Source organism: Poecilia mexicana, unplaced genomic scaffold, assembly GCF_051168715.1.
Source record: "Poecilia mexicana isolate PSO_F unplaced genomic scaffold, ASM5116871v1 scaffold_16, whole genome shotgun sequence".
Lineage (NCBI taxonomy): Eukaryota > Metazoa > Chordata > Actinopteri > Cyprinodontiformes > Poeciliidae > Poecilia > Poecilia mexicana.
The window spans coordinates 15033452-15320065 of NW_028263385.1; the positions used below are offsets into that span (position 1 = coordinate 15033452).

The 286614-nt window shown below is 39.6% G+C and overlaps 16 protein-coding genes across 20 annotated transcripts; 3 read left to right on the top strand and 13 right to left on the bottom strand.

The window, feature by feature from the left end:
• Window positions 1-841: 841 nt before the first annotated feature.
• rusc1 (RUN and SH3 domain containing 1) lies at window positions 842-18396 on the bottom strand. The gene is made up of 11 exons (XM_014987205.2): window positions 15025-18396; window positions 10790-11626; window positions 8106-8228; window positions 7936-8012; window positions 6780-6954; window positions 6402-6507; window positions 6239-6285; window positions 5430-5920; window positions 5106-5335; window positions 4676-4843; window positions 842-4076 (listed from the first exon to the last, which is right to left on the bottom strand). The coding sequence occupies exons 1-11, from the start codon at window positions 18158-18160 to the stop codon at window positions 3911-3913; spliced, it is 5556 nt and encodes a 1851-aa protein (XP_014842691.2). The 5' UTR covers window positions 18161-18396; the 3' UTR covers window positions 842-3910.
• A 3035-nt stretch (window positions 18397-21431) lies between these two features.
• fdps (farnesyl diphosphate synthase (farnesyl pyrophosphate synthetase, dimethylallyltranstransferase, geranyltranstransferase)) lies at window positions 21432-26665 on the bottom strand. 2 transcript variants are annotated; one of them, XM_014987212.2, is made up of 10 exons: window positions 26510-26665; window positions 25493-25645; window positions 25266-25406; window positions 24949-25029; window positions 24742-24864; window positions 23400-23488; window positions 23239-23311; window positions 23001-23078; window positions 22769-22903; window positions 21432-21982 (listed from the first exon to the last, which is right to left on the bottom strand). In XM_014987212.2, the coding sequence occupies exons 1-10, from the start codon at window positions 26510-26512 to the stop codon at window positions 21782-21784; spliced, it is 1077 nt and encodes a 358-aa protein (XP_014842698.1). In that variant the 5' UTR covers window positions 26513-26665; the 3' UTR covers window positions 21432-21781. The 2 variants fall into 2 exon arrangements, with proteins under 2 accessions (XP_014842698.1, XP_014842697.1); XM_014987211.2 differs by lacking the exon at window positions 26510-26665 and having other exon boundaries at window positions 25493-25970.
• A 2944-nt stretch (window positions 26666-29609) lies between these two features.
• On the bottom strand, window positions 29610-39039 carry entrep3 (endosomal transmembrane epsin interactor 3). Its single transcript, XM_088013820.1, has 14 exons — window positions 38806-39039; window positions 38664-38720; window positions 37467-37574; window positions 37207-37323; window positions 36262-36369; window positions 35954-36114; window positions 35741-35840; window positions 34544-34616; window positions 32871-33141; window positions 32442-32791; window positions 32311-32352; window positions 31161-31336; window positions 30907-31053; window positions 29610-30817 (listed from the first exon to the last, which is right to left on the bottom strand). Exons 1-14 carry the CDS (start codon window positions 39037-39039, stop codon window positions 30566-30568), a joined length of 2196 nt encoding a protein of 731 aa, XP_087869946.1. The 3' UTR covers window positions 29610-30565.
• A 2603-nt stretch (window positions 39040-41642) lies between these two features.
• On the bottom strand, window positions 41643-48524 carry rab13 (RAB13, member RAS oncogene family). Its single transcript, XM_015007535.2, has 8 exons — window positions 47751-48524; window positions 46186-46246; window positions 45944-46004; window positions 45753-45830; window positions 44187-44276; window positions 43816-43881; window positions 43629-43679; window positions 41643-43529 (listed from the first exon to the last, which is right to left on the bottom strand). Exons 1-8 carry the CDS (start codon window positions 47872-47874, stop codon window positions 43458-43460), a joined length of 603 nt encoding a protein of 200 aa, XP_014863021.1. The 5' UTR covers window positions 47875-48524; the 3' UTR covers window positions 41643-43457.
• Window positions 48525-49388: 864 nt separating this feature from the next.
• Window positions 49389-53201, top strand: rps27.2 (ribosomal protein S27, isoform 2). The gene is made up of 4 exons (XM_014987215.2): window positions 49389-49494; window positions 50108-50216; window positions 50546-50656; window positions 52380-53201. The coding sequence occupies exons 1-4, from the start codon at window positions 49489-49491 to the stop codon at window positions 52406-52408; spliced, it is 255 nt and encodes an 84-aa protein (XP_014842701.1). The 5' UTR covers window positions 49389-49488; the 3' UTR covers window positions 52409-53201.
• Window positions 53202-70088: 16887 nt separating this feature from the next.
• On the bottom strand, window positions 70089-155517 carry kcnn3 (potassium intermediate/small conductance calcium-activated channel, subfamily N, member 3). Its single transcript, XM_015007532.2, has 10 exons — window positions 153971-155517; window positions 152223-153343; window positions 131350-131445; window positions 103570-103866; window positions 100845-100966; window positions 97597-97738; window positions 89330-89440; window positions 78167-78294; window positions 77009-77078; window positions 70089-73417 (listed from the first exon to the last, which is right to left on the bottom strand). Exons 2-10 carry the CDS (start codon window positions 153315-153317, stop codon window positions 72989-72991), a joined length of 2490 nt encoding a protein of 829 aa, XP_014863018.1. The 5' UTR covers window positions 153318-153343; window positions 153971-155517; the 3' UTR covers window positions 70089-72988.
• A 14759-nt stretch (window positions 155518-170276) lies between these two features.
• adar (adenosine deaminase RNA specific) lies at window positions 170277-190465 on the bottom strand. 3 transcript variants are annotated; one of them, XR_001420787.2, is made up of 17 exons: window positions 190325-190465; window positions 184528-186251; window positions 183952-184256; window positions 182802-182997; window positions 182502-182698; window positions 181988-182123; window positions 180934-181172; window positions 180619-180775; window positions 179021-179189; window positions 178729-178822; window positions 178485-178601; window positions 178256-178383; window positions 176929-177111; window positions 176712-176824; window positions 174698-174825; window positions 172261-174071; window positions 170277-172222 (listed from the first exon to the last, which is right to left on the bottom strand). XR_001420787.2 is itself a non-coding variant. In XM_015007525.2 (16 exons), the coding sequence occupies exons 2-16, from the start codon at window positions 186124-186126 to the stop codon at window positions 173747-173749; spliced, it is 4086 nt and encodes a 1361-aa protein (XP_014863011.2). In that variant the 5' UTR covers window positions 186127-186251; window positions 190325-190465; the 3' UTR covers window positions 170277-173746. The 3 variants fall into 3 exon arrangements, 2 of the variants coding, with proteins under 2 accessions (XP_014863011.2, XP_014863012.2); XM_015007525.2 differs by having other exon boundaries at window positions 170277-174071; XM_015007526.2 differs by lacking the exon at window positions 190325-190465 and adding an exon at window positions 187253-188100 and having other exon boundaries at window positions 170277-174071.
• Window positions 190466-191732: 1267 nt separating this feature from the next.
• Window positions 191733-204278, top strand: LOC106930147 (neuronal acetylcholine receptor subunit alpha-7-like). The gene is made up of 10 exons (XM_088013907.1): window positions 191733-192301; window positions 194806-194945; window positions 196953-196997; window positions 197426-197535; window positions 198048-198127; window positions 198374-198541; window positions 198891-199085; window positions 199977-200063; window positions 200152-200261; window positions 201242-204278. Exons 1-10 carry the CDS (start codon window positions 192250-192252, stop codon window positions 202115-202117), a joined length of 1863 nt encoding a protein of 620 aa, XP_087870033.1. The 5' UTR covers window positions 191733-192249; the 3' UTR covers window positions 202118-204278.
• A 3770-nt stretch (window positions 204279-208048) lies between these two features.
• Window positions 208049-223375, bottom strand: snx27b (sorting nexin 27b). The gene is made up of 13 exons (XM_015007533.2): window positions 222742-223375; window positions 218906-219137; window positions 217544-217736; window positions 217112-217176; window positions 216916-217020; window positions 216759-216837; window positions 215101-215264; window positions 214924-215013; window positions 213483-213632; window positions 213266-213394; window positions 212868-212927; window positions 212722-212784; window positions 208049-212641 (listed from the first exon to the last, which is right to left on the bottom strand). Exons 1-13 carry the CDS (start codon window positions 223071-223073, stop codon window positions 212597-212599), a joined length of 1707 nt encoding a protein of 568 aa, XP_014863019.2. The 5' UTR covers window positions 223074-223375; the 3' UTR covers window positions 208049-212596.
• Window positions 223376-225762: 2387 nt separating this feature from the next.
• Window positions 225763-227233, bottom strand: LOC148155021 (ictacalcin-like). The gene is made up of 3 exons (XM_088013550.1): window positions 227077-227233; window positions 226092-226231; window positions 225763-226010 (listed from the first exon to the last, which is right to left on the bottom strand). The coding sequence occupies exons 2-3, from the start codon at window positions 226224-226226 to the stop codon at window positions 225879-225881; spliced, it is 267 nt and encodes an 88-aa protein (XP_087869676.1). The 5' UTR covers window positions 226227-226231; window positions 227077-227233; the 3' UTR covers window positions 225763-225878.
• Window positions 227234-241416: 14183 nt separating this feature from the next.
• On the bottom strand, window positions 241417-242408 carry s100w (S100 calcium binding protein W). The gene is made up of 3 exons (XM_014995187.2): window positions 242257-242408; window positions 241882-242030; window positions 241417-241782 (listed from the first exon to the last, which is right to left on the bottom strand). Exons 2-3 carry the CDS (start codon window positions 242020-242022, stop codon window positions 241591-241593), a joined length of 333 nt encoding a protein of 110 aa, XP_014850673.1. The 5' UTR covers window positions 242023-242030; window positions 242257-242408; the 3' UTR covers window positions 241417-241590.
• An 8890-nt stretch (window positions 242409-251298) lies between these two features.
• s100a10b (S100 calcium binding protein A10b) lies at window positions 251299-252439 on the bottom strand. Its single transcript, XM_014995182.2, has 3 exons — window positions 252319-252439; window positions 251646-251800; window positions 251299-251547 (listed from the first exon to the last, which is right to left on the bottom strand). The coding sequence occupies exons 2-3, from the start codon at window positions 251781-251783 to the stop codon at window positions 251386-251388; spliced, it is 300 nt and encodes a 99-aa protein (XP_014850668.1). The 5' UTR covers window positions 251784-251800; window positions 252319-252439; the 3' UTR covers window positions 251299-251385.
• Window positions 252440-253166: 727 nt separating this feature from the next.
• Window positions 253167-256071, bottom strand: krtcap2 (keratinocyte associated protein 2). The gene is made up of 5 exons (XM_014995186.2): window positions 255927-256071; window positions 254216-254370; window positions 253997-254060; window positions 253726-253792; window positions 253167-253629 (listed from the first exon to the last, which is right to left on the bottom strand). Exons 1-5 carry the CDS (start codon window positions 255928-255930, stop codon window positions 253509-253511), a joined length of 411 nt encoding a protein of 136 aa, XP_014850672.1. The 5' UTR covers window positions 255931-256071; the 3' UTR covers window positions 253167-253508.
• Window positions 256072-256719: 648 nt separating this feature from the next.
• Window positions 256720-258802, bottom strand: tmem107 (transmembrane protein 107). 2 transcript variants are annotated; one of them, XM_014995184.2, is made up of 5 exons: window positions 258358-258802; window positions 257977-258044; window positions 257804-257904; window positions 257156-257252; window positions 256720-257031 (listed from the first exon to the last, which is right to left on the bottom strand). In XM_014995184.2, exons 1-5 carry the CDS (start codon window positions 258442-258444, stop codon window positions 256962-256964), a joined length of 423 nt encoding a protein of 140 aa, XP_014850670.1. In that variant the 5' UTR covers window positions 258445-258802; the 3' UTR covers window positions 256720-256961. The 2 variants fall into 2 exon arrangements, with proteins under 2 accessions (XP_014850670.1, XP_014850671.1); XM_014995185.2 differs by lacking the exon at window positions 257156-257252 and adding an exon at window positions 257313-257409.
• A 2225-nt stretch (window positions 258803-261027) lies between these two features.
• trim46a (tripartite motif containing 46a) lies at window positions 261028-270894 on the top strand. Its single transcript, XM_088014035.1, has 10 exons — window positions 261028-261443; window positions 261797-261947; window positions 263417-263615; window positions 263725-264066; window positions 264845-265098; window positions 265199-265320; window positions 265449-265769; window positions 266572-266801; window positions 266895-266962; window positions 268228-270894. The coding sequence occupies exons 1-10, from the start codon at window positions 261152-261154 to the stop codon at window positions 268670-268672; spliced, it is 2424 nt and encodes an 807-aa protein (XP_087870161.1). The 5' UTR covers window positions 261028-261151; the 3' UTR covers window positions 268673-270894.
• A 10401-nt stretch (window positions 270895-281295) lies between these two features.
• On the bottom strand, window positions 281296-286602 carry slc50a1 (solute carrier family 50 member 1). Its single transcript, XM_014995188.2, has 6 exons — window positions 286379-286602; window positions 286089-286166; window positions 285875-285998; window positions 284762-284923; window positions 282183-282302; window positions 281296-282094 (listed from the first exon to the last, which is right to left on the bottom strand). The coding sequence occupies exons 1-6, from the start codon at window positions 286444-286446 to the stop codon at window positions 281987-281989; spliced, it is 660 nt and encodes a 219-aa protein (XP_014850674.1). The 5' UTR covers window positions 286447-286602; the 3' UTR covers window positions 281296-281986.
• Between the last annotated feature and the right edge of the window lie 12 nt (window positions 286603-286614).

A 286614-nucleotide genomic window follows, 5' to 3' on the forward strand; every position in this document is an offset into this window, starting at 1 on the left:
AGTTAACTTCAGGTAAGATATTGACAACTCATGAATCCAACGGAACCACACTTCAAATAAACCTGAGCTGATACCATTTCAGAAATGGTATCAGCCAATACAATTTGGCTGATACCATTTCTGAAATATTTGCAGTTTTACATCAATATTTTGATGTAAAATTTTCTGAGTCTTTCAGAAAGACTCAGAAATAAGTCTATGGGAAAAAACATAAAATGTGGCAGAATGAAATTTTGGTAACACTTTATTTGAAGGGGGTTGAATAAGACTGTCATGACACTTTCATAAACATGACATAACACGTCTTGAACATGAATATTTATGACTGTTGTCATAAAGTGTCATTCGGTAAATTATGACCCTTTTAATACAAAGTTGACATTATTCAAAATGTCTTTATGACAACTTGACATTAACCAAGAAATCATTACTGATATAAATTTGTTATAAAAGTATTACTAATTGCACTTTAAAAATTAGGTAACTTTATGTTATTAAAGGTAAAGTTTAAATAGTAATGACAATTTATCCCAAAGTAGAATCTCCCAAATCCTCCTTCTGTTTCAAGCTGGTTCAGGAAAACTGTTTTTGTTTTTTTTCTGAAGTTGGAAGAAATTAAATTACACATTGAAGGGTTGCATGATAAGTGAGGCAGAGGTCATCAGTTTTATCTGCTTGATATTCAATAAAGATATGTGGTAAAAATAAAAAGTTTGTTTAAATACTGTTAGCTTTGATCTGAACTATTTCAACTATCCTTCCAGGATAAAAACCTTTAGTATCAAAGAAGGATTTCCACGTGAGGCATTGTGTGTGACGTGCGAATCAAACAGCTGGACAGTTTTGGTTTGACCAGATGATTTTTATTGAGTGTATTTACAAACAAGCACATGCAGGAGGTGGACAACTGACCGACACCAGAGGGGCACGCAACTATATGCAACAGTGGGACTCGGAAATGTCTACAGGCTACGTTACACCAGAGAGAGAGAGAGAGAGAAAGGAGGAGGAGAAGGAGGCTTTCTGTTACACACACGCAGCGAAACAGCAGGACGTGCTGACACATGAAAGTGCTCACATCATCTCTACTTTCACTTCCATATGCACACGCGCGCACACACACACACCACCATCATGTTCACACCCTCACGCTTTCAGAACCCAGACAGATAGAGAGCTGTTCCTTTTCATACACCTTGGAATCAATAAATAGTACATCCAATAAATTATCGGCTTTCACATAAAAAAAAATCTAAATGAACTTTCTTTGTCCAATAATATTCAATCTGAAGATTTCTTATAACTATCCATTTGATGGTGTTTTATTATGATAATTATTTACAGTATGAGCATGTAGTGGTGTCATTTACTGCTACTGGACTTTTGCTGTAGCGCCAGTAATGTCATGCTACATGGCACGGGCGTACACGGGAACTACAAGGACGTTTTGAGGAATCGAGCTCTCCCTGATTTGTCAGTGGTGAAGAAACCTTCCTACAGAACCAAATCCAGACGTCTTCTCGTCTCTTCTCGTCTCGTACCTTTAGAGTTTAAGATATCTCGCAATGCCTCAGTTGCGCACAAAACTAAAAACGATGACTTCGAAACAAAACGGCTCAACGTTTAAGCATATGCATAGTCGTCGATACATCTAGAATCCAGAGATAAACGAATAAATATATAAATATGACGCAAAGCAACGGGTTTCGTACGAGTGGCGTCAGTACAAACGAACCACTTCCACCATCACCACTATCATCAATATCAGTGATTATGATCAGGAGACCTGGCAGGAAGATAAATACGAAAGCTGAGGACCAGCCACCAAATCTAAAAGCGTCACTGCAGCATTTTACATCACTTCAAGAATTTTAATTTTTCCCTCTCGCTGCATTCATATTTTATTTCAGATAGTGTTACACAAGAGCTGAAAATGTTTTTGTGAGGTTGTTTCTCAAACCACAAGATGAGCTACAGATTGCTTTGTCTCATATTTCACCACTGGGAGGGTTATACCAATGTGTCATTCATTCGAAGCATTCATGCTTATACTAAAATGCATTCAGTGTTAAACTTTATGAGCTACACGTAATCATTTTTCAGAAAATTACAGTACTACAAAAGCCTCGAGTCATCCCTTGTTTCCTTTACGCTTGCCTTCCAAGGAGCCAGACTTTCCTGTAATTTTTTTAAAAAAGTTGTCCTTAGTAGTTCTTCAGACTTTCAGAAATTTTCTTTGGACCTTGGCTGCTTTTTTTTTTTTTTCTTGCAAATTTTTCTGTCCCAACCTTGTAGCTGACTACAGAATCTAACTGAAAAATGTGTGTATATACAGCAAATATGTGGAAGAGACCAATTTTTACTTTTTAACCTACATGCAAAACACAATTTGTGGTACTGCGCATCATTCTGAATACACCACTCCAACACTGACGCGCAGCAGTGGCAGCATCATGCTGTGGTAATGCTTTTCTGTGTTGATGGGAAAATAGCTGGAGGAAAACCTGTCTGGAGCGAAAAACATTTATGTTATGATGGCCCAGTCAAAGCCCGGACCTAGATTCAATTGAGAATCTGTAGCAAGACTTGAAAATGGACAATTACAGTCTAAATCCGTCCAAAAAGTTTGAGCTTGAGTGATTTTGCCAAAAAGAATTTGCAAAAATCTCAACCGTAGAACCCAGGATCACGTTTAGGTCTCCAAAACAGTCTTTTTTTTTGCAAGGCACTGTACTGAAAGTGCTTTGACAAAAAAAAAGAAGGGATTATCAGTTGAAATGGTGGACAGATATTGAGTGAAAAAGCATGCAAAATTCAAAGATCACCTAAAAAAAAATAAAAAACCTCGAAAACCCAGAGAAAAACTGACCAAGAAAACTCTAAGAGATTACAATAAAGTCTGGCTCAGCTGAAGCAAAATTTAAAGATGTAGTGCTTTGAAAACAATCTTTTGCACCTTAATGTATGGCGAAAAATTTGCAACACAAAAAGCACGCATAAAGGAAGATGCTGGATCTTATAATTAAAACATAGAATTTACTTTGCAGGATATCTACTTAATGCATGAGGCGAGTTGCACGTCTAAAGATGGATCAATCCATTCCCATCAGTCAAACTCACAATAATGTCACAGTCTTTACTGTTTCACTTATTTTTTCCCCCTCTTGGTAATCTATCTGCCTTGGTAAAATTCCCCTCAGTTAATATAGTTATACACATGGATTTATTATAATATATATATATATATATATAATTATACAGTCTACTAGAATCGCAGAAACACACACAAACCGGGCCAGAGATGAGAGAGGTTGTTAAGGGAACACGGACCTACACAGCTACAATTCACCACATTGACACGCAAGTATGCAAACAGGAGCTGCGGCGCAGTACTCTAGCATCCTTTCTTCACTCAATGACCCACCGGCTGCAGCGCTGACGCTGTTAAAAGATGTCGACTTTAACACGTTAACAGGACAGGGTCTCCCCCCGCCGTCAGGTTTCAGATCAGCAGCTGACGTGGAGCGCAGGAATGGAAGAAAAGCATTAAAAGGGACACTTCACTTGAATATTATAATGGTTTGAATTTGAGTTGAGTCATTACTTCACGCCATCTGCGGTGTTGCTGCTACTTAAACTCATTAGCTACCAAACAGGATGAGCTTTAATGGGAAAAAAAGCCCCATATGTTCGCAACAGGAGAGGACTGGAGAATACTTGAGATGAAAGCAGAGCGGAGCAGATGGCGTCACGCTCTCAACTCAAAGCCACGTAAAATATCCCTTTCAGAGTAGTGCGACCTTCCCATAAACCCTCCAGACTCACTTAAAATATCTTTAATATGTATATATTTTTATATATATTTATTTAATATAATATGGATTTTAGTGCAGAGGTTACAGCGCCGACGTCACATGATGAGCGAGGTGTAGCCAATAGGTACCAGCCCCTCCTTGTCTCCCTGACGACATCGAATCCAGTCCTGATCGACGCCTCCCAGCACCACCAGCTCTTCCCCTTTGCAGAAGCTGAGCTCGGCGCCGGTTCCGGCGTGGTCGCACAGCATTCGAACAGACCTGTAGCACAAGAGCGGTTACAGCCACGAGAACGGTATGCCGTCGGCATATGAAGCAGGACCGGATGAGTCACGACCGGGACCGGTCAGAGCGATGAGTCACCAGTCGGTGAACGTCCTTCAACGAGAGAAATGATAACAGCAGCTATTCTGATCTCTGCTACACCCACCAGGGCTCCTGGAGGGTTGAAGAGAGCTGAGACATGCCTTGGATTACCTCAGACTAAGTTGTCTTTATTTTTTTCCCATGCCTAGTCCATCCTCTTTTATAACTGATAATCTAAATCTGACGTTTTTATTTCATATTTTTATTTTTAAATATCCACCAATCAGGGTTTTTTATTTTATTTTATTTTATTTTTTTTATTGTGGTACTCTGGTTTGTATAAACCTCCAATATGTTAATATAAGTTTTAGCCTATTTTGATTTTTCTTTGATATCAAATAAACAAAATTTAAACTGTCAGACATTTTTTTTTTTTAGTCTTGTGAGCTTTCTTTAAACTCAAAGTTTGCAAACATTTCCTGAGTATTTGGTATTGGGCAAAAAAAAAAAAAAAGCATGCTCTAGTGCGAATCTGCAGAGTTTCTGTACTCTACCTGAATTGTCTGGGTTTTTCTTTCATTTCTGTGGCGTCCGTCGTTTTCTCTGATTCCACGTCTCTTCCTTCCTGAAGTTCAGTGGCTCCTCGTAGCGTTGGGGTGGAACTGCTGCTCACCATCCGGGTCAGAGCCGTGACACCGGGAGCTAACCACTGAGAGGGACGCCTGTGGATGGGAGGAATCAGACACATAGTTCAATTTAGTGGGCAGAAAACGATAAAAGTTCAATTTCACTTGATTGCTACATGCAGATTATCTAAGGCTGTTGTCCTCAGTGACATGGAAAATTGTGTTCTTTCTTTAATACCCAAAAAGTGTTCAAAAATATTTCGCCCGTCTACGTACTGGGCAAAAGCTTAGTTTATATTCTTCCATCCTAAGAAGGTCCTTTTCTGTGATGATGTACTCAGTGAAGACAGCGGCTCACCTGGTTGGTGGTGTGTGACCCGTAGGGCTTTTGGAGGCTCCGAAAAGTCGGCCCAGACTCCAGGGAACCTGAGCGCCGTTGACGGGGGAATAGTCACTTCCCGTCTGGTCCTGGAAACCAGGACTGTTGGTGTTCGTCTCCGTTTTCACGGCAGACAGGCTAAAGTCGGCCAGGTTCTGGCTCAGCCGACCTCCCCAGCGTATCACAGCTCCCCAGCTCTGCTGGATCACCTATAGGTACCGTAAAAAAGAAAAACAAAAGTCCACTTGGCAGAGCTGTACAACACCACAAGTGGTTGTAAGCGTTGGATGATAAAACACTGACCTGTCCTGCTTGATGGGTAAAACTATCTTCATCTAAATTAGAAAGAGGTAAAGTTTCGATTTCCTTTTCCTGCACCCACAGCAGCTGTGGAGTCGTTTGCCCAAAACTAGGCGAAGCCTTCACAGGTTCAGAATCTGTACTTGTTGATGACCCTGATCCGCCATTGTTTAAAATCGGTGAAGAATTTGTATTTGGTGAACGTTCTGGGCTTCCAAAGTCCACTTCCGAGAGGCTCTCCATGTATCTGCCAGCTGGGGATTTCAGTTGGCCCTGCGGGGAAGTCTGGAGCCCGGCCTCCTGGTGGGGAGATCTGGGCATCTCAAGCCGGTGAGAATCCGCCTCCAGGTGATGGTGCTGGAAGAGCAGGTCGAGGTTAAAGGTGAGCAGGCTGAGGGGCTGCAGCACGAGGAGCAGCTCCTCAAAAAGAGGCCAGCAGGTGGTCAGTGACAGACGCATAAAGGAAGTAGGGTGGTAATATGCCTCCAGCACATCTGAGGTTGAGAAAAATCAGGGTTTTAGAAGTGGCTTGCTTGTAAAAGGAGAATTTTGAAAAAAAAAAAAAAAAAAAAAAAAACAAATTCAGTGGTGAAAGGTTCTGTAAAAGACATCTTATGTCAGAGTAAAGAGGACTGAATGCAAATTGCATTTAAAAAATGTATTTGCTACTTTTTTGCTGGTTTATTACACAAAATTCCACTAAAATATGTTTTATTAGTTGAAGCTCAAGATGTCATAAATCTCTGGGGATATGAATACTTTTGCAAGGCAGCGTAGCAACAGCCAGATCTGTTAAGGGTTTAGAAACTTACCGCCGCAAGACTGAAGATGAGACAGCCAGAAATCTAGAAGCTTGATGCTTTAAGAGAAAAATCAGGGAAAGGAGAATGATATAAGCAGTTGTGATAAGAACATTTCCAGAGGACAGAATGTCAAACTCTTACACAGGATTAGGTAAGAAGAGTTATTCCTTACTTTAGCAGACCAAGGAGGAATGCATTGAACCTCTGCTTGCTGTGCCTCAGCTGCGGCAGCTCGCCAACCCGGATTTGTAGGTTAAATAAGGCTTGAGTTTTGGGACCTTGCAGAAATGGTTGAGTGAGAGAGCATGAGAGGGAAAAAGAGGAAGACGGGTGATTGAAATACTGCTGTGAAGCTTGGCACTAATACAACGATCAATATCTGCATCCAGCTGGTTTCCTCTGTTCAGCGTTTTCAACAGTAAAAAAAAAAAATCAACAGAGATGAGGGAGAAATATAAAATTGAAGTTTATCATCATCAACAGGGGGTGGGGGGGAAACTCCAGGACAGCTGCCGGACACCGTCCAAGCATTTGAGGTTTTGGATGCTACCTGTCCTCGTTGTGGCCTGCACCAGGCTCCAGGCCGAGTTTGGCCTTCGGCCTGCGATCAGATCACTCTGGTGAGGCTTCAAGCCGTCGGTCAGCAAACTGTGCAGGGCGGGGCAGAGGCACTGCAGCACCAGACGGCCAAGAGATGGATTTATGGCGCTGTCTCCTGATAAAGCCTGGGGTGAACATGGAGGGGAGGGAAATGGAATTGGATAAGTTAAAAGGTTTGCAGCAATTGAAAAAGACGTGTCTGGAAAGAAATGCTCAAGAGGAAAAGGAGTGAAATATGCAACTCATGGACAAGTGTTTGAAGGAAATATTTGCTGATGAAATTCAACAAATGTTATTTAGTGAGCTTTCCATCTTATCTAAAACAAGTCACCAGAATACTTTAGATCAGGAAACTTTAGATTAGGAAATCATGCAGAGATGGTGAAAGTCTCACATTTTCCTTATAATGTCTCGAGTAACGTAGCAGTCAAAACACTTTTTCTGTCACCCCTTTCAAACTTTATAAGTCCTTAGTTTTCTCACAACAGCAGCTTGCTTGGCTCTCCAAAGCCTCTTCCAGCTAATGTTGCACATGTTGTGGTTTGAAGAGAAGTCAAAGTAGTCGAACAGCACCTTTGGTCAAACCCTTTCTCCTTCATTAGGTTTATTTAGGCCATACACAGAGGAAGAAAAATGCTCCAACGGATAATAATTGACATAAACATTCTCTTCCATCACAAACTTTATGCTCACAAACAATGCTCACAATCTCCATGTAGTCTGGATCTTTACTCCCTGTTCAAGAAGTCTGTACTAGCCAAGGCACGAACTCTGTATGATCTTTGTAATGAAAGTGGTTTTTATACCCTTTTTGTGTGTGTACTAAGTGACCACACATTCATTCAACAGTTTCCTCTGAAAGAAGGTTGTTTTTGTTAAAACAATCGGTTATTTTTCTACAGCCACACAGAGAGACCGGCTTCAAGACTGTATTGCAGGGTCCTCATCCATGTATGGTAACGCATTCTTATTTTTGTGGGCATGACTCAAAACACTCCTATTTTATTACATTTTAAAATTGCTTATTCACTTTAAAAACCCACATCTATACATTTACAGACATTCAAAAAGAAGAAAGTAACTAAATCTGCTCTTTAGGGACTGACCTTCTGGACTATGGTCCGAGAAGAACTGAACTGAGCCAAGATGGCCTCCACTGCAGCACTGACTCCACTGACCAGAGCTGAGGAGAAGAAACAATAAGATAGGACCAGGGTGATAAGTTTATATGCAGTAGAGAAAAAAAAAAACATGATACAAATGCGAGAATGAACACCTTTCTTTTCCTGCATGCACAGAGAGGTAAGGCCGAGACCCCTCACTGAACGCTCCACATCCTCGCCCATCCAGGGAACGTCTATCTTCTGTACGGAGCCGGCAAACGAGACGCTGCGGACGGCTTGCAGCGGCAGAGAAAATGATTACTTGCAGCTTCAATTTCTAAGCAAAACTAACATGTGAGTGTTATTAAGTGAAATTAAGCAGATGGTGCTTTGTGAGCACATCCTGCGAGTGTTGGAGCCACAGTAGCGAGGTTGTTTTACATCTGAATCCGTAATGATGGCTTCTTGTCAGCTTGAGAGTTAAACAGAAGCCCATGCATCAACCTCAGCTCACAAATTGATCAGGAAATTAATCATACTGACTCACTTAATGCTTCCAATTCATATCATAGATTTCATAAAACAAATTCCTGAAATCTTGCAAACTCCTAAAGCTTTACTCAAAGCATTTCCAGTGTGAATGTCTGGCCCCCAATAATTATTGTGATTCTTTCAAAACTACAAACATTATCCTTTGCAAGGGAGTTGGGTTTTAAATTAAAGAAGAGCAAAAACCTAAACGTAATTTACAAAAGAGCTAATCCTGAAAGTCTCAGAGTGATTATAAGTCAGTCTCAACAGTTTAGAGTTACATTTTAAAACTGTGCAAAGTGTGATTTTCTCTGAAGTAGATAGTTCATCACATGTAGAGCCACAAATCTCACCCTAAAAAAGGTTTTAGGAATTATTTTTATGTAAATGTGATGAAGTCTACTGAAGACCAATCTATAGTTTCGCTAACCTCCACCACCCATATAATCGTGGCTAAATTGTTGCAAATTTGGAAAAACTGCTCTGTTCTGAGTCCCATCAAACATCATTTTCTCTGCTACTATTAAAGTCCAAATGTTATTACTTTATTTAATAACTTAATGTTTGGTTGATTGCATTGAGGTCATTGTTGCATTTAAATTGAAGCCTGAAAAGCTCCTAACTTACTTTGGTCTCCCAGCAACCAGCACAGCCAAGCATAACCTCAACTTGGAAAAGTAAGTGTTTCTCCTGGGGGAGAGCCAATTAATATGTGCAAGAGAGTTGAACACATAGCTACAATTTATTACTGTGAAGAGCAAGAATTATTGTTGAAGTTTCTTGGTGAGACACGAGCAGCCTGTAATATTTCCCTAATAATATTTTTTTCCTGGAGTATGCTGGAGACATTTTATTTTAGATCTGGTTACAAAGAAAATGTAGAATTGTGGAGATGTTATCGATAACTTTAAAAACTGAACAGTCTCCACTGTGATGAAAAGAAAATCTTGTTACAATCATATTTTTTAAGTTAATTTGATAGTTTAACTCAATCAAGAGCTTTCATCACGTTTCAAGCCATTTACCCTCAAGGTCCAAATTTCAATATATCCTAGCATTATTAGAAAAAAGGAAGAATAAAATAAAGCCCTAGATTTCGCGAGGTTCCAGAAACAGAGCAGAAATGTTCATCTATAAATTTCTTCAAGAAATATATGCCATGAAGTCAGAGGCATTGTGAGTGTGTTTAAAACATTCTACAAACTTACAGTAAGGAAACCTGAACAAACAAGAAGCTAAAAAGAAACAGCTGTTGGAGTTACCACAAAAATAACGGGACATATAACAACAAATGTGCAAACACAGGTGCTGTGGACACACCGGTATTTATAGAACATAAACTTATAATTTAAAGACTTATTATACAAGCAAAGTCATACAGTGGATGTAGAAAGTCTATAAAATGGCTGTATTTAAATGCCAACGTTTTGCGACATGAAAAATAGGACTATAATAATTCCTTTCAGACCATTTTCCACCTTTAAATTGACCTGTAATCCTTATGACTAAAGAAAATTAAATAGAAATACAGTAATCTCTTTAAAGGAAAAATAAAACTAAGAAATTTGGTTGCATAAATGTTTACATAGAGTTAGAAGAAAGTGTGCAAACCTATGTAACTAACTTATTTTTATTTTTTATCCACTCTACCCAGTCCTAAAATGTTGTTTTTTAAAAGTCAGTAAGTTTGAAAAACCTTTAAAAAATAAAAGGTATTAAATGTAGAAAAGTTCTGACATGAAAAACACCCTGGCATTTTAAATAGTGGATAGACTTTTTTTTTTAAAATCCACTGTATACGAAGGTTTAACTGTTATCGAAGTGGGGGAAACAAGGAACAAAGTAAACACTTTAAAAATCAATTCCATTTTCCCTGCAATTTAAAGATCTTCTGTGCTGTGGGTGTGCTTTGGCTGAGATGCATGTGTCAATTTTAACACATCATGCAGAAACAGAAGAAAAACAAGGAGAGAATCCAGAACAGACCAACACAGACAAACAGACAGGGGAGGACAAAGAGAGACAGACTGAGCAGAGTGACTGTAGACACGCTGTGACAGGACCAGCTGTTCCCCGTCTGAAGGCCCTTTTTGCAGATTTGAAAGAAGAATGGAGATAGGACATATCAGATGACCTGCAGGGAGCTGCCCTCTGATATCACAAATAGCTATAGTTACGGCTACTTTCAAATCTGGAAAACTCCCTCAAAGCTGAAAAAGGGAACACCCACTCCAGAGTGAAATACGCACAAGTTAAATGTCTAGCAAAATAATAATAATAAAAAATTTAAAAAAAGACTGAAAAAATGTGAAATGCAGATTCTTACTCGCCACATGTGGCTGCAGAGGACCCTGGTAGAGTTTAGGGGGTAGCGGGGGCGCCCTGGGTGGGATGGGAGGGTAGAGGTTGGGGTAGTAAAGGGGAGCAGCGAGGGCAGGTAGGGTGTGTGAACGGGGGAAGAGCGGGGAGTTGAGGCGAGAGAGCGGGAGAGCTCCAGAGCGCTGGGGAGGGGAGAGAGCGCCGATGGGGGAGAGGCGCGGAGGGGCGCCCCGGTGGAGCGGGCAGTTTTTAGGGTGGTACAGGTAGCATGTGGGGAGGGGAGGAAGCTCTTTGGACATTCTGGCCTTAATGCTATCGTCTGCACGGCAGCGCCTCTCTGAATACAGCGAATCCACAGCACCGAAGCTGTCTGGGTAACTCATCATAACATCTATGTTCTTATATGGAGTGGTGCAGCCTTGCGGTCCGGAGGTGCCACTAAGCGAGGCGTGGGCGTCGCCTCGCTTCTCCGAATCGCTGCCGTAGAGTGAGTCAAAATTACACTTCGACTCAACCTCCCCTGTGTTGGTTTTGGAATTGCTGACGTACTTATAAGCTGAATGTGTGTTTTTGCTGAAAATGTCTCTGTAGTAATGAGGAGAGTCTGCACGGAAATCAGCCAGGGAATCATCAAATCCAGAGCCTACAAGAGAGCTGGAGTCGTCTCTGTGGATATAAGCTGAGCCTGCAGCAGCAGGACTCCACTGTTCGCTGGCCTGTTTGTCAGAGGACCACCGACCTGAGAGGAGCTGCGAGTTATGGGGGTCTGGGTGGAGGGGAGGGAGGGCGGAGTGCAGGAAGTAGGGTTGAGGGGACCGGGCAAGGGACAGCGGGGGTGAGGAAACTGTTCAGTTCAGGGGATTAAGCGGAAAAATATTAGTCAGGATAGGGCGGACATAAAGCCAAGCAATGGACATACAATGGATACAACCGAGTGGGATGGATGGGTGAGAAAAAAAACCCCCAAAGTGATAATGTGGCAAAGAAATGGGAAGGAGAGAGAGAGAGATGTAGAGAATGTTAGTGTAAAACAGGAGAAAAATGCACATTTCTAACAGTATTTCAGTCTCCATCGTCTAATAACACAGCGCTGGACTTAGACTTGGCTCACATTTAAAAACTGACCACAGGAGTCAGAGAGGCTGATTTATTAAGATCAATTCCACTTCCTTTAAATAAGGGCTAGTGTGCCTGTGGCTCTCAACCTGCCCCACATGTGATGCTCAGACTGCAGGTAAGCAAATGTTAAGAACAGCTGAGAGGGCATCGTTTGCGTGTTTTTGTTTGTCCAGACAAAAATGAGAGAAAATCTGGCAGCGACTTAATCCTGAATTCTATCTTATGACCAGCAGATGGCAGCTTTGAACAGAAGTCTTTAGATTTGGGATTTTACATAAATAAATGCTATAAAGCCTCAGCATTTGACTGGGGTTTTATGTGATAGACCAACACAAAGAAGTCAATAATTGTACAAACAGCTTTTTTGTTTTGTTTTGTTTGTTTAACCATATTGCGCATATGGATTTTGTTAGCTTAATAAAATCTAGCACCCCCAATTGCTCTAAGGGATACATGTGTGCAATTTCATTTCAGAATAAATCCAGCTGAAATTTTGGAAAAAAAATATCATGGGGACTAATGAGTTAAAAGTGGAACTTTTTAGAAGGCGTGCGTCTTGTTAAATGAGGTATAGAAACAATAGCAGCTCAGTAAAAGTCTAGACCTAAATGCAATTAAGAATCTGGGATAAAACTTGAAAAATGCTGGTCCCAGATGCAGCAGTAATACGACTGTGCCTGAACCATTTTGCACACAATAATATGCAAAACAATGCCCCTAGAAGCTGATAGAGACAGAGGACTTGCAGCTGCAATCACAGCACAAGGAAATTAGAAAAAAAGCATAGAGTCACATCTTTCAGATATGTAAAAAAACAAAACAAAAAAAAAAAGAATCCAGATGAATACATTAAAGTTGTTTGTCTTGATGCAAACTAAAAAAAAGTTGATGGGGTGTAAACACAGTGTAGTTTCACTTTCTATCACTTGCTTGAGAAAAGCATGTGAAGATAGAAAATGTTTAGACTCCATAAACTACTCCAAATATTTTAAACTTCTCTGCAGTGCGGTGTCATCTCCGGACCACCTTCCCTTCTGTCAGTTTTCTCCTTTGTTTCCTCCCCTGCTTCTACCTTCCTGTCCTTTCCAGCAGTAACAGCAGTCAGCGTATGAATGCTGAGTCAGTAGACAGAGATAACACACTTCGGTCTCTAACCTCGGCTCTGTAGAGCCTCGGAGTGGCACTACAGTTTTCTGCCAGGCTAAAAAAAGAGCTGAGAGAGAAGTCGTACCTTTGTTTAGACTTGAGCTCCCTTTGTACTGAAGTCAACATATGCTACTTCCTATTATCAAAACAAAACTCTTAGCAATTGGCCTGTACACAGAGATCCACCCCTTTGGCTCTTAAAGGTGTACACGTCTTTTCATAAGTTGTTTCATTTTCCTCTAAATACATACATTTCAGGAAAAAACAACTTGTTAATTTCTTCATGAGCGGTAGGAAAAATCATCAACACTGCTGCATCAATCGGACACCTATCAAAGAGATATCTCACTCCAAGATCTTAAAGAATTAAAATAAACTTTCATACTGGATGACTCTGTGGATACAGGGAAGCAGCCATCCAACACAGTATAAACTGATGGGAATCAAATCCATCAGTTTATAATGTGCAAAAAAGTATTTGCTAACTTGCAAATTTAATCTGAGAAAATAGAGAAAGCTGTTTTTAAATCATAGTGTCATTAAAAGGAATCATCGACGTTAATAGGTTCAATCGGAGAGAGAAAGCTATCAAAAGCAACATCACTCAATATGAAAAGGTTATCCTTGATGTACCTAAATCAATAACGAATTTAGCTGAACCGAGAAAGAAAGGACATAGCAAAGAAGGAGCACTTTTAGACAGTAGTAGTGATAATAAAGATAGGAAATGAATGTATTTTTCCTTGCTCTTCTTTGCTTTTTTCCTACCTTTCCCAGACTAGGGAAATAATAAAATCAAATTCCATACTTTTCCAGATTGAATAGGAATCCAGTTAGGAAAATAAGAAAACTGAAAACGTAAGAATAAAAGTAGACTTTAGTGCTCTCCCATTATCCCCCAAACCTCAGAATGAAGAGATGATAAATAATTGAATAAGTTTGTGATGAAATCACACTTCGATAACCAGTGGAGGATGGGCTGGCTGGAACGTTTCCAACCACCTCTTTTATCTCATATTACCTCATCTATCTACACGGCTGTTCATCTTCCACTCCCGAGCTTCCCTCACTCCCAAACTCTCGCTGCGTACCCCTCATTATCAGCCATCCATCACATCACCCTTACTTTCCCTCTGAGTCATGCTCAATGTACCATTACCATTAATGAGTCGACATTTTCATCCATCTTGGTTTTTCTATTACGAGACAACAAGGAGGAAAATGTCCAAGGAAATAATCTCTGCATGACTGAGGATATGAGAATGCAGCCTTTCCGCCTGTTTTTTATCCCCTCTTTCCTCTTTTCAGTATCCTATCATCTCGATTTTAATTTACAGTTTGTAATGGACACATAAATAAAGACATCGACAGGATTGTGAAAAAAAAACCCTTATCTCTTCATGTTGTGCTTCCAGATACTTAAAACAAATCATTAATTCATCAAACATTTTTGGATTGGACGCAAGGTTGAGCGTGAATGAAAACTAACATTGCACATTACCATGAAATATGGCGGTGGTGGCATCATCTGGATAATGTGTAATTTTATCTCCAAAATTACACATGTACTGCTTTATGGTGGTCTATCACATACAATCTCAATAAAACATACTGAAGTTCTCTGGATGTAACATAACAAAACGTGAAAGACTGACAAGTGTAAGAATACTTCTGAAAAAATCTTAGCATGTTTTTAGCTAAAACATTGTTCAACAAGGCTTGTTGCAACTGACAAACTGTTTTGTTTTGTAATAGATTGAAGTAAAGAAACTGGAACCATTTTGGTGCCATTTTCACTGCCTGCTGGTCACAGATCGAATTGGTTCTTTGCGAACGCTTTTGAGGCTCAGCGGGAAGTGAATTAAAAACTAAGACCACTTTTCTGTGTGAACATGAGAAATCACTTCAAGGTTTTCAACTGTATTAAATTGGAATGGCCTTGTTAGTTATTTGTTGACTCGTGAAAGTTGTACTCACCAGAAGTTCTCGATTCAAAAGTTCTCCCTCCATCAGCCCGGCCTCTCACCTCCACTTCCTCTTTTCCTTTCTCTAGCTTCCTTTCCTTCATCTCTTCCCTCATCTCCCTGTCTTGGCCTACATTCCACAGGCTGCTGTCACTGACTGAGCAGCCGATCTTCTGCGACGGGCACAACTCCAGCTGTCCACCCTCCTTGTCAGCTCTCTGCAGCATCTCCTTCAAGGCGGCCATGGAGGTGAGGGCTGGGGGCGGCTGCATGAACAGGGCCTGGGCCTGTGAAGTGTACTCCCACTGGCTGCCGTCACTACCAGCCTTCTCCCTCCTCCACCTCAAGTTGTAGAGTATATCTGGGTCGGGGGTGATGACAGTGGGGTCGGGGTCGGGATCGGTAATCACCTTTGTGGGAGGGGAGGTGCTCTTGTTGCGGAAACGAAGCTCTTTAAACGTAGTCACCTTTGGACCAGAGCCTGGAGACGAGCCTGATGAACCGAGCTTCTTTGGGACTTCAGTGGCGGATTTTCTCTTCTCCAGTGCTGGGAGCTGTGGTGGGGCTTCACATTCGGGTGTGAAAGCTATAAGCCAATCAAAGCGCTCAGGTTGCTCAGAGTTAGCAGGCAAAGTGCTGACTTTGAGGGGCGCTAAAGAAGGTGGGATGGGAGGCAAAGGACGAGGAGGTGGAGGAGGCGGAGGAGAATCTGGTAGCTCATTTGAATAAGAGAAAGTCTTTACTGTTGCTTCATGCGGATTATTAAAACTTGTGCTGTAGTAATGATCTGTCACCAAAGCAGTATTCTTCTTTCTTCTTCTTGCAATTTCAGTGAAGGAGGTGGTCCTTTGTCTGTCTTTGCTTTCCCCCTCCTTATTGCCGTCCTCAGATGCTTTTCCATCTCCACCCACTTTGCCTGTGTTGTTTTCCTTCTCTGCCTCCCTGTCTTGTAATCTGAACTCTCTGGACTCCAGAGGTCTGGATGTAAAGTGATTATCTGCTTCCTCCTCATCGCCCAGCTCCCCAACGCAGACACTGAGCTCAGGGCTGAGCTTGAGGAGCTCGGCTTGGGTCAGTCCGGCAAGCATGAGCAGCTTCCGGATCTCCACATCCAATGTGTGGAAGGAGGGCGGAGGGGGCAGGGCAGGTGGTGGTGGTATGGCGGGGGGTGAAAAGGAGCAAGACACTGAGATGACAGGTGGAGGAGGTAATGGTGGAGGGCGTGTGGTGGGTGGTGGCAGAGAGAGGGGAGTTCTTTCCTGTTCAGCTTGAAGAGCAGCGAGGCGCTGGGCCTCCTTCCTGGCAAGGTGTCGCTTTCGAGGTGGAGGGATGGGTGGGGTTGGAGTGGGAATGGACGGAGGTGGGGAAGGAGTGGTATAGAGGGTGAGGTAGGGAACTGGTTTGGTGAGAGGGAGAGGAGGGATGGATGGCGGAGATGGAGGGAGCGGCTTCTCACATCGAAATGTTGAGAATGTGGGTGAAGAGGAGTTGGGGGAGAAAGTCGACAAGGTGGGGGAGGTTGCGACGGCCATGGAGGTGGTCTCTCTGCTGATGTTGATGTAGGTGTGGAGATCAGAGCTCACGCTGGCATGACGGGCAGGAGGTTTGGGGGGTCTGGGTGGCGGCTCAATGGGGGAAGGGGTGAGGGAGTCTGGAGCAAGGGGATCTTCACAGTCTGATGGAGCGGTGAGATCAACTCCGGCATCTGAAAACTCCTGAGACTCCCCCATTGTTCCATCGCGGGTTTTATACAACTTCCAGGGAATGTCGATGTTCCCCATTTCATCCATAATATCTGAGAGGTCCTGCTCCTCCAGATCCTCCAGATCAAATCCCTTCTCGTGAAGTCTGGCAATGTAAGCCAGCTTCACTTCCCTGTTCACTTTTTCCAAACGATCTAGGTGATCTAGGCGATCCCTCAGTACATCCCAGTGTTGCTCCCCTTCCAGATCCCAGCGAGCAACTTGGATAACCTGGCTGAAGCGCTCCATTTTCCCAAACTCCCCTACAGACTCTAGGAAGTCAAGTAAATCTAGTTTGTTAGGATCAGAGTCGCCTTTTACCCCTAAGTAGTCAGGAGAAGGGGAGTCAAGCGCAGAGGGGAAACCCTCATCAGGGGAGCAAGAGGCAACTGGGGAACAGGAGGTTAGGGAGAAAGGATTCTTGTTAAGCGGAAGAGATGAGGGATGTTTGAACTCAGGGAATTGGTCTTTGGGGTTCAAAGCAGCAGACAGATGGTCCTGGTCCTGTGAGAAGCATATGGAAGCGCACTGATCGGCACAGTCGGACTCCAGGTCAGAGCAGGAGCTGATGGAAGTGGAGGATGATGAAGTGGAAGAGGAGAGTGAGAATTCCAAGAGGGATGGGGGGCAGTCACAGCATGACGGCACCAGGGTGTCATCATCGTCATCATCACTATCTGTCTCATTGTCCTCATCATCATCGATAGCAGTATCTCTGCTGCTCATTTCCTCCTCATCGTCTTCATCTACAGTTTTCTTGTTGTCCACGTCTGCATTTTCATCTGCGTTCTTTACATCGTTTCCCAGATTGGCAGCAGATTGGGCAGAGGGCTCCGCATGCGAGGGAACCGACTCTTTGGCTTTCGTCCCATCACGCTTGTGGGCCAACTGAATCACAGAAGGAGGAGGAGGAGGTAGCTGCAGCTGCTGCCTGATGGAGACGGTGTTGTTGTTGTTGTGGTTATGGTTGAACATGCTGTTGTTGTCCTGAGGGGAGCGCCCATCGCAGCACAGGCAAGGGAGGCTTGGCTCGTTGCAGTTTGGATCCAGAGGGAGGACGGAGGGGAGAGGCAACGGAGGGGCAGCCACCTCTGGCGTGTTACGGGTCGCCGCAGATGGCCGAGTGCTCTTCAGTTTGGGCTTGGCCAATCTGGAAGCAGTGAGACCTTGTTTCTGAGAGCTCGGTCTGGACTGGATTATTGGAGCTCGTGGCTGTGCAGCCGACCTGCTCCTGGAGGAAGCAGCAGGGGCTTTAACAGCCCGCCTTGGGGATGGGGTGGTGATTGTGTTCATGTTTTTATCCTCCTTCTGAAGACTAGAGCCACGAAGCTTGGGCCCAGCTGAGTTAGCGGTCCGCCTGCTGGCGTCGAAACGCCGCGGCTTTGGAGTCTGGGAGGACGACTGCATCGTGGGAATGGGACTATTTAAAACTGTCAGATACTTCTGTTGCTATAGAAACTGGTGCTGGAAATTCTGGACGAATCCTGTCTATGATGCACCGTAAGTCACATCTTGGCTTGACTCCCAAGATCCTGCAACATCAAAGGAGACACACGATGAATCATTTCTACGAGCAGGCTCGGCTCACCAAACACCAGTTTCGTGTCTACACGTGTCTTTGTTTCATACTAAATTGAAGTGAAGCAGACGTGGACTATAACATATTCATTAAAATTCAACTTTACAGATAACAGAGTAAATCTCCAGAGAACACTTTGTCTCATGCTGTCAGAGAAAATAACATCTGATGATGTCTTATTTATTACACTCTGCTATGCATGGGTAGGGATTTTCTATTCTTTCTTTGTACGTATCTCCTATGTCTTCCAAAAGTATTGGATTGTATTGCTGAAACTCTGACAGTAAAATGGGTTTACATATCATGGCAAACAAACGAATTGACACCCTTTGAACTTTTTTAAGGTAAGGTAAGGTAATTTTATTTATATAGCACATTTTCAGCAACAAGGCAATTCAAAGTGCTATAAAGTGCTTTTAGACTTTCTGCAGGATTTCCCTGTCTTAGGTTTCACTCTTATCAAATCCACCCAGGCTCCCTGTACTTCCTGAAGAAAAACATATACAAGCGGGAGTGAAACTGAATTCCACTTTTGGATTATACTAGATATTTTACGGGTACTGGATCATTTTTAAGACTTTTCTTTTTTCAAATTAATACCATGTTTCATTTTCTGTCCTTTTCAAAATCAACATGAATTATGAACTACTTTCTGAGTGGTTTTGTTATCCACCACATGGCTGCCACAGGACCCTTTTTTTTTTTTTACAGCTACTTAAACACTGACAGCAAAAAGACTCCCTCATGAGGCATTCTCAACATGAAATTTCATTTCATTTAAACAAGTTTTTCATTCTCTCTTAATATTTTTTGCCCTGACATTGAAAAAGAACACAATCTAACAAGCTACCCTTAAAATATTGCATAATTAATCATTAATATTTATTAGAGATAGAACTGTCATCTTATCGGAAAGCTTCCTCAGTAATCTTTAGTCGATAGTGTTTGCATCTCTGCCACAAGGAACAGCAACATCAAATGAAAAAGATTGTAGGGGGGGGAAAAAAATCCCCAATACCTGGAGCATAACGCAGATGTAACTGGAGCATGAAATAATCAGCACATCACTGAGTGTGCCTTCTTCTTTTAAAAGCCCATCCACCGAAATAAAATAAATAAAATAAAAATAAATAAAAAAAATAAATAAAATATATATATATATATATATATATATATATATATATATATATATATATATATATATATATATATATATATAGTCCTTTACAGCAATGGGAACATAAATGACTCAATAATCTGTTTGTTCTCAGGAATGCAGGTTGAAGCCAGCAAAGCTATAAAGTACACCAAGGAACTACAATATAAGCTACTGCCTATCTCTGCGTGTGTTTGGACGGTCCCGTGCAGAACCTTGTTAGCATTGATCCCACAGAGCTGATGGAGACTGGGCTGAGGATGGGTGGAGGAGGGGGGCTACATCCATCCGCATCGCTCTCAAACAGGCCCACACGCCCCATTTATTACGCTTTATAGCGTCAACCTCTATTTTATCCCTGTTCTAACTCAAATATGCGTATATATAAATAAAATAATATTAAATAATATACATTTAAACCCACATAGTCTACGTATCACGACCTCAAGCGGAATTCTACGTTTTTTAACCATGTTAAATCATGACATTTCTCTGACATGACTCGTTAAAGCAGGTACGCTTAAAAAGACAATTTACGGACATGCATGCAAATAAATTTAGTATTAAAATGACTCACGTCGGATTCGTTTAAAGATGGGTGAAGGTCTCCATCTCCTATGTCTTTCTCACATCCAAGTCCGGGAGGATGTGGATTCTTCTCGTTGTTAACGGCCTCATCGTCTGTCTTCTCGCGAGAACACAGAAACGCCTCCTTTTCCCCCCAGCCAACCCCTTGTTGGTATCAGCATAATCATCCTCATCATTGCGTTTCATATATAAAAATTCCCTTCTCACCCTCCGCGGGTGGTCTCGTTTATGTATATATATATATGTGTGTGTGTGTGTGTGTGTGTGTGATTGTCCTGAAATTTGTTTAAATATGTCATAGATTTATTGGGTCAATTGTGAACAAAATCAGACAAAATATTTAATTTCTATATCTAGTGTACAGTGTACATCTCAATATTACTAACAATGTTTTTATTTAGAAATAGAACACACACAATGTGTGCTTAACATTTGCTTGAGATTCCTTTTTCATGAATAACTTCATCAGTGACCTGATAAAGCAAAAATACATTTAATATATATAATTTTTTTTTACACAAAATATGCTTTATATAAAAATAATATGACTTGGCAAAAGTCTGGCCAATTCTCTCCCATTAAGAGGTTTCTGAAATTGTATCTGCATCAAGAAAAAAAGGCCTGACATGAGGAACGCTGAATAGCTGAGGACAAGAAGTTTGTAATCCTCCTGAGGCTGCAGTCATTCCTAATACACATGTAATTTCACCCAAATGTTTTCCTCCCACTTGAATGTTTGCTAATATATCCAGACACAGCTTCACAAAAAGCAAAAAGCCTTTTTTGAAGCATTTTACCGACCACCTACTGGTTACATTAGCAGTTTTTCCTATTATTGTGTATGCCATGAAATAAAACTTTTATATTGAAAAGTGTAATATCCCTGCTTTTAACGCAAAATGCTTCTGTTCAATTCTTTTAATATCGGCCATTGAGCAACATGGTTTCATGTAAACCTTGTGAATGTGATGAACTTTGGCCGTTTTCCCTCACCGTCTTTCAGTTTCCCAATTGTGAAACTTGATCTGATTTACTGTGTCACTGGCATATTAATATTGTTGACAGATTGCTCTCTGAATGCATTTTTCTGAATCAGTTTTCTTGATATAAACTGGTCTAATCGTAATTGAATTTCTGACTGGGATTAAGGTTTTTTTAAAAAGGGATAAAATGTCTGGGTGATTGATAAAATAAGATGCAGATTAAGTGACAATCCTTTACATATCCTTCACTAGTCTCCATGTGCACCAAACCAGACCAGACCATTATTTATGGGTGTTTTAACAATTTCTTTCTCTTGCTCAGCAAGTGCATTTGGTGTCCATTATTCTTGCCCAGAAAAAGTATGCAAAAGAGACGGATCATAAATAATTTATTAGGCACAATCACATTGAGACAATTGGCTATTTTATAAAAACACTATAAAAATGTTTTAGGAAATAATCACCTGGAGACACATCGTTCCCAACCCCAAATAAAGTACAACTCTTTATTCGACATTATTGTCAAAATATAAACAATAACTGCGTTGAGACTTTTGTGGGGGTAAATATGCCCTTTCCTCTCCCTTTAACCCTTTTCCCTAACATTCATAACTCACTGAAAACCTACTTAAATACTTATGTTCAGCTCAGACCGGTCTGAAACTTCTCCCTTGTGACTTTAACATCCTAGTTCCAAGTTCTTTCCTGTGATGCTCCATCCCTCACTTGTTCCTCTTGTAAATCTTCTTGGCGAAGTTGAGGAATATTGAGTGAGGAAGGTTCTGAGCATGCCGAGCGATGAGCTTCTGCAGCCGCTGGTAGCTCTCCTCTTCATATGTGTGATACAGTTTTGGCATTTGTAGGGCGTTGTACAGCTCTTTGACCTTCGCCACGCTGGCTTCATCCTTGCGCCCGTAGCAAGCCTAAAGAAAGTGCGAAAACATCAGCTCTTGATGGCATTCAGTGGAAAATGCGTTACGTGAAAATAAAAAGAAACACACAAAATTAACGTTCCTATGAGCCCATCACAAACCCCAGACCTACATCACAGAGAAACCCTTTAGGAGGAGCCACAAAAAAGATCCAGTAAGATCCAGTATACTCCAGTATTGGAAAATATTTCAGAGGATGACGAAATGCTGTTGAGATGAATTTGGTCTGAACTGGTGCAAATTAACCTAAAGCTGCTTGCGAAATGTGCAATGGCTCGAAGGGAAACAAGAAATCCCAGGAGTCTTAAAAGAGCATCAGATTTAACTGGATTTCCACAGAACTCCAACACAGAATGGTTGTTAGCACAATTTTCCATGAACATCCAAATGTGGATGCACTTAAAACATTTGAATAATATTTCTTAACAGCAGGATTATATCAGCTGCAATGGAAAGTTTTTAGTAAACCATCGACCTCCTGAAAGTAAACAAGAGGAAACAGAAAAAGGACAGGATATGCAATGAGATGGGTATCTTTGTGGAACATCATTATTACCAGCCAGAAAATGACTGAAATAGGGAAACTGGCATTTTCATTCTGTGAGTGAAGGCTAATTTCTTAATAAATGCTTGATTTTTTTGTTGGAGACAACATCCATGCAGGGAAACAAATCGTAATCTGACGTTTTTGCATCGGAGTTAAACTTTGACCCATAGATTAGGTCGCTATGAAGAAAATTTTTTGCTCAAATGGGAATGCAGCATGACAAACCTCACCTCCAGAACTGATCTCTGCTCTGGAGTCATCACTTCTAGAGCTTTCACCACCAACCAGCTGCATTTGTTGTCCTGGATGTCTGTCCCAATCTTTCCAGTCACAGCCGGGTCACCATAACAATCCAAGTAGTCATCCTGTGGAATAAAACATATAAATAGTTTATCATCACAGCAGACATGTCAGCATGTTATTTAAACAGTGAGAAAACCGATAATACTAATAACCAACTACCTGTATTTGGAAAAACTCTCCCATCTCCAGTAAGATGTGCTTGGCATTACTGTGTTCCTCTTCGCTGTCAATCCCTGCCTGCAGGAATGAAAGTGCAGCATGTAAGAGAAACCTGCTGCATGCTTTCATTACTTTACAAGGGCAAGCTGTGCTGGCTTATCTTTCCCAAAGAAACAACTCTGCAGTCCCCCTAAACAATCTTAATTAGCATTGTGGTTAACAATACAAACATACTCACCATGTACATTGCAGAGGCCACTGGGAGATAAAACGAATAAAAGGCAGTCTTGTATTTCACAATTGCTTTATACCTGGAATGAAGAAAAAAACAACTTTTTTTTTTACTCTGATAAACTGCATATTTAAATCTATCATTTAAGATATTTTTCCTGTTATTACCTTTCCATGGTAAACCTGTTCAGGTCAATGTGACCAGGTGGAGCCGTAATGAGGTCCAGTGTTTGACCAAGTTCAGTCTGGAAGGTGGTCTGAAACACAAAAAGATAATAAAGAACATAACATTAATATTTACTTTTATCAGCGAGATAAGCAGGCTTAAAATCTGCAGTAATACACTTTTAAACTTAACACACATTTTAAAATACAAATTGCAAAAAAAAATTAATATTCTTAGCAGATACTGTTACAGCATCTGAGCTATACATAAAAACCTAACTGAACAACAGGGAGGAAGGATCAGAGGACAGAGGAAAGGGAGATGAAAGACAAGCAACAAAGAACAAAATGTAGGACAAGAGGAACAAAGGAAGGAGTTAGGGAAATGAAAGGACAAGACCAGACTGAAAGACAGGAGAGAAGAAATTAAATTAGGGAAGATTAAAAATTCATATTCTGATTAGGGGTTGAACGACTACATATTTTTTTAAGGTCGACTACATCATGATAGTAGTCGAGTCGATGTCGACTAGTCGCGGTGACGTCATAGTGACGTAAGCGCAAAAACCCTTCACAACTACTTGGAGGCTTTATCAGCTATTTTCATGGCAAATATTGACACCCCCTCCCCTTCTCCCGCTTTTACTAAGTCTATTATGCAGAATTAAAAGAGCAATAAACAGATCATTCTTCGTGAGCAGCAGAGAACTTTTTGTTGCAACAAACTTTTCTCCGCTGCTCACGACACGTTGTCGCACATTACTCCGTCTTTTTTATTTTTTTAAGGATTTTTTCGGCACTAGTTTATTTGACAGCAATCTGACTGTAAGGGGGCAGAGAGAGCGGAGCGTGGGGAGAGAGGCATGGGCCCAGCGAATGGAGGACAGGAATCGGACTCCTGACTACCGCGGAATAAAGTCTCTGTATGCGGGGCGCCGTGCTACGCCCCGACTGCTGTAGCCTATGCTGTAATTTGCAGTTTCTCTTTGTTAAATTATTTAAATTTTTATACAATTTGAGCTTTCTGACGAACTCACCTAGTCCGCCTTCTTTTACTTCCTTGGAAAAATCTGTTTTGTCATGAGATTGCGAATAGTCGACTGGCCCAGAAAAAAGTCATTGCAGAGAAAAGAATCGACTAGTCGACTAATTGGTGCAACCCCCAATTCTGATCTGTACAAACATTTCTTTTTAGGAAAGACTGCAGAATCATCATCCTTCTTCAAGCCACAGTGGAATCTTTCTGTTGCGATTAGCTGCGCTCTTGGAGCGGACACATCCCACCCAACACTTGGAGAAACACAGCCCACCATATTGCTGCTTCTCTCCAGGGACTGAGACTTACCTCATTAAAAAGCTCCAGTAAATGGACGTAATAGGGCTGACCCCTGCATTGTCTTCGAAGGAGTCTATATATTGATGCCTCCACAAGAAAGGAGTCATTTATTGCGTCCAGGCCTATTCCAGTCTTAAAAGAGGAAGAAGAGAATTTTTACTTGTGTGTAAATAAATACATTTTAGCATCCTTTTTTTAAATGACTTGAGCGCTCACCCTCTTGTACCAGCAGGGCTGTCCTCTCCGGGTCACAGATGCGTCCATGATGTCATCTGCCATGAGGAAAAATGCTTGAAGCTGTAAGAAACAGAGTGACAATGCTGAGGCTAGATATGGCAGCGCACAGTGTGTCAGAGAAACAAGATTTTACAAAGAGCTCAAACTACATTGCTTTGGAGTTTTTATCCCTAGATGTTTTCAAATTTTGTCTTATTATGACTAAATACTTGTATGCATTACATTGGGGTTTATGTGATAATTAAATACAACAAAGGCAATGGCTAATTTCAAAGTATTAGACTTCAAATCCTTACCATCTCTATGCACCAGCCGACCAACAGAGCTTTCTGCACAGCATCCTGACTGAGCTGGGACGGCGGAAGAAGCTCTCTCAGGGAGCCAATTACAGACAAACCTCTGTTCTTCTTGCCTCCAGGAACATTGTAATCCAAAATCTAAAGCAGAAAGTGGATAATTAGACCAAATCAAAACTACTGGATTTGCAGCGAAGCTCACAAAGTGATGATAAATAAATCTATGCCTCTCTCAGCCTGTTCAAGGCGTCCACCAGCCCAGGATCCTGGAAGTCCCTCTCGGTCAGCTCTGTCACCAGCTCCTCAAACTTGGCATCAAACAGCTGAGGGTCCGACAGCAACGCCTTTTTGTTGTGTGTCCCATTGCAAACGGTGTCCCCCTGCAAATAGGAGGCAGACAGCATAAATGGCCGACTTTTAAATCTGAACGGAGACGCAACCAACGACATGGCCCGAATGGTTTTAGGTGCATTAAATGCACAGCTCAGCAGCAGGCATCTCATTCTGGAGCAAATTCACTTCAGGGGCAAACTTATTGGAGTCCGTCGATGTGTAGTTTTAGCGGCAACATGACTTTAGAAACTCGTTTCAGTCCCCGGGAAAAGCCATGCTTGCTAGATTTATAATCTCGTACGAACAACACAGAAGGACTGAGATAAAGAGAATTGTAGCTTGAAGTTTAAATTTTCAAGACAACGAAGTAAGCCTCTGATTTGTGACTTCCGCTACATATAAAGGGTAATTTCATTTCCCCCCCCCCCCGACTAAAATAAATTCACGCTCAAAAAGCGCCACTTTTAGAAATATTTATTCAGGATTCCACTATTCTAAAATTGTGGATTATTTAAAATACAGAATGTGTTCTGTAAAATCCTTGTATAAATATTTTATATAAAAACCCAGAATAGTATTAAATATATATATATTTTATTTTACAAATCAAGAAAGGAGCAAACTTCACAAGTTACATTTTAAACTACACATACTTAATCTACATCAATCCTGTATGAATTTGGCAAGTTTACGTGTTATCAATTTTTAATTTGAAATACTTTAAAGTTCCATAAAGGAGGGAAATATACCTTTAAATCGAAAGTAACAAATCTAAAGCTAACTTCAGCATCGTCAAACTGCGTCGCTATGAACTATGGGATAAGTAGATGGTTAGTTTTCAGCTTTTAATCTGTTATCATGCGATGTATTATATAAACTTATGCTTCATTTGATTATATATCTTTACATACCATAATATCTTTGATCTCTTATTCCAAACTGCGCCGTATAGTTGAATAAAAATCAGCTTTTATCTCCTTCTCGCAGACAAACGGAGGTCTTTGAACGCTTCTTCTAACCAGGATATGGAGATTGTAGTTCATTACCTCACCCTAGCAGCTTTTATCTGGAATTATCGGAACTAAATGTCCCAGCGTCCCTTGCATATGGGCGAGGTAAGAAAAGGCTTCATCTGACATTAGACGTTTTCATTGGCTGCTCGCATCGAACCAGGATGGGATCTTGTGATGATCAACCAATAGGACCTAAACATGGGCGGAGCTTAAGTGGAGTGGTCAGATTAAATAAAGCATTTATTGCACAGGTGAAATAAAGAAGTAAAATAGCAACCAGTAAAATTGCAGAGTGATTTTACATCATTTCTCTACAAATCTATGATGTTTTTAACCGAGAGTGAGGAGGCAAAAAAATAATAATAAAAAATTAAATTAAATAAGCCTTACTCCCAATTACTTTTTAGTGTTACATGATACTTCCAAATCCTAAGAGCTTTATAGTTGAACAGAGGCTCCAAATGTTTATTAATTCAATTATTAATTAATTTTATGTCAGTCTCCCAAGGGAAAAGTAAACTCCTAAATATATAAAAACGGTGCATAATTTTGGCTTTCTAAATCTTATTTTGGCTTTTTTCTGCAGAAACTCTTCATTTAGTTAGAATGCTTAATGTTACTTTCCAAATTATTGATCAGATATGAACTGATAAAATTTCTATGTTTGTAATTTCTCTTTTGTACCTGCAATTATTATGATAGTGTTGACAACCTTTTACGGAGTTCATTCTAGCAGAAGAGATCTCCAACCCAAAGGGATTTATCATGTAGGTTAAATTAATTATGCTTTATGCTATTTAACTATAAATTGTTGTACAAATCCAGAGCTATAAAGGTCATGTCAAGCTAATATAAATCATTAAGAAGAACTCTGGTGTTGTGCCATGAATAGTTCCCCGACTGAATCTGACCAATATTTGCCTTTAAACCTTAAGTTTTACATATATTTCATCCTGTAACTTTTTCTTAAACTTGGATATTAGTTTTAATTTCTTTCTTAAATCTGACTTTGACCATGCCACATTTTAAATATTAGTGTGCAATCTCCTACAGCTCTGGTCAGCCGTTTGGGCAGGAATGTCATTATATTTCAGCTTTAAGGTTTGACTTGAACTCATCTTTTTTCAGAGTTGACTTAGAGGATTTAAAAAAAAAAAAACAAGACTAGCATACTTCATTTGAATTTGTTTTCTGATACGCACACGGTCAGAATTGTGCATACAGACACTCCTACACTTCTATTTGCTGAAACACCATTTAACACAGACCTGGCGTTCAGAACCACTCTAGAAACTCAATATTAGCTGGATTTATCTGTCGCTAAGCAATTTTTCAGCCAACTAGGTTCTGCTTCTATATTGTTCCACCTGCATTGTAAAATGCATCAGCACTACAGGCAGCAAAACAGACCCTCAGCATGATGCAGCCACCACCATGCTCTTCAATGATTTAAAGAACTGAAAGCCTCTCCTTAATTTGTCCAAAGATACAAATTAAGTAACTGTGTTTCGTCTGACTGTAAAGCTGTTCACCATGACGACGGTGAGCTTATGAACGTACCAATAAATGCGACAAACATGAGTTTCACTGCAGGTGTCTTAAAAAATTACTATCTTTCATAACACTTAAACAACAGCAAATTTTTAATTTTTATTTCTATTATTTATTTCATATATTTAAGTACATAACTTGCAATAAAAGTTTTTCTATCCACGCTGCATTTAAATTTCAAATAAGTGTCATATTTAGTGTACATTTATCATTCAGAGTGAAAGGTTTTAGCCAAGTGGGCCTGCAATACAGATGTTTCTTTAAATGAATAAAATTTAATGCAAGACAGGAGGTAGAAACAAATCCCATTGCCTTTCCGAGTGTGTCTGTGTTTTTGTGTTTGCTAGTGTAGATGCATTCTTGTACGTTCCCAAAATGTGCCTTCGCTGACGTCAATGTATCCAGCTTAAAAATTCAGTCTGATATAAATGTGTTTATACACTTCTAGAGCTTTTTTTTCTTTTTCATTTAATCATCTTTAAACAACCACTGTACAGCCGAAATGTAACAACACACAGTGCGTATCCAGAACTTCATGATAAATTTGCTGCAGGAGCCTCTCAAAGCAGTTCGCATCTGACAAGGATCGTCCTCCTGTAGCCAAGGTCCAGAGGCGCGTGTGGAGCCACCTGGCAGGTGACTTTGTCCCTGACCTCCACCAACATTTCAACTGGCTGCATTGCAGGTCCTGTGTGCAGGAGGAGAAACAGAATAAAGAAGCAAACATGCAGATAAAGACATTCGGAGCAATTGTTACTTAGTTACGTGGACAGGCAGAATCAAATGCACAAGGTTCCCGCAGTATTGCAGCTGTAGCAAAACACATGCACCATTTTGTGTGCATATTACACGCACCGTGGTACAATTCAACCACTGGAGTCATGTCTGTGGCGGCCATTGGTGTCTCTGTAAGGAACGCTGCCAAATTGGCAAAAAATAACTTAAAATAAAGAGGGAGTGGGAGGGAAGAGTAAAATAAAGCTGCTTTAGGATCTTCTTTGTAACAGCATTTGTCCTCAAGTGCAAACTCACTGGTGCATCTTATGGTACATTAAATAGAGGCTTCCAAAAGTATTCACACCCCATTTACATTTTTCATATTTTGTCTTGTTACGACATGAAATTTTATGAATTTTCTGTGACTATTATGTGAAAGACCCGAGACTAACTAGTGTATGATTGTGACATAGGAGGTAAACGATGCATGGCTTCCAAACGTTCTTACAAATAAAAATCTGAAAAATGTGTTGAACAGTTATAGTCATACCCCTAATTATAGTGCAGTTCAACTGTTTGCCTTCAGAAGTCATTTAATTAGTGAATAGAGTCCAACGTAAGTCAGCAGTAAGTAGAGCTGAATGATATGTTGTAAATTTATCATTATAGCAGCATCACTGTTCACAAGAATGAGTTTGAAAGAAAAACAAAAAAACAACTGGATCGCCTTCTAGTGCCATGCATTGAGGCTCTCCATGACAGTAGATTTATTTGGTGTTGTATGTTGTTTACAGCAGAAGAAAATGTTTTAAGGGGGCATTAGGACATTCTGGTAAAGTAATTAAGAAACGTCTTCCACTTGTTTATTTGCCAAAACAACACATATAGGCCAATTTGTGATTTTATTTTTTTTTCAAACATGTTTAATTTTGTTCCAGTAGCTGGATAGAGAATTTCTTATCTGTAATTTATCGTTTCTATAAACCCAAGGCCAGAAAATCCTAACACTGATAAGCTAACAGTTTATTTATCCACAATCAGTAAACATTATCTATGTTCTGCTCTGCAAAGGCCTCAAAAATAGGAAGTGTTCGCAGGATTTCACAAATTCTCCACATCCAATTTGACTAAATTTGGGCAATTTTGCAACAATCAGTGGGGAAGCTACAATTTCAGTAAAAGGCAGACCTACAAAGTGCTGACTTAGAGGCACTGATTAATAGTACACTATAAAAAAGAATTATTGGAGTCCAAGGTATGAATACTTTTGAGGGACACTGTATTCAGCTGACTGCTTTTGGTGGTACTTCTCTTAATATATATGGAAGACAAAAATACAGATTTCCTCATTCTCGTCACCTGAGCAAAGAAGTGGTCTAACAGCAATGTAGAAAAAAAAAGATGAGAAACAAATTGGAACCCATAAATGCAATTGTACTGTAAATGGTCATTCTCTTCTGATCATCGTTCTCCTTGTTCGTAAAGAAAGCCGGAGCTCTGCGCTGACGTTCAGTCTATCAGAAGCACCTCTGAAGTAAAGTCGTTTTCACAGCTGACCTCTGGAAATGGAGGCGACGAAGAGAAAAAGGGGGGAAGACTTTTGAAAAATAAATTCTGAATGTTTTCACGTTTGCCAAAATCGTGCTGTCTTGTCTTCCTCTTTCATCCTCCGCCCTCCTTTCCTCGTCACAGCGCAGACTCTGAATAGAGAGCTCCAGATGACCCGTGAGGCGCATGAGGCGCCATCAATCGACGCAACGACGAAGTGGAGGAGCTCAGATCTCCACAGCTGCGCAGGTGGATCCCTTCTGGCGCTCGACTGCTGTAGTGCCGGTTGTGTCTACTGTCGCTATGGGAGTGGTGATGTCCCCGGCGGTGAGGGTGATGGGAGTGAACGTTGGGGTGTCCGCGGCTGGTGCTCCAAGGGGTCCGCGACACCTGGAGGTAATTTAATAAATCTGTAGATGATCTGGAGGCTGGAGATGCTGAACAAGTGCTAAAATTGGGTTGGAGTTTGGGTGTCATACTTGCTCAGAAGACAGGTGGTTAGAGCCAACCGTCTCAACTCCACTTCTCCTCTTTGGCCCCTGTCCTGTGCTCCCAGCATGCTCAGAGGGTGGCCCCAGGTTACGTTTGGAGCGCTGCAGGAAGCGAGCCACCAGAACTCGGGTAACCTTAAAAAAAAAAAAAAAAAAAAAAAAAAAGCAAGGAAAATAATAATGTCAGAGCTTAGTGTTTTTTTTTTTCTTCACTTTTGGTACGTAAGAGATACCTGATTTACCTTCAGGTCTCCTAGAGAGCGGTGGCAGTCTTTAGGTATGCATATAGGTGAGGTGGGTGCAGGTTTAGGGGGGATTTGCACACTTGTGGCTGCTGTCTTAATGCCACCTTTACTTGGCAGAGCAGAAGGAGGAGCCACAGAAGAGCGAGGCAACAAACACGCTTCGGAAGATGGAGCTTTGAAGTCGAAAAAAAGGACAGAAATTGTAGGTGTTACGTTCTACAATGAGAGTGCGCACTCGCCTTCATATTTACCAGGTACACCAGTTCAATTGCTTGTTAAGGCAATTGATGAAACAACCAATTACATAGCTGTGACTCAGTGCATTAAAGACACGTTGAAGAGAGTATTTTTCTATTATTTTTTAAAATTTTTATTCAGGACCTCTGATTATGATTTTATTTCCTAAGCATTTCTTCATTGCCAAATTACGCCAAAAGATTTGTCTCTTCCCTCAACTTTAAGACTGTGTGTTTAATACACGATCATTTTCTTACTTATAGTCAGGAAGGTATCCTAAGCAGTGGTAAGAAGAGTGTCTGTTTATGCGTTTTTGTACGATTAATAAACTTACAAAAGCAAAGTGAACTTAATAAGTCAAGTTCACTTTGACTTGTTATGATTCAAAGCGAACATGGGAGACTTTAAACGTTGCGTGGTTGTTGACGCCAGATAGGCTGGTCTGAGTATTTTAGAAACTGATATTGTAGGAGTTTCACTCAAAACCATCAGAAAATGGTCTGAAAAAGATTTAAAAAAAAAAAAACCACTGGGCAGGAAATGTATGGAGAAGAACAGTCTTGTTTGTATCAGAGGTCAAAGGAAAGTGGGAAGATGCAGCAGCAGAAGACCACACCAGTTACCACTACTGTTAGCTAAGCTCGCAAAAATCAGATAATAACAGATTGAAAAAAGCATTCTCTGGTCTGATGAGTTTCAATTTCAGCTGTGACATTCAGATGGTGGAGTCAGAATTGACCATAAATAACATGAAAGCACGGATCCATCTCATGTTACCAAGGTCAAATCATCTCAACCTGCTTTGAACATGACAATGACTGTGGCCTCCACAGCCGCCAGAACCTGATCCAATAGGGCACCTTTAGGATGTGGTAGAACAGGAGATTTTCCTCTGGATATAAGCTCTTACCTGTGTCTGTAGATGCCTTGCTGCCTCCGGACCCAAAGTCAACTGGAACAAAAAAGGGGGGGGAAAAAAAGCATATTTTTGTCCTCACTGTAAAATTGGAGTAAATGTTTTCTCGCTAATGCTCGCCTCACCTGTGTCTGTTGAAGAGCCGAGGCCTGGCTCACTGTGCGACCGCACAAGGCGTAAAAAGCCTTCACTCTGTCTTCTAACGGTCCCTCCATGCTTGTCACTTCTCTCAGCCCTTCGTCGGAGGTAAAGGGCCCCGTGAGGAGGGAGCAGTCCGTTCCCGTGCTCACAGGCTGCTGAGGAAGACGATGGAGGGGGAACAGATGAGGCCGGGGCAGCTTCCTGGTTTGAGGGGTCGGTGAGGTTCACCTGAATCTCTGGGATGAAACGTTGCTGTTGATTTGGTGAGTTTCCTATTGCTTCCAGCTGGGAACAGCTGCTAGCTAACACAGCCTGGCGGTGCAGCACAGGAGACCTGGAAAACGGACTGGGAGAGTTAAAATTTCTCCTCAAAACTTAAGGAGGAATTTGAACTTTTTGGAGCTTTTTCTCACCTGTATGTATTGGTAGCTGTGCTAGGCGAGGAGCAGGAATTAGACCGTTCCCCTCTGAGGAACCGTCTTGCCCTCGGCCCTCCTGCCAGCGGGCTCTCCGGTGTTTGACACTGTGGACCGCGGAAGAAGCTGTCGCCCCTGTCAGCACAGGTCCTGTTGCCCCCGTGGCTCCTAATCCCAACCTCCATCAAACAGGAGTCTTCAGACGGGGAGGAATCATCAGGGATGTCCACAATCTCTGACATTAACAGAGAACCACTATCCATAGATACTAACAAGAAAAAACAATATGTTTTTCTTTATTATTCAGGAAAACCCTTGAATGTTCAGTCAGGTTTTACAATATTAAATGTGCCATCTTGTTTGACATTTCTTACCAGTTTCTCAAATGTATCTACATAAAACTGCAGATTTCATCTAAATCTTCACCTTTATTTTTGAGTGATGATATATTAAATAATTTAACACTAAATTACTTTCTAAATATTAATAACCATTAACCTAAATAACATTCCCAGTTAAGAAAAAAATATTAAATGCCAGTCATAGTTTGTACTATTACTGAAGCAGCTTTATGTTTCATTTTTAAATTGTCCTTAACCAGAAGTAATAATATATCTCACATTTCCAACTGTTAGCTGAAGAAGCTAAAGGCACATTTTACATTGGGGTTATACAGAAACAAAACGTTACACATTATTATTTATATTCCACAGCACAATGAGGAGAGTCATCTATTAAAGGTGAAAATGCAGAACCAGTGGCCAGCCCTGCTTGCTTCTGATTTCCCCACCCCACATCTGAGATGATGTTCTTGAGTTTAAGTGGTTTTAATGAGACTTGGCTGCTTGGTGGTTTGATGTCTAGGAAATGGAGCAGAAGCATTTTCCTTAAAGAAAAAGCATCTAGCTCAGTTTGAAATTGTAGGAGAATGTGCTATGGTCATTGTTGTATTGGACAATGACTCCAAAAAGTTAAAAAAGTTGACTCAAAAACAATACTGAGCATCATCATGACATCCATAGTAAAACATGGTGGTGGCAGCGTCATGCTCTGTGCTTAATTCTCCTCAAAGAACTGGGGCTTTGGGTTTCGTTGGGTTAAATTCTTAATGGTGATACAGTTTAGTTTTGCCTCCAATCTTCCAGGTATCTGCTAGAAAGCTAAAAGGCGAGGAGAGATTTTATTTTTGAGCATCTCTCTGAGCCCAGGTATACAATTTTTATACAATTTAATACTTATGACCATGTCATATTTCATATTTCTTTTTAATAAATTTACAAACATTTCTACATTTTTCTGTCTAGATGGTATGACCAGTGTACATTCATAAGAAATCATTTGAGCTTTTTTTAAATATCATTATTATTTTAGTAAATGGCTCCAATGAAAGACAGAGTGAAAATTTTAAAGGGGTCTGAAAACTTCCTGTACCCACTGCATGAGAGCAACATAATCTTGCGCTTCTATTGATTTTGATTTTGGATTTTTATTGGTTGCTGTTTGAATATCAAAATAGCAAAAGAGCCATTTCTAGCTTATAATGGGCTTTCACTGTTTTTCTTTAACGTTTTGTCTTCATTTACATCTTGAATGCAACTACACGACTCGATTTACCTACATACACACTTGACACAACATGACAGACAGACATGGATGGACAGTTTTTGCACCTTCTCCGCTAAAGGCTGTAGAGGTCCCTCTCTCTCCAGACAGCTCAGTACCATGGACGTCAAACACGGTTGCCTTGACAATCACAAGAGACAAGGATCAGGACAGTCAAAGGATGTATTACACAAAATGAAGAAAGATGCTGCAGAGTGACGTACAGAAGCTTAGCACTGCCCAGTCACATCTCTGTTATTCTGAATATTTAAATGTACCGTTTTCCTAAAAGCTAATGCATAAAACATTATTTTAATTGAGCAAAAAATATTATTATTTTCACTTCATTTGTGAAATTCAGTCTTACATGATTGCCATCACAGTTTTCTTTGTCTTATGAGCTTTTTTGGGGGGAGAAAATTGTTGTTCATCTTAATCGGCATAAGAAGTAAATGGATTATCATTCATTTCTAAAACTAAATCTAAACAGGCCAAATCCAATTACTCCCACTCTTTAGTCTTAAGTCATTGTTTTCTGCATGTTTAAACCAGGGAGTTTGTCTTGTAGGTATTTTGTATAACTTACTGGACACTTTCAGGAAGTGGGTTTTATAAGGAAGTGACTTAAGATGTATCTTCAAGGATTTTACATGGCACTTTCCCATAGTTTAGGAAAGTACACTGCAGGTTCAGGAAAGTACATACAATTTTTTTTAAAGTCCCAAGTAAGTTCCTGAAGTTGCCTTACAAGTTCCTGCAAAGTGACAAATAGATTCCAGGGAAGAACCTGTGAAGTACTCAGTAAATTACAAGACAAAGTTCTGAAAGTTATCTAATAAATGTGATAAAGTACCTGATACAATCCTAGAAAAAAGTAAGGAGTAAGCTAAAAAAAAAGTTCTGGGAAGTACTTGGTAAGTTCTATGACCTGGTAAGTCTTTGAGTTCCAGGGACATTCCAGGAAAGTGTCTGGTTAGTTCACTATAGGCTCCAGGGAAGTATCTAGTAAGTTGCTGGAAAATACCCAGTTAGTTTCAAGAAAGTTGCAGAAAGTACTGGGGTAATTCCTTCAAAGCTACTGTGAAGATCGATCAGAGTTCCCAGTAAGCTCATTCGTTGCTCTATCATGCACCAGCATCACTGTTATTTAAATCCATTTCATCTGCTAACTTTTGTTCTTGTCAAAATTAGGTAATGTTTTCTTCCCTAAATATCCGTAGCAGAAGTAATTCTGGGCAAATGTCTGCGTGTACCCAGCGGCTCACCTGGCTTGCAGCTCTTTGGCCCATCACAGCTTCATAGGGAGGAGGGCAGTCAGTGGGGTACAACGGGACAGGACTCTCCATGGAACCATTATAGGTGATGCTGGATGTTGATGCAAACACGTTAATCATTCTTTAAAGGTGTGTGTTACATTATAAACACAATGGCTATTACAGAACACACAGATTGACAATATCACAAAAGTACTGTAGCACCTCTGAGCGTCTGTCTCTGAGCTGCAGGTGTATTCAGGCGGGTAGTAGGGAGGAGGAGGGATGGGGGGCACAAACTCCTCAAAGTCCATGATGTTGGTCAGGAAAGCGTCTTGCGGAGTGGTGCATTCTGGGTTGACTGAGCGGGAGCGATGAGGGGCGAGCTGAGCGGTAACCACAGAGGATGCATTAAGGTTTCGTTTGTGTTTAAAACCGATACCTTGAATTCCGGATGTGACTCTGCTGCATCGTAAAAAAAAAAAAAAAAAGATCAGCCACTTAAGTGAAATGTGCTGCGTCGGCGCGCTCACCAGGTGCACAAGATCCAAGGAGAATATGTGGATACTGCAAGTCACAGTGGACAGCGTACAAATGATGGTGGAGAGAATGCTGAGACCACACGCACTGAACAGGAGGTCCTGCACAAACAAACGGCATTCATAAAAATCTCAACTCAAACATTTTTTTGGGTAATTCGTCTGCTATATAACATTTAAAATGTAACACTTTATGCTTACATATGTTTCCTATGTCAGGGCGATTTTGTAGGGTGCTAAGCTATTTTTGGAACATTGGTAAATATGTGTAAATACCCCCAAAACAAATAATATGTAGTTAACACTGAAAATGTTTTATAAATGTTAAGAAGACACTTTTTTAAAAAACTTTCCTAATAAGTAATTCATGTCTTTCTGTTTCCATAGGATATTGTTATGATGCAATAGACATTATGCATATGATCATTTCTCTCAGTCAAGCTTAAAAATTGGAAAGACGAGAAAGCGTGAAATTACAATTATGCTGCAAAAAAATTACTTGTCCATATAGTCAGTGAGAACAACAAGTAAGTTTGAAACAAAAATTGTGACAAGCAAAGCTGCACCAAGAAGGGGAAAAAATGATTTCTTCCCCAACATCTCAAATGCTACTGGGAGTTTAACTGGAACTGTCAGCTTCGGTCGGAGGAAACCGTAATCGACTGGGACATCTTTGAAATATTAAGAGACAGAGCACAAAACTCTCTCCTGGGTGAGCAGAGGTTAAGAGAACATAGAAGAGGCTCCAATATTCCAGATGATCCAGAGAAAGTGTGCAACAAATATCTGTCTCACTACGAGGTCCAATATTTTTCATATATTATATAAGACTAAAACACAGTCTATTTTTATGCTGGAATACATATTTTTATTTTAAGCTTTCCCCCCCCCCACACACACACTTTTGCCAGGAATAAATGTGCAGAGTACAGTGCTTACCTTTAGCTGATGTTTGAATGAGTGACAGTCACCATTCTTGGACAGAACCAGGGTATCCTCTTCCGCCATGGAGCAGGCTGTATTGCCTGCACAGCACACACAGAGACCATTCTCCACCTACACACATTATCATACAGAGTGAATCACAGTAATGCACCGATTGGAGCTCTTTCACATTATTCAAATTATTCCTGGCTCATTCCTAATGCATCTGCTTGGAAGGACATTTCAGCACAAGGAAGACGGCAGTTCTGACATACCTGGCAGGTGTTCATTGACTTGACCATCTGTGCGTTCTGACACGAGAGCATTGAGCCGGCCAGGCTGAGGATCACACACACTGCAGACAGCAACATGAACAGTGACACCTGTGGAGGGATGCGGAGGCCATGCTTAATTTAGAGTGGGTTATTAAAACTGCCTGCGACCAGGCAAGGAGAACAGATGACGCTAAAGGACACAAAACCAAATTTCACTGTTTATTTTACAAAGAGGATGAAACAGTCAGTGGAAAGGTGAAGAAAGAAAACATCCTTTTGTAAGCCTAACATGCAGTAAGCCTAACTGCATGTTAGGCTACATGTTATTTTTTTTCAATATATTAAAGCTTAACTGACTCTTTGGTAGAGTGTCCCACTAAAACATTATGCATTTCAAATCATTGTGATGGTTTCTAAACTGGATTAATTATCCTGCATAATGAATTAATACATTATGCAGCACATTTAAAGCTGCAGTATGTAGCTTTTATGAAAAATGTTTTTGTTTTAAATAAAATTATCATTATGTCGTGATAGTATAAGATCAACAATATATAAGAAAAATTGAGCCCCTCTGCGCACCAGCAACCCTCCCGACCCCACTAAAGGACAAGGGTGTAAAGAAAATGGATGGATGGATGGATGGATGGATGGATGGATGGTGGATGGATGGTGGATGGATGGATGGATGGATGGATGGATGGATGGATGAGTCCCTCTGCCTTCTTCCTGTGGTAGCTGCAGAAATACACCATTCAGTGAGAAACAATCAAAATCAGGGGGAGGGTCTTAGCGCTGTCAATCACTCTCATGCTCACCCTTAAAGTCTTTGTAGGTTTTCCCTGTATTTCCCTAAAAACATGATTGTCCTTTAATTAGCTCAATCTTTCTTCAGTCGACTCTGACAAGCTTCCTTGACCTTATGCTGCCTCATGCATTCATACATAACATTTTGCGTAGCATAATATTTTCTCTGTCAACACACACACACACGCACGCACGCACGCACGCACGCACGCACGCACGCACGCACGCACGCACGCACACTCACACAGGATCTCTGTTGCTTCTGTGATCATGTTCTCCTTTGGGTGCTTGTAATGTGAAAAAAATGGGAAATACTCCCAGAAGTTTGAATACTCTTTTTTTCCCCCCCAGTTATGATGAAAAGTTGTTTAAATGCAGTGAAAAACATACCACCAGTGTTAGAGGTCTTCTCCATGAGATTATTCCCACTATCCCTGATGCCACCACCTGGTGACAAATGCAAACATAAAACACGCACAACTTACAGTCAGCTTGGTTTCGTTTAACAAGCTTTGGCTACAGTCATACTCACAAAGAAGCCAGCCCAGAATGGACAGGACTGCCGGACGCGCGCGGATGAGGTGAAGGCCATGCTGGTGAAAGAGAAGGCCAGAACCATGGCTCCCAGCCCCAGGTGGCACAAACCCAGGTAGAGCAGCAGACGGGCCCCACCGGGCCCCCTGCCTGACATGCCTCTGCGACTGTCAGACCAACCGCAAGATCCAGAGGCAGAAGCCACGCTGCTGGAGTCTGAAGGTGAAGGCATGGTTGGCTTGTCTCTATGTGTGTATGTGTGTGTGTGTGTGCGTGCGTGCGTGTGTGTGTGAGTGAGGAGGATGGGAAGATGTTTACTTGTGCACTGAGTTCATATAACAAACTGTGTAGGCAGAAACACAGAAGAGCAGAGGAGGAACTGGTGTAAATGCTGGGTTAACGGTGTTACAATTCATGCATCAAGCTGACCCCCTGGCAGGTGCAATGGTTCCTGCGTAATGTCCAGACCGGTCAGTGAGTCCAAGAACTTGATCAGCAGAAAGCTGAGAATCGAGCAGCCCCTCTACACAACCACAGCACTCACCCCACTTGACGTTTGAGCTCTGCTGCTGCTGCTGCTGAGACAGTTAGAGTCGACGCAGCGTACTCTCAGTCCATGCAGCGCAGAGTACACCTTGTGCCACTTTCCTGTTCAGTCCGAGTAAAACACAACTTTAAAGCCGAGTAAAACATCGACTCGGCTGGTTTTAAGTCCTCCCTTTTCAAATCATTTGCGGCTTGCAGACGCGTCCTCCTCCTCCTCCTCCCCGCCGGCTCTCCTCAGCCTCTCCCTCATCTCGGCCCGTGTGGCATTGCGGTATAACCGGAGCCCCGAGCAGGCCGCAGGTTCTCGAGCCGTCCCAAAGAAAGCGGCCAACGATCGCTCGCTGTTTTGCGCTCCGTGCAGCAGAGGTGACATGCGTGCGCCCGGTCATGAGGAAAGGCGTCCCGACTTGTGCGCTCCCTACCTGACGACCTCACAGCTCATCATCATCATCATCATCATCATCATCCTACAGGAGGAAACAGCAGTAAAGGGATGAGGAGATGATATCGGTCCGTCCGGGAAGCAGAGGCTAATTATGGCGACTTAGAGATGAGGAGAAATATCTGAGCATAGATTTGCTAACTGTCTTAAAATAGCAGCCAGGTGGATCAGACGATATATCGGATAAAAAAAAAAATAAAATAAAAAAAAATTAACTTAATTTAAGAGCTTTTGCTATGGTCCACCAAGACCCCATCTTTTTCCTCCGCTTCTTTCCTCCCTGCAGTCACGCGGGCATCCCGTACAGACCGTGTGTTAGTGTGAGCGTCTCTCTCTCTCTCTCTCTCTCTCTCTCTGTGTGTGTGTGTGAGAGTGTGTTTACCTCTCTGCTTCCCACCAAGCCTCACAGAGCCGTCACTTATAGACCACGCGCACGTACCGTATCACTCTATCCATGTTCATCTTGATTAACCCGAATTTGTTCTCTCTGCATCCCTCTTCCGACACTTGGGTGAATAATAGTGTTTGCAAACCGAAAAGCTGCTCCGCATGCGTGATGACATGGCACGCCGAACGTGCAGACAGCTCGGGAGATGCGGCAGCTCGCGCGAGCACGGTCATAAAGGTGGTGCTGATGCTGGAAAGGAGGAGGAGGCGTGGGTGCCATGGCGACAGAATCCGGCACCTTCTGCAGTAAAAACGGAACGAGCAGCAGTTAGCCGATCCTTCGTGAAAGACCTGTATTGCAGCCAACCCTTTAAGAGTTTAACATAATGTTTGCTTCTATAGACTCAGATTTTCAGTACTTAAAAACAAAAACAGAAAATACTACATAAAAAAAGTATTCTTTTTTTTTTAAGATTCTTTCCTTAGAAATATCTTTCAACTTTTAGAAATATCTTTCAACTTTCTTCATAGTTGTAAAATGTTTTTTGATTGACTCCACACTCCATTATTCCAATAGAGTTTAAAATGCGCACATTTTCTTTTACCAGCCTTTTTCTGTCTATTATTATTGAATATTTGTACCATCAACTTTGTCTATTACAATCTCAAATGTCCATTTTGATGAAATTTTATGTGACGGACCAACACAACGCCACACTGGCATCATTGTGACACGGAAAAGGATGCATTGTCCACAAAATTTTTTACAACTGAAATTCATCAATATCATTAGACTGGACGGAGACCCTTATTTTCCACATCAATTCCAAGTCTCGCCACATAATGTCAACTGAATTTAGGTCTGGATTTGATTCCAGCTCTGCCTGGGTATTCTCCTGCTGGTACAGTTTTTTGCAGTCTCCTTCTGGATTGAGCTGCAACAGCAAAGCCTGTTGGTAATATCAGGTTGTGGAAATATTCGCCTGCTGGAGAAAATGCATTGGCATTAAGTCCCTGTAGAAGGTAAGGTGACAGCAACTGGATATAGAGAGATTCTTCAAGAAATCTCCAGGGCGCTCTGAACACTAGGTGCCAACACAATGACCTGGCGCACAATAGCAAGGATAACAAAGGAGAGCCTTCAAAAGCACTCAAATAGAGCATTGACTGAGATCCAATAGAACATCCCCGTAAAGACCAAAAAGAAAACAAAAATATTTATTAAACATTTCCACCACATTATCACTTTCTTTTTTGGTGTATTTTGTTTAGCTTTCTTTTTTTAGAATAACAAAATGTAGAAAAAGTGAATGGTTGTAAACAATTTTGGAAGAACTTTCAAATGTGATTGAAAAGTCAATCACATTTAAGATCAAACAATAAACTATATTTTACACAGTCTGTATGAGAAAGTAATCATGATTCATGAAGAAGCAATTAAAAACAATCACAACCAGGGGCACTTTCATAGTATTTGACTTTTATTAATAAAGAATCGGGTCTGTAAAGTCCGTTTACAATGGCAGATCCAAAACAATAAAAGTGTAACAAATATGACCAAAAAAACAAAAAACAAAAAAAAAAAAATCTGGTTTTCAAGAGCTCTGGTCTGTAAGCAGAAAACAAAGCTGCCATGATTAACACCTGCAGTGGGAGTGATTTTCAGCATTTGAAAAACTGCATGAGCAGGGAGACAGTCAACGTCAGATGAAGCTAATGTGCGGTAACGTTTAGGCACTTCAGATAAAAGGCAAGCCCATTTCAATCAATTCAGCGCGAGAGGCATGCATGCTCTGCTGCTTCCTCGTCTCTCACATCCTGTCCTTTCACTTACTAACACCCATCCTTCCTCCATCTCTTCCCTCGGCTTCTCAGATTGCACTTCTAGATCTCTGCTTGACGTCGTCTACATTCTTCATCCAGCTAGTAAATCAGGGCTTGTTTGACAAACGGCTTTTGTTTGGATTCCATTTGTGGGATTCATTATGATGGAGAGAGATTTAAAAAAATTCTCCAGGGGAGGGAAAACAGGACGTCATCAGGATCTTTAACATTTAATGACACACTCTTGTTGACTGGTAAATGGAGCAGAACACTTGTTCAATCATCTACTTTTCAGGGAGTAAACAATGCCGACTTGGGAATCCTTAATATTTATTTTAAGATATTTATACAATGTATTCGCGTGGCAAATTTATAGAAAACAAAATGTCAGAATGTCAAGTATTTCCTCGTTATCTCTGGGACTTCAATGACAAATTTAAGGCATTTTTCCTCCTCAGGTTGGAATGATTACACCCCACATTTTAAAACAAGAACAGGAGGCCTTGGTTTGAGCTTACTGTACTTTAACAAGTTTCTGGTATAGTTCTGTCTGGATGTCACGAGCCTGATGTAGGCCTTCTGCAAACCAGATTTAATTTGTATTTGGGAAAACAGCCCTGCCCATCTGACCTAAAAGCCACGTTTCGATAAAATGAAACCGTTCTATGCACAGGGAAGTGTATGTATAGATCTCAAAATTGTATGTATATACATCTGTATGTGAATTCAAACTTGTTCACATAATTCTTGTTTTTAGAAATCATGAAAGTTGTTCAATGTTTTTTCTCTACCCCAAGAAAAAAAAGAAGAAGAATGATTTCAATAAATCATTGAAAGTCTAATGTACGCCCATTTATATGCATTATATATTCACGTAAACTCTGATGGGAAACTGAGCCAATAACTAAAGACATTTCTATTCTAATAACCTGCTCCAACATTTAAAACATCTAAACATATTTGACTGGAATTTTGGCACTTGGACTTAAACATGAAATGGTATAAAATCATAAAAAAAATAAAAAAAGTCTTTGATCTGAAATGTTCTGATTTTCAGGAATTATCAAACTCCTGAAAGCTGCTACAGCATGTGCGCAGATGAAAAAAATGATAATATTACAACAGTGCCAGTGCAGGAATGATAAAGAGTGTGGCTATATGCTATAAAGAATCAGATTGGACACAGGTGACATGGAACATGTTGAGTTCAGGCGTTTGGACACTTTCAGCATGTTTTTGTGGCATCAATCAATCACAAAAAAAAAAAGTCTCAGAATAATAAATTAATTTGGGCATGCTAAAATTCTTGTGGACTAAACAACGGTTTGGATATAAAAACAAACTCTCAGCACTTGAAGGTATTGGACCAGTTTTGGCCAGCAGATGGAGACAGAAAGCCTTTGCATTTTTCCACGGCGCTCTTAAATGTCTGTGACATACATATGTCACTTCTAGAGAATGGCACACTTTGAGGGGGGTTTCTCTGTACTGCTGGTGATTTTCACCTCTTTTCCCGCCGAACCCTGTTCACCAACGACAAAAGCAGCTAAACGTCACAAACATGTTCTCTTACTTTTTGTTAGGAAATACATTTATAACAAAAAAAAAACGAACGGACATACCGGCTTCTTGGTGGATTTATACAGTATGTCTCTTGCCAAAGCTAGAAAAGACTGCATAGCAGACAGATTGGAACACAGAAGCAGAGGAAATAAGATTAAACCTTTGCAGCACATTAACAGCGTTTACACAAAACAAGCCCAAAAGTTCAGTGAGGTGTGCAGTCGTGGTGGATTCATTGTGACTCACCTCTTCCACATTAATGCTGGACTTTGCACTGGTCTCGAAGAACCTGATACCGTGATCCTTTGCCAGCTGTTGACATTAGAATAAAGAATATGACTCACAACCACATCCTGGTTCTTATCTAAAGCAACTTTAAAGATAGGTCACCAGTTCTTTACATACAGTGTGCTCGACATTCTTAGTCTGGTACAATTTTTTTTGGTACAAAATACCGACAATGTATCATCTTTCTGTCACTTATGCATGTTACTTTGTGTCACATACAATCACAACACAAAACAAATGCTTTAAGAGTTGAAATAGGCATACAAAGCTAGCCTAAGTATCACAGTTTATATAGTAGACATTAATTACAGTCACATCGGTTTCCTCACCTTCTCTCCCGTCTCCTTGGACACTTTCCGCTTCGGCTCAATGTCGCATTTATTTCCTATAAGCATCTGACTGACCCCAGCAGATGCATTCTGTGAAACAGGGGATGTAGTTATCCGATTAGAGGAGGTCAGCTGAAAATAAGCATTAATCATCACTGCTAGAGTGATGGGATTTAACATCAGATATCTGCTGCAGAGTAAACTCGGAGCATGCTCGGTTCTCCTGTTCAATGCCAGCTGTAGAGTTGTTCTTTTTTATGAAAGACAAATGCATCATTTTAATCCAAACAAGCAACACTGTTGGTTGTTGGAACCAATAACTTTTATTGCAACTTCATAAATCAACATGACTTGTTCCCTAACTGTTTGGACAATCTTTTGTTTGACTCCGGTATTAAATTTTGTGGTGAGGGTGGAGGACAGAGTCTCTGCTGATAGTGCAGCACTCGCACTGCGTTGTTGTGCAAGTGAATGCCCTTTAAATCTTTCTGAGGTTTCTCTAGCAACAAAGCAAGACTTTTGATTTCAGCTTTCTTCAATTTTGATAGTAAGCCGCCCCAGATAGTTTTTGCTCCGTCTTCTCAGTTGAGGTCAACCCCCATCCCAGTTACTGCCACCTTTTCACTTGTTTTGGAAAAACTATTAACTTTCAAGTGAACTGTGATAGCTGCTCAGAGAAGCTACTTTAAGTTGACTATTGTGACAAGATTTGAAGCTTCAGTCAGAAACTGCAAGCAAGTATCAGCTTTACCAAACAAATTAAAGAGATAGTTCAGGTTGTTTTTGGAAGATTGTTTCTGTTTTTGTGTTTTAAGCAGTAAACATTTTGGAATAACTCGCCTTCAAATTTACAGAGTGTGAAAAAAATTTAAAGAGATATAAATATATTCGCAAAACATTGTAGCTTAACACTGAAATGTTTTTCATACATACGTATTGTATAGCACATAGTTCGTCTGGTCAGATATTGTTCAATATATGCTCTGTTTTTAGTGCTCGCTTTAAATAGGATGGTCATTGTTACTGCCTACAGACCAACCATTTCTTCTATGTAAAGAGAATAAACTGCTATAAATGCTTTGGAACTGGACTTTAACATGAAAAAGTTTGATTTATTTTGGCCTCAGTGTCATATCAAGTCAGAGTATTTTTTAAGTATCATCTTTAACTATAACACTCTTCTTGCAACCTCCTGATGTTTTCCCATTCTAAATTTTGTAATGAAAAATATAGGAATTATTACCCTAAACTTGACTAAAAATATATTATTATTTGTAGTAGCAGAGGTTTTCTGTGCAGAAGTCAAAACTTAATTTTCAATAAAGCTATTTTGTTCTGAATTTGCTTCCCTATTTTTCACTACAATTTGGCCATGAACTAGAATCTCATACGCAATCAAAACAGGAGTTATTAATGTGAGTGCACAATGCACTTTTCTCTGTATTTTTGAAGGTTTTGAAAGTCTGTTTTCCTGTCATAATGAATCAGAATAATTTTTAATAATAAAAAGTCATCAAGGAGCAACAGTTGCAATATTCAGTCTCATGGAAATGGAAACAGTCTCACTTCCTTGATGCTCTTCATCCAGTTTTGGATGTTTTCAAAGGATTTCTCATCAGTGATGTCGTAAACCAAGATGATGCCCTGGCAGAAGAGTGACAACTTAAGTGTTCAGTCACAACATACAAAGTGAGCACAAAGAGAAGACATGCAACAAGTTATCCAGCCTGCAGCTTCTACGGGTGTGCAGTCCTCACCATGGCTCCCCTGTAGTAAGCAGTAGTGATGGTCTTGAACCTCTCCTGTCCGGCTGTGTCCCTGCACCAATACGTCAAAGCATTTCAAGCCAGAAACATACAGTGATGCATGTGCAGGACTCATAGAAATATATATATATTTAAAAGGTTGCATTTAAAGTGAATTGTACATCTTAAAAAAATATATTTTATTGATTTCAACACATCACAAAACAAAGAACCACCTCAGTGACACCTCTTACCAGACTTGTAGTTTCACTTTCTTTCCATCCACTTCAATTGTTTTTACTTTAAAGTCAATGCCTGGGAGATAAAGAAAAAGAGGACAGGAAAAGGCAAAATGAGCAAAATACCCCTGATAGGAAGTCAAACATACACACACTGCACGCAGTATTGGTAAGGTGGAAACTGGTCATTTCCACCGTGTGCACTCCCATCCACAAGCAAGCATGAATTGTTTTTTTCCTTTGAGGATGGACAAGCTGACAGACAGCAGGGAGGGGGCTGTCCAGCACTAAACTCTGCATGCCAGAAAGCCAGCAGCTCTTTTGGGAATGCAGAGATGGTAAGAGAGATAGGAATGAGGGTGGGTGGACCTTCAGAGAGAGCAATGAGATCAGTAAAGGGAGAGATAGGATGGGTGGGGGGAGAGTCAGGACAGAGACTGTTATTAAATAAGAACATGAAAAAAAGTAGTGCAACAGAATAAACCCTGTAGTTTAAGTCTGTATTTAAAAGTAATCTTAAACTAATTAGTTCCATTACAGTACTTTATAAGTTTCATTGAAGCTACTAGAAATTTCTTGGTCTTCCTAAATTAAAGTTAGATGAAAATACCTGGTAGGTTCCATGAGAGTTAAGTTTCCTAGAAGTTTAATGAACGCACCTGGTGAATGCCATTAAAATTTCCATTTATAAAAAAACATGGCAAGTCCTTTTAAAGTTTTGATTTGTTCTACAACAGTTCTGTGAACTACCCTGTAAAATCCATGAAGGTAGCTTGTAAGTTTTATGAAAAATATTTATTAAGTTTCTTGTCAGTACCTGGTAATTCAACAAAGTTCCTGCTAAAGAAGGTTCCATGAAAGTGACTGGAAAGTTGTCAGTGCTCACTTAACACTACAGAATGATTCAATGCAAGTACCTGATGAGTTCCTTGAAAATCCTGTTAAGGTTCGGTTTCATGCAACCACCAAGTAGGTTTCAGGAAAGTTCAATGAAACCAACTGGATAAGTTCTGTGAAAGTTTAATGACAGTACCTAGCAAGTTTCATGGATGATACAGATTACCTGGAAAGGTACTTATGTTCCAGATTCCAGAAAAAGTACCAGACATGAAGGTACAGAGTAAGTTCTATGTGATACAGCTCGAGGAAAGTTCAGTTAAAGTGCCAAGTAAACCTAGGGAACCTGCAAAGTTGAAAGAAGTTTTATGAATGCTGCTCATACATTTCAAGGTTCCAAGAAGGTTCCATGAAACCACATCAGATCCAGGAAAGTTCCATCGAACCCTGAGCAAGTTCTGGAAAGTAACACCAACAGGTCTAAACTCTAAGCTCAGATATGGGATGCATCATGCAGTGGTATAAAAAAAAGAAAAAAGTACAGAAAAAAAGAAAAGAAAGATATGAGAAAGAAAGTGGAGACTAGTTGAGACATGAAAGTAGTCTCAGAAACCAGTTTGCACAGTGTTCGGAATCAAACAACGGATCATGAAATGTCAGCAAACATTTATTCAGCTCATAACTCAAGTTTCAGAGCGCTGACGCAGACAGGCTGCAGTTAAATAAACATTATTCTCACGTACCGATGGTGGAGATGTATGTGGAGTTGAAATTGTCCTCAGCAAAACGGATGATGAGGCACGTTTTACCCACTCCGCTGTCCCCGATCAACAGCAGTTTAAAGAGGAAATCGTATTTTTTCGCCATGGCTGGAGCCCAGATAGAAGGAAGAGGAGGAGGGGAAGATTTAAGCAATCTATTTAAAAAGAAAAAAGTTTATAAACTTCCCTTTTTTGTTCTTTGAGATATGCCAGTCTTCTTTTCTCGTTTTCCCCCTCCCAGCCTGTTCACCGGTAAATTCCGATCCCCCTCAGTGCCTCAGTGCTTAGTTTGGACTGGGCGACAACAAACTCCATCCAAAGTTTACAATGCAAGTTTAAGGTCAAACCTTCATCGCCTGAGCTGTTAAAACTCCATTCTTCTGCACTAAAAGTATCCAAATCCCACCGTTTACAAACACATTGGAAACGCTACGTGGTTTTCAGGCTGTAGGGGAAGAAAAAAAAAAAAAAAAAAAAAACTCGGCCCAAATTCCACTTTGGCTGGGAGAATTACGTAGAGTGGGAGTGATTTATGGGAGTGACCAACTTTTACTGACCGGACGTTAGATGGCGCCACTTGAATAGAAGCTCTGTTTATTCCTGGAATAACAAGGCAGATAAAAAAAAAAAAACGTTACAAGTTTCACACTTCAAGGTTTTCCAGTCAAAGATAAACCATTAGAAACATTAAATTGTGTCACAAAAGTCATTTTTAACATTGCGTGCAATGGTGATAAGATATGTCCAATTGTCCACTGACAACATTTATATTGTATCCTAATTTGTTCATGAGAGTTTACTGCCCAGGTCTAACAGCAAAACTGTAATGTAAAGCTTACTAATAATTCAGGCTGTTACATAGATAGCGGTAGGTTTACGTCTTGAGATTGTAACAGCGGCACAAGATACCAAAAAAAAGACAATTTAGTTCTGCCTGCATGGAAAATTTCAAGAAAGACTTTCCCCAGATAGACTCATAGAGAATGTAAGGACACAAACATAAATAAACTAATACAAAAAGGAAATGTAAAAACAACAACAACAACAAAAAAAAACAAAAAAGACCTAACAAGGCTTGTGGGCAGAAACATCATAGTACTTAATTCTATTTTCCTGTAGACAAGAAAATACTTATTCTGCAGAAACATATTTTTCCAGGACTCATAAAACTTGTGTTATACAGCCTTTATATTCACTGGAATGCGCCCCTTCCTATTTGTGTCCATAAGGCCATAAAATAATTCATATGTGACAGAATCATGGCTTATACATATGAAGAACACAATAACATAGCGCCCCCTGCAGGTAACAAGAACCGAGTCACTTTTTGCTAAAACCTTGTTTTTATTTTACACGTGAATTATATTTATTTTACTAAATGAAATAAATCAAGAATGATGAAGAATAATTCTTTTTCTTTCCTCCTTAATACTATACTTAATATAGCTTATTTTTAAATCCAAGATTTTTTTTTCTGTCGCTTCTTTTTCAGGGAAATCTTACTAGATTGAAAAAAAAAAAAAAAAAACGTTTGTAACGTAGGTTATTATTAACATTAATGTTGCCAATTTTCTACACCTATTTTATTTTAAAAAAATGTTACATTGACTATAATGATGTTTTCTTCTTCCTCCCATCAGCCAGCAGTTTCCGGTACGTGACCGACGTGAGTTTTTCTCTTTTCCTTTCTGCAGAGAGTCTTTGCTGGAAACACGCAGACATGCCCGTAAGTAAAAATACCGTTTGTAAAGTTATTATCATGATATAAAGAGTAGGCTTACCCTGTAAGAAGTCGGTACTGGAGTTGACATTTGTGTTTTTTCGTGATTTGGTTAGTTGTTTGGTGTTGCTTTAATGTAAATGTGGAAATGTGAAGCAAGGCAATATGGCGAGAACACGTGTCGGAGGGAGAAACAACGCGATCGGTTAAAACACGTCTAAAAGCCTTCTTCAATTCCCTTTAAGTCAAATTTAGGTAGAAAAGGGTTAAACTGGTTCTGTAGTTTAATACTAAAGCCCAACCAATTGCATTGTATTCAAATATATATATTTTAAAAAACATATGTTTTCATATTTTAGAAATAAAATCTGATATAGCTATATGTTTGTCCCCCCCAAAAAAATGTACATTTATTTCTTTGTTTACTTCTCTCATGGTTCCTTAAAGTGAAACCTACATTCAGGTCACAGTCTTTGCCTTTGTGTAATCATGTTATAAAAGCTATTTCCTGTGCTTTTCAACTTGTTCTCAAATCATTTAAGAAATAGCATGATTGCTGTTGCTTTTTAAGTCATTTTTTAATGTGACTTTCTAATAAATTATCCTGTCTTTTCTCCAGCTCGCAAAAGATATGTTGCACCCCAGTCCTGAGGAGGAAAAGAGGAGACACAAGAAGAAACGGCTTGTGCAGAGTCCTAACTCCTACTTCATGGATGTCAAATGTCCAGGTGTGCGTTAATCTACTCGTTATAGTCAATAATCTGTAATCTAAAAGAAATTTATTTAATATTACAAGTACATTTTGCCTTTATGTGTTGCCCTTTCTCTAAACCTGTAGTGATCGGGGTGTCAAATAAGGCAGAAAGTGACTCTTGCGGTTGTTTACGAGCGAGATTTCACTTGACTCGTTTACACAAACAGCTGCATGGACACCAGTAGTCGGCCATTACGTTCGTCACATAGCAGCAGCTCCCTCTTTCGTTTGGCTTAAGACCTCCATGATGTGTTTCTTACTGTTTTTTTTTTTTTTTTTTTTTTTTTTTTGTGCATTTTGCAGGTTGCTACAAGATCACCACAGTATTCAGCCACGCTCAGACAGTAGTGCTGTGTGTCGGCTGCTCCACAGTTCTTTGCCAGCCGACGGGAGGAAAAGCTCGCCTGACAGAAGGTAGAGACACCACCAGAAGCTCTGTTTCTGGAAAATCCCCTTCATGTTAAAGTCAACCATTTGACACTCACAGAAACGACAATTTTAAGTGTGGCAAGGTGTTTATTTCAGTTTCGCTTCATCGAATTGCCCGCACCTGTTTATTTAACTCCTCACAGGTTGTTTCTGAAATTGTCGAGTGCTGTGCGTTCACAACAAAGCAGATTTTGTTCTCGGTGTTTTTCAAAGGTTACTCTTGAGTTTGCTCTCGGTGATGAGTGGTGTAGATCATAAATTTGACACTGTGGTCTTGATATTTATTACAATGGCAATAAAAAAAAAAAAAAAAAAAGTATTGTTAGGAGAATTTCTTTTTTAAAGCCACGACGCTTCCAATAAGGAAGTAGTGCGTTTTACTCGTTGTCTTATCTTGCACCCCACAGGCGTCGCTCCGTTAACTTTAAATGCTGTGATTTAACACCATGACCTCAACACCATGTCAAATCAAGCTTTTGACTTCCAAGCGAAGAATCGACTGGAATAATACACAGAAGCCATGTGCATTAAGTAATGTGTGTAATCCGAAGCTCAAACAGTTATTTCTCTAATCACGTAAATCCATCAGAGATGAGAGGATTTCAAAATCAAACGGCGGAAGCATTTAGTGACGCCCTATTACACAGACTCGTACCTTATCTTGCTTCTTTACCTTTCTTTTGTTTGCCTGAGATGTAAAATGAAATTGTGACATTTTCTAATGAATAAGTCATCTCTAACGTAGAGTTACTGAACTCCTTTTATGAACGAAGTGACTCTTGAGGGCAGGTGGCTGCGCCGGATTTGTATGTATGGGTAAAACAGTAAAAGTAGGTAAACACCTACAGGGATTTATGCCTCACTTTTTAGATGTTTTTTTATTAGAACAATTAAGATTATCCTCCTCCGTTTGTTGCTCTGTGACATAAAATCCCAGTGAAACACATTGATTTTGTGGTTGTAGCCTGACGAAACATTGAAACGCTGGCGCATGAATACTTTTGTGAAGCACTCTGTGTCTACCTGACCCGTGTAGGCAGCAGAGGCTTTACATCTAAACATAGTACAGTGGACATTTTTCAGGTTGCGTCGTGGTTAACTTTCCCACCTTTGCCTTTGTGTTGCCCTTTCATGATGTTCTCCGTGAACAGGGTGTCTATCGAGGCAAACAGTAACTGTCGGTGCTTGGTGTGAGGAATTCATCACTATTGATCCATTTCTGCACAATCAACTGCAAGCACAAACAAATGACTCCTGTTTTCATTCTGCCGTAGCTTTAAGCTCACTACTGATTAGTTTATTTTGTGGGGGGGAAAAAAAGAGTGGATTAACTGCTGCACGACTCTTGAGCCTCTAGAAGAAGCGATGACTTTATTTAGTGAATGAGCCGATCCCGAAGGTCGAGGTTTGTTTTTCTCGACGCTCTCTCCCGCTCTGTCGTGCGTTCTGCTGCCCTGGTAACCAACAGCCTCTTTCTGATCTGCATGGGCGCAGCCTCAACCTTTGACTCTAGACTCATGCTTGTTTTGTAGTTATTCAGTCTATAAAAAGCAGATCATCACAGCTAGTACCTGTTATGACTCACTTTGACTGGGTTTTTAAACATTTTTTTTCTACATACTTCTTTTATCCTTATGTAACTACGGCTCTTTGTTTGAAACTGAAATGGATTATTTGACTAATTTCCTCCCCTTTCTGTTTCATCCAGGATGCTCTTTCAGGAGAAAACAGCACTAGTGTAACCAAACCTGGCTGCACATGTGAGAAGGAGAACTTGATGGACTTCAGGTGACGCTGCCAAAGATGCAACGTGGGGGGAAAAAAAGGAAAGGAGACGACAGGAATAAATCATGTGAAGCAGTTAGTGTAAAAGAAGTAACTGGCCCGGCTGGAATCCCTCAAACACCTAATATCTTCTAATTGTTCTCTCTAAATAAACCTGGGATTCACAAGTTGAAATGATTTCACGTTTGTCATCCAGTTTGTTGCTTTTTATCTTTTGACGGGTTTTGAGTCCCACTGTCTGCTTACCACATTCTCATGAAGAGGAATCCTGTTAATTTGTAGTTGTGGGTCTGAATTTACCGCTTTAAGCCACACATTCGTGGGAAATTGATCTTTAGTAATGAGACTTGGCTACCCAGCAAAATGGATTCCTGCAGATCTTGTTCGAAAACACTAAAGCTGTTTTTAAGAAATGGAGAGTCTACAGATTATCTTTGCTGCAGTTTTATGCAACAGCCTTGAGCATTAATATCTCAACGCTGTCGTCACTCTTGAGGGTTGATTATGGGGAAAGCCTTGCTTTGTGAAACGCGGCGCCCCGAGGTGATATGTTAAATAAAAATGAGGAGTGTAGCTGTAGGTTTGAGCCTTCAACTTCCTGTGGAAATTAAGGGAATTGAGTTCAGAAGGAATGTGAATATTTGAAGCACCTTTCTTGAATTATTCAATGATAACTTCATTGTTGCCTATGCCTTTGTTTGTGTTGTGTCGACACAACTTGTTAATAAAATCATGGGAAAGGTGACTGGTGTTCTTTATTGAGTGAATAACAGGATTTGTTTCAAATACATTTGCCAACATCCACTCATCTTTTGCCTAACTGTCCATCTAACAAATTGCTGTCAAGTACATTTAATAATCATAGAAGGTGTAGATAAGTACAAGTGCATCAGCTATTCAAAAACTATATTTCAGTAATTCAATTAAAAAGGGAAACTATATAGTATGCAGATTTATTTACTTAGTAACATTTCAAAAAGCCAAACTTTAGGTGCTTATAGTATAAGATCAAAAATAAGGATTTATAAACTTGGATGTTACCTCCACAATCATTGCAAAAACTGATGCTAATATGGAGAGTTGGAAAAGTAACGGTATAAAAGGAAAAATGAGAGTAAGAGTTTGGACATTATGATGTATTTGCTGATTTTTATGACATTTCAATCATCTTTTTAGGTAGATAATTGCAGTGACCACAGTAGTTTTCAGTTTTGCATCATGTTAAATTTAAAAACTATTAATGTCAATGTATATGTTTCTCCACTTGTTCAGTTGCTTAATTTTTTTTTTCTGTCAGGGATGTCGAGGTAGAGCTTTGTGAATATTTAACATATAACTTCAGTTTATTTCAGGACATAACATTTCTTGCACTCTGATGACAGTGAAATGTTCTCTTGCTTCTCAAACGAAAGCATAAACAAACTCCTTGATGTTTGCAGTTCATTCAGAGCGCTTCAGTGTCAACATAAAGATAAGAAAACATTAAAGATTTAAAATACACCAATCACTCCAGCTGAGACTGTTAAGTATTGTATTGATTTTGGACTATTTGAAGTTAGTTTGTTTTCCAGCTAATGTGTTTGAGTTATTGTTGAGGAACTTGATGAAACTGCCCAAAGAGATGGTTTTGCTCCCGTTGCTTTCCTATTCCTCAAGCTCCTGACATGATTTGGTTGTAAAAAAAAAAAAAAAAACATGTTCAGGAAACTGATCCCAGAGGATGAATGAGCAGATTTAATTCTCTAAACATCACATTGCATTAGAAAGAAATGAACTTTCTAGTCTCAATTTGAGAGACGCTTTCTTGCTTCCTTCTCTGTGGATGCCTGCGAGACGCTGTGAGGTCTGAGCACATCGTCATCACATTGCAGGAGGCCTGATCCGGTCAGCGCTGACACCAGGCGGCCTGCAGGCACGGCAGCGTCTCCTGGACTTCAGAGGAAGCTGACCCCAGACAGAGTCTCAGATGGAGGGTGCAGCTGAAGCAGCTGGCTCAACCTTTCCTGAGAACAGACTCAACATCTGTAGCCAGCTGGCGGCAGTGAAAGGCAGAGGGGACAGAATAATGAGATCTTCTCAAAAGCACAGATTAAAGAAGATGGTGATACTGCTAAGTACATAAATCTGTCACCGGAGGGCGCTAAACTGTAACGATTGCATCTCCATTTCTTATGAAGCCCATAGAAGACAAATAGGCCAAATAAACATGGAATCGCTTTGTTTTTGTTCTCATTAAGTTTGAAATGTATGTGCTTTTGTTTTTTTATTGTTGAGTAAAATATTTATTGATATTGTAATTTACCCCTGAATGCAATTTGTATTGGTGACATTTATCTATGTTGCATTGTGTTTTCTGGTCGTTCAGCAGAGCAAGCTGGTGGTGATAATCTGAAGTCGTGTGTGCCAGGCTCTGTGTGTGTTGGAAGCCGAGGAGAAAATGGAATGAAAGGATCAATAGTGAAGGGCAGAGAAATCTGAAAAAGCGAGGATTGAGGTTTTTTTTTTTTTTTTTTTTTTTTGTCAGTGCTGAGGCAAGCTGCACGCATTCTTCTCCCTGAATCAAATCTAGCAAAATGGAAAAGGTTAAAATCAAAATTTGTTATGAAAGAGAGCTATTGAGAGAGAAAAATCAAGAAGCAGAAATGACAAGGCCGTACGAAATGATGTAGAACATAGGTTCTTTGAGTGCAGCAAGAATTGATCCAGGTTAGAGCTAAATAGCTCCCCTCCGACTGAGTCCAACCGGGCAAACTCCCACGCTGAGTGGGGGGTAAACCCTGTATAGAACCACAGTGAACAGTGATTTCATCTGAGCGCACAGTTTGAGCCTCCTCTCACCAAGGACAGAGTCATTATACATTATAAATAACTGTGGTAAACGCTGGTGGGGGGAGTCTGGCTGACCCCCCTGACAGATCTCCATTATATCACAGAAGATACGCCTGTCAGCTTCGTCCAGAGGAGGAAGACGTCTTCTGTCACAAGTTATTTGTTGAATTTATTTATTACAATATTAGAACAAATTTATTTTCTCGTAGCTTGAGACTACTTCTGCCAGTGGTAATGATAAAATCATGTGTGCAAGAATGGAAACTGGTCATGTTTCTTTTAATCAAAATGTTCAGGGGCGATAATAATTATGGCAGTGAGAATTTAAAAAGAACATTTAAGATGTTTTTTCTACTCAAATTAAAGGCTGGAGTTTTCTACTTTTTAGTGTGATGGTGTACATTTATTTGAAAGCTTTTCATACATCCTCACAATGTATTTGGAGGTTGCTGTATAATGATTTAGATGCTTGAAACAACACATTTTTCCCTGAGCAAATGAGGAGCTTAAATTTAATATAGAGTGAAAAAGCTTTTATTTACCACTTGATCTTGTTTTTTTTTTGTTTTGTTTAAAAAGAAAAGATGGATGATCAGTTTGACTGTCTATCAAATATATTCTTCATTTATTCTAATTCTTTGCTTACATGTTTTGAAGACAGCACAATACTTAGAAAATTTATTATCTTCAGTTATCATTAGCATCCACAGGGTGAAAAGATGCTTTTAACTGTAACCATAACAAAGAAGACAGAAATCCCCGACTGTCACACAGCACAACATGGAGGTTGAAGACAGCTAGACAGAAAATAGATGGACAAGTACAAGTAGAAAAAGAGAAGGCAAGCATGATGAAACATATGTGTAAGAATAAGGCTGCAGAAGGTGAAACTAGTCACAGAGCCCTGGGAGGAGTACGTTCTGCTGAATATAATCTTACAAAGTAGCTGTCCCTTTTGCTCCAACATCACACAGCTGATAAATTAATAAACATAAGCTTAACAAGACCCCCCCCCCCCCACACACACACAGACACACACACCCTTTTTGCTGGACTGAGGGTCACCGTGATAGATGCTTCCCATGAACGGCAGTGAGCATTAAAAGTCAGGTGACCTGGCGAACACAATCAGTCATGTCAGATTGCCAGAGCCTGAAATTAATCATTCCCATCTGTGGCCATTTCCTGCATTAATTATTCTGACTATGTGGCTTAAATAGCTTGGACGCTGCGAATGTCTCTGGGCACGAGGGGACGTTTATGAGGAGATGTTTGAAGAGTCAGAAAGATCTGGGGTGGTCAAACTTTTACATCCCTGGTCACAGAGTAGCAGATGTAGCGCTTCACACCATGTGAACCTTTTCTCATTTTTAGGCAACACTTCAGTTCTTGTCAGAGTAAGCAGGAAATGGGCTTAGCATAAAGGAATGACTGTAAGTTTTGAGGAAGATGATAAATGGTGAGGCTGCACGCATAGACAAGCAAGGCGCAGTCAATGGACAGACGGATTGACAATGAATGGTTTCCAAAACAACAATTTTCATGTGCTAAGACATTCGTCTTGATAGATTAAGGGCATTACTTTATTGATTTAAACTGTTCCACTGTAGCTCAGACAGCACGTTTAGAGTCATTGTCCTGCTGGAAACTGAACCTCCGCCCCAGTCTCAAATGTTTTGCAACCCTTATTAGATTTCCTTTCAACATTAGCCAGAGTTTAACCTGAAGACTCCACCTTTTTTTTTTTTTCCATCCATCTATCGATGGATGGAAAAAGCATCTCAACAGCATGATGCAGCCATCACAGTGCTTCGAAATAGGGATGACGCGTTCTAGGTGTTTATATTCATCAAATGTGGGATGTTCTGCAACACTTGTTTTTTTTATATCTATGTCTAAAAGCTAGAATTTGGTCTGACCTGGTCAGAGAACCTTCCTCCATAGGTGTGCTGTTTCCCTAAGGTGCTGGTGAAGAACAATTAAAGGGACTTCTTCTGTTTCTTTCAGTTGATTTCTTCTTGCAACTCTGTATTTATATCTACATTTGTGGAACACATGGATGTATTTATTGGTAATTAGCATTACCAATAAATTCTTCCAGAGAGATGGATCTCCCTCAGAGTTGCCACTGGCCTATTGGTTGCTCAGTGGGTTCTGGTAGATGGCCATGTCTTGATAGTCTTGCATCTGTGCCATACTCTGTTGTATTAAACATTTACTCATGAAATGTTCAAAGCTTTAGACATTATTTCTGACCCTGCTGCAAATACTCTACAACTCTCTTCCTGACCTGTCTATTATGAGGCTGTTTGTCCAATAATGTTCTGTAATAATAAACCTCTGAGGCTTTCACTGAACAGAAGGCTTTTTATAGATTCATTAATTTTGATTAAATTACACCTATTTCCCATTAGGTTGCTTATTCAATCAGCGTGATTTTGCATTACATTCAAGATTTTCTCTTATTTTGTCATTTGTAAGCCTCACTTTTCAGATTTTATTTAATTACTTCCCAGTTACCTACTGCTTTGTGGTGATCTTTTGTCATGGAAGAAATTCTGGATGAGAAGAAATAAGAAATTTATTAAAACCTTGCAAGGTGAGAAGAGAAATACAGAGTCAAAGGAGTGTGCCAAGTCTGGATATGGCTTCATTCTATAGGTTCTGGTCAGAGAAGATAGACTTGATTGGACTATAGGTCCAATTGGACCTATAGGTCCAATCAGGTGAATAAAAACAGCCTGTTCCTTCTACTGACTCAGAGTGTTTGAGCATCTTGTTTGCTTTATTATTGCAGGCAAGCATGTCCTGGTGATTTGGGTTCTGGCAAAGAGCAACTTCTGAGATACAAAAAAAATGACCAGAAATGAATAAAAGTAGCTGTTTTGACCAAAAGATGGTCATAAAAATATATAATCATCTTTATAAGAAGGTCACAGTGTTTCTCGGTTAACCAAGGGGACAGACGTGACTCAACCCTCCCGTTATGTTCGTTTCTGAGGCACAGCAATAATGTTCCCGGGTCAATTTGACCCGTGGAGTGTTTAATCATGCAGTAGTGTCTGAAATCAAAAAAATTCCTCCAGAACATTTTTGCATCTGATTATTAATTCCAACACTAACCATTTCAATCAATATTTGCGCAATGATGTTTTTTTTATTTCTCACAAATACAGGATCAACCACACAACTTACTCATTTAGACATTAAGAAAATGTGATTTACATTTTTTGTGTCCACTGAAAAACCTTCACACAAAAAAACAATAATTATCCTTGAAATTGATCTTTAGTAAAAAAATGTTTGTATTACATTTTGAATTGTTTTTTTCCAAGGGTGATCTTTATAATTGATCTTGAGACATGTATACTGTTCTGGGTCAAATTGACCCGCTGATTAAGGCAAGACAAATGAGTCATGAAGAGATATTTATGTTTTATTTATGTCCCCCCCCCCACTTCTGCTGAGTGTCCACTCAGTGTGGGTGGAGTTTGCCCACAGGAACAGAAAAGGCTCCCGTCAAAAGTTGTATGAACACCTGCTTTCTCGCATTTTCATAGTGAAGTAAAGAGAATAGTAAGAATGTACATATGCATGTATGCATGTGGTGTGCTGTGTGTGTGTGTGTGTGTGTGTGTGTGTGTTTGTGTGGGGTGAAATATGTCTCATAGTTGCAAGGAAACATATAGAATTGGACATTTTTTAAATCTTTTTTACCCTTCAACTTGACTGCCGGGTCAAACTCACCTGAACAGCATCTATGTATAATGTAGACGCAGGGGGGCTGCAAATTTCATTTTCAACTTACATGTTGCGTGCACCTATTAAGGCAAATATAAAAAGTTTCACGCAGAAACTTTTTATTCCAACTATTTTAGAAAAATGTTTAAACTTTAAAACGGGTCAATTTGACCTGCGACATGACAGGAGGGTTAATGATTGATCAGATCCAGACAGTTGAAACAGTGAGAGGTCAGGACGACCTCAGCCAAAACTGCATTACAGAATGTGGAGAAGAGATTGGGTGCTGTCATCCAGGACAAGTTTCCACCTGTTTTCACACTAAAAAAAAAAAAAAAAAAAAAAAAAAGAAATCTGAAAGCTGTTTCTGCGGTTGTGAATCAGATTTTGCAAATGGAGAAATAATGACAACAAACACTCCGTTCGTTGCAGCAGGCTTTATTGCACTGACACAAACTGTTTCCTCCATCTCTTCATTTGTTTTCTAATTCACTAAAGCATCACCCACACTCTTGCTCCAATAAAGTCCCATATCGGGTCAGGCAGGTCTGGGCTCTTCCCCTGAAGGCATACAGGTGGAAGGCAGGGGACACACACACACACACGCACACACACACCTACACACACGCACACACACACAAACAACAGCAGGCAATTTACAGTCTCTGGTGCACCTGACCTACATTTCAGCGGAGAACGAGACAGCACCACAGGAGAAGCAACTCATTATGCATGTGAACACCACAAAAACACCTTATCAGCCCAGCAGTGCTGGTAACTGTCATATCCTTAAACGAGAGACGCTGCCTAACAAATAAAATAAGCTTTTTAATCAAAAGAAGATGCTCTAAATGCAAGGTGTATGTTTTCTTGTCTTGGAAATAGAACAATGGGGTTTTGCAAGGTAATTAAAACCAGTGGGATGTTTATTATGCTTGTTTTTGCCGAATTCAACGGTCACTATGATGATATGCTAATTAGAAATAAATGTGTTTGGACGTAACTCAGCATCCTTTTTCAGTCGGCGTCCAAATCCCTTCGTAAGGAAGGTAAACGGAGAGGGAAAAGGGGCAGAGGGAGGAGAAGATGGAAGAGGAGAGTTCAAGTGAATACAAAATCGTAATTTAATCCTATCTGTGTGTGTGTGTGTGCGTGTGCGTGTGCGTGCATGCGTGTGTGTGTGTGCGTGTGCGTGCATGCGTGTGTGTGTGTGTGTGTGTGTGCGTGTGTGTGTGCGTGCATGCGTGTGTGTGTGTGGTTGCCTGGTTGTGCATTCACCTGAGCATCTATGAATGGGTGCAAGAGCATGATAAGCAGAGGGAGCTATAGCTCTGGCACCAGTTAGGTATGATAAAAAAAAAAAAAAAAGAGCAGAGGAGAAAAAAAAAAACTTGGACCTACAGGTGTGGACAGGAGTTTGCATCAGAGTAGGAAGGAATAAAAAGTAAGCAAGGGAATAGTCTGCTGGACAGGCAGGGAGTTAACATGAAGTTTAACCTTTCTCTTCAACTGGCCAGAATATTTCGCTGCAACAGACCTAAATCTGCTGCCTGTAGTGAACTTAAAGTGGCTACAGGTGCATCTCAGCAAATTACCGTATTATCAACTAGTTATTTAAAATCACATTTTCAGTTGCAAAGGAACGCTTGTGTAATATTTACATTTATTTGTGTCTGGATTCAGTGCACATCACGGATTTATTCAGGACATGGACGACAGCCTTGCTAAGAGGGTTTAATAATGTCAAAACAAGTGAGATCCAAACTAAAAGCAACCAAACTAGAAATCATCCCAACTAAAAAGCAACGCCGGGACCTTGCAAAAACAGTGCAGGGCAGATGTTTGAGTAAAAATTGACGGAAGATTGTAAAATCACAAAAAGGGAAATTTCATGTACCATGAGGGCTTTAATAACCATGCATTGACCAGCAACCTCTCCAGACTTAAACCCCATAGATAATTTATAAACTAGTGTCATGAGAATAATAGAGACACCAAAGCTAACAGTATTGAGGTCACACATGGCACAGCACACTGATCCATTTTCACTCGGCTGAATTTTCGGTATTGAAAATCATTATGTAATTTATGTAATGCATTTTCTGAGAACCTTGACATTTTTTTTCTTAGCTTTAAACCCTTAGCAGCTAAGTTATTGTAAATGATTATGGAATATGAGCTTCTCTTTGTGAGGAATTAACCTTTCCTATCTTTTAAAATGAAAATCAAGCACAGATGCTTGATTTTCAAGCATCTGTGCAATGCTTGAAAATCAAATTTGAAAAATATCATTAATAACAGGTGGGAATCACTTCTGCGACATGGTTAAGCCGCACTAAGTATGCTGGCTCACTGGTTGATCAGTTTGCCTTGCTGTTAAAGATCTGCAAAAAAAAAAAAAAAATTAGGAAGAAGGAAGTCTAAGAAAGTGAGGATAACAAAAAAGGAAGAGGAAAACAAACTTAATGCACAAATGAAACTCAAGTTTGATATCCAGAGGAGTTCCTTGTAGCCCATTTATGTCATTTATGTCAGTGGAAGTCTCGTCAGGGGAGGAAGAGAAACTCGGGTCCCCGGAGGTATCATTAAGAATCTCGTCTCTCCCTTTATCTTGATTCAAGCTAACAGCATGAGAAATAGGTTAATGTACAACCTCTACTTTTTCTAATGTAGCCCGTAGGGAGTGTGGGTGGTCTGTGTTGCTATGGAGACAATTATGTATGGTTTGCTTCAAGGTGACCATGGTGAGGGTGCTTCTTACAGTAAAATGTAGTCATAACATGTAATTATTACATTTAAGCTGGAGTCTGATTGCATTCAGTCTAATGTAGATGTTGTTAAACAGTGTTTTAACAGTGCTGTGTCTATAAAATTATTTACTCTAATTTTTATTAAACGCCCAACAAGACATTCATAGATGTTCAATATCTCTTTATTCTGTCTGAATGTTGTCAAGCCTTCTGTTGCATTCTTGTTAAAACTTAAGAGACTGTCATGAAGTTCTGCAGGGTTGTGTGCTTGGACCAATACTTTTTACATAATTTATACTTATTTTGAGTAATAATATTAGCTGTGGCAACTGTCATGGCTTCCTTGACTTTTAACAAACTTCTATTTAATAATCACTAATAATTAGAACCTGGAATGAATCCAGTTAATGATGACATACAACAATTAATGCATGTTTTAGATTAAAACTGGTGTTAAAATACTCTTTGTATCAACAAACACTTCATAGAGAACAACCACCGTGCAAGCGTGAGTAAATGTGAGTGTAAGTAATTTAAAATGTGAGAAAAGAACATTTATTTATGCCAAAATATAAGACCACCTCTGCTGTCTGTTCATTGTAGACCTGAAACCTCACAGAGCTGACTGTAGATTAAACTGAAACTTTGACTAGACTTTTAAAAGCCTGAAAGTAGATCTGTTTCAAGCTGCAAATGCATATTCACCTACGTCCCTATTACATAAAATACTAATGCAGTCAGATTACTAATGGATCCAGCGTGGGAAATGTTAATTAAAAAAAGGCTCAAAGTGTTTTGCTACAACCTTCTTTTGTCTTTTTTATGGCTCATCCATTTGAGTGTTAAGTGCGGACGTTCAGCGGGAACATTTATCAAAGTGTGAGGCTTGTGGCTTGTTTTATGATGTAAAGCTCTTTAAGATCTTACTAATGTTCAACATTAAAGTGGTGAGGTTAGGAAAAGTCCTGAAGGGGTTGAAGTGTTGAGTGGACTGCAGCTGAGGCATTAAAACAATTACAGTCCTAATGATGTAATTATTGACAGGCTTGTTGAAGGAAGAAGACGGTTTTTGGAGGACAATGAACTTCTCTACCTTTCTAATAATGTCATTCGGAGGGTTGATAGGTTGTTAGGTGTATCAAATATATCATCTATACAGTGGTGTGCAAAAATATCCTTACAAACTTTTTAATTGTTTTGCACTATTGCTGGAAATTTCTGTGTATTTTATTTGGAATTTAATGTGGCAGAGTAAAATAGTAGGACCTGGTTCTGACGTGTGAGGAAAAATAAGACAATTTTTAACAAGTAAACAAAAAAAAGTGAGGCATGAATTTGTCTTCAGTTCTTTCTCCACTGCTCTTTCGACTACAGTCCTTTTGAGGTGCGTCTCTGCCTGCTTTGTACATCTAGAGACAAAATGTATTGCCTACTTTCAACGCAAAAAAGCGGAAGATCTTTAAGATTGGAAAAAGAGCATCTGTGAGCAGCAGGATTCAAGACTTTCCTCATCTTCCCAATTTGATTTACATCTGGACTTTGACTGGGCCCTTCTACTACATGAATATGTTTTAATCTAAACCCCAATGTAACTGTGGCTGTTTATAAAGAGTTGTTGTTCTGCTGAAAGGTGAAACCTTTGACATGTTTTCTTTCTGGATTCCAGGTATTTTGGTTCCTTCTGTTTTCCCATTGACACTGACCAGCTTGATGCTGCCACCACCATATGACACACGATGAGTTCAATGCTTGGCTTACAACTTTGCTTTAAATCTCTGCACATCTTTATTTGTTCTTTGGTCTTTGTTAGACTTTCACAGAACAACTGGATTTACACAGAGAACAAATTACAGGAAAGTTGTAGTAACGGATTCTATATGGGAGTATTAAAAAAGGTCAGGGATATATAAAAATACAGTGCTTTACAGATTTTCCATAAAAATGAAAAAAAGCATTTCTTTTTTCAAATCATTTACTTCATATGGGTATTTATACATTTGTTAGAGAAATCCTTCAATCTGCAAGATAATGTGTGTGTTGTGGCGCTTTAAGGGTTGATTGAATCTCAGCCTTGTGAATTGCGGCTTCATTCCTTACTATTACAGTATTCTCCTTTCATCATCGCCACAGCAACCTTACAGTTCAGCTCACAACGAAGACGACTCCACACTTCTGGCTTTTATCATGGAGACGTCTGTAACCGCAGCACTGTAAACGGGAGAATGTGGCCTCTGCCAGTTCAGCATAAAACACAGGCAAAAATCCACACACACGCACACAGATTGTCCGGGCCTTAACGAGGGAGGATATGATTGGGGCTGTGCTGTCAAGCTGCTCAGATGTACAGTAACGGCGTGTGGATCAGCTCGGCGCTGTGATCCGGTCTCCCGCTGACAGAATCTGGTGACATTTGGGCTGATTGTTAAAGTGATGACATTACATCTGACAGCTAAACCACATGATCACAGGCCAGCACAGGCAACTGATAATGGCAGCCTACCTTAAGCACCAGCAGGACGGGCTTCTTCTCCACTTGCAAGTCAAGCACACGCACGCACACGCACGCGCACGCACACGCACACACACACACACACACACACACACCCCCACACACACACACACACACACACACACGCATAAAAACCCATTAGTCATCCTCGCCAATAAAGGAGGCAAGTTGGTGTTAGGTCTCTGCTTTTAGTTCTAATGAGACAGGTGGTCTCCTCTGACCAGACAGAAGAACAGTGGGACACCGACAGCTCAGGAGGATCAGCAAGGCTCGAAGAAAAAAGGGCCTGCGAAGAAACCTCACCACTGAGTGCAGTTGACTTATGTGCTTTTCAAAATAGTTCACAGCATTTTTAAGTTCTCCTTCCTAAGTCTCTTCTATGCTCATTATGAGCTATAATTCACCAAATAATTTAAAGGTAACCATAAATTACTAATTAGATTTAAACCAGCAGAACAAGTTCAGGGAAACAAATTAAACTTGAGTTTTTTTTTTTTTAGCTGTGAAGTAACAAAAACAATATAGTCCCATGTGAAGAGTGGAGGAAATCGTTAGGACTTCTGGAGGCTTCTTGGAGCGCCTTGCGGTTTGCTTTCAAGGGGAACTTGCTTGGACCGAGACATGGGCGTATTAGCAGCTATTTTGAACGTACTCGACTTAAATACTATCTTCTGTACGTTGCGATTGCTGATTTCAGATTGTTTTTGAGAGGTTTTTAAGTCCCTTACCGGACCAGTAAACCACTGCAGTCTTCTGTCTGAAGGCCATGTGAGATTTTAACAATTTTCAGTGGGGAGGGGAAAAGGGGCGTTTCAAAACGTGTTAAAGAAATGTGTTTTTTCTATTGTAACATAGAAGGTATTTTCCAAATATGTAAGTTGTTAAAACTGATATTAAGGTGTCATTTGAACCTTCCACCACATTAAGATGGTGATTCTTACAATTAACCACACCCGTGATCATAAAATTCAGGTGCCTAATGCTTTACTTACTTGAGTATTTTAGCATTTCATTTTTCAACTTACTCATTAAAAGGAGTTCATTTTTGTTTGAAACATATTTGCTTCAGCTCTGCACACATTGTAATTGCAGGAAAACTTCCAAACAGGCTCAGTGTTGGGATTTTATCTTTCTGGAAGCTTTGCTCTGTGTTGTTTTCCCACAAGGTCGGGCAATGCTGTGCATTCAGCCATGTTGTCAACTCTGTGTTTACTTTACACTTCACCTCCAATATTACCACCCGGTCTTGATGGCCATTAAGTTGACGTCTGAACTCTGTAGAATTTCACAAACAGTTTGACACTAAGAAATGAGAAAAAGGCTCATCGTCTTACCAGACACAAGAGGAAAGGATTCAGAAACAGTAGAAATAGAAAGTATTTCTATCAACTGCTTACTAGAAGTAGAAAGTAAGTAGATGGTATGCAATATATAATATGTATTTGTGTTTTTTATTTGAAAAAAAGCAAAAAGAAGGCTTGAATCAGGGATGAGATTAATCAGAAGCGATGTTTGGTGTTGGCAAACCAAGCCAGCCAAACCAAATGCAAAATGCTCTTTATGAAGTATCTGCATTCAAGTGTTTATTCAAAGATCTTACTTTATTTGTCTACTTATGTTTTTGCAAAAGTATCCAGAGAAGAAGAAAAAGATATTGGAAAAATCACACATTTTTCTTTTGAAAGCTCCTGGAATAGGAGTCAGCCACATCCTGTCTAGACACTGTAATCACTGTACCAACATTATCTTTGTCAGCCACAATGTCTGACGTTCATGTTCAGAGTGATTTGAGATGTTTTTAAATGGATTGTGCTTTTATCCAAAGAGCTCCACACACCAACTTTTATTCACTGATAGCACATTTGTAGCAATAACCCACTTGAGATCCATTGTCTTACTCTGCGTGTTGATCGAAAGGAAACTTTGTTATTAGTGTCCAACCTGCTGAGCCACAGCGGCCAAGAACGCAAAGGTTAAGCAAGCACTTCATGCAGGAAATTGATCAGAGCCATTATCGCTTCTTTCCTGTATTGCTAAAGATGAAAATGTTTGCCTTTTTAACACTGTTAATGTGTTTTTCGGTGTCACTTTCTTGGGCATTTCTTGCTCTTGCTTTCAGTATTTTTTTGTGTGCGATGACATTTTTTTTTCCTCCAGACATATCCTCATCTTTCTGGCCGGAATATGAGCAAAAACATCTCACAGTTTCCATTACGTCTATAACCGATACTCCCCTTGCCACAGTAATCTGCAGAGAGTAAATGTGTTCACTGAAAAATGGAGAGAGGTCGACAGACCTCCGCTACGGACATTACCCTGGCCCTAAAATTATAGGACTCAATCATAAAAATTCACAAAGACCAATAGGAGATGATGAAAACCCCCTGCAGATAGGAGGGCCTGCCAGCAAACAGCACAGATGACAAAAACAGCAGAACCTCAGCAGAACAACGCCTCAGGCGTTTTGGCTTTCACAGCTCGGTCCCTCTGTTTTATCTCTGGGCTAAACACCCAACAAGCCAGGTTTATATGAAGCAGCATTTATGAAAAAGTAATCGGTTTCATCTGTCGAGGAGATATAGGCCCCTCGCGGCAAACCGAGCTTATTTCATATTATGCGATATCAAGTTGATGCGTAATCACCGATTAAGCAAGAAGTCAGAGCTAGGATAACATTAGTGCTAACAATCACAAATCATACAGCCAGTCCTCCAAACTGAGCTTTATTGAAAAGGGGGCTTTGCCTCCGTCTGTAAACACAGTGAGACTTAGAAACGAGAGGTAAAAAGATGGCTGCATAACGATGTTTATCGGTGTCTGGCAGTGGCTGAAGGGTGGTTGGGATTGATCAGATGGGCCCACCAAGCCTGAATGTTAACACTAGTTCCAGCAAAATTTGGATGGGTTGGAAATGTTCCATTTTCTGTGAATTTTTCATGGGCAGAATAAAGACTGGTGGAGGGACGGTGCTTAACCTGATGTTTAGGTTTCAACACATACAGAACGGAGGAGAAAATGTTCCCTGTTTAAAACCTTGATTGTTTATTGTTTAAAAACATTGTTTTTAATTTAAAGAAAATCTGCAGTTTGTCCAATATTTGGGTATTTTTTAGCCATATGTCTGAAATTGATCATATAAAAAAATTATTATTATTTGAGATTTGTTGCACTGAAGTAAATTATGATGGAAAATACAAAGATCATTAAATTGTGTATCTATATTCAAGTGTTTTGGAGTGCAATTGTGAGTATGCACACCGCGTTGGATCAAAATAAATGTACACACTGATTGTAGCAGAATACAAATTTTTCAAATGCCCTAGTAGAATTAAGTGTTTTCAGAAATAAATCACTTAAACCACTCTTCCGGTATCCATCTTTGTAATTCTTATAGATTTTAAGTTTTGCTGACAAGCATTCCCCTTTTTATACAAACAGAAGATGCCCTAATACACAACCTCTGTAGATGCTGAACAAGATTTGCACTGACAGCAACACGACTCCACAGCACGAGTCTCGGGACAAAAAAAAAACACTTCCTGAAGTCTTCTGCAATTATTGAACGCCTCATCTTGACGTTTTTGGTGATCTGGTGTTTGGTTTTGGTGAAAAACTCCTTTCTTGGCAGAAATATTGAACATGTTAGTACATTTTGATGCAGACTATTTGGATTGCACACTGCTAATTTTCGGCTAATTCACATTTTCCGTAATGGAAAAGTGCAAAGCAGTCCTGCAGCAGAACTCAATGAGCCACCTGGACTGCAATTCATTTTTGACAGTTATGCTGTGTTTTTGCTGTTCTGCCCAGAAACAATTAGGATGGTTATTTGATTTGATTTCTTCACCAACACATTCAGACATACTGCATCGTGCTATTTCATGTTTGCCATTGTTGCACTAATAAATGGTGTAGCTCGCAACGAGGTTAGCTTCATCTTCATCATAAAACATTTTTTAGCAGATGTACAAGTAACAGAACAATAAAAGCTTAGAAATGATAAATAGGGAATTATTTTGAGAAATGAAACAAGTGTTATAAAATTGATTGTTTTATGTTCAGTTTTACATGAATTACTGTTGAATAACTTTTACAACATATATTAATCTTATATTGTTGACAGACAAAACTAAACTTATAAATGCCTAAATATCACCAACACACACCTAATTATACTCAGAAAAGCCAACTCTTCTGATCTGATGGAACTAGTATTTCCATAATGCACTAATGAATGTGGAGGACGATAGGCGCCAGAGATCACCTCATTAATACTCTACTGTGCCTGCAGCAAAACATGGTAATGACTGGCTCGTTGTGAGCGTATGGCTTCTTTCTGAGGCATAAGCTGAAATAAAGGAAGATGGCTGTAAAAACACACAGAGAAGACCAGAATGAAAGTCCTTCGCAGGCAGGTGAAGGTTTGCATTTTCACAACAAAACATACAGCAGGCACTCACACACACACACACAAATAAATGCAAAGAACTACGTTGCAGTCCAAGTATAGTATCTCTGGGTACTTGCAAAGTGCTTCTCACCTTTCCTGGTCCACACTATGACTATTCCAGCCAAATTTAATAGGAAACAATCCAAATAAAGTCAATAAATGTAAGACTCTATTTCCAAGAACTGTTCCATGTTTGTCAGTAAGGAGAAAATAAACATCTCCTCGATGTTTGGTAGAAGTACCTTTTAGAGTACTGTGTGATGTGGATCAAACATCGTCCTTCAGCTTTTCACAATAATCTCCTGGAGTTTTGGCCCATTCCTTCTGATCTGATCTAACTGGTGTAACTCATCTTTTTAGTTGTGCCTACAAATTTTCTATGTGACTGAAATCAGGCCAGCGTTTTGGCATGTTTTCTGGGGCAAACCTTGCGGGGTATTGTGATGGCCACGCCTAAACATTGACTTTGTCGACCTTGAGATACTGTAGCTCATTTGGTGGCATGACAAAGGTCATTGTCCACTTGTTAGACTCGCCTCCCCAATGTCTTGGTTAATGCCTTTCCACAGGTTGGTGCAATTCACAAACTGTGAATTTGTCACCAGTCCATCCAGCAGAAAAATACCTTAACAACATCACACCAACACCCACATACTTCACAGCTGAGATGGTGTCCTCAGGCTTTCCCCATTTTAATCAAATGTAACAATAGTCATTACCACCAACCAAGTCAGTGTCAGATCAAAGGGAAGGTCTCCAAAAAAGTAAGCCTTTGTCCCTCAGTGCATTTGCAAATTATTATCTGAGGGTTTTTCTTCTTTTTTGGGGGGTAATGTCTTCTTCATCTCTGTGTGGCTTTCTTTCAACTCATTTCATTGTGGATAATAATAACACTCTCTTACCAGCTTCAACTAATAACTTCAGAAGGTATTTTGCTTTTCCTCTGGAAGTCCGTGAGGACATTTCACATGAAAACATGTTCATTTCAGGATCACAGAACATGTAATCTTTTTCCTGAACAATGCAACGGCTGGATATGCTCATGCTGTTTATGCTTGAATATAATTGTTTAAACAGACTAAATTAGTTTAAAAAAAGTTGTCTTTTTGTGAAATGCATGAAATTATGTCGACACAGATGTGATCAACATCGCGTTGCAGCGTATGCCGCTAACCGTCCAGAATCATGCTTAGTACTGTAGAGCCACCTGCCTTCAGTGGCATGTCTCTTTACAAATCAAAAAATAAATACATTAAAAATATGGAGTAACAAAATAAGACACCTCTCAAAAAGCAAGACGGATAAAAAGTGTTACACACGACATACCAACAGCCAAAAAACTCATGAGAGCTGTAATGTTATAGATATATACTTTATTAATTCTCTCTGATAAAATAAAATTACAAAATAATTTCAACCTCAAACGGCACTTTCCTTGTTCATAATTATTTAACGTATTGATGGTACATTTATTATAACTGTCATGACGAATGAGAAGAATACTATGGTTTTATAGTGTAAGATATCAGCTGTAACTGTATTTAGTCATAATGGTAGAAAAGACTAAGCAATAGAAAGCTAGAATTCGTTAAGAGCATACTGTACAATATTCCAAGCGCATGTAATTCAGTATTCCGGCCACAGCATGTCACTATAAGATAGTTTTCAGTGTTATCTCCAAAAGCGAAGGTAGGCTTGTCTCTTCTTCCCGTCTTACCAGCATAATTCCTCTCTCAGATATAAATTTCACTAACAGATGTTCCTTCATGGCCATTGATCCTTTGTAAGGTTTATTTGTGATCTCTTATGTTCATCCACAGTCCTCCTCCCTCAAGAGCAGTCCACTTCAACAAGTCCATTCCCATTTTTTTTTTCACAGTTATTCCCTCAGAAATAGTGTCAGGATTTCTGCCTGTTCCTGCTATCTTTTGTCCCAAGTGACAAGCAGCTTTCCCTGCCTCTTTGAAGTCCATTTAAGAGAGAGCACTTTGGTTGTTAAGGTGTGTGTATGTGTGAACATTTATATATAGATATATAGAGATATCTATATAAATATATGCATGTGTGTGTGTGTGTGTGTGTTTGCGTGGCAGTTTAAAATGACAAAGCAAGCGAACAAAGATGTATTTCTGAGTGTTTTGTCTTTTAACAGAATACATTCATAATAACAGTGAGCTGTTTTGGTACCCGGGAAAAAAAAAAGAAAAAAGAATGGACAATCATGGACAGAGCCATGCACGGAAATTACTATAAAGATGCCAACTTAGAATTATATAGATAAATCAGTTTTGCATTGGTACAAGTGAGCACAATTGTCAATGTAAAGGCAACATTTAGATAACTCTAGGTATGTTTTTCTAGATTATAAAAATGAAGAAAATAAACAAAATGCACTCCAGTGTCTCATTTGGTTTGGGAAAATGAAGTAATAATTCCTGGTTGGCGTAAGAACTGGAAGCTAAATTATTAAAACGAGATCTGGCACCAGTAAATAAATCAACTACACGTAAAAATAACTGGTTTAAATTCTGATTCGATAAAGATTTGGCTCCTTCTTCCAACGACAATCAGAAAAATTAATGCACTTGTTAAAACTCATTATTAATCTTCTCTTTTCTGTGGCTTGTCTACAAAAAAACAATCGTGTTACAAATGTTCACTCAGTCACTATCTTGTGTTCACTACGGAGAGGACAAAGCGACGGACTGTGAAGAAAATTTGGACAATGGCTTTCGGTTTCTCGTTGTCAAAGTGAATATGAAACATGGGTATGAAATACGCTGGTGCATGGCAGCATTTGTACCCGTCAGGTACAAAAACAACCAAAACCAAAAAGTTATGAAATGGCAGAGGGGGCAAAATGACCAGCACTCAATTTTTAGTCTTCTGGTTTAACGTTTTGGAAACTGAGTAGAAACCGTCTTTGGCAAACTGTGAATAACAAAGCAGTTCGTAGAAATTAATGGGGCTTAAGCTCGACAACAGAGGGACCTTTACCAACAGAGCAGGCTGGTCGAGGGGAAAAAATGTCGATATTGTGTTAGAAAAACCTTTGAAACACCACAGCACCATGGCAGACTTTATATATAGTGCAACACATAGTAAATGAGTGAACAGTCTCATTTTAGGACGGCAAGCCTACAATTACTCCTAAACGCTAAGTCTCGCTCACCATGCACTCCGGTGAGTGCGTTGATGAAGCCCTGTTGTAGTTATTTTATCTCATTTCACCATCTGCCACTGTCTCAAGCATCACAAATAGACGCCATGATGACTCGCGTCTCTATCCGTTCACTTCAGCCTCGCCTGTAAATTCGTGCGGCTCAGTGACCGGTTGCAATTCTCCCAGCCGAGCAGTTAAAAGCCGCGACTGTGCGTGTAGTAAGTCTAACCTGCTGCGCGCTCTCATACCCACAGAAGATGAATCGGTTTCCATGAACATTTTTCTCCCTTTTGCTGTGTCTACATTGCTTGGCAGTGATCTATGGAGATAAACAGTGCATTGGGTGCTTGGCAGTATAGGCTTTAGTATTATCATGGGCTAGTAGTGCATTATGAGACATTGTGTAAATCTGTCTGTGCTGTGTTACCTTGTGTCGTGTGTATATGTGTGCGGTGCATTCTGCTAGTTTTTTTTTTTTTTTATATTATGGTCGTATTGATCGGACCTTCTGTTAAAGGGATGCTTGTTAACACATGATACGCATTCAGATAGAAAATACATCATAAAGATAAAAAGTCATGGTCATTATTCCTGATGAAGGGAGTGGGAAATTCGGAGAAGAGAAATAAAAAAGGCAGAGAAGGAGATAGAGAGAATAAAAGGCCCTTTGCCGTAATTGGAGTGGATTCCATTTAGAAGTTCATATAATGATTCTTGGTTATTTCTTCCCTTCTGCCCTCCCCCTCCACCCCCACCTCCTCACTCTCTTTACCTCCATTTCTCACCCTCGTGACATCCTCCCTCCCCCTCACACCTTTAAGAGTCTCCATTTTTCTCTTCCTTCCATCGTCAAGAAAAGTCCTGAACGTGTCTCATTTCTCAAACTGGCCCTCCGTCTTAGTCCCATTACTGTTCCTCTTCATCCTGCTATCTCGGAGCAAAAATATTCAGAGGATCTCCAAAAATGTATCTCCTCTGCCGTCATTTTTCTCCTTTAGTCTGATGTGAGAGGACTATCAGAGCCTCCCCGTCTTTTCCTTCTCCGCGTTTTGCGTCCATGTTTGTCCCCGTCTGCTTGTCAGAGCGGTTTTCAGCAGCTTGAGCTGCACGTATTGGGATTGGGACTAGCCTCCAGGCTCCCCTCTGGGCTCGCAGGTGGGGGCGACAGCGGGGTCTCCAGGGATAAACTGGAAATCTGTGCTAAGGTTGATGGAGGAGCTGCAACCTGAACTGGGGAGGCAGGAACCGGTGCGTTGGTTAGGGAGGCAGTTGGAGACAGGGGAACCACAGCGCCGCCGCTTCCTGTTCCTCCCACTCTGCCGTCCCGTGCGTCCCTCTCTCGGAGCAGGTGAACCAGGGCGGCGTGCTGGGCGCTGAGGGTTGCAGAGAGGTGTGCAGGCAGGGCGTTGAAGCCCGCTGTGAGCTGCTCCACCCGCTGCTCCAGGGACAGCATCTGTCGCTCCAAGTCCTCGCTGCGGTCGTTGAGCTCTGACATGAGCTCGTACATGACGCTCTGCATCTGTAGGAGGAGAGGTGAAGAAGTGTTTTTCTCTGAGCTTCTCTGAACAGGTTTTTGAATTTACTGTTGGCCAGTAAATTCAAAGTGGAAAGATCCTTAAAAAAATCATCATCTATACCTGGATTGTTACTAGGTTATAAAGACTTTTTAAATTATTAATAGGCATGTTTCACACACTGATCAAGGTTCACTGCTTGGCTGACAAGATAAAGACTTCCAATTTCCAAACGCAGCCAAATTTGTTCCAGAAATAAATAATCAAATCAATATGATACGACCCAATCATACATACAGATCCAAAAATTAATTCTAATTTGATCCTAGTTATAATGAGGTGCAGTCAAATTCAGAATTTAATGCTAGTTGCCATGCTCTGAGGAAGGTTTACCAAGTCTTAGATTTTGCAGCAATCTCTTGTCGTGAGCAAACCTGTGCCAACAGTGGGCAAATGTAACCAAAAAAGTATGCTGAAGAATTAATATAAAGAAATAGCCTGAAAAGTTCAGATAAAAATGAAGCATTTAGAGTAAAGCTACTGCCCTTTACAGCTAAAATAATAAATTATACTTAAGAAATTTTCTCCAAATTTCCCAAACAATCCAGCCTATCTCAAAACATAAAAGCAGAATGACAGAACTAATTTAGATCTATGTATGAAAAGCAATATGATTCTCATGACAATTTAACAATTGCCCAGTCTTTCTTCTGCTGTGACCCTTTATCAGTCCATTTAGACCTCATTCTCCACATGCTTCTTACAAACTGATGCAATACACCTCGTCGTTTAGCAAAGTAATCCTAATGTAATACTCAGACGACCCTCTTTTATGTAGACAAAATGTTGGTACAAAGATGTTAGTCGCTCTCACACAGGATTTTCTCCCTGCACTGGTGTCTTCATTTCAGAGAAAGATCTGAAGACTTTCTCTTCACTTGTGTTAAGCAGCGGGGATGATTAGGAAGATGCAAAAGAAAATGAATCCAAGAGGGAGAAGAAGACGGAACGATGAAGAGGCTGGGTGTTATAACATTGCGAGCAGAGAGTTAGAAGAAGAGAGATGGATAATAAAAGGAAGGCAGCACTGTGTCCCTGCTGTGCTTCTCCTGGTCTCTGTAACCATGGTAAAGATGTAAGTGGCCAATTGAGATGGAGTCATTGAGATGGCGTAATTGCAAAATATTTGGTGCTAAAGGCATTGCTTCTTGGAAAGATGCAAACACATTCTCAATCTTTGTCTGCCTCTTATTCAAGTCTGAATCTCACTCACTCTGCTCTGAGTTTCTCGCTCTTTCACAAACACACACAAACACACACACACACACACGCACACACACACACACACACACACACACACACACACACACACACACACACACACACACACACACACACACACACACACACACACACACACACACACACATACATGTTTGCTCACATTCTCAAACACCCACACAGTTAACAGAAAAAAAAAAAAAAACACAAGCACTCCCCTCCCTCTCATTTCCTCCTCACTCTCTCGCTCAGTCATCCCTGTTTTAACACTTTGCAGTGGTTGCCAGGAGATGAAAAGCCACAAAAACAGGCGGGTCAGCATGGAAACAGAGGAATGCCGTGGTATTTTCTCCGGGGACCAAAGGATGGCTACATGTGACGTATTACCCTGCTCAAGGCTTAGGCCGTTTCCAGCGTCACGGTTTTAATAAGTTGCGGTTTAAAAACAAGTAAAATATTCCAGCATCGTGATCATGAGGCTTATATTTCTTTTTATCGTTGTGAGGCAGTCTGTCAACTGTATGTGATGCCTGAAGGGGAGGAGATCCCGAAGAATTGTTCCCTCATTAAAGAAAGAGTAGAGCAGCTCTTCTCACATCTCAGTACTTGAACAAGGTGAAGCTGGTTCTACATTCAAGGTATCCCACAGTTTAAAAAATGCATTCCTGATGTTTCTCTGGTCTGCGTTGCTACAAGCTGCCAGTCATCAGTGCGGGGTGCCAGAGGAAGAGGAGTTCCCCTGAATTCCCTCCATGAGCCGGCAGCAAGAAAAACAATGATTGTTTTAAGGTAGCACTTTAAAGAAAAAGAGAGGAAAAAAAAGCCTTTTATGTAAGCTACAAGCCTAGCTGAACTAATCTGCTTACTAGTCAAGCAGATGACGCATCTAATTAACCAGCTAGGTGCCATTCTTCAGATAATACAGATCAGCTGGTCTCTGCAAAAGGCACAATTGCTTAGAATGACCAAACTACTTCCCCACATGCACATGTGTTTACAGATGATCTTTCCAAATCATCCTCTGGCTCATCAGTATTTCAGGTGACACTGACTTTAAACTTCATGTCAGTCATTGAAACTAAAACTATATTTGTAAAGGTCACACCAGGCATGTTGGACAGCAAAGTTTTACAGTGAAGAACGGGAGCGACTTAATTAATGTAACTACCAGAATAGAATCCTGTGTTGTTAATTATTGGTCTCTGTCACCGTCATGGATACATTTCTGTAACACACCGAGAGGTGCAAGAAAAACCTTTGCTATACCGGCTGATAATTACTAATATTAAAGCTGCAACCTCAGCAGCACCAGTGGGGAGTGGTCCTGTGATGCCACAACACAGCACAGGTAATTTCCCTGTTCGTAGCTACGCTAGCCATTTAAACCTATGGCAGAACCAAGCTTTGTCACCAAACTGCAAAATTTTAGTGTGTCAACATCAAGATTCCAGCATGTGCCAAAGAATATTGACACTTAGAAGCAAGAGATGTGGAGGGAATGGAAAACTGCTGATTTTCAAATGCAGTTTATTGTGGGGATTCCCCCCAAAATGGACCTTGTTAGCTGCACAGGCTCCATGATTCTTCAATGCAATTTTCAGGAAACAATATTCCTGCTGTTTGGACTAATTTATGTTCTGGAGACGTTGCACTGGTCTTTAAAAAAAACTACTAAACTGGTGTGCATAATTTTGTGGATTAGGGTTTGTATGCTTGTAACAAGTGCCTGTGCTTAATTTACTAAATATTTATGTACTATGTAAAATCAATAAAACGGTCAAAGCTGTGGGAGCAAGTTGAGATCACTAGTTCTTTCCTTGCTCACACTCTCATACTAATCCAAGACATTTACCACATTTTATTTTGACATTAGCAAAGAAAAAAAAAACCTGCCAGCTATAGATTGCTTTATAGCAGAACTGAGAGGCATCGTCTCCAATTACCCAGAATGCATGACAACTGGCCCCTCCCAATGTGACCCGCCTTCCTTATTTTTATTGGCTTTTGCGTCGGTGGTAATCAGCTCACAGATTCAGACAGGCTCATCAGACAGATCAGACTTGTTCTCCTCCAAGTCGCTGTAGATTCATGTTTTTACACGCTAACAGATTTGTGTGCCAACTAGCTATGCTGGATATTCCCCGAGTAGTGTAGACTTTGCCCAGCTGGGAATCCGAGGCAAAATCCGGCAAAACAAATTGTTGCATATTGAAGTAACTGCAGGGGACTGCAGTCGTAAAAAGAGTGTAATATTTTTCCACAAGGTTCCGGTGCTGCCAGAATGCTAAATGTCGTGTACAGTTAGTGCATCTCACCTTGGAGAGGTCCACTAGTGTGTTGGCCTGATCACTGAGTTTCCTCTGCTCCATTTTGACGCTGCGTAATCTGCAAACAGACGTACGCACAGATAAAGCTCACAAACAGAGGTGAAACCCAGTAAATACACAGTGGTCAGCCCGCAGAGATAATCCCTCAGGATCCACACGACAGCTCTCTGAAGCGTCGGTCACCTTGCTCGGACTGGGTTCATTTTTACCTGCGGTGCCTCTCTGAAAAACGTAAATGTAGAAACACAGCGAGTGCAGGCTAAAACAAATGTAGCCTTCTGCATGAGCTAACTGCAGACGTAGAAGGGAGTGGGACTGGGGTTAATATGAAGGAAAGCTAATGGGAATAAAGCCTTCGGGGAAATAAGCTGCAGGGGATGAAAATTAAATAAATCATCTTACCTCAGTCCAATTATAATCAGAACCTGTTTAACTCTCAAAACACAGCACAATAATTAGTGGTTCAATCTGTGTTTTCATCAAGCCCTGTGGCAGCCTCCATTATAATGCAGGGAAGAGTGATTTTATGAGACTGTTTCCCAGCTACACTGTCAGGTTCCAACCTGGAAAAATCACTTGCTTTAATGTGTTCACCCAAAAATATTACCCTGCTTCATCGCTCGTTGACTTCCCGTCCCCCTTTTTCAGGTCTTGCATGTCAGGATTAACCCCTTCTACGTTACAATTAAGAGTCTTATTCCTCTTGTCTCTGGCTTTTGAGACATTTTTTAACCATTAGAGACAAAAAGAGAGAGGAACACAAAAAGGAAACATGATTTGAATTTAATAAGAGAACAGAACCGGTTGTGCTATACGTTCATGTTTCATCAGTCCCTACTGTTGAGATGATATAATGAACAGAGAGCCTCTAATGGTACACAACACACTGATTGTGTTTGCCTGGACTGATCTTGCCCTTTAGCAGATAATGAATAATTGTATGTTTGCGTGCGTGCGTGTGCGTGTGTTTGAGTGCGTGTGCAGAGATTAGTGCATTTCATCTGATTATCAGACTGGATTCAAGCTGTGGGCGGATAGAAAGTACAGCTGATTTCAAATGCCTCAGTGGCTTTGCAGCCACAGTGGTGTGCATGTGTTTGTTTGCAGCCGGGCATGGATGCAGGGGAGTACGGAGTGTGGTCTCACTGATGTATGGCCTGCAGGAACTTCCGCTGGTGTTTGCGGACCCTGGAGTGGTCGATCTTCTTCATCAGCTTGGTGTGCTTGTAGATGAGCCAAGTCTCCCTCAGCACATTAGCCGCTGCGTTCTTTATCTGTCTCCAGACAATAAGCACACACATGTAGACATTTATTAGCAACAGGTAGCCCTTGGCAACTGGAGGAGGCAACAGGTTTATCTGCTCTTGTTCTTCTCCTCGTTTTCACTATCGTCTCTGTGCAAAGAAAATAAAAAAAAAAACGCACTAAGCCATCGTTTTGTCTTCTCAGAGGCTGCCCCCCATTCTCTGGCAGGCTTGCCAATGCTTTTTATGTGCGCTTTCATAGCTCTGTCCTTGGGGAGATTGGCAATGAGAGCCAACAGGAGTCTTTCCTTCACACTCCTCTACTGGCTTCCAGCGCCTACAGCGCCTCGCAAAATTATTCATACCACCTTTAGTTTTTTTTTTTTTACATGTTACAAACATAAACTTTAATTTGTTTTATTCATACTACAAATGATAGACCAACACAAATTGTGAAACAGAAGGAAGAGAGGAAATGAGTTGAAAAATTTTCAAGAATAAAAATAGAAAAGTGTGGCATAAACTCAACCTGGGTGAGTCTACTCTGTAGAACCGCCTTTTGCATCAATTACAGCTGTAATTCTTTTATATCTGTACCAATTTTCGACATATCAAATCCGAAATGTTTTCCTACTCTTCTTTTGAAAGTACCTCAAGCTTAGTTTGGGTTGCGAGTCTATTTAGCTCTTCAATGAGGCAATTTGAAAATTATTGCAGGGCTGGCTGCATGTTTAAGGTTGTCCTGCCGGAAAGTGAACCACTGCTACTATGAATATATTTAATTTTTTTGTAACTTTGTATATTTATTCTTTATCTCTTGTTTTCTTTGCCGCTGTTTCGGTTGCTTGACTGCTTGTTTTTCAGAGCTACAACAACAATACCCATAGAAAACTCTTGAGTATTAAGTTCTTGGAACACATTAGATTATAGATAATGTGTCTGTGAGGTATTTGTTTACTCACATTGGTACAGAAATAGATCTTTCATAAAGTCAACATAGTGCAAAGTAGAACAATATGTCGGACTTTGGCTAAATATGTTCAACCCAAGCTGGAGTAAAACATTTTCTTAATCAAAGTTTGGTGTCTCTTAGTCTCACAGAACCATCATTACAATCTCAGTCCAGATGTTTAAATGCACCTTTTCAGGATTTCCCTGTATTCAGCTCCATCCATCTTCTTGCCAGCTCAGAAAAGCTTCCCTGTTCTCCTGACACTCCTTCCTTTGAATATTGTTTTATAAGACAACACTATTTACTACTTAGGGTGTTTCAGAAAGAAGTTTGTTGTACTGGGAACGATTTGGCTGTTAACGGTTATATTTGTAAAATCAAAAAGGTATAATTATCAACCCACTTCACAGTTATGCACTACTTTCTGTTTGTCTATAATATACATTTCAAAGAAAATGCATTGGCATAATATTAAGATAACAGAACGTGTAAAAAGCCAATGAATGCATCACATTTAATAATAATAATAAAAAAGACTGAATAATGCTAGCTGGGTAAAAGAAAAAAAAATCACTTCAGTATCATTGGTGTTTATTTAAACCAGGGATTTTCCTTTTAATTGACAACAACCGTAGAAAACAATCACAGCTGAAGTGGCTGCTCTTAAACTAGCTGCCAAAGACATTCCTCATCTGAGGAGACGGGGAATATTGGTCTGATATAATGATGCTATTGCATGAAAGGCTAATGAAAGAAGGCAATTTTTCCACAGTTTTTCTGCTCAGATGCTACATTTGTTTTTTATTGGAGGAGTCTCGATGTAGGATTTGGTAAAACAAGCGATTCAAAATGTCAGAGTCTGCCTAAGGCTTGCCCTTGGATCAATAATATTTAACATGAATATCTGATTCATCTGTCGCTATAGGTTGCTACATAATTACAAGACAAGGGTCTGACATCCAGTGGATTAAAAAAAAAAAAACGGGAGATGGAGAATACAATAGTGAGGAGAGACGGCACAAAGAAAATGTAAGCATGTAAACTGAATGAGAGACTTCAAAGAGATGGAGAAGACTGAACAAAGAACAATTATACCCCAGTCTGAAGAGAACAAAAGACCCCGGCAGCCTGGCTAATCAGCACCCATCCACTGTAAGGAGAGCCCCCTCGCAGACACCCACTACATGTTCACACAGAGTCGGCTGCAGATGAGGAGGGTGGAAGGCCACCGCCCCGGGAAAGTGTTTACACTGACCCAGAGGAAGTCAGGTCAAGAAGCACAAAGTCCAACACAACCGATGTTGTTTGAGTGTCAGAACATTTCCAGTTCAAAATTCAACACTTTTTTTGACTCAAGTTAAATTCAACATTTTGAGTATTCGAGTCCAAGACATTTATGAAGTTGAGTTTTATTATCTTTGGGTTTCACAACTTGCAAAACAACTAAATGCTGCTTTTTATTTATATATTTTATTTTTTACAAACTTAAATTAACACTGTTTAAATGGCTGTAAAACTTTACAGTTCAGGACTGTAAAATTCTTGCATAGCTCGGTTCTTTCTATACCAGTGCTCGGTTGGGAGCACTATAGCCTTGCAACAAAAAAGTCCTGAGTTCCAGTGCCAGCTTGGGGTCTTTCTGCTTGACGTTTGCATGTTCTCCCTGTGCATGCATGAGTTTTCTCAAGGTACTCCAATAACATGATTATTAAGTTAATTGGTCTTTCTAAATTGTCCATAGGTGTGAGTGTGTGTGTGTGCATGGTTATTTGTCCTGCATGTCCTTGTAATGGACTGGGAATTTGTCCAGGATATACCCCATCTGTTGCCCAATGACCACTTGAGATAAGCATCAGCTTCCCCCGTGACTGTCCACAGATAAGTGGTCATAGACTTGATGGACTGTATCATCCCCAATCAATAAAGTGTTAAAAGAACAGGTTGAGATCTCAGATTCCTGTTTTATGTGTGAAAATTTCCCAAAATATCAATCATGGCTTTGGTGGCAATCTATATAAGACCTAGTGCATGAATCTAAGGTCCAGTTTAAAATCTTAAAACCTATCTAGAGCAGAAGTAAATAACCTTTGCCTCCAGAGTGGCTCTTCAAAAAACTTTCTCCAAATTCAATAAAGAAATGTATTTAAATATAACAAAGACAACTGTTGCAGTTCGTCGATTTGTTTGAATGGAATATCTGCATAGATCGTCCAGTACAAAGGGGAGAAGGAAGAATTATAAACCAGAAATTGCAATGATATTAATGAGATAACTTTCTCAAATCACATTTGAATGCAGCAGATTTATATCTAAATCTTTAGCCTGGTCACTAAACAGCACAATTAGCACTGCTTTCATCTGTAAACCTTTTGGCAGTCAGATATGTCAAGTCATATTCATAATCTGATCAATCAGGGCAGCAGGATTACATTATGATGAATCATGACATGGCCCCTCGTGCAAATAACATTGACTGATTGCCCCAGACTGTTTGTAGTTTCCAGATTTCCTGCAACCACAATTACTGTCCACCCCCGCCGCTGCAGTCTTCATTTTCTCTCTCCTGGGGGAAATGAATGTGGGCAAAGATGGCAGCTCCATTTGCAAGAATAAAAGACTCGACGTGAACCGCTAAGAACACTCCGCAAGAAACCAAACGACGGCAGCGACAGCCGTTCCTTCACCATATGGACCGTCTTTGAGAAACCGTGTTGGGGCCATATGGTCGTGTTGGGTCAAAGATGCATTCTGGCTGCCCCCCTGCGTGGCTCACCTTATGGCAGGTACATGTGAAATCTGTTGATTCAAAGGGTTTCCCACACTGCAGCATGCTAGGATGACATATTGTTGCGTGTAATCAGAATAAATAGAAATGCTGAAAAGATGTCATTATAAACTATACGAAGAACCAAAAGTGCCAAAATTAATGACAATTGCATTTGCCATTCTTTCTTGTTATGTGTTAAGGCATCATTTGTAATGAATACAATTAAATAAATATATTTAGTTATAATAATTTAACAATAATGTATCAAATACACAATAAAAATAATTAAAATTGCATGTATTTGAGTATTTATAATTATTTCAATTTTTTTGCACTAAATTCTAACATGAAATAACTTAAATTATTAGTGTTGTTTACAAAAGAGACCCTTTTCTCAATAAACATTTAAATTATGAAGTTATTATGTATGCTATGTATTTATTTAGTGTATGTATGAGCTATTTACTAAAAGACATCTTGATGCACTGATATTTATAATAATAACAATTAACTTATGCTGTAATTAAATTAAACTATTTGCTTTAAATATAGTTTCTATTTAAATAAAAACAGTGTAAATAAGAAATATGTGTGAACTTTAAAACATTAAAAAAGTCACTCATATCCTCCAATGACCCTCACATGCAAATAAATAGACAAACAGTGCAAGTACCATGGAAACCCCCCATCCATGTGCCACAGTGACACGTGGCTTTACCTGCTGTGACCTTCCCCTCAAAGACATGGCGACAAAGGGAAGAGACAGCTCTCACAGACCTTTAGGCAACCTAATCAGATTACATCTTCACAAACTCAAAAGACAAAAACATCCCAATACATGAGATAAAAAGCAGAACGATTCACTAATTTCACTAAAATGTGAATGATATAATGCATTCGTGTAGTGCTTCTATAAAAAACGAAAGTAAAAATTTGAGGAAACCTTACTGGGGCAAAGCATGATGCACCCATGGTTTGTCACCGTGCGTCTGTTTCAAAAGTGATCCATCTGGTTTAAACGGGAATTAAAAGGCTTTTGAAGAAGCAAGTTATTTTTACAGTGCAGAGTGGAAGCTAGCTTTGGAGAAGTCTTCAGGGGTTAGACTGCTCCCATTTGGCCCGTGGTGTAAACATTGGAAGGCAAATGCAGCACCTCCTCTCTGGCCAAGGCCCAGAGTGCTCTGTGAAAAAAACTCAGAGAGGGGCGAAGCTCTGAACACACCACAGGGAAATGCAGAAGTGCTACGAGTTTTCACATTTTTCATAACTAATTACATAACTTCATCAAAAATATTTGACTTTTGAGCTTTATGTAAATATTACTAAAATGTACTGCATAGATGCAATAATTTCTAAAGGGTAGTATTACATACTGTACGTTTAATTTTACAGTGGACTTTAATAACCCACATATGATCAGTTATGCAAACAGCATAATTTTAAATACACAATATGTATATACTGTACTCCAGATGCAAATGTAATCATTTTGATTTGAAATTTGTCCATCTAGTACATGTTTTTTTTTTTTTTGCATTTGCTGCGATCAGTATTCACAGATTTTTCTGTGTAATGTAACTCCAAATTATTTGCAAAAAAAAAAAAAAAAAAGTTTATTGGTGTATTTTTTTGTACAAAAATGTCTAAAATATCTGAAATACCAAGGCAAAATGCTACTTGACATGCTAGCTGTCAATCTATTCACATATTCTGAGGGCGGTTGTGGCGCCTAATCCCCATGAAACATGGGGCTCCCCTGTATATTTAAAGGTTTCACTGGAACTGTAAGTAGTCAGTTTTATCTAAAACATTTTTGCTTTGTCAAAAGGAAAAGATCACATTTTGCCTACTCTGCAGAGAGTACGTCCACCTTTTTTAACGTTCAGATTGATTCTCAAGACAGTCCTAGGAATAAAAAAGCCTGTTAAATTTAAAGACACAAATCCAACTCAAGACGAGAGCTATACTTTTATGTGCACCTTGAACGCACCACATGAAAACAGCTGAACTCTTCAAACATGAGCACTTCTCACCTCGCAGACAGCAGGGCTGCATTAACTGTTGTTTAATTAACATTAATCCTATCAAAAGGACAGCTGTTGCTTCACTGAGTGCTGAACTGATAAGGTTATTATATCTTCCCTTCATCGTCAGCGGCGCACCGAAAAAAGACGTTCGGATTTCACCATCGCCTCTTGATGCCTGGGTCTAAAAATCTGATCTACAGATAAAAGAGCGCAACTCAAATCAGTTTTGAAGTGCCACGTCAGGTGAGATCAACAAACACACGTTTCATCTAAGAAGAACAAGTTTGTAAAGCAGATGTCTAAGAAAAAGTTGCCTTCCTGCCAAAGGTGACTGGCTAGAGACTATTTCAGGCTGCGGTACAGAGCCACACCCAGGACTCATTACACAGCGACCCCTCGCTCAGATCAGCTGAGCTCTTCCCTCTTTGGCATTTAACTGACATTCTTGTTAATCCTTCAAAGGGAACGAGACTTTCACTGAGGTAGAAAGTCAGTGTGTGCGACATTCAGCCATTTTTGTGTGTCGGCACATGTACAATTATGGCAGGTTGTAGAATCTATTGTTACATTATTCATTACAAAGCTCCGACTGATTGTGTTCTCTGCGATAATATGACAGAATAGCTCCCGTTGCGTAAATCCACCAGGACGCACCAGCTTTGTTCGCTGGTCTGTAAGTGGTAAAGGGCAGGAGATAATTACAGGTGCGTATGTAGTTGAACCTTTGACGGAAATATCAAGAAGGAGCACGCTGCCTGCATGACATCTCCCTTACTCAACTGGCAGCTTCACAAACATTGAGATGAGCTGCTGCAAGAATATTGCCTTTATAATCAACAGCACCATACTGCCTGAGGGACCAGTATAAATCGATTACCTTTTGAGAGCTTTGGGATTTCGGGTCATTTCTTTTGTCTTAATGTCAGAAGCTCATCACAAGGTCCACCACAATGTGTATGTGTGAAACTACCAAGGGAAAGTTTTGATTCAATATAATAAACTCAATGGTTTGGCTGGAAACCCAGATATCTGTCGCCTCCTCGTTCTGGGGGATCCCAAGGCGTTACTGCGTCAGAAGGATCCATGGGTCGTATAACTGCAGCTAACTTCCTGTCTGCCAGCATGGAGGCCACACAGAACAGAGCGATAACCAGACGCCGCTACAGCAGCAGTCCGCAACGGGATTGTTTGTTGTACACTGAGGCAATCAGAGACAAAGACATGAGATAAAATATTTAATTAATTACTCGTCCTTATCACAAATGGGGAATTATCAAGACGAAAGTGTTTAGCTGATGTAAAATAGCCAAGGATAGTTTGTGCTATGCAACACTACCTCATTTTACCGCATGTTATTTAAGGTTAATATCTGTCACAGTTACTGTCGTATTTCCTGGAGGATTGAGGGTTTATGGTCTGTTGAACTGTATCCTATCAATACTGTTACAGAAGTGAGTGAATGTTAAGTTTTTTTTTTGCAAATAATGACTTACTACATTCACATAGAGTATTTATCCTAGAAAGAATGTGTTTGGAGCTACCTAAAGTGATCACTGTTGAAAAGACGAATGCCATTCTGTATATTTGAAAGGTAAATTTTTACTGAAATGAATTAACTTGTTTCTGGCTTTTACATAGCTTTAACAGTTTGCCTTAAGCAAACTGAGCCATCATCTTGTTAATGTTAATCTGTGTGCTTAAGAACATTTAGCAGACAGAGTGTGAATATATCTAATAACAGACTTAAATTGAATGTTAAAACATTTTGGCATGCAGGACACAGCAGCCGTTGTAACAACATGGCATTGTCCAGGCAGTTTGGTCTTCTTTCAGAAGAGCAGTATGAAAGTGAACCAAACCAAATGAAGATGTGAAATCTTTCACTATTCCCCACCAATCAAGCCGAGACTCCTGGACTGGTTATTCCTTTCCTGTATTATCTCTCGGTCAACATGTGGAGCTGAAAGACACCCTTGGTTTTAAATAACCTGATGACCTAGCACAAAAAGAACAAAAGCTTTCAGCTAAAGTGACATAAACAGAGGGACCACAACAATATGGAAAATGAGTTTCTGAAGATAACGCAGCACGTCAATCAAAGACGGTAAGATTTACCGTCTCTCCTTTCAAACATAATGAGTTCTGTTTCTGTGTTATCAGTCAGAACCATGAACTCAGTCAAGTGTTTCCAAGATTAATAGTGGCTAAATACGAGTCTTTATTTGCTTTTGAATAATCAGTGACATCTTGAGGTGAAAGCGTAGCGTCTCATCACACAGAGAAATATTGCCGACCTTGGAGAATATTGCAAGCATAAAGTTTCACACTGGGACAGATCAAATAGGGAAAGACTCAGGAATAAGTATCCTGTAGGAAAAGTCTGTCGTTTCAAACTAAAATGCAACCAACATGACTGTGTTGATATTATTGCAAATGCACTTAATTTCTAAATGTTTTCCAACAACCACAAAAAAACAACAAACAAACAAACAAAAAAAAAAAGAGGTTTTTAGGGAGGGATACATCCTGCTAGGGTGAGTAAAAGGACCAACAAGTAACACAGGGAGCATTACATAGAAGGGGATACTTTTTATTTTCCCTTCACAGTTTAATACCTCTAACTGTATAAACATCGACAGGCAGATGGTTCAGCCAATCACCTGAAAAATATTGCCAAAAAACTGCCCTGTTCCAAACAGTCTGCACACAGATGGTTCTGTACAACAAACCATCTGGCCAAGCAGATTTAAAGACAATTCCAGCGTACTGGCTTTTACTTCTTTAACGCCAATAAGTCCAGCTGAGTCTAATGCTTGCTAAAAACTTCAGCAATTTGAATTACATTTAAATCAAAGGGTGAGAAAATCATGGATAGCTGCAGAGATACTGAGGTCCAGCTTATTATTTTAAGATCAAACATTAGTGGGCAAAATTCAAGACTGAGATATCTCCAACAGGTTTTGGATAAAAGGATAGAAAGACACAAAAAAAAGTGAAGAATTTGTAAAAACATTTAAGTTTTCACGATGAAGCAAGCGTAGTTTCTTTCATGTGGATTTTGTCAATGTGATCTTTAAATTCGTAAAATTCTGATCTCTGCATGTCTATGAAAGATTCAACATCATTTTAGTTATTTGAGTTCAGGACCCTGGACTTTATTAACATTTATGCTTGACTCATAGATCCCAGTTATGTGACTTAGGAAACCAGTACCTGCTAAGCTCAAATCAAATCTACACAGTTTGGTCATTTTCCATTACAAGTGAGGACCACCTTAAAGGAGGTGGGGACATCATGGTAAGGTGAAGTATTAAATATTATAACAGAGTGGCTCTCGGGACTCAGTGTTGGCACCCCTAGAAAAGCATTGATGGTACTCTCCTGAACTTGCATTTTCAGCTTGAGATACTTAATAAGGAACTCATAAATTGTTTCAGAGTCTAACGGAGATTCCTAAAAGCTGAACTGAAAGCCGAGTCAGTACTAGCCGAGCTCTGTCCCCAGAAAATAAGTGACAAGGCAGCAAAATCCCACGAAATCCTTTGGAATGACCTGAGATAACCCAGAGAAATGTTGATCACTTTGTAAGGTTACAAGAAAGTCCTCATGGTAACTGTAAAGAAATGGAGAATGACTCAGGACTTTTGTATATGCAAACTTTGACAGAAAACCAATCATGTGCATCGTAATTAAATGTCAAATGTCTTGTGAAAACAGATTTGGATGAACTGAAGAGAGACGGCAGGAGGGCGAGGTGAAAGTCAATAGCTCCAAAGCCTGTTTGTTTCTTTGTTGATATTTTATCCATGCTCAAATTATTGATCACTCAACCCCGTTCAGACACCCAGATAACCCTGCTGCCATAATGTACCCTACATATTTGATATGGGAGCTATTTTTAAAACTTGGGTCTTTCAGCTGTATGAAAAATTGAAAAGGACTGGAGGAGGAAGGGAGGGAGTGAGAGACGAAGGGAAGGAGGTGCGGAGGGGGGCAAGAAAAGGAGAGGGTGTAGGGTGGCAGAAAGAGAAAGAGGGAGAGAACGGGATTTACTGTAAGAGAGACAAATGTCAAAGGAAAGGAGAGGTGGAGGGATGGCCATGTGGGAGGAAAAGGAACGGTGATGGAAAGAAAAAGGGAGGCAGTAGCAGAGGGAGCAGAGCAGGCTGAGCTGGATAGATGACCTTTTATCGCTCAAATAACACGATTCTCTGTCACAACAATGCAGGTTGATGGCGTGATTTGGTAGTTTAGGAAGGTGAAAAATGCAACAGTTTTATCAGATATTAAAATTCAGTGAAATCCTGCAATACTAAGCCCACAGGAAATCAGAAATGTGTGCTTTTCATATACAAGCACGGACTGGGGTTTTTATGAAATAAACTACAAAGTAGTGCAAACATGCTAAGTGGAAAGAAAATGAAATATGGGTTTCAGTAATTGATACACAACTAAAAATACACACCTGAGTTGTGGTTCTTTGCAGCTCTTCCAGAGTTACCTCTGGCCTCTTGGTTGCTTTTCTGATTACTTATCTCCTGGCCTAAAAATGTCAATTCAAACTTCAAGAAAACTTTATTATTGCCCTGTCTGCCGTTTTCCCTGGACTTCATGTTGCTGTTTGTTCACTGACGGTCTCTAACAAACCTCTGAGGCTGACACAGAACAGCTGGATTTATACTAAGATCCAATTAATCACAGGTGAACTTTACTTGCCTATTTATCCCTTAATCCCTGTATTTTGTGTACAATGGTGCATTAAGAGTGTTTGTGTTTTTCTGTCAAGATTATAAACTGAACATCGATTGTTAAATTAGGCATTTAGAATGCTGTTATTTGGTAAAATAAATCATAGTTGCACATAGCTCCAACCACTAGATGGAGTCAGTCCTTTCAATATGATCTTTGAAATGTGTTGAATATGCATCAATAGGCAAAAGTGGAAAACAAACGTGACCTTGCCTGTGAGGTGATAACACTGGATCAGTTATGAATGGTGGATTTGGAAGAAAAGTGTTTACATTGGGGATCATTTAGGATTCAAAAGTAAATAGGGTTAACTAGATATGCAACTAGAGTTTCATTTGCAAAAAAAAAAAAAAAAGAAAAAGCACACTATAAGTCATGGTTAATTCAGAGCACCATTACGCACTCTTTTAGTTGGTCTACCATCAAAAACGGAGATAAAATACAATAAAATATTTTTAATTATAGTACAGAAACGTCTGAAAAAGTTAAATGGTTTGAATACTTTTGCAAGGCATTGTTTGTGTTCTCGGCAACAGCCCACTGCCAAGTAAAAACCAAACATGTACACACCCTCTTGGTGAGCTGCGTATCCATCATGAAGTTGTGCACGTGTTTCTCAGCCTTGGTCAGCTCCAGCTTCCTGGCTACCACAGCAACCACCAGAGCTGTGCATCCCGCACCCTGAGAGAGACAGAGGGAGAGAGAGAAGAGAGGCGGAGAAAAACAAACACTCAGTCAGGGTACAGACGCATTAATATGGGAGATTTCTGGATGGGGAGCTACCCCAGACAATTGAAGGTTTGCAAGGGCAAATACAAGGAGCTGAATGACAGAAGGAGAAGTGAATAGGGGGAGAGGAGAGGATTAGGAATAACAGCTCTGCTCCAAATCCACATTTCTTCACAGTGAGAAGCAAGCCAAATCTATTTTCACTTCCACTCCATCTGGTGTAAGATGCTTTCTATATATTCCCTACATATGCAGCTGAAAAATATACCTCCTTTTGGACAAAAAAAAAAACAAAAAAAAACTCCAAAAATCAAGAATCGACACCACCTACTTTCATTTAATTATATGCTGTCAATTTGAATTACATGGTGTCAGTCTTCTTCCTACTCTCATCGGAGTCTTGGAGGCCTTCAGGACGTGTGAAAGTGTAAAACACAAACCAGTTTGTCTGTATTCCAGCTCAGCCCACGTGGGACACACGACAAAATTCATTTGGGAGAGAGTGACAGCAGCCTCTCAACCAGAAAGACATGCTTGAGAGGAAAAGAGGAGAAGGAACACGGAGGAAAGGCAGACTTAATTAACTTTCAGATTAGACGCTGTTTTGAATGGGGCTGCTGAGTGGCTCACAGGTTCCTCTGAAGGGGGCACACACACTGAGAGGAAAGAAAGGGAGAAGGGAAGAAGAGATACGGTGAAGCAAGGAGTCATGGAGGGAGGGATGAATGAGGAGACGAGGGTGTGTGCATGCAAAATAGCAGGGGAGGAAAATGGAGAAGAAGGCAGTGTTAATGAGGTCACATATCTCCTGATAGGCAATGAATTAAGATTAAGAGTGGTTAATGAAAGTGTACAAGTGTCTTCCTTCCTGCTTGTTAGTGTGTGCATCTCACAGAGGGATGGAGGGTGGAGGGGAGCGGGGGGGGACAGAGGTGGAGAATAAAGGAGATGTATAAGAAGACAAACACGAGTTTAGAGAGCGAGTTGAGAGAGGGCGCAGCATTCCTGAAACGTGTAGGAAGGAGAGAGCCAAGAATTCGTGCACACTCTTAAAAGACAAGAAAGGTTTGCCAAAAATAAGTTTGGCTGGCTTCAGTGAGATGTAATGCACAAACAGGCATTAGTGCCCACGTCTATGCACTCATCCACTCTATTTGCGCTCATACAACAGCTATGAATAAAATATGATGAGAGCCAAAGGAAAACCCTTAGAGCATTCATACATGCGCTCAATGAACGAGCGTCACAGTACGTGCAAATACAGTGCTGTTTGCACGGGGGGGTCCATCCTGGTCAGGAACAGTAGGGGAGCGATTGGTTCACCAGGGCAGCCCAGTTGTGTGTATGTGCACGCGCTCGTTATACGGAGTGCGTGCTCTTCTGGGTGTATATGGGAGTTTATTTATGTATGCGCCCGCATCCATTTGATTCCAGCAGGGTTCCCTCTGCAATCTCCGCAGAGTGACACGACTGATGATGGCTGAGCTGCTGTGATTTGTTTTATACGCCTGTCAGGGTGTTTCCCTTTGCTTCCTCCAGTACGGCACAGCCGTCTACACAGCAATCAGAAAGAGGGGAAGCTCCATCCGTGCTTGTGCAGTCAAAGCAAAAAAGGGTCTTCATGAATGTTGAGCAGTCTTGCGATAAAATAGGTACAAACTCAAGCTGCACAGTGCGTCGAGTCACAAGTGTCATCGCAATATTAATGTGTGTAATATCGCAACTACAAAAGATTGCCTAGAAGGAATGTTTGATGTTGTATTATGTCGTCACACATGCAAATTCTGTTTACCAGCAATACATATGAACAGAAACCTTCACTAACCCCAATGCCGACAACTGATGTGTATTTTTAGTGAACACGGATTCAGAAATAGTGGTAGGGAAATCACAATGACAGAAAAGTGTCAGGTTTAGGGTCATCGTTGCTATTTTCAAAACTAGTATCCAAATTAGATGTTCTTTAAAATCGTGTAGCCCAAGAGCACACTGTTATTCAGCAGCTTGTAGAAGCAGCTTTAGCAAAGCCATAGTCACGTCTTCACCAGTCTCACAACAATGTTCCTCTTTCAGAGACGCCTCACATCATTGACGGTTGCAGGAATTTGTTTTTGAGCAGCGCTCTAAAGCTCCCATCAAGGGATTTTCGTCATGTCTAGACTTTAGTTGGCCCAGTGCAAAACCCTAATTCCTTGTATTCATCCATTGTTGATGTGCTGTAGATTCTTCATTAATCTGTGAAGAATTAATGAAGAATCCTTTAAAAACATTTCAACCTTTTAAATCCTTGGCATTAAGTCTGAGCTCAGATGTACTGAAACTCATGAAAAAAAGAAGAAACTGAGCCCTGTCCATCCTTAATCTGGCTCAATTTTGACCCAGATTAAGTCAAAATTGAGCAGCGGAACAAAAAGCCTCACATTCAACAGTATAAAACCTTGGTAAACAGAGGAGTTTATGGTTGCCTTAGCAACTCCTAGGTGCCCAGATCATTATCCCTCCACTACCATACTTATGAGTTGGGACATATATATAATATATCATTTTTCATTAAACATAGCAGTGGTGGCCAGAAAAACTATATTGGTCTCATCTGTTTAAATGGTTCCAGTAGTCCTAAGGATAATTCAGGTCCAACTTTGCAAACCCATTTTTTTTTGTCACCATATTCTTAGAGAGAAGATCCTTTCTACTAGCAACCAAACCAGAACTGGTCAGTATTTTTCTAAGACTGTTATGAACTTTAACTCTTAACATACTTTTAGAAATGACCTTTAAGAACTGTGAAGCACTTTTGGATTAAGTTGTGTGTGCATTCAAAATCATTTGTTGAAATATCCCCAGTTTTTTTTTTCTTTATTCCCACTGACTTGATTTTGAAACTATTTCCAGTTGTTTTTTTTGCTTAAACAATAAAGTAGTATATAAATAAACTTGATTTTCCTTGCAACAAACCTGTATGCTCCAAAGACGGAAACTGCTAAATGTCATCCCTTTATGATCTATATTATCAATGACCTACAGGTCAAATGCACTATATAGCATCCATGCTTTCTTTGTACACATTGTTTTTGAAATGCAAAAAAATCCCCATTCATTTAACTGCTCAGATTTACAGGGGAAAACATGTCTGCTTTTCTTTTTATTTCCACTAAACCACAGCTTTAAATCCCATTGCAGCGATGGGAGTAGTCAAAGCTTTATCAGCTCATGTCCTATGTAATTTGGGTATCGTCGTTCATGAATTGCTTGGAAAAAGGTGGGACATGACAGCTCACAGCAGTGGTTGTTGTGGTTTAAAGTCATCTGGCTATAGAAAGATTTTGTTTAGTACATTTACACCAAGCATGGAGAAATAAACCAAAAGAGAAGCTTGACATTTAAAGAGCCTCTGTTATGTGAGATTTATAATGCAACATCAACATATCACTACTACACTGTTTTTGAGTAGAAATATTTCAGTATTTCTCTGTGCTGTTCATGGTTTCCAGTGTGTTATAAACTGTCAAGCCTTCTTTGAGGGATTATCTAGTGTAATTTGTGTGCACACTACTAAGTCCGAAACAGACAAACACGTTTAAGAAAAAAAAAAAAAAAAAAAAAAAACTGGAAATAGTTTCAAAATCAGGTCAGTGGGAAAAAAAAAAAAAACAGGGGATATTTCAACAAACTATTTTGAATGCAGAATGCATGCAGTTAGAGGATGAAAGAGCACAAAGCCATTTGAAAAGCAGTTATTCTCTAAAACCTGACAAAGCAGAGTTTATACAAAAAGAAAGCGGCAACTCAGGCCAAGAAAACTCATCATATGTTTGCATCACAGACTGCATGTAAAAAAGGCATAACTCCAGGATATAAAAATTGGAGTCAATGCTGGAATACGAGCGTCAGACGTGGGAGAAAATACGTTTACATGATTAAGTAAATAAAAATTCTTGAACTTTGTACATTATTTACTTACAATCTTAATTGTTTCAGTAAATAAAATGCTCCTTATGTATTGTCGCTGCAAATTTTGTGAAAATCCTGATAATCCAGTAGTTTGTGAATTTGGATAGGGCTCTGTGACAATCAACTTTTATTAAAATTCAAAAATGACTCTTAAATAAGTCAGAATAAGTCTGTCACACTCTGATCATTTAGAAAACCATCACAATTTTAATCTGTGGTCTGGGTCCTCAACCCCAGGACCTCAACGGCCGGTGTCCTGAAACTATTATATATTCTTCTACAATGATCCAATGCACCTGAATCAAATGCCTGAATGCTGCCTCAGCTTGAATCAGGTTCTACAGAGTTCAATTAATGACATAATTATTTGATTCATGTGTGCTGAAGCAGAGACTCGTGTAAAAGTATATATATATATATATATATATATATATATATATATATATATATATATATATATATATAATTATAAGTTAAGTCAGGGCCAGAAAAAGGTAATCACCTATACCAGAGAATCTAACTATAGCAAGTCACTTAACTCAAACATTGTAACTCTGACAACTTATTCACTTAAAGATCAAAAGACAACACACCTTCAAAAATGCCGTCAGTCGACCAAATGGTTTTTTGCTCAGCAGTGGTTTTGGTTCTCTCCCATGGATGCCGTTTTTGCGCAGTCTTTCTTATTGCTGAATTATGAACGCTGAGCTTAATTAATGCAAGTGAAGCCTGCAGTACTTTACATGTTCTGGCTTGTATTCTGAAATTTTCCAATATTGGGTCACAATGTGATTTTTAAGATTGTTTAGCCCACTTCGTGCTGTCAGATAGGTTTTATCGTGGCGACTGTTTTGAAACATTTAAGTGTGACTAAAACAATAAAAAACAGATTGTGTGGGCAAATCTGCAAATCATGTAGTCAGTTGTCAATGTGATCCTGCATTCTCATAATTTGGTTCATTGAGGCAAGTTCCCCCTGTTGTATTTTCATTTAAGACAAATATCTCACATTGTTCACAGCATTTTCAAGCTTTTTACCCTCCTACCATCCACCCGCTGACAACAAACACACAACCGCCCACATGTGCTCACTAACACCTGGAACACCCCCAGGTAGCCTTGGGACGATGGTATATTCCTTCATGTGTTGTCATAGTAACGTCAGTGAAGATTTCTCTCGTTCAAACTCATTACATTAACTCTCAAACACACATCCACACATGCAGGCGCATGCAAACAATAATAAAACATATCCTCTTTATGCTGTGTTTTTGTCCGTGACTGAAACTCCGCTGGATATTTTCCCTGTTAAGCAACATAACCATCTGACGTTCAACAAAAATAAAACACTCTGACCGCTCTGAGCAGCGCTTGTTTGCGTGTGTGTGTGTGTGTGTGTGTGTTTGTCAGAAGAGTGTGTGTGGGCGCCACGCTGAGAGCGCATGTCAAGTTCTCTGTCAGTGTTGTGTGTGTGTGTGTGTGCGTGTGTGTGTGTGTGTGTGAGTCCAGTCTGTAGCAGTGGGCTTGGGACTATCTGTATCCACCCCTCTGTTTTATGTCTGTCTCTTTCTGTGTGTGTTGTGGTGAGAGTTTTACTCTATCTTAAACATCTATTGGATGATTCACCCAACAAAAGGGGTCCGTGTGTGTCTATCTTGTGTGAAACGGTGTGTTTGCTCACACATTTAATGGACTGCAAAGTGAGGAAGGTAGGTGAGTTGGCAAACACAGAGAGAGAGGTTGGATACGGTGAGGATAAAAGAATACGCGTGCTGTTTTTGGGAGAACACTGATTCATCTATCTGAATATTTTCAAAGACCAGTATACACACAGCTCAAGGAAGTTTCTAAGCATTTTTTTGTGAAAGAGTTATTTCAAGTGTTTTTGAGACGTGCTCTTGTTTTCATTGAGCGGTCATTAAACCGTATCTTAGGGCACTTCTGAAGTGGCTTAAATGCTGTTGCTCAATTTTCATAACGCATGTTATGTTAAAATAAGGTTGCAAATGGATTATAAAAAAAAAAAAATCCTTCAGTGATGGTAATAGAAGCAAAATGTTATAATATCAGCCCATATCCCATTTTTCTTGAGTTAGTGGAGTGTAAAAATGAGAGGCTGTTGTGGTTCTGACTTTTTGTCCTGTTATACGCCCCTGTCCCCACCATGCAGTAATGTCACCAACCTTGCCTCTGCTCTCATTACATTATTAATAGAGGCGCCGCTAGGATATTTTTTTTAAAAAAAGAACAAAACAAAGAGGCTGTAAAAGTGAGGTGAAGTGTAGCAGCGTGGTGACCTTAGACAGGAGCTCACAGTGGGAATTATGAGATGAGTTACAGAGAAAGGAAGTGAGAATAAAAGGGCTTTTTTATCACTGTGAATAACTAACTTTATTAAAGATAAGTTAAGTAAGAGTCATGTCAGACTGAAGTATTAGAATATTTATTAGCATGTCATTCTGGACAAAATATCAAATTGCAATCATCATCACAATACCAATATGTGCAAAACTAAAAATGACCGGCTTGATGCAATCATTTATGTTCCAATATGTGTCAAGCACCAGGTATTCATCTAAATCTATATTTATTATAGCGATATTTGTACGCACTGCATATTCTCACTGTTTGATATTTGCCTTTTAACCATTTGGGAAAACCTAGGATATCATAGTATGGCTTTGTCTAGTTCTGATTCCGATGAAACCCCACCATCTGTGTTTTATTTAGAGGCACAGCTGTGGAAATATTTAAAGACAACACCTCAAATATTCAGTTTCCTTAAATGACGTCACTGGGAAATCAAAAGAAATGAGTCAAAATATCAGGAAAAGAACTGTGAACACCCACAAGTCTGGACCACACTCGGGTACAAATTAGTTGATACAAAAGCTGCCACGTTCAAGTATGAACAGCAGAGTCATGTCCAGTCATCATGCCATCAAAAAAGGAGAACAGAATAACAGACCTCATCAAGATGCTGTCTGAATCTGGTAGGAGAGTTTCCTTCAAATTACACAGTTTAACCAGTCCTGTACCAAAATGTGCTGACAGGCCACTCTACAAGGAAGAAGCCTTCAAAAGCAAGATATAAAGACAAACATCAGTCACATACACTACAAGGTAAAAAGAAATGTGCCAACTATGTAGTAGGGGGAAAGCAGGAGCATCGTTTTGTCGTTTGGGTGTTTTTAGAAGAAAGGCCTTAAAAATAGAGAATCACAAGGAAACAATATGAAAACAATATCACATAAATAAGCCAGGAAATACAAGCTTGGGCACATATGGATCTTCTAAATAAACAATGACACAGAGCACAGAAACAATTTGGTTAAAAAGTGGTTTCCCATCAAAAAAAGTGGGAAGAAGAAAATAGGTTTGTGTGAAATTTGAATTAGTTACACCAATTTAGACCATTCCTCCTTGTCGCTGGCATTATAAATAACAAATACAATAGGATATAATGCTCAGAAGCACGTATAGTTTAAAATTGAATTTACCAAAATATTTTTTTACACTCAAAAGAACTGCTTGCAAAAGTCCGAATGAAAAAGAGACTGTTTGACAAAAGGGATAGGAAATATGACAAAGAGAGAGAAGCAAACAAGAATATAAGAATGAAAAAAAGTTGGAGAAAGACAGAGGAAGATCTCACCAACAGAGTAAATGGTGTAGAAGTTGTCTGCTTAAACACTACTGCTAGCAGATGGACGACAGATAAAAATAAACACGTGGCCTTGGAGAATAAAAGACGGGAAAAAAAGAAGAGGAGAAAAAAGAGAGAACAACAAAAGGATCTGATGAAATGTAAGGGGCAGATAGTGGCAAAGAAAGAAAATGAAAGAATGATGGAGGTAGTGAGAAAGTGAGAGTGGGAGGACATGGCACATTGAAAGGTAGGACCTTCATTATGCAATGAGGACAGAAACACGAATAACACACAAAAACACACACAAACCGCTAATGTGCTCTTGTTTGGACGCCCACGCGACCAAAACACACAGAAGCACAGATGCAGCTAATTCAGAGAGGATCGCCCAAATTACACAAGGCAGAATTTCTCTCGCAAATGACAGCATGTTCTCCAATCTGCTGACCTTTGAACGTGGTGAGGACAGCGCCTTGGGGAGGCTGTGAGGGACAGAAAATATACTGACCATGATGCCTGTGAGGAGACAGACTCCTTTGCCACAGTAGGTGTGAGGAACCATGTCTCCGTAGCCGATGGAAAGGAAAGTGATGGAGATAAGCCACATCGCTCCCAGGAAGTTACTGGTCACATCCTGAGCATCATGGTACCTGAGGAAAAACAAAACCCAGTTTATAACAGACAGCTAGCAGTAAAAGATGAATAGTGGATATGACACTTTCTAAAAATATAAATATCCCTTGAATGTTTTCACATTTTGTTTTATTACACCGACAAACACCAGTGTGTTTTATTGAGCTTTTAAGTGCTAAGTGCTTCTCAATTCCAGTCCTCAGGCCTCCCTGCTCTGCATGGTTTAGATGTGCCTCTATTCCAGAACAGCTGATCCAAGTGATTGCATGACCTCTTCTGCAGCCATCAAGAACTGCAGAGGCTGGTTAATCACCCACAGATTCAATCCAGGTATGTGGCAGAAGGGAAACACCTAGAACAAGCAGGACAGGGGGGGCCTGAGGACCAGAACTGAGAAACAAACAGACAACAAAGCGTGGTTGGAATGCAAATCAGATGGAAATTTTACTTCAGAATTATTTTGTGTCTTTGTACTTCCTCCATATGAGGTATTACTTTGGAGAACTACATTTTCCTGTGACTATACCTGCGTCTTATTTGGGCACACCAAAAAAGTAAAATCTTTGCACAATTTTATTTAAAAGAAATAGTGCAAGCTTTGTCAAATTGTATGGAGTTTGTGTGTGAATAGTCATAAAAAACATGAATATAATTTGATATAAACAATTCAGTTGTAAATCTAGCTGTATTTTTAGTGTGGAAGTCCTGCAGGAAGGCCCAGCTTCACCTCGGTGTCAAATCTAAAGCTTTTTTTCCGGTGTTGTCCAATACTTCGCTCCGTTTATCAACCCATCAACTCTCACCAATTTCTCTGTCAGGGAAGATAAGCATCCTCACTGATTGATGCTGCCGACCGCGTGTGAGGATGGTTTCTTCAGGGTGATGTGCAGTGTTATTGTCTCGCTAAATGCATATTGCTGTTAGAGGCTGTCAATCAGTAAAAAAAAAAAAAAAGGATGTTCTAAGTAACCGGCACAGTTCGTGCTTATACATGCAGACGTGAACAACGTAACGCAAGAAAGTTGAAAAAGTCCAACTCCTGTTGCTGTCTGCCGTTGCTGAAAACTTTCATCTTTCGCTGTAGTTCGTTTCCCCTCACGTGTCGGGCTAGTAACGCAGAGGTCTTTAGGTCAAAATGGGTAGTTTGATTAATTTGCGCTATGTAATATCAACGGGTTAAATTTTCACATAGACCGCATGCGTTAAAGGTGACAGCACTAATTGACATTAGCACAGCTATAGTGGTACTTTTTTATAGATCCTCCAAACAGAGTTGTGAATCTCGTCAGCTCCTCTAGAGCTACTGCTGCCTTTTTAGTTGTTTAGGTGGATGGTTGTGTCTTGGCACATTTGTTGCTTCACGAAATGTTCACAGCTTGAGGCAGTTATAACCTATCGCTTCTCTGCAACTTTTCAGCGTTTCAGATTTTTATTCGTTAAGTTTTGAAAACCTAGTCTGTCACATAAGGCCACAATAAGTTACAGTGACATTTGTAGCTGTGAAGTGATAAAAGGTGGAAAAACGTGTAAGGTGTGCGACCACTTTTTGCAAAACACTGCAGTAATAGTAAAACATAACGGGCTCACTGGCTCAGTCTGTAAATGTAGGCGTCAAAACCGAAACACGTGTCCTGCAATTTTTCCCAGCACTGAATAAAACACATTACTGCAACTCCATCATTCTAGTTCCCATGGTTACCAAACCCAGTGCAGATCAGAAAAATAATCCCCTCTTTCAAAAACCTATTCAACAGAAAAATAATAATAATAAAAAAGAAACTTAACCTTGAAAATTTGTCTTTCACATTGTGCATGTATTACGACACTGAGCAAGAAAGTTTACACGTTCTTTATTTTAGGTGAAAGTAAACTTTTTTTTGTTGTTGTGAATGAAATTTGCAGCGAGTGGAGAGGAAATGTCAATTAAAGATGAATGTGAAACAGGGCAGCCCAGCAGCCATTCAATGATGTTTTTAATCAAGCTTATTAACCAAGTGACATTTCCCGTTATCTCTGAGATTATCTCCAAAAGCATCAGAACTCATCAAAGCAGTCAGTCACATTTCGCCTCATACGCAATGGCGCATTAGAAACATTGCACAACTGATGAAATTAAATTATCCTTCAAATGTAACGGAATCATGCGATTACCACTTTACAACACGTCTCAGCTATAACTGAGTAGCTACGCTTTTAGGTGTTTTTTTTTCCCTACATCTGGATGCCGAATTGACGACAAACCAGATCAGGATAGTCAGCACAGATGTAAATTTGTTGGTGCATTGAGGAAAGTTAGTGTCTTTTGGTATGCATATGAAAAAAAAAAAAATTAAATGAATTTGAACTAATATTGGATATTGGTGGGTGAGAACAGCAGGGGTTGTGTTAAGTTTGTTTTCAGTGTGAAAGTGATTGGAAAGATCTAAACATGAAATTGGCAGAAAGCCCAACATCTGATCTATCCTAGTTATATCTTTGCAAAAATTAAACATCAGATTTGGAAGGGTTATGATGCAGAATTTGTGTATGAGGAAGTTCACCCTAAAGTACAACAAAGAATGAAGTTGTGGGGCATTGCCCACATCTACGCCATTTAGCTGAAGCTTGTGACTCTTAGTTTTTTCAGCTTTGTAACTTTGCTAATCATAAACAGTGATGTCACTCATTGATTCAAAGCCTAACACTTTACTGATGTCTAAACGTTTTGGGATTTGGGTCAAAATGGTTATAAGGCACATTTTTTTTTTCCAATTTAAAAGTTTTTTTTGTATTTGTATGTTTGTTTAACCTGCCAACAAAGAGCTACACAGACAATATTTAGTGTAAAAACCTCAAGTGATGTAACATTTTTTATTTAAATAATAACAAAAAATAATTTGTATTCACATAAAGTAAACAAAGAAATTTGCAAGCCCATTGATGGGTGAATCAAAACAAACACACAACAGATTAAAAAAAAGTTAAATCTGAATCCTGAAGAATAATAACTACAGACATTCCTCATATATATATTTTTTCCCCAAATGAAATCGGCTATTTAAATTTCATAATATTATCCAGTCTCACTGTCATATAATTACCAAAACCAGAAATACACTTAGATGCATTAAGTCCTGCACTGACCTCTCACACACTCGTACAGTCCAGGCAGCGATGATCCACAGAGAGATGCTGAAGACCAGCAGCACCGTCCCGGGGCAGATGGTCATGAGGGTTTTCATTACAAACCTCGTGTTAAAATGGACCTGAAATAACAAAGAAAACACAAACCGAGCACAATGGAGCTGAAATAACAAAAAAAACACAAACCGAGCACAATGGAGCTGATAAAGTTACAGTATACTGCTGAGTGAATCTAAAACAATCTTCTTGTGAACCTCTAAACCCATTCAGACTGGAAATTTTCCTAATTAGTCTTTACAGTAGCTGTTTGCAGAAGCGGGACTCTGAGATGCTGACACTGATGGGGGTAGAGAGTAGGCCCTGACCTCCGCTTTGGGTCAAGCTTTACCCTGTCTCTGAGTAATTGGCCTGTTTCTGAGTAGCTGTTAAATGTGACTCATTTGTCAATAAGAGGCTGACAGGGAGGTTCTGGCAGATGGATCATTTGATGGTTGGGCCCTGGAAGGAGAAAGCGAACGATAAATGAGTTGTCATTTTAGAGCAGCACTTCAGCGGCAGCAGCTTCACCTCCTCTCCTTGTCACTGTGAGCGAGAGGGCCAGAGGAATGCCCGCATATTTACGGCAGCAAACATTTAAACTACTCGACTGGAGTCCGGTTCGTCTCCGTTGCTGTCCTTCCTTCACACCTAACTCACAGACTACAACAATGTGTCACATCTTAACATCCTGATATTATCATCCTGTTTATTGTTAAACGGCAAAATAAGCATGCCTCTTCCCCTCTATTTTTTTATAACCAGTTCCACCTCCGTAAATATCAAGTTTCCCAACAACAGGACAGCGACGTTTTCAAACAGTAGTACAATAGGAGAAAGAATGAAGAAAGGAAAGAAGACACATAAAAAGGTGGGAGAGATAGATGGATGGAACATTGAGTGAATAGAAGAAGGGAGGTTTTCAGGAAATACGGAACTTTATGAATAAAAACTGCACTTAAGGTTGGAGGTTTTTCCTTCATCCTGATCTTAAAAACCAGCATGGCTGGCTTGCATCTAAAACTTAGTCAAAAAAAGAAAAAGAAAAAGCACTTAGAAAAAGCACAGCTCACAAATTGTAACTCATAAAATTTTTCATCCAGCCCCTTAATACACATTATACTAGAGTGCTTAAAAGTACAAAATGGAGAGAAATACATTGTTGTTAGGTTGTTTTGCAAATGGTAGCCTCAGTGTTTCCCCGAGGGATTTGGTCTTGGTCATTGCTGTCTTATAATAACAGCAATCCCTCTGTGGAACAACTTATTGCTTTAATCAATCTTAATTTCTACGTCTCTTTTTATCTGCCTCTCTCCATCTTTCTGTCTCTCTCTTTATCTCATATTTTATTTGCCCCTGTTTCGCTCCACCTTTATCTACTCTCTCTCTCTCTCTCTCTCTCTCTCTCTCTCTCTAACTATCATGTATGTATTTACTTGCCAAGCTCAGCCTCACACAGCTGGAGGGAGTGTTTCCCCTGTGATAGTCAAGCCAGGTCAAAACCATTTACTCAGTGATGGCTGGATTTTTGCTGCGTGTCAGGTGAAGGACATGAAACACTTTGCCTATTTTGTGTACTTTACGTACCAGAAGAGTTACTCCTGCAGGAGGATGAAAGCAGCCGTCAAAACGAAATTTTGTGCAGATATCCTTCCCTGCATTGCAGGTTTTTTTTGCAACATGTCTTCCTGCACGCTCTCTGACCGCTGCAGGTAGTGCATGTTTAATCGCCTGCTAGAGCACGTGACTCAGCGTCAGTGACACAGAGTATGAATACGCGTTTTGTCCAGTTTGCCGTTTCATAAGCGAGAGCTGAAAGTAGCAGAGCGAACAGGAAGGGACAGAAACAGCTCATGACGAAATCTGGTGTTATTTAGTTAGGCTAGTGAAGATACTTACTTTGAACACAATTACTATGTGCTGTGATCTTCTTAGGGGGATCACAGCACCTGCATTACCCTTTAGATAATGATCAGCTGTAACTTAAGCTTGATAACTAGGTATATAAGGTTTTAAATCCCACTGGTTCTCAAGCTTGGAACAGGAGCATCATTAGGTACAGTATCATGTCACTCCCAGATCCAGTTTTTTTTTGCTTGGAAATACCAGGAACATCATTTATTGCCACTGAATTTATCCCCTACTGGGAATTCTTGTAATTTTCTCCTTCTGAATTTCTACTTCCTACTGACTGAGTTACTTATTTATATTTACCATACAAATCAGGCTTAGCTTGATAAAAACCATCAAACTACTATTAAGGTACCACAGCCCAGCAGTTTGAGAACCATGGGTCTCTTGTATGACCTGCTAAGTTGTTCCTCCATCCTCATTTTCTAACTTCATTCTTCTCCTGTTTTTTTTTTTACGACCCTTTTGAGCCATATGCAATATGCTGTTCCCACTAGGCTCTCTCATCTCATACTGTATTATGAAAGATTCACCACAGCTCACATCCGAGTCTCTAAGCACAACAACAAACAAGGAGAGGAAGGGATTTCAACAAGCTGATGAAAAGAAGATCTGATCTGGAGCAGAGAACGAAGGAAGGAACTCCTATATTAAGAGATGGAAGCTCTTGATATCTGTAGCTTAGGATTTTTCACCACTTTAGTCCAGTTAAATCTTGAAGCATATGACTCTCTTGAATCCATGCAGCAAGCACCTGCAAGCAACAAAGTTTTCTGACCTTGTTTAGGGCACCTATACTCCTAGAGGAGGCGTCGGTGAAGAGCTTGCTGTGCAGAAGCATGACTCTGGCGATGAGGTAGAGGCGCAGGAACATGGGCACGCTCAGCACCATGTCCAGGTCTGCCTCGGCCTGCGAAGGTGCATACGAGAAGGCCAGCCGCGCCCGCCACTGGAACTTAAAGTCCCCAGGCACAGGATGCACGGCAGACACCAGCAGCTCCAGGGCTATTAGCAGAACCCTCTCCATGGTCATGGCGATGCGCCAGTCGTCCGCCCCGTTGTCTATGACGAACAGCTGTGGGGGACAGTAAGGACACGGCGAGAGTCAAGTCAGTAAAAAAGAATGAGACGTTTTTTAATAGCTCTATGGGAAAAAAAAAAAAAAAACTTCATGATGAACCTCTTTTGGCAGAGTCCCCTCATCACTACAGCAGACTGATTTGATGATTATAGATACCAGCAGCAAATCAGAGTAAATGTCTTTCCTGCGATGTAAAACAAAATCCATTTAATCAGCAGTTCGGCCTCCTTGCAGTCCTCTGGCTCGTTTTCATATAACCTGCAAGGCTCGTCTTTCTAAAATTAAACCAGAAATGCTGAGTCATGTGGAGTACCGGCGCTAATGCAAAATAGGATTGTAATCACTGAATTACTGTAATTTCATTGTTTTACACAGGAAGGGCATTGTTTTATGATTCCATGTAACTCTGCAGGCTATGAGTGGAAATAAAGGGCGAAAGGGGGTCAAGGAGGCCAAACATCCACTTTAGGAAAAAAACTTGGAGTCAGAGGAAGTCCGTCACCTTGTGTTCAAATGAAAAAAAAAGAAATGAAGTCTTTTCTCTTCCCTCCATATATGGTCAATGCATCAATGCACTGTATTGTATGATGTTTAAAGGCTTAAAAATTGCTGAAAACTGTGAGTGAAGAACTGAGGACTGCTTGCTGAATGTACCCATTTGTCGCGACCAGGACGCAACATTTTCCAGTTTGTCTGTAAAGCTACAGTTGCATTTTGTAAACATCAGAAGAAATAACCTCCCAGTAGGCAGTTTGGGGTTGAACAAAAGGCTGTTATGGACCTGTAAATTTATGTTTGTCTACTGGTCACCTGAAAAATGACGAAAACCTGGACATTTTCATCAGTCAATGAAAACTCACAAGATGTCCAGGATGGAACGAGAAAAGTGGACTTCTTCGAGGAAAAGAGGATGTTTGATCACCCAAACTTGTTCATACACTGCACATATAGGAATTCAAACACACAAAAGAAATTTCTTAAAGCAATTTTTCAATGTTATTGGAACATTAATTCTTCTGCCAGAACACCAGAAGCAATGAGTGAAGAGGAAGTGAAGAATTATTTTAGACCAGAGTAAACTTCCTATGGATGAATGGATCATTTAATTTCTGCAGCAGGAGTTGGTAAGAGCCATTGATCTTGCTGGGCTGATCGATCCTCTCAATCAATTTCTTCTGATGCTTAACTGAGAGTTTAACATGCAAAGATGTTATATAAATGAGATAACTCCCAATAAAAAAAAAATCTTGTGTGCTTACTAATACCAAAGTTTATCAATGTCAGAAGAGATCATTATTTTCTTGAGTTTCTGTGCAGTGAGAAGAAAAAAAAAGTCAGTTGCTAACAGCCCCTTGGATCTGTTTGAAATTGGTGACTTGTTGGCCTTGAGAACTACTTCTAACTGTGGTGCAGTCTTCTTGTTTTACTTTCATGGAAGTCAAAAAAGTTTCTCTCAAACCAAGAAACAAGACCTTTGAGGGAGCAGTGACCCTTAATCACAGCCACCAGACTGGAAAGGAGCAAAAAGATGAAGGGAGGAAGACATGCAGCAAAGGCCCCGATGTCTGGACCTGAACTCTGAACGGCAGCAACAAGGACCAACAACCTTCATCGGCGGTAAAACTGCTCCATAGCAACATCATGAACGCCCCAGATAACAAGCTATGTCATCATATGAAGAGGTCTCCTGTATTTTGGTCTACCTTGTGTCTATGCATGTTAAGTAATAAAGAAGATAAACGCATATCCTTATAGAACACTTGTCTTTAAGACAAAACAAACTCAGAAAATATGCGTCTGAGCAACTTGTTAATGAAAATAATAAGGCTGCTACTGACTTTGAGCTCACACAAACATTCTAAAGCACGGATGCAATGTGGAAAGAGGAACAGAGGGGGATATGCACCTCCCCATTTCCCTTTCAAAAAAGCAGATTTGGTACCCTGCTGTCCAAAAACAATGTTGCGCTATTTTAACAGGATACCGTTCATGCAGGAGGACCGAGAGGAAAACGGCTGTTTTCCTTCAGGGCGCCTAGAAGCTCATCAAATGTTTCTTGCTTAAGTGTGATTGGTCCATCCAGCTGACGCGCCATCTGGTTGTAGAGAGCACCGGTGTTTCGCTGGTTGTTCAGGAGGCTGTGTTCATCTGCCTGTACAGTGTTAACATGCTCTGGGTCACGTCACTCAGATTTTAATATCAGAGCTTTTATTGACATTAACATCTGGTAATTATGCACAGCTAAGTGATAGGAGGTCTAAAAAACATAGATGGACATAAGAGACAGTCCACGTAACACGTCACACCTCGACACTCCGGACCTTCTTCCCCTCATCTTTTAGAAACCCAGATTCTTGTCAGGACTTTTCTTTTACTGGTTTTATTTATTTATTCCTTTTATTGGAGCTTTTCAATGAAATTTTGCTCAATATATACATTATAAATGTGCTGTTGAATGACGATAACGCCTGTCTATGACTATGTCTGTGTAATTGCTTTATTCCTGCAAAGTGTCTGGGGTTTATTAAAAGCCCAGACAAATAAAATGTGCTATTGTTATTGTTAAAACTACAGAGCAGAGCAGAGCAACAACACAGAGATTTTTAAAAAGCTTATTTCCAAAGAGTTACTCTTTCTTATTCTTTTTTTTCATGTATTGTGCGTTGAAAGGCATTGACTGTTTAAAAAACACCAACAATGAACGTTTGAGGGAAAAATAGAATAAAACTTTGGATTACAAATGTAATTTTATTCAACTGTATTTTTTATTAATTGCGAAACTGAGGTGTTTTTTTTTTTTTATCCCAGAAGATAACTGTATCATCAAATTGTCCCAATGTTCATATGTCATCATGCATCAATATATTTTTTGTTAGGTGACGACGGATAGTAGAGGTGGAGGTAGAAGAGGAGAGTTTTGTATAACAATATTTCACCCATGAGGGCCTCTGAAATAAAAAAATGCTTGTTTTAAAGCAGCATGGAGGTGAATTATGTCATAGGCAGATGACAAGTCTATAATTATTGGTGTTTTAAATGCTTAACAAACTTTGCAGAGTTATTTGTGAGACAATAAAACCTCACCAGCAGAAGAACAAATTACTTAAAACACAACAAATTAAGCATTTCAAAATCACATTAGGACATTTAACAAGAACAAGCTAATTGCCAAGTCCTCAGTGATAATCTTTCCTTTAGCCAAGTAAATCCCCTGGCTCTTTTACTTGACAAATAAATTTGTGTCAAGGGAACATGGTGGATCGCAGCCAGGAGGAAAGCTTTACCCTGCTACTTTTCTTGGAAAACAGATATTAGCTTTCTTCTCTTCAGTGTGGGTGAACATCAAGCTTTACTTCTGCAGATGACCCAGATTTGGTGCACATATGTTTCTACCTTTCCTGCAAATTAAAGGCTAATATATTTTGTCTTATCTGCTCAATAAAAACAGTCATATGTTTAACACACACTTACATCACATGCTTGCTCATTACATTTACCACAACTTTCATTTAGACTTTCCCTGCAGGAATCGCTTCAGAGAATATTTCTTGCTCATTGTCGTCCTCCAGAGTGAAATCAAATTTCCGGCTTCACTACAAGCGTTCCTTTAATTGCGGTTTCCCCTCCATGTTTGTGGATATTTCGTGTTCGTAATTGCTGTGGTTACTCTTGATATTGTCACCAAAAGCTGCTGTTATAAGGAGGTGGTAAGAGTAGGTTTTCAGTGAGGGGGGACCTCCCTCCAGGAGGAGCTGACAGGAGCCGGGGAGAGGAGAGAGGGCGGGTGGGCGGGAGTGGGGCTGATGAGCAGAGTGCAGTGGAAGTAGATGAGAAGAGGAAATAGAGAGATAAAGATAGGTACAAGGGGATATCAGGGAAAGGGAGAGATTTTGGTTTGGTTCTGCACTTAGAGGCAAACGAATCACAAAAATCCAAACTAGTTGGACTGAGTCCTATTTCATCCTTTTCAAAGACTCTATGCCGGGGGGGTGGGGGGTAGGCATATCACAACCTTTTGTAATTTAATGGCGGGGGGACGGGGAATATTTCAAACAAAGCTTTTTTTTTGTTTTTTTAGGGATAAACTTGAAACTAACGGCTGCCTGTCGTGCTCGCAACTACGTAAAACATAAATAAATAAATCAGTCGGTAGTAGGATATCCCCAAAAGGCATGCTGAGAAAAAAATAAAAACAAAACATCTAAGCAGTAAAGCATGGTGCTGGCAGCATCATGCTGGAGGATAACTACTCCTCAAACGGAACTGCAGGGTTTGTGAAGGGGGATGAGATTATAAGCAGCTCCATTTCCCAGTTAGTTGTGATCCAAAACCTTCGTGTGCCAGCTAGAAAACTGATGATAAAGAGGAGTTTATTTTTTTAAGAATCAAAGTCAGTCAAAGCATAAACAATGAGACGACACATTAATGGCGTCAGTCAGCCACGCTCCACAGTGGAGCAATTGGTTGCCTTGAAGAAGTTTGAAGCAAAAAGATTGAAGAGTTTGAATGCTGACATGGGGTCTTTCTGTAGATTTGTTTGTCTTTTAGCTGATCTGCACAAAACATGTTGACACAAATGTTCAACGTTTTAGATCAATCAAAATGTCATATTCGTAAACCACAATGTCTCAAAGATCATTGTTGTGGATGGAAGGGGTAAAGAGCGAGTCGGAGGAGGAGAAACAGAAAGGCTGGGGCACCGCAGGAGAAACAATAAACTCCCCGACTGTAAATCAGCCGAGTTTCCCAGCTGCCGTCCAGCCCGGAGAAACTGCCCGAGCTCAAACAATCCCACTTTACCTCATGATTCATCTCAAGGGCTTTGAGGGCCCGCAAACATTTATTTAGGAAAACAAACCGAGTCCAACAACAGGTCAAGCAAGCAGACGCAACGCCTCGTGTGTCCGAGCTGACTGATCGGAGTCATGATGAGGCTGAAGCTTCTTTAAACCACCTGTGGATACGAACACTTGCAGAGTTCACCATCTTTGCATGTTGCGCAGCAAAACCTCCGTGTTTTGCTCAGCGTTCTCCTGGTTGCACACGCATGTAGCGCAGCCTCAAGCAGGAGTCATTGTGTAAGCCGTCATTTGAACCAAGGGTCAAACGCTGGCTGTATTTCTTAATGATGGCAGAGAGCGTGCATTTGCATGTTTCTGTTTGTGTGTGCCGTACTCTGTGTGCCCGAGCGAGTGTGAGAGACAGAGTGACATAGTGTGTGTGCGTGTGTGTAGACCCAACCTCGTCATGGTGACTGTTGCCAAGGCGACAACATCAAAGAGCAGCCAAGCTTAATTAGGATCCCCAGTGAGAAAGAGGGAGTCAAAAAGAGAGAAAAGCGCGAGGAAAAGGTGCGGAAAGCGGAGCGAAAACGGAGAAGTAAGAACAAACGCTGAGCTGCGCGTTTGTGAATGAAGAGGGGACACAACTGACAAGTTGTCTAATACTCGTGGTGGAGATTTGCAAAGGTTTGTGTGTGTGTCTGTGTGTGTGACAGCTCATACCTTGGCGAGGAAGGAAAGAATTTGTACTGTCACATTTGAAGATGAAATACTTGCTTCAACTTTTACAAGTACATTTTTTCTTTATTTAAAAAAACCCCAAAACAAACCGGTTAGGCCTTTGCAACACAATCCCTGTTGTAGGATGTCTGACTTTGTCATAAGGCTTTGAGCGGATTGAGATGCTTGACAGTATGACAGTCTGGAAACATCTGAACTTCTTGTTTTCATTCTAAAATATCCACATCAGTAGGAATCTAATTACTATCCTTGCTGAATTGTTATCACATCTCCCTAAAAGGTGCAGTACATGTGTATTCACCTTGCTTGAGTCAATACTTCATGGAACTGCTCTGCATTTTACCGCAATTAAAGCTGTGAACATCAATTTTCAAGTCTTGCCACAGATTCCCAAATGGATTTAAGTCCGGTGTGTGCGTAGCTGTTGTCCCGGGCTTGTGTGTTTTCAGCCTCTCACAGGTTTTCTTCCACCACTGACCTGTATTGAACTCCATCCATCTTTCCAGGAACTCAGACCAGCTTCCCTGTCTCTGATGAGGAAAAAAAAGCTTCACCACAGCATGATGCCGTCATTTCCACGTTCTTATACTGTTAGTTTTTAATGGCACAGTTTTCCGCAAGTAGTTCGTTTTGCAAGTTTCTGCCAAAAAAGTTGATAAAAGCTGACTGGACGCACCTTCTTCCTCATGTGTGCTGTGACAATTTCTATCTTCATTCTGCTCTTCTATAAAGGCCAGGTTTGTGGACACATTACATGTACTTGCTTTTGTAGTAGAAAAACTGACACGAATGTCTGAATTATTATTTCTATTGACATTTTTGCCTGATTTCCTTTCAGCTCATGGTGAAAGCAAGTGTCTAGCTCAAAGCGGTACACCCAAAGGTTCACACAATGTGGGTGAAATCACCGAGAACAAAAAAACGTTCAAGCAGATGTGGCTAGAACTGTATCTCTATATGCTCAGCTGTTTCTCTTTGACTGAGATAGGTGTTTCCTTTGTTCTCCATCTTATACTTGTGTGTTGTAGGAGCAGGATGTGGTGAAGGGTGAAAAACACTGTGTGCAACTCGTATCGGGCTCTGCTCTGACTAGTTCAGTGGCTTCGAAAGATGTTTGCCTTCGAATAAAGCCTTTAAAAGACAAAGATCGATCTTTCTCTAATTTATTGAAACAGTTTCCGCCACATTTGTTTATTTCAAATATATTCCCATTCATGCACTATGCTACATATTTACATGATCATGTCTTTTAAAATAAATAGGCAGAAGTATGAGCTTATTAGACCCTTCTTTCTTTGTAAAATAATTTAAAACCACATTTTATTGGTTCTCTCCCGTTTACAATCACCGACTGTTTTGTGTTGGTCTATCCCACATGATCCCAGTAAAGTACGTTGACGTTTGTGAAATGTAAATGTTAAAAGAAGATTACAAATATTTTTGCACTGCATAAGAAAGCATTTATAAAATGTTTTTCTTGTTATTTTGCTTTTGATGCAGAAATAAAGGGCATAAGAATATCAAGGTCGAAATGTCAGCAACAATACCAGATTTGTTTTTTTTTAGCTAAAAACAGAGGTGGAAGACTTGAGAAACACTTCATCTAAATTTAGTTTCAGATCAACAACACGTTTGTTTGTGATTTAGAAATGTACTTATATTCCCATTTCTAAAGTAATGTCTGATACCAAAGTTAGGCTGTTTAATTAACAGAACTATTTGAACAGATAGTTCAAATAGTCTACGCCCTGTTTCATCAGACATTGAGCTGAGCTGAAACTCCACACCGACACTGGCAATTCATGATAAGAAGTTTAAAGTCATGTTAAAGGGTAAAGCTTGAGTTGTTTCGAAACAAGATATGTGACAAAAAAAAACAAGATTCTATGCAAAGTGGTTATGCATTAGATTCATATGCATATACATTTTCACCCTGTGTTTTTCCTTTTCCCAGCATCCTCCGCTCAGTGTTTTTTGTCTTCCACAAAAAAGTCACTTCTGATTCTCTGAATCAGAAGTGAAGTGAGCCTCTTTCCAGCACCGCTAGAGGAAATGAGTGCTTCTCCCTTCCTTCTTCCCTGCGTCCTTCCCCTCCTGTCCTGTCCTGCCGTAGAGTCACGCGGTTGGTCCTTTCCTTCCTGGCGAAATCGCCATGAGGAAGGGATAAATAATTAAATTCCATTAGGAGAGTAATCTGTCAGTGGGAGTGAGTGAGTGCCACTGCCCCTACATGAAGAGGGCAGAGGCAGGGGATGACGGAGGACTACGTAGCAAAATTAGTCCCCAAATGGTTGCAAATGGTTATTAGTCTTCATCATCTGCTGATGAAAAATAGCATTTTTGCATATGAGCAGGGACTAGAGGAAAATGCTGGGCACATCTTAAAAAACGCCATAAATCTACACATAAAACATTTATGAACCACACAGCTTAAATGCATATTATGCATGTTATTAAAATGTTCACAGCGATGATGACTAGTGTTAACCCCTAATCTGCATGCATGGCACATACAATCATACAAACTCTTCTCAAAGTACCACTAAAGCAGGATCTTTGCCAGTCAAAGACTTTTCTACCAACTCTCACCTTCTCATTAATTTTCTGCGTCCTGTCCAAGCAAGACATCACAAGGACAACACAGGGGCAAAGCAAGCCAACAACAATCCACACATCCAGTCCTGAGGGAAAAAAAAAAGTGTCACTAATTAACCTAAAGAAGATGTTTTTTTTTTTAAACTTTCAAAGAAAGCTGCCGTACCTGGAAAAATCCGCCTTCAAGATCCGAACCAGTGAACTTCCAGCTGTGAGCCAACAGGGCTAATCACCACTAAACTGGAGGGAAGCTTAGCTACCCATTTAAAGCACGGTGAGCATGCTTTGCAGCATAAATGTGTTTATTAAGTTGGCTTCTTCCTGTGACACTGCTTTTTAAATCATATTATACTGTGTTACATTTATCTTATCTTTCATAGCAAGTAAAAAAAAAAAAAAAAACCTAATCCAAAACCCAGTTCCACAGCATGCATGCAACTTTCACAAATTACTTGGGTATTTAAAGCTTTTGGAAAGATAAAAAGCCAGTTTACTTGACAAAACCACTAAAGACTGCGTTTATTTGGCAATAAACGGTGAATATGCAACTTTAACACCTATAAGGCACAGCTCATTCTGCTGTGCTTCTTTGAGTTAAAATGTTATTTAAAAAATTATAAGAAGCAACTAAAGCTACAATAATTGAAAGCCGCTTTAGAAAACAGTAAGAAGCACAGAATGCATGCTGGTAGCTTTATTTGACTAGAAAGACTGCATTGTTAAGAGAGCTAATTTTTCACTTTATGCAAAATGTAAACTAGAGGTTAGTAAAAAAGGGATTATTTTTTTAAGCTCTCAAAGATGCATAGTGGTGGAGTTGGCAGGAATGTTCCCTTGCAGAACGAAGGTCCTGGAGTTTGAATCCCTGCCTGTTCTCCCTGTTCATTTTCAATTGGCCTCTCTAAATTGTCTTTAGGTACGAGTGTGTGTGCATGATTGTTTGTCCTGTGTATCTTTGTGTTGCCCTGTGATGGACTGTTGAGAGCCGACCCTGCCTCTCGTCCATCGACCACTGGAGACTGACACTGACCGTACGAGGACAATCAGGTGTAGAAGATAAATAGCTGGATGGTCTGAATTCTTTAAAAGTTAAACGTCGATATAGCACCTCTAAACCCATCTGGATAAAAACGCAATGAATGACTTGAAAGGAAATGTTTTTTAAGTTGTTTGCGGGTTTTTTCCTAGTTACTTGATCGACTTCTGGTCGCCTAATTGTTCTAACGGTTGTATTTCTATATACTCAAGTTTTACAAGGAGTTTCAGGCGGTGAAGATGGACTGAGGTTGGATAGCAGCTGAATCAACTTGGACATAAAGAACAAACCCACAGGGGAGGAGAGCAGAGATTGCGAAAAGAAGATGTGTCCACTTAATTTTAACAGGCTGTGACATCACAGGGCAGACGGCTGAGGACAGGAAACAAAACGGGAAGCAAGTAAGACAGAAAGAGGACACAGCAAGGAAAAGAGAGACGTCAGCAGACAAAATAAAAAAGGAGGAAAAAAATGTGTGAAAATGATCGGCATTAAAAATAAGCTGAGGTGTCTACAGAGGTGAAGGTGTGAAGTCTGACAGGCCACTCTCCACCCACGGCATTTCCCCGTCTGCTCCTGCTGCCTGCTAGAGGAGTCTGCGACCTCTCAGTCTTTCCCTCTCAACAAGCCAGCCAACCATGCGTTCACCTCTAAAGCTTCCTCAGAGGGCCTTCATGTTTCTCATTCCAGATGCCTCAAATCATGAAGCCAGACGTCTAACTGTGCAAAGCCAGCAACAAAGAATATTTTGCATGTGATATCATGTGTACATCCACATATGCATCCAAACGCCTTAAAAAATAAAACAAAAAAAATGGTGTGCATGTGCAAGAAAAATCCGTATCAAATCTCCACTTCCCACGGGAGGTAGAGGGGCTAACGCATGCTAAAGGAGATATTTACTAAAGGAGACAGTGACGAAGCATGAAAAGCTAGCACACACACCTTTTCCCACACAGAGAGAGAACTCCAGGGAATGTCTGGGTCCCGTAGCACAGAAAGCCCAGAAAGAGGAAGACAAAATAAGTGGGGCGAACCGAACACACACACACACACACACACACGGTCTCGACACACAAACCCAGATTCCCACACGGTGAAACATATGAATATTCAAGGAGGATAACACACTTTTCCCTCACTGTAATTGCAGTTGTGAGGGAACACCCCGGTGGCTGTTTCTACGCAAGCAGGAGTACAGGAAGCGGGGAAGTGAAGTGAAAAGGAAGTGTTAGAAAGTGTGACAGATGAGGAAAAGATCACAAGTCAGGCGTGTGCGTGTGCTATGCAGGCTTGTTTTCAGGCAGGTCTAAAAACGGCAAGTGGAAGGAAGGGAGTGGAGAGAGTTTTCCACCAGTGGTGTCTGGAGACAAGGAATCTCCTTCACTCAGAGCAGATATGAAAGACATGCTGCAATCCTAAAAATGTCCTGGGGTAAATAAGACACTCGTGGCATTTGACAAATTGGCGTTTCATGGAAATAAGCAGATGAATCGCTTCTTTCATGTCCAGAGTCAAGATTCTGCTGTGTTCTGCTGTTACATTTTGTCATCCTCGATCATTCGCAGAACGAACTGAGCATGCACGATGCAGACTCTGCAGAGCATGACATCATTAAGTGACTGTCTAAGTATAGACAGTCACTTCATTGTCTTCCTCAATGAGAAAAGACATCTCCCTTGCAAGACAGCGGCTCACTTTGTTTTCTAATGCTATCTTCCTGTGAGTGTCCATGAGTGCCAAGCTGCTGCCTCCTTGATCAATGGAACGCCTTTAAAACTCTCCAAAAGTAACCGAATAACACGAGTCAGTAATGCTTAAAGTGCACTAATGGACTGGAGAAACATCCCTTTCTTGCACACTCTCTTTAAAAGTTTCTATTTGATTAGTTTCAACATCAATTCAATTTTTGCCTTTCAAGTGCAGATTTCTTTCAAGTGCATGAACTACAATGAATCATTTTCCATCAGAGCAGGGTTTTTTTTTCTTTCTTTCCTGTTGTTGATGAGTTTGTTTCCACCTGTGAAGAAAACAAGAGAAGCCTGCACTCTAAAAAGTGTTTTTGGGCTGTAGTTCATCTTATGGACTTATTTACATTAATTTAACTTAATTCTTTTGCTTTTGCTATGACAACTTACTTTTTTGTGTTCATTTAACTCAAAACTTACAAATCTTTAACCTGAAGGCATAGGCGTAGGAAGCGGGGGGGATGCGGGGGACATGTCCCCCCCAATATTGGAGAGAGCCACATTCGTCCCCCCCAATAATTTCACAACAGTTGCGAAGAATTTTAAAATCTTCCACTCGCGTGCTTTTATTTTGAAGGCGCATAACAGCGCATTCAGCAGAGCGCTTCCTGCCCCTCCCCCCTCTGAACGGCTCAGAGTAAAGGCAGCAGCAGATGGAGTCAGAAACTCCGTTTGAAGGAGGTAAATGATCTGTCAGGAATGTTGCCATGAATATCGCTCGTATGATCTTATTGTCAGTTTACTTTCATATATAGAACTAAATCTTTTAGGTTAAGCCATTTAAATTCTGGAATAATCACATGTCCAAAGTGTTACCACTAACTTTAACAGTTAGCTAGTCTAGTCACAATGATTTAGACTGAAACAGCAGCAAAATGAGCCTTTTTATTATTTAAACTAAGCAATACTCGACCACTTAACGTGTGTTTATATATTATATTATATTATATATTTAGGAGAACAGCAGTGCTAGAATGATGTTGAAGAAAGGTGAAGAAGCTCTGGTGAGGTCTTCATTTAGTTTATTGAAATATGTATTAAATGTTTTTAATTTTTAAATAACCTAAACTATTTTATTATGAGAGGAGCAGGTCAGGGAAGACATAGGAGAGCCAGTTGGCGTTTCAGGGTGTGAAGATATAAAAATTATATTAATTATAATAGAACCAGAAAGGAGAACAGGAGGAGACTAATGTCAGGTTGATTTATTTCAACGTTTAAATATTTTTTCATTATTTCCACACCATAAGGTTAATGGTTAGAAGACAATAAGAAAAGTGCTTGAGGAGAGGTTTAAAAATAAATTAGTGAAAATTTTTGCTACACAGTAAATAGAGTTGAGATGTATAATAATGTATACATCTGAAAATTAAGTTGTTTAAATTCTCATTCTGTATGATAAAAACATACTTTTTATATTTAGTTCACATTCTGACACTGTACATTACTAAAGTGTCTGTTGTAAATACATGAATCCATGCAGGAACATCAGGCTGCAGAGAGTCAGAGGGAGGCAGAGACAGAAACACATATCTGTAGATATTTTAGTTAAATGTTTGCGGCTGAAAATGACAGGAGAAAAAAAAACATTTAGTCTTTTTGCCTCTGTTTTTCGTGGATCTTTGGTAAGTTACTGAATGCAGGGCTGGAAAGTGAGACTGAGTTAACAGTGAGGAGCTAAGGTGTCTGTTAGACGTGAAAAGTATAATTTTTATTTATTTTGTAGATCAAACTGTTGCACTGATGTAGAGAGATGTTAAAGAAGAACAAAACTTGTTTTTTTAGATTTTATTTTTGTTGGTCAAACTGCTGTATTGAGTTTAAAACTGTTGTGTCTTATTTTATGAGCTGTTTTCTACTTTGGTTTTAGAAATAAGTAGAACCTGTTCAATTGCCAGTCAATTTATATCAATGCATTTTGACCAATAAGATACATCAGAATCTGGTCGGCTCTGTGCTACCAGAGTATGTAGCTTGCTAGTTGTGAGGCAAATGCTAAAGTGAGTGTTCATCCTGGAATGACAGTCATTATACTGCATAACTTTAATCTGACTATTGGATTGTAAATAGTAACGTGTTAGAATACTTGTTACTGAAACAAGGGTCAGATTAGAGTAACGCGTTACTGATGTGTTGATGGCATAATTGTTTAACATTTATGCTCAAGCTATTTACTGATCTGTCAGGTTTCCGATATGCGTCCCCCCCAATGACAGACTCGTTCCTACGCCCTTGCCTGAAGGAACTTTTCACTTTGACTTTACTTAAAACAATTGAGTTCAACGCCAGTTTTGTATCCTATGTCTGACCAACTCAATTTATTATGATCATCCAACTCAATTCGCTAAGTTCTTCCAACTCAATTTGCTAAGTTTTTATAACTTAATTCATAAGGGGGTTTAACATGACAAATTTAAGTCATTCTTACTCAAATCATTTATTTTGTTCTAATAAACATTTTAAATCTCTTTGATTTAATTCTACAGAAAGTCAACTCAAACTTTTAAGAAGTTCCAAACTAAATTTAAATAATCTTTTTACAGTGTCATCTAAATACACAAATCTTTTCCTTAAATAACCTTTTTCACTTTGACTTTACTTGAAATAATTTTGTGTCCCATGTCTGACACAATGACTCTTACGCTTACAGGGACACATTCCCAGTAAGCGACCGTGGCTCTGTGGATAGAGTAGTCGCCTTGTAATCGGAAGGTTGTCAGTTCGATTCCAGCTTCCTCCTGCCGTATGTTAATGTGTCCCCTGGGTACTTAATTCCAAGTTGCCAAACAATCTGAGCATTAAATAAATGTGTTAATATGTGCTTTCAGTGGTCAAAAGTGCTATTTAAGTTTATTTACCATTTTTGAAGTAAACTAAATGATTTGAGTAAGACTGACTTAACAAATTGAGTTGGGTGATTATAAAATATTCAATTGGTTAAACTTAATAAATTTAGTTGGATAAACTTAATTGAATTGCTTGTTACCTACAGAAGCAATTCAATTAAGTTGGTTCAACTTTTTTCTTTTTAGAGTGTGAGGTTGAGATGGCGGATGAGGGATGGTTTTTTTTTTGGGAAATTGAGTTCAGTTTACCAAATCACATCCCAGTCTGATTATTGCCAAAACTGTTGAGATAAAACTTAATTTACTTAATTTTCTGACAACATGAAGTAGAATAAAAGATCTCGAAATGCAACACATCACGTCCTGAAACAAACTGGAAACAATTATCTGCAAACAGAGAAAACAAGGAGCGGTAGCGAGCGTCCTTAGGACTAGAAAACTAATCCAGAACAGCATCAATGAGCAATCCAGCACGCAAGAAAAACACACTGCTGACCAAAAAGAACAAAAAAGCCTGAGTGATGATCACCAAGTAGCCCCAGTAAAATTCCCGTTGTTTGAATATATGTTTTTGGGACAAAAGGGGGAGATATTTTAAGATTTGTTTTCTTCTTTCTGCTCCCTTTCATTTTTATTGATTTGTGTATTTTATCTATTGTATATAATTGTGTTGTTTTTAATGAAAATGAATAAACAGAAAAAAAGAAAATATGATGTTGGCTGTGTGATGGTCTGGGGCTGCTATGCTGCTTCAGCGCCTGAAGGACTTGTTACTCGGTGTTCTGTAACAGAAAGTCCTGAAGGCAAAGTTCAGTCTGTCTAACCTTACACTCAAGCGGGTTAATCAATAGGTCAATGACATAAAACACTACGACATGTCCAAGCCTAAATCTTTGGTAAGACTTTATTTGAAGGGGGGTGAATAAGACTGTCATTACACTGTCATAAACATGACATAACACCTGTCATGAACATGAATAAGCCTTCATGAATATTTATGACTGTTGTCATAAAGCGTCATTCGGTAAATTATGACACTTTTAATACAAAGTTGACATTATTCAAAATGTCTTTGTTATGACAACTTGACATTAACCAATAAATCATTACTGTTTAAACTTTACCTTTAATAACATAAAGTTACCTAATTTTTAAAGTGCAAACAATAATACTTTTATAACAAATTTATATCATATATGATTTTGGATTTACTCTATTTGATATTAAAATCCGTTTGAGGATCTGAAATGAGAGAAGAAAAAAAAATACAGAAGCAGGACATCTGTAGAAGAACAAATGATTCTTCACAGCAAAGCACTTCTCCAGTTTTTTCTTTTTCTATTAAATCAAGCCTTTAAAGATTGTCTGGTTTTAGGCCTTAAAATTATCTCTCTGATTAGCCGCTTGAATCACAACCGATTCATGATGTTTCACCATTCCATCAGCTGCCGTCCTAATGGGCTTTCTCTTGATTTACCATTGACTAGACCCATATATTTCCCTTCTCAGTCTCCATTAACTCTAAACAATCGCAGTCCATTGGTCTTGTAGTTAACTCAGTCTAATGGAAAGAGGTTGTTCAGATAAGGCCGTGAATCACAGCACCCTGACGATGAGTTAATGCTGGCTCCAACCATCACCGCTTGAATTCCAACAAATGCACAAATACGGACAATTACTGAAGCCAAACGAGTCACCGGTGCTGCAGTGGCGCCTCCCAACAGTATGAGTGCAAGCAACCGTCAAACTTTTTCTTTCAGTACAAAGCGGTTTGCCAAAACAATGACTGAGAAACTCTGCGGAGCTTGAATGTTTCACAACGGAGGCAATCCTAAATGTTTTCAGCATTTCAAAGTGAAACATTCAAAGCTTTACTTCACAAAGTGAGGCCGAGTCTTTGATCTTATTCTTTATACAAACTTCACAGACAAAAGCAAAAATACTGTCAGGAAATTAAGAGGAAGGACTTTAATCTCAGCAATGACTACAATGTTATGAATTTCGTTCAACTGTATGAATGCATTGATCGCGGTGCCGATCAGATCAGCTGATCACGGTGCTGTGGTTTTATGTCTCCCAAACTCTTATCTTTTATCCAGAGAAACATGCGGCAGAAGTTTTTTAAGCTGATTTCTAAAAACGGCAAGTTGTTTGACTGCTGCATTATACATGATGAAAACTGGTGGCTGATTTACAAATCTGGTTTTCCTAATAATCTATTAATTCCACCCTTTAAAGCACCATTCATTGGGAATGAGTGAGTAAACTGGCCGCTGCAGCTCACCTTCTGTCTGTCCGTGTAATGCCATCGGCTAATGTTAACCTGCTAAGTGCAATGGTATTTGATTGCAGTCAGAGCTAATTTATCAATGAGTCATATCAAAACAAACTAAAAATGCTAGCGTAAGACTATCACTTAATACAGTCTAGCTGTATGAGTTGAGTCAAACATAAATGGTAAACCTTTTCAGGTGACCCATTGAAATCGTAGAGATTTTGTTGATAACCTTATATCACAACAGAAACGTGGGTTGGGACAAAGTGTCTGTTGCTGTGAAAACATCAACATCATTGGTTCGTAAGCTTGTTGGGACACAATACAAAAACTATTGTCTAATTTCCACAGTATACCATGAAATATTAATTAAAAGACGTGTGTTAACTTAATGCACTGTTCATACCAAGATACTAAGCAGATATATTTGGGCTGCAAAACAGCAGAGAAACACTGTTCATATATTTGTTTTTCCTTTCTCACAATTTCCACATCACTATTTGTGCACTTTAACATTTTTTGCTTCAACAGCAATTAAAGTCTATCTAGCAGGCAACACTATATCATTAGCAGGCAGAATATAGCATAATATTAGTGCATGGAAAATATAATATCTAACCACATAGCACATCCAAAAAAGTCCTTTGCAATCGCACAGATTAACACTGCAATGATAACTGTGATTCAGTCTGTTGTGCAGCTCTAACATACAGGTGTTGATGGTAATAACTTTAAAGCTGTATCAGACTCGGACTCAGTGTCGAGAGATTAATAGTACTAAAGGCATCAAGTCAATATAAGGGACAGAAACTCTTAATCAGAACCGCTTTAGTTAATTTGAAATTCCAACATGTAGCTAAATAGGCTCTGATTAAACTTAATGAAACTTAATGAAAGCATTGTGACAACATTTTTCAATTACCTGCTTTGATTTTGCGCATCTGAAGATCAGTAAGTAACCACCATCACAAAAGAATACATCTAATATTTGTGTTTTATTTGCAACAACAATCAATTATCAACACTGACGATGGGCGGGCGATTAATATGTCAAAATGTTTACGGCAAATTAGATCATTTACAGTCTCGCCATGGATTTTATCTACTTTCTTTGCCTTCCTTTTGTCACCATCGACAACAGTCATCCCCTGACATTAAATCCACCTTCGCTGCTGTCACACGCAGTAGATAGAGATAAACAATCAGCAACCGCTGCTCAACTCTGCAGTAAAAGATGGATGGACTCAAAAATGAGTCATGCAGTTCGTATTTGTGTTTAAAAGTCTGAATATGTGTACTACTGGTTGAGCTCAGCTGCAAATAATTTGCAAAGACTTCAGAAAGATACAAAATACAGCAAAAAAAAAAGGTCAGCAGTAACTGCAGGGGCTGAAACAAACACTGTAATAGACAGTTCTAAAATCGGTTTTGCAGTGGAGTAAGTCCGCATTACTTTATATTTGTCTAATCAACTTGAGTTGAAGCATCAGACCAGTGCTCAATGTCTCAGATGAGAGGCGGAAAATGGCGCCTGGATTAATTCTTTTAACGTATTTGTGTTTTTTTGTTCGTCCTCTGATGAGCACACACTATTAAGTAACTATTTTTGCAACCAAGTTAAACACACATTTAAACAAAAACAATAAATTCAAAATTAACAGATGATATTTTAAGAGAAATGATTCCCATCCTTAGTGAATTTGCAGATAATAAAGTGCTAGCTAGCTACCCTCACAGGTCTGCACAGTTGGTCCAGTGGTTCCTCCCTGTGCATACATGGGATTTTTATCTGGTTCCAACAAAAAAGGAAAAAAAACAAACAAACAAAAAAGCAAATTTGACTAAAGGTTTTTTTAATGTTTTATTTGTGAATGCCTGTATTTGCATAGCTAAATGTCCAGGTTGAACTCTTATCCTCTTTTCTACTGACTGATAGTTTTGGCTAAAGGCCCACAGGCACACAAAACAGAATCAGGTGAGTTCAGAGATCCTTCAGATAATTTCTTACAAACCTGTTAGAAAAAAACAGCTGCTGCCTTAATTCATATTTTAAGCATCAATGTTCTGATGCACAATATCAAAAGACAAAAAAAATATCTCAAACGGAAAGAAACAAACAAAGGAAAAGGACATTTTATGTACATGGTAAAGTATGATTGAAGCTAAATATGTATAATTATTTTCCACACAAGGCAGTCTAAGCTGACTGCAGTAGATATTTGTATGAACATTTTTAGGCAGCGAGAACAAGTGAGATTTGATGGCTGCTAACAGTCCAATTTTGTGCTTTCATGTATATTACACAGCAGAGCAGTAGCCACAAATAACCCCCCGAATAAGCACTTAAGAATGTGTAAACTTCTGCAAGAAGACAGTATTCAGATAAGAAGCCAGTAAAGGAGAAAGAAACAAACTGTCTCCATTCACGTCTGTAGTTACATGCATCATATATTTCTCATTTTTATGCCCAAATGTCCTCAACAGCTTACTAAAATATATCTTACCCACTCTTCACTAGCCCTCTCTGAGATCAGTATGATCTGTGGAGGTTCTGCTCAATCTCTGAATTTCGATTCTGTTCTGACCCAAATCATACCTCTAGTCCTTTTTATGTTCGGCTTTGGGTATAGTATGTAGCTTTAAGCAGCAGCAAGTCTTGCTCAAAGGGATCAGCATTTTATTTGAAATGCCAGGCTGTAAACAAAAGCAGTTTAGAAAGTCAAACAAACCTTGTTAGGTTGACGTGAAAAAGGACACAGAAAATATAAAGCACCATCCTCCTATACTATATTTGTAACTCTGTCCTACTGTTCCTTATTTGTGTTTCATTTCAACAATGTAGGAAAAACATGAGGCCAGGTGAAATTAATGCTCCAGCTTCCTCTTACTATAAAGTTGAGAATTCACAATTTGATCACTGTGAAAGCCAAGCAATAGCTACTTTGGAAGTTTAAAAAGTTTGCAAAGTGAGCACTACAGCTCAAACAGAATGGCTACATTAGCAAGACATCTTCCTCGTTTGATAGATCTGAAACTAAAGACAAAACTGACGGCATTTAATGTTGTTCCTTGATGGTCAGTTGATCCCGTATGAAACAATAAACAAAAATGTTTGCCATAGTAAAACGAAAAACCACAGCACAAGGAACATTTCCAGTGCTAATGCAGCAGAACGTCGTGAATTTCTGACATTATAGAAAATAGTGTGACAGCAGGCTTAGCAATTTTTGGAGGAAGGAGGATGATGAGAATGAGCAGTAGCAGAAGAAAGAAGCATTTCATCCTGCTGCTTAGCTGATGAAGGTCTGGATTATTCTTTCTATGTCACAACAAAGCTGAAACTTATGGCAGAGGAGCAGAAACCTCTGATTTTATTTTTAGAAAATTAGGACGATTGTGAAGAATCTTCATAATTTGAAGAATTTTCTTCTTTTTTTTTTTAGCAAAGATGGCTAAAAAAAGATGAGGAAAACAATCAGGTCATGTGTTGATTGGACATTGTTGGAGATCCTGCGAAGTGCAAAGCAGCTTGATTCTGGTGCACATGTAGATAGACTAACATGTACTGCTAGAACCTGATCAATTCTCAGGTTAATCTTTCTAAATTTCTAACAAGATTAAAACTCCCAGACATTAACGAGGAAGCACCATTTCTTTCTTTTGTGATGTTAATGAGACAAACAAAGCCATTGTAGTCAGTGAAGACAACCATTAACTGCTCACATGAGGCTTACAACTTTGAGTTTGGGTTGCTCCCCACCAGATTACAAGAGCTTAAAGTGTAAAACCTAAAGCCTGGCACGGAGGCAATTAAGTAAGCAAAAGATGCAGAGTGACTCAAAGAGAAAAGAGACACAATCGAGCAACTTTCATTGTCTTTTACTTCTTCATGACACAGGAGTAACAAAAAAAGAAGAGAGTGAGAGAAATTCATACGAGTGTTAAAGTACAACAGGGGCAAAGAAGAGGAGCAAGTGAGAAGCTGAATGCCGCGTAACGAGGGAGTAGAGCAGTCTGGAGTAAAAGATGTGGGACTCTACAAAATTGAATTGAAGCCTGTTGGAGGAAAAGAGAGAAGAAATCTAATCCGATAATGTCGAAGGAGCAGCAGGCGAAAGAAAGAGGGAAGAAAGACGGAGAAGCATACTTCTGGTGGTAAACAAACCGTACCGAGATAAAAGACGTGAGAAGAGGGAAACCAGAAAGGAGTTTAGAGGGAGGAGTGAGAGAGGAAATGTAAATGCCAGCCAAACTCGATAACATCATTCAGATCCCAGCAACTGCTAAATGAATGTCTCATAAAAATACATACATGCGGTTTGTGCGTAATATCCTGCAGGTGGGGGGTCAAAATGCTCAACGGAGTCTGTCCGATCTCTGAACGAGATATTTACTGAACAATGCCTTTCATTTTGTATGACAATGTTTCTCATGATGTGCGTCAATTTGTGCCTGACAAATCCAACAATAACCCATGCAACACGCACACGCACACACACACACGCACACACACACACGCACACATGCTGTTCAGCCATGAAGGTAAACAAGGGTGGAGTCAGGAGGGCAGGTGCACAAATGTCATAAAAAAATGCATTGGTCTGAGGTGGTCTTCTGGGATGAATACAGTTTTAAATTTGCAAAGAAGTAATGAATAAATCTCAGGGACATCCCACTCTGTCACCGTCAGGAAGCAGCTGCAGCATGTAATTACGTAGCTTTTCTATAGCTGTGATTATGAGAGGGTTGAGGGAAGAAAAAAACACAATATGGTGAAGTAATACGCATTATGATTTTGATATGGTGTAGCTTTCAATTACAGTGAGTAAAAGAAGTGGATTAAAACTGTTACACCTCATTGCGTACCGATTGCCCTTAAAGACCTTTTAAACTAAAGGAAAAGCCTTTAATGTAGAAGTTTATTTGAGTTCTTGTTTGAAGTAGCACTAAGGTAGTAAGCAGAAGTTCGCAATGCATGTACAACAAAGGTTTTTATTTATATACTGTTTTATAGATTTAGGATAGGTTTTTATTCCCCATAAAAGTATTTATTTTTCTCTCCACCCATTTTCTATGAATGCATCACAGTGGGTGAAAGACAGTGCATCAAACCACAGGAGATCAAGCCAGTTCATCACAGGGTCAATGCAAACCGAAAACACCAGAGACAGAAAGAGTGTGAACCAAATCGCCGTTTCAGAGTTTCTACCAACCACTAGCTTTTCAAATAAGTTTTGGAAAAATTAGAGCACAAAATCTGTAAAAGTTAATTGATTAAGTCACAAAAAATATTTTATTTATTCATAAAAAAGCACAATTTTGTGACAAAGTAAATGTTTCAAATTTGCAATGTCTAAATGAATGCAAAATAAATAAAAGTTTGCATTATAATAATTAGAGCTTTGTTAGGAAACAATTCAGACACCGAAAACACACCGAATGTAAACATTTCAGGATAGTATATAAAGGCAATAATACGATGTTGCTTTTAATTCTTTAATAGACTCAATTTTTTTAAACCTGTATTATCAACCATACACTTATGACATTATGAAAGCATATCATTCATTTAAACCCAGCAGTGTTAGTGAGAAAATCTTCCTGATACCGGAATTTTTAAAAAAAAAAAGAAAAAAGAAAAGAAAAACAAGCAGCCAAAGCTAGAGCTGTAAACAAGAATTACCCTGTCGAGCTGTCATCTGCTGTTGTGTAGAAATGTGCACATATTATCACCTTCCTCACTCAAACGATTATCCAAAAAGATTTTAGGCTAAATCCCAACATCACCTCCCCCAACCTGCAGGGATTCCCACCTCTACGTTGGCCGCGTCCTCCCAAAGTCCTACCTTTATTTAATCAAAAGGAATTACTTATCGAGTAGATTAACAAAAGAACATTTTATATCTCTTCCCAGCTCAACATGCTCCCAATCTCCTGTCGGCATTAGCATCCCCATCACGTGCAGCGACCGCAGCAGGCGTGGCTGGACAATGGACGCTTTGTGTTAAAGTGTCTTCGAGCTTCACGAGCAGGAAAAAAAACGAGGTATATTTTTAATTAGTGAATTTCAGGCAGTTATTTTGTGTCGATGAGTAACAGCTGTCAACACCAGGATGGTTGTCGGTTCATTAGTTTAATAACAATGACTGTGATTTTTAACCTCCTGATTAATCACAAACATTTTAACCGATGAGTTCAGTTAAGATGTTCGAATGAACTTTGAACATGAAGACCTTATTTATAGATTTCTAGATTAGGTCAGAGGTCTGGAGCAACTGGTGACAGGCAAATCCTTTTTTATTAAATTTGCTTGCATCTTAGAAGCACAAGAAAGTGCTTTTTTTTTTCTTTGCCTGCGATTTTGCGTTTGCTACCCTGAGGGGCTTTAACGTTGACAACACCGGATGATAAGTGTCTTAATTTTACAAAACACTTTAACTTGATGAACTTAATTACTTTTCCTGCCTCAAGAAATAAGGAGTCGTTCACAAGAGTAAGGAAAGTAAATAATCTGAGTTTGAGGTGTAACAGAAGACTGTCGCATGTACGTAAAGATACCTGGAGATTTATAAAACATAGCAGCCGAGTGCAGGACTTTTATTTTCAATAAGTTGTCTTAACTTAGAACATTTGCTTAGTAGGAAATATGTGAATTCCAATCAATGTCACTATTGTAACATTTTCCAATTATACGATTATTGGAATATTTTGAAATATCGCGCAGCCCTCGCTAACACTATGCTATATCAGTTTGTTTTTCCTTGTGGTATGTTTTTGTTTCAATTATTTTCTGATTTGCTAAGGCTAATGTTAAGCGCACTTTCTGGGTTTTTATGTGACTTGTTAAAAGTGTGGCATGTTTTCTTTGCAGATTGATCACGTGAAGAAAAATCTAGAGAAAAAGTTATTTTCCTGCGTCATAAAATATCCACTTTGCTTGGAATATTATTAATGACTTTTATAACAGTGGACCATGCTGTGACGGTTTCTTCCACACTTCTCTTGGTTAAACCTCAGCTGATTGTGCCCTAAAAATTAGGACTGAACAAAATTAATTCTGGATCAAGATCAAGAATAATTGTCTTATACCTTCTTTAGGGCCATCTACAAGCGAGAAGAAATAAAGAGGAAATAGTTAGAGCACTGAAATATTATGTAGTTCTAAAGATGAGTGAGGCACCATGGTATAATAATAACCACTCTGGGGACCCTCACTGGATCCCACGAGGCTCCCATATTAGTCAATAAATTGTCTATGTGCATCAGCTGGAAATGGTTTCAGATGGGAACCCCGGCTAAATGACTGTGGTAGCATTGTATCAGTGAAATAACAAACACCACAATAAATATAATGAAGCATGAAAGCATTTCTGATTGATTCTTTCAGCCTTACAAGAGGTGAAGGCTGTGTGTGATGTGTGTGTGTGTCTTATTAGTTCCTGTGTGTTAAATTGTGCTCTCTGTGGATACGTTGAATGGCAGTTTTATTATTGGCTCTATGCGTATTTAACGTACAGTGTGTGTCTATTTGCTGCGAGGCAATGGAGCCAGCTTTGTCGATCCCACCAAGACTCTCATTAATGTCATTAATTGGGTGGCGTCGACACACACCTGGGTACTCGGGTCTATGATGTGAACAATATGGACACGGCTCAGATGAGCCTCAGATGGGCTTTGTATTTAAAATATAATTTTTTTTTTTTTACAAAGGAAAATAACCACTGAAAAATCAGTAACAAGCAGCAGCAGCAGCAGTAAACCTGTCCAGGACCAGAGCAAAAACTCACTTCTTTCTGGGTTGACGGTGAACTTTAAGAGATTAACGTCTATAAATATTCATAATGATGACTTCTTTTAACAATCCGAGAAAATATCAAGTGTTATTTTGCAATTGCAAGTAAAGTTCCCCACATTTGGCCTCAGTCTAAGAGAGGTTTCCAGTCTTTTGTTCAAAATCCAACTCAATTTTTCAGTTTTCAAGACAAGTACAAGACAAGTTTCCAGTTTTTTTTTTTTTCTTTTTATCTTAAGTTAAATTGTAGGCATAAAACTCTGGTCTGCCGTTCCTATGTCAAGAGTAAAAGACTTTTATCCAAACTCAAATCCACTTCTCCAGTATTTTACCTCAAATCCAAGTTGTTTGCCCCAACTGTCGGTCAAGTTTGAAGTATTTTGCACAAAATCCATGTCAGGTTTGAGGTATTTTGCCCAAGGTACAATTCATCTTATTTTATCCCGAGTCCAATTTAATTCTGAGGAATTTCATCTGGAGTCCAAATCAAGGATCCCGTCTTATATACTGAGATCAAGAAAAAGCTCCAGTCTTCTCTTTCAAGTCCAAGTCAAGGTTCTAGTTTTTGATCCCAAGTCCAAATCAAGGGTTCTGTCTTTCATATCAACTTCAAAGTAAGTCTTAAATCTTTTATCTCAAGCCCAAATCGTGTCTAATGGTTTCATCGTGGCAAACTTTCGCTTGTTGGATGCGTGTCATCTACTCCGCCTGTAGCACTGCACTGCCGTGAGCTGTAAATTTAAATAGCAGCGTTTTGCTGTAATATTAGTAATCCTATATTCATCACACAACATAGCATTTAGTATTTGTCTTTCTTTTCAAATTCTTTTGAAAATATTTGTATTGTTCATGCAAATAGACTTCTGTAAACTGCATTTTGCATATTCATAAGATGCAGTCTTTACCTCATCAGTAGAGCAAATCCGGATTTATGTTCAAACAAAGTAGCAGATATTCATTAACACATGTTAATGTAAATTCTGCATCAGTGGGATGGAAAATGCTTTTATTCTGATTAATGGAAATCTCAGGTTATTAGAGGGGAAGCCCGTATCTCGAGTCTTTGTTTTGTGTGAGTCCAGTTCCCATCTGTGCCAATTTTCAACTGAAACGTTGATGCTTCACGTTAGTCTCATTACTGAGGTCTAGTCAAGATATAACAATAAAAACATTAAAATTATATATCAGTAAGAAATGTCATTGTGTCTCATCCTCCTGCCAATTCTCTTCAACCTGCCAGTTATGTAATCAATCCTGGTAAAATCATGCTATATTGCTACATTCGTATCTGTACAAGCCAGTTCGAAGTCAACCAAGTAGTGCAGTGATGCATCCAAATTAAGCAGCATCTGATCATAAAACTGCTTTTTGTGTAGACTTTTCATATACCACTTTGCAGCAATGTGTCATGCTGCTAAATTTATGGGCACAAACACTGACTTAGATAGGAAAAAAAATGTTTGCAAACATACACAATTGGACACCGAGACAAATAATGCCTGAAAGGCATGGACATTTTTTCCACTTGCTTTAAATTTGGACAACATTTATTGGGCAAAGTTAAATTTACTCCAAAAATAAAACGTGTTAGGTTTTGCAGTCTCGGCGGCTCTGATGCTGAAAGGAATTTGCAGGAAGCAAAGAGGGGAAGAGATAAAATGAGCTTTTTCCATCCTTGTGTTGCCCAATATGTTATTCCGTTTCATTTTCTTTCTTTCCTTTTTCTTTTATCTACCATAAATTACATAGCTGGGTTTTATTTCATGCATTTTTAGTTGCATTGTCCCTGCAAAAAAAAACAAAAAAAACAAACAAATATCTCTTCAAGCACTGAGGCATAAGGAGAGTACGATACATACTCCTTTATGTTTTTTAAAAGATTTTTTTTTTTGCAGCTTTCAGAAGTAGAAAAAGAATTAGTTTCATTATAATTTTCTTCAGCGCTACATGCTAATGGAACAGAGTTACTTAAAGCAGACTCCCTCACAAGTTGATTATTGCGCTCACACTGCCACACTGTTAATGCATGCAGCACAGTCGACTCCTCGGTTAAAGTAAAGTTGCTTACATTTGGAGTCAGTTTAATTTATGGCTGGACAGAATAATAGAGAAAGTCTGATGAGGAAACACTTCTCTAAGCTAAAATGATAATTCTCCTTTATGAGGTTCTTGCAATGACTGAAAGAGAGTAACAACCACTTCTGAAATACCGTCACTGATTTAACACCAGACACAAGCTTTTTAACAACAACTGTGAAACCTGATTGGTGTTTATCTGACTGGTTTAATCTATGCTCATGAATAAGTATCATCTTCATAGCAAAAGAAATTTACGCTGTCACTGAGTGACCATTTGCACAGATTTAATCTATTTCAGGAGTCAATTAGTTACCCTGGCTGCTATGTTTGTATGCTGATTGGAGACATCTTAGAATGCAATCATCATCGCTCTGTATTGACTCTATTAAACTGGAGTGAAATTAGAATTTAATTGAAACTATATGTCATTGTTTCCCAATCCTGGTGCTGAGGGCGCACCGCATCGAGAGGAAAATGTCGCAGCAGTAGTTAGTCAAGAGGTTTTGTAACAATTGGTTTAATTGCGCAATAATTCAAAGCAGCTATTGTTAAGCAAGGGAGTCTTCAAAACCTGGAGAACTGGCTGCCTTCTGGACTGGGATTGGGAAGCACAACTGAATCTGAATTTAAATCTGTTGTGAATTCAAATAGAAATATACGACTTAGTTGGACAGAGATTGGAACCAGATGGTTTTTCTTTGATTGGCTCTGATCTGTGATCAAGAAAACAAGATCAGTAAAACAAGATGTCCTAATTATAAAATTAAAACTAACACCCTCATTATATGTTGTGTCTCTGCCATATGTCTCAGTGAATGAAGATAAGCTGCCTTCGTACACATTTATGAATGTATTTCTATGAATAATGAAACAATCAGCTAAGATAAATGATCATGAATTTTTATTTTTATTTTTTTTGGTTGAAAGAAATTCCATGATATAATGACCCAATATTAGCATTACTTAACTTCATGTAACACCATGAAGATGTGAGTTCCACACCGTTGATCTCAATGCCCATGCACTATTCAGAACAAGGCTGCGTTAAAAGCAGAACACATTCATTTCGTCATTTTAGAACATTTTTACATAGAACGACGGCTTTATGTTGGATTTAAATTCAACATAAAGCCGTCCATCCATCAAAATACTACCAACAAATCTTTTTAAGTGTTACATCTTTGCAGAAAAGCATAAAATCAGTAAAATCGGGATTGGCACATCAGAACTCAAAGGACATCAGAAATGGTCTCAGCCAGGAAAAATGTCTTCTTAGAGTAACCAGGACTTCATCACAGTTGGCTAAAAGTGGAAGTAAACAGCTTTACTGTGTAGTTCTAAAATAAGATGATATTTGTTGTAACTTTGTGTAACACTAATACATTTGTATAAATTAATCAAATCTGCTTGTTTGGCACATGGCAAAGATCATCGTTTTGGTTTGACTTCTTTTCAGCTATGCATTGTTTAGAGCTCATCAACAGACGCCGCAATTATAATCACTGCAAACTCCCCAGGCCTATTAAAAATGGCATCTGGTTTTCACATTCTGTACATCTGCACATGGACAAACAGGTGACCTACCTGAACCTCACGTGCATGGTAGGCTATGATGAGGCCCAGCAGGATGACTGTGGAAAGGCTGATCAGACACTTCAGGGCCAGAGAATACATGGAGCTCTGCAGAAAGACAAAATACAGTCACTAGCATCATTAACGACATGAAAACAAATGGAGGTTTGAGAAGGAATTTGCTCTGGTAGTTTGGTTGTAGAACTAGACGAAAAAAAATGGGAAAACTTAAAAACATAACTCGAATTAACATTCAGATGTCACACATTAAAACAGGAAGCTGAAGTAAAGTGGAACTGTAGTGTTTGACCCATCAATATCTGTCTGGAGTCAAGAAGCTTTAAATCCTCTGCTTGTCTGGTTTGATAGTGCTTATAATCAATGCTGTGGGGAACTTCCAATCAATACACCTCATAGCACTTCAGTGGCTTCTTCTGGGCCCACCAAGCTCTCACTTAAAGCTTCATGTGGTTATCACACCAACGCACACAGAAACCCTCACTTGAGCATTTGTGTAAGACACAGCAAAAGAAAGAAAAACCACTGAGAATGAATGAATGAATTCATGAAGCCAAGTGCTACGATGCTAATAACAAATTCAAATTTAAGTTAATTAGACGCTACAAAATGCCCAATGAACAACCTGTAGTTGTTGGTTTACTGACTATATTTACAGAGAACAAGAAAAAAATCAGTCCAGCAAACGTACGTATAAAACTCACCACAAACTCTATGCGTGTTACTATTTCAACTGTTTAAACATAGTCTGATTCTTCAGATTTTAACCATTCAAATATATACAAGTAAAAATAGGGATCTGGTTGGACTGATTTAATCTGGCCACTGCACTTTCCCTCGGTTACTCCTTCCTCCTCTCATCCATTTTCGTCATGCACCATGAGATCTACAGAAAGGCATGAGGGATTACCATTCGGAGCGCTGCTGTCTGTCAAATCGTTGGACTCACATTTCATCAACACCACCAAATAATTTTTTCTATTGCACTTTTATCTGTTTATGGTTTTAAATGTTACCTATTACAGAAATGTTACTGGCTGAATTGGTTTCAAATCTGATGTGCATAACTAATGTTGCACTTTGTTTTTAAATGAGATAGTCCAGGTCTGCATGGCAGCAAAAAGGTTCTGGGTTCAAATTGCAGCCCGGGTTTTGAATGCTCTCCAGGGGCCGGCAGGGGGTTTCTCTGGGTACTCCAGCTTCTTTCCACAGTCGAAAAGTATTTCAGCTGTTAAGTGTCTCTCTAACTTGCTCTTAGGTGTGAGTGTGTGTGAATGGTTGTTTGTCCTGTGTGTGTCTTTGTGTTGCCATGTGATCTACCAGAAATCTGGACAGGGTGAACCCCGCCTCTTGCCCAGTGACGGCTGGAGAGAGACAAGCAATCTATCTCCAGAATGGATATAGACTGAAACTAATTATATTGTAATTGTTGTTAATTATTGCTACATACATGCCACCGATGTATATATATCATAAATGATAAATTTAGAGCTGCATTGTGTGTATTTATTAAAATAGAATATGCATTCTGACGAGTCTCGTTGGTCCGTTTCAAAGTACTTTTAAAAATAGCAACCTTTAATACGGTATTTAAAATACTTTACATGAAACCTACATGTCTGTATAAATGTTTCTAATTGGTCTGATGTAATATTCTAATCCTGAATGTGTTTTCATTACCGCTAAGTGGAAAATCCTCATAATGAACAGAAATAAAGCCGTTGAAACATCAGTCTGTGTGTAATGAATGGATTTAATGTTTCACTTTGAGATTTGAGTTACTGAAATAAAAGAACTTTTAAGTAATATTTTAATTGATTGAATAAAGTAATTAAATAGGAGCTTCTCTATTCATTTAAACCTGGTCAGGAGACAGAATTTAATTTAAAAGTCAATTTTTGATGTTGAAATGCTTTATTATTTCTTGGGTCTGATACAGACAATAATGGATAATAATAATAAGAAACCAAACCAATGTAATTCTGACCCCACTTGGAAATGTGTCAGTAAGTTTTATATTACCATATTGTGCAAAGAAGCTATATTTATTGGGTGTAATCCAGAAATTTATTTGAAGCTCATGCCAACAGATGCCAGTAATATTTAAGGTCCAAATGTTAATATTTAATAATACCTCAACAAAGTGGTTTTAATTGGCATCATAAATATGAATACCTTTTTTAGTTAGAAGGTCACCGTTTGATTTAGCTCACATTAGTCATACGGCGGTTCAGATTAATTTCTTGGCCACTATTCTTAGCTATGTATTAATATGCATGTGGTGATTGGGTCAACTGGACAGACGCCTGAGAATATCGCGCTACACTCACACAGACACTTCAGATTCATCTCTGGGTCAGATCTTTAAGCTGAATTATTGGCATTAATAAAACCCTTCAAAATACCTTTGACTTTAGATCCTTTCTTTTCCCCAGAGGGAAATTCGTTTTCATGGCACAGCATTGTTTAAACAAATACATTATAATTGGAAGGTAAAGATAAATATTCTAAGCCCAGAAACATTGTATTTTCTTATTTGCTCAAAGTAATTTTGAATAATTCCTGATTCTCATGAATGCCTTTCCCACCAGTTTGGTGGGAGCATTTGGAGAAACGTGGTCATGCTTAGGAGGGCTTCAAAGTCTTCCAGAAAAGCCTGTAGTTTAAGTTTCTACTTTTGGGTACAATAAGATGAAATAGCTGTTTTTGTAGTAGTAAAGAGGAGGGAGGTGTCTGCAGTGCAATCAGAGTATTTTAGGGAGGAAGTGGTTGGTAAAGAACTGAAACAGTCAGTGAGTAGTGTGCACAGAAAAGAGTTTAGCACACACCCTTGTGGTGCTCCACAGTTGGTTGAGAGTGCAAATGACTTGGGCTACATTTGCGTTCAGAGGAAGTTAAGAAAAAAAAAAAAAGAACAAATTGCAGTTGCTATAGTACCACATATGAGAGTGGGGGATGTTTTTTGGGAGATGAAACCGTGTTGTTCAGATTGTCTTGGAAAAAGTCTGATATGGGGGATGCAAATGAGCATATGGGGCGCATTTGAACGTAGCCATAGTTATGCTCTGGCAAAGCTTTCAGAAATGGGTAAAAAATTAGTGGGCATCGTAAGCGAAACAAGAGAAAACCCTGAGTTGCAAGTTTTCAATCATCCGCTAACCCTGTGTGTTTAATTGCTCACGGAAGATGGATAGTAGGCCACATGTGTTCTCCTTTTATCGTTGTCAGACAGCAACAATGGCAACTGTTTTCCAGACGGGCGATGTTGTGGCAGCTCAATGAGTGCAGGAGAGCTGTGAGTTCCTGAGACCTTTAGCGTTTACAGCAGAGCACTGTTATTAGCTGCTGTAAAATTAATAATAAAAAAACAGCTTAGTTGACAGAATGTATTAGTGTGCCACTATTTATCAATGCTCTGCTTTTTCACAAAAAGAAATTGCATAAATAAGCTTGCTAATGATTGAAGTTGTCAAAATGTTTCAAATGGTTTTGCTGATGAACCTTGCAGCAGTCAATATTCTAGTTTCTACCTGCTAAGATGATTCATTTGTCCACATCGGCTCAAGGACTCGGTTTAGAATTGCAAAACGAAACGTGTGCAGGCACAAACAACCTCCAAAGTGCATTCATCATTACCTTCAACAAGGTCGGGTTGAGTGCTGCAGCCAGATAACCCACGAAGACGAGATCCGCGCCACCTTAAGACTGCTACACTTCAGATCAGATATGTCTGCGGGTTTTTGAGGGGAATGCTGCTAAGCATTCATCGCGGAACGCTCCGCACGGCATTTTGAATTCACAACAATATACAGCATTGTGGGAAATAGGAGTGTGTGTTGCTGTATTTACTCTGAGTCTCTCTGGACTCTTCTCGGCCTTAGTAGCATTAATTTAACATCAAACAAACGCTTAAACATACAAAGAGTCGTGTTTGCTAATCCTCACCGAGACCCTTCTTTGAATTCATTTTCTCCCATAATTATTCAAAACAAAGAATGCACTGCGCAAAATATTACAATTTTTTTCATTATTCATATGATAAAAAAAACAAAAAAAAAAAACAACTTGACGCCTCCCATTTGTTGCAATTAAAGTGCGGTTCTGGGCCAGCGCACAACGCTGCAAAAGCCCCATCTTGTTTGTCCTGCATCAATCTCCCTCTCCGCCGCTAAAATCTCATTTGTACTCTCCGAAGCAAACTAGGTGCAAGGGAAGCCGACGCTGTTGTGCTAATGAGAAAAATGCAGGTTTTCAGCTTTGGCTCCCAGCAGCAGCATGTCTGTTCAAACATGGTCACACTGGCTGGGCTGAAATGTAGCTGGCTTGGAGTTCACGTCATTTCTCTCCCTGCTCTCATTCTTCAGCCACCTGTCGTCTGCGTGCTGTTCCTTCTTTCATTTATTTTCAAATCTGCCTATTACACTGTCACTAATGTCAAGCTTCTGTTTTTTTTTTTTTTATGCCACGATGACAGAAAACATTTAATTCCATCAAGAAAAAGGGGCAATGCTCCTTTGCAGTCGGAAAAGAAGCACCTTGCGAAAGTACTCATACCTAATGAGCCTTTTCAGATTGTGTCATGTTGCAACAAGAAACTGAAATGTATGAACCAAGATGAATTAGGGCGTTATTATAAAGCGGAACAAAAGACAAATGACTTTCAAAAATAAACAAAAGTTTTATGCACATGCCGTGTTGTTAACTTTGATATAAACGTTGTCAACCTATTTTCCTCTTGGGTCATGTCTCTACCAAGTTTCTCAAGAAAGTGAAATTTTTCCCATTGCTTGGTTGAATGTGGAGCGAGTGGATGACAGTTTTCAAGTATGAATTTATGTGACTCTAACTTGTGACTGTACTTTGATATTTGTGCTGTCTTAAGGTGTCATGCAGAAAGGCCTCTGAGGCCTTCACAGAAAAGCTGTATTTATATTGAGATTCGATTACACACAAGTAGACTTTACTTACTGTAGGCCCTTGATGCACTGGTTGTTATAAAGGAGTAGCACGGCAAGAGCAGAAGACAATATATGCACATAACATTTCCAAATATGCTTGAAAACGTGCAGTTTTTTTCCGCTTCACAATTATTCATCACTTGATTGAGCTGGCACATAAAACCCAGAAATCTTTGTGCGTGTAAAGTGAAATAAACATATAGAAACACAAGCGATATTAACACTTGCAACACTCTGTAGCCAATTATATGGTCGAGCAGAGTAAACGAATGTCAGCGCGAATCTGTTTGCATGATTGAATTGAATTGACTTTTTGTTAAGAGCCTTGAGATGATATTTGTTTTGAAATGTCTCTATATAAATAAGCTGAATCGAATGTTGACAGTTCCAGGCTCGCACGCAGACAACACGCGTGCTTTTACGCACAATGAAATCTGGTTATCCTCCTTTCATATCTGAGAATTACTGATTTTTTTTTTGTTTGTTTGTTTGTTTTTTTCTGCATCTGCTAGCACTGTCACATTTCTGTACCCAGTTAATGTTTTATACCATTTGAAATGGTTTATTTGTGGTCTTGCTGAGAGAACAGGGGATTAGGTTAGCATAAAGAGGAGAACCAGCTGTTCTGCTGTGTGCAAAGTTCAAAAGCTTATCATCTACCAGCGCCTCCAAAAGCCACTAATTAATGACAGGTTGTGGTTTCACAGGCGGATTTAATGCCAGAATTTTTCAAGGGAGCTTTCCATTACATTTTTTTAGTCTTCAAATGTATACCTTGTGACAGGATATTACCAAGTCTAATTACTTCGTTTCATCCCTTGTTCCCGATGGTGCTATTTTAAAACCTATTCCTAGTATGGTCACAGTTTAAAAGCTACATTATGGTAGTTAGTACTAACTGTAAAAACCTGGTAGTCAAGAGATTTACAGAGAAGTGGTTTCTGTCAGACAGCATAGAGGTAAAGAGTAAAATCCTAAATAGGTCAGGTTGTCACATGACAACAAATAACCGACAGTCGTGCATGCTTACACCTGCTTACAGCCAATTCAGAAGCGCCGATCAATCTGACACGCATGTCTTTGGGTTGTGGGAGGTAACTGGTGCACCTGGAGAAAACCCACGCAGGACTAAAGAGAACATGCAAACCCCACATGGAAAGGAAAAGTGGCCCCAGCTGGTTGCCAAGCTTAAACCAAGACCTACTCGCTGTGAGGCAGCAGCGGTAACAACCACGTCCTCGTGCTGCCTCGACATTCATGCTGATTGGACAAATTACCCTGTTTCTGCCTGTTATTACTCCGGTTTTCAACCATAATGCTGTGCCACACTTTGACGAAAAAGAAAACCCAACAACGAAAGCTTTAAACTCAATCGTAGACATGAAGTTTTCATAAAGCAAAAATGTGTAAATAGTTGATTAGTAATAGCATTACATCTGTTTTCACATGCTGCCTCTGGTGACCTAGTTTGTTCATGGGATGGCAGAATATGGTGCACTGACCCAGCTGTGCTGAGACATTTTACCCTGGATCTCTAGAGGTGAAATGTATTCACAATTTATTTCCTTTTGTCAACGAAACTGTAGATAAAATGTCATTAACCTGGAAAAGCTTGAAAATATATAACGATGTAAGTAAAAATTTGATTTTGTTAATTCTAAACTCTGTTTATGTTTTCAATCAAGCAAGATTGTACAACTGTGTATACTTTTATACAATTCAAACACATTTCTAATTGATGGTTAACTATTTTGTATGTTTCCATTTGTATTTTGACAATCTCTTCGGTTATAAGCCCCAAGTCTGTGAGGTCTCTTTGCCAGCACCCTAATCTTTACCTCAGGACTGTGTATTCACACAACAGCATGAAAACATCAGCCTGTATAAATGTCAGCCATTCTTGTTGAAAAAGTTCTTGTTTTATTTTTTTAATCAGTACTATGACTGTATAGATATACAGTTTAGATTGACTCAGATCAACACACATCTGACTTAAAGTATACTCTTGTTTTTATTCCATTTTGAGGAGTGGCTAAGAGAAATTGGCCTCTGTGTCATCTTCCACTTACACTCTAAGGGACACACAAAGTCATCAATTACTTATTGATGTCTGAGAAAATTATCAATAATAAAATTTGTTCCTGTTATTTAGTTTATTTATTTTTTATTACTTGTTATTGATGCCAAAACAGCCAAAATGTTTATATCTTATTATGGGATTGATTTTTCCAAACCCGTATGTTCTCAGGATTTTTTTTTTATTCCGAAAATGATTTATATTGAAACTTTACAAACATATTTTTATAAAGTTTAAAGCAAACCATGCCTGAAATAGGAATCTAAAAAGCAGCGACGCATCCAAAAGGAAAAGTCTTATTTATGAAATGAAAAAAGAGGCTTAATTTCACTTTCTTCACTTAGAGTAAAAGTCTTGATACTCGAAGCTCATAATCACGCTCTCTGTATGAAAGTCCCGAATGCAGCTAAATCATTGCTAATTCTTTGACTCGCATATGCTGGAGTGTCTGCGGTGAATAAAGGATGAGACTGATGAGATGTTGTTCATCAAGATAATGGACCGCTACTCCCTCTAATCTTGCAAATTGCGATTTTAACCTTTTTGGTTGAATACAGATTAAGCAAAGATGCTACGTGTTAGTTAGCGTCAGCAGTTCTTGTGATTACTGTTTTCTGCTTGGTGTAAGAGGGTACACATAGTCTTGTCCAGATTCTTATCTGACTCTAGGGATTCAAGATAAAATGATCAAAAAACAGATCTAAATGTAAATATTTAATATGAATATAAATGTCAAACTAAACACACATTCATTGTTTGCCAATTTGTCTTGATTTCGCATTAGCTCCTGCTAACGGCGCTAGCTCCAGCTGATACAGCCAATCACAAGCAAAATATCTGCTAAAACAGATATTTTGTATATAACAGCACATAAAAATTTTTTAAGGCCACCATACAGTTTGTAGAACCTCCTGTTTTACCAATCTTTGCTCCAGATCTGTAAGTTAATAAGATGCAAATGTTTTTTTGTCATAATTTTCAGACTAGCTAAAGTCTTGTCAACAGAGTTTGCATCTACTTCGTAATATTTAGGATTCTCAATTGATGAACAGTTTGTCTTTTCAGAAGCACTCTGAACAAAACCATATTTTCTTCTTAAGTTTTAGAGTGACTGTGAGCATGAATGTTAATAAGCTGTTTGAGGAGGAACAAAGAAAGCCTTCAACAAAAATCTTTAATAAATATTGACTAGGCTAGATAACAAATGTAACAGACAAAACAGATATTTATTTTTTTAAAAGATGAAATGCTTTGAATCTGATTCAGACAGAGGCAAGAGATGGGGCAGAAGGATGTTTACCACTGTGTTGCATCACCTTCAGTCTCATCTTTAAGGACACACTTCTTTAACACATGCCGTAGACTTAAAAGTGAAATGTTTCCCCAGTTTTTGGCTGATTTAAAAAAAAAAAAAAAACTGGGACGATGCTTGGGTTTGTTGGATGTCCTGCTCTCGCTTGGCATTAATAGATACACCAACTGTGTTTTCTGAGCTCGCGCATTTATTTCCATAAGTGAGTTTGTCTATTGTTGCACTGCAAAATGCAAAGACGCCAGAGGATTTGAGGATCACAGCCATTCAGTGGAGGCTTCAAATCCTGTGCCTTTTGAGTATTAGACTCTTTTCAAATTCTTATTATTTATAATGACATTAAATTCAAAGTTTCTGCACATTTTCAGATCAAGATTTAATATTTTTCTAGATTCTAGATAGATTTTCTAGATCTGAAGTTTGTACTCTTTTAAAATTGAATTTAAAAATACAGCCTTTACAGTTTGTCTCAATTGCATTGGCATATAATGAGAATTCAAATGTTCATCACTGTTAGATCCACAACATTCAGTCCTTTGTGAATGTCACATTAGCAGATTCTCTTCTCTTCCACAAAATTTGCAGATCATTTTGGACATGCATCCATTGCCTCCATTTATTTTTCTGCTGTTTTATGACATTATAATTTGTTTATGTGGTGCCAGTCAAAGTGAAATGTATTTATGAATGCTGAATAGTCATTCCCAATAGAAATAAAAGTTTTATTGATTAAGTTATGGCATGCAAACATGTGGAACTAGTTGCCAAATCTGTCAATTGTGTGTATTTCTTTAATATTCTTTCCTGAAGATGTCTCCTAGATTTAACAATTTCTCTCAGGTGAAGCTCTGTTTTCACAGATGTGATTGTTTACAATTGTACAAACAGTGTATAGTACGGTCTTGAGATTTTCAAGTGGTGTCTCCAAGATCTGATTTTTTTAATTGGAAAAAAAAAGAGTGAACTGTGACAATAAGAACATGACAAAGCCATTTGGTTAACGTCTTCATAAATATGACTTTTAATTTTGATCACACGTTTATTGACATGAATACTTTTTTTGTTGGAATTTTTCAGAATAAATTATTCATTTTGATCAAGTGACACGCTTTTGCATTTTATCAGGTGGGTTTGTGTAGTTTGACCTAATTGTTTCGAGAAATAAACTGGCTGTTCTGTAGATGTTGATGGACGGATGGTAGCAGAAAACATTTGCACTTCAGAAAACATTTTCATTTCCAGAGTAAAGCATGGAAACACAAACATTGTTCCTGTTAGGATTTGGGATTTTCTAGGTTGATTTGAGTTTTTCTGTGTTTTAGATTTGTGTTCTGAGTGTCTCTGTGTCGTCCTGTCTACTCATTGATTAGTGTCACCTGTTCCTTGTTTCCTCGTGATTGTCTCCCTGCGTATTTAACCCCACCTGTTGTCTTTGTCTCTTGTGGGTTCCTAGTCTATTGTTCGGCGTGATACGTTCTTGCTGCCCGTTGTTCTGTTCAGTGGATTTCATTATTAAACTATCATTCAGCTTCATCCTGGCCTGCCTGCGTCTTCCCTCACCTCACCAGACCAGAGATCATGACAGCTCCATACTCCATTTCCTTTCACACATCCACAGCTGCAGAACATGTTCGGACTGTTCCAGATTAGGTAGGAACTTAAATGAGTTTTTTTTTTTTTTTACACTGTCCAGTTTTATTCCAGTGTCCCATTCACTGCCATCATTTAAATAACAAAAATTATTTAAATAACAATAAACATTCTGTTGTGCTCTTTTAAAATATCCTTCAGTTTGATCGGTAATCTCTATTTCTTTGAAGAGATTTCCTGCATCCGCCCAACTTTTAAAAACAGTGTAGTATATTTATATTCCCAAGCATGTGCATTTGTTGTTATAACCATGTGGATTTTCCTTCTTACCCCAGTTGTGCGTAAGTGTGCGATTAGCATGCATCGATCACTGACTTGGTGGACAGCATGCAGAGATAATGAGCTTTTTCAGCTTCTTTAGTTTGGCTGGAAGGCAGCCACGCATCTGCCTACACAGACACAACCACGCATACACACACACTCTCACACACACACACGCACACACAGGTAGGATCTGAAGGGCTTTCCCCAGCCGTCCCCATAACAGCACTGACACAAATGCAAAAGGCGATGCTCTGCACATGTTGGTTACAACACATGACTAGCAGAGATAAGTCGCCTGGTGCACATGCTTATAATGAATATCAATGACCATGTGTGTGTGCATGCTAATGACTTAGCCTTGGGATTCTCTCCTGTCAGAGTGATGCCTTCTTGCAATCAGTCTCCAGGGAAACAGGCAGTAGGCAGAAAAGCGATTGCACCTTACGAGAATAAATGCACACACACACACACACACACACTCACACACGCACGCAGACGACACACACACACACACACACTTGACTTCACTTTGGAATAAGCTATTACACCCATGCACACTCAATTAAATCCAGAAAAAGAGCGATGTGAGCGCTCACACATCAGCAGGTGCATCCATGGGTTTTACTTTTGACAGAGCTGAATACAAATTGACACAAAGACAAACACACTTCACACATGTGCACACACACAGGAGATGGTGTACACACCGTGACATGAGTGTTTATGTTGTCGCCGGATGATGCAAGTTCTAGCACACCCATGTGTACCAACACGCTCACACGTACAGACGGAGGGAGCCTTGTTATGCAGGAAGAAATGGCGATATTTATACCTACTGGTGGTGAGACTTAAGGGATCTGAAGTCCCTAAGAAGCGAGCGAGGAGGGGAGCGGAGACGGTGGGGAGGCGAAAGGACAGAGAAGTGCTGAGATGGCTGATAGCCCCTTTAAAGAATATGATGGCAGTTCAATTCCCCGATCATCATCATCATGTACCGCCTGAAAGCAGCACACAGCCGCAGTAAGTGGTCAAGCAGAGAAAGGTCCAGGGAGGTCCACCAGTAAATGCCTGCCAGAAATGTCACAGATTGAACAGCGAAGGCGGTGATGGAGGGATGGCGTACGAGCAGAAGAGGGCCATGTGAAGGAGATGTAAGCCGACTGAGACGGCAATGACCCCCTTGGGGAAATGGAGACATATTTAAGAAATACCAGAGGGAGGGAACATAAACACTCACTTTAAGAGACATGAAAAAGGAGAGGGAGCGAAGAGAGGACGTGGAAGAACACCGCAGTGAATGAATTGGACAACTGCATTATGTTTTACAGTTGGTTTTAAACTAATTCGTGGCTTTTTTTTTTGTTTTTTCTAAAACAGTTTTTGTCAAATGAGATGCCATTCGGAAACAGAGGAAGATGCAAAAATAACAGCAGTTATACCATCAGTTTTAATGCAGAGCAGAGTCAGTCCTCAGGTTATAATGTTTCGGTATTTCCCTGCTTCAACACACCCAATGAATGACTCGAATGAATGAGCCATTAATTTGCTTAACACACCTGAATCAAATGAATTGGCCATTAGCAGGTTGATAACATGCTGGGGAGTCTGCTGGTTTGGAGCCGGTACACATCTAAAATCTGCAGGACATCAGTCTCTGAAGACTGCAGCTAAACACTCCTAATGTATAACAGAGCTAAAGCTCAGTCTCAAAGAAATGAAGGGTAAAAATGAATCCTACATGTACTGAATGTGTCTTTTTCTTCCTCATCATCTTCTCTTTAAGATTAGATTTTGACCCAATAATCCTCCTTGTTTTGCTCTAGGTCACCTTTTCATTGCATTTATCCTCTTCATCTGTCATTTTCTTAACTGCTATACTTTTGTCCCTCTTTATGGCCCATTTTCTTACCAGCTAACATCCTCGTCCTTCTTTGCACCCACCGTTAACTTCACCAGATGTCCTAATTTCTCTTGACAATGCCTGTTCATCCAAATCGTCAATCTGGACGACTCCCTCTCAACCCTCTAAATGACCAGTCATCCCATTACAGTCCCACACATCCTCCTCATCCCTCCTTATTTCTCATGTCATCTTTCTCTCAGTCCATTTTATTCCGCTCATTCTCCTCATTCCTCTCACAACCACTTTTCATCCCTTCAATCCTTCGTCTTCCTCTACTGCCTCGTTCCCTCTCATTCTCGACCTTTACAATCAAATTTAATGCCACGCCCTCCTCGTCAATCTTCACATTCCTTCTTCTGTCTTTTCATGCTCGTCATCCTTCTTTTTTTGCCTGTTTAATCTTCTCATCCCTCTTTGTGAGGCCTGTTAATTGCGCTTATCTTCCTCATTTCTCTTTATGACACCTTTTTATCCCACTTTTTTCTCCTCAACCCTTTTCACCACCCCTTTTCTTGGCACTCATCCATCCTCATGTCTGCTCTTCAACCGTCTCATCGACTTCATCCTTATTTTTTATGATCCACCTTCATCTCTCCTTTGCTCCTCATCACTCTCTGCATGACCCCTCTCCATCCCACTCATCTCTCTCTTTATAACTTCTTTTCATCCCTTCTTTCTCCTTATCCCATCCCCCTTTCCCTCCTCTTCTTCCTTTAAAACAACTTTCCATCCCGTTCGTCTTGCTCATCCGTGTTCATCACCACTTTTCCTTCTCCCGGACAATCAGGAGACTCCCCAGATGAAGTTCAACCTTTTTGCTCCATCTATTGCCTCACCCTCCCTCCGCTTTGATTAAACCAGTAAACTCCCATCGTTGTGCCACGACGCTTCCTGGCGATCTGAACTCAGTAGACGCAGCTGTGCTTGTCGCTTGCAGCAGCTCCTGTATCTGTTTATTAACGACTCCCTTCCCTGCTTGTGCTAAATATTTTAGCTGCGTCTCCAATGAGAGAGTGAAAGACGTGTGCATTTAGAAACATATCATAATGCAGTAGCTACATTAAATATTAAAAACTACTCAGTGTTAGCACTGAGACAGAGACAGGACCAGTCAGGTTATAAAGGCAGAGGATATTATGTACTTTATTTCAGACAAGTGGAGTGTCACACTTAGTTGCTGTTTACCGACTCCAGGTGGGTTCCTGAGCATCACAGCTAGTTTTGTTTTTATTTTATTTTATTTTATTTTAAATTCTGAATTTTTTCCCATTCATTGTCCAAAAACTCAGTGTTATATCTCATTCAATATGGACGCATCCCCGTAACTAGATCCGGACCTTGACCTTTTGAGTTGTTAAATTTATTGCCAACATGCACTATCAGGTAGCCAAGCAACAAAAGAAGAAACATTTAACTGAAAATAAGTTGCTGTAGGTGTATAAATCATCATTACATTGATTTTTTTTTTTCTGTTTTGTTTTGTTCTCAGGGCGAACAATAACTTAATGCTTTCTTGGCTTGGTCATATAGAGGAAAATCTGGTTTAGATGGGCGTGATGCAATTATTCATCCATGTCAGCTGCCGTTGGCTTGGCTTCTTCCTCAGAAGCAGAAATAGCCAATCAGTCACTTTGAGGGAAACATGTACTGCTTCATAACAGCTGTTTGCATATCATGTTACGCTCATGAGACATTAAACTTATTCTCAAAATAAAAAAAAATGTAGATTATTTCTCCCCCGCAAAAACACAGCGTACCGAATGCAACAGTTTGTGATGCGTGTGCTGAGCAACATCAAGTCCAGCTCATACTCCCACTTGTTAGCCCGTCCCGTGCGTCACACATGTGCAAAGTGAGCGCGCTGACGATGTGACAGGTGTGGTTGACAACAGCTGTGCATTCTCTCAGAATAGCCCGCGTTGCATCGCAGGCCTGGAACGGGGTGTGGAGCCAGTCGGCTGAACTGACACCGCCAGGCGACGTGCTAAGGTCCAAAGTCTGCGAGATCCTTGGTTGCTCTCGCTCAGATTTCCCCCATATTCTTAAAATCAATAACGGATGCCCTTACGTGAAGAACTGTCCTCGCGTAGCTGTTAAATACCCACAGAAATGTGCAGAGGAGGTAGCAGGAGATGTAAAAGTAAAAGCACCTGGAACTCTTAACATGTGCAGTGCAGAAGAGAACTTATAGAGAGAATATAAAAGGCTCTGCGCTGCTCTTTCATCTTTCTGGCTTTGTAAGTGAAAAGTCACCATTTTGCCTGACAGCAAGTTCAATTATTCATGCTGCCTGCCGTACATGAGAACAGTTCTTTAACCTGCGACCAGAACTCATCGAGCGGATCTCGTGTCTCGGTGCTCGGGCTTGAAGACGGAGGCCACGAAGCAGCGAGTTGGACACTGCGACTTCAGAATGTGCTGATGGAGTCGGAAAAAGCTGTTGATATGCTCGCTTGCAACATTCGCAGTCACGAAGAACGTGTCCTCCAAAGTTAACCTCTCTCGCTTTATCCATCCAAATATTCGCTCCGCAAAATCCAGCCCACCCCGCTCGGTTCCAGTCTTATTCTTCGTCTCTATTTTTGGGAGCAAAATCGAGCAGCTGGACCTCCTGAAGAGAGCTCTGAGAGATATGTACACACCGGCGGGAGACTGTACACGGACACTGTTGTCAGAATATGCTGTAGGTACAGGTGCAACTCGGCGCATCAAACTATCATCCACAAGTTATTAGTCATTAACTCAATTAAAAAGTTGAATCTCGTACATTAGATAGTAGTGTTTTAGTAGTGATGGCTTACAGCTAAAAGCAAACCAAAATTCAGATTTCAGAAAGCCTGAATGATATACAAGACCAATAACAAAAACAATTTTTAAAAAAGCTATGATATGGCAAACAATCATGGGGGAAACTACAGACAGTAGTCAAGCAAACAGTCATTGACATTCTCCACAAAGAGGCTAAGCTACCAGACTACACTGTAAAGAAGATGGGTGTTTACAGAGTGCTGTATGCAAGCATGTTAGCATAAAGTTAAGTGGAAGGAAAAAAATGTGGTTAAAAAAAAATCCAAGTCTACCAAAAAAAAAAATAATTAGAGCACTCCATTCTGTCTTCTGCCAACAAATTGATTTCAATTACCAGCTGGACTTCTGCCTATACTACCAATGGTACCAATACATGCTGACCATAGTGTTATAGTGCTGGATTCACCAGCAAAGTATTAAGAGGAAAATGAGAAACGCAAACTGGGCTTCCTGAGAACCTCAGCAGAGCCACAGCCTCAAGCGTTGCGTTCATATAATGTACAACACACGATAAGCTGATTGTTGTAGAGATTAAAATGTGCAGAAATAAAAGCATTAAACATACCACTGTGTAAAATAAACATGTGGAACATATGAATTTCACTTTGTAATTAAATACTGAATCAAAATACATTTTTTGACTGAGATTTCTAGTTCGCCGAGATGGAGCCCGAAGGGTTTTTGCGATGAAACCGCTTACTAGGGATCGGACTTTTCCACACCGCCTCAAGAAGTAAATATAAAACACAAAATGCAGCCCAAACACAATCAAATAAAATCAGCAACAACTGTGAGTTCATGTATCTGGGGGTGGACAGTCCTTGTGTGGGTGAGTGATTTTCAGAGATCAATATAAGAAATCATTCAAACCCTCAGACGGGTTTCAGCTGAACGAACGTCTCTCTACCTTTCTCTGGGCTCCCTTCCCATTCGTCTCTCTTTCCCTTCTCACTTTCATCCCGATGATTGCCATCCATTTTTCACCACAACAACCGGTGGGCCTCTGTCCTTCTCGGATATCTAAGTGAGTGTTTGAGCTGTTTGATGGTCCTCCAGTATCTGCTGGACTGAAACCAAATCAAACTAAAACTAATTGCCAGAACACATTTAGATGTCTGGGTGCTACCCTGGAGAAGGCTTTCCTGAAAACTTTGTTTTTTTTTTGTTTTTATCCTGCTTTCCTTGAACTCCACTCCTAACAAGAGTGATTATAGATTATTCATTAAGGTGACGGAGCTGGCATTACCCTCCTCAAACAGACGGCATCTCCATTCATTTGTTTTGATAGACAATACTGCCAGTCTAAGACGGGCCGCATTGATTGTAGCTTAAGAACCTAAATCAGGCTTTTCATTATCGCCTTTCCTTTCTTCTATCCTTCCACAGACTTTCATTCTCACTCAGCCGCTTCTCTCTTCCGATCACACTCCCCCAGCTTGACGCCCACTGCGAGAGCAGGGAAGCAGAGGGAGTGGGAAAGTGAAGCGAAGTAGAGGAAGAAAAAAAAGAATAATGAAAGAAATACAGGAATAAAAGGAAGCCCGGATAAAGAAACGGACAGGGATTTCAAAATAAAAAAGAGGGGACAGATGGAGGAAGAGGACATGAAAGTGCCGGCCATCTCCTCTGAGAAGGACGACTGCCTGGACGAGAAGCGGGGAGAAAAAGACAAAGAGGAACTGAAAGACAAAATCAGGCCCATACGTTTTCATTAATAGGAAGACACTGCTTTTGAAACGGTGATTTTATTGCAGCAATGGGGAGGAGAAAAGAGAGAAACTTGGCAGCACAGAGCAGGCAGATCCCATCCCAGAGTGCCCAGTACGATAAATTGGAAGCCACACATGTTGAGAAAGGGACGCGAAGCACGCCTAGCATCTAAGCGGCTACCTGTAAATCAGAAACACACATGACGCCACCACATCTTTTTACATGATCAATGATCCTTCTGTGACAAGCTGTGGAAGTAATGTTTCCGGCTCATTAGATAAAGAGAACCGGCCCTCTGTGATGTGTCAGACCAAAAGAGAAGGATGGGACGAGGGCAGGGATATCAGGAAGGTGAGCACAAGACACTGGGAGGCTAACTAACACACATACACACCCAAAATAAACACACAAGAACAGCCAGGGGCCAGTTCAGCTTATTACACTGGCCATTACACAGACAAATGAGATCCTGGCCTCCTACTGATTATCTGCCCTTCATGTCCTTTGTGTCGTTGCATCACATCACCCGGAAGCAGCTACTGTCAAGCTTGGTCGTTACGGCGCACAACGCTCCTCCAACGTGTGTGTGCAGAACTGTGCGAAGAGTTACAAGAAGCTACAAAGTGGTAAATATGGCCGCTCACTCGGGTGTGTTAAATTGGCACTATATTTTTCTTGTCAAACTGAAGTGTGTCCAGCAAAGCGCAAACCAGTCGCTGTGAGCTTGTGATTTTGTCTGGTCAGGTTAAGTCTAAACTAACATTCTGTGCTCTGGAAATCAAGGTGAGTGCTTTAAATTGGACACCCTCTGCCCATGTAACACAAAAATTAAAATAATTTCTATTTGGTGTTTTTTTGTTGTTTTGACAATGAATCTTACAGTGTTGGAAAGCTTGTTGTCTGCTTACAATTGTAAGTCGAGTTGAGATTAAGGATTGCACTCATGCAATCGTGGCAATTCCACATCATCACAAACTGGGAACTAATGCATCCTCCAAAATAACAACAGTTCCCCCAATACTGCAGGGTTTATCAAACACACCATCCACAACTTGGATGCTGTGGATGTTGCGTTAGTGGTGTTCTTGACCTCGACACCACTAAATATTTGTGGGAGCATGCTGTCTTTATGCCAGAGTGACAAACTTGCAACAAATGCTGCTCTAGGAACGGCATGCCATTCCACAGCAGTGTGTGACCGAGCTGTTGACGAGCACGAGGAGGGACATCCCACTACTTAGATTTGGTAAACAAATAAACTGCATTAGAGAGGATACTCGACCCGTCTCAACTCAGCTGCTCAACCCACAACATTACAATTATCATTTGAAGGGGAGTAAATGTGCTTTTTAAAAGTATAAGATTCACTTCCAAGATTTCCTGAATTTGGTCTTGAGTTTATTCTTGATACTCCTGGTTTGAAGTAAGAAGGAAAGCAGTTCTTGTTGACCCAGTGAGCTAATGAAGAACACTTATCGAGCTGAAACCATCCACACTGATTACAGATTTGTGAAACCTTTGCTTCATTTGTGAAGACAAAATTGGGCGTACTTAATTTCCTTAAAAAAAGAAAGTGGCTAAAGGCCTCATCTTGTCAGCTAAATGTGTCTTTATAACTTGATTGTTGACCCATCGAGATGAGGGTACCCTGGATGGTGACTTTCTCTGCAAGACCCAAGAGCTTCAGCCAATTCACACCTCCAGTTATACTAAGACTTTATAATTTTGTCTCATTTTACTTTCATTGCATGCCTTTGAAACAACTATATTGACTAAACTATACCGTACTATTTCAGTTCATTTGTTTAGCTATTTAAGTATCTTAGATGCATCACAGACAATTCATTATATCAATTCTCAAATGTCCTGTAAAACATTCCTTGCACCCTACTTTAAATGGCAGGTAGCAGATTTTTCCACTGAAAAGTTGAATATGAAATGACCAAAGTATTGAAATGACAAAATTACATCACAGGTTACTTACAATACAAAAGGAAAATAGATCAAAAACAATACACAGTACAAGAAAAGTTAATACTAGAGATTCTAAGTAGACCTTGGCGAATGCAACTACAAACATGATGTGGGAGTTCAGTGGAATATTACCTGGGTTGATTCTCATATTAAAGAAGTATTTCAAAAGTTTTGCATCATGTTTCTAGAAAGCAAAATACGTAGGAAGGTACTTAAAAGGAAGCCACATCTTCAGCATATCAGCTGTTCATAAAGAATCTGGGCTTCTGCAGGTTTTAAGTATTTTATTTTATTCTTCACCACTTCATATTTTTGCAGTTTTGGTCGTTTTGTACCAGATTTTTATTTTTTTTTTCAGATACAAAAATGAGCCATCTGCCACAAAATATTAATTCATACCGGCGTTGGGAACAATTTGTCAAATTGGCAAAGCAGTGAATTGACACGGAGCCGGTTTCAGCAGATACCAGGAAGGCTGAATGCATTACAGCAAAGCTGCTCTGTTCTATATCTACTGCGCCTTAGACCTCTGCCTGTTAAGGAACAAGCTGGGTTTGGGCATTTCTGTAACCTTTAAGACATCTAAGAGTTGAGGGTAGGGTCTACATCCTCTAAGAAAAACATATGTTGGACTTTTCCACCTAGAAGGTTTTTCACTAGAACCTTTTTTTAATCTTTATGTTTGGCATTTCCAACACCTGAGAGTCAAGTGGGAGCCAAACCATTATAAATATCTCATTTGTTATTTCACTGAACCTCCCCTTGTTTCATTCTTTGTTTTTATGAAGGACTGTAGTCCATTGAGACAATTTAAACAAACGAATATATAATTATTCTTGCAATAAGCATTACTTCATTCTTTATCAATCCTGATGCTGATCTCTGTTCTGTACCATGGACTGAAAAATGGAAGCTAAACACAACTTTTATAGCATCATTTATTAACCAACTGGATATATTAAAAGACCCACAGTGGTACAAGACTGAGTCGGGAACTGAAATTATGGACTCGGTGTAAAATACAGACGATTTCAAAAGAAACACCTGCAAAATAAGTAATGGTCATCTTTTCTTATTCTGATGCTAATCCAAGATTCAGCAAAATGTTTCCAGGGTTTTGAGTTTTTAAATTTGATTGTTAAAAAAAAAAAAACTAAACTCAGAGGAATTTAGCTTTGCTGGCTAAGCGGGGAATTGGGGCTGGGATAGTTCCAGGTTTTCAGGACTAGAGCCAGGGTTTATCTCTGTGGAAAGACAAAGAACTGGTGCTTAGTAAGCACTTGTACCAGTTAAGCACTGGAACCAGTTTGAGGGAAAAGGCCCCATAGAGACTGATGTTTACACTCAACAATGCTAATCATGCTAATTGCGCTAAGTGCTGACATAAAATGCTAAAGGCCATTTACAATAACAAATCAGTCATTTTGTCTTTATTTTAAATGAATGAAACCCTGTTTTCACACATTGTCTCTGCTCCAATGAATGAGCTCTTATGGGAGAAATACTAGAAAAGAAGGTTAGCTATTATAATATTTTTCAAACATAAATTGTAATTGGCTAAAACTAGCATCAGTGCATTTTTGTAAGACACATATTCTTAAAAGCAAATATAAGAGGAGCTTTTTTATCTTTTCATGCTGGTTGACGCCATATTCATGTAAAAGACATATCAAGAGCTTATAATTTATTCGTATATAAATACTTCCTTTTAGTCTTAGAAAAAGGACAAAAATTAATGTTGTGTCTAAAAATCTGCATTAAGGACCACAGGCAATGTATATAGTGTGCACAGTCTTGTTAGCATTATGACAATATTTGGCTTGAAAATGTTGGAGGTGCTATCTTCGGTCCAAAGTCTACTTTCTGATGCCCAGACATTCAACAGCTGCTAATAATTTCTTTTAAAAAAAGAAATTAAAAACATAACAGTACACAAAAAATGATGCTCACTTATCATGAGACAATTTTTGCTGATTTTGACTAAATAATTTATCTGGTTTTCAATTTCTTAGCGATCGTGTTCACTCGCCTCGTTGAAGGAAAGAATACCAATCATACCAGCCCACAAAGTAAACCCTTTTGGTATCGCCTTCTAATATTTTGCTGCTTTGCAATGTGTGTAACGTACACTTTTTTTGTATGAATTTCCTCATGTAATCGGCAGTAACCTGTCTGACATTTTGTCGCCATGTGAAGGTACATCATACTCACCTTGTTGTACACTCCCCACGACAGCTCAGTCTCAATCACCATGACCACGATGCCAAACATCCCGAAGATGAGGGCGTAGTCGCTCAGCCTCTTCCTCTTCTCGAACAGCGCCCTGCGATGCCCCAACTTATAGCCAATGTTTTGGTTCTTTCGTTTCGGGGCTTTGGAGGTGCTGCCCCTGGCCCCGCTGCCCGTTGCCCCGACCCCTCCCTGCCTGCTGCCCCGCTCGGACTGTCCCCGCCTACTCTCCACCAGTGCGTGGTTCTGGTGGTAGATGGACATTTGGTTGGACGTGGAGTCAGTGATGTCATACCCTCGTCTGGGGTACGGCGAGTCTTCTTTGGAGGAGATCACAATCTCTGGGGGGCTCTGGATAGGGGCTTGGTGAGTAGATGACTGGGTCTCTGAGTAAGTGGGAGGGGCGTCTCGCTGTCTGTCATGTCCGCCAGTCGCCGTTGCCCCGGCAACAGCCGAAACGCCACCCTCTTTGGTTTCACTGCTGCTGTCCGATTCGATGAGGTTTCTCCTAGAGGCGCTGAGGCGGCTCAGAGGCTTCATGACCCCACCTGTGTACTTACAGGAACTCATAGCAATCTCCGTGAAGGGGTTACTGTCCCTGCGGTGGACAAGTGGACTGGCCTGTCTGTGTTTGCTGCCCCTGTCTCTCTCCCTCTCACGCTCCCTGTCCCTGTCCCGCTCCATGGAGGGCGAGTGGGAGGAGTAGAAAAGGGCATTATAGACTGGGGAGTTGTCTCCACTCAGGCTGTGCTGGGAACCCAGGCAGGACGAAAGAGGGGTACTGGTGGGGTGCAGGGCATTGGGGATGGGCGGAGGCAGAGGCTGGGCTCCGGAGGAGGACAGAGGTAACTTAGGGAGGGGCGCCGGAGGCAAGTTGGGCGTGGCGGAGGACGGCGATGGGGTGCTGCCATTCAGGCGATCGATACTTGAAGCTCCTGTGTGGTTGGAGTGGTTCGATCCTGGCTGGTTGCCAGCCGTGGAGGGATGGGATATGCTGCCCAGAGGAAGGAGGAAGCGCTGGTCCTCATCCTCGCTCCCTCCTAGCAGAGCCATGCTCAGAGAAGGGGGAGGCTCCATAGTCAGAGCTGTGGCCAAGCACCTGACTGCAATTTAACACACAGGGGGGGAAAGAAACACAAACAGATGATGATTAGCCACTTTTTTCTTCATGCAACACAACAGAACAACAGACAAACATGAAAGGGAAGGACTGAGATCAAAACGAATGAGGAGCAAGTCTCTAAATGTTGGGTGTGTGTGTGACAAAAAGGGCCAATAGAGTGCAGTGAGGCGGTCATAATTTGGAGGAAATGTTATTCCTTTAGTCACATTTGAGTCAGCTGCCCAGCCAGCCACTCTCTCAACCCTCAGTCCCTCTGATTCCCGGTGTCTCCTTGTTCTCTCACATCCCACAGCTCGCCCAGAAATCTCTCCCATAAAATGTCATCTGTGTTACACTGATGTTGTCAGTCAGGAGGAGGGGGGGGGGGTGAAAATCCTCTGGCTTTACCCCCATGAAAATCAGATCAAGCTTAGAGACTCTGAGGATAACAATTTCACATCTGTCAATTTGCCTTCGCAGGAGAAGCGTGGCTGCAACGAAGGCTCTGCTAACCATAAGTTGACTGCGATCAGCTGCCGGCGACTGATCAAAATGCAATAACCTACTTTCAGTATGATATAACCAGATACCTTCACCACCCCTCCCGTCTGTTCCCCCCCTTACCTACCTCCGACCTCTTCTCCCACGGTCCTTGCCCCCCAGGTTAGGTGCGTTCAATCACTGGCTGGTTGAAAAACAGGATCACCACACTTTTTCTTTCTCATGTTGTCAGAGCCATCCCCCTGATCTTTTTTTTCCGCTCCGTCTCCTCTCAGCCCCTCCACAGGTCCTCGTCTCACCAAAAGAAAGACAAAATTTGCGCGTCGCTTCTTCGCAGAATGAATGAATGTCTCCTCCTCCTCCTCCTCCTCCTTACTTTGAATGTTCAGTTTGTTTCCCCCAAAACGATCATCGCGTATCTCTCGGCGGTACCCATTTCTATCCCGCTTCAGGGAGAAGATGATGAGGAGGAGGAATAATCCACTGGTGACTGGATTAAAATCGGGCCAACCTGTGGCTGCGCGTCAACGAAATGTGCAAAACGGAGAGAAACGGAAAGGGGAGAGAAAGTCGCCCGGGTGTGATTTAATAATCCAAAGATGAGCAGTAAAGACTGTGATTAAATATGTGACAACAGCGACTGTAACACTCAATCCCCAGCTCCCCGTCTCTCCGTCTCTGTCTCTCACTCTCTCCTCCAACTTCTCTGCGTCCTTTCTCCGCCTCCAGAGCCGCCGCTCCTTCCTCATTGGCCGCTGAAGCGAGCGCAGAAAACAGGTGGCAGGATATGCGCGCGATGTGGCCGCCGAACGGATGTTTAATTTATTGTACCCTGGTTATTTCTGGGTAATTATTATTTTCATTGGAACCTCAGAAAACATTATCCATATGGCGATGTGGCATTTGGTGCCGTTGAGACCACATTGTAGGCGAGGACCACGCCTTTGGCTGCGTATAACACCTGTTATTTATTTTTATTTTATTTTATTTTATTTTATTTTTTACTGGTTTTACACCAGTTAAACTTGTAAAATATACCAAAACTTCTGTCCCAGATGGCCAAGCTGAGCTTCTGGCTTTGAAGAAATAGCCAAGCAGTTTTTTTTTTTGTTTTGTTTTTTGTTTTTTGTTTTTTCCCCAAAATAATGGGACAGCTGGTAAAGAAAAGAAAATGTTCACTATTAATCTTATAGAAAGACACGTAATTAGATTCTGTCGTGATTTCACGCTAGTTTAAATCAGTCAACATTTGGCATTTTTCAGATCTCAGATGCCAGCTTATAATGATGCTTGCCTGCGAGCTCGGACTCAACATCTCTCCCTGTAGGAGGTGGGCCCACTTCTCGGTGACCTCCTGCTGCCCTTTGAAGCAGAGACTCTAACAAGCCCGGCTCCAGGAGAGAGCCCCAAAAAATTCAGATGAGATTTTAGAGCCCTTTGACTTTGCTCTCGTCAGAGGCCATAGTTCACAAAGGGGAACATTTTAAGTGCTCGTCCCTCTGATTCCCGGTGTCTCCTTGTTTTTCCTCAAACAGAGGAAAAACAGTATTTTCCTCAAACAGAGACGTGACTCGGGTAAATGTAACTATTACTGCTCTCCTCTGTTTACGAGTGATGATACTTGGAGCAGGAGATGAATAGACTCAAGATTTCATTGCAGTACAGTAGGAGCTGAGCCAGAAGGCATTGTACGAGTCAATTTACATTACAACCTTTAGTGATGATCACAAGACGAATCATGACTGAAAGAACAAGATCCCTGATGCAAACAGGCAAAATTGTCTTCCTCTTTAGCTCAGCCTTATTGGACTCCAATACAAGACCCGCAAGCCACAGCGTAGATATTTTCCTTTCTGGCATAGGAGTAATTTTGGATCTCCGAAAAAGAGACAGGAAAACAGATGTTGGGATATCCCTCCTGGAACTGACTTCCCAAAACAGCTAATGGATGAACAGGTGGAAGAAAGACAAACAACAGAGAAAATCAACAGAGAAGAACAAAAAAAACTCTTGGACAGTCATGTATTTATGGTCGCTTATACACGTCTTAATTCATAGTGTTACATCTTTGATTTCCATCCTTGTTTTTTATTATCTCTGTTTTAACATCAATCTGCCAAAGGGACGAGAAATAGAAATTAATCACTTGGCTATAGCCTTGTGTATTTCGTATGCATTGTCCCATTGTTAAAAATAAACTTGAAACTCAGACGCTTTTAAGAAAACATAATTAAATTGGTCTATCCTTTCCAACTCTGCTAAGTTTTAATTACTCCAGACATGATTGCCAGACTTAATAAGTAAGTCAGGAAAATTTAAAAACGATTTAGTGCTATTTATTCAAGACACAGTTGGAAGGAAAAACATTCAGTCTTGATTAAATCACTGCTAGCTGTTGAGTAAACAAAAAGTACCAGCTTCAAAGTGTGCAACTCCCAAACTTAAAGGTTACACCACCATTGGAGTGGATTTAAGTGGAAGTGGGAACTAAAAGTAGATTCTACATTTAGGTCGCATACAAACGTGGTCTCTGCCTTGGGAAACGGCGTGTTATTTTCCAGTGTCGTTCCTTCAATACAAGAAGTTCCCAGCGCCAGTTTCCTGTTGGGGTCTGTAATATGGAGTTCTCATCTTCTCCGTCGTTCCAGTTGCTCTTCATAATGCGGAAGAAATAATATCAGGATGATTGGTGAGTCTACCTTGATATAAGTCGTGATTATCCCTGCACACATGTTGACCAGGGTTTTACCCCCGCTGCTCTCCCACTGCCTGCTGGAGATAGGCACAACTCCCGGCGCCACCCTTAACAGGATTAGGCAGTTATGGAAAATGGATGAATGCATTTAATTCCCCTCATTAATCTCCCATTTGTATTATTATTATTAATATGACCTAAAGGCACAATCTATCTTATAACATTACTGATTTAATATAATCCTACATAATTACACTACATTATCCAACCTAATCTGTTTCATTTCACGTTATGTTTTTTTTTTCAACATGCCTTATGCACCTTAATCGGATAAAGGTGGAGGGGGAGCAGATTAGACCGTTTCTGTATAACAGGTCAACCTACTGTGCTGTACCCTTATTATGCAACTTGACATCAGTAAAGACAATATCATGTGAAGTTGAAGACAGGAATCCCACCAAATTGCAACACCTTGCTTTTGGAGACAATTTCAATGTTGAACTCATGTTTCAATCCAGGCCCTGTGTTTTTTTGTTTGTTTTTCGTGTGTTTTGTGCTGTTTTTCTCTGAATCTGAAGTTGGATAATTTCATTTATTTCTTCCTCATGACTTCAAATAAGCATGCATCTGCCCAGGGCACACTCGTGATGGGTCAGCGATGGAGAGAGGCTGGTTCAACAAGCTGGAAATTGTTGGAATCGAGGCCCAAGGAAAGGTCAGAGATCACAAGTGCAAGCCATCAGATCAAAGATACTTGTTTATTTAGCCTGATAAGTGCAGACAATGTAAGGGTTGTGTTATGTAAGGTGATTCATATCTATTTTTTTTCTTGTTTTTTTTTTTTAATAAGCAATGAATGGATACACTGTATATCTGGTGTAGGCAACCTCGATTGAATTTAGGTGAAAAAATAACAAACAAAATGTTCTTTTTCCAATAAAATTTCCCTTAGTTTACATCACCTTGCACATATTTGGAGGGGAACCATTCAGTGGATTGATGAACCAACTGTGGTTGAAAAGGTTATTATAGATGTCTAATTGTCTATATCTAGGTATGTTGAGCAGAAAGCATAACAGACAATACACTTATTTTTAGCTTTTTTCCATTAAGTATTCTCAGTCTATCATGCATCAACTATTGTTTCTACACTCATTGTACAATCTTAGATTTCAGCAGATCTGCTAATTTCAATAACACTGATGGAATGTAATTCCTGTTTTAATGGTAGTTATTAATTGACATTATTGAGACAACCTTCTTAGCAACACCAGCAGGTCTATGGGGAAGCTGCTGCAGTAATCATGCACCCTGATGGGGATTCACATGAACATTTATGTCCTGTTCAGGTTAAATCAAAAAATGTTTTTGCATTGACTTTCAAACTGCTACTTTTCTAACTTCCTCAACCAGCTACCTGTGCTGTAGTCAGTATGTTGTGCAGTAATATATATATATATGTGTTGTTGGCTTCACAAGAGCACCAAAAGAAGATTTTGTTTTGCATATTGACTGACTGTAGTTGTTTGATGTGAAGGAATTTGATGAATGTCTGTGCATATTTTCTTTCTCCCATTTATCAACAATATGAGCGAGAAACCAACAAGCGGCAAAAGCAGCTAAAGCAGCATAAGGTCAGTAAAGAACAGTGGACTTGTGTGGAGAAGATCCTATGTGGGAGGCATCCAGTAAAATGCTGGTTTAGAAAATTAACTTGCCCCCTCAAAAAGACACAACAAACCGTGTTTTATGTTTTTCAGCTCATTTCATTTTGCTACGTGCGAAGTTTCTGCTGAATTCAGTCACCGTGTCTTTCGCTCCCACCTCCGTCCACTGATGTCGGCGGATGTGCCGCTTTCTCCATTTCTTCATGCATTTATATAATCTAAAGAGGACATTTCTGTTAGATTTTCCCCAAATAAAGACACAGAAACATCTACTCTTTAGTCATCTTAGCCATACTAAAAGAAAAAAAAATAGATTGTGAAAAAATTGGTTCTTGCACCCTAAGGAAGAAAAAAAATGCATAGATGAATATGAATGTGGAAGGTGGTCAGATCATCCATATTGCTGACATATTTCTCTATGGTTTTATGTGTTAAGACAAAAACATCATCATGTAAAAGAAAAAGAAAACATCTCTGGTATAATTCAGTGATCTGGCAGCAGGGTTGCTCAGGTGAGCAAAAGCAACTGAGACACAGTTTGACAACACAATGAAGCGCAGTAAATGGAAAAAGGTGTGCCAGAAGCCCAAGGGGAGATTAGAAGTGACAGAAAATAGAAATGGTGTCAGGGCGCACTGTATACTTTTCACAAGTCTTAATATTGTCAAGGTTAGTGGTCAGCAGCAGAGGATGGAGAGTCTGGAGCAGGAGGTGGGGGTGACGGTGAGGAGAAATGATCGGCATTCTGGACGAAAAGGTTGGCGCTGTGAGAAATATGAATGGGAGAAATAAGTAAAGAGTAAAGTGAATAATAAAATCGAAAACAGGAATAAGAAGAAAGAGAGCTGGCAGTTGCTATGCCTACTTACTCTGTAGTACACAAAGCAGCCCTTGTTCCGGCTGATCTATCTGTCTTTCTGATCTCCCTCTGAGTTTAAAGCCACATCGGAGCTACAGGAAATGACACCGTATAAATCACATCAGACTTCTTTATGAACCAACGGGCAGGTTGGTGGGGGAGGAAATGGAGGAAGAGAACCAAGCAGGGTAAAAGTTGTTTTAAAAAGAAAAAATAAAGGAACGAGTCAAAGAGGCTCAAGAGAAGAAGTGTGATAAAATACAGGAAGGTCTTCTGAGTAAAGTGCAACCTTCAACTGCAAAAGCAGTGAATAGAGTTATTTTTCTATTCCTGTTCAATATAGCAACTATGACATTATAATAAAAACACCCCTGGGAAGGGAAGGGATTTAGTAAAAGCGAAGTTTTGTAAAAACTACCTGAAACAATACGTGCGAATGTCCATGACATCCCACAAGGACATAAACACCGACACCGGACAGAAAGAATAAGCAGCAAGGAGCTAGTAGCGAGGTGATCAGCCAGCTTTAGCAAACCCCATGATGACCAGTCATGGGGTCAACGATCTGGGAAAATTAAAGACATTGTCTGAAAAATGATCTTACTCACTATTCTGGCATCCATCTTGCATTGTGTGATTTTGTTGTGAAAATGTTATTTTTTGACTTTTGAAAAATACAGCTTTGGAAAAAATTAAGAGACTCCACTGCACTGAACCCCATTGAAAACCTCCTGGTTATTCCACCAAGTACTGATTCCTGAACTCTTCCTGAGCTAAAACATCAGCATTGTTGTTTCTAAACCAATGTGAACTTGTTTTTTTTTTGCATTCACTGCATTTCTTTTTGTTATTTTGACCATTTCTCATTTTCTGCAAATGAGTAAAAAATTTTTGCTTGTAATTTCAGAGACTTGTTGTCAGTAGTTCATAGGATAAAAGAACAATGTTCATTTTATTCATTCACCTAAAATAAGTAAAATCAGAGAAAATGGTCATTTTAAGCAGCCTCTTAATTTTTTCCAGCGCTGTATATTTGATTAAAAACAAGTTTAAAAAAATCATAATCACTATTTGCATTTCATCTTCTGATATTTTCCTTCCTTCCTTTGTTTTACTCTTGTTGTTTTTTCTTTTCCTTTCACTGCATGATTTCATTATGTCATCTATGCTCAGGTTTTACATCGACGAAGATCACAGATGAAAGAAGATGAGGGATGAAAGATGAAGGTATGTGACAGAGGAGGAGGACAGGAGGGGTTGGAGGAGCTAAGAGTGAGAGGGTAGATAAGGGATGAGGGATGAAGGAGTTAAAGGAGGAACACTAAAAAAAGATTAGGAAATAAGGGAGGAGTGATGAGGAGATGAGGGATGAAAGTAGAAGATATGACAGAGAAGAAAGAGGGTTGGAGGAGGTGCGGATGAGGGATAAAGGATACAGTAGGAGGAACAAAATGGTCAGGAATGTCGAGGAGGTGTAGGGACAAGAAGAAATTGAACAGCTGAGGGTGGGGTCTGAAGATTATGACAAATTATAAACTGGCTGCTGGACAATTAGAGGTGTGACTGAGGCGTGGCCCTGCTCCCAAAACCAAATCAAACACATTAACTCCATCTCTTCACTGCCAGCAAACTCAAATAACTTTTAAGCAGCGTCTTTCTTATCAGCGTACACACCGAGGTTAAGCATGAAAGCCTGCCTTAACGATAAAGACGATGGCGAGCATTAAAGGTGGTCTGATGCTGAGTGAAGCTGATGAAACTCACTCTGTGGTATTTGCTCTTAAGGCCTCAGCGTCTCGGCGTGAGACAGCAGATCCCATTAGCCACTGGTCGCTTAAAGAGCAAGTTAGAAAGGTGAACGTAAAATATGATCCGTCTTAACCAAGGCAAACTCTACAGAGGCTCTCTGGGAGGCAAATAGAAAAATCCGGCCGTAGCCAAAAGCCACTGAAGCGACGCATACGTTTTCTAAGAGGATCTGGCAGAGAACCGTTGTTCTCCGGGTGTAAATTCACAGGGGATAACTCGGGAAGTGAGAACAGGTGAGGCAGCAGCGAGGTAACAGACGGGGAGCTCGGGAGATGTGGGTGTGTGACAGGAAACACAATGAAACAGGGAAATCTAAACGCACCAGACGTATTTCAGCTCTTTTCATGAAGGAAAGCATAAATAGACGCCGGCTACATTTAATTACACCCCTTTCTAAAAAACACGCTTTGTTCCATGTTCCTTCCCTCCGTGGAAATGTTGAATTGGGAGAAGATACAGATGTGCTGGCAGGGCAGCAAGTTTGACATGAATATAAAACTGCTGCAGAATCTCCATTTAAAATGATGTTTTGTGGTTGAAGTCTTCCAGACGCATCAGTTTTTACCCAAGAGAAACAGCAGTCAATTAATTAAACATCTTAAACTAATGGCTAGCATAATGGTTTAACAGAGTGCCATATTTGTCTTTGATAAACACGGTAAAAATTGAATCCTATCTGTGAGGGGAAAAGTGAAATATTTGTATTTACATATTCTGAAATACGGTATAATGTGAATGCTAATGAGGAATCTTTTAATGATATTTAGAAATAGACAAAGCAATGTGACACAATTAAATGGACATTTTAAGCAGTAAGGTTTTGATGATGAAACCCAGATTTAATTTAAACTTGCACAACGTATTAAATGTTTGTTACAAAAAGGTAGATGACACAACATTGAAAATAACGCAAACATTTTAAACCATTTCTCATTTTTTCATAGTATATTGCCATAAGTGTCTGCTCTTGATTGATTGGTATTTCTTTTAGTTATGAAAGTTTATCTTTTTAGTTTGGAAGAATTTTATACCTCAATGATTCAATTAAATCAAGTATTGAATTAAAATGATCAGGACTCTGAGATGAATGGGGATATAAATGAAAATGCAGGGGAGAAAAAGTTTAAAGAAAAGACATTCTAAGGCCTTGTACCTAGAATAAAAAAATACTAACAAAGACCCTTTTCTAGAAACTCTCAAAACTGCCTGTTGTGTTCTAATGGTGGAAACTCTTTGGACTCAGAAAGTGGTATTTTCCCCGAGTTCTTTGTCACGAATACAACAAAAAACGTTCACGTAGGAGATTTCTGTGCAGCCTGCAGCATACAATGTAGATAAAAACATAGAGAGTCACAGGTATAAATGGTATAAATTAACACTTTTGACAGTTTGCATCTCATTAAACCAGTGGCAGATGTACTACTTGTACAAACTCAATTTAGGAACACATTCCTTTATTGATTGAGTGCAAAAAATAAAGAGAAAAAAAAAAAACAACGTTCAACACCAGGAGCACAACATTAAGCAGATCCTGACTTGCAACCAGAACAGGCTCAACTCAGAAAGGATGTCATTTCCAGAGAAGAAGCTGGACGGTCTAAGTTAGAAAAATGAACCAGAACACAAAATGACAAACAGGCAGTGGCATTTGACTTGGAGATAAGACACAGCTGACTCAGGGAGGCCGCGGTCATCTCTGAGGCACACAAGCTTTATAAAGTATGAGGTGTGTGTATGCCAACTTGGCTTTTGAGATTTTGAGAAAAGAAACGCAGAATATGAATTTATTTTTACCTGCTAAATGAATGTAGCTAGATTTATGTAGTGTGAAATTGCACTGTTGCAATAAAAGACCAGTCTACTGTGGCGCAAATGAGCGCGTACCAAGTCCGAGGACTAGTGCTGCTGAACTTCCAATGCTAGTTTTTGCACATTTTGCAACACATTTCAATTAGGAAGTTGATTTCACTCACATAAAATCTGAAAAATGCTTCATCTCAGTATGAGTTTCCCCTCATTTCCTGAGGGGGAAAAAAACGAAACACAGGCAGATTTTTCCTCTTTCACCAAACAATCACCATTTAGTGACTGCATTTATGAAAAATGTCAGAGAAGTGATGAGTAAGTGCGTTGCTAAGCTCTCTGGCTCTTCTTAATAGACCACTGGCCAGGCCTCGCTCTATCAGACATGCCCTAATTGTTGCCCTACACTGCTCCCTTTGTGTCCTAATGGCTCAGACTGTACGAGGGGCTGGGAAGCTATAGAGTCTGAGGCCGACTGCTGCACATGCAGATGGATTTCTGCTTGGCGAACAGCACTCCATCTGCCTGAGAGGACTAATCAAATCCAGAGAGCGGGGAGCTGCAGGGGGTGAAAGGTACAGGGGAGGAGGAGGAGGAGGAGGTGAGGAGGAGAGGAGGGGGAGTAAATGGTGGAGCTTGCAGAAAGCTGTGGGTAATGCGTCTGCTCTCCCATTTAAGCGGTGAGCAATCAGTGCAGAATATCTCGCCTCCAAACAACTGTGCCCTTTTAATGAAAAGAGCGACACACTTTTTTGGCACTCAAGCCCACACACACACACACACACACACACACACACACATGCTCATACTCATACAAGCTTATTGACTCAGGTTTATTGGACTCTGCGTGTGTCTGAAATGGTATCAAACACAGAGGCTAATAATCACAGTTTCACAGACCTTCGTAATCTAATGTATTGTTGTTTTTTGGGGGGGGGGTTTGCTGTCAGGTTGCTAATATTTGGCGCTGGAAGTGTTCAGACGAAGACCAGAGTCAGCAGTGCTGCGGCCGTGCCGACGGACTGGATGTGAGTTTGTGTCAGCTGTCTGAAAATAAAACGCCCGTCAGCAGACTTGTGACACTGCTGGGTTTCCTCTCATACAAACTGTTCCTGACAATCCAACACGCGGGGAAGACTGCACCCCCAACCCAGCACCCCCCTCACCTCATGTGATAAATGGGCGGCTTTTTGGGCTGCAAGTTAGGGCAGTCAGTGATTAGCTTGGATTTTCCCATAGAGCCTTATCAGCAGGCCGAGGAAAGGATGGGAATCTTGTTCCCAATCACGCAAGCTTTCCTGACGATGACGCTTTTCAAGAACAACCACTTAAATCACGAGCTCATTGTCCAAGCAGGAATTCCTGCTCTTGTATTTTATGAAATCCGGGTCTGGCTTGACGCTCTTAGATGCCGTTAAGAGAGCCGAAGCACCTCATCTGCTGCCTGTCCTGGTTTTTTCCAATACCCCCAGATGCTTTTAGAGCATGTTTTGAAAAAATGTGTTTCCGGAAAGGCAGCAGTTACACTCGTACTAGGTATAAAAAAAAAAAGTCAGAGACTATTTTTGTCAGGAATGGTTTAATTCCGATCCGATACTTACTGTACAGTAATGATCAGAACAGAGGACCTTCTGGGTGAAGGTTAGATTGGACACTAACTAGACTGTGATTAAACCACTTCAGAGCTTATTCCTCACCCAATTTCTACTAAGAAACACCTGTAAGATTTGCCAATTTACCAGGAAATCACTCATTCATTTTCTATGCTTATCTCTTAGCTGTCAACAGGCAACAGGCGCTCCAAAGGGTCCTTCAGTGCAATTCAGAGAGGCCACTTAACCTAGCGTTGCAGGTCTTTGAGCATTCGGTAACCAGAGTATTTGGAGAGAATGTGCAGGGAGAACACGCAGACGCCACGCAAAAAGGAGCCAGCTGGGACCTGAGCTCAGGATCTTTCTGCAGCAAGGCAACAGCACAGCCACACAAACAGCCAGGAGTCTAGAAACGGTTTCATAGCAGCTTTGACGTCATTATCCTTTAATACATTGTTATGCGTCGTGGTTTGTGCATCTTTTGCGAGGACTTCAGTTGTAAGTGGAGGAGCAACATCTTGCGACACAAAATGTATTTTATTACCGTTAAGGATGTGTCTCACAAAGTGTCGTCTGGTTGCTAATCATCATGAACCAAAAATATTAAAGTGAGTGCTTTAAGCCCTCCGTTTCCAATTTTGGGATTTATTTTTGACGTCAAACGGGAACATCCTAATTTTTTTTTTTTTTTTAGAAGTCTGATGCCACGCTCCACTCAGACGTACACTCACTGCCAATCTTTTAGATAGTTTTGTATTTTTTTAACTCATAATTCCTGCCCTAAATATTAATGTTCCTTAATTTCAGAGCTCTCCACTATTTATTGATCCCCTTCCCTTACTTCTTTTTTAAAAAATCTGCACCTCAGTGACGTGGATTTGGAGTTATCACAAATCATTTGGACTTCACCTCTCACCTGATTCGTAACGCTAAATAACAGCAGATCTACATGTTTTTTTTTACTTCCAGATTTATTGCCGTTGACGCTGCTGAACGACGGCTGCAGTTGTTAAAGTGAAGAGAACAAGGTCACACGACAGATTGGTGGCGTCTTTAATTGTGCTGCTGGCGGGGACTCAAGGCTGTTTGACAAAAGGAGCGCTGCACCAAGTGATTGAAAAGGCAAATGACTAAGATGAAGTTACGCAACATTGAGGATGCACTGAGTCACAAAGCCGTCTCATAGGAAAGAGCTGTAATGCAAGATTCGACAGAAATTTTAGTGAGCACGGGGATGGAAATTATATTGAGGAAAAACCATATTTAAAATAATTGCATTTTTAGCATAAAACAGACTGTCAATGCAACAAACTGGAAGTAAGCTTTGTTGAAAGTTCATTTATATCAGGAATTCGTGTCAAAGAGTTAAAAGTATATGGATTTATTACATCCTGGGAATTTTTTAAAAGTGTTTCTGCTAATTTAGATGATTATGTCATCAAAATGAACCGAAATAAAAACTAGAAATATATCACAAAACAAGAGTTTTCCATTAAAAAAAAAAAAAATAAATTATTGGAAAAAAAATGAACAATTTCAATTATATTCTGGTTTATTCAAATGTACTTGCAGTTAATCAGTAGCTTGCTAGATTTGAACAACTTGCACCCATTGCTCACCCACAGGAGGGACGTGATTAAGATCCCGTAGTACGGGACCGGTGATGAAACGTCTGAAAACCTCTAATAGCTTTATCCTGCAGGTAAGTGATAACCAGGTGATCCGTATCTGACCTTACATCTTAATATCACAATGTTTTAAATCTTTAAAGCAACTCAGAAGACAATTGTAAGGCGTCAGCTGAAAGAAGTTATGCAAGCTCGACGCTTGTGTGCCTCAGAGATGACCGCGGCCTCCCTGAGTCAGCTGTGTCTTATCTCCAAGTCAAATGCCACTGCCTGTTTGTCATTTTGTAATGTTTTTCCTGCAAAAAAATAAAAACAACAAGATTTTATTATGCTGTAAAAATCTGGATTGTTTTAAGTGGGTCCAAGCTAAATTGTAAGAATTGTGTCCTGACCAAATTAACATTTTATGTTGTTCTAAAGGTAGACTAAGACTGTTGCACGTCACATTATACAAACACTAGCTGCTGTTCTGTCACACATCTTACATGTGGATATGATTTAAAAGCATCTAGAACATCCTGTTCTGCCCACTTGTTGTAGACCAAAAAGCACAGATGTGGATAAAACAGAAGAGCAGGTTGCTGACTGCAATTAAATGTCTGCTCTGTTGCACTTTAATAAAATCTATCTCTGTCAGTGAGGGAGGATTTTCCTCATTACCAAACTGTTCTCTTAGGCTTCCTGACACCAGGCTCCACAGAAGCCACTTTCCGTTGCCTAACCCTACGAAGAACCAAATATATATTCCCAATTAACAAAACACCGTGGCTCTCGCACATCAGCCGCTCCAGCTGATTTGATGGATCTCCGGATAGCTGCTCCGTCTCACAGATAGCAAAAACAGAAAGTGCAAATTGATGAAGCAGTCCTAAGTTGCTCGAGCTCGAACTTTAGAACATGTATCAGGCTCCTCATTAGCAGAGTGAGATCAGAGTGAGATCACTCATTGCTACAGAAGCTCAATTTGTCTGCAATTATATAAATAAATGGAACGGCCCGGTCTCTTTCCCCTTAATTTTCCAAGGTTGTTGATGTTTGCGGTCTCCAGCCAGAAAAGCAGGCAATCACAGTTTGTGCATTATGAGCATATTAATAAAACCCTTCAAAGGTGCAACATTTTACCAGATTTACCGGTGTGGTAAATATGTTCTTTGGTTGCACATATTTTACTTCTTCATGGGTGCAGAGGTGATTTCCTATGTTGACGCCTTACATGCCGCATATTAAAGTTCTATTAATGGATTTTAGATACAAACTTGAATTTATTAGTTCGACACATTGCAATTTCACATGATGCAAAAAGTCACTACGCTTCTAAATTAAAGATAATATACAAACAGTACATTAGATTACACATCTATGCTAAGAAAACTATGGTTTATGTTGCATCACTTTTGTACTACAGCAAAAAAAACAAAAAAAACAAACAACCTTGCCATATGTTTCGTGTTATCTAAAGCATCCATGTGAACTAGAAAAAGTACATCACATAGTAGCTAATTGAAACATACGTGACATTTTCCCCCCCACATATTTAATGAGGAGTCATAATTACAACTTGTGGAAAGCTTATGAAAAGTTTCCCTGCATGTGATTGATTCGTGACTTGATTTCCACATGTCAAATGCATGGAAAAATCTTTCCACATGTGGAACCAATGTTTGGGAATTACTTGTTAAAAATGACAAAAAAGTAAAAAAGCGGACATAAACAGCAGATTGTGAGTATAATTCTTCATATCAAAGTTTCAAGACGGCTAACTTTGCGAGAGCTGAAGGGGAAGTGAGACTTGTGTTGTTAAAGTGCTTTGAGCGGACAGTGTGGCTTGAAAAGTGATATTTATCCATTTGCAATTTCACTTGCAACTACGGGTGAAACGTGTAATCTAATTTCTCTCACACATTATCCCATCAAAGTATTCCTAAGCCACATGCTTTCCATGTGGAGGACAAGTGCTTTTAGGTATCTGGCATTCAAATGTAACATGTAATGTTTCATGTGTCTAATCACAATGGATTTTGCACACCTGTGTATTGTTTTGATGAGAGAAATGAAAGTCGGCGATGCTATTGCTAAGAAACTAATGATGCATTCGGTATTTTTTGTTTTACTTTGCCATACATTTATGATTTACAAATGAAGAATAATGGTCTAACATTATCTGTCAATATTTCAACGCTCTGATGCTCCATCCGTTTGCACCTTTGATCGTCGTCGTCTTATCTTTTTTTAATCTGGGCTGTTAAACTCGCCTTCTCCACACTCAGCCTCAGCCTATTCCCTGCCTCCCAACTCTCATTTATTTCCATCGGAGAGCATCGATTGGCTTATTTAAGCCCTCCGCTTTGGACTAATATTTCACCTCTCATCACTTCACTCAACTCATCCATCCTTTTCCTCATCGTTCTTCACTCCCCTCTCAACTTCATCATCAGTCCCGCCCTTCGAACAATTGACTGCAGAGACAGTATGAGTCCAACTTGATGGGTCGAGTCCCTGATTGGACAGGGGCCCCTGGCACAGCATGGATCATCTAAACAGCACAAACATGCATTTATGAGTATTTGACAGCTTTTACTGAGCCAACCTCAGACGAGCCTTTGCGAATGATTGGGTGTAGAAAACGTCTTTTCACGGCAGTTGATGGGACTACATTTATCAGCTCTGCTCTTGAGTAAAAATTGTCTTAAGTGCTTTCGAACTCGATTGGCTCTGCTTCTGCAACAAGCAAATGGAAAGAAAATGTTCCTAAAGAAATCATTATCAAATTTAACCGAGATGCAAAAAAAAAAAACAAAACAAAATGCATCCGTGGATATGATGGAGTTTTGTAATAGGATAACGATTCCAACATAGTAAACATCTTCAGTAACACATGAATTAAAAACCACTGAACGCACACATTTAATTATCTGCCAAAGTGGTTGCTACATAGCACATTTTAAACAACTCATCATAAACAACACTCCCACAATGTTGGAAGCAGTGGCTCATGGGAGTTTTAAACTGGTGGAAACCCTCTGTCTTGCTTTGAACAAGTGGAGATCGGTTTTCAGCCCTATTTAGTTATTTTTCATTATTTCCATCCCCATCTGCAGCATTTACCACTTTAGAAATGCTACATTTTTAACTTCCTGTAGCGGCTAGCCTCTGCTGCCTTTGCTAGCTTTAGGAACGATACTGTGCCTAACAAAAGTAATCATATTGAAATTATGGTAGGGACGACAATACCCGTTTTTCAACATTTGTAACAAATGAATGTCAGAAAAATTACGCATTTTAATTCAGAGCCTTTACTCTGATAAGAAAATAGAGTGAAACCAATTGCCTTGAGATTTTTGAAGTCTGGAAATCCCCAGAAGTCCCTCACCGGTTTATAATGTGGATATTTCATTATGTTGATACTTTACATAAGGTTTCCTTTCACTCCAAACTTGTTTTTATGCACTTTTATGTCAAATGGGTCTTGGTTCTTGTGATACATTCTTGGCAGCACACAAAAATGTAACTTGTTTCTAACATACAAAAAATATAACAATGTCAACATTAGTGGGAAACAAATATCTTTATACATTCAGATGTTTAGGGTTTTAAATGGTCATGAAGACACACGAATGTACAAGCCGATAAAGTCTAAACTTATAAAATGATTATCTACTCGGGGATGTTGCTCAGTCTGCTCTGAGTGTAATGGTTGCCTGTGGCTGAGATGGTGAAGCCCAGGGGCTCCATGCGTGCGCCTATCTCCACCTGCTGATCCTTTGGAGCATTGTACTGAGATTATTACACACGCTTTCCTTGAACTCCTGGAGAAACTTTGGGTGAGCCAAGGTTGGTTCTCATGGTTTTCATGCTTAAGCGAATAATTCTTAGATTACAGATTTCTTCTTTCGTTTCAGATCATCAAACAAATTTTAATCTCAGGCAATAAATTAAGATGCATTTCCAAATGTTGGACGGTGAAACGTCTTCAAGAAACAAAACATACAGTTGCCTTCTACTTCAGCACTTAGGATCATCATGCTTTAGGAATTTTGGCTCGCTGTACTTGGAAAACTTGAAAGCGTCTTAGTTAAATTTAAATCCAGACTTTGACAAAGCCGTACTGAAAGCTTTTAGTTTCCTTTTGAAGTCAGTCGCTGGTGTGCTTTGGATCACTGTCTGGCTGCATAAGTCGAGTATTCTTGAGGTGAAGCTCACAAACTATTCCCCGATTCCCCAGATAGCAAATAACAACGAAATTAAGATTTGAAAGCTGCTTTGTGTGTTGGCTTTGACATTAAAACCCGATTATTCAAAATGTCTGCCTTCAAACAAGTCTTCTAAACCAGTTAAACGGCTTCATGCACTTTAGACATTTCAACAGTTTGCATATCAAAATAAATGAGACAGATTACCATTTTTATTATCTCAATTTCCCAAAGTCCATTGTTCAAAAGAAAGATATAATTCACTTTAATCTAAAAAAAAAAGCATGAAAAAAATATATAAAAAGCCATTTTATTTTATTTTTAGAAAATATATACATTAAAAACACAAATACATACACACACAGACATACCGCGTGCACAACCATCAAACTCCGAGCATCTATTGTTGCATACAGTGGGATCCAGAGGTCTGAGTCCAATACAAGGACCTACACCGTCTCACATCAAAACCATTTCTATTTCTTTTGTATTCTTGAAATGATTTTATTTTACATTAACAGCACTGCTACATTGTGTTTAATTCACAAGTTATAGTCCCTCTGTTACAGCTGAAATATAAGAACCAAATTAAATGTTGCAAAAAAAAAAAAAAAGGTGCTCTCTGTTCTACAACAGCAACTTAAAGCTTAAGATAATTAAAAACAAAGATAAAAATCTAATAGTTCTGCAGACCAACACAAAACTGCCTGAAGAATCACTTAGTGCTTGCATAGCTCTTCCTTGCTTGGGAAAAAAAAAAAAAAAAAAAAACCTCCGAGGCATATCTGCATACGAGTATTGGTTAAATAGTCTGAGTAACAAACTTAAACGAGGTTCTGACACCAGACTCAGGCTTCTGAAACCCACTGCATGTCTGTGTACTCATGTATTTGTGTACAGCTCATGTATATATTGCATCAGCAGTCTTATTTAAGAAAACAGCGCCCCTTACAGACAGCCACGTTTCCCGACTTTGCAGTCCTCCTGAGAGAGTCGCGCTTCGAGATCTAACCGCTTCCCATGCAGAAGCTAAAAAGCAACATTTGAGGCTTTCAAAAACATTACGAGAGAACAATAATTACAGACTTGTGAAAAAAAAAAAAAAGTCCAAAAAGTAGAAAGACTCAAACCACATAAGCCATAGAAACAGTGATAGTGTACTTGTTTCAGAGTGAGACATGGTAATTTCTCTATAAATGTTTAAAGGGAAGGACAGATGAGACCAATCAAACGAAGGCTTTTACCTAAACTGAGGAAATTAAAACTATAAAGACAAGATGTCAACGGATGTGCAGGGAACTAACAAGCTGGTAGAAATCAGATAAGCAAAAAACAAACAAAGAAAACAACACAGAGGCTTCAACCACAATCTTAAAGTGTCTGATTGATAAAACTTGATCCTATGTACAGTTAAAGTTTGGGGGGGCTGTACTGTAAGTTTAAAACAAGGATTTCTCTCCTTTCAACCAAATTAAGTCAATGCATTGTTCAAATCAAATATAACTAAAATAATAAAACCCCAGCAATTTGTCCTCAAAGGGAGATTAATGTAAATATGTATTTACAAAGAACAATCGTCGTTTCTGCCGGTCAGAGCCAAAGCAAGTATTTAGGTTTAAACAGTGACTGAAAACGTGAAAATACAAAGATGACCCTTCCTGTCAGTTTGCTGAGGCTCCTTAGGCCTTTAAAATGAAGAAAAACACTTTTAACATAAGACAAAACATTAACTTTAGAAGTCATACAGTTGACTTTAAACATAGGGAGTACTTATGTCCTGCAAACCACTAATTTTATATTCCCAACACGAAATGATATTTTACCTTCATCTCCATATTCTGTCACTGACCGTCACATGAATGATCAATAATGAAGGAAAAGCAGTTTTAAAGTAAATCTTCGTGTGCAACAGCATGAGCTGTGGGCACGCCATTACTGAGGGGATAACACCTACCATCAGTAAAGTATTTAGAATAATTTCATTGAGGAAAAAAAAAGGTTGCAAGGAGCTATTTGAAAGGAATCATTCACTATGAGTGAGATGACTTTGGACACGTTCAAAGTTGCTCTGTTTTATTGTTTAGGTCTCTCAACCTTTCTCAGCAGAACATTTGGAAACAGCTGGGTTTTGGAAACCTTGAATATGTGTTAAGGATCCACATTTTCTTGGAAACCTATAGGAAAAATGTTCTTTTTGTTAAGCCAGTCACACTTGGTCTTTTGTGGCCAAAATCTACTTGGGAAAGATTCTACTATTTTTGTCTTGATGAACTTTGTTTTTATCTTATGTTATCTCCCAGATTGGTGCGACGTCCCAAATATCAATAATTAACGACCCCTTAAAAGAGGTTTTTTTTCCTTACATCAGATGTTACCAGTCATAAAAAAATATCTGTATCAGTAGGTCAAAGAATCACAAAACCTGCACATCGGAAATTGACAAATTCTCATTGCAGAAGATGATCACTTTTTCCTTAAACCTTTACCAAAAGCTGCTTCTATGCCACATTTTTGCAGAGCAAATCACTAACTTTAATCCCTAGGACTTCGGAGACGGGGTCATTTGGACCAAACAGGTTTTTACTCTGTGCACGGTCCGACTCTGCGCAGGATTGCACTTACCCCGCGTGAACTTTTCCGAGGTTTTTTTTGTTTGGCTTCAGGAACTGATGGTCTAACGCAGTGCTTCTCAACCCTGGTCCCCTCCGCCCCCCCTGCTCTGCATGTTTTAGATGTGCCTCTGTTCCAGAACAGCTGATTCAAATGACTGCATGACCATCATGTACTGCAGAAGTTAATCACCAAAATATTCAATCCAGATGTGTGGCAGAAGGGAAACACCTAAAACATGCAGGGCAGGGGGGCCTGAGGACCGGAATTGAGAAACACGGGACAACCCCCCCTCCCCCCCAGCATCCCTCTGCAACCATCACATTTGCTGCGCTCCTCCTGAGCAACGCGTCAAGATCACGGGAGGGTTAATGCAAGAGCATTACGCGTTTTTCTGTTTCTTTTTTACCTTAATTGGAATTATATTCACGGCTACAATGCAGAGGGACACTAGGCCAGATTTATTTGGTTTCTTTTGTTGCAAATGGTAATAATAAAACAATTCATTGAGCAGAAGTAATCTTGGTCCAGATTGTTTTGCAGTTTCCACGTAAAGCAACAGAAAACATATTTTACAAACCAGCTCCAAGAACATAAAAAGAAAACACAATATGGTCTGCACTCCGATAATAGAACAATTAACAGTACAGGTCTGGAACATAACGCAAAGGACTGCGCACAAACTGCTGAAGTTGAGCAGTGCAGCGTTGACAGAGATGGAGACTGACTGCAGAAAGTTCCTCTTGCATGTAGTGTTTACAGTGGTCTGTACAGCCCCTGGACCTCTACCCAGCTCCGTCTGTCAACTGTGACCTCATTCATACTTCAGGCTTTGCCCTTGACTCGTCCCGTCCCTTCCCATCAATCTCACTGCAGCCTTCAACCATGTTCCATCAGAAGACACAGATCTGGCCACTGGCTTTGTGCTGTTTGATTGTACTTTTACTTTATTATGTCTCTGTCCCCCCGCCCCTCTCTCCCTAATCTACGCTTTCTTACCATTTTCCCACAGATGAATAAGATTTTTGAAGTTAAGCCCCCTGCACGGATCTACGCCTCCGCCTGCTTGTACTCCACTAGCCCTCCGTTTTTACTGTTCCCAACTCCCAGAGGGACGCTCCCACCATTGTTTCTGGTTCCCTCTGACACCTCAAAGCTCTTCTCCTCCAGCGGCTTGCCAATCCAGGCTCCGTAGCCGTGGATGCAGAGAGCTTCAAAGAACAGCTGCTTGGCAAGTTGGAAGGGTACGGCCGACGTCTTGGCCTGAGCGTAGGAGGGCAGAGAGAGGAGGTCTGTGCGGTTGCACCTCTGGCACAGAGAGCGAAACAGGCAGAACAGGTTGGACTTGGACACGCGGGACATGGCCTGCTTGTTCCTGAAGGGAGAAACATTTGAGGATTCTTTAGCTTTGTATTTATGGAGAAAATGTAAAAAGACAGACATGGTGGAACGTAAGGGAAACAAAATATTGGTTTGCATAAGCAACATTATGAATGAGGAATAAATAAAAATTCACGAGATTCTAATCCCAATAATGCCACACGGTGGTGCTGGTATCATGATTTGTCTAATTTTTACTGTAAGTGGGTAATGTTGCACAAACATACATAAAAATGTTAATAATACCAGTGACTTTTACATGTAAATAAAGAGAATGTGTTTGGGACAATAGCATAAGAACAAACACATAATTATTTCCACCATAGCAGCTATTTAAGGTATAGAGGGGATGGGCAATGATTATATTATTTCACAGGTTATTGTAATAAGAGTTAGTCATTGTTGTGTATTAATTACAATCTTTAAATGAGGCTTGCAAAATCCTAAAACAGAATGGGACTGTAGGAACCCAACTAAACTCCTGAATGTAACTGGCCCAGAGAATGGTTCTGCTTTCATGATGCTCTGATTGTATTAGCTAAAGAAAAAAAACAACAAGGGAGGCTACAGGAAACACCAGGTGCGTACAGCAATCGGGAGAGGTAACAGTGTGACACATACCCGTCTAACTTCCCTTTGGTCCCGTCCAGCACCTCTACGTTGTGCTGGTCTGGAAAGCTCCAGTTCACACTGGACTCCTTGGTCTTGCCTGTGTGCCTGGTGGAGTCGTACACACTCACTCTGCCCACCTTTAATTCAACAGGGAGATAAAAAAAAAAGGTTTGGATGTAAACTAAAATACAACAATAGCTTGGCAGTCTTGGTTAGACATGGAGAAACAACACAACTTTAACTTGTTCGCTCAGCACAATTAGGAGTATAACAGTCAATGTAAAATCAATAATAAAAAAGATGTAAACAGCCTAACAGATTGTTGCATCTACTATTTTAATGGCAAAGATGTGTGAAGAGGCTTAAAGTAAATGTATCTTTTTACAGAAATATAACTGTGAAAATTAAAGAAAAAAAAGCAACCTATAGTGAAGTACTTTTATTTACTGGGGGGGAAAACATCCCGTGTTAAGAATCAATTGCTAAAGTCACCAGGAGAATAATTATTTGTACCTCTAACAACACTTTCAATGCAAAGTAAATAAACATTTTTTGTGATGCTTTTCTTTAAGCTGATTAGAGTTTCTAGGAACTTTTAGTTGCCGAGTTCATACTCCATTTTTCACTGGGAGTATAAAGATGTGCATGATGTGACAAAGAGGGCCGTTTCTCTAAGCCACTGGCAGTCAGGAGGGAGAAAAGGGAGCTAAAGATCAGGTTGAGAACAGGTGCAACGTTACCAAGTCTCCGAAACAATTAAGGCACAATCTAGATCACAAGTGGTTGACTGGGAGACATAACAGAGAAAACCATTTTCCATTCTACCATCACAAACATAAAGATGCTAAGGACCGCTTTGAGCACTCAGCTTTTCCTCTCCAGGTGGCTCTGGCGAGAAACAATGGATGAATGTGAACAAAAGCCCCGCAGGGCTTAGAGAGCTGAAGAGGAAAGTGTCAGAGATGATCTGTGGAGATCGTATTAAGAGGAACGGTCAGAAGTCCCTCAGTGTGCATCTTCCAGCCTTATGAAATGTATCGGCACAAAGCAGAATAAACTAAAATAAAAGGAAAAAAAAAATCCTTCAGAGTTGAACTTTAACTGACCCGAGACGCATCCATTGTTTCCAGTTCAGTCTCATATTTGACATTCTGAATACACGGCGTGTTTTTCCTGACCTTTTTGAGAGGCAAGTTAAAATCTGTTTTCATTTCATCCCTAGATCCTATCTTGCTGCACTTTCTTTGAATTATCAAATTTGTTTACAAGATTTTTATGTTTATTTTGAGTTTATGACAGGAAAAAAATGCTGATAAAGCACTTAGTTTCCTTTCTAAAAAGCGACATATAAAGAGGTTTTAATTTAATTTCTAAGAATTTAATTATATTTATTTTCGTCACTCTGGAGAGGGCATTCTACACATAATTCAGGTTTTTAAGGGCAAAACCTTCTTTCCATCTTATTCCATGGGATGCAAATAAAAATATTTTGCCTAACTATTAACAATGAACATTAATGAACAATGTTCATTCAAAAAAAAAAAAAAAACTGTCAAAAATGTTTTAACGTGTTTTTCCCTCAACTGTTGAATAAATGCACTTAAATAAATTTTCTATTTCTCTTTCTCAGATTATACCACAGCTGTAAAATACTCATTTATTTTGAGTTTTAAAAACAGTCAGGGGTGCCAATAGATGTGGGGTGATAGTTAATTGTTAATAGTGGAGCCTATTAGATCTTAATTGATATGTATGACAGGCTCAGCAAACAGAAGGATGCAAGCGATGAGCTTAACTGCCAGCTACTGGATTTTGGACTTTTTTTCCTGGCAGCACAACAGGAACCCTTCTGCTTTTTGTTAATTGATGGATGAGACCCATTTACATGCGACGAACAATGAAAAACAGCTGTGAAGGCACAAATAGGAGAGCTGGCAGCTTAATGAATTAATTTAGTGAGAATGACCTCCGTGTTTCTGATTTATGTCTGTGTCCTGACTTTGAGAACAACTTGGATACTCACCTCCGGGTGGTTCAGGGTGAAGGGAGGAGGGAGACTGTGGGAGAAGGCTTCGCCGTCCCTGGCCAGCCGGCAGCAGACCGCACGTGTCAGGTGACCATGACTGTACAGATAGCCTGTCATGATGGAAGACATAAATCTGTCAGAGTGGGTGTTATCTGACTTACTGCTAAACCTTACAAATAGTTGTCTGAGACGGTCGTCCAGCAGCATGACTTACCCAGGGTGATGGACTTTAAGTAGATAGGATGCAAGAAATGAGAGAGTAGTGCCCCCTGCAGGCCCAGCACGTTCCAGCGCAGAATCTTATCACTGCAGCTCATGGTGCGCAGCCTTTCACCGTGCTGGATGCCGTCCCAGGTGGGGACAATGGCACTCGACTCCACTGGGATGGTCCCCTCACCTGCACACAACGAGAGAGAAGCTGCATCTCTTCCAAACAAACCAGAAGCAGGGCTTCGATATGAATAAAATGTCTTAGAGTAGATATGAAAGGGCTGTGGCTGCCTGTTAAAACAGCATGTTTTTGTGACGTAAAATATGAGACCTGGATACATGTTTCCACCTTTAATTTGACAAATGACCTGTACGGCTGAAGTCAAACACAAACTGAAATCTTCTAGGGGTAAAACAAAGAGCAAAGAGCTCGGCTAATGCGACAGCATAAATTTAAACGCCCCCTGTGCTCAGAATAATCCAAAACAAACTTGAGCCGCTCTAGAAGGTTTTCCTGAAATTTACTTTGTTGCACCTCTGAGAAAATGCTGTGATCTGGAAAGAGCCTCTTAAGCATCAAAGGGATTTTAGTGTCAAAAAAGCGTCAGTCAGGAGAAAGGAATAAGAGAATATCCAAAGCAAAATATACAACACCGAACAAACAATGCAGTCATGAAGAGGAAAACATATATTGCCAGTTATATTGCCAGGAGCTGGACACCCAACCAAAACCGATGAAAAAACTGCATGTAACTGTATCCCACAACAATATAGAAGACTTCTTTCAAACAAAAACTGCCAAGCAAGGCTAAATTCCACAAAGACATATGAGAAATGTAGTGTGACCTGATAACACATTTTGGCCATGATTCCAAAAAAAAAGCATGTCTGGCACAAAACACAGCCACAAGTGAATCGTGGTAGTGAAAGAATCGTGCTTCATGGCCGATTCTCTGCCTCTAGAGTGGGAGCCTGCAGTAAAGGTGAAACGAATCATGAAAAGTTTTAAATACCAACTGAAGGTGCAAACCTTCAGTATTGTGCTTGGAAGCTGAAAATGGACTTCATCCTTCAGCAGAAAATCTAATTTAAAAAATGGCTACATCAGAATAACATTGAATATTTAGAACGGACCAGTCCGAGGCGAGCTCTTGTTGTGAGCGGAGACACACCATAGCAATAGAGGTCTACACAAACAGGGAGTATTCAGGAATTAGTTCTATTGGACTTGTTTTTAACACCACAAAAACCTGGTAAGTTAACTAGAGCAGACTTTTTCTGTCCACTGTAGCTTCCCACGTAGTCTGTTTCATTTTGCACTTTTGTCTCACCATTCTCCACTTTAGTACGAAGCTTGCCCTGCTTTGCATTCTCAAAAAGCGGCTTGTGGCCCTCGATTTCATCTCCTGCCTCACTGCACGACTTATCGAACAGAGCTCCGTCCCCACAAGGTGCCGTGCTGTGCAGGAAAGGACAGAAAAAACATTAACCAAAGTTAAGAGGCATTCAGAATGAAACACAAACGTGCCAGACTAAAAAGGCTTTGGAAGATGTCCCGACCTGATGTAGAGGTGAAAGGTAATGTCAGGTTTGATCTTGAGTTTGTTTTCCTCTGCGGGCTCAAAAATGCTGTCGTCTGCTCCATCGTAGTGCTTGAGCAGCTCGCTGTACAGAAACCTGAGAAGAAAGGAGATGGCGGGTTACATCTCAAAATAAAGTCACGCAGGCTGGTTCTGGGAGAGGAGAGCGTATTTTTAGAAATGAGGGAGAAACATCAATGAAGAAGCATGGTATCAATTTCTACCGTATAAATCCTCTCCTGGAGATGATTTCAGCATGGCAGTCATTTACTGTCTCCCCTTTGAGGCTCAGCTCCTCCCCTTTAACGCAACGATTTCCTGATAGAAAAAACAACAACATTCAGTGTCAACCAACACGACAACCAAACGCCTCTCAGTTCTTCTGTGACCCAGTTCTGTCTTATTTGTTACACTAAATTCCTCTAAGCAAAGAATAAACAGACAAAACAGGCAAAAATGCAGGGACAACATTTTGTTTACATCCAACCCGACGATTGTTACGGGTCAGGGATTTACCAGTTCCGAGGCTGACGACAGTTCCCAGTCCCTCCCCTCTTCTCATGACGATGGTGGCCAGAATCTTGCGTCCCAGAAGGCTGTGCTGGATGCGGGTGGTCAGGGCGTTGAAACGCTGGTGGCTCAACATGGCTATCTGGTCGTGCAAAGTGCTGCCACTTACTGGTAGCTGGAAAGAAAGAAAGAAACTCAGCTATTTAAACTATAGGTTTTTCTACATGTGATTCATTTCTTGTGTATTGAAGACACACACACACACACACACACACACACAACCCATTAACCTACTTCAGACAAATTATTTTCAGGTTATTTACACATCTTTGCTTCTCCTGTGCAGAAATCTGTGAATATGATTCATTCACTTACAGTGCAGACAAAGAGAATACGATCAGGTAGGCTTAAAAAAAGTAGATGCAGCCTTTACTTGAATAGGCCACATCAGAAAATCTATTTACAGTATGTCAACAGGCATTACATCCCTTTTGGCAACCGGTCTGCCGTTTGGTCATTTCTAGTGGTTCCATGTGAAGCTGTAACCACATTCATATGGCAAGGTTGTCCAATTAACAGTAGGTAATTTATTTTTGCAGATTATGTGGTTTCTGAATGTAACTAAGCAGCACACCATTCATCATTAATGAAGGAAAACAAGATTGATCCTAGCCACACTTAAAGTGTCACAGTTGTGTTGAGCTACCGATTTTCCAGTGATGACTAATCCTTGGCATCCGTCTGATGTTAACTGGGTTATCAGCACATGCGGTAGCCAAAGAAATAACTGCAGAACCAGATCTGCGGTAAGAATTCTGAGTCATCAAAACTATTAGCCTCAACTTGTACCTTCAACCCTAATTACACGCTAACGTGTTGGTTTCTGGGGAAACTGATAGTATTCTCAGGGCCTCAGATGATGGATGTGTCTGCACAAGTCTCAGCACCACTTTTTATAAAGTCAGTCAAAGCATTAAGCTGCAAAGGGGATGACAAGATTTACTTTTCCACCACACTATTTTTTTTTTAACATTTGGCCTGAGGCGTAATCACGGGTGGGAATGTATTGCCTGGAAGATTCCAGTGTGTTTATGACAACAAGGTTCAATATAAACCTGTGGAGGAGCACAGGGCAGAGGGTTTGAATCAATTCTCTTTATAAAGTAAAATTATTGTGTGTGTATAAAGTTCAATTACTAAAGTGATTAAACTCATTCACATTTGTCTATTAAGTGTACTTTTATATCAGAAGTCAACACTGTATATTTTCATTCTCATAACAGTTTCCAAGTTGAACAATTATAAACTATCCATTAAAGAACAAATGAAAAGTTTAGCAAGTTATTCCCCACCCCGGTATTGTGGGTTAATATATTTAATTTTGAAAGAAAGAAGTCAAGTTCTGCACAACTTGCTTTTGTTTCTATAATCCAACGATTATAGAAACAACGATTATAGAAACAAAAGCAAGTTGTGCAGAACTTGACTTCTGCACAACATCACAGGAGTTGATGTTGGCTCAATATCAACTCCTGTGAATCTGGAGAAGATTTTATTTTTTTTACTTTTGGGCTCAATAATTTCTGTGTCCTAATTGTAGATACCTCAGTTGGGATTAGCTCTCCGGTGCGTGCTGCTCTCTCAGCTTCTCCAATCAAAACCCGCAGTGCCGCGTCTGCTGCTTCCTGCTTTCCCTGTTTCTTGTTGGAGGCACAAACTGGAGGAAACCACCGGCCGCCCAGCTTCGCCTGGTAGGTAAACCTGAGCAGGGAGTAGAGACAATAAGAAGAGCCTTTCAAAGTCTTATAAAGAAATACGTATATAACTAAGCATAGATCTAAGAAAAGAAAAACTACATTCTCTGATTGAATGTTTTTTAAAGCTTTTAAAAATTGAAAACAAAAAACGTTTGCACTTACTTAGGATCATGTGGAGGTCCAGACTGGCTCACCAGGCGGATCTCAGCAGCAAAGCCCCGAGCTCTGGCGTATTCCAACAGACCTGACACGGCGTTGTTGTTCAGGTGATTGATGAGGTCCCCGACCCCTGCCTCATGGGCAGCTTGCAACTCACTCGCAGTTAGAGGAGGCAACGAAGGACAGGTTGCTCTGAAAGCACCTCCGTCTCCTTCAAAGGACGGGCCAAGGGGCAACTGAGGCTGTAAGAAACCAGAGAGAAATGAGGGGCGAGGCAGAGGAGATGTGAAAGAGTCGGCAAGGGGAACAGGTTTCATCATATCCTTAATAAATATAGTTTATTACAGTGTTTGGTGCCTTATAAAGCAACTATACCCCTCAGAGTTTTTCATTGCACCATCTAGAAATTTTAGTGTTTTTGACTCTGATTTTATTCAACAGACTCAGAAGAAGAGGTGCATGAAAGAAATGACGCATGATTTTAAAGATCTGAGAAGTGTGGTGTGCATTTACGTTTATATCATGGTGTAGAAGCCACTACCTGTAGAACAACAGCCTCGAGGCATTTATTTTAGTATGTCTCTATGAGGTATGCACATCTAGAGAATGAAGTGTTGCATCATTATTCCTTCAAAATACCGTATGGAAAGTGTCCTATGAGAGATTCTCAGCTCTTCAAAGCGGCTCTGGTTACATGTTTGGGGATGTTGTCCTGCACAAAGGTGAACCTCAAAACCAGCTTGTGGCAACATCTAACTGGTTTTCTCCCAGGACTTTTCTGGATTCAACCGGTTAACTTCCATCAGCTGTTGGAAGTTATACATTTTTCCACCAGAGTGGATGCTCTCTATAACTCTTCCTGGGTGCTTCTACAGAAAAGCCCATATAGGTTTGCAGTTGTTCAATTCCCTTTTTTTATTTTCAGATGGCAGACTGAACAGTGGTGTACAGGACATTCAAAACTTGGAAACTGTTTAATAAACCCCCACTGATTTTAACTTTTCAACAACTTTATGAGAATAATAATATGAGGTCTTTAACATCCTGTATTTATTACCTTGCTGACTTGCAGTTTTCCATCAGCCATTAACTCTTTAACCGCCTCCTCTGCTGCCAGCTGACGTGCTGCCTTCTTGCTTGGTGCTGAGGCCTCGGCAAACGTCATGTCTCCAACTTTCACTCTGAACATGAACCTGGATGTAGGACAGAAAGGGTTAAAATGGGGTAATCAAGAACATACAAAACTCCTGTTTGCGTCAAAGACTTAAAACAAATGAGTTAGACTCATGGTACCTCTACAGCTTATGATGCCTTGATTTTGTTTTTGTTTTGTTTTTTTAAGAAAAGACAGCAAGCAAAGAGAGGATGAAATGTGGCATTCCATCTCAGCTTAAAGGGATGAAAAGACCAGATAGATAAAGATGGTATTGTCTCCATCAGATGACTAACGTGTTACAAACAGATTTAACAGATAGCTGCTTTTATGAGGCTGAAATGTGTGACTGCAGAGGAAGTTAACCTCCGGACTCGGCAGGGAGATTTGCTTCAAATAGAAATGAAGGAGCCAGAACCTTGGGTCGTGTGGTGGGCCTGCCTGCCCGGTGTTGATGAATTCGATGGAGTTTCCACTGCGCTGGCTGTACTCCATCAGCACAGACACTGGATTCTTCCCACCAGGCAGAGACCGGGACAGCGGCTGTCGAGGTCCTTCCCCTGGTACTTCGACGTTGTTCGACCCAAAGGTTCCTGACATATTTTCAACTGAACCCTGGTGAAGAGACGGGGGAAATAACTTGTTATATATAGTTATATTTATATAAAGAAATTATTTTAACAAAGTAAAAAAAAATAAATAAATAAAAAAATCTCACGCTTGTGTCTGGAAGTATATCCAACATTTGGTCAACACCGGCAGCATTTGCCTCCTCCAGCGGACCTGGTCCTCCCTGAATCTCTCCGATAAGGATGCGCAGCGCGGCGGCTGCAGCATCCTTCTTAGCAACCTTCTTACTGGAAGCTTCTGCGATGGGAAACAGCTTCCCATTCAACATCACCTGCATGCGAAATCTAACCAGAGCAAAAAAAAAAGAAAAAAAAAGAAAAAGAAAATCACAAACACGTTAAACACCCAAGCTATCGACATCCAGCACTTGAATGCTTTTCCACACTGAAATGTTAATATTTTTTCAAGATGCTTTCTCAAAATTATGAGATCAGAATGATCACCTCAATCTGCTTGCATAGTAGTTTTTTATCTATAGCTTCCATAGATCCAAAAACAAGTTGCTGATGTTGGCTTCTGGCTTTTTAAACATGGTATTGCATCGTTTCACAGTTCTGTTTGTGGAGTAACAGTAGCTTTGTTTCAAAATCACAACTCTTATCTACCAAAATGGACTGGGATTTCATGATAGAGGCTGACTTTTTTTATTTTGTTAGTGAAATACCAAAATAGAGCAGGCTGGGTGTATTGCTTACTATTTTTAAAACAACTAGTTTCATAAACCTATGAATTTGATGTTCAAAAAGGAGTGAAATAGCCCTTTTTGAGTGTGCATTTAGTGAGCAAGTCAAGAACAAAAATACTAGTGGGTAAAATGTAACAAAAATAAAATAAGAAAAGGTGTGCATTATTGCCGTTTTCTCCATAAGGAAACTTAAAAAAGAGGGGGGAAAAGCCTGAAAAGTATAAACATTTTTCTTTATTTTTCATTCCAGACTATGTAAAAACCCTGAATATATGATTAACTGAAGACACCGGCTCCTATGATGAATAACAATTAAGTTGTTTTCATTCTTGGAGGCAGGCTTTCCCTCCAAAGATTTTAAGAGGTACTTCAAAGAGATAAACAAACGTAGGTGCAAACACAAAACTAAAATGATGGATCTCACATTGCTCCTGGTGATAACGAGCATCAATCCAGACCTTATTTTTCCAACTCTAACGCAGGCATATCCAAGTAAATAACGGATTATTCTTGCTAAAGGCGACATGCTCACTTAAAAGGTCGACTGACTAACCTCGGGTCATGAGAGGGTCCCGACTGGTCGAGGAGCTGGAACTCGCAGTTTTGGCCCAGATACTGCGCATACTCCATTAGGCCGCTGACAGGGTTCTTCAGCCTCACTTCCTGTAATTTGGCCCGCAGATTTTGAGGAGGGGGTGCAGCCACCGACACAGCGACGGTTCCCACAGCACCATCCTGCTGTTCTGCCATTTTCTTTGCGTCGGTCTGTCGCCGGATTGCATTGAGGTACTCTGGGATTTCATCAGAGGCCCAAAGTTGCTCGCCAGGACCTTTGTCCTCACTTAACAACACAGGTAGCTATGGAAATGAGGAACAGAGGGTTAGGTTTTAGTTTATAAATTTAGTAAAAATTAACTAAAATCTACTACTGGGCAAAATTAAACAGCTGTGACATAACTTGAAACTTGTTTTAAGAGGGAGAGGCAATGTTTTGCTTTGGCCTCTCTAATTTTCCACAGGATCAACTTATCAGCATTTAACCTTTCAACAGAACCTCACAATAGAAACTCTGGAATATTCCTTGAAAGTAAAAATATAACAATGTTAAAAAGGATTAATCTTGTCGTACCTCAATACTTTGACTTTGCTCTGGCAGCAAATCCTCCAACAGTGGCAAAGGCTCAAGTCCTGGTACAGGAGGTAAGGTCGATAGGAAATCGGCGCTTGCAGTATCCTCCTCTTTAAAGATTTCCATTCCCATATGACTCCCAAAAACTGAGGCACTCTTTGCAATTTTTAAGCTCCTTTCCATCCTCTCTTTGCGGTGTGCAGAAAGCATCCATTTTGGAGGAGTGACGTCGCTATCCCTGTTGACTTCACCTTGCTTCTCCAAAGCGTAAAGGGTGGGGTTGATCTGCTTGGCATTTTTAAGACCCAGATTTTTGGCTATGACAAGAGCAGTTGCCTCTCCTACATCTAGAAGAAATTGTAAAACCTGCTCTTTGCTGTTTGCCATGATGGGACAAGTAGCCTCCTGATGGGTGGAGCTGGTTGTGTTTGGACGATCTTTTTCGTTCTGACTTTCTGCCGCAGACTGAGCTTTTTCAGAGTCAAAAGACTCTGAAGACGAGCTGTAAGAAGAATTCGATTCTGTATCGGAGTCCTCTTCTTTGACCTGCCCCTTGATTTCCTTTTCTGGGTCAGCCTCTGTTTCAGCTGTTTGTGGATGTTCTGGACCAAAATACAGATATGAAGCTGGAGTTTTGCTGTCAGAGACGTAATCTCCTTCCGCCCTGTACAAACTCCACAGAGGAGGTAGCACTTCTTGCTTATAAGCTCTGTGTGACCGCTCCAAAGAGTAGAGAGCCTTGTTTACTGTCTTTTTGGGTAAATGGATTCTTCTAGCTAATACTTTAGCAGAGATCCTCTCACCTGACTTCAAAGCAGCCAAAGCTCTGTGCACCTGCTCCTGTATATCTGGCGTAAAGGTGATATTAACTCTTTCGAACCTCGACTCTGTTGAGCTGCTGGGGAAAGGGTATCTGTCAAACCTCTCTCTACCTCTGCTAGACTGATCTTGTTGAAGAGACAGATTATGAAAACGGTCACAGAGAGACTCTGTCTGGGGCCAACATTGTCTGTTGGATGACTGATTGTAGCTGGTTCTGCCTTGAAACTGGTTTTGATTTTGTAATCGAGGGCCCAGGGCCCCTCCAGTTGCTCTTGGACCTGAAGAGTATCGAAAAATCTGGTTTGGGCTGAAGCCCCCTCGACCTCTAGGACTGCTGCCTGGGTTTGAATGTCTAATATAGCCTGATGGTGCCTGGTATGGAGAACTAGGTGGCCTGCTGAATGGTGCGCCCCCGCCTCGGTGGCTGGATCTAAACTGTGGCGCCTCGGTGCTCTGTCCTCTTAGAAACTCAGCTTGTTTGCAAAGGAAGGAATTTGGAGCTGGGCTGCCGCCCTGACCTTGGTTATGTATGTAGTCAGAAGCAGCAGCCAATCTAATGTGGCTTGGTTCAGGGGGAGCCGATGGGTGCAGAGGAGGTGGCGGCTGAGGGGCCCCTCCAGGATGGTTGTAGTAATTTAGGTTTTGGATCAGATCGGGGTTCTCTCCATGAAAAAATTGGGCCTGAACTGGTCTGTAGTAGTTCTCCTTGGCCTGTAGGTGGGGAGGTGGGCGCCTGTAGAAATGTTCTTTGTAAGGCCCTCCTCTACCTCTGCTCATAGCGCAGGGGTTGAGCTAAAAAGGGGGGCCGGAGCAGCTCTCTGTTCAGCTTAAGGATCACGCCAAGCACTTGGATTCCAACAGAAATCACAGAAGATGGAGCCTTGGCTCAGGATGGACACACGCTGGAAGTGAAAAACAAAGTCAGAACAGACATAATAAGTAGAAAGGTTAAAAGAAACCATCACATCAGTGAGCAACCCTTCAGCCTGCTTAAGTGTCCTTGGACAAGTCGGACACCCTATACTCCAAGGACGCCACTGCTGTCCTGAAATGCAGCACACCACAGAGTGGATAATCTGAGTAGGTGTAAACATAGACAGTCGAAGAGTATATGCAGAGGTTAATCTGTACTGCATTTATTTTCATATCATAACACAGTAAGTCAGCAAAGAGACAGCAGAGGGACATGTCATCATTCTGTGTCACGTTGAAAGGTAATCCCGAGGTGAAAGCGAATGGTTTAATAATTCAAAACTGCTTGTGGCAGCTTTTTATTATTGCTAGCATTATAAACTAATGCTGTGGCTTGAAATCTGTAATGGAGATTCAGAGAAACATAACAGATAATCCAGCAACTTTTCATTTTCTGTACAGACACTTTATTTCTCTGCCTCGAAACAAACACCGGGGATTATGATCTGAATTTCAAATCGCACGGTTCGGATTTTTATAAACATCGATTCCGCGTCCGGTGTCATACCCGACAACACTCAATGATGTCTGCATCAGCCAGCGACAACAAGAGGACACCCAATACTGAGTCAGGTTTCATCGCCTGTGGTGTGGTCAGCACCGAGCCGAGCAGGCCCATAATAATGGAGCACAGTGTGTTGGTTCATCAGAGTAACAAGCAGCGACATGGGGGGGGGGGCGGCAGCCTGGGAGCCAAACATGGGCTGGAGCTGACTCACTTTGATCCTGATGCAAGGCAACATGTGACAGCCAAAAATACAACTATGTATTTTTCAGACAGAACATGTCTCTATGCTTACAGCCAGGCCAGATTTGTGAACAAAGAGTGACGAATCAACATCTGCATAGTCTCTATGCAGCCTGGCTGTAGAAGCACAGCAGTCTATGATCAAGGCCTCCCACTACTAGTACATGTGATTATGAATCTCACCTTCAGACGATCAGAGGAAAAAGACAGTTTGGTCACGTTTAGGCTTGCTGGTTTCAGTTTTTGGTCTTCCAATGCTCAAGTTATTAAAACTGTTCGACAAAAATAAAATAAAATAAAATAAATTACAATACTAAGGTTACACACAAGAAAAATAAGCGCGGAACAGATAGAAGAATAAAATCTCGGCGCTAAATAGCTTAAATGAAGAGTGAAACACGCTGGATCATCTCAGAGTTAGATCAGTAAAGTCCGCAGCTTTCCAAAGCCCGCTTATAAATACTGCATGGATGACGGTAATGTTGCACCATGCTACACAGAACATGAGGAGAAATAGGAAAAAGAAAGGAACGGGGGTCAACGTGGGAGAAAGTTAAGTTTCGTTTTCTCTTCTTGGTAAAAGTTAGGTTTCTGTTGCGGGTCATGTGACCACGCCAGTCCCCCCCTCCCCTACGGATATAAGCACTGCGCACTCAGAGCGAGGCAGAGGACGTTCACCGGGTGAGCTCAGGGTCTCACAATAACATTAAACATCAAGGGAAAATTATTGACTCTGATAATCAGGAAGCGTATTCTAAATTACATATTTCGCATTCCGACTGCTATCCCCAGGCGTTTTGCCCCACCCAGCTCTTTTGATTTCCCGAAAGGTCGTGCGGCAAACAACAGAAGATACGAGCTTACACTCCAAACGCACATCGGAACACGCCCCTTTTATTTTGAAAATCCAGGTCTCGGTTCGGGGTGGAGAGGTCAGTAGCACAGAAAGCTCCGGGTCCATCTCTAACTGCACGTCTAATTTTATTACACGTTTTTTATAATTACAATAAAAATGTGTATTATCTGCTTATTTATTCTTGTAGATGGATTTTGCCACGAGTGATAGAAACAGTGAGCCATAATAAACCCTTACGTATAAATAGATTTTACACTTTTTAAAACAAATAATACATCACATTTCTGTATATTTCGGTTCTGATCCATGTTTGGATCAATCTGTAGTCCTAAGATGGAGCAGCTGCCCTGATCAAACTTGTCGTTCCCATCAAATCAAATAATTTCCTGCCTATATATCTAAAAACCATTGCATGTCAGGATAGCTTTTGTAGATGAATACTTATATTTGTGTAAGTTAGTAGTCAAATACCTGCATGCAACATTTAAGTTATGTTAAATTCAAATGCTCTCCCTCTCTTTCCTGGTTCAATGACATGAACCATGACTGATTGTGACTCCTGATCAAACCAACCAAAAACTCTGAGGAACAAATTGATGATAGACATTATTATCCGAAGGTAGGTAACAGATTTATTTGCAATAGATCATGAGTAAAAAAAACAACAGAAAATCATTTTAAATTCTTGGCTGTCAAAGCCCCCTATAAGAATAGACACTTGGTTTGCAGATATTGTACCACCAAACTATACAATTATCAAAATTGCAAAGTGGTTAAGTAACTAGCACATGTCATGAAAACATTCTAAATGAAAGTGAGACATCCAGGCAGGAGGACAGATTGCCACTTCAGCATTTGTCCACAGCTGAGACAGATGATGGTGTCTAAGATATTAGAGGAAGCAAAAATGCAATCCAAATTGCTTTATTTATAATAAAAAAATCTGGTGATGTAGTCAAAGACGTTTCAGCTTGTAACCTGCTAAAGCTCACAAGCCAAGGTGAGTTTTGACTGCAAATAAACTGCTTTTTTATGACTTCAAGAGTTGATGGAGTCTTCACCTAAACCAGTGTTTCTCAAACCCAGTCTTCAGGGATCGCTGCCCTTCATTTTTAAGATGCGTCTCTGCTCCAGAGCAACTTATTGAAAGTTGCTCGTCTGCATGCCACCAAAAGCTGCACTAAGTCTGTTAATCAAGCACTTATTCAAGTCAGATGTGTGGCGAAAGGGAAACGCATAAAACGCAGGGCAGCAAGGCCTAAAAAGAGGGTTTGTTGACTTGCCACATCCTCAGCGAAGCTCCGAGGTTAATCTTTTGTGGTTTCTAATTAATTAAACAAAAGGTTTACTGTATTGCATCACAAACAGCATTTGATAAAATGTAACATAAGTGTAAAATAATTTTGTCCAAGTTTGACCCGTTCATGTAATACAAGTTTCAAACTGGATCCCATAAAGTTTTCTTATGCCAAATAACAAATGCAAAGATTTTTATTAGATTAGGACAAAGCTTACACACTCTAGGCTTCATAGGTTAGCAACGTGGGCGCCTCAAAGACAGTCATTACACTTAAATGGCTTCAAAGCAAGCGCTGGCAGTTTCAGGTTTGAGAATCTATGATTGTAATTATCAAGAAGAGTAATTCATTGGGATATTTCACAACAACTTAATCACAATGAATTGAAATGCAATGGTTTTGAACGGCATTGTTAGTTTTAGAAAAAGTAAACAAAAGAAGAGGGGAAATGTGGGGTGATTGGCTTGAGACCAGTGTAACTTGGTGTAAATAAACACAAATAACTTTTTACACAGGGAAACTGTAAAGTGTCTGGATAAACTAACTTACAATCAACGTATGCCGATTTATTCGTTGCTGACAATTTTATTCAAATGCACTGAGGGAATATTCTTATTGGGCAGCGGCAATTAAAATTTAACTATTTGTCGTTTGCATGACTTTAAAACTGAATCGAATTTAAATCTGAAATTCAAACGACATCTCTAAAAATAACCCTAACAAATATACACATTATATAACACAAATATTCCCTTTGATGTTTTCGTGTTGTACGAGACGCTTTTAAGCACTAAGTGTGCATGAAGTTTTCAGTTTAATACTTGAAGGTCACACGCACCTACCTTTAAAACTGCCTAGACACAATAAACTGTCTGAATAAGAAAGATTAATAGGTTTTAAATTGTGGCAAAAGCTCGCAGCTGCTAAATGAACGTCGGTCCTTCTCCATGCTAACGTTAGCCATCCTGCTAGCTCCGAATTCTGCACCATTTCCGTCGCCCCGCCTGCTGCCTGTTCCCTCTTAAATGTTTGGAACCCCCCAAAGAGCGAACTACTTCTCAACAAGTCATTTGCAAACATAAACCATCTTTAAACAATTACCTGAGCTCGCCTCACTCCTCCCACTGCGGCTTGCTGTTTCAGTGAACTCCGTGACAAAAACAATCAAACAAGCGATGCGCCAAGATGCGATGCTCGGGTTTGCAACTGGAGCGAACGGTAACACCGTCGCATGTGAGTGACGTAACAGTACGGAGCAAGGTTCCAATAATCTTCTACTGCGTCCTCAGCAGGCATCTCAGCCCCTTGAGATGCTCCAAGCAATATTAGAAGAATGTGTAGAAATAATAATAATAATAATAATAATAATAATAATAATAATAATAAATGTGCCTTAAGTGGGATTATTTGGGCTGTCTTAGATTTTAATTGAAACGTGCAGGAAGCACACTTTCTGTAAAAAAATATGTATACAATTTGAGCCATTAAAACGCTTTGAGACTAGCTTTTGAAAAGAATAAAAGTGAGACTACCATAAATAAAATTTTTGGGAATTACATATTAATTGATAACATCAACCACAATGCTTAATATTTACACACACACATACAATATGTAGTGGATCCCTTTGTTTGTCATAGTCCAACATCCAAAGTGAAAAGCCACAGACACAACAGGGGCATATTTTGTATGCAGCAAAAGAAGTCTGTTGTCCAAGTAAGAAGACTCCTTTTGATGGTTTATTAATCCACTGAGGCAACCCAGAATAACAATACGTCTCACTGCTTTCTGGTACTGCTACTGCTCTTGGACCAATTTAAGCCCAGCCTGGTGTATGCCAGTCCTTCACCGGCTTATGTATTATATATTTTTGTGATATATATATAAAATCGGTATAGAACATGCATTCATATTTTTGAAAACCATCTTTTTCACATATTAAAATCAATGTGAAATTTATACTGATTTCTGCATTCCAATAAAATAATTGACCAGTTCAAGAGACATGCACTAACCTGCATGCATGACAATCTTTAAAAAAATGAGAGAAAAATACCGGTATGTGTTTATTGATTTGCTGAATTCTCCCTTTTATATTCATGCACAACTTTTTTTCAGTACAGAGAGATAGCTGTTTTTTTTTGGAGGCACATTTGGGGACACGTTGTGAGGGCTTTGCGATTTAGCTGGATGGCAATCTTAACTTTTACTTAAAAGCTCCTTTAATGGATTATGCGCTGCAATTAAAAACTGTAGCTAGTCTAAGTCTAGATCTGTCATATAATTTCAAAAGAAGGTCAAAGATTCAGCGGAAAAGACGAATTTCAAATATTTTACAGACTGTACTTACTGTCTTATCCACTTGGGGTCAGTGTTGTGTTCTGAATGAACTGATGTCAGTTTCCTCTTTTTCAAAAATTATTTTAATTACCACTCACTACTTGCAATTACTGATTCCTGCAGTAAATTTAAAGCACTGGAACATACTCAAAATACCATATATCTAAATGTATTTAAGAAGCTGTTAAGTGAAAACAGAAATTCATCATCTGATGGAAAATAAACTGATCTGGATGGTTACTTAAAAAAAGTTAAGCAGCCTAGGAGATAGTCATCAAAGGGCTTCACGACTGAGGATCATTGGCATTCAGTTGCAGATACGGTAACTGCCATGAAGTCTGCAGAAATGAAAGCTCATGGAAGCACAAAGGACGAGTTTGACCACAGGCTAAGGTTTGCCCATCTTTGAATCTGATCGACTCCCACACAGCATCTCCCTCTTTACTGGAGTGTTCATTTCACTGCATGTCTCACCCACTCTGTGTCTGCTGCTCCCTCTTCCTTTTCTCCTCGTTTTTTTTTTTTCTTCCTCTGCCACTGCTGACAGTACTACTAATCTCTGCCTATTTTCAGCAGGCTTTCTTTTCCCCACAGATGCCCATTTTTACACTAGTTTACCATTTATTTCCCTCCATCTCTGTTTCTCCCTCTGCAAGTCTTCCTGTGCTCATAGTGAGGAATGCAGCATGAGGCAAGCGGTGGCTTTTTGGCTGTTGATACTGGCGACTCTGCTCCGAGGTGAGTGACTTCGACCGGTGCTTTTGAGCGGGACTGTGCTTGAACAAGAGCAAGTGGGTCTTTTGGATGTAAATCTTGTACGTTCCTGTATTTGCACGTGAAAAAAATGTATTCTCGGCAAGTTAGAAACAAAGTGGGTCAGAAAAGAAAATTGATTTCCTTTCATGATGAACCAGCTACACTATCATATGTCATCATCTCCACTGCAGTTTACAAGATAACACCCTGGGTTTTATATATATATATATATATACAAATGTATGATATCTCTTTAAAATTGGTGGATATACATACTGTTAGCAATTTATATGCTGTATAAATATATTTCATATTGATTTACCATTGTCTTAAAATATTGTTCTAGGCGCAACAATTTCATGACATCAGTATTTACAACAATGGTTTTTGTCCCAAGGTTTTACTGTCACATTATGCTGTCAGCCCACTTCAGTGGGAAAAACTCTGGTTTTTTTTTCTTAAATTGCACTCACATTTGCTACTTTTTGTTGTTTTTTTTGCATGTGAGTCAACATGGAGTTTCTACAGTGATTTTACAGCTTTGCTGCCTTTTTCCCCACTTCTCATTGCCATTAGAATCCTTTGAACTAAAATGAACTTCTCTATATTGCCCTGTGCCTCAGTGAGGCTAACTAGTGTCATGTGTAAAATGCATATTTACAGATAAAATGAAGGCTCAAAAAGAAAAAAAAAATGCACTCACGCTACTTTGCTATCACACTTGAAGCCGTCTATGATCTACAAGGCATTGATGTTTGCATTTGCTGGAAGCTGGAATGAAGACAACATCGTCCTCAATCTCATTAAAATTCTTGTGTCAGTTACATCAGGATAATACAACAAACACTTTTCGGGGCGACCAACAGCCCTTAAGTCGCTTTTTTAGTAGTCTGTATATGTTTGGCTTAATCTCGTTGTAAATCCAGCTGATCTGCAAAGGACTCAGAGGTCTGTTTGTGAACGTTAGTGAAGAGCATGATGCATCATGAAGATTAAGGGACATAGAAAACAAGTCAGGGATAAAGTTGTGGAAAAACTGAAAGCAGGGTTGGACGATAAAACAATTCCCAAGCTTAAAACGTTTAACAGAGCAATGCTGACTTCATTATCTGAAATTCAAAATTGAACGGCACAATTCCCAACATTCCAAAATTCGATTTGCATAAATTGAGAGGTGGGTGAAAGAGAACATTAACCAGAGAAGCAGCTAGAAAGACCCATATTGACTCTGGGGGAGCTGCAGAGATCCACAGTTCAGGTGGGATGGATCTGTTGACAGTTGTTGAGAATTTCCCAAATTTTTCCCCTTTCCCTTTTTCTGTTTTCACGTCTTACCTATTTTGAGTAGAACAGCAGGAAAATATGGCTTGCTAAGTATAACTAAATACTCTCATCAAATTAAATAGTAATGGATGAACAATTACTTACTTAATAGAACTCGTTTGCAGTGCCAATAATTGTGACAAATATTTCAGTCAAATTTGTTTCCAGCTGAATAAACATGCTAAAATTGAAGGTTCGTTTTTTTTTGTTTTGTTTTGTTTTGTTTTAAATTTCCAGTGTGAGGTTAACCACCGCAACAAAGATCAATGCATTTTAAGGCTTTTAGCGCATCATTACAAGGTGTGGTGATAAATGTGAAATGCACCACGGATGTGAAAGGTAAAGGAAATGGTAATCATGGTGGTAAATTACCTAAAGAGGAACATTATGAACACAGAGAGACTATTAACCTGCATAAAGGCATTCCATCTGTGAAGTCAGAGTCATATTCAAGGTTCTGTTAGTGAATATAGATTTGACACCCCACAGTGAGAGAATTAATCGTACGCCGTTTCCAGGAGCTCTCCCACTGTGAAGTCTGGCTACAGAACAGACGTTGTACAACTATTCCTTGCTCTCTGCAGTTGTTTTTAGCATATTTAGTGCATCTCTTACGCCCACCTTTAACACATCTCCCCCAAATCAACTGGGATTGCACAGCAGAGTATGAATCGAGAGTGATTTCAGGTTCTTAGCGTAGTTTTGTGGCAGAGAGAGAGAGAGAGAGAGAGAGAGAGAGTGCTTCCTGAGCCCTCATTGTTGTGAGAGCTGTGTGTGTCTGTCTGGGGTGTTTCAGTGTTTAATGGCCTCACTATTTCCTGAATAAAATGAAGCTGACGCTTTTATGGCAGAGGGAAGACTCCGACTGGGTGCTTGTGATCAATCAAAGACGTAATTGATTAAGAAGAGCGGGACTATTTCTGTCTTCCTACTCGTTTTTTTTTTTTTTTTCCCCCTGCCTGGGCACACTCTCACATTTCTGTCCTCTAACTTCCTTTTCCAATGACTCTGTAGTGTTTTTTTTCTCTCCTTCCTTCCCTTATTTTGCTAAATCCATCACTATAATTGCAGTACTTACCTTCTTTTGTCAAATTTCCTTTATTTTGTGATCTGACAGACATTTTTCTCCCCTCTATCACCCTCACCCACTGCTGTCTGTCCAGGATCAGTGCAGGGTCCACACCAGCGTTATCTTCTCAAAGAACTGCTGAGGGACTACAACCCTATGGAGAGACCAGTGGCCAACGACTCCCAGGCCCTCACTGTTCACTTCTCCTTCACTCTAATACAGGTCATGGATGTGGTATGCCTCAGTAGTCCTAATTATTATTGTTATTAGCTCAGAAAACCAAGAGAAATCTAGAGGAAAAGTCAGAGCTGTTTGTATGGTTGCCAAAACATTTTATTTCATTTTACGTTAGAGCTTTCAGGTGTTTGATCTGTTCATTATTTAAAGGGTTTGTGTTGTTTTTGGTCGTATTCCATCCGTTTTTAATCCACATGCTTTATGCTTTACCTGAAAAGCCTTCACACAAACAAGCCTAGCGAGACTGCTGGATAAATGTGCTCAAAACAGGTGTTTCCTTTAATTAACACCTGATTAATTTTTCAAATACTTGGAATTCGTGCTTGGTGGCAAAGAGCCCACTCTTCTTGAATTGAAATTTGAAGCTTCTTGAGCTTTAATGCTCTTCTTGTGGATCATGCCATAGCATCTTAGTAGGGTATTAGCCCAGACTTTGAGTAGGCCACTTGAAAATCTTTATTTTGATATAATTGACCTGTTCAGAGCTGAGATTGCTGCCGAGCTTTGGATCATTGTCCTGTTGGATAACCCAAGTGCTCTTCAGCTTGGGGATGTTCTCCATCATGATCTTCTGCCAGAAATGTTCTCTATGAGTGAGTTCTTGATTCTAGAGGTCAGGCAGAACTACTAGTGAAAATAAACAAACAAAAAAAAAAACGTGGTTAAGAAGAGTCCAGTCATTATATAACCAATTAAGTTATACAATGTTTAAATTATACAATGAAATTATTATACTTTTATGTTAACAATAAGTCCCATTTAGTTAATAAATCTGCTTCCAAGGGAGACACAGTCAAGACAACAGCAGTAAAGGTCATAATTATGCAAAAATATATATATATTTATATATTTATGTATAATAATAATTGGACTCCCAACAATTAAAACACATTAAACCACAGAATAATCATTTTTTTATTTTTACTCAGGTCTCTTGGTTTGATATTAAAATTTGTTTCAGAATCTGGAAAAAAAAAGAGCAAAAAAAAAAAAAAATCCAAAACAGAAGGAAAAAGAAATCTGTAAAGGTGTGAAGACTTTTAGCATCTCTAAAAGAGGTCTCAGTTTGTTGAGCCGAGAGGATTTTTCTCCTCATGGTTGGAGAACATCTCAAGTGCCTCTGGCATTTTCTCAACAGGCTGCCATGCGCCTCAGGGGCAAGCAACTGCTTTTCACTGGCCACCTTATGATGAAAGCCTGATTGGTGAAGTGTTGCTTTGATTAGTGCCCTCATGTAAAGTGTTCCCACCTTGCAGAGCTCTCTTTTGTAGTGGGAATTAGCTTGTGAGCTATGCGTCAATGCAGAAGCTTTTTTTTTTTTTTTAACTTAGAAATCCTTGATTTCTAAGTAAGGCAGCTGTTGAGAAGAACATTTGGAGAAGATTATAGACGTCTTACAAATGCAGAACACTGAAAGAAATTGCTTGAACGCTTTAATGACGAAGACATTTTTAGCTTGCTGCCAAGTTGTGACTTGGATGCAGGAACAAGTCATGGTTTAACCCTCACAGCGCATCAAAACTCAGCTGGAGGTGTCAAAACAAAGGTTCTAAGGTCTTCACAAGCTGGACTTTTTATCCATCCATGTCATGAATCTCAAACATTAGGTGAAGGAATTTGCCGAACCCTAAAAAAAAAAAAATATATATATATATATATATATATATATGTATATATATATATATCATGCTGAAATTGTCTTATTCACTTAGATGTAACAAAAAAAAGGATTCTGATGACGTCTCTGGGTGAATGAGTATGAGAGATTCTTTGTTGTTTTGAATGTTTTCTTTTTATTCTTCCCTTTTTAAAATGCAGAGAATAAAGAAGAGCATGTAAATTACCGACACTAGTGTATGCTGAAATCTAAATGCAAAGGATAGGCAAAGCCAACAAATGCAACGTTTTAAGGCAGTCTTAAAAAAAAAGTAGAATAATTTATTTATTTATTTATTTTCCAATTGCAAAGTCCTTTATTATCTTATTTGCTTTGTGTCCTGCAAGGATGAGAAGAATCAGATCCTCACCACAAACGCCTGGCTGCAGATGGTGAGTATAACAGATAACATTAATAATGTGGTATCGATCTGTGTTGCAGAAAGCTTTTTTGCGGGCTGCTGCCCATTGCAGTAGTACGCTCAGTGTCATCCCGGATGCTGTTTGGCTTTCATTATCATGATAATGGGTTGCTCACAAGGATGACAGCTTCTTTCTCCTTCCCTAAACATGGCCTTATGAGAGCTCAGTGAATCTATTTTTACTTTAATCTCATGGATCAAAATCCTAATATATACCGTTAGACTTTATAAGCTAAATGAAGACGATGCCCCCAGTACAGAGTGGGGGCTGACAAGAAACATGTTTCCCTCATGGGGAGAAAAAAAAAAAAAAAGGACACAGTAAAGGCTATGCAGTGTGTACATAATTTAGCAAAGTCATTTCACTTGTTTATATCATTTTGTGCTTGTGCCTCATAGCAGTGGTATGACCATTATCTCCAGTGGAACCAGTCAGAGTATCCTGGAGTCAAGAACCTCCGTTTTACCCCTGACCAGGTCTGGACCCCTGACATATTGCTCTACAACAGGTGTGGGCCTCATGCATTCGCAAAAACCCATTTAAGGCTCCTGCAGCTTGGAAATGTATGGAAATGTATTTTATTGTCATGCAAATTAGAAAAAAAACATAATACTGAGCATGTTTTTTTTTCTCTCCCTCCCAATAATGCCTTAGTCCATTATCTTAAAGACAAACATCTAAACAAGACGAGAGATGTTTGGGGTTTGAATGGGATTGTTCCATGGCACAGGATCTTAATCAGATTCAAGTATATGGCCACTCTGAAATCGTCATTATTTGAAAACCTTGTCCTTTCTGCAGTAAAATTAGTTTGAAGTTTTTTTTTTTTCTCACATTGGACTTTTCACATGGATTTATTTGTAATTTTTCTAAAAAATTTTTAAGGATTTCTAATATCCAGAATGTCACAAAAATGAACAAGTCTAATTACTCTAAGGCTCTAAGAAAGGTTGCAATTTAACCCAAATTCTGCTTAAACCTTCGTCACTTTACTGTCTTTTTTTTTTTTTTTTTTCTCAGCGCTCACGACAAGTTCGATGCCACGTTTAAGACCAACGTGCTGGTTAACTCGAGTGGCTTCTGTGAGTATCTGCCTCCAGGTAGGTCTGCACAGCCGGAGCCTCCGAATTTAACTTGTTTATTCATTCACAAAATACACTCATCCGGCAGAAAGTTAATTTAGAACAATGTCTGCTGCGTTCAGATATTTTTTAATTTCCCCCTTCTTCCACATGACTGCCATGAGAGTTAATTATTAATCACATCCTCTCTGTGTCACATATGGGGGGGTGGGGGGCTGTTACTGCGCTGTAAATCAATTTTCCTTCCTGTCTCTGAATTTTAAGGGATATTTGTCAGCACATGCAATGTGGACGTGAGGTGGTTTCCATTTGACATCCAGCGCTGTGAGCTGAAGTTTGGCTCATGGACTTTTGACGGCTGGCTGCTGGACATCCAGATGAGGGAGGCAGATGTGTCGGGGTACATGCCCAACGGAGAGTGGGACCTTATGGGTACGACTGCATAGAAACTGGGCTGGAACATAATGCGTCTGTAAATATTCACAGATTAATTAAACCTGTCACAATTCAGAGTATCTTCCCACAGTTTTTTTTATTATTATTAATTACAAAAGGCAGGGTTTTAAATCCTGCATGCGTCCACGGCATTTTAATTAAAAATTTATATTCAGCCATTTTTTTTTTGATCAATTCCGCTCCTGCGCCACATTCTTTTCTCTCGTGCCGCGCAAAAAAAAAAAAAAAAACACCAAACATTTTATTAGTTGCCATCAGTCACGTTCTGCTGCAGAACAATAAAAAAAATGTTGCGCCGCATCTTTTTATTTCCCTGTCTTTGCAGAGGTCCCCGGAGGTCGTAATGAGGTTTTCTACGACTGCTGCGCAGAGCCGTACCCAGACGTGACGTTTGTGGTGACGCTGCGAAGGAGAACCCTGTTCTATGCTCTCAACCTGCTCATCCCGTGCGTGCTCCTGTCCTCCATGACCCTGCTGGTCTTCCTGCTCCCCGCCAACTCGGGGGAGAAGATCAGCCTCGGTGAGATACCACAGCTGGAAAGAGGAGGTGGGATGGTGTGGTGGGATGAGAAGGGACACACTGTGGTGTGAGAGCATGGATTTCATATCTAATCTCTTCATGTCTAGCTGTGCGTACAGTGCCTTGTAAAAATGTATTTATATCCGCGGGCTTTGTCACACTAAACCCGTGAACTTAATATATTTTACTGGGATTTTATGTGAACAGTATAAAGTAGTGCAAAAATGGTGAAAACAAAAAAAACAAACAAACAAAAAAAAAACAAACAAAAACAAAAAGCTTCTTTTTTCCAAATTTTAATGACTAAAGAATTAAAAAAGTCTGCTGTGCATTTATATATAATTCCCTTTACTCCAAAAATAAACATGCACTCAGTTAAGATAAAACTGAAAGCAAAATACAGTTTTGTTGGTAGATAATTCTGCTGTAGTGTAGAATAACTTCAAACCTACCAAGACAAGAACGTCTAGCTGTAGCAGGTCGAGCAGGAAGAGGCATTTTTTTTTTAACGTTTGAAAAAACACAACACACTACTTTGTGTTGGCTTCAGAATAAAAATCCCAAATAAATATACTGCAAGGAACATGTATACCTTTGAGCTGTTTTAAAGAGTTTTTGTTCTAATCTTTCCCCAGTAACATTAAATCAGAACTTTGTATCAGCACTTTATTAAAGCAGAATGAACCAATGGAAGGAAAGTGGTGACAACGACAGAAAAGTTAAAAAGATGAACTGAGTACAACCTTTCGAGTGCCAGGAAGATGGATAAATGAGGCAGAAAATCAAACACTCGATAAATATTTCACTGTGGTCCATTCCTGTACCTCCATACTTAAAGGATGGTATTTTTTTTCTCACTATGACTCCCTGGTGTCCTGTGTCTGCCTTCAGGCATCACCGTTCTGCTTTCTCTAACCGTCTTCATGCTGATGGTTGCAGAGATAATGCCCGCCACTTCCGACTCCGTGCCACTGATCGGTTAGTTGTTTCTGTTTTTTTTTATGCAAACCGGTGCATCGTATCTGGATGTTGTTGTCTTTTGTGGTTACTGACATGCGTGTTTCAGGTCAGTACTTTGCCAGCACCATGGTGATTGTTGGTATGTCGGTGGTAGCCACGGTGATTGTCCTCCAGTTTCATCACCACAGTCTGAACAGTGGACAAATGCCACGCTGGGTGAGTTTTTCCACATCAGCTCATTAGGTAGATGACTCCAGTAACCTGGAGGGGATTTCAAGTCAAAAGTTTGAATATTTTTGCAAGATTTTTGCCTGTTTAGTTGCTACTGCAGAAATAAGACAGTGCACTACCACTACAAATTCTGCTAAATCATCAGAAGAGGCTATTTCCAGTAAACTCAGAGTTTAATTTGCCTCATTCTATAGGAGCAGTTTTCTCATAAAGGGGTTTTGCTCTTTCATTGACCTCGGCGGTTCCTGTTAACCACAATTTCTTAATTACATTAAAAACTTTGAAAATGCCCACTTGAAAACACTTATTATCCTGGTATGATGGACATCAATTATGCTATTTTACTGTGCCAGCCTGGGCAACGGTTAAGAGGAACTTATAAATGCTGATGGATAAATACTGCTGATGTTGTATTTTGTAGGTTTTTAAAATCATGAGGCCTTCTTTGACGGAAATAGTGGACAAGTCTACTTCACATACACGGCTTCTATCCTGTTTTGTAATTTGCACTGGACAAATACAAAAATAAAAAATGTTTCTTATTCAACAAGAGACACGATCAGTTTTTACATGAATCCCTTTCTAACGCACTAAGGCAACATTAGAAAGAGGGCCAGAAAAAGGAAATATGTTATTTATTTGTCAGTTGTGCCATGTAGAAGTTTTGTTTTGCTTTTACACATAAAGCACTACGGTGGGAGATAGCATGTGCTGGTGAGGTGTCTCTTGCTTGCAGTGAATGCTTTTTGCAGGACTGTACTATAATTTTCCCCTCATCCAATTTTTGCATCTTAACTAGTTTTGGGGCAGCAAAAGGGGTGTCTCATTTATGCAGGAACTAAAGATCATGCAAATTTAAGCCAATTGCAGTTGCTACGGCTTTAAGTACATGCTGAGTGTTTGAGTTCTTCTACTTGTCAATCACAAATGTATTCTGATTGTGTTCTGTTGTCGTTGACCTTCAGGTGCACTTGGTTCTGCTGCAGTGGGTTCCTTGGTTTCTGCGCATGAAGCGACCAGGAGAGGGAGCAGAATCCACTCTCTCCAGCAGCCAGGCAGACTCTCACAGCAAGACTCTGTCCTCTCCGACCACCACCACCACCACGATCCCCATCCCAGCTCCTTCCATCCTGCCACAAAGTCTCGGTGCCCTGCAGGCGAGCTTGGCGCAGCTCAGCCACCCTCTGTCCCACCAACTTCCTCAACGCCCCCAGGTTAATATCCAGCCTAACCCTAGCTCCAATCCACCACCTCAGCCCAATGGTCATCTGCCTTACATGGGCTTTCAGACCTTCCAGACCACCGCTGAACTAGAACCAGTTCAGAGGTGCCGGACTACCAGCCATGGGCGGGCCAACAGAGGGTCCGGTGGAGGAGGAGGAGGAGACGAGGGGGCAGCAGCAGCAGGAGGAGGAGGAGGAGCGGTGGGAACGATTGGAGATATACCAATACATCAGCACCTCCAGTCTTCAAAGTTTGTGAGCCCCCCGCTGGAAACTCTAGTATCTCCAGACCCTGAACACACAGGCGCAGCCACTGGACCCTGCGGCTTAGATCCTGGGGGTGGGAGATCGGCCGCCCTGCAGAGCCACAGCGGGATGATGCGATCTGTTGCTGTGGACAACCAGCTGCAGGCTCTTCTGACGGAGGTGCAGTTCTTAGTGGAGCGCGTTCGCGAGCAGGACCGTCAGCTGAGTTTAGCAGAGCAGTGGCAGTTCGCTGCTGCCGTCATCGACCGCCTGTGCCTGGTAGGATTCAGCGTTTTCAACATCATCTGCACAATCGCTATCCTCATGGCTGCTCCTAACTTTGGAATAGCTCTGTCAAAAGACTTCCTCTGAGAGATAAGGAAGCAAGTCTGAGAAAGAGGGTGGTGCGACGAGACGCTGATGGAAGCACAATTTTGATTTTAAAAGCGGGGAAAGGACTATTCTCAGTGACTCAGAAACTTTAGAGTTAATTTTCTTATGGGACATGTATAGAACTCATTCTGTAGCATACGTGAAAAGTAATCAAATCTGACTTTAATTAAACTTGTGTAAAGACTAGCATTTGTAAGATGATGCCCAGGTGAGAGCAGTACAGGGTTACATTTATTCTTGTGTGTCTTCATTCCAGCTATAAATTGTGACGTTTTGAAGTTATGCAGTTGGTTTGCCTGCTTCCACTGGGCTTTGCACTTTCTGAAGGTTTTGGTTTAATCTCTACGTCGAGGCCTGCCAACAGCAGCCGGCAGCTCTTACTCATTAAGCTAACTGGCTGAACATGGCCATCAGCCACCCATCAGTTAAAGCCAATGCTACATGTGCTAATGAAAAGCAAAGCTTTGATCCATCAGGGTGGGAAACCTGGATAACCTGTGTCAAACTGTAGAGATTGAGGAATGTTTTTTTGGTGCCACTCTGTTCTAGCGCTGTCCTAGAGTCACACTGACCACATACAGAGAAGCTTAGAAAAACGTGGAATCGTGTAGGTGTAGCTTTTCTTTGAAAATAAAAGGCAAAGCCCTCAACTACACAAGCTCACTTTACACAACTCCGCTGGTGGAAATAAAAAGCATGTTGATGCTTGTTGAAATATATTTTATAATTTCCAGGAACGTATTTTAGTAACGAAAGTGTCTTGATGTCTCTTGTGAGTAGAAACTAGCTGCATAAATTGTTCAGGTGTGTTTTTGAGCAGTTCTTCCATAGCTTTAGCTTCATAACTCGGAGCTTATGGGGACCTCTTCGATTCACTCCGATTTTCAATTGAGTTTAATTCAAGTGATTGACTGGGTCATTCTTTCAGTTTTAGTTTCTTTCTCTGAGACAAATTGATGGTTTTGTTGGTCGTGTGTTTGGGATTACCTGACTGGTAAAGTATCTGTCCCTATTTAATATTATCTGACTTTCTTATTGATAATGTCCCTGTACAATTACATTTTTTTGTCATTATAAGCATCTACACCATAGGCTGAGAACCAGTCCCACACTGTGATTTCATCACCTAACTTTAGTGTTGCTATGGTGATTTTGGGGGCCACTCCTCCTCCAAATTTAGTATACCAGATTTTATCTGACCAGACTATAATTTCCCAGTACTCTAATGACTTATCCAAATATTCTACAGAAAACAAAACTGTTTCAGAATGCTTTTTCTTCAACAGTGGAGTCTTGCAGCGAGTGGACATACAAGGCTGGCTATGCAGTTAGGTGGATTACTTATCTCTCTGAAGTTCTCTGTGACTGATTTTTGATTGATGGACAGCTCTGCTGATAATTGTTTTTGACTCTGATTAAATTATATTGTTTCCACTTTCAGGTTCATGGTTGCTCTGCTCACTGGAACATTCGGATGTTCAGACATATGTGCGTTTCGATCGCTGTTTGTTTGCTCTAAAGTGAAGGGACTAAGAGAGAGCCTTTCTCTCAACAAAACATAGCTTTTGTGCAATAACTGGATGGTGATGACCTGTAAAACAGACACTCAATTAAAAATACAAAAGTTAAGATTCACTAGTTCTGATAGGAGCAGGGCTGCTTTCCAAATACTGACGTATTTCAGCTTGTTTCTTGGCATTCTGTGGTGTTCTGTTCATTTTCTCCATGTTTTTAACACCTACTCCCTGTTTCACTCTATTTTTTTTACACACAATCTAATTTATGGCAGTTTTTGTTTTTATCTGTTTGCAGCCGTGGGTAACGTCAGTTTTTAATGACTTAAGGCGAGAACATATCTATTATGAAAAGCACTGATGTGTTCAGTGGGTGTTTTCACATAAGCTAGCAATCTGAATGACTGACCCACGGGTGCATCCATAAATGGCCAGAGAAGCTTTCACAGCATTTGAATCCTGGTCAAAAGTTTGGTGTCTGAATGCCAAGAGAGGATTGTGATGTTGGCTGCTAGAAAAATGCTCTCTTGCACTATTTTCCCCAGAACCTTTTACATAAACATGAGGGTATAAGCAGACATGGGCAAACATCTTTTCATAAGCTGTCCTTCTAATACCACAAAGTATAAGCGTCATCTACATTTTTTTTTTCTATACAAAGAAGTGAAAAATGAGACTACTCTCTGCACGCTGGGTGTGCAGTTACAATCTGTTGAAAGCAGGTCCTCTAGTCTAAAGTGGTCTGTAGTGCTAATTAAATTATTAAGTCAAAGTTCATATTTGAATTAATACATGATACATTCAGAATTAAAACCTGTGATATGGCCTTGACTCAATTATTTAAAAGAAAAAAAAAACTTTACAGTGCAGTTGATATGTTAAAATGCTTTGCAGTGTACATATAAAGTTTTATCAAAACAACAAATAAAAGTGCATAAAATTACCATATTGATTTATTGTTGGGATGTGTTTTGGTGCTTTCTTGACTTAAAAAGTGATCTAAAAGAAGGGGGGGAATGTGACCAATTTAAGTTTGTGTTATTGCTTTTGGTTTGTGAATGATAAAAGCCTGCTTATATCAAATGGGCAACATTTGCCCACAGTTACCAAATACAGTCCAGCCACAGCTCCGTATGTACTGAAATATCATCCAGTCAAGATGCCCAGAAACTCTGGGTTTGGTTCCATGTGCTGTAAATAATTTTTCAGGATGCGTATCAGATTGTATGAATCCTTGAAGTTATTAATGTGAATGTACAGGGAAGAGGAGATGAGACTAGAACACTTTTTTGCATCACTCTTGTTGGTTTCGGAGCAAGAGTTTAATTTCTGCGGAGAAAAAGCAAACAGATCCTTCCTCTAAAATGTTCAGCATGCTGCTATGGAAGGTGTTTATGCTCTTCAACCCCTGTCACTATTACTGGCATGCCGGGAAAAGATGTGCGCAAAAGCCTTAAAATAAAATAGAGTCATGAAGACTTGGTGAAGCAAATCTTTGTTGCAGTGATGTCAGTAGACAAACTTCGGTTGTCTACCAGTCTTATTTTTTCAGCGTTTTGGTTGTTTTAGGCTTGATAGTTGTGGATCTGTTGATATGGGTCAGTTTCCTGAAGATCAACATGTCTGCGGCCTACTTATGTCAATTGTTCACTTGTCTTTTTCATTTTGAAGAGCAGTAAAGGCTAACATTTGTAACATCATGCACCTTAAGGAAACAGGAAGTGATAGATGGCCTGTTGAACTTTCAAGAGGCCATAATAAAGTTAACAGGAAGTGTATAACAAACAAAGCCATGGCTTTAATTGTATTTATTTTATTATCAGTGGTATAAAATGAGTGTGGCACTGTCAAGTCAGGTTTATTTGTGTCACACATTTCAGCAACCAGACATTTCAAAGTGTTTTTCACCTGAAAAACACAATTAACTGATTATGAAACAACATAGTGGGTTACATTTTGTCAAATACTATTGTCAAAATAATCAAGGAAATCCTGTGAGACACGCACTGTCTCACAGGGACAGTGCGTGTGTTTAAAAAGCTGATAGACATTTCTACCAATTCACACGTAAGCACCTCGTGGTGCTGGTCTGTCACTAGGATATGCATTGAAGTTTGCAGTTTTAAGGTGAAAAACATTGAAAAACTTTGGAAAAGATTATTACTTTGGTAAATTCTCAGACACGGCGCAGAAGTATTCAAATACAGATATTTCAGAGTACTGTCTCCTCAGCTTCATTTTCCTAACTTGGCTACCCCCGGAGCACAATTTTGAAAGAGGATGCAGAAACGGGACAGCGGTAGCGAGGGAGAAGAACATGAGCCCGAGAGGAAAGGAAGGATAGAGGAAATGAAGCGCAGCAATAAAGGGGAGGCAGAAGGAAGAAAGAGCTTTTGCAGAGATGGACGGAGATGATGCAGAATGAAAGGAGGGAACGAGGTGTCTTCATGGGTTGGTTGATAGAAACAGACGAGGGAGCAAAAAAATGTGCTGAGGGAGCAGGTTGGGACCAATAAAGTTTTTAACTGATTGGTCATTAATGAGAGAGAGAGAGGAAGAGGGGAGTGGAGAGGTTGAAAGGAGAAGGAGTGGCTCCGCCTTCCCTCCTCCCCTGTCTCCTTGTAGATGCTGCAGCTGCTAAACTGCGCTTAGACCAGCATTTAGGGGTGACTGGACATATATTCAGAACTGATAGAGGCTGTCTTTAACAAGATTTATGCAACGGATGCTGGCAAAAATTCCAGTTTTAAAATTATTGACCATGAAATGATGCAAACACTTTGTGATAATAGAATTTGGCTAATTGACATCTTGGCAGAGCCTTATTCACACCTTTGACTTTGATGCCATTAATTTGACTTTAAAACTCTTCATTTCAAGCATGATGTGTGAGAGATACCCCCCGGGGGGGCAAGTCAGTGGCCTACTGAACTCCTTTTTGTCTGCATACGACGAGTGCGGCTGCTGAGAATTGCACCACAGCAGAGGTAATAAATTTTCAGAGGCTCTCCTCCTCCACAGACTCAGTCATCCACCTGCTCTGTGTCGACAGCTCATGCGGAGCTCTTTGTTCAGAGGGGAAGTGAGCCGAGTCGTGCAACACAGTCCAACAAGCAGGAGGGCGGGATGCAGAACATCTGTCTTTGGTGTCAGTGGCCCGCTGCGATCTGTGGCTGCAGATATCGCACTCATTTGCACAAATAAAAAAGCAGAAACTAAATCCCAGGGATGGTGTTAAGAAGAGTTGGGACCCCGCTGCAGGCTCAATGCGGTAATCACTAAAACTCCCGAAGCCGACTCCAGATTTCATGCACACAACCTGTTAACTCGCTGCTGCTGCTGTGCAGCCCTGTCGGTTCTGGTGCTGCTGCTGCTGTTCATGCGGAGAAAATAAACGCAGGGAGAAAGTTTAAAAGTACACAACAAATGTTCTTTGTCAAAATCCTAATTAAGGAGTTAAAAATGCTAACAATCCAAGCCTGGGTACCTTCGGCAGTTCCTCACCAAAGGTACCCAGACCTTTGGTGAGGAACTGCATATGTCTTGACCTCCTACGTCACCAAGACCCATCTTGAATAATTGATAAAACTGTCGTGGTTAGGGTCTTCTCAGGCTCCACTTGTTTGGAAGTGGCACGGAATTAAAACTGAACTGAATTCAAGCAATGTTGGATACTCCACCAAGCAATAATAAAACGAGGCACTACGGTAATAATGAATCCGTTTTGTAGCTTAGCCACTTTGTCAGTTTGGTTTTTCCTTCCATCTATTAGACCAAGACACATTCAATTATCCGTTTGCCGCTACAGTAAACACGCAGGCCATCATAGTCAAAAGAAGGATGTCCTCGCAGCACTGTAGGGATTAATACCCCCCGGACACAATCCTCAAAATCTAGAGTTATTAATTCTTAAATAAGCAGTTTTATTCATCATGCAAAGCAGTTCAATTTTAGAAACCCAAGTCGGCAGCGAACTCAAATCACTTACATGACGCCTCACAGTACAGGACCCATGTTTGCCGATCAATATTCAGATCTTCAGGGATAATATCCCACACCAACAACAGTCAATAGCTATTAATTACCGGGTGCAGACACTTGATGCAGATCGATGTGGAACAACCGTTTTGCGGGCCTGTTGGGTAATTGTCTCCCAGATCTCATTAAAAGTCGGCAGGATTGGGAGAAATTGAGGAGGGGCAATGTGATGAAAGGAAAAGAGAAAACAGATGTGGGCACACAAAGTGGAGCGGAGAATCTGCATAAAATCAACTAACTCTGCACGCCAGGCGAAAACTGTGCATAACTTTGGGATTTTGGCAGTGCTTCTCTCCTGGCTCCAATCTACTGGTTTTCTCTCGAGCTTCAGCGCAAAAAAATAAAAATAAAAAGAACATTTGCATCAATAAATCAGTTTATTTAAAAGAATATGTTACAATTTATTACAATAACTGATGGCTCTTTTTAAACTTTACATTTCAACATGTCAAAAGATTTGCAGGTTGATCTCCATACCTAATTATCTCAATTTAACACTGCCGTAGTAAAATAAATAAAGTAACATTGTTTTGTACACAGAACAACAGAGAGGGGAGGATGTGGAGAGGGCACACTTGAAGGTGTCAGACAATTGACTGTGTCAGACTCGGTTCAGTGAACAGACGAGAAGCCGACGAAATGTTTTCGGCCTTCGGGGCTGCAAATTCAATCCTTCAATTGGAGGAGGCGCACTCTAAATTAAAGCCCCTGTACGAACCCACAGAGGTCTGCTTATACTCATTAATCACCTAGGATGGCTTTTGTGAACAGCACCATCACTATAGCAAACAAACCTAAAAAAAAAAAAAAGCCACAGATGTGGATTGTACAAATGCTTGTAGATAACCGAAACAGTTCTCATGTCCCGATTAGCTGATGGAGTCGGATTTGGGCAGGTCATCAACTGCTTATTAGCAATTTAACCTTACGTAGTGGATTTGAGAATTAGTTTCAACGACATAATCACGAACGACAGACAGAGCGGAAGCGGCAATACGAATTTAACCCCGAATTTACGAATTTAATTGGTGATCAGTGACCTCTGCATTATTAATATGATCCTCTTAATGAATGATCTAATCATATACAGCAACAAAGATGCATTGATCAGGCTTTTACTGATCACTACGGATCTGACCCACCATTTTTGATTTTTTTTTTATTATTATTTTAAAGGCTATAACGTATAAAATAGAATGTGCTGCAGGTTATTTGGTAGAGGTAGTCGTTTTGAATCCAACAGAACATGAGGGAAAACAACAAGACAACATTATCCCTACTCATTTATCGCAGCATTCTGGTCTAAGCTGTTGGCCAATGTGTTCATAGACTCCTAATGGTGGGACTCATATTTTTTTCAGTATTTAACCTCCCAGTCGCTGATCAGAGTAGATCTGATCCCAATCTCGGGTCAACTGGTTCATCTTTCTTCAGTGCTATGCAAAAATTAAATCCATTAATCATCTCTTCAGTTCAGTTCGATCAGCCAGGCTTTCTTTCTCGTAGTCCTCTAAAGTCTTTTCAATCAACCGTTTTCCAGACTTTCTAAAGGTCATTCAATGTTTTTCTTTGGATTTCGGCTACTTTTTCGTCATTTACAGTTTAGCTCTCGTACCCAATCATTGTGCAAAAAGGAAATGAGTGAAGTGGACAAGCAAAAGGCTTGGAAAAACAAAGTTCGAGAAAAGACAAACATGTACTACAACATCACAAAATAATGTTTTCTTTTGTTTAAATAGCGCAGAAAAAAAAATATCAAAAGATGTTACACAGAACATGAAAGACTCGTCATACGTCGGTCAATCATTTAGTGAACAAAAAAAACAAAAAAAAAATACTGTCAATAAAGGTGTTTTCCAAACAAATCTATGAAAAAAAATCTATAGCTCACCTTTTACTACCTGGTCAATCACTAAGGTAGTATCTATTTGTGAAACATCTATGATTAGAGATGCATTGATCAGAATCTTTTGGTTGATCACCAGTTTTTGTAAAGGTTTGAGTTGCAGACATTCTGGATGATTAAGCTGTTGCAATAACACGTAAGAACAGTGTTCAAATGTCTCTTTAGAATTCCTGCCATGAATTGTTATTAAGTATTTACATAAGAAGCAACGAGTCAGGGTTTTTTTTTTTGTTTAGCTTTTACCCGAGCAATCACACCAAAACCCATAAGATTCATGTCACATGCTCAGTTCGATGCATCTTCATTTAAAATGTTTACATAATTCCTGTGTGAAAACGGTAAAAGACAGAGACAATCAGTGTGAAGAGTTCTGCTTGCACATACTTATTTTGGGAAAATCTGATATTTTGCTTAAAAAGTATTGAGTCTGGTAATATAAATATTTGCTGTACTTGTTTTTCTTTTTCCATGGAGTAAACTACAAAAATTACATTCCACAGATTTTGAGAGTGCTTCAGAACCCTGCATACGTTTCAATCTCTTATCTTTGGTATTCAATTAATTCAGTCACGGAAGGAGGGACAATACTATACACGCTGTGAAATCAGTAGATGTTTTATCTGAATTATTCTGCTTAACTAACTAATAAATATCTGAATGGTTGGACACAAGACTGAAAACTTACAAAAAGAAGCCAACATTCAAAGAAAATCTATTAGGGAGAACCCAAGAGAATTACAATATCTTTAAAAGAAATAAACAAAATCCGACTCATTGGAAGAACATTGTAAAGAAATAAGTGATGACGAAAGACTTTCACAAAACTAATGCCAACTGACTGGAAACTTTTCAAATAAGATGAACACATCAGAAGGATTTTTAGTTGGAATTAAAAGTCAATGAGATTAGATTAAAATACAATATAAACAGACCGACATTAGACTGGGGAGACAAAACTTAATAACGAGCAAATACCATCAGGCTCTTACGGAGTTAAACAAGAAAAAAAAAAAAAAAAACATTCCAGTTTAGTTTTCAAGTTGATATCTGTACTGGAGGATCACATTATTAGCCTTTACTTGACATTAAACTTCATATTTCTATTATTAGATTTCAGCAATAAGATCAGCTGCAAGAAAGCCTTAATTGATGGAGCCTGTTTGCCTTATTGTATAAAGATGAAAACATTTCCTTCTGATAAGAGACTGTCGCATCACTAAGCCTGACTTCTGCTGTGAATGGGTGGCTGACCAGTTCGGCAAAGTACCGTCCACAGAGATCAACACTGTGGTGTGGAAAAGCCGCTTGGATTTCAAGCCTAATATAAATCCTGTGGGAGCGCCAGGAGACAAAGTAATCACTGTGAACCAGGGAGCAGGAAAGAGCAGAAGGACCCCTGCTGCTTGTTCTAGGTAATGCACCCTGAATATAATTTTCTACAGCACCATGCCCTTAAAACATATTGACATGGATGGTTCTCATAATACTGTAGGTACAGGTTCATCTAAATAAAATAGAGTCTCCTCAGGATGTAACATGTATTCCCGTAATTCACTTGAAAGAGTGAAGACTCATTACACGCAGAGTTACATCTTTCAAGCATTTATTTCAGTTAATATTGATGATTATGGCTTAGGACTACTAAAAAAAAACCCTAAAATTCTGTTTCTCAAAACATTTTTATTGCACTATAAGACAAATAAACAGGGAGTTTTTAAACACAGAAATGTTATTTCATATGTTGCACTGATATTTCTGAAGAAGCTGCAGTTCACAGTGCGTATCCAAGCACATTAGGGATATTGCGGATTGAAACAGGCGCACAAGCAACAGAAAAAAAAAAAAAAAAAAATCAACAAAATGACTTCATCTGCCGCTTCATAAGCTAACACACATGTCAAGATAACGTCGTCCTTACACTCAGTGATCCCATACGCTCGCACTGCGTTGAAAGCATTAAATTCAACCCTCAGAACAGCCAACGTCGTCTACGACTCTGCAGGCCGTGATTTGAAATGTCTGATACGAAAACTTTCTGAAAAACAGAATTTAGAGTCTTCAAGCCACAGTCATTAGAATTAAAAGAAATTATTTTTTTAATTGAAATACTTTCATAAGATAACAATTTCAAGATATTCTACTTTATTGAGAAGAACCTGCACACAAAGGTTTAAGTCATGGCTTTAACACCAGTTGGGGAATCAGTTTATAATTCAGTCAGTCAAAATGTTTACATCCAGCCTGGGCTTATTCCAGTATTGAAACCATGTGTAATGTCTGAGGTTTCGATCTGCACACCTTGAAGCTGCATGAATAGTCTGATAAAGTGCAACATTAGTGTAAATCAAAGTTGTGCGTCCCCAAAAATAAAACTAACAAACGCATTTGTTTGGCCTGCTACGTTCAGGCTTTTGTGATTCTTTCAAGAGGCGAATTCAGAGCAAAATGTGTCACAACTGTCAACATGTAACCTGATTTAACTGTAAGTTACATCCCAGGATCTCTGACTCTTCTCCACCAGATGTGGACATCATGCACCCACAATGGGATAAGAATGGCAGATTACTCTCATCTTTGTTCGTCCCTCTGAATACTTTCAGTTGTCCTCGTTTTTGCACCGATTATTCACTTCAATAGTTTAAAAAAAAAACAAAACAAAAACAAAAAAAAAAAAAACGTTTAAATCATCCTGCTTACAATCCACTTCTGACCAGGAAGAACATCTTACATGAATCCTTCACTTTAGGTCTGCCAAAGCTTTAGTTTAACACATGTTCATAAAGTTCTGGCTCGTGAGTCATGTAGTTTATTTTCTTTTTTTTTTTTTAACGATTGTGTTTTCATGTTTTTCAGCAGGTGGTTGTTGGTTAACATGTAGGGAGCAGCGTCCTGTGTCGTAGTTAATGGAGTGTAAATGATGACCATGTAAGTTCTTGGCTGAGTGAGACTGGGTCAGGGTAAAACACTCAGCTGAGTCGGTGACAATGTTCTCCCCCCCCCCTACGTGCCCCCATCTCTTCTGTGCCTCAACAGCTGGAAAATATTCTGCAACACAAACATGGGTCAGGACCGAGTCTCGCCAGCTTGTACGACGCGAAAATGCTTTCGCCGATTCAAAGCCTTACCTTTCCGCACATACCGTCTTTACTGCAGTTCTTGTTGTCCTTGTCTGTGGCCTCCTCTTCCACCTGGAAGCACATGGGCGAGCCACGAGTGAAGGACACTAGAGCAAAGTCTGCAACGGAGGTAGTTACGAGTGGACTGTGGTTACCTCTTTCCTCCACTTCAGCTCGCAGAAGACTCTCTCGAAGCACTCGTGCATGTAGTTAAACTGAACGTCGTCCGTGGAAAGCAAACACAGGGAGAAACGGATTCGTGTGGAGGAGGCTTCAAAAGTTTTTGTGTCACATTTAAACAAACAATTGCTTATGAGCAACACAAAATGTTACCTGACTGCACGGCAGAAAGAAAATGGTTTTCAAACTTTTCAAAGAGGGTAGTACAGATTTGCATTGAGTTATGAAACCACATTTCTTTGCAATGTCTTTGAAAGTCTTTTGCGGATTTTCTTCCAGGATTCCCATGCACTTAGCTCAATCTGTCAACTCTGTGCAGCCTTCATAATTTTACAGAAAGTATCTCAGCAACCCCAAGCTTTCTAAAACTTACATAAGGAGTAAAAACCTTCACCCAGCGTGGCTTCTTCTCTCCCCGTGCATATTCAAAACAGAAAGCCATGCCCTCTTCGTCTGTGTCCCATCTCTGCATCTCCGCCCATTCGAAAGCAATCACCTGGTTCTGCAGCGACAAGGACTCTTTGTTTTGCTCGCCTTCAACACACAGGAAATAAATACACAGAAATAAAGGAACGTGAAGCTGCACTTACCTCAAGAGTACCTTCTTCTGTACAGGCGTGCAGCTTAAAGTTGTGTATACTGATGGCTGTGATCACATGGCCTTTGCGTCGGGAGTCACAGGAACAATGAGGAAATACGATCTCATTGTAGCCCTCACAGCTCCGTAACAAACTCAAGTACTGAGAAGAAACGCACAGCAAACCGAAGTAGTGAGATGGACAACATGTACAGACCTCGTCAAGTACAAATGCCTGCAGGTGATTTCAGGGGAGACGCAGCGATGTTTTTAATCTGCTTAAACGTTTAGATTATCTGCAGGCAATAACCATATTTTTGCCTGCTGATAAACTAGTAGAGATAGAAGAGATTTAAACTCCACTCTACCCAGTCTTGCCAGATCACAAAACAGACCTACTGAAGGCCCAGAGATTTGCAGCAGAAGTCTTCTGATGCAGTTTCACCTCTGCAGAGCGTGACAGAGAACGGCAATCAGAGAACAATGAAGCGAAACTGAGAAGTAAAACATTTTCTCGTTGTTTCACAACAGTTACATTCTCAAGCACGAATCAGAGAGTTCACACCTCAGCAGAATCCTGCGGGGAGATGCCAGTGTCTGTGTGAAGACGGCTGAAGTTAATTCTCCCCTTCCGACTGTGGGCTCGCTGCCGTGTCTCAGCCCTGCAGATCAGACTCTCACCTGCTAAATCTCTGCAAGCGCTGGGCCATAAACAAACACGCAGCTGAAGAACTTTTTAAATTCCTTAAATTACTGCCTTTACTCTAAGCTCCCAGTTGCAGTCAGTCAACACCTATTACTGGGGCAATTTTGTCTGGGACTCGTTCAAGACATTTTCAACACAATACCACCAGGGATGTTCTGCAGAAAGTGCAGACAGATAGGGTAGCCTGAGTTTTTTTTTAAAGTTGCTCGTCACACACGTCCGTCACAGCAGGATATTTTCAGCAGAAGATGAGCTCTCACTTGTAGAGACGCGGATAAGAAAGTCCCAGAGTACCCGACTCCAGAGTGCAAGAGGCAGAGTGAAACCTAGTTATGCAGTTTTGTTATTAATACCGCCTACTTCTGAAAATGTTCAGGGAGTGAAATACAACATAGAGTAAGAAGAGAATGAAAGAAAAGTATGGATAACAAGGCAGCGAAGGCTGCAGTTTGAGCTCCTGCAACCTTTATTAGGAGAACGTGGTTTTAACGTTGCTCGCAGCACAGCGTTTTCATTAGGCACTTTTTGACATCACAGCCACATTTGGTGCAGATGGACTAAGTTTAAAAGTATTTCAGAACTAATGAGCATGGGTAAATATGGTGCAAGGGGAGCTGATGGTGAGCATTTTTTCTACTTTACCAGATCATAAACAAGCTACCTACACAATCCAAATCCCTCAATGTAGAGAGACTGAACATTGAACTGTGAGCAGTAATTACACCGAGACGTTTTGTGTGGTACCAACCATGGACATCTTCTTCTGCTCTGCCAGTTTTTGGAGCTGATAAGACTTCTGCTCAACTTTAACGAAGCCTTTCTTCACATCATCAGCTGCCTGCAGAAGCGTCACACACACGGTAATATTTAACAAAGAAAACAGAAAAAAAATAAATAAATACACCTTATGCAAGTATGTACCGACCTGGTGAAAGAAGTAGCTGACAGCAAGTTGGTTGTCACTGAGCAAGGTCTCTTCTTCTGTGGTGAAGAGCCACTTTCGCAGCGTGAGGCAGGTTCCTGGGACGGCTGAGGTATAGTTCTGTACATAAAGTTTGTGGGGGAACTCATTGGGCGCCAGTTTACGCACTGAGGAATAAAGTCCGATGACAGAAAGAGGGAAAAAAAACAAAAAAAACAACCTGTTAGTACAATTCAACAAAACCTGATTTTATTAAGAACTGTTGGAACACAGCAAGTCAAGAATGGATGCTGCTGCTGGTGGTGACGGATGTGAAATAGGAACGAGGGCATGTTTACCACCGTGTTGCATCATCTGTTCTTTTAATGAAGCTGCTTTTGAAGCTCATGGGACTATTTGCTGGCATTTGACACATGAGATGTTATTTTTTGTTTGTTTTTTGCTTGATTTAAAATTGCAGTTGCTCATTCTTGTCATGTTTTTTTGAGGAAAATATCTCCAGTCAGTCCAAGATCTAAACAAAACAAAATAACTTTTATCATTAATAACTTCAAAAGTCAAATATCGTGCGCTCTCCATCACTCAAGTTTTCCTGAATTTTAAAGTACCAGTACACTAGGATTAATTAAACGCAATGAGTAACTAAATGTTCACTATTAAATTACTACAGTCATTTCTAGAGGAGTCAGGTTTTAAATTACCATGCAAAAACCATCTGCTGCTGACATGTTGTTCTGTTTTTAAGAAGAAACATGTGTGGATGTAAACAGTGAGCCCTCCATACTGATTAAATCAATGCCTCCTAATTCCAATTTCCTAAAGGAGAGCAGAAAACATAAGGGCAATGCGGCTGCTAAACTTTTTTTCTCATTCACTAAACTGTAACAGGGGTTTCCTGGGAAAATTTGACTCTCGAATGTTTGAGAATCGAGGTAAAAGTCCATGAGCGAGCTCTGACTTTACCGTTATATATAAAACTCCACAATATGTGGTCAACTTTTACACCGATTTCAGCCACTTTCAATCTGTGAAAAGTCACCGCTTACGTTTCGAGTTTTGCGCCACGTAAATGGCAGAGAACTCAAGGTTTTTTAGATTTTTTTTAGTAGCGACATCCGGTGGTCGATCACATTTTGGTGCACCGGAAAAACATTTTTTTCAATGCATGCTTCATTCAGCATGCACAGTTTTATGTTTTTATTGTAAGTACTTTTAACTGCCTTTTTTGCTGAAATGTGCTACACAAATCAACTGGATTGGATATAAATCACTATTTGACCCTAAAAAAAAGATTGCACACTGTGTGCCTGACAGCAACAAGTCTGAACTTTATGATCTGCATATTACATTAAACTGCAGGTTTCTTTGCAGAAATATACGTCACATAACCATGCTGAGTACATGTTTTAGACCTGCAGAAATATCCGTCTACTGTCCAGCACAATTTTAGTCAATTGTTTTTCCATTTCGAAATCTGAAACTGAAACCCGACTCGTTTTAAAGCAGTTGTGGAAGTGAAACCAGCCAAAGTGACTCTCCTTTCAAAGAGGGAGTTTTTCTCCTTTAAAATAAGCAGAAGTAGAAAAAACTGCCATGGACCTTTTAATTAAAAGTCAACATGCCAGTGTCAGGAAAGAAAGTTTGTTTGAGTCCTTACTCACCGAAGGTATGGTTGATGACCTCAAAAAGAGCAAAGTAGCTAGCAGTTACACTGTCCATGCCAAGCTTCATGACCACGGCCTGGAAAAGGAAGAGCAGATGGAAAGGGCGTATAACGAGGAGCAAGAACACATGCATGAACGCATGTGTGCGTTTTACCTGATAAACCTGGTCTGTGGTGGAGTTTTTACGGACTCTAACGGTGAGGGTAGTGTTATCTGGCATGGCTATTCTCAACTCCACGTCTGAAACCCCGTTATAGTTCTGGGTTGCGAGAAGGAGACAGAAACTGTCACAAACAGGAGCAGCGAATATTTGTTGGAAGGCAAGTTTTACCTCGCTTTATTCTTTTTACCTCGTCTGATTCAGACAAGAACTCCTGCAGGATGTCGCTTTCTCCAATTACCCGTACTGAACAGACTGCAGATGAGAGGCGCAAACATCGAGAGTTAGGCTCTGTGTGAAAGTAAAGCATATAATAGCACACTTTGATATACACAGTGTCTCTGCTAAGCTTTCCCACACACTATGTTCTCAGGCTTGTTTTAGGAGGACAAAAAAAAAAAAGAAAAAAAGAAAAGTTACATTTGCCCGCAGGACTTTTGGCGCTGGAAGATGAGCAACCAAGTAAGTAGTCATTATAAAAATATGCGACTCTGCCCGACATAAAAGAAAATTTCCAACCACAAGACATTAAACTCCTGACTGCTGTACAGCTGCTGTGCGGAGGTGAGAATAAAACTTTTCTGAATGCAGAAAACACTGCGGAACTTGATCCGTCCTTCACCTTTTTCGAGGTATTCCTCCAGGCCTCGGCGCCGTGCATCGAGCTGCTGCTCAGAGAGTGAAAAGGGCCACTTCCCAGGAAGTTTGGGGAACGTAAAGTTGGCAAATTCCCTCTTAAGGTTTTGGTGTAAAATCACAAACTCCCGATAACGCTTGGAGCACAGCTGCCTACCCGCCATATACACATTATACACCTGGGAAGACAGGGAACCAAAAACAGGACACGTTAACTTTCTAAAACATAAATTATTAAAACTTTAGTTATTGAGAACTGATTATGACTTTTAAAGTTTGAGTTCATTTCTTCATCTTTAATTCCTTTATTCTAGTTAAATTTAATTCTAATCCATCATTAGAACGTGTGCAGTTCCTTGCAAAGGTAGACGTGACCCTTTTAACTTTTTCACCTTTTGCTGTACCGGGCACACACTGCACAGCTTGCAATGAAGAGTTTAATCACAAGCAGCGCCAGGAACAAACACGTTAACTTTTGGAGCAGCACGACCGTGATCTCACAGACCTGCCAGCAGAACGTCTCTCTGCAGAACGGGCAGCACTGAGGCAGAGAGAAACGGTGCAGCTCCGGTTCCGAGTTTCAGTATTACAGCCGATGGTTCGAAACACCAGAACTACATAAAATGTTGTATTGTTTGGTGTGATGTGCATTTTATTATTCGTATGGGATTTTTTTTTTTTTCTTTTTTTTTTAGTAAAGTTCACGAGTTGATATTGGTTCTATTGACTGCATTACCTAAATTCAAAATGTTGCAAGTTTAAAAAAATTAAATATTAGAATATAGATATGTTTATATGTACGGCAAAATAATCAGCTGATCTAAAAAAAAATTTCATTATGTTTGGGTCAGTAATTAAATCCTACAACATAAAATGAAATATCTGGGTTTGAGTCCATCAAAGCCAGAAAATCTAGGTTGAAAGGTCAAATCCAGGTGGTGACCTTTTTTGGACAGGCAGTGATTTTATGTGATAAAGAGAAACCATTAATAAAAGTCTGGAAATTGTGGCCTGTGTATGTATTCCCCCTACCGATACATACATTCACCATATCGAACCACCATTTGTCTCTCCCAGCAAATTTGCACATTTAGAGATGGATAGTTTTGCTTATTCTTCCTTGCAAAATACTTCCAATGTAGTCTGACTAATTCAAGAGCATAAGTAAACATCGGTTTTCAAAAATTAAATGGATTTTGATCTTGTTTTGTGCCATTTTAACTGATGACTACATTTTAATGTCAATTATTCCATACATCTCTAGCTGCACGTTTAGATTTTCCACTTATCCACGAAGGCCAGATGAGACCAAGGGGCATTCATTTGTTTGCGAGGCTCTTGCACCTACCACAAACTTTTCACCATTGAGTTCAGTGTGTTTGTAGCTCGGAATGGAGATCGGGACGGCCTGCTTGTCAGAGTAGTCGTAACAGGACAGGGCCGACACGTCGTCACCAGGATCCAAGCAGTCGGCTTCCTGCGGCGGGACGGACAGAACGGCCAGCACCAGCTCCTTCTCGCCAGCCCGGATCAGTTCCACCACCTGCTTGTGTGTGGCTCCCTCTACATTCACCCCATTGCTGTAGGGAGAAGAAAGGCATGTTGTCATTGGGGAAACTGGTGCTGCATCTTTCTAAAGATCTGAAGAGGCTTGCGAAATCAAGCTCGGACCAGCGGTTTCAGTTTCTCACTATTTGAGCCGACACACGTCGCAAGCGGGCAAGTGAACCACAAAATGAGTCCAGAATTAATAGCAGAATGAATGATAATAAAGCAAATAGGAGAAAGTTTCTCATTTCGATATAAAAACATCGTTATACTCTTCAGTAAATCTCTGTTGTCTGCATTTAGCCCTCAAGTCATAACCGCCCGTATCTGCTGTGGGAACGGCTGAGCAGGAGCAACGCCGGGGCGTGCACACACTGGCACACACCGGCAGTAATGTGTAAGAGGAGAGGCAGTTCTAATGACAGAGCTGCAGCAACTTCTCCTGTAGTTAGGTTAGGACTGAGAGCAGCCACAGTGTCTCCTCCTCTACAAGGTCTCGGCATCACCTACGGCTATTTCTGACACTTTTAAAACCGAGTTCAGGTTTTATAGACGGCCTGACAGTGAAGACGTCCTGAGAAACATTCACTGTCTTTATTCAGCACTTTAAACATTATCTTTGTGCAAAAGGTAGAGGTTGTCTGAGCCATAACTTGCACAAATTAGCAAAACATGTGTTCTGAGCACTTTCTCAACGTTTACAGAAGGAACTACTAAGACTTATGAGCAAAATATGATCTCACTTATTACTTATTTAACCAGGGTTTCTACAGATTTCAGCATGTTAAATGCAAGACTTTAAAATATAATTTAAACTTAAGACCAATTAAATTGCAAAAACAGAACTGAATATCTGACACCAACTCAGCCCTACGTTGTTCTCTTTTAAATTTTTATTATTGTAAACTGTATGACAGTTTTTTTACTAGCTAGCATGAGGAAGTCAAATATAACTTTGGAAACTTAAAACTTTTAGTTCCTGCATGTGACTCCTGTAATATATAGGTTACTGTAGTTCAGTGCATTGGCACTGAACCCAAATTTAAGCCAGCAAGTCAGTTTCAAAAGCAGACTTTCGAAAGCTGGATGTCTAGGTATAAACTACTTTAATCTCTTGTTTCCCCTCCGTCGAGGAGTCTGCAGGTTTTTCTCTGCATGGTGACACTACCTCGGATATAATTATAGATCACAGAAAAATTAGCCTCCAAGAACAAAAAGTTGATGGAAGAAGAAATGAATGAATATGTAGATTTATCAAATCTTTCCACATTTAAGATTAAGGCCTAAAACTGAGATAATTAAATTTAACACTATTTATGGCCTTGCTTAACGACTCCATCTACATGAAAGCAAGTTATTCCAAGTTAAAAACTATACTTCACATATTACATAAGATCAGGAATTAGTTTTAATTGGTGAGATTGGAGTGGCTTTTTTTATTCTTTTATTGTCTCTGATTGATTATCAGCAGATGAAATGTTTTTTTTTCCCCTTTAATTAAATTAATCAAAAATTAAAACTTTTTTTTTATCTCTAAGCAGATAAACCAGTAATGTTTACTCTTATGTACTTTATCAAAGTTTAATAAACCTAAGATAAAGGTTTCCCCCCCCCCCAACAACCTCTAGCAAGTCGGTCAATGTTGTAATTGACATGTGACACGTCAGAGAAAACTGGAAATCAATTTGTGAATCACGCGACTGGTGCAGCTCGGATTCTTTAGGCAATGATAAATAAAACTGTATGACGATGTGATATATTTAATATTGTACTTTTATTACAAAATATGTCCAGATAGATCTGTAAGTATTTTACCTCATCGTCATGACAACTGCTAATGTTCTGAAAGCAGGAAAAAACATGAATCTCCAAATTTTCAGATTGTATGCGACTTTTAAGATCACACTGTATTACTGGAAAAAAAAGAAAAGAAACAAAAACAGCTGCCTGGCTTGCTGTTCTCTATGATAGGACTTTCACAGGGAAGAGGAGATTTTTTTTTAAAGAAAGTTGTAGATTAGGAGAGAAGTATAAATGCTTAACTATAAACTGTCAGGATGAGAGGCTACACACAGAAATATAATTGAGTAATGCTCCTCTAACAGCCCTAAGGTACATAGAAAAGCTACGACTAAATAAGCCTGATAAGATAAAACATGCATGGGAATGAGCAAGCAGAAGATTAATAGGACTGAACCATATGCAAACATCTTCCAGGTGTGCTGGGAGCAGTCTCCAACAACACAAAAATGCAGACTGAGCATTTTTTTTCATTGCTTTCTTTACTGCAGCTCTATGATGATATAATAAGCATCAGTGTGGCCTTTGCACTCACACTGTCAGCACTTTTGATAGTGATGGAACAAGCTGTAAAACACACTTTGTGTGTGTGTCTCATCTTCCTTTCTTTTGATTTAATGAATAAATATGTTATTTATTAATTTGAGTAATGGGTTGCATGAATATAACCAATCAAAAAGTAATAGGATCACAAAAAGAGTATAAAGAACATGATTGGAGCCTTTAGTGTAGCTTAGTGTAGCTTAGATTGTTTTGCCTGCAAAGCAAATCCATTAAAAAAATTCAGTAGCGCACTAAAAACAATAATATCGTAAGATTTTTAAGAAATATCTAGATCAGTTATCTTGTAAAAAAAAATCTTCAAAATAAATAGTTCTATACAAATGTGCACATAACTTTAACATAAAGAGTTAAAGTTACAATAATTTCTTGAGGATCTGCGAGCAAGCTTGGCGCACACACTGTTTGGACAGGGAGGTTATACACTGCACAGGAGCAAACTTTAAATCAAGGAGTGGAAGCTATATGAGCTTCAGGGTACAGTGAGGGAGAATAATCAATAAGAAGCAATCAAATGCTGATGTTGACCTAAGTAACAGGCACACAGATGAGTTAGAAGGGTATGCCAGGATGTCTAATGGCAAATCCAGACCGCATGCTTGCACAAAGCAATAATGGGGTCAACCAACTGCCAGGTTACCGCAGGCCACCCTTTCACAAAGCAACGTGCAAAAAAAAAGAAATATAACCAATCAGACTGAGCATTTTTGAGAGGCAAGCCTATCACAGCTGAACTGTGAGCATTTCGTCTCTGCATCACAGTATACCATACACACAGAAACACCGAAGAGGCTTAGCTGATGCTGAGCTCTGTGATGTGTGCTCTTCTCCATAGCAACAGAGTCTAACATCAGCATGCATACAGGCCATCGAGGACGGTGACTTCTATCCAAAAAGTAGCAGAAACCTCACTACTCTAAAAACAGAAACGTGTGGTCAATGCAGCCAATATTGCAACAGTGCTGGTACTTAATATTGTTACATTTTTTTTTTAATGAACTGGGAATCGCTTTGCATTCCATGTGTAGAAGGGACGATTCAAGGCATATCTGTCTGGCATCAGTGTGAGGGGAATTTCTAATGATTTCTGACGCACACAAACACTCCTTTCATTGGGATACTTCTGCATTCAAGATCAGCCAGGTTGGTGGTGATCCCCTGCCAAAGGGCAGGAGAAAATGCTTAAATAGAGAGCATATTTTTGCCCTAATTACAATGCAAGCCAATCACAGTTCAAAACATTTTTCACTTATGTAGAAACATTTGTCCACTTACACTTCTAGGATCCTATCCCCTTTTGAGATACCGGCTCTGTCTGCAGCTCCCCCGGGGAGGACAGCACTCACATGCTGCAGAGGAGCGTACAGCTCCCCGTTAATGCTCCGCAGCTGCCCGCCTTCGCTTACTTGCCCCCGAACGTTGAAGCCGTAGCCCGAGTCAGACTTCACTATCCGCACCAGCCTGGGGCCTGAAGTAACGGTGGTTGGTGTCTGCCAGCTGCCGCCGGTGTCTGGCGTAACGCTGCCGCTACCGGAGCCGTTACGGGAGGAAGGGCGAGGCAACGGAGGGACCGAGGAGTAAACTCCTTGTCCCTTTACGTCCGCCATCTTTCTACACTGTTTGTATCATTCAGTCTAATTCCCCGAACGTTAAATTTCCCACAAACATTAGCTGTAGTAGCCTGGCTAATCAGCTTGGCTAGCTAAATGACTGGTATACGCCGGAAAAAGACGAGTAATGCCGAGGATTGCCGAAACCAAAGACTGGGGAGCATTCCATTTCTAACTCCTCTGTTTATCCCTGAGCTCGACAAAAAAAACAATTGCTTCCTGAAACTCATTTAAACCTTAGATTAAACCATAATGCTAATTAGAATTTAGGAAATATTTGAAGAAGTTAAATGACACAAATACATGGAGACTATCCTTGCCTATAATTTTAAATTAACAAATACATATTATGTAGGATATTTCAAATTACATAGGAAAATAGCAGCTCTGAAGTATCATGTTGAATTTTGACTAATTATGAGATGTCTATTTTTAATTATTGAAATTAACTTCTGGTTAATATTATTTCCAAGCCCATTATTTGGTAAATGAGATTTTACGTTCTCCATTTTACCTCTGAAATTATCTTGTCATATCCATGGAGAAGTAACATTTCACTTTGTCCATGTTTAGTTTGATGTATACTACTTTATTTGTACCATATTTGTTGTATTTGTGCTTTCACTGAGTTGCATTTTCAAGAAAGCCTTTAATTTCAATATTTCAAAATAGCTACACATTTGTTTAATAAGATTAATAAATGCATTATTTATCAAATAAGTCAACATTATAGCATAAAAAGGAAGATTTTCAACAATCAACACAGATAGGTTTGACAAAAATGTGTCTGACACAAAACACTTTCTGTGAGTTTGTTTTTCACTCGTTTTGATTGCTTAACACTTTTGTGTGCAAATTATTGAGCATGTTGAAACTACCCAAACTTAAAAACAAACAAAAATATAACATGTTTATAAACTTAATCCTGTAATATATATTGCAACTTCTAGGTAAAGATTTAAGCAACCAGATGCTGTTTTTACTCTTCTAATAAAATAATCCATCTACAAGTGACATGCAAATCATGATGATCATTCTGGGCAAGTTAAATTTAGATACATCAAATTCTCACAAAATACATACTATTAATTATGCATTTTTAGGTATTGCACAAACTAAATCTAAATCTTTGTGGCCAACCATTTTCAGCATTTTATTGTAATCCAGTCACAAGGGGGCAGCATTGTCGAAGATTGTTTTTCAGTGGAAATTTGAACTCATTACTTTGCAGTCGTGTTATTTCACAGAACTTTCTACATTTGGACATTGCAGCCCATTTAATAGTAGCATATAATTCACAGACGTCAAGCCACAGGGTCCGGTGTACTGTAACCTTCACATGAGTCTTAGCTCCAACACACCTGAATCAACTGTTTCATTAGCAGGACTCCGTGGAACTTCACAGTAGAGTTTGACACATTTACATTTTTTCTCTTGTGGCCTTTAATGTCATGTTAGAAACTACTCACTGGCTTTAATCCACTGGAGCTGCTTGCAATATTCTGATATGTAAATATGTTTTATAAGGAAGCAGGTTAAAGCTTTTCCAAAAGTTTGACACTCAAATTATTAAAGCCCAAATCTCCAGCAGTCAACTGGAGAGAGCAGGAGTACACCCTGGACAGGTCGATCGTAGTCAAAAAAAATCCAAAACACAAATACTTGAATTTAATTCTAAATTAATTATATCCAAAAACAATATCATGATGCAAAACAAAAATATAAGCAGGAACTGTTTCCCTTGTTTGTTTGTTTTTTTCCAAGTTGTATTATTTAGTACAGAAAAGATTTTCTGTACTGAAAAATATTCACAAGGGGGCAGCATTGAAGAAGTTGTGTGGAACATCTGAGAATCTTCCCAAACTTTTTAGCTTCCAACTCACATCTGCAAATAATTGCAAAAACTGTCCTCGTTTGACATTAAAGCTTTACAATAAATAAAATAAAGTGCTTGTATGGCTACCTTTCCATTGTTTAAGTCTGTTGTCAGCCAGTCTCTCATTATGTTCTACAAAAAAAAATACCCTTACTCTAAATGAAGCTCATTAAACAAGAACAATTGTATCATAAAACTATAATATATACCATTTAGATGCAAGATCCGATTCTCATGTAAATGGTCTCCTTCTGGTATTATTGTCCAAGTAACCAGTCTTTGCTTTTTTACACCGGTCAGCATTTTCTACTGCAAATCTCCATTTACTTTTGTATAATCCAGTTGAGAGCCGACTAGTTTAAAATTGTGAGTCATGCAAGAAAGTATTTGTGGCAAATCACAGGATACAAATTAGCTGCCCATAGCAATATTTTTCTCTCCAGTGCGTTCACCTTTTAACAGATCTGTCTTGTGGTCCCCACCCAGTTGTGCCATTCTGGGCAAAGAACCACATTGCCCATTTGTCTTGAGATTTATAAATCTAGCAATTTTTCCAAAAATTCCTGATTTCATGACCCTCAGTGTAGCCAGTTCAGAGCCAAATTCCCTGAAATCAGAACATGGTTGTGTTCCAGAGGTTTAGAAAAGGCAGTCATAGGCAGCCATTTCCTGTTGTCCCAGGCATATAAACAGAAACTTGCTAGTTAAGGATTTACCTTGCTTTATGAGAATGAGTTATTTCAGGCTCATTCCCATGTCAGGCAGTATTTGGTTTTTATCATTTCTACTTTGTTCAAAAATGGAAGAGACTTTTAGGTGTGAAAAAAGTTTTATTTTCCTTGTTTTAATATATCACATTCACTTTAACTTGCTCAAGCTCTTGATTTTTTTTTAAACCACAGACAGTGTGATTGGACAAGCAGATTTCAGACTTTTCCCCCAGTTAAGAGCATAGCAAGGGTGGCAACAAAAACGATGTATTCGTTGAAATCAACTACACCATCACCATCCTCATCCAGCATCTTGAAAAATTGGTCCACTTCTTCCTGTTTGTCACCCTGTGGAAAGAAAGGATGACTTTAGATAAACTTGAAGAATCCACGGTCTTTCCTGAAAAGCAATGCGTTTTTCGTACATACCCCTGCTCCAGGAAGCTCTTTTTTTAGCATTGCTGCAATTTCCTTCTTGGATAGGGTGGTTTTGTCGCCATCTGTTCCAGCATACTCATCAAAAGTCTTCTTAAGAATTCCAATTGCGCCAAGAAGCTTAGACATGGTGACTGAAACGAAGGAGACATTGCTTAGGTGTTTGAGGTTAATTTTTATATTTTAGAAATAGAAACGGCATACTCTGGGCCAGTTTGCCCTCTACCCCTAAACGTGGTCCTCAAGGCAAACTGCATGTTTTAGAGGCTTCCCTTCAACACATCTGATTTAGCACACGCCTGTTAGTCATTTAAAATGATGTGTGCAGAAGCAGGGAGACATCTAAAAACATACTGGACACTATGCCTTGGGGACCAGGGTTGAACAGTGCTTCATGGGCGTTGGCTGTTGCCCTAAAAAAAAAAAAAAAAAAAAAAAAAAGCCACACCCACACAAGCTGCTTTATGTCTGAGTCAGAGCAAGAAAAGAATTGCACTGGTCTACACAACTCCCTTGTTTAGTGTGCCATGCTTCCTTCCTGCAGGGGCAGTATTGACCAAGCCACACAAGTATTTTGTTTTAATCAGGGCACAAACTAATGGGTGGAACCGCAAACTCCACAAACTCTCCCCAGCAATAAATAAATAAATGTAATAATAAGCATTGTTGCACTTATAACCCTCGATTCAAGATGCCATTTCAAACAGTCCTTAACCAAATTTAATATAAACTTCTCTCGTTGTCTGCCTATTTTGCAAGCAAATTGTGCAGCTTTCTATTAATACATCACCTCAAAGGACTTGAGTTGCACACAACTCGCTTATAGAACTTTTGAAGTTCTATAAGCGTTTTAGAGACACACAAGAAAGGCATACAAATGTGCGTAAGACCCCTCTCCCCTCCCACACCCCACTTTCCTGCCCTCACCTAGGTGCAACTGCAATATGAACTGGGTCTAAGAAGCAATTATTCCTCTTACCGGTTCGTCTGAAGGAGTTGTTGTGATTGAGGAAGAGAAAAAGAGACAGATGTGAGAGGACTACACGGACACAGTCCTTTTTAAACAAAGTCTGACACACCCATCTTCAAAGTACCAACCCCTTCATCGCCTCTTTTCCGTGATATGTCGTTTTTTTTTTTTTTTTTCGTTGTGTGCAGAGACACAGCGCCTATTTCTGTACCAGTAAGACCAGTTAAAATAATACTTTAGTCACTTCTAGGAAAATAGTGGCCCTGAATGACACGTTGGTGTTATGAAACCCGGTAGGAGTAGGAGGTAATGCGAATGTTGACTGAGCCTCAGGTGGAGCCAAGCAGGGTGATGACAGTCAGGCGCGAAAGGCGTTTAATTGGCTCCTAAAAAAAAAGAAGAAGAAGAGGAAGAAAAGAAAAGCATAAAACAAGAGTGGGCTTCAGTTTTTTACGCGAATGATCAGGGGCGCGTGGACAGAGCGCGTTCACTCCGCAGCTCGCCACACCCTCGGTCTATTGGACTTTGGAGACTCTTGACGGTGGCAGTTGACTGAAACTGCCATATATTTCTAACAGTAGGGCTGTACTCATCAGCATACTCTGTAGAAGCTCCCTGCACCTGTTTTATAGTTGTTGTAAAGTGTTCATGTGCGAAAAGTAATGAATGCAGCATAAATTTACACTAAAAACGTGGAGATCACTTTAAGAATTTGGTAGCCAAACAGGTTCCTAAATATAAATGTTTTTTTTTTTTTTTTTACGTAGGAAAAAATCCTTTATTTTATTCTTGTCATATTTCTGCCAATGTGTGTGTTCTTTGTGCAGCTTCAAGAACAATCTTATTGTAATGTCACATCCTTCTGTCAGTGCACTACGCTACTAGTCTTCTTTGAGGAAACACTGGTATGCAAGTCTTTGTCATTTTTTATGTGTTGTCATGTCTTTCTTATTTTTTAATGTCTATGTATACCATGATTCTGAAAAATAAACCAATCCATCAATTATTCTGAAATACTAAAAACTGTTTGAAAGCCTAGAATTTTTTCTTACTAATAATAATACTAATTTTTCTTGGTCTTTTCTACATCACTCAAACAGTTAGAAGCTGGTAAACCGCATTACATGCAGCGCCATCCATTTCATTGCATGCAATGCTCAAAGTGCCACTACATTTGCATACATACAATTTGAAAATGATTAAATCTGTGCAAAATGCACCAAAATTAAGTTTGTGTGAGGGCGTTAATTGCATTTTAAGAATAACAAGTGTCTCATGTTGGAGCTCTCTGCATTTCCCAACTGGACAGGAGACAAGAGCGAAGTAGCCAGTCAAAGCATTTTAATCTTCAATAATCACAAACCAAAGGCTAAAGAAACAATGTACTCTTTCGCAACAAAATACATTTCATAATCCTCAAAAGAGGAATGCCGTCTTTACCCAGCGAGTGAAAAGTGGATTTTATTTTTATTAATGAAGAGATACAAAACATACATTTGGTTGTGGAAGACACTTTTTGTGCAGGTGAATGATTTCCTTCTTTCACAGAGTTCTCTCAAATCTTTCTTATCTTGCTTACATTAGAAAAGTCTACTTAAGAACTAAAATTGCTGCCAACAGTCAAGACATGGTGTCTGAAACAAGAAGCTACATTTCAATCCCTACCCTTGATTTTGGAAGCATGTACCGATGTACATGGGTGCTGGCCGTTGCTTTCTATTCTAGCCTCAAGCCAATAGCTTAAAAAAAATTATGTACACCTTCTTCAAGACTGAGTCACAGCAGTCAACATTTATACCAACCTTCAAGCCATCTTGTTTGTTTGGCAAGCCTTCTGTCTCCAGGGCCAACTATGACTTAGCCATACTTGCGACGGCTGGTTTTAATCAGGAGACAAGCTTCTGACGGTACAACAGACCAGGAACTTGTTTACTGTTGCATGCAAATACCACCCCCAACACCTATAAAAGAATTTAAAAAAATCAAGGTTTTGTCATAATGTTTTTATGCATTCTTTCACTTGCATTTACACCCGTCGAACCCAAGATGGTATTTCCCTTGTCAGTACAGAAGGGTACTTTACTTCACAGTTTCCCCTTGGGGATCAGTAAAATATATTCTATTCTACTTCCTATTAAATAGATAAGTAGAATAGAGTAGAACAGATTAATTCTATGCAGATTAGTCTGTTCTTGACAAAATGAAACTTTAACGACACAAGAAAGCTAATTACTAAATTCTCAACATTTTAATAAGACAAGCCTCACATTCCCTTTGACTCCGAGAGGTTACAACATGCATGCATTATCTTTGGCATTTAAATTTCGATATGCACCAATTTATTTGAACTAACTTGACTTAGAAAAGCAGATGTGACTCCGAAGACATTTGCTTAACGTGATAGAACCCAGTGTTACTTTAGATATTTCAGTGGCTATGCAAAAAAGTAAAGTTTGACTAGGAAGGTCAGGATCAGCATATTTGACCAGTGTGGTGCGTACCACATAAAAGGTAATTTTGAAATAGTAAAAATGTTGTCAAACTGTTTGCTAAAACGAGAGAGGCTGCACCACTGCTTCGCTGTTTGTTGTGAGACCAGTAAACAGGAAATGCTGACATAAATTGAGATTGTAACAAAGCTGAAAAAAAAAAACCTTTACTCATCTGAAATTTGAAAGCAATTTTGAGAGTGCCTAAAAAGATGTCTCTTGATGAAAAGCAAGTTTTAAATTTAAACAAGAGAGATTATGCAATGACAAAGAATTAGGAAAAACCCTAATACTGCAAGAGACACACAGGGCCATGAGGGAAAATAGTAGTGGACATTTTCAGCTTGTGTTGTTAAGAGCAAGTCAAATTAGATTCCAAATAATAATGGGAATTTTTTATCCCCTCCCCCCCTTTTTTTATTTTTTTTTTTTAGATAGGAATGTGTAAGGCGGAGCTTATTTCAAGAGAATGTGGTTTGTGCAGGAGGAGATTAATGGGAAACACTCAAATACCAAGGATGCTTAAAGCAGAATGAAGTTTGCCTTGTGCGGTGACCAAGTCCGAGTCCTGAAACCGAAGCAATCAGATTTGTTGTGGAAAACAACTTGAACGAAGCTGTTCAACACAAGACACCCACCAGCATTCAAGAAGTCGACGCTGTTGTGTGCTGAAGAATTAAGAGGCATAAATTCTTCCAAGTTGATGTGCGAGGCTGAGCCACAATTACTGGAAATGGTTCAGCTGTGGTTAATCTTGCCCATGGGTGCAACATCAGATGCAGCAAATAACAGTCACACAGCGATGACTCACACACATGTACAACTATTATTTAATTTTATTTTAGTTAGTTAATTAATTATTCAATATCGAATTGAACAAGTGTACCATTTGTATGTTGTTAAATATGCAAGTTCTCCTTTTCTTGCTTTTGGATTTGTGCGAACAGTTGTAAGTTGCAACAGAAAAAAAAAACAAAAATGTGTTTTTCTGTGACAAGCTTGAGCGTGCAATGGCCCTCAAAGGCATTCGGAGATAATTACACAATGCTGAGAATTCAGGCTTTATTATGTGGTGCTCTGTGCAACTCTGTCCAGACTTGATGAATAAAAACTGCTTTAACAGAAGCCTAACCCACAGGAAAACACACAAGGCTTCACTACGCACAACTAAACAGGATGTTAGAATCTAAAAGTTTGATTGTAGCAGATTGTACTCTAAAAGTGGACTGACAGCTCATCCTGCAGTGTTTTACCCACGTCAAGCACTGCAGGACTACACTGGCCCATTTCAGGTTGTTTCCAGAATTAAAAAGAGAGGGAGAAAAATTGTATTCATTGGAACTAAAAGGAACGCAATGCCCCATCTCGCATTTGCCAAAGAAACATTCAGAATTTTGGGAAAACATTCACTGACAAGGACTGACAGGGAAAAAGGTTAAACTTTTTACAAGGTGTACAAACAATTTTCTCTCAGATCTCTCCAGCTTTTAGCCATCTTTCGATGAATGTAGGCCAGTTTCCCTCTCATGCCCAAAGCGTGGCACTGCCACTATGTCTCATTTTTGCAATGCACTTTAAACAAATATTTTTTCTTGCCTTCCACAATGGCCAGATTTTTTTAAGTACTGCAAACAGATTTTCCTCCTTGGTTCTTAATTAACTGTCTCCTTATCCAAACTGTATATTTAGCTGGACAGCCACAGCAACATGCTAATTCTTTTCTTTGGATAATGGATTAAACCAAGTTCTATAAAATCCTCTAATCTTGAGCTGTTATTTTATAACTTAAGCCTGATCTAAACTCATCCACACCTTTCTCCCTGTGTACTTTGGTCTTTGTATTTGTAAAAATGATTTGAAGGCGTGTCTTTTAATTTTACAATCATGCACCAATTTGTGTTGAACCAGTGAATAATGACCCAGGTAAAACACTGAACTTTGAAGTTTTAATTTGACAGAGCATGAAAAAGTTGGATAAGTACATTATATTTTGACAGACAACACAATAGTCGTCACTGGTGAACAAAAGACTCATGGAAGAATGAGTGCTCACAAATAAAAACTGGTGCCTTCGGTGACAGACCTGTAAGACGGCATTTTTCAGACCAATTCAAACAGCTTTTTTGTTTTTACATATTTGTTGAAATTTGCTATGTTGTGACAGTATGGTATGAGACAGTTAATCAATCTGAGAAAAAAAAAAATCAAAAACAACCACGAGTGACTAACAGCGCTCACCCTCCTCCGGGCTCTGATTAGTTTTTTCTGCCTAACTGGTGTGTTTCTCCAGTTAGTCTTGGGAGCACTGGGTAGAAGTCATCAGAGCTAAATTTTTTATGGAATATTTGTCTTATGCTGTCATGACATAATGGCAATTTTAACAAATATGTTAAAAAAAAAAAAATAACAACAGATTTTTCTACAGCTTTAAGAACAGAGCTGCAGTTTGTTTACCTCTGGTGGCAAATGCTTCAGCAGGTTTTATCTACATCCATTTAAATAGATTTTGATTTACAAAACAAATATTGGCCAAAACAATTGCAAAGTAAAAGAACTGTGTGAGGCAAGACTAAGGAATAGCTACTACTTAACTCAAGAGGCATCATTTTGTTGTTGCATACAATGTAATTATAGTTTGTAGGCAAGTAATTGCTGCGATATCCACACTTCCTCTGATGCTCAGTAATTTAAAAATGAGGTTTAATTTCTGGCGTCAAGCAGCAAAAAGTTACCTGATGATGTCTAGTGAAGTAGCCCTAAATGTTATTTTTCATCTAAGTGTTTAGATATTCACATCTCAGTCAACAAGGGGTTAAAGCTTCATTTTCCTCTCTACACCAATGCCATTGTTTTTATGTATACTTTATAGTTTGGTGTGGAGTTGCATGATTTCTCCTGCAGCCACACAGACCCAAACATGGAGACTATTTGATTTAGCCAAAAAAGGAGTGTATGCCATGTATTCAAATTGTTGCTCACAGACACCTGCAACAGGGAGGGGTTGAATTTGAATATCTGAGACTGAGATGGACCACAGCTTTGCTTCAGAATGACTTCTGAGTAATACAGCCCTTGTTTTTGGTTGAATTGGTAGGAATAGAGATTGTTGTTATGAAGCTGGGATCTTTAAATGTTGATTTATTGTTATTATTATTATTGTTATCAGATTCACCGCTTTTAAATCGTTCATGTGCAACATTTTGGGAACAAAAACAGGCTGTGGTGTTCACGGTGTCAGCACATGTACGCCGTCCTTACGCTGCTGCTTGCAATTCTAAAGTTAGCATCTGGTTTGACATTCCTCTCAATGTCAAACTAAGTGATTATTTCACTGGTTTTGACTTTATATGGTCTGCTTTGTTTTAAAACATAAAATACCTAAGAATTGTCGACCTGAATTAGATAACTCTACATTGAACATTGCTCCTCTATGTGTTTTTTGGTTTTAGATCCATGGAATGTACTGAATGGCTAAACATGAACTTAATTTTTTGTTTTTATTTTGGGAAAACAAACATAAATGGAAGGATTCATAGGGAGGGGGAGAGAGCATGAGACTATTGTCTGTGAACAGGAGCTAGTCATTTTGCCATTTCACCATTTTGTACCTTTTTACAGATTTAACCATTTCATGTCAGACTTTGTCAGATATTGCCTGCCACTGGGTGGTTCTATATTTTCTGTCAGTAAAGGTGCTCTGCACCTTTATTAACCCTGTTTTCATTCTTGTTCAACATATGCTCTCACCTTTTCATGTTCAGAATAATAATAAAAAAAAGGTAAATACGTGTTTGTCTCTGACTGGATCCCAAATGTCACTGATGTCAATGCAACATCAAGAGAATCTGAAATGTGCATGTAAAGCAATAAGCAGGGATTTGGGCTCTGGAGTGTAGCCTGGCCACCAGTTCCTCTTGTCCTTTCTGTGTACACACTGCATGTGTGTTTTTTTTTTATGTCATAAACCAAGGTTTTTGTTTACTCAGTGCACGTTTCTGTGAGATTACACAGTGAATAACAAAATAAGAAAATTCGTTTTGCCAGGGAGAAGCTTTAAAGTGGAGCCAGTTGTAAAGAAAACCCTGTGTGAGTCACTGGGAAACCAACGAGCATGAGTCACTGGGAAACCAACAAACATGAGTCACTGGGAAACCAACAAGCATGAGTCACTGGGAAACCAACAAACAAGACAAATAAAAGCCACTGCTGCATACCTGTGATTATGCATAGCCTAACCCTATAAATGACATTTGTAGAATAGAAGCAAAATGCAGGTAACTTTCTGCAACCAGGTTGTTTAAAAGCATTTGTTCTTTTTTTTTAATAAAACCAAGAATGTTGTTAAGCAAGAGAATCGAAAGCTAAATGCCCAAACTGCTGCCATGGCAATGAAGAGGTCTCGACCTGAACAAACACACAGAGATACAAAACACATGAAGCTGAACCGGTTTACACTCAGCAGAGTAAACTGATTAAATTACTCATGGATTTAATAGGTTGTTTAAAGCTTATTTTAAAATGAATTGCATAAGATTTGAGTAATACTCCTGTTATGCAAATTTCTCTAGTTTGTGGTAGTCAAAATATTGAATTATGAGTCATATGGAGCTGTTGTAAATGATTATTTCAGAGTACTTTTTAATCCGTTAATCAAGTAATAGAATAAAACACTTGATAAAGTAAAGTGTTGGTAAATACTGCCACAACAGCAGTATTAATATTACCCGTAGTTTAGAGAATTGACCAGTAACAATGATAGCTAATGTTTTCAGTTAACCTGGACAAAAATTATACAAAAATCTTAAATTATATTCAATTTAATAAGCAGCAGTCTCAGAAAGACTCTTAGAAAAAAATGTCTAGTTTTTAAGTTTGTGTTTATCTTCAGTCCCTTAAATAGATAAACTCTCACTTGGCCCAGCCATTTGGAGCTTTTGTGTTCATGTTAGCGACGAGATATGGCACCTTCGTCACACACAGAAACACATGTTCCAGCTGTAGACACCACGGTGGGGTCCGCCTGCCATTTGTTGCGACCAAGATGGTAGGACATTTATTTTCCGGCTTGTCCGTAAAGCCATGCTAAGCATCAGCTACAGCAGCTCGCCGTGTGCCAACTATCTGCATAGCTGCAGACACATAAACCTGCCACACACCTCGCCCCATTTGCTCTGATTCAGCCACTAGCTTGGCAGCAGAAGGAGAAAGACTGTCGTATTCTATGCACCAGTTATTTCATGGATGTCTATTAGTCCCCCAAAAAAAGACACAAACTCGGACATTCTCATCTGTCAATGAAATTCCCCCAGATGCCCCAAACCAAACTTGAAAACTGGACATTTAAGCTGACAGCACTTAGCATTTGTCAATTGTAAGCAGAAGTGAAAGTATTGCGGAACATAATTAATCACACAACTGGAACACGGTGCACTAAGCGATAAAACTAAATTCAAAGATAATTTGCCTCGAGGAAGTTTTCCTTGGAGGAACTGTGAAAGCCTTAGAATCATATTTAACTGCTCCGTTAAGGTGGAGTGAAAGTTGGTTTGATCGTCTGCCAGCAAAAAACTACTCAAACAGGATCAGACCAAACCACATATTGTTGGCCCAGTGAAGAGTAGGAGCAACGACAAAGGGAGAACCTGATGAATATGGTGCACCATCAATCAAAAAGGTAGATTTCTTCCTGCACTACAGGGACATTGCTTTATTTATATGATCTATGCTATATTCAGATCAAATAGCTTTTAATATATAAAAGCCCAAAATTCAGTCTCAGAAAATGAGAATGTGCAGGAGTAATTATGCAAACACTGTTTTCAATTACAAATATTGTGTATTATAACCATATTGGTTATCACTGTTGCTTGTGCATCTTTTACTACCACACTTTTTCCTTCCACTTAATTTTCCAATAATATGTAGGGACCTCGTTTTCTCTGAGCAAATTACCAATGCCATTGTGTGTCTTACCTTTCAGTGGCTATCTGCTGGTCAAATGTTAAGTCAGGAGTCTTTGACCTGATTGATGCAAATGTGGATTTCTGTAATAAAAATCCACATTTGTTTGAGTTTACTGAATATTCTAGTTTTGGATTTTTATGAGCTGAATGATAATCCACAAGAATAAAATAATAATAATAATAAAAAAATGCAAATGTTATCACAAATATATTTCATCCAACTGCTGTCTGGAGCATATCATCATTGCAGGGACACAGGAAGTCTAGTACTTATTCCCAGCAGCAGGGAGAGAGGGGACGTACTGCCTACACAGGTCACAGGTCTATCACAGAGATAAACTGGACAAACATGAGCCATTTAGAATAACCCATAAACCCAACAGCAATTTTTCTGGACCATAAAAGGAAGCCTGGTGCAAACCTGCATTCAAAGAACATGTAAACTCCATTCATACACAAAGAAAAGGCAGCAGTTCTTCCAGTTGAGCCTCTTTTCAGCCCATAAAACAACTTGTTTGCCCTGAAAATGTCTTTTCTGAGACATTTTCATTTATTGAGACTCACCTGCTTATTTTTCTTTCTTTTTCTTCTTTCATGTCTCTGTTTTTCAAAATGTTTGTGCTCCCAATTCATTGGTTATCTTTGTTTCATGCTTTATGTTCTCTGCTTCCTATTATCTGCCTTGCTCACATATGACAATTCCTCTTGCCCTGGCTAGAAACAACAAATTGGAAACAAGACACAAACAGCTCCATAACAACGAGACAGAATAGCATTCATTTACCAAATGCCAGTGGGAAACATAGTTTTGTCATTTGATTAACTGCTTATAACTGTCAGCAATTTTATGTTGAGCAGTCTTTTTGTGACCATGGGGGCTTTCTGCAGTTGCCAGAAACAGAAAAAAAAAACATACGAAATTAATTTGTGTTTATCCCATGAAATAAAAACTTCTACTGGATATTGCGTATGAAAACCCTTGTGCTTACTGGTGCCTCCTTGTTTAACAAAGTTGCTTACCTAAGGGAGAAAACACATTTACCATAAGCATATCTTCACCACCTCAAAGCACTCTAGAATGCCAAACAAGCATGTAGAGACAGTGGAGAGGAATGACTCGACCTGCAGAGCCTGCAACCGATGATGGCCACATGCCCAAAGTGGCTGGGAATCAGGAGGATAGAAAGAAATCAGGACAACATTGATGCTGTTGCCTTTCTGTTAACAGAAAGCCAACAGCAACTCAGTCATCCTACCTAGAGGGTACCAACTGAACACACAACATTTGGAACCTTGAAGCTGATAGGCTACAGCAGCAGATGACTGAGCTAAGTCCCACAAATGCCAGCCAAAGACCAGGAAACTGGAGCAACAGTTTGCAGTTTGAACATTTTGGGAAAAACAAATCTCATTGGATGAGATTGTCAGAATTTGGCAAAAACAAAATGAGAGCATGGGTCCATCAAACTTTTTTTTTTTTTTTTTTTTTTTTTTTTTTTAACAAAACAAACATTTTAAGCCTGACTTTAAAAGTAGACAGGAAATCTGCTTCACAAATAAAACCAAGGAGTTGGGTGTGCTGCAGAAGATCTTGATAACTGAAATCTCTTCATCTTTTTGGCAGAGATGGCATACGCTTAACAGAAAATCAACACTTTTGACCTGTGCTGTTCTTATTTTTCTCCTTTCAGCTGCGTTAAAAACAAGTTTTACAATTAAGACATCAATTGTTTCCTCGGTCATGTTTTATTCCTGTCATGTTGTGATACACTGTTGAGGCAGTTATTGCTCTTAACGAACAACCAAAAAAAAAAAACCCAACTTCAAAGAAGCATAACTGAAAAAAAAAGAACAGCACTGGGACGACAGTGGCAGAAGGGGGGCTGCCCAAGGCCTGCAGTACCTCTGGTGGTTGCAGAAGGAACAGACACTCAACCTTTGACAGAAACCAAATTTTTAAAAGTAATTTAAATGTAATTAGAATTTTTTTTCTTGTTGATGAAATTTTCTGCTCTTTTTTGTTTTTTGTTTTTTTGTCTGAGTGTCAAATTGAGAGGATAGAAGTAAAGCCAGTCCATTGAAAATGACTCTCTGCTTGATGTTGCTGCTTACTTACGTATAAGCTAGAGTTTGAACTGCAGCAAAGCTATCTGCTGCAGGAAGCTAGAAGGATAAGGCAACTGCATCGATGAAGAGACTAAGTGTAACGTGTAATGATTACTGGTTTAAAAGGTATGTAGTTCAGGTAATGTAGGGTCTATGTTTAAAATGTTCACTTTTTGCTAACGTATCCCACTCACTAACAGGTGCCATGACAACGAAATAATTAATGTTATTCATTTCACAATGTCACGCCTATTGGTATAGAGTGGAATAGAATAGAAGCGTAGGTTCTTGAAATTAGTTGGTTTTGTCCGTTGAGTTCAGTTTTCAAAGGTGAAAATGTATGAGCAAGTCATTCTTTCCTCTTCTGATTCCTTTGTCTGTATATGTGATCAAGTTTTTCTAAATGTTTCCAGTGGAGCTTTTTCATGGGACAAAATTAGTCTGATGAGAGACGGTAACTTATTTTATTACACAACTTCATTTGCTTCTGTGCAAGTGAAGACATATTACAGCGAGTATAAAAACTGACCTGGATGAAAATTATTGCAATCTACTGATTTTTTTCAGTTTTAACTGAGTGACAACTATTCATATGGATGAGTTTAGTTTCACTTGGCATTAAAACAGAACTCTGAGGTGAGATTAGTGGCTCTGCAACAAAAACAGTTCCATTTTGTTTTGAAAAAGATGTCTGTGTTGTAGTTTTTTTCTATTTAAATTATATAATATTTGTGATGAATACTTCTTACATTTATTTTGTATTACGTAAATGATCTTTAGGCTTCTCAAACACAGTGTAGTAAACAAGTGGCTCTTCAAGGCTGTTAACTTGGGGTTAACCTGCCAAACCTGTACTTGTACAATGGGGCTTCCGCGAAGCTACCAACGGCTCTTCAAACGTCAAATGTCTGTTGCTTGCATTTTAAAACATGAAAAGAATACCAAGAAATGCTTCCCATTTTGTGGAACTCAAAACCTGTTTCTGGGTTTCCTGTTTTCCTTCTGTTAAAGGAGAATAGAATATATTAATCTTTTACTCATAATTTTATCTTGCTTCAGGGATGGTGGTTGAAACTGCAGTCATGACAGGAGAGCAATAATTAATCCAGATGTAGCTTATCTGTACAGCTTCCATGTTTCCATTAAGTTCAAGCAATTAAATGCAAATAGCCCATTGAGGGCTTTACAGCAAAAGATGCATATTATGTTCACAAATTAATGGAAGGAGTTGTTGTTTTATGTAGCCCTTGAATTAAACGCTTAAATAAAATGAAACAGGTTGCAAAAATACAGAAGTTGGCAATAATTTAAGTAAATTACATGCATACTGTTTAATGTGCTTTTTATCACCTTTTGTTTTTCCTTGCAATTTTATCATGAGATTGAGTTGGAGGCTTTTCTCACATTTGTGACACCACAAGTAGTTCTTCTGCAGTACTTGCACTAGTTTAGTTTAGCAGATGACTGAAGACATTATTCTACTAAGGACGTCATCTGTGATCAGATTGAATTGGATTCATTTTGTACTCGTTTTCAAAGTGACATTGAACATGGTTTCACTATGTTACACATTAAATACAAATTTCAGACAAAATAGATAAAAACTTTATAAGAATTATATAAATCTTTTACATACGGATGAACAGAGAAAGAGGGAGAAAGAGTAAATGTGCTGCCATGTTTGCTTTCAGATGTTACACACTTAAATGCAGCTCTCTCTCACACCATCACACCCACAACAACACTGTGGTTGTAAAATCCCCACTCGTACTCTGCTGTTTACCAGCTCGGTGTAAAAATGTGGCCTTTCAGAGCCAGGAAGCATACGGGCTTTGTGGGACTTACAAACTGACCCTTATTAACTCCTTTCTCATTATCAATTTAGGCTAAATGTTGTTCCAACTTGTTCGACAAATCCATTTACACTGAAACTACTCTCGGTGTCCTATTGCGTAAGTAATTAAAACACTCCTCCCTTTCGCTAACTTTTAAAGAGCACAGTGCATTTTATGCAGCGTGCAGGCTGTGCACTGGAGCAACCATTTTAAATCTGTGTTCTTCATGCTGAGCAGCTTTTTACCTGATTTCAAATCTTCCTGCAATAAATGTCGATATCGGAAAAATGCTACAACTAATAAACAATCTCAGATAACCAATACCAGGACATGTTTTATTACACCACCACCAACTGATAAAGCTGTCAAATGAGTATTTTCGTTAGATTAGTTTTTAATTAATTCCACTGCTTAAACTGCTGGGTGTAATGGCAAAATCAGCTATGCATAGAACACTGCCTCCACCTGGCAGGCAGGATGGAAAATGCAGGGAAGTATATTTTCTATAAATGATGGCAATGGATTGGTCATGATATATGTAAGCCCACATAAAATACCAGACAAGTCTTGACCTGAAACCCAGATATCTAGGTTTAGACAAAAGTGTTAAGAATATGTAAAAACAAACAAACAAGCAAAAAAAAAAAAAAGATGAACAATTACAATAACATTAATAATAAAGTGTGCAAAACTATAAGACAGAAAATGTCGCACAACTATCAGAAACAGTAATGCATTAAGGATTCAAGGATGCAACTGAGCAGGGTGACTTGTTTTAAAGTAAATAATGTGCATGAATATTTAACATTAAAAGGACAACAGACTCTTTAAACACAGCGAATCAGCGTAGTGCGGAAAACAGATAAGCAATAACAGCAGAAATTGTATTTAAAAGTGAGTAAGACCAGTTTGGAGGAATGTGCGAATACCATCAATGGTGTAAAGATATAGATTTTTTTTGGAGCAGTGATGGTTATAAAGTCTTATAGCCCCTGTTAGGAAGGATCTCCTTTAATGTTCCTTTGCACAATTAGGAACTTGCACAGTCTATCTATCTACTTAGGATGCAGCAGTCTGTCACTGAAGGAGTTCTGTAGCTGAGCAACAGCTTCATGCATGAGGTGGGAGACACTGTCCAATTTTAATCAGAGTCCTTCTGTCTCCCACCACCTGCACCTCCTAACTGAACTAGCCTTCCTCATCTGCTTAGCTAACCATAAAGAAGGAGACATATTACGAAGCAGGGCTAGATGGACACCAACAGACAGTGGTGCCTGGACAAAGCTAAGTATTCATACCAATTCAAGCTACAACCTGTGTTCTATTGGTTTCTTTTGTGAAAGACAAACAAAACATAGCATTTAATTGCAAAGGAGAAATAAAAGCATTTAAGGTTTTAAGATTATTTTTATCCATAAAATCCATTTGGTGTATTAAGCAATTATATTTATCTCCATTTAGTCTGATGCTTTTGAAAAAAATCTATCTATCTATCTATCTATCTATCTAAGTAAATTGGTTGCTAATTACTTACATGAAAAATGCCTTGAGATGATGCTTGTTTTGTTACCTATGAGAAAACATGTATGAACATATGAAAACAGTCTGTGATCATCTTCACTCTTAATTGCCTGCAGCACAAATACCTGCTCAACCCATTCAGGCGTTTCCCTTTATTCATTTTCCTCTGTTCAAACAGAGAACCAAAGGTTTTAGTCTGTGAAAAGACTGAAGTCAAGATTGCTTGGTCAAACGTTCACTTGTAACTTTGAAAAACATATTGAACCGGATCCAAAACAAACATCGTCTCAAGGCATTTTTCAGGACAAATTCCTTCCAGGGATTTGAAAGGAATAAGTGAGGAGGGGCAGACAGTGATGTGTGCACAACAAAGCCCTGTCAAGGTGTCCTGCTGAATGTTTGATGAGCCTCTCTTTAAACACGACAGAGTCAGACTTCATAGCTATAATTTATTTTCAGACATTATGCACGTTACTTTGGAAACCAGCAAACAAGTAAAGTTTTTTTTTTTGTTGTTCAGCAGCTTGAAGAGTCAGCAGTACCACCTCTGAAGAACACATTACATCTACACAGTATATTTCTCTTATTTGGTTGGACCTTTTAGTTTCTTCAGCCTTCTCCCTCTTCCCCCTCCTGGCTTCTCCCCCTCCCTCTTCTCCCTCCCCTCCCCGTCTTCTTGTGGTAGTAGCATTTTGCGAGTTCTGTCACACACCGACAGAACTCGCGGAAGTTCACCTCTCCGTCGTGGTTTTTGTCCAACATCTCCATTGCTTCCTCGATGTCGCCTGCACTGATTTTGTCCTGGAGAGGATGCAAACATAACAGTTATAGCAGCAGCAGGAACAATGAAAATGATGTGCACAAACGGTTGCACATATTTTCTTAATTAAGCTGCTACACCTTTAAGTCGGGGCTCTGGATTTCCTGTTCGAAGAGCTTTTTGAGCTCCTCCTTGTTCAGCTGACATTTCTTGCCACCGTCGTCAGCATACTCCATAAAAATGTCCACAATGTTTGTGATGACCTGATCCATGCGGGCCATTGTGGAGTCTGGACAAAACAAGCATTTAAAGTTGCAAGAAATGTAAGGAAAAAATTTTAAGAACTTAATCTAAGAATATTTGATCATACATGCAAGCATGGGAATAATAAAAGATAATTAAAGGTAAATACTGCAAGATTTAGCAACTTTTTATAATCAACATTAAATAATCGTCATGCTTTTGTTTTGCTGTTGTATTTTTTCTTCTTCATAAAGCTCACCCTGAGTACTCACCTGACAGTCTGCGTCCACCAGGTGAAGAGAGTGTGTCAGCAGCTTGGTCCCAAACTCAGACTGCCGCAGGCTTGAGAGGAAAGACGTTCTCTTAAACAGTGGGGAACGCTGTGTGTGACTCACACGAACACACATGAATGGAAATAGTCACACACACGCACCATGAGTGATTCATGCGTATGGAATACGCCTCACTCCACCCAGGCCAGCATCACAAGCTCTGTCTTTAATGTGTAAAGCACACCCCAGCAGAAACAGGCAAACATTTATGTCTGTGTACAGAAATAACTTACAGGCTTTTTTTTGTTTTGTTTGTTTTCTTTCTTATAGGCAGATCATTTTGAATATATTGCTCATAAACTGCTGCATGAGTTCTGCTACAAACTGAGCTTGATCACTTAAGGCTGGAAAATTCCACTTTTAATGAAAACCAGCTCAGCGTAATCTTGAAGAAATGAATGGAAGCTTGTTGTTTGGGGCTTATATCAATGCAGAACCTCTGTGTGTGCATGCATGTGATGAGTACCTTTCTATCTGATTTAGACCAGGCATTTACTAATAAATCAGGGTGGCGTTTTATTTCAGGCTTGCTGCTTCCAAGAAATTGCAGTTCTGACTGTGATTCTTTGTGCATTGGTCTCTGGTGGTTTTTTTTATTCATTTCCCCGTGATCATTTTCACAAGAAATGGATTGTTGTAACAAGTGATACATCCAGGCCTCAAAAAAGGATCTGAAACTTAAGGTACACTCATTGTGCAAGGTTATTTTTTACGGTGACTTATAGAAGAGCATATCCTTGTCATTTTTCTACTGTTTATTATTACAAAAATTCTGAAAACAATGTGCAATTTTTCATGGACTGCGTTATCTTGGCCAGTCAAAAACATTAAATAAGTTGAAGCTTGTGGCTTTAACATACTCCTATGTGAAAGTAGGGAACAGGAGACTTTGCAGAAAGGTGTATGTGTTTTTGCTGCAAGCAGTCTGCAAACTTACAATTTTGTTGCAATAATAAACAAAAAATGAGAACAGTTCAACACATACACCACTGTCATGGTGATTCTCAAACAACTGTAAACGGATAAACTGACATATGAATAATCATCTGAAGGACGATGCATCGCTCAGCTCCTGTGTCATGTGTTTGCTGGATTTTACTCCTGAGTTTTATGCTCTTTATTCCATGTACAGACTTAAGACCGAAGGCTCCTTCTTTTGTTAGGCTTCTGCACATTTATGACTTTTAAAAACATCCTCTGCATACACGTAGTTAAAGTTTGAGGAAAAGCAAAGCTGTACCCATCGTGACTATTTTAAGGAAATCCGACTGATGGGAAGCATAAAGAAAAGGAGAATGGTTTAATACCTTTTTCAAAAAACTGTAACTCAGAAATATATTAAAAAACATACTTCGTTAAAATATAGCTTTCATGTTACAAAATCTACCATGAATGAGCGTCCTGACTATGCCCTTGAGCATGTATGATCTGAGCCTTTTTACTTTATTCTGCTTGGTGTGACTCATTCTGGTTTTTTCCACTCCTCTATTCCAAGGCAGTGGGCTGGAAGCACTTTTCACTTCAATTTAACCCCCACCAAGTTCCCTCTGTGGATCAGTTCACTCTTAAACCAGGCCGTATTACCTTCACCTATTGTGGACTGATCACATTTCCCTTGCAGGAGAGGGTAAGGAAACTAAGCCTTCATATCATATGTTGCTGAAGACAAAAACATTAAACTTTTTTAGCACCACATTGTCCAGGAGATGCTTTACAGTTTCACTGCTTGAGAGGGACTCCTGCACCTCCTCAGGGTTAAATCCACAACCTGAACATGTAAGAGCTTTTATCTTTATGTGATTCAGAATTTAGGAGTACACTTATCAGTGCAGTAATTTATTTATTATTATTAGTATTATTACTGTTTTTCACAATGTGTTGCTGTTGTTACGCTAGCAAAAATGCATCATGTTTGACTACATACTCATTTCTCCTCAGTGATCCACAGGTTAAATCTCATCTCTCCGTTGACGAGTTCTGGCTGCAGCCAAAAGAGCGGGTCTGTTTTAGATGAGTTAAAGCCTGATTTCATTGGTTTGGGCTTTAGTTTGGGCTGGAGCCATGTCGTGGAGAGTATCGCTTTTTTGTTTGGTGCTCGCTTTATTTAACAGCTCTGGCAACTTATTCAGACTTCGCTGGTGTTTTAAAAGCCCCTGAACCAAATACGAGCGATGCAGGAGAGCTGGAACATAAACCTATTTTTATATGTGGATTACTCAGTTATTACCAGGAAAGGCTGCAGGTTTATATCCAGAGCTGGACCCAGGGAGCATGGGGTCCTAAAACAAATTCAGTTCGGAGCCTCACTTCCTGCTCAGCCTTACAACCCACCTATCATCACACTGTTCACGATTGATTATTGTAACAGGATTCTATAGATAAATATTATTGAGGACCAAAAGTATCGCTAAGCAATTAATTCATAATTGGCTATAAAAAATGAGAGGCAAAACTTAAATAGAACTGTAATAAACTCATTAAATGGATGAAAAAAAATCATCCATCTTGATTCAGATGAGCCAAATCTGGCTCATCTGATAATCAATGATCAAAACTTGAATTCAATAAATGTTAAAATCGTATTGAATTAAATGTATTTAATATTCCCTGTGTTACTTGAAACTACATAAAAACTCACCAACTTTTTAATACATATTTTATCTGTAGTTTTAAAAATGACAATACTGTTGTGTGGTAAACGCTAAATAAAATTTTAATTCACAGGAATGTTTCTAGTTGCTCTTGAAATACATTAAAACAGGAAATGTGAATATTTAACAACATATTATTAAAGCATAACGTGTCTGCTTTTATCTGAAATCTTTTTGTTTAATAAAGCTACTTTTACTTGGGCGTGAGTTTAAAGCCCCTCAGCCTCCAGGTTCTGCTTTACGCCCCTGCCTGTGAGAGGGGCCACCGTCCCACAGGCAGGGGTTGCAATCTTATTGTGGTAAAGGGGTTTGGTGCCTCAGTGACCCTAAGGACAATACAGCAGGAGCTTCAGCTTCGGATGGGACTCCCAGGCTGGACAGGTGTTGGGGGAGAGGCCTGATAAAACGCAACCAACTTTTGCGTTGCTGGACACAGTTTACCCCAATCCGATGAAACTTCCCATCAATAAAACACTACTCAACAATAACAATACATATGCCGGAGCATAATATGTAGGCCTAGGCATGTTCCCTTTACAGTTCTTCCTGCCCCCATAGAACTTGCTGGAGGGACAATTTTGTTTTAAGACTACACAATCAGGTATATAAACCCACTCCCACGAAGGGTGAGTCGTCAGGAAACGCCTTAGGGAATGTCGTCATCCTGCCTGAACATGAATTACATTCCACGTCTGAAACTGAACGATACGGAAACATTACATGACAGCAAATCACACCACTAATTAGATCACAATTCAAGTATACTTTTTTGATCCCAAAGGGAAATAAAATCTAATAACTTCCTGTTATAATTTTATCTTCCCTCAGGACTAGCATTCCTGAAGGACGTTAGTAGTTGAGGGACTAACATCCCTCAACTATCAGCTACCAAAGAAGCAACATGTTTCAAATAGTTGCTTCTTTGGTATTTTCTGGAGAACACTGGTCTGCAACGTGAAGCTTCAAGAGCAAAAACAGACATAAAAGGTGTAGAGGGTGTTTCCAGAAGTAAATGGTAAGTGAAAGAAGGTTCTCCAGTAATCTCCAGTCACTTTCAGACCTAAACCATTACACCAAAACAAAAATTAGAAGCAGGTACTGAAGCACAAATCTTTTTGATGTCCCTCCATGTAAAGACTGTAGAGCAACTTATATAATAAATTGAAATGCATTTTAATTTAACTTCTTACTTGAGGCTTAGAGGTTGAAGAAGCTGATTGGAAATCAAGATTTGAGATGACGGAAATCTCCTGATAGACTCTTTTTTTTTGGCAAGCTTGAACACTTGAAGTGCTAAAAAACAACTTTCTTAGTAGACCATATGTTTCAGCTTATTGCCTTGACCTGTGACATGTGTCATAATTAAAAAATAAATAAAAACAATAAAGTGAGTACAGTCTTTCCTGGAAGTGAAATTGAAGTTGCTTAAGTTGGTGCACAAAAAAAAAAAAAAAAATGCCTGAACAACTTTTAGGAATTACCTGCCATCTAGTGGAGAAAATTAGGTACAAAACACCTTGCTACCAATGCTTTTATTAACTAACATCTGAACTGCTTAGTTTCCACAAAGCCTGTTTGATGGCTCACATTGTAGAGTCAGACATTTTCCAACTTCTTAGAAAATAAATTAATATTAGGTTTTGCAAACAGAAGCTAATTTTATTGTACCACATAGCAAAAGTAGGAGCAGAAAAGCTCTAGATAAATGCAGCACAAGTGGCTAAAAAAAACTGATTACTATTTTAAAAGAAAAACTAATATATTACATAGATCTATTACATAAAGGGTGTAATATTTCAAATGATGAACATAGCCTATATGTAATGAAAACTAAAAATTATGTGTTGCAGAAAGTTGTAATAATTTTAATATATTTTGAATTATAGCATATTAATAGAAGTAATAGAATTAGAGTGGAACCAGCCACAGCGATAACCACAGCCTTAAGAGGACTGTCATGCAAAATCCATTCAAGAAATTAGGAGGGCTTCTAAAGAAGTGGACTGAAGCTGCAGCCAGTGCATCAAGAGTCATCGTGCCCAGATGAATCTTATCTTGAACCAGAAGCACAGCCAGGAAAGTACCAGGAGTACTTTATGCTTCCTTCTGCTGATAAACTTCATGGAGTTGCTGATATCATTTTCTTGCAGGACTTGGCACCTGCCCGTACTGCAAAGGCTGACTTAATGATTTTCCTGTTTTTGGTTGGCCAGGAAACTTCCCTGACCTGAACACCGTAGAGAACCTACAGAGTACTGTCAAGAGGAATCTGAGAGACATCAGACCAAACAATGCAGATGACCTGAAGACAGCTGTCAAAGCAGCCTGGGCTTCCATCACACCTTTGCAAAACCACAGCCTTATCCTCTCTGCCGCGCTGCATAATGAAACCAGCCAATAACTGACTGCATATGAACCTTCTTTTCAGAAGACTGACATATTGGTTGAAAATATCATTTTTTTAAAATGATCCCATGTAACATTTACATAATTTTTGAAACATTGAACTTTGAGTTTTTGTGATTGGCATTCCAAAGGCCTAATCATGAAGATTACAAACAATAAAGGTTTGAAATATTTCACTCCATTTGTATTGAGCTTATCAAAATAAGAGTTTCACTTTCCGAAATGAGTGACAAGAAACATTTAACTTTTTGATGATATTTCATTTCTTGAGCTGTACTCAAAATTAAGCATTTCCTCTAAGCTGCACTTTATACCTTTATTTTGAAAATCCCACCCCCACCACTGTATGGTTCTATTGACAGAAAAAAAATGTCTTTATTTTTACGGTGTAGTTGTCTATGTTTTCTTTTGCATGTTTGGACACACCCATAAACAGCCTAGGTTTAAACGCTAGGCTATTTAAACCTTTGACCAAACATTTTCTGTGAACATGCAAAGTATTTGAGACATGCACAAACGTGCCAAAGAAAGACGATTTTCTTATGTGTTAATATAATCTTTATTTATGTTACCTCTTAAAGTGAAAACATTAGCACACAGTTCAACACCTCTTTATATTTCTTTCTGATCTTGTATTTTGTTGGGGGATGTTCCATTTTCATTGGCAGGAATTTGACTGATTTGGATCGTGTTGGTTTATTTGTCTTTTCTTTTCAATTTATTATCCATTTGTGTTACAATTTCCATTGCTCACACGACGTTAACAACCAAAGAATTAATTGTTATGTTGAAATAATGAAAGTTGTTATAAAGCTGAGGTGTAGACTGAGTATTTGAAAGTACAATATTACACACTAACAGTTAATTATTTAAGCAAGTCTAACAATTTCTTTATCCTATTTTTCAAGGGAGTCCTGTCCAAGACGCAGCAACAAATACAATCCAGAAAAATAAACCGTTTCATCAGGTACGGGTGTCTGTTTCTCCAAGTCTTGTGGCACCATCTTCTGGCCAAAATAAAAACATTTAAACCACAAGATATTCGTCAGGGTTTCCATTCCCTAATAGCTGTAAAATGTAGAAACTGTAATCCAGGTTTCGGTTTAAAGCTTCCTGAGTCGACTCTCTCAGTCTTTGCTGAGCAAAGAATCATCTGCACAGAAAACCTGAACAGCTTTTTGCTTTCGTGGTTCTCAAACTGGGGTAAAAGTTCCCAAAACGTATTTGGGCTACGTTTTGAAATGACACAAGTCATTTACAAGGTGAATTCAAATGAATTACCTGTAATGCTGAGTTTGTTAGAACAAACAGACAATGTGGAAAACTTCAAGAATATTTTACCAATATGTAAAAGCTGCTGGCTACGTAGGATGTTTAGTTTACATTCTGACCTTCTGGGAATTAGGAAAATAAATATTCTTAGTGTTTAATACAGCTAAATCTTATGACATGCAAAAATAGTGGATTTAGCAAGATTTCTTTGGATAACACCTGAGAGGGCCTGCAGAAAAGAATGTCTGTTATCAGGGAGGAACCGCATCATGAATTAACTTTGGCACACAGGCCGTGTCTCAAATGAGCAGGCAGCGAGGAGACATCTCAAGTCATCTCCCTCAGAGAAACACTAAAACTTAAAGACAAACAAACTAACATCACATAATACTAACAATAGTTGCAATTTAATAAGTAGAATACCATTTAGTCAAAATTAACATGACCTGAAGTAGCCTAATTTGTAGTTTTATAGTAAAAACTACATGGAGCCCAAGAAGATGCAGAAGTTCTGTACCACTTTACGTACCAGGCTTCATGTCAATTTAAAATTACTGCACTGATCTGTATTTGTTGGAATTTGCCCGGCAGGAAATAAAATAGGTTTAAGACAGGTTAGCTTTTGGTTGAACTCTGGTAAAAGACTAGAGGCTTTGTTCCAGCCAGGAATTAGGAGTAACATCACATTTCAAAGTGGCATAAGAAGAGCTTGCTCTAAATTGCTCTCCCTTGTCTAGATAGAGAAGCACCACATCCCTGAAATTAAACAGATCTCAGAAGGTAATAAAATTGCCCAAACTGAGTAATTTGAAACTGGGTCTATCCATACAAGGAGAACAACACGCCTTAATCGCATAATTGCATAAATTAAAATAAAGGAAACACCCTTTTAAATAAAAGTAAGGGCCCCAGAAGAACAAATCAGATTTGCTATTTGCAGCCGCATGGCAATCTCCAAAAAACACGTTTTTTTTGCCTCTTTCCTGTCTTTCTTTCTTCTTCTTTGCTATTTGTCTCATGTAAATGAATGTCTGTTTTAGAGTATTTGAAGTGTCTGTGTTGTCAGTGTAATTTTTACACTTTTAAATGTTAAACTCTGAAAATGTATGACGTGGAGCTCTGATTGTTAAGTCTGCGTGGCTTTTGTTTCCACGCATGGCATCATTGAATCCGGGAGCACAAGAGAATATAACGAGCCAGAAGCTAAAGATATTATTCTCTTAATAACCTTCACCATGGTGCAACTTGGTCAGTGAGGATGAACTGTTAATTCAATAGCAACAGAAGCGTTGGCTTCCCTTTTCAACAACAAAACTAAAAATGGCAATATGATTAATGAAAATGATTGAAAAATAATGCAAAACAAACTAATCATGTATTTTTTGCATTTTATCCTAACGCTGTAGTGGATTTACAAAAAGAAGATGTACGGTATAATACTTTTAGAAATGCCAATGCTAGTTAAGCCGTTTTGTTTTAATGTGATCATCAAATCTATGAATGAATGCAGGGATCTATAGAGCCTTAGAGTAGGTGAGAAACCAACTTTCAATAAAGTTAACCAACTGTGACGACCTGTTTGAAATATATGATCAAATATATACAAACTTTTTGCCCATTTTTGTCTTTTATTTTTTAACACATGAATGAAAATGTTTGCAATTGTTTGTAGAATGGTTTGACATGTCTATCAGCACTGTAATACTTGGAAACGTAATATCTGCAGAGGAGTGCCTTTGAGAGCCACTGCTGACGTGTGCTGAACAATGTTCTTTCAGTTTAAAACGAATGAAAGTTTCTTCTTTTTAGCCATCGGGGTTAATCCAGTTCAGTTTATTTATACAGCGCAAATTCACAAAAAATGTCGTCTTGTTATTAAAAAATGGAGTTAAGTTCCGTTTATTATTGAAGTCAGTAAAAAGGTTTTCTGTCTAAGGGAACCCAGCAGGTTGCATCACGTCACTGACTTTGCACCAATTCCTCCCACTGGACAGGCATGTAGCAACAGTGGCTGGCCGACTCCATTGAGTCACGTGTTTTGCAGCAACCCATCAGTGAGAATGCACGTAGCGACAGTGGAGAAAACAAATCCCCTTTAATCGGTCAGAAAAACAAAAAAAAAACCTCTCCACCAGAACCTGCCTCATGGCGAACCGCAATCTGCTGCAATCAACCGGAGGTTTGAGAAAACAAAGCAGAGACTGACTCAGTATTTTCTACGTTAAAGAAAATTAAAATCTTTCTTTCTCAGTGTTCTGATAACATGTTCTGGATTTACATACCCATCTTCCATCTTGCTGTGTTCTGACACAACACACAGAAAAAGCTCCATGGTTTATATGTTTGCTGTTAAAACTCGAACACGCAAGGTTTTTATTGGTCTACTAGAACTTAAGCCTATTGAGCCGTCAATAAGTAAATTTCTGCAGCTTAATAAAGAGCTGCCTCAGCTAAAGATTGAAGAAGGATTTATGTGTAAGATGAGTATCAGATGTGAACTTGTCAAAGCTCCAAGTTCTTTCAAAAGTATTTTTCAGTACTGGGAGAACTTCTCCATCCTAAAACGATAGCATGTGTCATTGCATAAAGTTACAGCAAGATGCAGGCAAAAAAAAAACAACCAAGTAAATAGAGTAATCAAGCAAACAGTGAATATTTTCAAAGGTTACTTTTTAATGTGTCATACAACTCAGAAAAATACTCTTAATCTTAAACAATTCATTGGTCTTTTGCCAGCCCTTCACTTCTTGCCCTTGTTTTCGTGGTGCAAAGCGTAATGCTTTTCACAGGCGATTGTCAGTCCAGCGACGAAGGGAACAAATTCCTCAAAGTCCAGCTCATCGTCCTTGTTCTGGTCCAGATCCTTGATGATGCTCGACACCGTGTCGGGGTTTTTCTGGGTCTGAAACAGAGTCGAGCAGAAAAGCAAGAAGTTACATGCATCCACTGATTCATCATGTTGACAGGTCTTCGCCCTCGTGAGAGACAAAAGAGCCTTACTGTTAAGAAGTTGGGCAACTCTTTCTCAATCAGCTTTTTCAGCTCCTTCTTGCTCAGGGTCGTTTTATTGCCACCTTCCTTGGCGTAACGGTGAAACACCGTGATCAGGGACTCCATGGATTTCTCCAGCTCGGTCATGGCTGCAGCACAGAGATCTGAAAGGAGGGGGGGGGGGGAAACGAGGGGAGTCAAATTTCAGCTTTCTGAACTTATCTGCAGTTCTGTGTCAAAGAGTTCATTTAAAGCTTGAAAACACATTAATCAAACCCATTATAGGAACTTTAAACTTTATCTAGCATGTCTTTAAAGCAGAGTGAGCATCTATATTTAATTTGGCTATGAAAGCGAGGTTGCAATCAGCTCTTAGTGCTTTCCCTAAAACCAACACGCTTCAGTGAGGATGTGGGTGTTGGTTCAACTGGCACTCAAACCAAATTCTTCTGAGCCGACATCATTTCTGGCACATAAAGTTAAACTTTCTTCCATCCGTTCCCCTTCTTCGTTTTGTTTATTCAAGATTATTTAATAGAAAATTAAAGGTGAAAACTAGACAAACAACAAAAGCACTATAAACTGAGACTATTATTACTGTAAGGCTCTACATAAAAGTCTGAAACTACTGGAAGATAAAGGTACCGACATTTTTATGTTTAAATAATCGTAAAAGCCTTACCAGATCGGGATGGAGCAGAAAAGTTGCAGTGCAGAGTGCTTGAGGTTTGTGATAGTTTATACAGGGAGGTACAGTCATCCAGGAAACGCCTAACATGATGAGGGCGAGGGAGGGGATACCGGAGGCAGAGAATGGAAAAATTGCAGGAAGCACCATCCCCGTTCCGTGTTTTTTCCACCCAAATGCGACAGCAGGAATGAAATCTTTAAAGTAACTGACATTTTAATGTACTATGTTACACAGAAAAGAAGATTTTCTCTCTTTATGAAAACCTCTGGAACATTTTCAACAATAGAGAAACCCACAGAAATGTGTTTATCATGCCTGAAGGGAAACAACTTGTACTCTGTTACCTGCACTGAACTATAATTTCCCCTTTGACCTTCTTGAAAGATTGGACCATAATCCTGTGTCCTTTATTTGGTTTTTATGTGATAGACCAACACACAGCTGCTTTTACAATTTACCTCCAAGTTAAAATTTGAGACGTGTGGCATGCTTTTATGCTTTTCACCTTCATTCTGATTCAATACGATAAAATCAAGTCCTCGGTTCTTAATATTTCAAACTAAAAAGCTGGTGTTTTTCATTTTGTTATGGAGAAACCTCACATTCCTGTATCAACCCTGCTGACTCGACCAACACATTCCAAACTGACCAAAATGGTTGAACAAGAAAGTATTCAAAGGCAGAGGATCTCCGACAGTGGGAAGGGCAGGAAACATGTGCAGAGTGGCCACGCATGCAGTAACGTCTAAAGATTAAGACCCGACTCCTGCTACACACCCTCTGAACGTCCCACCCAGCCCTACCCATACACCACACACCCTGTGACAGAAGAACAACACTTTCGTCATTTTTCACAATGTTTAATTACAAAATATGACAAAACAGCAGCTGGAGGTGCTGAGAAGTGAACAGAAAACCTGACGGGTTGTGTTAATCTCTTCATAGCCGCCAGCACCTGGAAAAAGCAGATGAATGGAATGTAGAGAGAGCCGCTTTAAGTTTTACTCTCGGGGGCCTTTCGTTTGACCTTGGGGCACTTTCAATATGTGTGAGAAAAACTGGGGAATTCCAAGAGAACCTACAGAGAATTATTTCTTGAATTATTTTCCCGATTTAAACCTGCAAAAGTAAACATCAGCACCTGATCTATTTATTTTAATTGGCTTCTTTCTTCAGATTTCTTAGTTCTTCCTTTTGCTCTTGCTGGCAGACTTGGCCGGTGTTACAACAGGAACGGGTGCTTGGTAGAGGGCGGCAGATATCTTGTTGATGTAATACAAGGCAAACAGGGAGAATATCAAGCTAAAAATAGGGGAAAAAAAAGGGGCACAAGATTAGGTGGTAACTGATAGAAACATGATATAAAGAAGTAAAACAATTGAGCAGAAAGCCTCTCACCAGGTGGTGACGCAGACCCGATGCACTAAACCAGAGGCAAACAGTGAGAGAAACAGGCACAGAAGAACTGAAAGCAGAACAAAAGAGAAGTGAATTTTGATGTAAATATCAAAGTACATAATTTGTATATAGTTTGTTGTGAATACAGAGAAAGACAGTTTGAACTTAACTCTTATTCAAATGAAGTTTAAACATATCAAAGCCATAAATCACATTAGGAAGGAAAAAAAAAACATAAACCTAGTTCAACTTTAATTCTTTCATCACTTACTCTCTGGGAAAATCTTGGCTTGGAATCCTTTCCCAAACATCAGGTTTTCTAGATTGTTGAATGCCTGGAAATGAAGTTAAGTTGCAACAGCCCCAAGGAATTTGTGCATTCATATGCTCCAAAAAAAAAGAAAAAAAAGAAAGTAAGTTACAGAACCACTGTAAAAATCTGAAATTCACAAAAAGGTGCATTTCAAACGTGCTTTCATCCTAAGGATACAGTGAGGGAGCAGATGAAAAGGACAGAGCCCAGGAACCCTCCGAGGATGGTGAGCCACTCTGTGGATCCCAGCTGTTTACTGAACATCTGCATCCCGGCAAAAACCAGCACTGAGAGCAGACTGGAGAGCACCAGGGAAGTGCCTGTGTTCACCGCTATGAACGACACACAACGGATTAGGAAATAATAGAACTCAAATTCAAACCTTATGCATAAAATGTGTTAAGTGTAGAAGGGGATGAGCCAAAATGTGGAACTTGGGTTCTGATATTATTGTGTGTCGTATCTCAGAGGATGAAGAACACCTGTTGACTGCAACACCTTTCATTGTGCGCGTCCTACATTTAATTTCTCAGTGATCTTTGGTGGAAGGTACAGAGAAATAGCCACAAAAAAAGTGACACAGATTTTTTTCTTGTTAAAAAAAAGACTAAATACTTGGCTACGTCAGTCGTAGAAATATACATACACCTTTTGCTATGATCAACAAAAAAATATGTAATTATTTCCCCCAGTAGTCATTACTGGGGAACATGATTACAGAGTGAAAACACTGTTGGAATTATGTAGATAAACTTCAATGGACTAACGTATAATTAAATTATGCAAAGAAAAGAAACAATGGTAATTTATTAATGCTTCATTCAGCTACAAACAGAGAGCTGTTCTCATGAAATAGATTAATAGATTAGTCTCAGTTAAAACACAGTATATGATCATTTATTTGAATGCATTTATCACTTTAAGGGGAAAAGTAATTTAAAACTGCAGGTTTTCCTCCTCCCTCAGTTATTGACAAAAAGCATAAAAGATAAAACAAACAGCAATGTAGCACAGATTAAAATGAGATTGACCTTATTAAAGCTTTATTAAAACGACTTCCACAAACTAGGAAATGTAATGAGCGAAAGAAAAACACAATGAACGTACAATTACTATTAAAACAAGAAACAGTCAGGGGTACATTAACTGATAACGGTCAATGAAAAAAAACAACAACAAAAAAACAGGTGTTCACACATTTGCTGCTTTATTTTGTTGTAAAGGCAAAATCAGGATTAATAAAAGAGTAGCATTCAGTGTAAAAGGACAGAAAATTTAGGGTTAGCCAACAAAATCTTGTATTTGTTTCTACTTTGCATTATAATATGTAGGAATCCTACATACCAAATTATATTTTAAGACTCAAATTTTCAGAGCTCCATCGTTTTAGCTATTTTTTTAAGTGTAAATACAAAAGTTCATAAGTAACGTATGACGGGAATATCTGCAGTGACCAGACGCTTTTGCCAAGTGCATTTTAAAAAAACAGTCGTCACAATAAAAATCAAATATAGTTTCATTACATCTTAAGTTTAATTTTACTGCTCGTTCTTACGCCACGTCAGTGTTCGCACACAAACGTCTCCGACGTAGCAGCTAGCTTCAAGCAAGGATACAGCTTTGTTCAAAACTAGCATTTGAACAAAGCTGTATCTTTTTACCACAACTCTGTATACACAAAACAGCGCAAACACACACTTTATTTCTTATGCAGAAACGTTGATTAATTAAAATAAACACTGCGGGTTGTTCTATGAGCCATTTAAGTTAGCATAAAATATTAGCATTAGCTAGCTTTACTGTTGCAGCACTCACTAGTTACAAACTTTTGAAAGACTGCACATCTGCTAAACTATTTTGTAGATTAATATCAAATTAAAATACATACCCATGGCTACAGGTTAATTATAAATCCTTGAGATGAAAGAGGAGTGGGAAGATTTACTCTCGCAAAGCCAGATAATTTAACCGGCACTAGGAACTGAAATAATCCGGAATACAAAACAAGACGGACCTGTGGGCGGAGGACTGATTTTGGTCAAACTGCTTTTTAACCTCTTAACTATCACTCTAAACAAAGCTTACATTAGTGAGTGGGTCCATGGCAGTTAAAGGGTTTTAGTATATCAACGCTGCAAAACGTACGCTTGATTTTTCATTACGTTTGATGCATTATAAAACATGGTATTTTTTTGTTAGCCTTATTTCTACACAGAACAATTTAAAGTCCTAAATAAAAAAAGAAAGGTGCATGAATACACCATTCTATGGATTTGAGAACAAAAATATTTAAATATTAAATTATCCAGTTAGAGATTATTAACATATAAAAAGTTGAAAGTTATGACATTATGCATTCCCTCCAAGAAACATAATTTCAATGCATCAGACAGCAGCCTAACTTATCAAAGTTTTAGGCCATGGATGTCTTCCTTCTCCAACACACCTTCATCACATTAATGGGCCATCACTAGGCCTCTGCAGAGCTGATGCGGGAATTCAGCCATTTGATTCAGTAGCGCTGGGGACGAGATGCATCTAAAAGCTGCAAGATAGTCAATCTCAAAGACTACTTAGGCACCCCATCTCCAGGAAATCCTCTCAATACTAAAGTGTTATAAAAAAAATAAATAAAAACAAAAAAATAATAATAATAACAATAAATAAACAGTATACTGAAAGCAGTTGTTTCCAATTTTATTCAAAATATACAAAATATGTACAAAAACAGCTTCTGTAATGTAATCTACTACAGTTTGCTAACAGCAGTGATTTTTAACATGAGTAAAATTCCTTTTTGTCAGACCATTATTCTTTACAACAATTATATATCATCTGCCAACTGCAACTGTTCTTACACTGAAACTTGTCTAATACCACGCTAATGTTACTTTTTCAATGTCACAAGCAATTTTTTTTTTTTCTATAAGGGTTTCTTCTTCAGTCCAACAACTGCTATAAGCAGAAGGATCTCCACGAAGGCCGGTACGACACTGCAAACAAAGACAGGGACATCAATGTAAGGCAAGAGCACTGCAGAACCACTGGGCTTGCATTCATTCAAAATTAGACTCAAAACTGAACCATTAGTTCACTACAACTCAAAGCCACACCAACCTGCAGCAGGCAAATATCACCCAATAAGTCCAGCATTCCCACTTCTCAAACACAAAGAAGGACAAGGACACAGATGCACAGCAATGGGCAGCCAGTGCTTGGGGGAAACATTTGTCAGGGAAAAACTCTCCTTCAATCATACAGCTGACACACTAACCTGCAAATAGCAAGGATCCACCAGTAGATGTCACAATCCCACTGTTCAAATAGAAAGAAAAGTAGAGCCACTGAGGCACTGGCATGGACTCCTGTTGCTATTGTAGACAAAATGTCAAACATAAGCAAGATGATAGTCATGGATCTTAACCTGTTAATAAAATGACTTTGAAAAATGTTTAATGCTGTATTTGTTTTGCTTCATTTCTAAGGAGATGCTTTACTTTATTGTATCCCTGATGGTTCTAGATTAGTCCCACATTTTGACTGGCATCGAACCAATGAGTTTTACTGGACAGGAAATTTAAAAAAGGCGTTCACAAGAAACAAATGGTCACTAATGATCACAAGCTGTGGCAGGTTGAGGGTTGTTGAAAAAAATAGAGCAACTAACAGAAGATACTTTAATCCAGAAATATATTTACTTATGAGTATGAGTTGTATGACTAAAACGAAGATAAAAGCAGATCCAACTATCAGAGTAAAGGATACAAAGAAGGCTTTGGCTGGAGTTAAACATGGACACTCCTGAAAAGAAACCAGTCAGCTCTATTGCAAACAGACCGAGGGTGACTCCTAGCCCCACCACCAACCTAAAAAAAGAGGAGTATATTAAAAGATGTGTATTTAATTGTGTAAAATTTGTTTGTTTAACTTTTACTTACTTTTTGTCCTCAGTGTCATACTGCTCTTGGGTAAAATCCAAAGGTAAACAAGCTTTCACGTTATTTTCCTGCAAGGAAAACATTAAAATAAAAGTATGTTGAATTGACAAATTGCTGAATTGTGCTTTAGTAATAAACTTGCCTTGTCTAAAAGCTAACTAAACATTTCTATTAAAGCAACAACATAACAGAAAAGCATACACAGATTTTTAATTACAAAATTACGTTGTCAATGCCAAAGGGTAATTAAGTAATACTAGATAGTAGTAATTTATATTTTTAAAAACGTATTTAGCAGTTTTGTTTCGTTTTACTGGTAAGATATACATAATATATAGTAAATAAATAAAAACAACAATAACAAAAAGGTTTGTTACTAACCCTTGACCAAAAGATGGTGATAACGATGACAAGGTGAGCTATGAGGGTGAGAAACCGAGCAGGGACAAGACTGCTGACAGCCGACATACTAGCACTGTTGGCTTCAAGTTGTACCGAGTAAAGATGGACAACAGCGAAGCAGTAAACACTTACTAGTGCCCAACAGCCAAAGCTTCAGTTATTAAACACTGTGGAATGCCGCAAAGCTACATTAGCACATTGCTAAAATTAGTAGCTAACATTTAATAAGTAAGTAAATCATTAGTTTAAACTCTTGTTGTTCCAGAAACAATAGCTATATTTGGTTTACATCGCGGAAACATTAAGTTCTGATTAGAATATCCTTCGTTTACAAATGAAGCTAACTTAATTTTTTCGCGTGTTTGCTACGCAGACGCTAACAACAGTTGCTACAACAACCACTTCATGTGTACGCTCGGTATTACTGACCGGACTTAAAACACATATTTAAACGTTCCGGTCTTCTGCGAAATTCTGTTCCCATGTGAAAATCTGTCCCCTGACCCCCTTGTGTCAGAAGCGCGCACTGCAGCCAGAGGGCAGATAAGACCATTTTCACCGAGCTTCTGATCGATTTCTCGGTCAGACGACTCACATAATCATGTCAAAGCTGTAACTTTCAGTTTAATCAACAGCTGCTGTTAAAAACAACAACAACAACAACAACAAAACCCTAATATAAATAAATGAATGAATAAACTTGGTCTTGTGTGGGGTTCTTTGTACACAGGCTTCTGGCAAATCCAGTTCAATACGACACATAACTGGATAAAATGTTTATTTTAATTGCTAATTTTTGATAGCTAAGTTTGAGCAATTATGTTAAATACTTTAAAATATTTCTCAATTATTCTGAGATTTAAGATAACATAGTTCCTCTCTTTTCAAATGAGGAAAAAATTGCTTGTGGATACCATTGGAGAGGGATTAACCAATCATTTTGAGATTGAGGTTGCTCAATCATAACATCACACACAGGTATCCTTGAGAATGTGAAAACATTTGCCCTTTAATTGCCTAAGTTACCTGGAAGGAACAAAATATTTCAGCTGTTTGAAATGATCTGCAGCGCATCATCCATAACATGGGAACAAATTCATTTACCAGCAAGTCTTTATAGCTGTTTTTCTTCCTCTCATTATGAACAATAAGTCCTGTATATTTACATTTGTTTTCCCTTGTCACCTTGGAGAAAAAATTAATTTCATATAAAAAAAATTGAACATTTTAATGTTCTTTACTGAATTGTATGATTATATTGCAGTTTGACACAGATTATTTGAAACTGCAATTTGAACTTCTATGGGTACATTTAACGACATTGATTATTGGAAAAAACAACAACAATTATTTTAATAATTATTTTTAATAAATAATTTTATTATTCAGATTTCTCTTTATTACCTCGACTTACTTATTTTATTGAATTAGTGCATCCACCTCTGCTAAATGATAGTTGAAGCCAGAGCCCTTTAATGCTTCCAACCCCCCAATATCTTTTTCTTACCCCCCCTGCTCCCATTAGTCAGGCCAGTCCCTCCTCACAGACACACGGAGGGACTCGGCGTGTGCAGCACAACATTGTAGCGGTGACGCTCCGTTAAAGGCCTGGACCGTGCATTACCGGCGGAGTAGCCAGGACAACCTGTCGGTGTTTTTTCCTGGAAAACGGGTCGATTTTTACCGCAGAGACGCTTTATTTCGACGCAGCATGGCAGAAGCGGAGTTAGAAACCTTTACCTCAATCATGGACGCGCTAGTTCGCATCAGTGTGAGTGTGAAGCTAATTTCATTAGCGATAGTAGCTACTTGTGCAGTTTAATTACATATTATTACACAGGGCTTTAATACCCTTTCAACCTGTACTTTTAGTTTACCTCTCGAACAGCTGAAAGGACCGAAAGGCTACTGCACAGACGGAATGTGGGGCATTTCTCTTTTTGACATATTTTATTGCTTTTGTATCAAACCAAACGTGAAATCGCTGGTAATTTGTCGGAAACATGGCAACACTGGCAGAACGTTTAGAAAAATCCAAACCCAGCTCCCTACTGGGTTGGTGTTTGATGGTTATAATTTGCTGAATATGTTGGCAAGTAGCATAAAAGGCTCTGGGCCGCACACAGCGAGAAGGAAGGGATGATGCACGTTGTCATAGAAACGGGAAGCTGCGCTTTGTAGCTGCAGTAGCAGAAAAAAGGGATACAGCAGTGCCAGAGAACCTAAATTACCCATACTTGCTGTTTGTAAGCAATCTGTACATTCGATTACCAAACAATTAACAGAGATTTTAAGCCAATTTGCGGCCGGAAGATTAATTTACATGGTGTCATTCCCATAAACTCTCAAAATTTTTTACTTTGCTCCAGAGCCAGCCCGAGGAAAACGTGACGTAAAATTCTTAATTTTCCTTTATTCTATTCTTCCTTTCTCACATCTTACTCTGCTTTCTGTTTGTTCTTCTTTCTCTCCATTTTTTTCTTTCTTTACGCCCTGCCGTTTTTCTTAGTTCTGTTTTATTTATACATGCTTTTTGTTCATGTCCTTCCATCTGTCTGTCTGTCCCTCCCTCTCTTGAAATATCTGACATAAATTCATAGCTAAGGATTATATGCTTATATACTTAGAAAGATCTGGAATTGTGGGGCTTCTGTCCTATTACATTCTCCTTTCCTATTGTAAGTGGTTGCATCCTCCACATGTCGTCCACAGTTTGTTTGTGGCTTGACTCAGTCGCTGTTAAACCAGAACCTTTTCCCAGTGAATCTTTCCCATGCTATTCTCTTTCCCTCCTTTGCCTTTCCAGTCCAACATGAAGACCATGGAGCAGGAGTTGCATTGCCCAGTGTGCGATGAGATGGTGAAGCAGCCCATTCTGCTCCCGTGCCAGCACAGCGTGTGTCTGCTGTGTGCGGCGGAGATGCTGGTGCAGAGAGGTTATCCTCCCCCGGATCTCCCTGCGGAGCCCGTCTCACCAGCCTCCACACCCAGCGCTCGCTCTCCGCGGCAAGCACGCCGACCCGTACCCAGGACCCCTGACCACCTGGAGCGGGTCTTCAGGACAGGTACAGGAGACCATTTCTTAACGTCCGTGTTTGCGCGGTAGAGGATTTTGACTCATGTCACCTAGAGTGAAACGTTATGTAAAAAAAATGCAGAGATGATGATGCGTTGTGATGTCTTGGTGGTTGTTCCACTGAACATTACACATATTTATTTATTCAACTCATGGTTTATTCATTTTAGAGAAAGGAACACGGAGACTGCAGTAAAGGATTTCCACTGTGAAAATGATCTATTCCTATAATTCCGCAAGCTTGTTACTTGTCAGCCTCATAAACCGTCTCCCTTTCACGCTTCCTCTCTGGACGTCTGTCTTTCTCTTTCATCTCCTGTACACCTGTTTTCCCTCTCCCAGTATGTGGGACATACCCAGGGAGAAGGAGGAGGGAGGCGGCCCCTCCCCCCATGCTGTTCCCCTGTCCTTCCTGTCAGCAGGACGTGGAGCTCGGGGACAGAGGACTCACCGACTGCTTCCGTAACCTCACCCTGGAGCGCATCGTCGAGAGGTTTGCATGCACAACAGCTACAAAAAAACAGAACCTTGCAAAAAGAATTCTTCCCTCTTTTACCTCCATCAAGTTGGAGCTGCACATTTCAAGGCATCTTTGGGGTTTGATTTGGTGATAGCAAGACAATGGATAATAAATGTGAAAGGCAAATCATTTGCAATTTTTAAGTAGATATCGGTGGGAGCATCATTTTCTGTGATTACAGTAGAGTTGGAGACTGAAACTGTGTGTATTTTCTTCCTACAAAAATAACTTAGCAAAGTCAGATTGGATGGAGAACCTCTGTGAACATCAGATGTTTTCAAATGTGGAACTTGTTCTCAGTTGGATTTAGATTTTGACTGACTGGGCGATTCTAACACACAAATATTATTGCGCAAAACAATCCGTTGTAACTCTAGTCATATGTTGATGGTTTACCTTTTGGAAGGTGAACCTTCCCCCGATTACATTTTTTTTCTATCCCTCTGACAAGCTTACCTGTTGAGAATGACGCTGCCACTATCGGGTGTCACACCTGGTGATGCATATTTGCAATGTTTTTTTGTTTTTTTTGCAAACATGCATGAGTTAAAATCTAATTTTTGCAGTGTCACTCACCTCCGTGTTTTGCATGTCCTGGTAGATGTGCAGTGGGTCTATTTTCAGGTACAGAACAGTGAACCATGAGATTGGAATGTTGTTTTCTAATCTAACTTTGCTTTAAGACTTTTGTCTTTGACCTTTGTGCTCTTTTCCTTGGTCTTCATAATGATGTTTATGATCACTAATATTCTTCAGAATTTCTATGGGGAAAAGGTATGCAGACGTTTGTGGTTGTAATGTAGAAAAATATGTATTTTTGAAAAGCACTAAAGGTTGTTGTTTTAACCTTAAACAACATTCATAAGCAACAAGGCAGGGCGACGAGCAACCAACTAAGGCAATACTGCTGTATAAATGAGACTGGAAATCATTTGCTGGAAGGAGCTTAAATAATGAATTGCTCCTTTAGTCCTGATCAAAGGCTAAGCCAAAGAGCACTTTGCAGTGAAAGCTTAAAAACTGCACTGCTCTGTGGGACAACAGACCTTAAAACTGTCAGTTCTGCTACTGTATGTGAACTTTTAGGCATAACTGTGAAGTAAAGTGTTTTTTTTTTTGTTTTTTGTTTTTTTAACACCCGTTTTATTTAATCACGGTGATCAGCTTTTAGTTAGTTTGAATGAGAAGGTCATGGAGGTCAGCCGTTGGAGACTGCAGCTGCTCACCCCTCATCAAGCCGCAAGCCGTGATGCTGCATGTTTTACTGCATTAACACGGCGAGTGCCGTCGATGGATCCAGGTCAGCTAGCTAAAATAGTGGTTTTCCAAACTGAAACGAAAGCAGGGCACTCTCTCATGAGCTCAGTCTTTCTCCAATTGTGCTGATTTTTTATTATTTTTTTTCGTGAGCTTTTGTCATGACCTCATTGGTTTGTGTTTAGGTACAGACACACAATAAGTCTGGGCAGCGTAGCGATTATGTGTGGCTTCTGCAAGCCTCCCCAATCTCTGGAGGCCACTAAAGGCTGTGCTGACTGCAAGTCAAACTTCTGCAATGAATGTTTCAAACTCTACCATCCCTGGGGGACTCCTAGAGCTCAGCACGAACACATTCTACCCACCAACAACTTCAGACCAAAGGTTCGTCTCTTGTTTTTCTTTTTTTTTTTTTTTTTTTTTTTTCGGTCCAGTTTCCAGTGGCTGCATTTCTCGTGTCTGATCTGCTTTTAAACCCATTTTTGGATTCTAGGTTTTAACATGCACAGAGCACGAGCAGGAGAGGCTGCAGTGGTATTGCCGTAACTGCCAGCGGTTGCTGTGCCAGCTGTGTAAGCTCCGTCGGGTCCATCACGGACACAAAGTTTTACCAATAGCACAAGCATATCAGGCCCTCAAGGTGAGTGTATTAACCTTTTTTATGGTAATTTTTGTGTGTGTGTGTGTGTGTGTTAACATCTTGTTGCCACTGTCACAAGTTTTATTTTGGTTTTTACAGGACAAGATTAGCAAGGAAGTCAACTTCATCCTGGCCAATCAGGAGACGATTCAGAGTCAGATCGCTCAGCTGGAGGCTGCCATCAAACAGATGGAGGTCTCGCTTTAGCTCACCAGCTAAATTCCTTCAGAAATGTTCTTGCTTTGTTAAAATCAACAACTGTTCAACATTAAGCCATTGTTTATACCTCCCAAAATTGTCTCTACCTTAAATTTGCTTTAGTTTTTATTAATTTCCTGCCCTTTCAGCATAGGTCTTTATTCTGTCCCCATTTATTGGTAGTGTGACTCAGACGTTTTAGACAACTGGAACTGTGACAAACACGACTTAATAAGGATCGAGGTTTATTGTTGTCACCTTGCAAACTAAGCAGGACAATAAGTGATGTGAAAAAAAAAAAAAGATCATGTACTTTTATGCACAAAAGAGATCTGTTGCACTCTGCCAGAAAATAACTGAACAACGGGGCCCTCGTTAGATCTTTTTATGTGATAACGATCTAAAATATATGATCAAATCATTAATCAGAAATAAAATGAGTCCTCCATGGCTCCTCAGGACAGAATTCACATAGAAAATCGGAATCCGAACTAAAGAGAGACTCGTCGACGAGAACTCTCTCTGTCTGCTCCCATGTTGAACGATGTTACAGCAGAAGAGGAAGGCGCTAAAATGCAAATGGAAGTTATACAAATTATTAATAACGTCAGTAAGCATGGAAGTTGCTGTGTGTTTAGAAATAGTGAGCACAATGCCAGCCAGTTTTCCTTTAGATGGAGCGCTTACGTACGAAGCAGTCTACGACGGGCAGAGGCTTCTCTGATCTCGGTTAATCCTGTCCACTCACGGTGCTTTTCCCCAATCTTCTCTGCAGGCTAACAGCACCGTGGCTCTGCACCAGCTGACTCACTGCATCCGGGAGCTCGGAACAGCCGTCGCCGAGCGTCAGGGGACCCTAGCCATTGCCCTGGAGGGATCCCGGAGCAGAAGGGAGGAGGCTCTGTCCGTTCAGGTCTTTGAGAAGCAGGGGCTGATGGAGCAGGCAGGTCTGATGGCATTCACCCACGAGCTGCTCAAAGAGACAGACGCTCCCTGCTTTGTGCAAGCCGCAAGAGTAACACACAGCAGGTAGCGGGCGTTTGTTTGGGCGCAGCATGAGCTCAGTGGAAGCTATTTGTTTGTTAATGTGGCTCTCTCTTTCTGTTTCTTTTCTGTTTTGTCCCCTAAGGCTGATTAAAGCCATAGAAAACCTGCAGTGTTTCTCTCTTGCTGCCGACACTTCCTTTAGACACTTTCACCTTGACGCATCCAAAGAGGTCAAGCTCATCGACGGCTTGCAATTCATCCAAGGTGGGCTCTCATCTATCTTTTAAAAAAAAAAAAAAAAAAAAAAAAAAAAAAATCATCTGCACCTAAAATCCTAATTAAAAAGGTGAAAAAGAGCAACACGATCTCGGTCGCCTTTCTCTTCTCAACAGCCCCTCTGGCTCCAGTCATCGACACTCAGAAGACGTTAGCTTACGACCAGCTGTTTTTGTGCTGGCGCCTGCCTCAGGACTCGGCCCCGGCGTGGCACTTTTCTGTCGAGTACCAGCGACGGGCAGGCGCCACGTGGGGCGGCATCAGCTCCCCGAACTCTTCGACGCCGTGGCTGCGTCTGAATGAAGTGAAGGGGACCAGCGCCGTGGTGGACCGGGTGCAGATGGACAGCGTGTACGTTCTCAGAGTGAGGGGCTGCAACAAGGCTGGCTTTGGAGACTACAGCGAAGAGGTTTACCTCCACACGCCGCCTGCTCCAGGTCAGATGTGTGGACGGGATCTGGTGTTTGTTTCCCCCAATACTAACTTCTGCTAAGACGCTTGTTGGTTTTCTTCGTTTCTGATTTTTGCAGGTTCCAAACTTAAATCCTGATAACTGCAGTTGCATCTGTCGTTCATTTATTTTATTTTATTTTATTTTTTACTTAAAAATGAATAAAAACTGAAATCTTAGTTTAGAAAAACGTTGACATTGTATTAAACTTTGTGCAACGACCGTGCGGATTAGAGGCTGATGTGTTTTGACTCCCACAAAAATGTTGCCATGCGTCACTTATCTGACTAACACGCGATATTTTCTTTTCTCTCCATCCCTTGATTTCTTCCATTCCTACTTTTTTTAGTTTCTGCACAAGGGCTTCCTTTTTTGCTCTGCATTCCAGTGTCATCCCCGTCATAACATCTCTGCTTCTGTCTCTCATGCTGCAGGTCTGTCTTGATGCACTTTCAAATATCTGTTAGTGCTTAAGAGATTGTTTTTTCTCTTAATATATTCATCACTTCAGGAAACATTTACTCCTTCATTTTATATTTTGAAACATGATACACAGAGTCAGTGTTGGCTTTATTCCTGTTGTTTTCTAGCAAAGTTTTTCTCATTTTCCAAATCAAATATGTGCTTTTCTCCTGATCTTTTTTTTTTTTTTCCAGTTTCTTGTAATTAATACTTCTCATAGTTTGTCTGAAGTCCTGTAATTTCTTACTTGTTTAGCTTACTTTTCTCTTCCTTTTTACCTTCCCTTTTTTCCTGGTTCACCTTTTTTTTTTCTCCTGTCCGTCCAGTTTTGAGTTTCTCCTTGGACTCTCGTTGGGGTTTGCATGCTGACCGTTTGGCGCTAGGTAAAGGCCAGACCTATGCCCGGAGCGTGCCTGGCCTCTCCCTTCTCCAAGCCGCCGACCGCGCTCTCACCTCTTGTCACTTAACCTCTGACCTCCTTGTGGCCGACCTGGCCGTCACTCATGGCAGACACTACTGGGCGTGCTCTGTGGAGCCTGGGTCCTACTTGGTGAAGGTGAAAAAGATTGTCTCGAGTGTGATTTCATGAAAGGTTAAATGTGTGAATTGATCTTATTTTGTCAGACTATCTTTCTTCTCTGATTTTCAGGTCGGCGTTGGGCAGGAGACTAAACTACAAGAGTGGTTCCATCTCCCTCAGGACATGGCGAGCCCACGGTAAATGTTCCATTTTTACCATATCCACATCGCTGTCTGTCAAATTAAATGCATAATTTTAAAGTTGAAGGAAATCCTACAGTTTTAATGCTCTTCTTGCATATTGAAATTTGCAAAAACTATGGTGTGTATTTGTATTTAGCCTCAGTGAGTGACAAAAAACAAAACAAAAAAAAAACAGATTTGGAGCCACTTTTTGGGCTACGCAACTTCCAGCTTTGCTCATTCTCCTTTGCTAAAATGGTTAAGGTCAGTCAGATCCAGAGGTTACCCAGAAGTTGTACTCAAATAAGAAAAATACGACTTCAATATATATTTTTATGCAAGTAAAACTAAAAAGTAGCTGTGCAAGAAATTTATTAAGGAAGAGTAAAAAAAGTATTTGGTAAAATTACTACTTAATGTACTGAGTAACTGATAACAACATTTTACTTAATATTTTACAATAATGTCATCATTGTCCTTTAGCTCCATCCATCTTTTTCACCCTGACCAAGATCCTGTCTGCTGTGTTCCTTAGTCTTCATGATGATGTCTGTTCACTATTGTTCTCTTACAACTCTCTGAGGTCTTCACAGAACACCTCAGAGTGTTTTATGAAGTATACAGGATGTAGACACAATTGGACTCTTTTTTTTTTTTGTAAGCCGATCAACTCTGATCGTAATTGGTTGAGAGTAAATTAAACTTCATTCACAAATATTGAAAAAACAAAAAAAAAAAAACAATTCATTTTCTTCTGTTTCACAAATATGCTCTACTTTTCTGTTGGTCTGTCACATAAAATCTCAGTCACATTTGCTGCCCTGTGGATGCCAAACCAGACACCTTCTCCAGACTAAAATGAAGCATTTATGTATTTAAGTTGTCTTGGCCACTAGATGGCAGCACATAGACATCCATAGAAGTTCCTTTGTCCACCCATCCTTCCATGAAAAAGTGAGTTATTGAGTGTGTAAAAGTATAAAATTTTGACTTTAAAACGTATAGGAACTGTAGACGAGTAGACAGAAAAACACTCTGCTTCCTCATCTACTTTTAGCAGTTCTCAGAACCAAACTAAGGTCTCAGTTATAGTAACGTATGTGTGATGTTACCATGTTTTCTGCTTTATGTGTTTTCTGTTGTATGTTTGCGCATTATAAAAAGAGAATAACTACACTGTTCTGTATTGTAAAAGGACAAAAAAAAAGTGATATTGTAGCGAAGTTTGATCAGTCTCCCAACTCTCCTTACTTCTCCCTCGCTCAACCTCCCTCGCTCAGCTGTGATCCAGACAGTGGCCATGACAGTGATGCAGAAGACGGCCAGGACTCCCCTCCCTTCTGCTTCCTCACCGTGGGCATGGGTAAGATCCTGCTCCCCAAAGGACACGTTCCCTCTCACAGCCAGAGCGAGAGCCACAGCCAGGCAGCATTGCACTCTCAAAGCAGCAACTACAGCAACAAGCCTCACTCCCACACCGCTCCCCTACCTCCACGACTCGGAGTCTGTCTGGACTGTGACAAAGGCCAGGTCGCCTTCTACGATGCCCACTCCCTGCGTGTGCTGTGGGAGGGGCACGTGGATTGCTCTGCTCCAGTTTGTCCAGCCTTTTGTTTCATAGGCGGAGGAGCGCTGCAGCTGCAAGACCTCGTGGGCAACCTGAGCATCGAGGAGCCGCCGCCACGCAGGGTAACCATTGAAACACGAGTCAAAAAATTCAAGTAGGTCAACAGTGTTTGGCTGCAAGTTGTTAAAGCCCAGTTTGTCCAACCTGTAGAGCTAAAAAACCCGAATTATTCTATCTGGTCAAATATGGTTGTGTCCTGTGAGTTAACATACAGTCATCATGAGCATGAATGTCAGAAGCCCCTGCTCTAAAGTTGACACCTTGAATCATGACTGAAATTTTCAAAGAACTGCTCAACGCTGCTTTTTTATTTTTAGCAGGGCTGGTTTTAGAATAGATAATAGTTTCCTGTACATGGTACAATAGAGCTTCAGCATTGTCTTCTCATTCTAGCCTGCAAAACAATAAAAATAAAAAATCTATATAAATCAATAAAGCAGCAAACTTGATGACATTCATACCCTTCATGATATGCGTTAACTTACCTCGTAACTTCCATCCCTGCAAATATATGGGAAATGGTATTTCAGTGCAATTTTTGAGGTAGACAATAAATATCTGATGTTCTCTTACCTTTACACTTAAAAAAAACAAACAAAAAAACAATTTATCTCGTTTGCTTCTTGTTTCATAAACGGAAAACTATATCTAATGGACATCGTGGTTGAAGTGGTGTTAGACTATGCAGAAATCTGTTAACAGGGTGAGTCAAACCCCTTTATCACACTTTAAAACTCTCACACAGATAAACACAGCTTGCTCTCCGTTCTTTCGTCCCAGACTCAAGGGACAGCAAAAGTTGCATGCAAGTGTAACTTAGCCTCCTTATGCAGATATTTGACTGTCGCCTTGTGAAGACACCTGATATGCTGTATGTCTAATTTTCTACCTTCGTTTTTTTACGCAGCTTAAGAAATGTTCATGTGAATTCACCAGGATTAGAGGAGTGTGAATATTAGGACACTTGCCTCAGCCGGAAGCACACGTGACAGTATCCGAAAAACCGCCCGTTTCTCTCTCCATTCTTGCATTTCGAAAGAACTTGTGAAGCTGCATAATGATGCTCACGGCTGCCTTCGTGTTTTCAGATTTCCACAGAAATCAAAAGTGAAGGAAGCTCTGAATGAGTGACGCTCTCTTTATACCGCTTGACTTTTAAACATATGAAAATATTTTGGATTTTTGATTTTTCACAAACTTGTTGATTGTTCAGCTTGGAACTATGAGTCATTTGCACATACATAATAATGACTACATATTTAAAGTGTAATAACGAGGGGCTTAACCAGCTAAAGACTTCAGTTTTTTTTTTTTTTTAACTTTCATCAACTAAAATATATTTGTTTTCTCTGTATTAAATTACTTATATGATTACATAAATAATCTAATGATGTGGTTTTTTTTCCTGCAATATTTTAATTCTATTTTCAAACTGACTGGCTCAGACTGTACTTTAATGATCAATATGGGTGTAAGATGGATGCATGTGAGCTCTGGCTTTGACTTTGATATCCTTCGTGAACCCCGTCTCCTTCCGCTGAAAGAGATACTACTCCAATAAAAATGTGTGTACAGATCGGAGCGGATTACGTGTTTATTGTACGGACGTATTGCACATCTCTCACTTTGAATAGCGTGTTGTTCTGGTTTCGAAGGTTTTATATCTGGTGTGGTCGCTTTGTGGTGCAACTTCAGCTCTCTTCATTTTTTTAATTAATTTTAGGTGTCTTTCTTTACACATACTTTTTTCTTCTTTTAGATTTACTTTTCTGATATTTTTGTCTCCCTGAACTATTTTTTTTTTTCTAAATTTTGTTTCATTACAATATTTTGTGAGTCTTGTAATAACTCTATAGCTCTGTGTCAAGTGTGGTCCTTTAACATCTTGTCAGTCTACATCAGGGCTCTCAAACTGCTGTCCTTAATGACCAGAGTCCTGCAACTTTTAGGTTTGTCCCTTTTCTTATGTGCTACTCACTGCTAATATTAGCCATGTGTGCTGAAGTAGAGGGACATCTAAAATGCGCAGGTCACCGTCCGTCCAGAACTCTAGTTTTTGACCAGTGGCATAGATTTTTTATTTTTTTTATTTTCCCAATTTGCTGTATTTTGTCTCTTTCTTTGATGTATATTTCTGTTTCCCGTGTTTCTCTCGGATCCTCATGAATCTGTCCACACGTGTTCTTCTGTTTTGAATGGATTACCTGTAGTTGTATGCCAGCACAGCTCTCGAATGGCTTTAGATTGTGGCATTCAGAATTTTAAAATTGCTTCCATGTTGTTATGAGAAAAAAACAATAAAAGACTGAAAACTGCAACACAGCCCTTTGCTTCAGCCAGCACCTTTGTATTGCTTCTCTTAAAGGATTGATGCATTTTGTTACCACAAATATCTTAATACCCTGGATGGTATAATGCCTTGACATTCCCATACTGTTTGTACTTCCATAAACTTGTATGATCAGATGAAATTGTACCTTAGGATGAACCAGTCTTATGGAAGTTTACAATCCTCTCCCGGGTATATTTTTGATTTTTCGTTGGGAAAATCACAATGTTTGAGCTTCATCCACAGGTGTGCCTCCAGTTTGATTGCAAGTTTTGAAATGACATAAGTTTAGAAATCAAAGTGTTTGAACATACAGTGGTTTCAGTTTACATTCCCAATATCCTTTATTCTGAATATGAATAAAGAAGAGAAATAATTTTTAGCATCTCCCAATTTACTCAAAAAAGGGACATTTCAGTCCAAATGAATGTAAATATTTGGTTCTATCTGAGTCTCCTTCCACATAGTCTGTGAGTTAAATATAATTTTTCACTGCTATGCAAATGACATTCAACTCTACCTTACCATCCTTCTTCTCTCCCACTCACTCCTCCTCCTCCTCCTCGGTGTTTGATTAGGATTAAGTGTTTGAATCCTCCTAAGCTTCCCCATTTAAAACGGGGGTAAAAAGTCAGGTTCTCCTCCTAGGTTCAAAGTAAACCCTTTCCAAAGCCGAAAGCTTCTTCATTAGCATCGACGTTTCCAGTGTTTCCTCCTCCTGTCATTTCAGAAGTCTGGGAATCCTGCTGAATAGCACACAGCTCATATAAATCAAGTAACCCGGTCTGCTCACTGTCACCTACATAACATAACTCTCCTGCTGGCCGTATCTGTTTACCACATCACTTCTACCTTTCAAGAACTTGACTGGTTTCCCGTTGCACACTGCATTCACCCAAAAACCATGCTACTCACTTTTAATCCGTTTCTCTCCCATATCTGTTGGTATCCTCCTGCACCAACAAGTCCTCATATCGTCTCAGGTGCTTCTCTTCCTTTCGCCACATGGTACAAGTCTTTACTTGACCTCTGCAAGAGGTAACGGCTTCAGTTTCTTTTAAACTCTCATTGACCAGACATCCATAAAAACCCCCTCCTACTTAAAAAGGGTCATACTCCAGCTTTGGTCTTTTTTTTTTGGCAACCTACTGGTACAATATAAAACAGAGCCCAGCTTGTTTTCCCATTAATTCATTTTCCTAATTAATTAACTTGCGGTTTTCAACACCTACCCAAAAACCAGAAGTCACGACATGTCTTGCTCGATCTAGCTGAAGGGTGAACTATTCGCTTCTGTATAAAATCTTTCTATGGTGATCGACTGTAAACAAAACGGGTTTAGTGTGACACACTTTTGTTTACATGTCATGGAAAAGAAAAGTTGTATCCAAGAGAAAAAGCCTTTCCAGGCTGCGTGCGAGGACAAGCCTCCCCTTGATCACACGAACGCGCCAGAAGCTGTTGGAGCAGATAAAAGGGCCACTGGGTTCAAATTTAATCTGCTTGTTTTGCACAGTAGCAGGAAACTCATCAAGACACCTGAAACCTCCAGCAGACGAGAGAGAGATTTGGTGAGACAGCTCTGTGGTTCCGCTTTGCAGCACTGAATGAGGCGGGGAGAGCCAGTAGGACTGGTAGTGAGGACAATTGTTTGAACAGACTGTCAAAGTATCAGAAAGGCACATTCTACAAAGGCACGATCACATTAGGTAACACCAAAATGATTCATAGTCACGAAAGGTTTTACGGACACAGACCAAAGAATTAAATTCAAGAGCGTGCAGCGTGGGAACCAGTACGGCCAGTAGGGGGAAGCATTGTTTCTGATTTGCGGACAACATGGAGTTCTTCCTCTAGGAGAAAAACGCAACAGGTCCATCCAGGCTCACCTGGTCTGGTTACAAATCTGTGTTGACAGGTCTAAGCTACGACTTCAAACAACTTTTGAACTTACGTTGATGTAGTATGTGTTTTTAATTACTTCAAGTTAGGAAAATATAAAAACTTCTACTTTATTATTGTGTAACCTCCCCAAATAAACGTTACCGCAAAAGATGAAATCTCAACATCTTTGCCGTGTTGACAGTGTGATCTGCACTTATTAGCGTAACTCTGAGAAAAACTCAACTTTTTACTTGAGCACATTTATGAAATGGAAGAAAAATCCTCAATAGGAAATAAATGGTTTTATCAAAATAACATAAAACAAACCGATTGGTGCCTCAGTTTTTGTACAATCCACTTTTTCTAATCAAGCAACTCTTAGTTTCCCCCTATAAGTTTCAAACATTAGATTACTGTTTGGAAACTGGGACCTAAAGAAGGCTGATTTTCTCTTTCTCTGTCCTAGATTTCAAAAACTCTATCTTGCTAGTCTAAGATTTGCAGGGTCTTTGGAAAAGGCCCACAGCATCATAAATCCTCCACTGTGTTTCATATATGAAAGTGAGTGAGGGAATTGGACCTCTCTGTCACATTACATAAGCACCACAGGAAATAAAAAGTAATAGATAACTAAATGTAAGAGTTATTAAAAGCTCCTAGATGATTAAACAAAAACTCTGGTTCATAAATTGTTCAGTTAAGTGTAGAGAGGCTGATTTTATTTTTCTTATTTTAATAAATCTGATGAAATTACAGGGTTCTTTTTTTTTTTTCATTTTCTTTATATTTATTTTTTCGGACCTGAATTCTTCAACAACACTAAAATCAGATTAATTAATGACCGTTTGTGTGGGCCCTCCTCACACGTGACTGTTTAACAGGAATTTCCCGCTAAGGTAAGCTCTTTAAAGAAAACATCAGTGACTCACACTTATGACAGCTCTGCTGATCAGAATATGAGGGGAAACAAGAAAGTAATTTCCAGGATGTAGAGATAAAAAGCCGGTCTTACAATTTCTGAAGAAAATGGTTGACTCAAAGTTCCATCAATAATATTTGTTTATCCAAAACAGACTAAATATGTTTCATGGGCAGTTTGATCTCTGATGTATTATAAAATGTATAAAAAAAAAACCTAAAAGCCCTCCAAACAGCTGCTACTCCTGCCTGCACTCAGCACCTCTACAGCTATAAATTTTTAATTTCTCTATGCACACACATGGACACGTGCAACAGACACACACACACACACGCACACACACACACACACGCACACACACGCACACACACCCTTTACTAACACACCAGTGCCTCTACAAGCTCCAACAGGTGCGAACTCTTGACAAAACGTGGAAAGTTGGTGGAACTGTTGGACGGAACGCGTTGCTTCCTCTGCCTCAAAAACTTACTTTTTTTTTTGTAATCATTGCTATGAATCTTACATGCACGTTAATTTCACCTGCTCTCATGAAAAACATGTTCAAAGCCACGCACACATGCAAACACACGCACATGGGTCAAAGACAAGTGTTTGCGGTGGATGGATGCCAAACAGGAAGGTGAGCTCAGACAAGACGAACGTCCCCCGGGGTTGGCGTGGGTATTTACTTATTGGTCGTGTGTCATTTTTAGACTGAAGAATACATTAACTTGATAAAGTCATTAAAGGTTGGCTTGCCACTTCAATGCACACTTAGTAGTTTTTTTTTCTGTTAAAAAGAAAGCAAAAAACAACTAAGATTTCCATAAACACTAAGATTTCTGTAGTCATATAATGATGCTTTTCTAACGTGTGACTCTGCTTTTATTGGATTCCCTGCTGTCAAGCCCATGTGTGTGATTCTCACACATGTATAGCTGGTAAAACAGAAGGATACCTGACAGCTGATGAATACCCAAAGTGAAATGTGTACATTCATCCCTGCCAGGAGAGTTTTTGCTCCATAGACTCTTCTGACAGCCTAACGACTAGCTGTCCACGTATCACTCCACTCGCTGCTTCAGCTGCAAGAAGCCAGACGGGGGAGGAGGAGGAGGAATAAGGAGATGGAAGCAAAACAATCTGGAAGACTGACAGCTCTCGGCGAACCACAGCCAAGCCCTGCAGATAGATAGACTGGAGCTTCTCTCTGTTAATCTTTTTTTTTTCTCCACTTTGGCAGCAGTTGGTTGTAGAGCAAAGGTCTTCTAACGGCAGCTGGCAAAAGCGAAGTACCTGAAGAGTCAAATTTTTCTATGTGACTGCATGTGTGCAGGGCAGAAAAAGAAAGGTGGCTTTGTTTCCAACCTCTGATGCATGCACTAAGTCCTCAAGACAAAACCCCGACATTGGACAACCTGTGAACTCTGAGGAGAAAATGATTATCGTAAAATCCAAAGGTTCCCGAAATGCTTTGCCATAAGTATACATCAAGCACCAACTGCATAAAAAACAGGAAGTGTGTGTAGATACATGGGCACTAAAAAAAAAAAAAAAAAAGTGAGAGGGAGTTGAACATTGATGGAACTTGTTCTGTTTGAGAGAGCAGTCTGATTATATCAAAAGAGCCTGAAGTGATTTTCTGCTTTTATTGGTAAAAAGAAACATTTTTGCTCCTACATCTAAAACCTTGAGTTGTTGAATCTGGCAGTTCTTATTTTCACTGTAGATCTGAAGGTACAAAACATGAAGGTTACAGCTCCTCGCATGTTGACGGTTATCGAAATTCTTTAGAAAATGCTTCCTGAAAAAAATTACAGATCAGACTTGTTTGTGGTTGTAATGTCACAAAATCTGAAAAAGAAAAAAAAAAAAAAATCAAGTTAAAACTAAGCTTTTTAAGGCACTACTATAAACGACTGATCAGTTCAGGTAGGAACAACATGCGTCTGTTACACAAGATAAAAACAGAGGCTCTCAAACTTTTTATATTCAGCCCCATGCTAGGAAATAATAAGTTTTCAAATGTAATAAGAGACATTAAAAATAACGGTAAAAAAAAAAAAAAAAAAACTTTTTTCTTACAAGAAAACTCTTTGGTACCTGCTTCTTTGCTGCTCCAGCACTTCAGCTGAACCTTTTGAAAAGTTTCTTACTGTTTTGCATTTTTGTCGTTTGCCAGTCCTGCAGAGACTTTACCGAGATTGCGCAAAAAAAAAAAAAAAAAAAAAGAAAAAAAGAAAAGCCACTATTGTTCCCTCTTCATGGTGTTCTGGTTCAGTCTCCACAGTGGTTTCCTTTCAACATTTTTGCAGCCAAGACCACAATGTGCTTAACACATCATTTATTCTCTCTCTGTGCTTCAACTTGACATCACACTAGGCAGGTTCCAGGGTGACATGGAACAACTTGATACCTTTCGTTGCATCATTGAAGCAAAAAAAAAAAAAAAAAAAAAAAAAAAATTACACAGCATGGCTTCATTACTTTTACTTACAAAAAACAATTATTCCCACTGATAAATTAATAATAACATAATCAATAACTAATTATTTTGCTATAATTAAAAAAATAGCAGTAGACGTCCTTGTTATTGTGCTTTATAATAGTCCTTGATGCCATTCTGCACTTTTTAGAATAACAAGGTTATGTTAGCTGGACGATTTGTCAGGTTTTCTGTCTGAGCAGACAGCCTGCAGCTTTCTCCTTCATGGACATCCAGCTGATAGCTTGACAGCTAAACAGTTTATTTTTGCAGCTAGACTTAATTTGTCTGTCTTGCTGGACGAAGCAGAAGGATGTTTGACCAGTACAGTGCAGCAACAGGTGACGGAGGGGGAAGCTTCGTTTTGAGTCGATGATTGTTCAAATGTATCATTTTTCATATCAGAATTTCTGAGTCCTGACACAAAACATGAAAATATAACAAAAACATTTCGAAAAAAAAAAAAAAGATAAAACGTCCAAAGCTTTTCACAAAACAAGAACTACAAAGCAAAGAAACATCACCAGACTTTAACGATTCAGAAATTACAGTATAAAAGCAAACGAAACACAATCTACAAACAACAAAGCATTTGATGAAGCCCATCAGCGCAAGGTGAAACTCAAGGACGTTGCAAAGTATTTTTTGAAAACAACAGAACACAAGTTGCATTTGAAAGTTACACTACTACTACTACTACTACTACTACAAAAAAATCTAAAATTAACATAAAAAACTTTCTTTTCCAGTCTTAAGCAATTCTTTTGAGCAAGTTCCATGTATTTACTTTTTTTTTTGAACCTCTGCACTACATCAGATAAGAGATTACAAGACTCACAAAAAGACAAAACACAGTGAGGTGCGATAAGGGAGAAGAAGGAACAATAACTGACCATGGGAACGATAAAGACAAACAAGTTGAGGGTCGAGGACGACATGGGCTGCAGGGGAGGGCCTGCAGGAAAACTGTGGGGGGGTGGGGAGTGGAGCTCGTTCCTTTTTATCCCCTGTTCACTTGAAAACAGCAGCTGGGACAGGTGTGCTTTTACTGATGTGCACACGCTGCTGGCTGCTTCCCTGCAAGCTTTCTGTGAGCGTGTGTGTTTTATATGCTGAGTTTGCACACTGTCTGAAAGCAGACTGAAATGTTAGCCGAGGCTCTGCTGTGCGTAATTACGGTGGAAACAAAACCCATAGATCAGAGTTTGTCCATAAGGTTATAAATAGGCATGTGAATGCACACTTGGTGTCAGTGAAGGGAGCCTGGGGGAGTTTCTCTGAGACACAACATACAGTGCAGATAAAGGCTGTGTGATACATTTAAAGGGATCTGTGCAGATGGACTGCGTGTGTGTGTGTGTGTGTGTGTGTGTGTGTGTGTGTGTGTGTGTTGTTTAAGGAGCATCAGGAAACAGAGGGATCCTGTTCCTGTTTGGGAGTTCTCATTGTTCAGCTACTTGTCCCCCCTCAAGTCCCACCACACACACACACACACACACACACCTACACACACACACGCACACAAACACCCCCACACACGCACACAAACACCCCCACACACACACGCACACACACACACACACACACACACACACACACACACACACACACACCCACACACACACACACACACACACACATCTGGCGTTGTAAACTGGCTGTGGAGCAAAGACGTGCACTGACCAGCGTAAAGACTGAACTTTGATTTCCTGCCTGACACTTTGCATGCTGTGTCTTCACAACAAAGCCACGGCGTCTGATGAGGGGCGTGTCTGCCCCAGTCTATCTGACTCCGTGGCATTGTCTCTCCGACATCAGTGATCGTTATCGCTCCACACCAGAGAAAGAAGAACAATCAACACTCCTTTATCTTCTCCAGGGCTCATCATTTACTGATTTTATGCAGCTACACCCCCTTTCCTTTTCCTCCTAAATGACTAATTCCAGCTCACAAACATCCCTAGTTGAATCTAAGCGCTGACTCACCCCATTGCACCATCACGTCTCACCCTGTTGTCCTCCTGGCTAAGTGTTTGTTGTTTCCAGACTTACTCAATTTGACTCCAAGTCATGTTGGCTTGGATTTGGAAAAGAAAATGCTGAATCAGAAACCTGAAATCCAAACTTCAAAACTGACGTCGATAAGGATCTTCTAGTTGTAAGGTTTGAAACTGTTTGCCTGTTACGGGTTACTGTTTTTAGTCACAAAGTCATTGTCAAACATTTTTGATGTGGAGTTCTGTCCCGCTGTGAACTTAAGTTGGATCAGTTCATTCAGCTCAGCAGACATTTATTAATGCCGTTTTCTCAAGGTCCTGAATATCATTTCGGTTACAGGAGTTCATGTTTGGCTCAGTAACTGCAAGGTGCTTTTTGCCTCACGGCAGCAGCACGAGCACAAACTATCATCCCTCCACTGCAGCGCTTGATTACTGACACGAAATGCTTGTCTGAGCTTTACGGCCAACACGTCTCCAGTGTTGATTAATATTACCAAGACACGTTGCTCCAAACGTGTTTGTCTGTCAGATACAACTGCTCTATCCAGTCGTGTCCTGTCATGTTTTTAGTAAAAAAAAAACTTTTAGAACCAATCAAACGAGCCAAACTCGCCCCGTGTCTTTGGTAGTTTCGTCATAACCTCTCAGTGACAGCAAATATTGTAGTTTCACAATTCACAATTACATCTCTGAGATGAACTCCTGTTTTTGAGTGGGTTTCTGCATCTCTATCATAATTTTTTTTTTTTTTACTCCAGTTTGATGGACTTTGAATTTACTTTTACTTTATCCAGATTGACTGACAGCAACAGGTGTTTCTTATAGATGTTGTCTGATGTTTTTCTCCGTTGTTGTTGGACACACCTGGTGTTTCAGACAAGCAAAGAGCCAAAACTTTTGCTTTCATGGACGTGTTCATGCTTGCCTAGGAGTGGATTTCATCAGCACAAGGGTGCTATTCACCAGCATAACTCCTTTTGAAGCAGTAAGAAAAAAAAAATACATTCAGGCTACAACCAGATCATGAGATATTGTTTGGTTGTAAGTTTTACAAACTGTAGCAATCAGAACAAGGTAAGATCAAGAGTTTGTGCTGTGCAGGGTCTAGAGATGAGGTAATGCATCTGAGATATTTAAACTAAATGGAAATGAGAACAAGCTTAAACTGAAATTAAAATATATCTGCTGAAGCTTCTCCAACCTATGATTTAGGTTAAAGGTAATGATAGGGTAAAGTGAAGGGCGTCACACAGGTCATGTGTTTGTTTTAATGAGGGGACTTGGACTTCTCTTGTTTCTTGAAGACATTTCAGCTCTCATAGTTCTGATCAAAGTTTTGAAGTTCATAGCTTATGCACTAAAATTGTTGTTAGAAAATGACACACGTTACATTGTTAAAGGGATGTTAAAAGAGAATTAGGAGATGTGCTTAACAACGGAGCTTAGGAAGGACCTCCATGTCTAAATGTTTGAGATTATGTGGGCGTTTCTAAGAAAAAGAGTATCAGTGAAACTGCTGATGAGTTTGTTGTCCCTGGATTGTCCATAACAACTAGTTGGTTAGGGTTAAGTCACATAATCACAACTTCATATATTTTCTGAAACTTGTGCAACTTTTTTATTTACTTATTTCTGTTTCAAATGTGTTTATTCATCTCAGTTGGCACATATTGTAATTGAGTTATCTGGACTTGTGGGGGAGAAGCTACGTAATGCCGCCCTTGACATGTTCAGTTTCTGATGTGAAGAAAGATGATGAGAAATTGTTATTTACTAAAAGCGGAATCTCATTGTACATCATCAAGATTGAGGGCAGACACACAATGTTGAGATTTGGCTATTAAATGGAGTAAATTTATGTTGCAATTTTCTATGGTACTACAAGCGCTACGCACTACAGACAGTCTTTATCTAATACACAGATTAGTAGGCAGCTTGGTGCTAAGTGCCAGGAGGAAGTTGGAATCAAACCTACATTCTTCAATTGCAAGAATAGCAACTCTACCACCGAGCCACAGAGTTGCCCTACTTACCATTAAGTCAACAGTGTAACAACAAACAGCTTAGTATTAAAAGTTGGTATACTAATGACTATATTCCACGTATGTCTTGGAGCATTTATAAATGAAAGTCAGGAGGTAGTGAACCTAAATAAAATGAGCCAAGGCTAAACATCTCAGCTGGGTTCTCACTATTGTCCCAGCCTTTACTGTTCTGCACCTGTTTCTTTTTTGTTTTAACTGCAGTTCATTTCTCCTCTATCTCCACTTTTCTCTCAGATTACACACAACACTCAGTTCCAGCACAAGGCTATGTAATCTCTGTGTGTGTGTTTTCTGTCTGAGGCTGGAGCTTTGAGCTCAGCTAACACACACACATACATACACACACACACACGCACGGGATGAGAACCTCTGGCGTGGCCTTTCCCACCACTGCCCTCTCTGTATCAACACACTCGCACAAACAAGCCTCCCTGCACTTCTGCACAATCAAAGGGCCTTTGTCTCCATTGTACAACCGCTCCACTAACACACATGCTTATCTCTACACATGTGCGTGGATGCTCATTACTGCAAACAAAACAAAGCGCAAATCTTCTTAATTAAAAGGTTAAGTGTAACTTTCCCATTTGGGCGGCTTTTTTTTTCTTTCTTTAAAATAGAACAACTTTTGTAAGGGATCATCTACGTGTAGACGGTGCGTTGCAAAAGTATTTCTCCATCATCATGAGTCTTACAAACTTAAGTTGTTTAATTTGGATTTTTTGTGATAAACCAAAAGAGTCCATGTTTGAGACACTGATAGAAAATGATTGATAGTTTGTTCTTAGGATTTTGTTTTTACTAATATAAATAAGAAAAGTGTGGCATACATTTGTATTCAGTCATCAGGAGTCAGTACTTGTAGAACCGCAGTTCACTAGACTTTAATTTGCAGTTAAATAATTAACTCTGGGTGCAATTTTCCTGACTTTCAGTTAGAAATAAAATATGAATACTTTTGTTAAGTGTTATATTTGATCATCAGGCTTGACATTACAGCTATCAGAAAAAACCCCAAAAAAACATTTAGTCTCTAGAAAGAAAACAAGAACACTTAAATTCTGTAATTTGTGTCATATTTATTAAATTCCAAGTACAAATGATAAAAATAGATTTAAAAAAAAAAGTAAACTGTTTGACCTTGAAAATGAGCTCAATAAACCCTTCCTGTATATAAAATAAAGGCATAGGTCCAAATATTTAGAAAAGGTTCCTGGACAGATATCAATGCCACAGGCAGGAGATAGTCTACATACAAGGCGACATAAAAAGGCACAAGTATCCACTCTGAAGGGATAAGAACTCTCTTTAAGTTGAGAAGAAAAATATGTAACGATATCATCCAAAAATATTCTTATGCGAGTACAAAGGGACAAAAATATTTATATTTATGTAAATATACATATATAAATAGACTAGCAGTCAAGAAAGTAGAACTCCTTTAAATCTTTGGCTATAATGCTGAACTGAGTTCATCAAATTGTTTCTCAACATCACAACGAAAAAAAAAACCCAAACACTTAGCAACAAGCTCAACCATATGGGACGACAGAGAAAAGACAAGGGTCACATTTTAACATATAGCGGCAGAAAAATAAGTTTAGCTCCTTGTAAAACATCCATATTATTTATGTTGTAACCATTTCATACATGGTGTCACTTAAAATGCGAGAAGATATGGAAGAACTCCTCTTCCACGAACTGAAAGGCTTGACTTGTCCTTTCGCTTTTTATCCACAAACGTTTCTCCTCATATATGCAAAGGCTTGTAGGAAGGTGAACCTTGACTAGTGGAGGCAAATTTCCTGAACAGGTAAAATCTGATCAAGCTGGTGAAGATTCCAGGTGTGTTTGGAACCTGGAAGCAGCAAAAGGAAAAACATGAAGCAACATCACTTATTTTTGGCTTGAAAGTAGGATGGGCTCTGTGAATGTCTTCAGTTTACCATGATATAGTAGTCATTCAGCTGCAGGCCATAAAGAACCCAGGCAGTTGAGGTGAAGAAGGTGGCTACAGTCAGAGGGAAGGACAGGACCTGCACGTTACCACTGCGGATTATTGCTACCTGGAAATGGAAACGACAACAGAGGCAAAATTGTGTTAAACCAAATGTTATAGCTATGCCAGTGAAACTTGGTCATATGGTCTTTTCTATTACCACCATCGTAAGATCTTTATTCTAAAACTGCTTTGTCACAAGACTTGGAGGTACTGCTGATTGGTAAAAGGATGCAATTTAATCATGCAGGCTGGTTGTTTGGAAGATTACATTTCCAAAAAACATGGATGAAAGACAAATTTATAGGAAGGTGGGTCCGAGTTTGAATCGTGAGTGTGAAAGTCGAAGCAACAAGAAGCTTCAATATCTAATATGATTCACTTGCATACATGAGAAGATACCTGTTATTTTGCAATGATGCAAATTATTTTTACTCTCATTTTGTTTTTTTCATTTTATTATTTAGACTACCAGAACCTGAACATAATTTTATATCTTGTCTGTATGTCTACATCATTTTCGTAAATTAAGTCAGATTAAACTCAACGTCTCACTACTTACTTGAGATTTTTTTGGCACAACTACATTTTACTTCTTCTTGAGTAAAAATATACTGAGGTAGTGCTATTTTTGAGGGCAATATATGGCTATTCTGCCACCTGTGGTTGGAGTTTTGAGGGGTTTATGCTCTCCTGTGCCAATTCAAACACACCAGAGGGAAGGTTATTATCCTGCCTTAATAACTAATGACAAAATACTTTTTGGTCTTTATAGTCATAGTCCGCTATCAGATCGCAGCAACTGGTACAATGTTTCACCCTTTTGCCTTCAGGTCTGCATGAATTCCTGTTGGCAAGGACCCAACAGCATCTCAAACATTCCTGCAATTGTGGTTCATGTCAACATAAAAATAACAACAAAAAAAGACAGCTGTTTACAGTTCCTAATGCTTTCTCTCTAAAAAAACATTTTAACATGTAAGAATGTTTCGGTAACTTTGTTTTATTTTTATTTTTCTCTCTTATACGCATCTTCAAGAAACCTGCAGGTCTGTAACAAATAGCCTTCTTTTCTTTTACTTCTTATTATCACTTTAAAAGTCTTTTGAATAAATCAAAGAAATTACTAAAACTTGACCAACTGTCTGCGTACAATAAACCCTAATCCTTGTCTATTCGTGTAATTTTTAACTACATTTAAAGTCTCAGTAACCAATTTACAGGGTGGGTTACATCATAACTTACAATTACAAAGGCTAAACAAAAGTTTGCTTGAGAAATTTCCTGTCTGTTTGATGTTTTTGTGTTGTGGTGTAATCTTAGGATTAGTGGGGTTTAGGTTGAAAGAAAAGTTTGGTGTCAGTATTTTCAGTGCAGAGTGTCAGGAAAAAACAGAACGTAACCAAGTGGATGAAGCACCAAAACAGAGGAGAATCAGCACAACAGGAAGACGGAGAGGAATGAAAGGCAGGAAACTGTCTGGGGGTCATTTCAGAGCCCGACGCAGATGGATGGAGGGAAACAAACAGGATGGAGGACAGAACTACAAGATCATGAGAAGTGAGAAGAGGAAGAAGAAAGAGAGCAAGACGTGCATTTCTTCAATTGTGCAGATGGACATAGGGCCTGATTTGAGTCCAAGGACGTGAACTGCACTGTGGTGCAGTTGGTAGCACTGTTGCATTGCAGCAAGAAGGTCCTGGGTTGGATTCCAGGCTTGGGGTCTTTCTGCATGGAGTTTGAATGTTCTCCCTGTGCATGGTGGGTTCTCTCCGGGTACTCCGGCTTCATCCCACAGTCCAAAAACATGACTGTCAGGTTAATTGGCCTCTCCAAATTCTCCCTAGGTGTGAGTGTGTGTGCATGGTTGTTTGTCCTGTCTGTCTGTCTGTGTTGCCCTGCGACAGACAGAACATTAGCTGGAGATAGGCACAAGCACCCCTCCCAATCCCCCTAGGGACAAGGGTGTACAGAAAATGGATGGATGGATGTAAACTGAGCTGCGGCTGGCTGCTGCTCATTGAGAAATTGAACAACTGATTGGGACAAAAGGTTCTAAAAATTGACCGGTTTATAGTCAATTTTCTCTAGAGACAATATACAGCCTAACAATAAGTTTTTTTTTAAAAACGCAGCTTCACCTTTAAATGTATAATTACATCATCTCTGGTCTGTGAACACTCATGGTGTAGCAGATTAATGCATTTCAGTTTGGTCTACATCATCGTAAGAAGTGCGTGAAATTGTGCCAGAAGCTTTTGAAAGACATCATTTTGCTCAGTCTCCTTATCATTTTGGAATCATGAAAGCTGATCTCATCTCTGTACTCGACTACCTCCCACAAGCCAAAAACGTGATGGTTAGGTTAAATGGTCTCTAAACTTCCTCTGATAAACATTTTAAAATGCCTCAGCCACACAGGACCCCTTCATATTTAAATTTGTCCTTTAAACTTCAAAGAGATTTTTAGAAAAGAAAAAAAAGCTAAAAAGCCTGTTTTAAATGTGTGCCCATAAAGTGCCTTACCAGATCAGTGAGCGGAGACAGGTACATGCTGACGGTGACCACGCTGCAGGTGAGACCGAGCTGATTGAGTCGGGCCTCTCCCTCCGTCAGAACGGTAGTGAAGTACAACCATCCACAGACCAACACTGCTGCTGCGGCCAGAGTCTGAAGCACCACAAGTCGCTGGAACAAACACAAAGTCAGAATAATAAGTCGTATAAAAGGATTACTAAAATACTCTATATACAGGATCAAGTAGATCTCAGTAAAAAAGAATACCAATAGAAAGTTTTAAATCTAAAACTATTTTTTGGATTCATTAAACACAAAATGATAGATTTCCTGATCAAGTATTTCTGTTCATTTCGGTAACTTATCGCAATAAAAACCCAAATTCAGTTTCTCAGAAAATGTGAATAAATAATAATGCTATTTCACAATAAATAAATTATTTATGATGCAGCCATGATGGCCTACTGACAAACAGTTTATACACTGATTGTTTTGTCAGGGCTCTTTTCATATGAATTACTCTATCAATTCAGCTTAACATTGAGGCAATCAGTCTGTGGTTTAAGTGTCATGGAAGCCCAGCTTGATTTAATAGCCGTTTTCGGCTCATTGTCAGGTCTGATTTTTTTTCCCTTCTTCTTGTTGACAATATCTCGTAGATTCTCTGTGGAGTTTTGTGTCCGACAGTTCTGCTGATGAAGCAATACGTTGAACTTGATATAAGGCTAATCTCGCCCAACCTTTTGAATGGACTTTGATTCAAAATACTTATAGCGTCAGTTATCCCTGTTATTTGTGGGCCTTTTTGAGCTACACTTTTTTCTTCCACTCAACTTTCCAGCAATATGCTTTGACACTGCCAGCTTCTTCTGCATCAACTTTTTGTGGTTTATCCTGCATGTGGAAGACATCAATCACCGTCTTCTGCACAACTATCAAGTTGAGATGGACCTGTGTGGACCTGAAATAGATCCTGTTGGTTGGTGTGTTTGTGTAGACCAAATAGTATGGGAAATCTAAGTTTTTATTCAATTTTAAAATAGAATGGAAAACTTTATTTTTCATTATCTGAAGGGCCACTCAAGCAAAACTTGGTTAATTTTACACCATGTCTTGTGCTACCTTCTGTTTAGTGTAGAGGAAGTACATGACAATGTAGATGATTTGGAGAAGAGCTCCGATGATATTCACTACGACAATGGTGTGATCCCGCTTCAGAGTGCCGTAAAACAGCCAGCCTAAGTTACTGTGGAAACAGGAGCAGCGTTAGATGGGCCGAACTGAACTGATCGGTGCAGATGATGTAGGAAGGCAAAAAAAAAAACACCAAAGTTACTTCAGACACGTGGTGAGGAAGGGGAGAAACTGGATGTTATCTGCACTTTTGGATTCTCGCATCTTCTTCAGGTCGGTCCTAGAAGCACAAATATAAAGTAAACGCATAAGAAATACACGTAAACGCACTCTACTGTAGTACATTTCTTTGTCAAATAAAAAAAAAATAGTTTAGAGTTTGTTCATATAAATTCAGACCAGGAGGAGCTGCAACTAGTGAAAACAAGTAGTGTCGTTTTTAATCAATTTGACAACATGGGTCCAGGGTTGAATTACTGAAGAAAAACTTACAGTCCTGTCGAGAACATCCCGACTGTGAACACGATGCAGGCCCATGATAGAAGCTGAGTCAAATCCATAGAGTGGAGATCAGATATCAATTGCCCCTGTCACCTGTGTTTTACACGCTCTTTTGGTGATTTCAACCAAAACGTATCAAACTATAGAAAAACAAAATCGGCTGCAGATACCAGGATTCTCAACTAGGATTTCCGTATTTGTAATCACTGTGCTCGGTGTTTCTGCCT

Coding starts and splice junctions, on each gene's coding strand:
- krtcap2 (XM_014995186.2), bottom strand. Junction 253,793..253,996: donor AGCCAAGATTTTCCCAGAGA/GTAAGTGATGAA, acceptor TTCTGCTTTCAG/TTCTTCTGTGCCTGTTTCTC. Junction 253,630..253,725: donor CGGGTCTGCGTCACCACCTG/GTGAGAGGCTTT, acceptor CCCTATTTTTAG/CTTGATATTCTCCCTGTTTG.
- rusc1 (XM_014987205.2), bottom strand. CDS start 18,160: ATGCAGTCGTCCTCCCAGACTCCAAAGCCGCGGCGTTTCGACGCCAGC. Junction 11,627..15,024: donor TTTTGAATCGAGAACTTCTG/GTGAGTACAACT, acceptor TGAACTGAACAG/TTTCCTCACCCCCGCTGTCC. Junction 6,955..7,935: donor CTCGGACCATAGTCCAGAAG/GTCAGTCCCTAA, acceptor TGTTCACCCCAG/GCTTTATCAGGAGACAGCGC.
- tmem107 (XM_014995184.2), bottom strand. CDS start 258,444: ATGTCGGCTGTCAGCAGTCTTGTCCCTGCTCGGTTTCTCACCCTCATA. Junction 258,045..258,357: donor TCACCATCTTTTGGTCAAGG/GTTAGTAACAAA, acceptor TTTTCCTTGCAG/GAAAATAACGTGAAAGCTTG. Junction 257,032..257,155: donor GTGATATTTGCCTGCTGCAG/GTTGGTGTGGCT, acceptor CTTTGTTTGCAG/TGTCGTACCGGCCTTCGTGG.
- slc50a1 (XM_014995188.2), bottom strand. CDS start 286,446: ATGGATTTGACTCAGCTTCTATCATGGGCCTGCATCGTGTTCACAGTC. Junction 285,999..286,088: donor TTCCTCACCACGTGTCTGAA/GTAACTTTGGTG, acceptor CTGTTTCCACAG/TAACTTAGGCTGGCTGTTTT. Junction 284,924..285,874: donor TCCTCTACACTAAACAGAAG/GTAGCACAAGAC, acceptor TGTTTGTTCCAG/CGACTTGTGGTGCTTCAGAC.
- fdps (XM_014987211.2), bottom strand. CDS start 25,768: ATGAGATGCCTGCTGCTGAGCTGTGCATTTAATGCACCTAAAACCATT. Junction 23,079..23,238: donor TGGCCTCTGCAATGTACATG/GTGAGTATGTTT, acceptor TCATTCCTGCAG/GCAGGGATTGACAGCGAAGA. Junction 22,904..23,000: donor GAGAGTTTTTCCAAATACAG/GTAGTTGGTTAT, acceptor TTTATTCCACAG/GATGACTACTTGGATTGTTA.
- adar (XM_015007525.2), bottom strand. CDS start 186,126: ATGAGCAGAGGTAGAGGAGGGCCTTACAAAGAACATTTCTACAGGCGC. Junction 182,124..182,501: donor GGCCCACCACACGACCCAAG/GTTCTGGCTCCT, acceptor TCCTACATCCAG/GTTCATGTTCAGAGTGAAAG. Junction 177,112..178,255: donor TCGTACTAAAGTGGAGAATG/GTGAGACAAAAG, acceptor CGTTGTGTGCAG/GTGAGGGGACCATCCCAGTG.
- entrep3 (XM_088013820.1), bottom strand. CDS start 39,039: ATGCCTTCACCTTCAGACTCCAGCAGCGTGGCTTCTGCCTCTGGATCT. Junction 37,324..37,466: donor AGTCAATGAACACCTGCCAG/GTATGTCAGAAC, acceptor TAATGTGTGTAG/GTGGAGAATGGTCTCTGTGT. Junction 30,818..30,906: donor ACCACCTGTCTTCTGAGCAA/GTATGACACCCA, acceptor AATTACCTCCAG/GTGTCGCGGACCCCTTGGAG.
- rab13 (XM_015007535.2), bottom strand. CDS start 47,874: ATGGCGAAAAAATACGATTTCCTCTTTAAACTGCTGTTGATCGGGGAC. Junction 46,247..47,750: donor CACATACATCTCCACCATCG/GTACGTGAGAAT, acceptor TTTATCTCCCAG/GCATTGACTTTAAAGTAAAA. Junction 43,680..43,815: donor CCAGCATTAATGTGGAAGAG/GTGAGTCACAAT, acceptor TCTGCTATGCAG/TCTTTTCTAGCTTTGGCAAG.
- rps27.2 (XM_014987215.2), top strand. Junction 50,217..50,545: donor CATGGATGTCAAATGTCCAG/GTGTGCGTTAAT, acceptor TGCATTTTGCAG/GTTGCTACAAGATCACCACA. Junction 50,657..52,379: donor AAAAGCTCGCCTGACAGAAG/GTAGAGACACCA, acceptor TGTTTCATCCAG/GATGCTCTTTCAGGAGAAAA.
- kcnn3 (XM_015007532.2), bottom strand. CDS start 153,317: ATGGAGCCTCCCCCTTCTCTGAGCATGGCTCTGCTAGGAGGGAGCGAG. Junction 103,867..131,349: donor ACCATGCACGTGAGGTTCAG/GTAGGTCACCTG, acceptor TGTCCCCCACAG/CTGTTCGTCATAGACAACGG. Junction 73,418..77,008: donor CACTAGTGGACCTCTCCAAG/GTGAGATGCACT, acceptor CTCCTCCTACAG/ATGCAGAGCGTCATGTACGA.
- LOC106930147 (XM_088013907.1), top strand. CDS start 192,250: ATGAGGCAAGCGGTGGCTTTTTGGCTGTTGATACTGGCGACTCTGCTC. Junction 192,302..194,805: donor ACTGGCGACTCTGCTCCGAG/GTGAGTGACTTC, acceptor CTGTCTGTCCAG/GATCAGTGCAGGGTCCACAC. Junction 199,086..199,976: donor GGGGGAGAAGATCAGCCTCG/GTGAGATACCAC, acceptor GTCTGCCTTCAG/GCATCACCGTTCTGCTTTCT.
- snx27b (XM_015007533.2), bottom strand. CDS start 223,073: ATGGCGGACGTAAAGGGACAAGGAGTTTACTCCTCGGTCCCTCCGTTG. Junction 217,021..217,111: donor TCTTGTCTGAATCAGACGAG/GTAAAAAGAATA, acceptor CTCGCAACCCAG/AACTATAACGGGGTTTCAGA. Junction 213,395..213,482: donor CAGAAGAAGGTACTCTTGAG/GTAAGTGCAGCT, acceptor TTGTCGCTGCAG/AACCAGGTGATTGCTTTCGA.
- LOC148155021 (XM_088013550.1), bottom strand. CDS start 226,226: ATGTCTAAGCTTCTTGGCGCAATTGGAATTCTTAAGAAGACTTTTGAT. Junction 226,011..226,091: donor AAGAGCTTCCTGGAGCAGGG/GTATGTACGAAA, acceptor TTCTTTCCACAG/GGTGACAAACAGGAAGAAGT.
- trim46a (XM_088014035.1), top strand. CDS start 261,152: ATGCTATTCTCTTTCCCTCCTTTGCCTTTCCAGTCCAACATGAAGACC. Junction 261,444..261,796: donor GGAGCGGGTCTTCAGGACAG/GTACAGGAGACC, acceptor TCCCTCTCCCAG/TATGTGGGACATACCCAGGG. Junction 265,770..266,571: donor CCACACGCCGCCTGCTCCAG/GTCAGATGTGTG, acceptor CTGTCCGTCCAG/TTTTGAGTTTCTCCTTGGAC.
- s100w (XM_014995187.2), bottom strand. CDS start 242,022: ATGGCCCGCATGGATCAGGTCATCACAAACATTGTGGACATTTTTATG. Junction 241,783..241,881: donor TCCAGAGCCCCGACTTAAAG/GTGTAGCAGCTT, acceptor CATCCTCTCCAG/GACAAAATCAGTGCAGGCGA.
- s100a10b (XM_014995182.2), bottom strand. CDS start 251,783: ATGACCGAGCTGGAGAAATCCATGGAGTCCCTGATCACGGTGTTTCAC. Junction 251,548..251,645: donor AGTTGCCCAACTTCTTAACA/GTAAGGCTCTTT, acceptor ACTCTGTTTCAG/ACCCAGAAAAACCCCGACAC.